The sequence below is a fragment of the Scyliorhinus torazame genome, chromosome 10 (assembly GCF_047496885.1).
Source record: "Scyliorhinus torazame isolate Kashiwa2021f chromosome 10, sScyTor2.1, whole genome shotgun sequence".
NCBI lineage: Eukaryota > Metazoa > Chordata > Chondrichthyes > Carcharhiniformes > Scyliorhinidae > Scyliorhinus > Scyliorhinus torazame.
The window spans coordinates 57,279,154-57,507,565 of NC_092716.1; the positions used below are offsets into that span (position 1 = coordinate 57,279,154).

The following is a 228,412-nucleotide window of genomic DNA, read 5'->3' on the forward strand; positions in this document are numbered from 1 at the left end:
GTTGAACTGTCAGTAGTCGTTTGAAATTATGAGCAAAGAATAATTCTGTGTGCATTTATAGGAAAAGTAAATATATGAATAGGCCTAATTTTACAAAGGCTTCTGACATGGGAAATAAAGGATTAAAATGATTACGATGAGTTATAGAGTGGGTTATAATATTGAAAACTCTCTCTTTCACTGTATTTTTCTACAAACCCTGGCTTACATGAAAGGTGGCTAGTGGTGTTCCACAGGGATCCGTGCTCGGACCACTGTTGTTTGTGCTATACATAAATGATCTGGACGAAGGTATAGGTGGTCTGATTAGCAAGTTTGCAGATGATACTAAGATTGGTGGAGTTGCAGATAGTGAGGAGGACTGTCAGAGAATACAGCAAAATATAGATAGATTGGAGAGTTGGGCAGAGAAATGGCAGATGGAGTTCAATCCAGGCAAATGCGAGGTGATGCATTTTGGAAGATCTAATTCAAGAGCGGACTATACGGTCAATGGAAGAGTCCTGGGGAAAATTGATGTACAGAGAGATCTGGGAGTTCAGGTCCATTGTACCCTGAAGGTGGCAGCGCAGATCGATAGAGTGGTCAAGAAGGCATACAGGCCTTCATCGGACGGGGTATTGAGTACAAGAGTCGGCAGGTCATGTTACAGTTGTATAGGACTTTGGTAAGGCCACATTTGGAATACTGTGTGCAGTTCTGGTCGCCACATTACCAGAAGGATGTGGATGCTTTAGAGAGGGTGCAGAGGAGGTTCACCAGGATGTTGCGTGGTATGGAGGGTGCTAGCTATGAAGAAAGGTTGAGTAGATTAGGATTGTTTTAATTGGAAAGACGGAGGGTGAGGGGGACCTGATTGAGGTCTACAAAATTATGAGAGGTATGGACAGGGTGGATAGCAACAAGCTTTTTACAAGAGTGGGGGTGTCAATTACAAGGGGTCATGATTTCAAGGTGAGAGGGGGAAAGTTTAAGGGAGATGTGCGTGGAAAGTTTTTTATGCAGAGGGTGGTGGATGCCTGGAACGCTTTGCCAGTGGAGGTTGTAGAGGTGGGCACGATAGCATCATTTAAGATGCCTCTAGACAGATGTATGAATGGGCGGGGAACAGAGGGAAGTAGATCTTTGGAAAATAGGCGACAGGTTTAGATAAAGGATCTGGATCGGCGCAGGCTGGGAGGGCCGAAGGGCCTGTTCCTGTGCTGTAATTTTCTTTGTTCTTTGAACATTCCTGGTTTGTTTTTCTGCAGGTGTTTCATTAAAGATATGTTACCGTAGCATTCTTACATTTCATACTTTATCAGTCGATTGCTTGAATGTGAGAATAAGATAGGGCATGTAGCCAGCTGATGATATTTTATGTGTAAATGTGTGCTATTGTAACTACACTTTGAGAGATTCTGGAGCCTGAATCATTCTCCTGCATATTTCTAATAAAACTTTTGCCTTTATCCATCTCCAGACTCCAAATAGCATTTGTTAATACTGTTTCAATTATATTGTGAATGGTGAGCAATGAATTAAATTGGGACTACATCACAAACAGGCTGCATGGATACGGGCTGGAATGTTAGAAGAAAGGGTATATCAGAGCCCAGGGTCATTCTGAAATTCAAAATATTGAACTCATGATTCATTTGACTAAAGATGATGCAAAGACAGGGAAATGTAGATTCTGACCTGAAACCTTAGTGACAAAATTGTAATTTGGGAACAATATAGTGGGTGAGGTGAATATGGTACTCCATGCTGTACCAATGAAATTTTAAACAAAAAGTTATGTGTGTTGTGTTGCTGAACTTGACACCCATCTCCTCAAATAAACTAAAAATTTCAAAGGCGAATGAAGCATGTCCAATGTGTTAGTAGAAGCACATTGTAAATGCAAATTGTAAAAATGGGGTTATAACAGGATATCCGGTTACAGCGTGAACCAGACAATTAAGTGTAAAGCTGCAGAATAACAATAGCCTCTAATATCTTTCTGGGTCAGACAAATCCCGCCTGGAGCCTCAAGAATCACACACTGTTGTACAAAATCCATAATGCAATTGTAGCCCCTCCATTTACCACAAGGTGCCAATCAGCCAACTGTCTCAATACCAGCGTCTTGGTGACCAGTAACTATTAACCTGTAACAAACATGGAAAGATACCGCCCGTCCAGGAATGCTAAGGATAATCCTGAACTGATATAATATCCTGCCCTTGAAGAGATAATCCTAAAGGATGAGGTTAATAGGGTGCTCGAAAGTTTCAGAGCATGTGCTTATGGACTATAAAGTACCTACAAATGAGGTCACCAAATACTTTCAAGAAAGCATATGGACTGCTTGCCTTCATTGGATGGGCATCGAGTATTAAAACTGGCAAGTCATGCCACAGCTGTATAGAACCTTGGTAAGGCTGCACTTGGAATATTGCGCACAATTCTGGTCGCCACACTACCAGAGGATATTTATCAGGATGTTGCCTGGTTTGGAGGGTGTTAGCTATATGGAGAAGTTGAATAGACTCGGACTGTTTGCATTAGAAAGACGGAGGTTGAGGGGTGACCTGATAGAGGTCTACAAGATTATTAGGGGCATAGAGTGGATGGGCAGGCACTCTTTCCCAGGTGTAGGGGTCAGTCACCAGGGGACATAGGTTTGAGGTCCATGGGGCAAAGTTTAGAGGAGATGTGCGAGGCAGGTTTTTACACAGAATGTGGTGAGTGCCTGGAACGCGTTGCCAGGGGAGGTTGTGGAAGCAGATACATTAACGGCATTCAAAAGGCATTTTGAAAAACATATGCATAGGATGGGTATAGAGGGATATGGCACAAGGAAGTGCTGATGGTTTTGGCAAAAGTTGGTATCATGACCGGTACAGGCTTGGAGGACCGAAGGGCCTATTCCTGTGCTGTATTGTTCTTTGTTATTTATTCAAATCAATAAATAAGTCAGGAAGAAAATGTACATATGATGGATAATAATAATAACAGCAACAGCAACGTACAGTTTGGTGTTGTCAGTGAACAGAAAGATGCCCCCAAATGTTTCACAGAATGCTGTGAAGTGTTATGGGCCAGGGTTCAGAGAACCCCAAAGAGTATCATGGAGTTCACCTGACCCACAACTTTTGCTAGATTGTGGTATGGGAAGCACACGCCCACTCTACAGGTGCGGTACAGCAGAAATGGAAAAGTATTTTTTTAAAGCAAAACAATGTTTATTCTATGAACTCAAGTTAACCTTTTTAAAACATACAGTGAACATCTTAACAACCATCAATTCAAATACAACACTAAGTAATCCTTAATAACTTCCCAAACAACCTCCAGAAGACAAAAGGAACACCTTTTAACAGAAGCACAACATGTTTACATTCACTACTGAGAACATTTAGAATTCTGAATTCACCAAATGATCAAGAGATAGTCTTTTCATGACAGAGAGAACAACAGTAAACCTGATTTGTCTGGCTTCAGCTCCAACACTGAAAACGAAACTAAAACACACCCTGCAGCAAACAGCCTAAAACAAAAGTAAAAAGCTGACAGACAGCCCAGCTCCACCCGCACTCTGACATCACTGATAAACACCCATTTCTTAAAGGCACATTTCTTAAACACCCATTTCTTAAAGGCACATTTCTTAAACACCCAGTTCTTAAAGGTACTCTCACATGACAGAAGCAATTGACACAACACGAAAAGGACAAAATGTAAAAGCTGTGGCTGGCGATCCCACTTGAGGAAGAGAATATCTGAAAACGGAGTAACAAAATGGGGCATGGATTGGATTGTGGAAGGAATATCCGACAACAGGCAGAACTTAATTCACATGACGATGGTCTCGGAGAGCCGGTGAGAGCCACTGATTGTCGGCTGGGAGGATTCAGAAGATGGGCCAGGGGGTTGGTTTTCAGTGGCTCCTCTCTCTCTCTCTCCCTCTCCCCCCCCCCCCCCCCCCCCCCACCCCGCACCATTCCCGATGCCTCGACCAGGACTGAATGCCTGACATTGTGAGAACTGCCGGGAATGCTGGATTTGTCCTTTGGGCTTCCCGTGTGGCGACCGCCCCCTCCACTGCTTGTTGATGCCCAGTGGAGATGGAATGAGGCCCTTAATATGGAAATTTTACTTTCTCAGTAATTGGCCTCAGTTAGCATCGGGTGGGAGAACTGCCCACAAACCAGAGGTGAGAACTCGGCAGGGCCGCCACTCCATACTATTTAGCCCAATTAAATGCTCCCTCCCCCTTTAATCTTGGGCAGGGGAGAGTATTAAAACCTGCCCAACAGGGTCAGTGGCCGAATGAGTGGCTTGTTTAACACGTGCTATTGCTTTGAATTGCCCCAGCAAGTGTCCTCCTGCAGCACAACATGGATTTCCTCCACTGCCGGAGCTGACTGTCTTTTTGGACTGGAAATCCCACCGAGAGTCTGTCCAGCATATGGAACTGATCCCAACCCAGAATAATGCCTCAGATCCAGGCCAGCTGGAAATTCTGATCCCAACCTCTGGCAGTAATTTCACCCAGGAGGAGACTGCAGGCCTGTGCCTGTGACAAGTAGATTTAGAACAAGGTAACAGCAATGTTACAGAGATACCTGCAGAGGAGGCAGAATTAGTTCAGGGTGTCAGAGGCAGTGGAGAAGTTGAGGAGGATCAGGGAGATAATGAGATGCTTTTGCACTCTCGCAGTGTCTTTATAATCCTGGTGAATGTGAAAATCAGGGCTGTGGATGGTCTAGAAGGGTCTCAAACAGGGAACGGTGAGAGAGATGGAAGCATAGTTCTGAGTCAGCAAACTATTCCCAGATTTCACAAGGAAGGGAAGATTGGAGGACTGGGGTTGGGAAAATGCGAGTATTTTTGGGGAGATTGATGATGATTTTGAAGGAAAGTGAAGGAGTGGGAGAGGAAGAGAAACAAATAGGCAATGATAATGAACATGGAGTTCAGGTAGGAAATGTAGATGTTCAGGATTTTGGACCAGGGAACAGTACATTAAAAAAGTATTTTGAACCTAAGAAGAGGGCATGCAGAAAGTTAAAAACATTACCTGCAATGATATGTAATTAATATTTATTGTTCAGACTAAACTATTTGCAACCATTTTGCAAGGGATGGTCCTGACAAGAACTTTGTACATTGAATTACATATAAAATAAATGTGGAAACATGTTGTTTAACCACCCAATTCGGGTTGGCATTTATTCTCAACATGAATAATATCTCTACCCCTGCATTCCCACTCTGTTCCCATATCCTTTTGTCTGCCAGTCCTTCAACCACTGAGCTAGTCTATACCCACTTGCTCTCGGTTCTGGGACATTGGAAATAATCTGTTTCTGTCTATTTGGTCACATACCATCAGAAATTTAAACACTTCTATCAAATCAGCTCTTAACCTCTATTCCAACATCTTTAACCTCAGTCAGTTGCAGTGATTAAGATAGAGACTGAATTTTCCATACATTCTGGAGTGAGCTCTATAGCTTACTGATCCAGTTGGTAACGCAGAAAATAAGTATTCAGCAGGTGCAATAAAATCACTGAAAGTAAGTTTCTGTCTACTTCTTTGTTAATGTATGTGCAAGATGTCAACACTTTTGAAAATTTGATCCACTTTATCGTTATCCCTTATTTAACAATCAATATAGTTTATGGAAAATATAATCATAGTGTGGTTTAACACTAATACAAATTTAAAACACTATGGATGCTGGAAGTCTGCAATAAATACAGAAAATGCTGTAAATACACAGCAATTCTGACAGTTTTCGTGGCGAGGTACTGTCGGTGACCTCTGTCAGACTTCTGTCTCTTTCCCCACTGATGCTACCTATCCTGCTAATTATTTCCATCATTGTATGTTTTTTTATGTCTGGTTTAACTTGACTATTAATGAAATGAGTTGAGGTGCACACATTGTGGTGCAATCCAAGGACTGTACATGCGTCTTAGACTGTAGGGAAAATTGCCTGGCAACAAATCGGCAGCCCACTTACCCATTGGTCGATTTTCTTCCAATGCCGAATGACTATTGACACTCTGTGTCCTCACTCCAGATGATGCCCATGTGTTTTCCAATGGTAAACAGTAATTTTCCTTTACAAAATCTTCTTCCTCTTCTTTAGCGATCAGTCACTAACGAGTATGATGACCCACCTAAGAATCCCCTTGTTACTGGTCATGGGAGCTGTGGGCTCTTACATGGCTGGTGAGCCTAATCCTAAAACCCCTGACTGCACAAATGGCAGGTACTGATAAAGATTAACTTCAAATGTGGTGGTCTTTGCTGACATAAACAATCATTTCGAGATTCTGGATTTCTCATACCAGTGCCACTTTAAGAATTTCTATTCAAATTCCAAATCTGAATATGGATATCGGTGAGTGTTCAATGAATGAAATGAATGAAAATCGCTTATTGTCACAAGCGAGTGACAGTCGCTTATTGTCACAAGCCAGTCACCACATTCCGGCGCCTGTTCGGGGAGGCTGGTGATATCCCCTCTTCTGAGTTATACCTAAAATCCAGGGGCGAGATTCTCCGACCCCGCCGGTTGCCGAATTTTCTGGCACCGGATATTCGGCGGGGGCGGGAATCGCTCCGCGCCGGTTGCCGGGCCCCCTCCCCGGCGATTCTCCGGCCCGAATGGGCCAAAGTCCCGCTGCTAGAATGCCTGTCCCGCCGGCGTGGATTAAACCACCTCTCTTACCGGCAGGACAAGGCGGCGTGGGTGGGCTCCGGGGTCCTGGGGGGGGGGGCGCAGGGCGATCTGGCCCCGGGGGGTTCTCCCACGGTGGCCTGGCCCGCGACCGGGGCCAACGATCCGCGGGCGGGCCTGTGCCGTGTGGGCACTCTTTTCCTTCCACCTTCGCCACGGTCTCCACCATGGCGGAGGTGGAAGAGACTCCCTCCACTGCGCATGTGCGGGGATGCCGTGAGCGGCCGCTGTCGCTCCCGCGCATGCGCCGCCCGGCAATGTCATTTCCGCGCCAGCTGGCGGGGCACCAAAGGACTTTCCCGCCAGCTGGCAGGCGGAAATCAGTCCGGCGCGGGCCTAGCCCCTCAAGGTTAGGGCTCGGCCGGTCAAGATGCGGAGGATTCCGCACCTTTGGGGAGGCGCGATGCCGGACTGATTTGCGCCACTTTTGGCGCCGGTCGGCGGACATCGCGCCAATTACGGAGAATTTTGCACAGGTAAGGCATTTATTTTTGGGGAGAATTACTCACCATCAAAATAGAACTGGAAGAGCCCATGTTAAAAATGGAGGACTTAGGCACATGTGGTGAAATGAAAATGAATTTTCATTTCACCACATGTGGCCTGACGGGATATATCCAAGGATTCTATGGGAAGCAAGAGATGAAATTGCAGAGCCGTTGGCAATGATCTTTTCGTCCTCACTGTCAACAGGGGTGGTACCAGGGGATTGGAGAGTGGCGGATGTCGTGCCCCTGTTCAAAAAAGGGACTAGGGATAACCCTGGGAAATACAGGCCAGTTAGTCTTACTTCGGTGATAGGCAAAGTAATGGAAAGGGTACTGAAGGATAGGATTTTTGAGCATCTGGAAAGACACTGCTTGATTAGGGATAGTCAGCACGGATTTTTGAGGGGTAGGTCTTGCCTTACAAGTCTTATTGAATTCTTTGAGGAGGTGATCAAGCATTTGGATTTAACGCTGAAAAGTGTGAGGTTGTCCATTTTGGAAGGACAAATATGAATGTGGAATACAGGGTTAACGGTAGAGTTCTTGGCAATGTGGAGGAGCAGAGAAATCTTGGGGTCTATGTTCATACATCTTTGAAAGTTGCCACTTGTGGTAGTATGTATTGGGGGTCATGTGGGACTGGAAGCCCTAATGTCATTGGCTGACAGATCCCGGGTCCTGGTTGGCCGTTGACCTCATACTCCGCCCTGAAGGCGAAGTATAAGAAGCCGGTGCCTTCCCCCGCAATAGAGCTGTGAAGAAGGCCTATGGTGTGCTCGCGTTCATTAACAGAGGGATTGAATTTAAGAGCCGTGAGGTGATGATGCAGCTGTACAAAACTTTGGTAAGGCCACATTTGGAGTACTGTGTACAGTTCTGGTCGCCTCATTTTAGGAAGGATGTGGAAGCTTTGGAATAGGTGCAAAGAAGATTTACCAGGATGTTGCCTGGAATGGAGAGTAGGTCTTACGAGGAAGGGTTGAGGGTGCTAGGCCTTTTCTCATTAGAACGGAGAAGGATGAGGGGTGACTTGATAGAGGTTTATAAGATGATCAGGGGAATAGATAGAGTAGACAGTCAGAGATTTTTTCCCCGGGTGGAACAAACCATTACAAGGGGACATAAATTTAAGGTGAAAGGTGGAAGATATAGGAGGGATATCAGAGGTAGGTTCTTTACCCAGAGAGTAGTGGGGGCATGGAATGCACTGCCTGTGGAAGTAGTTGAGTCGGAAACATTAGGGACCTTCAAGCAGCTATTGGATAGGTACATGGATTACGGTAAAATGATATAGTGTAGATTTATTTGTTCTTAAGGGCAGCACGGTAGCATTGTGGATAGCACAATTGCTTCACAGCTCCAGGGTCCCAGGCTCGATTCCGGCTTGGGTCACTGTCTGTGCGGAGTCTGCACGTCCTCCCCGTGTCTGCGTGGGTTTCCTCCGGGTGCTCCGGTTTCCTCCCACAGTCCAAAGATGTGCAGGTTAGGTGAATTGGCCAATGATAAATTGCCCTTAATGTCCAAAATTGCCCTTGGTGTTGGGTGGAGGTGTTGAGTTTGGGTAGGGCGCTCTTTCCAAGAGCCGGTGCAGACTCAAGGTGCTGAATGGCCTCCTTCTGCACTGTAAATTCAATGATAATCTATGATTAATCTAGGACAAAGGTTCGGCACAACATCGTGGGCCGAAAGGCCTGTTCTGTGCTGTATTTTCTATGTTCTATGTTCTATGTTAATTTAAAAGTTAATTAACAAATGGCGAATAGTAAGGTACTTTATGAGAATTACTAGAATCCAACGAAAAGTCTGGGAATCAACCATGATAGGAAGTACGTTTTCTGATGTCAACCTCTCGCCTTCATTCAAAAGTAATTTATTCATACATTGTGAATAAATACTTTCCATCATTTTAGTTAGCAGCAATTAGGCATGATTTGAGAAATTAAGGGAGCCCTAATGTTTATTGTCCTTTGCAATTAGTTGCGAAACATTGATAAACTCCCCAAAAAAACTTTAATTGCTAAACTGCATCAAAATCCATGTGCTTTAGCATTAGTCTTCATAATGTTTACACTGTTTCCATAATATACAGAAAATTACTTTCTATAACTCTCCTGGCACTGAGCTTTATTCCCCTGAAGCACATCAGAAAATTGATCATGCGCTGCTCATAATCCTGCATCCATTATGGACGGGAATTGTGGGCAACTTGTGCCCAATTTCAAATTGCATAGCTCAGAGTACTAAACATAAAATTGCATAATTTATTAAGTTATGAAATCTTGGTTTGAAGGCAGAGCAGATTGATAGAATGAAAATGACTTCCCTACAGTACCAAGTGCCTTATTTAAGGTACACTTGGGCAGTTTAATTCTCAGCGGGCACAAGTTATTGGCAGGGCAATATTGCCCACAATGGAAAATAAATTGTCTCTAAGTTGACAAGATCACCTAGAGTGTTGTAGTCGATTTGACTTTGAAAAATGGAGGCAAAATATTTTCTTTGATGAAAAATACTCTTTAAAATATAATCTGGTCTGCGATTGTGCTTTCAGTTTTGGGGGAATGGTCGATCTGATTGTTGGAAACTAGAAAGTATGGAATAAAAACAAAAATGCTGAGCAAGTCTGTGGGATCTGTGGAGAGCGAAACAGAACGTTTCAGGCTAAGGGTGTAGAAATGAAGGAGTTGGTCCTGCACAGTAATGGGCTGACATCATAACTATCATGATTTGGTAGACAGAGTGGTGAACATTTTGTTATTACAGCTTTCCCTGTGTTGCTAACTTTTGGTTGGTTCTTAATTTGGCTCTATTTAATCACGTTTGCTCAAGAGTCGCCAGGTATCTTTTGACACTGCCACAAGGTTCAGAACCGAATACTGATCAATGACTCGATACACCAGTTACTAAGTTCAAAAGCAATGCTCATTTATTTACACACAGTCAAATCTACTCATGCATAAACTAAACTACCACTAAAGCCTATACTTAGCTTCGGGCGCCCACTCAGTCAGAGGAACAATGGCCGTTGCTCGGTTCTGAGGCTGCTGGGTTGAGCTGTTTACACGGTAGCAACTAGGAGCGTCTATCTCGTAGCGTGCGTTGACTTGGAACTTACTTGGTCTGATGCAGCTGCGAGGCAGGTCTCTCTCTTCGGTGAGAGCCAAAGCCAAAGGAGGAAGAATGTCCCTTGGGTGATACCTCTTATCCTGAAAAGAGCTTTGCGCTCTTTTGGGCGGGCCTTGAACTTGGCCTCAACTAATTGGGTCTTTCTCAATCAGTTGTATCGATTTTCCTCCAATAGAGGGGTGGTTCCCTGATCGCTGGGCATGTCCTGGTGACTGTCAGTCTGCTTTGTCTTAGCTTCTTCTGGCGCCGGGGAGTCTGTCCTAACATTGTGTATATAAATGTTTCCCTTTTGTCCCCGGAGATGGCTCATTAGTATGTAAATCGTTTGGTAGTTTCTGTCCTGTCTGAGCGTTTAAGGTTCTAATCAACAGACAGAGCTTGCACCTGCTTGTTTCTTAGCATTGTCCAATTTTCCCTGCATTCTTTGCGAGTGTCCATTTTGTAATTGCGACGTGGCCATCCCAGATGGCTACACATGTATGATTTAAAATAATGTACAAATCATGAACGAATTTATGAAATAAATTGAGGGCGATTTTACACCCTCTCTCCGTCTCTGAGAAACTCAAAATCTGGAGAGAATCGAAAAACAAAGGCCTGGACATTCCACTTCACAATGGCGGAAACAAGTGTTGTGATCGGGCGGAGAATCTCAGGTAAGCAAAAAATCGAGGTTTGCGCCTGCGTTGATTCCGATGCCATTCTCCGGCCCCTCGCTGGCGGCGATATCGACGTGTGCACTGGCAGATCCATGGAAAACCGTCGTTGGAATGGATTGAAGTATCATGAGCGGCTTGGACACTTCAACCTCCACCCTTCCGTGATGCTCCGCCCCTCTTAGGCGGAGGTCTCACCGGCGTAAATTAGTGCAAGCTTTTACAAGCAGGGCCTGGGCACCATGGTTGTGGAGGGCGAACGGGAGGTTAACCCAAAACACTGAAAAACCCTTGGAAATTGTCGGCCCTGCTGGGGGATGGCTGCCCGCCTGCTGTTTGCTTTAACTGCTAAGAAGGCCTCTGGTCATCTGGGAACCCACCCAGGCCACCCCTCTGGACACCCTCATACCCCAACTGTATCATCAAAGGGATGGAGGTGTGACAAAGCTCAATCAGGGGCCCACAAAGTGTTGCCACTTCTAAGTAGTGTTGCCCCACTGCAGAGGAGCAGAGGGTCCACAGAGCTGATCCCAACCAGAGGACACCTGCACCGTGGCCTTTGGAACCTTCGCTGGTTCTCTGCCCCTCTCAGGGCAGAGATCCCACCAGTGACCGGCACCCCTCGGGATCACAAGTTGTCGTCTCCTGGTGAGGCTATCTCTGCCACCACCTCCCAGGCACTGTTTAGGAAGTCAGGCTTGAGTCTGTGGCCCACCCTGGGGAAGAGGGTCCCTTCCTTCTGTGTGTTCTTTGTGATTCTGTTATCAGGATGGATGTCGTAGTGTTCACAAAGACCACAGAAACTAAGTTCATTAACGAAGCTAACTTTTATTTACACTATTTATTAAAGTTCGACCACTTACTCCTATAGTAAACAATAATCTAGTAATCTACAATCTACAGTCTACTAACACTAGTCTTTACACTATCTATATAACTGTACTTTGCTCCCTCTCACTCACTCCTAGCCTTCTGCGAGTCTCACTCCCAGCTCTCTCCCAGAAGTCTCTGAGTCAGTGCTTAATATAGTTCTGCACCTAGCTCCATCTAGTGGTTGATTATGATATGACATTAAACCGTGTCCTCTGCACATTTCCCATAATGTCACACCCTCCTCACTGGCAGGGAGCTGTGGGTCCACCTCGGCCTCATGAACCCGGGGGGGGGGGGGGGGGGGGGTTGGGGGAGGGGCGGGGGTGGAAGGCAGGTCTTCTGTGAGTCATCTTCGTGGCTGCAGTGGGTGTGTGGTAAGGGGAGTGCTTAACAACAGCTCCAGCTGTCATGCTCTTTAGCGCTCACTTTGGTCCCAGCGGCTAGGATATGCACTGGGCAGGGAATTGCTCTGAATTTGTGTTGGGGGCGTGCTGGTCCATTTGCATGTCATGACTTGCTCACTGAATAGTGCCCTGAATGAAAGTGCGAATCGCACGCTATTCATTCCCGGTGGCAACACTTAGGAGCGGTTCAGCGTCCTTGTCGTGCCTGACTTGGTGTTGGGATGAGGCCATTGAATCACTGGGCGAGATCCAGATCTGCATATTTAAATGATTTGCTTGTTTAAATATGAATTCATAGGATTCCCTCGGTGCCCGGGACCTAACAGCTGTGCCTGGGGGACCCCGCCAGGGCACCATTTAGTATTGGTTTCCACAAATGTGGACCAACCATAATGACACCTGGGGGGGGGGGTTCTTCCAGAGACCCCTGGGTGGTCAGGGACAGGACAGGGTGGCACCCTGCCACTCCCTCTAGCACCCAGGCACCTTGGCACTTCCAGCCTGGCATCCTGGTAGTGTCACCCGGGCACCATAGCAGCGTTACCCTGGCACTGCCATGGTGCCAGACTGGCAGTGCCAAGGTGCCCAGGTGCAAGGTTGGCACTGTCAGGGATTGAGCCTGGGGGCGCCTTGCCAGGTGGAGGGGCTGAGCGCAGTTCCTGGGGGCCTCCCAGAGGTTGGGGGTTGGAAACAATGGTGGAGGGGTCTGAAAAGGGGGGAAAGATCAGGGCAGCCAGACAAAATGTGCCCCGATCTGCGAGGAACCTTTCTTGCCGGGCTCGCCACTAGGAAATTACTCAAGTACGACCTCGGCATAGAGAAACTCCCCGAGGCCAAAAAAACCGGCAAAGTGCCGTTGAATAGCAGGGTGTTTTTCGGAACTGCAGCTGTTGAGAAATACCCACTAAGCGTGCTCAAAACCGGCCATTAATTTTTTCCGGTTGAAATGTGCCTTAGTCTCACAAATGGAGCACTCCGGCCGTGATTCTCTCCAGCATGCTCATGTTTTGGAATTCTCCAAGCTGTGCCGGGGCAGTCCCTAGTGGAAGCCCAATGAGGGGAGATGTCCGTGTCATGTTATTCACCCTGGGGTAACACAGACTGCGCATGATGCAGTTAAATGATCAAGCATACACCAAACGTAGGAGTTGGTTCAATAAGATTTATTGAACTTCAATAACGAAGCACACAGCTGCCTGTGGGTTGACTCTCTGCTACTCTAAGTAAACTAACATTAACTATCTAGACCAGGCTAGCTCTGATTCACGTGTAGAAGGTGTTGAGTGATTTGTACACCCTGACTGTCACTACAGTTGTCACCAGTGGAAAGAGGCAGAGTGCTGATGCCTCATGTATTTTATAGTTGGAAGCCCCCCTCTGGTGTTCTGTCTGGTGATTGGTCGTGTTCTGTTCTGTATGTTGATTGGCTCAACTGGGTGTCTGTCACTGCCTGCTTTTACCTCATGGTGAGCATGGGTGCATATTATGACATCCCCCCTTTTAAAAAAAAAATTGTCGGCTGCTTAGAGCATATACGACATATTTACAAAAGTAACTATATACAGCAATTGGTGAGTGAATGGATATGTACATGTAAGGTGTCTAGCGTGCTGAAACATGACAGTATATATACAAAGGAACTATTTATAAGTCCAGTAGTTGGGGCTGTCGTCGGATTCTTGTGGACCGCCTGAGAGGTGGAGGCGGGGTTGATGGTGTCTTGACAGGTTGGCATGCAGCCAGATTGGTGGCCTTGTGGAGCAAAGTGTCCGTATAAGGCAGAACGACATCTGGGAAAGTGAGATCCGGTGGTGGGCAGGCAAGTTTGCGTAGTGCCCTTCTGTTGTGCCTGATCCATCAGCCATGCGAACCACAAACGACCTGGGAGCAGTCTGTCGAACAACAACAGCTGGAGCTGACCAGCCTCCACCAAGCAACTTGACGTGAACAGCGTCCGTCGGAGAGAGCACGGGCAGATCAGTAGCATGAGCATCATATGTCAGCTTTTGCCGGGTTCTGATCTGCTGCATCTTTTGCAGCACTGGAAGATGATCCAGGTCAGGTACATGAATGGCCGGGACAGTCGTCCGCAGGTTACGATTCATAATGAGCTGTGCCGGAGACATACCGTTGGACAGAGGGGTTGCCCTGTACGCCAGAAGAGCAAAATTAAAGTCCGAAGCTGAGTCTGCAGCCTTACAGAGCATTTGCTTCATGATATGGACCCCTTTTTCGATCTTTCCATTAGATTGCGGGTAATGCGGGCTCGAGGTGATGTGTTGGAAGTTGGTTCCAGGGACCATTGTCGCACATAACCATGAGTGGGATTCCATGCCCGGCAAATGCCTCCTTGCAGGTCTTTATGACAGTCCTGGATGTTAAGTCAGACAGTTTCACTACCTCGGGGTAACTGGAGAAGTAATCAATTATCAGGACCAAGTCACACCCGTTGGCGTGAAAAAGATCAACTCTGACCTTAGACCAATGAGAGGTCACGATCTCGTGCTGTTGGAGCGTTTCTTTGGGCTGAGAAGGCTGGAAGCGCTGGCAGGTCGCGCAATTGAGGACCATGTTTGATACATCCTCATTGATGCCAGGCCAATAGACAGCTTGCCGGGCCCTGCGCCTACACTTCTCAATGCCGAGGTGTCCCTCGTGTATCTGCGTGAGCACCAAGCTCTGGAGGCTGCGCGGAATGACGATGCGATCCAATTTCAGGAGGTTCCCCTCGACAACAGTTAGGTCATCCTTTACATTTTAGTATTGGGGGCATTGCCCTTTCTGACAGCCATTTGTGAGGTGATGTATGACCCGCTGCAGAAGAGGGTCCTTGGTGGTCTCTTCTCGAACGATGCCGAGTCGGTCGTCGGATGATGGGAAGGTGCTGGCACACAGTTGCACCTGCACCTCAATGTCGTGTATGAAGTCTACCTGCTCACATGGCGAGGTGATGGCACGCGACAGGGCATCCGCGGTGATTAGCTCCTTTTCAGGTGTACAAACCAGTTCAAAATCATACCTGCGGAGTCGAAGGAGAATGCGCTGGAGCCTGGGTGTCATGTCATTTAAGTCCTTGTGTATGATGTGCACTAGGGGGTCTGTGGTCCGTCTCTACTGTAAAGGTCGGGAGACCATAGACATAATCGTGGAATTCCACGATGCCAGTGAGAAGGTCCAGGCATTCTTTCTCTATTTGAGCATATCGTTGCTCAGTGGGGGTCATGGCTCTTGACGCGTAGGCCACTGGAGCCCAGGACGAGGTGTCGTCCTTCTGGAGGAGCACCACCCCAATGCCGTCCTGGCTGGTGTCTATGGAGATTATAGTCTCCCTCGCTGGGTCAAAAAAAGCGAAAACAGGAGCGGTGGTTAGCTTCGCTTTCAACTCAAGCCACTCTGCTTGATGTGCGGGTAGCCACTGGAAAGTGGTGGACTTCCTCACCAGGTGTCTGAGGGCCGTGGTGTGTGACGCGAGGTTGGGAATGAACTTCGCCCCAAAATTTACCATCCCCAGGAAGCGGAGGACCGCCTTCTTGTCCTCTGGGGTCTCCATTGTGTTGATGGCCTTGACTTTGTCCGAGTCTGGTTGCATGCCCTGCTGGGAGATCTGATCACCCAGAAGCTTAACTGACGACAAGCCAAAGGAGCATTTGATTTAATTTAATTTCAGGCCGTTGGCATGTATACACCTAAAGACTTGTTGCAGACGAGAAATATGTTCCTCCGGGGTCGTGGACCATATGATGACGTCGTCAACATAAACCCGCACACCGTCAATGCCCTCTAACATTTGCTCTATTATTCGCTGAAAGATTTCAGAGGCTGAGACAATACCAAACGGCATGCGGTTGTAGCAATAACTTCCAAAGAGTGTATTAAACGTGCAGAGCTTCCTGCTGGACTCGTCCAGTTGTATCTGCCAGAAGCCACGCGATGCATCCAGGTTTGTAAAGAATTTGGCATGTGGCATCTCACTCGTCAGCTCCTCCCGCTCCGGGATCAGGTAATGTTCCCTCATAATGTTGCGATTCAGATCCTTGGGATCAATATAAATGCGCAGTTTTCCAGAGGGCTTCTTAACACAGACCATCGAGCTGACCCAGTCAGTTGGTTCCGTCACCTGGAATATTATTCCCTGACCTTGGAGCTCCTGCAGCTGTGCCTTTAGATGGTCCTTTAGGGGCGCCGGCACCCGGCGTGGCGCATGGATGACAGGCATGGCATCAGGCCTGAGCAGAATTTTATAGCGGTAGGGCAGCGTACCCATCCCACTGAACACATCCGGGTATTGCAATAGTAGCTCCTCAATGTCGGCCTGAAGAGTGCTGTTGGCAGAGGACATGGCATGTACACGCTGAACGAGATGGAGTAGCTTTCATGCATGGGCACCAAGCAGAGAAGCCTTGCCAGGCTTTACAATCTCAAACCGCAAAGTGGCCTTGTTGGATACATGCAGGTGACAGGACCCTAATGCAGTGATGGCATTTTCATTGTAGTCGAGCAATTGGCAGACTGGCAGAAGAATGGTAGGCCGCCTTTGGATACGAGCAAGATCTGCTTAGGATATTAAATTGGCTGAAGCACCGGTGTCCAGCTTGAACCGGATGCTACAATCATTGACTTGTACTGTGGCACGCCACTCGTCCGCATAATCCACATTGAGGATGGGTGTGTGTGTTGCTGAATGCATGGTGATGATGCTCACTCGATATGGGGTCTCCAGGCAGTCATCCTCTGGATCCGTGACGGGATCAGGTTCCAAATCCAGCAGCCCTTGCTGCACACCGCAAACTCGTCTACATTGGAACTGGGATCGTTGGCCCCCTATCGGAGGTGCAGACCTGCACAAAGCCGCATAATGGCCAAGCTTCTTGCAGGGCATTGCCGCTTTAAATGGGCGGTGCCGCAATTGGGGCACGTCATCACGTCGACGTTGTGATGCTCAGTGCGTCGTCGCACATGCGCAGTGCGGTCAGCCACCGCTCGCACCTGAGCAGTGTAGTCCTCGGCCGCTTTGTTATCCCGACCGTAGTGCGCATGCGTGGGACCCCTGGAAAAGCGCATGAAATGGCTGCCTTCATCGATGCTCAGGCGCTGCATTCGGGCGATGGCCTGTATACTCTCAGCTTCGTGGGAGGCAAGTTGGTCCTGCTCTGCCGACTTAAGGCATGAATAGCGACGTTTCACCTATTCGTGGACTTTGCACGTCTTGATGGCCACTGGCAGGGTCATATTTTTTATTTTTAGGAGTTGCTCCCGCCAAACACAATCTGACCCCTGATGAGGGAGTCAGTAGTGTCACCGTAGTTGCAGGATTATGCTAGAATGCAAAGATGAGTGAGAAAAGACTGGAAAGGCTCATCCTTACCCTGAAGGCGCTGCTGGAAGACATAACGCTCAAAGCTTTCATTCGTCTCGACCTCACAGTGACTATTGAATTTGGCTAAGACAGTCTGGAACTTGGTCTTGTCCTCACTGTCGGCAAAAGTGAGCGAATTGAAGATTTGGATGGCCTGGTCCCCCGCAGTCGACAGCAGCAGCACGATTTTTCGGGCATCGGACGCACTTTTGAGGCCCGAGGCCTCAATGCATAGACTGAATTTCTGCTTGAAGACCCGCCAGTTGGCGCCAAGGTTCCCGGAGATCCGGAGCTGTGGAGGTGCCTGGATCTTTTCCATGCCGCTGGATGGCAGTTGCTGGTCGTCAGTGAATTTTCGAAGGTAAATTACTTAGAAGCAATAGCCACTTCTGGTATCATGTTGTGTTGTTCACCCTGGGGTAACACGGACTGCACACGATGCAGTTAAATGATCAAGCATACACCAAACGTAGGCGTTGGTTCAATAAGATTTATTGAACTTCAGTAACAAAGCACACAGCTGCCTGTGGGTTGACTCTCTACTACTCGAAGTAAACTAACATTAACTATCTAGACCAGGCTAGCTCTGATCCACGTGTAGAAGGTGTTGAATGATTTGTACACCCTGACTGTCACTACAGTTGTCACCAGTGGAAAGAGGCAGAGTGCTGATGCCTCGTGTGTTTTATAGTTGGACGCCCCCCTCTGATGTTCTGTCTGGTGATTGGTCGTGTTCTGTTCTGTATGTTGATTAGCTCAACTGGGTGTCTGTCACTGCCTGCTTTTACCTCATGATGTGCATGGGTGCATATTATGACAGTCCGTATATGTGTGGTGGGCATGGGGGAGAGTGAACATTGGCAGGGGGGGGGAGGAGGAATCTTCTGGCGATGACTGCCGTGGAGGTGGGGGGTGTATCTGTCGGTGATGATTGTTGAGGGGAACGGACCAGAGATGTGGCCTGGGGGCTGCTTGGCTGCAGCACTGGTCAGTACGTCAGATGATGCCCCGATCTCTTTGAAGTCGGTTCCCAGCTCTCAGAGTTCCCACCTTGCCAGAGTGATGCCATTAACGACACCTATTCACCTTTTTTGTGCCAAGAGGTTCCGTTTTTCTTGCTGGGACTGACACTTTCCCAATTTTTGATAAGATTCCACCAATTACGTCTCAGTATTATGTGCAAGGAAAATCGATTTTAAATAGATATGTTTCAAATAGACTTTGAGCAAAAGATTTGTTTTATTCTCAACACTTTAACATACAATAAGATGTTCCATATCAGTGGATCCAGTCAACAAGCAATCATGCAGAATATGGGGGGTGGCATTCTCCGCAGCTCTGTGCCGAAATCGCGTTTGGCGCGGGTGCGGAGAATCCATGTTCACGCGGGAATCGTAGCCGGTGCAGATCCCGCGATTCTCCGGTCGCAGGAGGATCGCTCGCGCACGGATTACGCGGCGCGGCTGGGGGGCCATTGACAGAGGCCCCCTCATCGATTCTCCGGTTAAAACTGGCCGAGTTCTCGACAGCGTGGTTCTAACCACGCCTGGCCGGTCGGGAACCTCGGGTGGCAGCTGTGGTATAGTCCGCGGCCGCCCTGGTGGGGGGCGGGCGATTAAGTACCTGGAGGGACGACGACTTTTGGGTGGCCAGGGCGGTGATTGGGCGTGGTGTATGTCGCGACGCGGGGCCGATTGTTGGGACCTTCTTTCCTCGTCCAGGTCCGCCGGCTGAGTCCGCCATTGCGTTTGGCGCGGCCGCTTGAGACCGCTGCCGTGCGTATGTGCGGACTCGGGACCAGAAGTGCGGGGGCCCGTATCTGCAGCTGAAGCTGCAAGTAACACTCCGGGGTCCTGCCAGACCCCTGCAGGTAGGTGAATAGCTGCTAATATTTTTAAGGAATCTCCAGAGTAAACCTCCAGTGGGTCTAGGTAGGGTGCTTTTCAGAGGGTCAGTGCAGACTCAATGGGCTGAATGGCCTCCTTCTGCCTCGCAATATTGCTATATCTCATATTAAATAGTTTGTATCATAAACCTGAAAGGATCAATTTTTGACCACTGCTCAAAGCTCTTAAAGATTGTGCCCATCGATTAATCCCATTTATAAAACTAGAGTAAAAGGCAGGATTTTCCTGCCTCCCAGCCACGTATTTCCCGGAGGCGGGAGGCAGCACATTGTTCGCTGGTGGCAGGTTTCCCTGTTCCCATCACTGTCAATGGGATACCAATTAAAGTCACCTCATACCGCCGGGGACCCCCCCCCCCAAGGGCATGATGGGGGCGCCGGTGACGGGTCCAGGGAACCCCGGCGTCAGCGAACAGCCGGAGAATCCCAGCCAAAATCTGCAGCTTTTAAGGATGCTATTCAAATCCAGTTTACTGCATCTGTGGGCCGAATTGTAACTCTGTGTAGGTGGCTGGGTTTTGAATCAGTTAAAATCTTGCTCAGCATTTCATGGATCTGGCATTTTGTGAGGCATTGCTTTCTTTCTTGATAAAAAGCAAATTAATTAAAATACAATTTGCAGTGGCAATGTAGAAGTGGTTGTGCGGTGTCAACACGACCTGCTGCTGGCTCACAGAAAGGGGAACTATAGCACTGCTGCCTCATGATATCGAGGACCTGTGTTCGATCCCGGCCACGGGTCATTGTCTCTGTGGAGTTTGCACATTCTCCCCGTGGTACATGGGTATCACCCACACAACCCAAAGATCTGCAGGGTAGGTGGATTGGCCATGCTAAATTGCCCCTTAATTGGCAAAAAAAGAATTGTGTACTTTAAATTTATTTTAACAAAGAAAGGGGAACTGTTATAACCCGCACAAGGCTTACGGAGTTGGCCTAATCAGTCTCCCGTGAGCCTCGCAGAATACGAGCTCCCCCGATAAGGAGGTGGTGAACCGATGGCCACTTGAGGGTTCAGGTCGATACAAAGTCGGCCAGAATCGGTACCAACCAAGACAGACCCTGCAGGGATCTGACTAACATGTAAATATTATTGTATGTAATAAAATATCTTTGAGTTTAATAGTGGATGATCTGTTCAGTGATATGCTGAAGCACTAATGCCACCTCTACATGATCTCAGTCATGCCCGTGTCAATGACAACACTAGTCAAGCTGCAGAGTGGCAGCATAGCGCTAGGATGTGTCATAAACCTCCTGTAGCAAATAATGAATGCACATTGTGTATTATAGCCTGTAGAGGTTTGGACTTTGTCTACTTTTGTTTGACTCACCAATTATATATTCCATAATCAAACTTACACCACTTAGTTAGCATATTTGTGGTATACTCATTTGATAGCACTGCTGAGATCCAACAACAGGCTGTTGTGTACACCTATTTCTTTTCAATCTGCCTTCCTTTTTAAAATAAATTTAGAGTACCCAATTATTTTTTTCCAATTAAGGGTAATTTAGTGTGGCCAATCCACCTACCCTGCACATCTTTGGGTTGTGGAGGCGAAACCCATGCACACAGGGGGAGAATGTGCAAACTCCACACAGGCTGTGACCCCGGGCCCGGATCGAACCCGAGTCCTCGGTGCCATGAGGCAGCAGTGACACCCACTGCACCACCGTGTCGCCCCTTCAACCTGACTTCTAATCAGATTTTCACTAAACCAATCCTGATGCCATCGGTGACAAAATCCCTTACGTTAGAAATGCAGAATCACATGTAGCCACTGATAAAATTTATGGCTGTTCTGTGTTGTAGCCCTCTAGGCCCTTGATTCCTTTGTTTATGTTTAATGACTTTGGCATGGCCAGTCTATTAACAATAACTCCCTTTATTGTAGTAACAAAAATGGCCGCAACCATGGCTTGCAACACTTGCTTCCCAGCTGGGGGGCCTATGGAAAGGTTTTGGTCCCTGTTCCATCACAGTGATGAGTGGAAGGTGGGCTGACCGCTGCTTGTAGGTCACCGGTGTCGTTGTAGTATCTTTAATCTTCAAAGATCCCCCTTGTGGGTGGCTATCTGGTTTTAGTATCTTCCAAACTCAAGGATTGGATACCAGTTTGGAGGTGATCAAATGTTTGCATTCCAATAATGGAGAGAGCGGCCCATGTATCCACCTCCACCTCCAATGGATGACTATTTATGAGCAGCTTTATCATTATGGGGGCGACCTTGGTCATGATGATACGGTTTAATTGCATTGTCTCTTCGTCTGGGAGTAGGCATTCCTGCGTGGTACAAGTCTGTGCTGGCCTTGGCATCTTCCCCGAGTAGTACATGTATTGGTGATTCCTATAACCTTTCCTTGGCTGTGCCATTTTACAGTGTCGACAATAGTCCCTCCTCTGACATCTGCACTCTTCTGGAGTGGGTTCCCTAGCATCCTTAGAACTGTCGTACAATTTCCTTGACTGCCAGGGGACACCAGTTGAGCTTTGACTTGGTGATGGGAAATTCACACAGGTGCCTTCAACTGAGGAATGGATGCTTTAACACAAGGTTCTTCCCCCTACCCAAAGAACATTACTCTGAGGTACCCCTTGTAGCCCCTGAGTCCCTTTTTCTGCATTCTCCAGGGATAGGGCTATTTCAATGGCTTTTTGAGATCCAGATTGAGCTCTGCCAATAACTTGCTTTGAGTTCTCACACTGTTTATTCCACACATCAATCTGTCTCACAGCATCTCGGTCAGGGATAGGCCGAATTCACAATGTTCCACCAGTTTCTTTGGAGAGTGAGAGAGGGCTTTGGGTCATAGTGATTTAGCACTAGGTCAAGCGCTTGTCAAAAGGTTTTGATTTAGGGGAATCTGGATTGGTCAGGCTTTTTATTATGCTGAATGTCAGGCTCCGCATGCTGTCGGCAGAATCACTTTCTGCTTCTTATCGCCCACCCATGTTATTAGCCTGGAAGAAATAACACATGCACACTGCTTATTAGGCCCAGTCTACTCTGTTAACATCATAAGGTTTGAGCTTATCGAAGGGAGCCATTTTGTTTCTTACCGGAGAGGCTGCTCGGATTCAACTCTGAAAGCTGCTCGGAAAAATTGTTTTTACTTCTCGTCGCCAGTTTAATGACTTTGCCAAGGTTAGTCTTCTAATCATAACTCCCTTTATTGTAGCAACAAAAAGGGCTGCGACTGTGGCATACAACACCTAACTCCCAGCCCGGGGACCTACGGCGACGTTGGTCCAGGTGGGAACTGCGGGTTTTAAACTCTTGTCATGCGTCTCCAATTGGACCAGTTTCTGCCTGTTCAATAGGGGAATTTTATTTCATGAAACCCATGGGGAGATCTATTAATGACTCCCTGTGTTCTTCATAGTCATCATAACAGTATGACAACCGACCCTGTCTACAATTATCTGCCAATGGAAATGAAAATTGGGGACATGTGTAGCAGGCGGCTGAATTAATATTGTCTATTTTACACTCTGTACAAAGTCAAAATGACACCCAGTGTGCCTACTTAGGTGGGGCTTGGCTAAGGGCCAGGTTCTGCCTAAATTCTCAAAATCTGGTTCCAAAGGTTAAACATAAGGTTGATATATTTAATTGTGGGTGTGTATGTTGTTTATTTGGCTGAATTTCCTACCTCCAGACCAAACTGACCTTCAAATTAACACAGGGGTCAAAGAGAACTTGGCAGTTTTAGACCTTGGAAGGAGAAAAAACACATTCTCTCTCACTTGTTGAAGTGAGAGAACTGCTTCATTATTCTAAAACCAGTTTATCCTTTTTTTTTTAACCTTTGAACCACACTTTCCCCTCTGTGTTGTTTGTCTGCTGTGTGTGTGTCTGTAGAGAGGGTAGGGTTAGTTAGGAAAGGTGGGTTGGGAAAGGGGTATTAGATAGTCAGTTACATTTTCTGTCAGTTTAATTATAATACTATACATAATAAAAGGTTACTGTGTTAAAGCTACAAACCTGGTGACTGCAGTTCATTGGTCTCAGCCAAGGATCTCAGGTAATTTAAAGCATCATCTAATGTTACCTGCGACTCTGGGTCAAGTGGGGCAGGAATTGATCGTGCACTAGCCCAGGGTATTGTGACACTACCATCTACCAGGCTATACCACTTCAGACAAAGGCCACATCATACCTTTCTTTCTCTGATGCTAATAGGCCAGGGGCGGGATTCTCCGTTGGCCGCCGGCGAAATCAGCAAAGGCGATTATGCAGAGAATCGGTTTTGACGCCAAAATCATGGCCGGCGCTTGTTTCCCGCCACATTGTAATTCTCCATCGCCTCAACAGCAGCGTCAATGCGTTCCACTACGGAGTGGTGAGCGCTGTCTGAACTGTGGTCTCTGAGCCCAGTCCACCCCCAATGTCCACCCATTCACAACACCCCCCCCAAACTCCCACCTCTCTGGCCAGCCCAGACCAACCAACCTCACAAATCCTTCCCACAGAGCACCGAGGCAGGCTGTAACATTGTGAACAGCTGTTTAATGTGATAAAATATATACAGATACATGCCCCAGCCCCATCACTAAACTGTGCCCTGCACCTGTGCCAACTTTGGAGAGTGAGAGAGGGCTTTGGGTCATAGTGATTTTGCACTAGGTCAAGAACTTGTCAAAAGTTTTTGATTTAGGGGAATCTGGATTGGTCAGGCTTTTTATTATGCTGAATGTCAGGCTCCGCATGCTGTCGGCAGAATCACTTTCTGCTTCTTATCTCCCACCCATGTTATTAGCCTGGAAGAAATAACACATGCACTCTGCTTATTAGGCCCAGTCTACTCTGTTAACATCATAAGGTTTGATGGTTTTGGTGTCTCACTTTCTGGCCTTGCGGGCCCTAACGGTACATCTAGGTTGGTCCTCTGATGGTACAGCAGGACTGGAGGTGGCCTGCTGTGATTCCCGCCCTGTGACCTGCGTCCCAGTTGGCAGCTGTCTTCTGGGGCGACCGGCCTGGATGGGCCCAGCTGCTGCTTGCGTGTCCCAGGTGGTGTGGTGCTGCCCTGTTCTGCCTGCTGCCCACCATATGTGTCAGGAACTGGAGGGTGGGGGGGAGTCCGAGGTGCTGCGGTGTTCCGGCACCTCCCTTGCGAGAGTCACAGGCACGGGCACCATTACCTCCTCCTCCCTCGGGGTGCCCAATGGCCCCCAGGCTACTCCATGGGATTGGGCTGCGAGTGGAGCTATCGCCTGAGGCTCCCCCGCCACCTGGCACTGCCAGTGCTGGAGTCCTGCTTTAGTCTCGACCAGGGTCTGCATGCTTGCGGCCATGGAGCACAGGGAGTAGATCACCTTCATCTGGGATTGCGCCACATCACGCTGTGACTGTGCCACCATCTTCTGGGTCTGTGCCACATCAGCCAGTGACTGCACCATCTACCTCTGGGACCGGGCCAACCACCTCTGCCGCTGTGCCAGGCCGGCCAACGCCTGGGCAATGCCGCCGACATTCCCAGCCATGGCCCGCTGTGACTGGGCCACACTCAGGAACAGCACAGCAATTTCCAGGCGGCTCTGGCACATGGCTGCCTGTGAGAGGACAACCTTGTCCTTGGCCTCGGCCACCACCTGCACAGAAAGCCCCAGGCCTTGGACATGCTGATCCACAGCCCAAACCCTCGCCCCCCCCCCCCCCCAAGGCCTCCACTGCAGACGCCACCGATGCAGTGTTGGCTATGATAGCATGCATGGTCGGCACCACCTCCTGCTCCTGCAGGTTGGACGCTCCACCTACGCCTGCAGGTGCTGGATGCTCACCGACAACCCCTCATGTTGTCCCAGTCTCTGCGACTGTATCTCCATAATAGATTGGGCTGTCTGTTCCAGAAGCCCCAAACTGTCTGGATGGCGGCTAGTCCCTTGGGTTGGCTCGCCCTCTGACCGTCCACCCCCTCGGGTATTCCTACCTCCACCTGCTGTACCGGATCAGCTGCGTGGTACACACCTGACAGTGTCCCAAGGAGCCTCTTCACTAAAGTGACCAACCAAGGCGAGTGTCTCTGGGATGGTGGAGGGTGTTGGAGACAGCTGTGATGGGAAATCTGTGTCAATATCGGATTCGCCTGGGTTTCCGGCTTATGGGTCCCTCCATGTCAGTATCATCATCGCTGCTTGACACATGGGGGGGGGGTTCTGGCTGTGACTGAGGGCGAGGGACGCCAGAAGGACCCACCCCATCACCAGAAGCTCCTGCAAGACACAAGACACATGATTAGACCACAGACCGGGGGGTGGTGGGGGTGGTGGGGTGGTGTGAGGGTGGTTTGGGAGTGAGGGTGGTGTGGGGCTGAGGGTGGTGTGGTGTGTGGGTAAGCGTGGTGGATAGTGTGAGGGTGATTTGGGAGTGAGGGTGGTGTGGTGTGGGGCTGAGGGTGGTGAGTGCGTGAGGGTGGTGGGTGGTTTGGGAGTGAGGGTGGTGAGTGCGTGAGGGTGGTGTGAGGGTGCTGTGAGGATGAGGGTGGTGTTGGGGGGGGATTGATACATGTGTCACAGGGAACCGCAGCTCAGCGGGGTCTCACTTCCTTGCCCGAGGCCGATCTCCACCCCGGGGACTTCCCTTTCCTTAGGCCCACTGACTATGTCCAGGGCCCACTGCTCTGCCATGGTGATTGTCCGCTGCAGATCTGGAGGTCCCACTCCAGCTTTTCTCTGCTCCCTGCAGTTATGAGCGGCCTTCTCCTGGGTGGGTGGGGGGATAGAAAGTGCACAATGTTAGACAGTCCGACACATGCAGCCTAGGGGGTGGGTAGCTGGATTCAGTGGCCAGGGCACCCAGCCATGGCGGCCAGTGGGTGGCGGCATGTGATGCAGGGTGGGGGTTTGGCCGCCCTCCGGGTTGGGGGGGTGGGGTAACGGGTGTGTGGGACAGGGCTTAGTGCCTGGGGCACAGTGCTGCCTACTCACCCTGGCCGCCCTGAGGAGGCCGTGCAGTTTTTTACAGCACTGCTGACCGGTCCGGACGGTGTTGCTGGTGGCACTGACCACCTCTGCCAACTGCACCCAGGCACAGCAAACGGCAGGGGCTGGCAGCCTCTTTCCCGGGCCAGGGTGGCCCGTCTCTCCTCCAGGAGGGTCTCGAGCTAGGCATCCGTAAATCTCAGGGCCGCTCTCCTTGATGCCATCTTGTTGACTGGGATGGTGTGTGGGGGGAGTGCTATGTGTTTATGTGACTGCAGCTTGTCAGCCTCCTGAGTGTCGGTCGCGAACCTGACAAATCTGGCACCATTTCTCATTGGAATCCATGGTGTTCCATGTGGAGCTGGTGCTGGCGCCTTAACAGTCGCTGAATCAGTTCAGATGTGGCGCTAGTTTTGCTGTCGTGGAAGTCCACGAATCCTGCCCTGGCATCAACACTTTGCCTCAGGAACAGAGAATCTGGCCCCTGATCTGTATTTCTAAATTGTCTTTTTTCATATTTCCGCACCAACAGTATTTTTTATCCTTGGGTCTTTTCGGCAAAGCGTTTCTACTTTCCTGATACCTTTTAAAGTTAGGTACATCAGAATGTTTGGAACTCTGGAAAACTCCCTACTACGCGCAGATTTGGCAGTTACTGGTGGCGGTCCTGACCTCCTCGAGGGAGTAGGGCAGGTTGCGGGTCTTGATAAAATGGAAGAATTGAGTGACCCCCGGGTTGCAGAGGTCCTCATGGAGGGCCCGGAGGTGGTCCACTTGTGCGTTGGCACATGTGCCGCGGGATAGGGCATTAGGAGGCTTGCTTAGCTTCCTGGGACGAAACAGGACCTCACAGATGTAGGTGGAAAGCTCGATCCACCACTGTAAGATCTTATCGTTCTTTATCTTGCCCCGCTGTGCATTATCGAACATGAAAGCTACCGACCATTGGTCAGTGAGGAGTGTGAATCTCCTGCCGGCCAGGTAATGCCTCCAAGTGCTGAACAGCTTCTACTATGGCCTGGGCCTCCTTTTCCACGGAGGAATGACGGATTTCTGAAGCATGGAAGGTGCGTGAGAAGAAGGCCACGGGCCTGCCCGCTTGGTTGAGGGTGGCCGCCACAGCTACGTCGGACGCGTCGCTCTCGACTTGGAAGGGAAGGGATTCATCGATTGCATGCATCGTGGCCTTTGCGATGTCCGCCTTTATGAGGACATCGCAAAGGCCTGAAGGCCTGGCGGGCCTTTGCTGACAGGGGGAAAACTGAGGATTGGATTAGTGGGCGGGCCTTGTCCGCATAATTGGGGACCCACTGGGCGTAATATGAAAAAAGTCCCAGGCAGCGTTTCAGGGCGTTGGAGCAATGGGGGAGGGGAAACTCCATGAGGGGGCGCATGCATTCGACATCTGGGCCTATGACTCCATCATGCACTATGTAGCCGAGGATGGCTCGACGGTTGGTGCTGAACACGCATTTGCCCTTGTTGTAGGTCAAGTTAAGGGTTTTGCGGTATGGAGGAATTTGCGGAAGTTGGTGTTGTGGCCCTGCTGTTCGTGGCCGCAGATGGTGACATTGTCGAGGTACAGAAACGTGGCCCGCAGACCGTACCGGTCAACCATTCGGTCCATCTGCCATTGGAAGACCGAGACTCCATTTGTGACACCGAAGGGAACACTTAGAAAGTGGTAGAACCGCCCATCTGCTTCGAATGCAGTGTGCTCGCGGTCATCCGGGCGGATGGGGATCTGGTGGTAGGCGGATTTGAGGTCCACCGTAGAAAAGACCTTGTATTGTGCAATCTGATTGACCAAATCAGATATGCGGGGGAGAGGGTACACGTCGAGCTGCGTATACCTGTTGATGGTCTGACTATAATCGATGACCATCCTGTGCTTCTCCCCGGTCTTTACAGCCACTACTTGAGCTCTCCAGGGGCTGTTGCTAGCCTCGATAACACCTTCCTTCAGTAGCCGCTGGACTTCCGACCTAATGAAGGTCCGGTCCTGGGCACTGTACCGTCTGCTCCTGGTGGCAACGGGTTTGCAATCCGGGGTGAGGTTCGCAAAAAGGGAAGGCGGGCATTGGAAGTCCAACCCCAGGAGCGTGGCAGCGCAGAGGTGAGGGAGGCTGTAATGTCGTAAATTTTTTAATTCTCTCCCCTGGACCGTGAGGTTTGCTACGCAGAACCCCTTGATCTTTACAGAGTGAGACCCGGAGGCCAGGGAGATTTTTTTGTTAACTGGGTGTATGGGAAGAGAACAGCGCCTTACCGTGTTGGGGTGTATGAAGCTCCCTGTGCTCCCGGAGTCGATCAGGCAGGATGTTTTGCACCCGTTGATGAGTACGGTCGTCGTCGCGGTCGAGAGTGTTCAGGGCCGAGACTGGTCCAGAGTCACCGAGGCGAGTCGTGGTACAAATTGGAGATTTTCCTCGGACGGTGTGTGGTCATCCGAATCGGGGTCCTGAGACTCTAGCCAAGATGGCGGCGCCCGGGGCCCGCACATGGCTGGGGAAAACTATGGCGGCGCCCGCAGCCCACACATGGCCCGTGGAAAGAGTTGTGATGGCAGCCCCGGTTCGCCCCCGGAGACCGCAGCGACCGCCCGGGCCTGGCATACTGCCACAAAATGACCCTTTTTTGCCACAACCTTTGCAGATGGAGGAGCGGGCCGGACAGCGCTGCCGGGGGTGCTTGGCTTGCCCGCAAAAATAACAGCGGGACCCCCCAGGGTTACCTGGTAGCCATGCGGCACAAGCTTGTGGCGGGATGTGGGATGCATCGGGTCGGCCGCGGGTGGGTTCCACGCGGCCCAAGTGGCTGCCGCGCGGTTGGGAACGTACGCGCGGGCGTTTCGGGAGGCCACGTCCAGGGAGCTAGCAAGGGCCCGTGCCTCCTTGAGGCCTAGTGTCTCTTTCTCCAGCAGCCGCTGACAGATTTGGGTGGACAGCATACCTGCAACGAATGTGTCCTGGATTAAAAGTTCTGTGTGGTCGCTGGCTGAAACTTGCAGGTAATCACAGTTCCTACCGAGTACCAGGAGCGCGCGGTAGAATTCATCCAGCGATTCCCACGGGATTTGTTGCCTTGTCGCTAGCAGATGCTGGGCGTAAACCTGGTTTACTGGGCGAATGTAGTGTCCTTTCAACAGGGCCATCGCGGCCTCAAAATCGTCCGCATCCTCGATGAGGGTGTAGATCTCTGGGCTCACCCTCGAGTGGAGAACTTGCAGTTTCTGGTCCTCTCTAGGTGCAGTCATGGCCGTCCTGAGGTACCCTTTGAAGCATGCCAGCCAGTGTTTGAAGGTTGCCGCTGAGTTTGCTGCATGGGGGCTGAGTTGCAGACACTCCGGCTTGATTTGGAGCTCCATTTTTAAAAATCTAGTCCAATAAATTGATGCTCGACCAATAACTCCAGAAGCGAGATTGGATGATAATCGAAGGCTTTATTGGACTAAATGTTTACCCCAGCAGCGCAGGTACAGAATGCGGCTGCTAGGGAGACACAGACTCTTATACTCCGCCTTACTGGGCGGGACCAGCAGGCAGGCTTCACCAATGATCTTCATGTCTCAGGTACCTCCCACACCAATGGTCTTACTGCCTCAACCTAGGTACCGTAATACCCCTAATACAGACTACCACATCTTATTTCATATTTCTGCACCAACAGTATTTTTTATCCTTGGGTCTTTTCGGCAAAGCATTTCTACTTTCTTGATACCTTTTAAAGTTAGGTGCACCATAATGTTTGGAACTCTGAAAAACTCCCTACTACAAGTCTTTCCTAGGGCTGTGAAATCTGATTAGTGCTATTTATAATCCAGTTGTCCGGTGTGAAATGTAATACAGAAAAATACAGGGTATAAATATATATATCATGTGCAGTATGTGTCTATATTTAGTGTTTTACAAGTAATATATCTTTAGAGTTTCATGCAGCAATAATAATAGATTTGACCTCGGAGACATTGGGACTTTCCACAGATATTGCACTGGTCTTCCATAAGTGCATCGGGATACTGGTGGATACCTTTGGAGAATGATGACAATAGCTGCAAATGGCCTTTGCTGCCATTTTCTGGGGGTCATCCATTCCTCCCCTCAGCCTTAATGTGAGAGGCCAGTGTTATGTAGTCACTGGGTTGCAGTATATCTTCTATGACTGTTCCATCTCAGAGCAATAGAGAGATGACACTGGTTCCAAAATCTGCAAAACAGGTTTATTTAAAGCATCTCAGAACTCACACGATTTTCTACACACAATGTCAGTCAGAACACAGGTATTTTTTCTAGAAACCTATCTGTTTAATTGGTTCTCTAGCCCCAGCCCAGCCTGCAGGTTTAAGCAATCAAACACAGGTACAGAGGTATAATTCCCATAAAGGTTGACTGGTTTGTTGGGTTTGACGACAGGAACGACAGATGCGGCCCACTCCACCTTATTATCTTAAGGTTTTCCAGACATCCAAGCTCAGGTTCTACTTTACCAAGCAACGAATATGGGACTGGTTGTGCTCTGGAGTACTTGATATTACTGGCCAGGGTTTAGAGAACCCCAAAGTGTATCATGCAGTTCATCTGACCCACAACTTTTAATAGATTTTGGTTATGGGGAGCACAAGGGCAAACTCTACAGGTGTGGTGCAACAGAGATCTAAAGTACTGTTCAAACAAAACAATGTTTATTGTATCCAGTTGACATTTTATAAACACAGTAAACATCTTAGCAACTATCAACTCAAATACTTCTCCCAAAGAATACAGTACTCTACAAGTAACCCTTAATCTTTCCTAGCAACATCCATAAGACAAATACCCTCTTTAACAAAGACATCAGGTTTAAATTCTCTACTTTTAAAGTGCTGGTGGACAAGGATAAGAGTGGTCCACGGGTGAATGTGCTAAATTGGGGGAAGGCTAATTATAACAATTCCCGGCGGGAACTGAAGAACATAGACTGGGGGCGGATGTTTGAGGGTAATTCAACATCTGACATGTGGGAGGTTTTCAAATGTCAGTTGAAAGGAATTCAGGACCGGCATGTTCCTGTGAGGAAGATGGATAAATACGGCAAATTTCACGATCCTTGGATATTGAGGGATATTGTAGGCCTCGTCAAAAAGAAAAAAGAGGCATTTGTCAGGGCTAGAAGGCTGGGAACAGACAAAGCCTGTGTGGAATATAAGGAAAGTAGGAAGGAACTTAAGCAAGGAGTCAGGAGAGGTAAAAGGGGCCACAAAAAGTCATTGGCAAATAGGGTTAAGGAAAATCCCAAGGCTTTTTACACGTACATAAAAAACAAGAGGGTAGCCAGGGAAAGGGTTGGATCACTGAAGGACAGGGGAGGGAATCTATATGTGGAGCCAGAGGAAATGGGCGAGGTACGAAATGAATACTTTGCATCAGTATTCACCAAAAAGAAGGAATTGGTGGATGTTGAGTCTGGCGAAGGGTGTGTAGATAGCCTGGGTCACATTGAGATCCAAAAAGACGAGGTGTTGGGCGTCTTGAAAAATATTAAGGTGGATAAGTCCCCAGGGCTTGATGGGATCTACCCCAGAATACTGAAGGAGGCAAGAGAGGAAATTGCTGAGGCTTGACAGAAATCTTTCGATTCTCACTGTCTTCAGGTGATGTCCCGGAGGACTAGAGAATAGCCAATGTTGTTCCTTTGTTTAAGAAATGTAGCAAGGATAATCCAGGGAACTACAGGCCGGTGAGCCTTACGTCAGTGGTAGGGAAATTACTGGAGAGAATTCTTCGAGACAGGGTCTACTCCCATTTGGAAGCAAGTGGTCGTATTAGCGAGAGGCAGCACGGTTTTGTGAAGGGAGGACATGTCTCACTGACTTGATAGTTTTTCGAGGAGGTCACAAAGATGATTGATGCAGGTAGGGCAGTGGATGTTGTCTATATGGACTTCAGTAAGGCCTTTGACAAGGTCCCTCATGCCAGACTGGCACAAAAGGTGAAGTCACACGGGATCAGAGGTGAGCTGGCAAGATGCACACAGAACTGGCTAGGTCATAGAAGGCAGAGAATAGCAATGAAAGGGTGCTTTTCTGATTGGGGGACTGTGACTAGTGGTGTTCCGCAGGGATCAGTGCTGGGGCCTTTGCTGTTCGTAGTATTGTCATGTGAGAGTACCTTTAAGACATGGATGTTTAAGCAATGTACCTTAAAGAAAACAGTGATGTCAGAGAGTGGGGGGAGCTGGGTTTTAGGTCAGCCATTTTGCAATTTAGTTTTGCAGTTTTGAAAAGCGCTTGGGAGTGCCTGTGTTTGCAGTGAGCTGGATCTCTGCCATGAAAGACTATCTCTGGATCATTTGGGTGATTTAAATTCATAATAGTAAAGCCTTTAACCTGATGTGATTCTGTTTAATGGTGTTAAGTCTCTTGGAAGTTTAAAGGAACATTTTGAGAAATTATTTACTGTTGCAATATTTTCTGAGTTATCTTTGAAGTAAGGGGTGTTAAGAGATCCAATGTTTATTTAAGATGTTAAGTTGAGTTCATGGAATAAACATTGTTTTGTGTTTAAAAACCCACGTGTCCATAATTGTAATCCCACCCCTAGGGAACAAGCCGTATGCTAGGAAAAGCAACAAATACATTAAAGGGGGGGGGGGGTTGGTTGAACTCCATGGTACATTTTGGGGTTCTGAAAACGCCTCGCCCATAACAGTATATATAAATGTTTTGGAGAAAAATGTAACTGGTCTGATTAGTCAGTTTGCGAATGACACAAAGGTTGGCGTAATTGCAGATAGCGATGAGGACTGTCAGAGGATACAGCAGGATTGAGATCATTTGGAGACTTGGGCGGTGAGATGCCAGATGGAGTTTAATTCAGACAAATGTGAGGTGATGCATTTTGGAAGGTCTAATACAGGTAGGGAATATACAGTGAATGGTAGAACCTCAAGAGTATTGACAGTCAGAGAGATCTTGGTGCACAGGTCCACAGGTCATTGAAAGGGGCAACACAGGTGGAGAAGGTAGTCAAGAAGGCATACGGTATGCTTGCCTTCGTTGGCTGCGGCATTGAGTATAAGAATTGGCAAGACATGTTGCAGCTGTATAGAACTTTAGTTAGGCCACACTTGGAGTACAGTGTTCAATTCTGGTTGCCACACTACCAGAAGGATGTGGAGGCTTTAGAGAGGGTGCAGAATAGATTTACCAGGATGTTGCCTGGTATGGAGGGCATTAGCTATGAGGAAAGGTTGAATAAACTTGGTTTGTTCTCACTGGAATGACGGAGGTTGAGGGGTGACCTGATAGAGGTCTACAAAATTATGAGGGGCATAGACAGAGTGGATAGTCAGATACTTTTTCCTAGGGTAGAGAGGTCAATTACTAGGGGGCATAGGTTTAAGGTGCGAAGGGCAAGGTTCAGAGGAGATGTGCGAGGCAAGTTTTTTACACAGAGGGTAGTGGGTGCCTGGAACTCGCTACCGGAGGAGGTGGTGGAAGCAGGGACGATAGTGACGTTTAAGGGGCTTCTTGACAAATACATGAATAGGATGGGAATAGAGGGATACGGACCCAGGAAGTGTAAAAGATTGTAGTTTAGTCGGGCAGCATGGTCGGCACGTGCTTGGAGGGCCAAAGGGCCTGTTCCTGTGCTGTACTTTTCTTTGTTCTTTGTTCTTTGTACTGAGAGCAGTTATCACTTTTAAATTAGCAAGTGCTCTTGAGACATTCTTTTCATACAGAGAGAGATCAAAATTACACCTTTTTTGTCTGGATGCAGCTCCAACTCAGAAAACAAAACTAAACAAACACTGTAGCTGCCAGCTCAAAAACGAAAGTAAAAGCAGACAGACAGCCCAGCTCCACCCACATCCATTTGATAAACACCCATTTCTTAAAGATACATCCACTACAGCTATTTGATAAACACCCATTTCTTAAAGGTACTCCCACATGACGTTTAGCATGGCACCGGGGTCGACATAGATTCTGGCTCTGGCTCCTTTTATTTTTCCGAGACTCTCTTGGAAGAAGGGTATTTTGTATAATTTTGCGTAGCCCTCCAATGCCCAAATTAAAAATTTCCAGCCAGTCGAATCCGACCAGCTGGAGCCGATCTGCCCATGAGACTGGTTCTAGTCCCCACACAACTATGAGTGGAAGTCGGGCCGACAGTTGTCTATAGGTTACTGGGGTGGTTGTGGTTCTCATAATTCGCAAAGGTTCCCTTATGTAGGTGGCTAATCTAGCTCTGGTATCTTTTAGACTTAAAAATAGAATGCCAGTCAGGCGGCAAGTGGTAGGGTCAGCAGCCCCCGTGCAGCCTTATTGCAACAATCTATCACGTACATTTCAGTCAGGGATGGATTGAATTCACAGCATTCTGCCGATTTCCGTAACCTACTGAGGAATTCAGTGACAGGTTCTCCGAGGCCCTCCCTGCTGTATTAAGATGGTATCATTGGAGGATGATTGATGGCTCCGGGCATTAGCGATTTTGCACAAGTCTACGAACTTGTCAAAGGTTTTGGAGTCGGGCCGCTGGGTAGGTTAGGCTTGTTATGATGCTAAACATCAGGGCCCTGCATGCAGTCAGCAGGATTACTTTTTGCTTTTTATCTCTTTCAATGTTATTGGCCTGAAAGAAATAGCACATGTGTTCTTCATATTGCACCCAGTCTTGTATGTTACCATATGGCTCGAGGTTACTAAAAAAGCATTTTTTTTTTCTGCTTAGCGGAGGGCTGTTTGTTTTACTTTGAAGACTGCTCGGAATCCTGTTTTTACTCCTCATCGCCAATATATAACTCCAGCAATGCCAGGCTAACACACAACTAGGGTTTATTCCTTGAACAAAAAGACGTCGCAACCATGGCATACAATACCAGTGTCCCAGCCTGGGACCATAAGGAACAGCGTCCAGGTCTTGGTTACACATTTTAAAGTCCTGGCAGTGACTCCCTATTGGGTGAGCCTCTGCCCGCTCAATACGGGAACTGGTACTCCATGAACCCCATTGGAGATAAATCGACAATAACCCGTGGTCCTTGTGGGTGTCATAACAAACAACCTATCTTGTTTTACATGAAATAGATGACCAAATACAACACTGGGCAGAATTTCTCAATTTTTATGCCACAGGGGGCTGGAAAAATGACGTTAAAGCCGCCAACCATAGCAACTGTTTTATCCGCCTTATTGCTCGCAACAGAAAAATAAAATGGCAAGGGGTGAGTCCCACAATGTCACGCTGGCGGAGCAGGCTCTGATTGAGCCCGTACCACCAGCAGTTCTTTAAGGAATGTGGTGGCATTTGTATACAAAAGTAAAAGTAGAACACCCACTCCCCCGAACGCAATTCCAGCCACACCCCACCCTCCAGGAGTCAACACCAGGAGGCAGTATCAGGGGATGGTGCCCAGAGAGTGATGGGGGCAGTGGCTGGATGCTGCAAGTGTACTACTTGGGCATGGCCCTCTCCCCATTGAGCGATGTACTCATCCACCCGACAGGTGCACATTGCGGTAGATCAGTCATACTTCATGTTGCCGTGTCCTCATGCCGAAGTGAATGGATAACATAATGGGGGGGGGTTATCAGACGTAGAGACCTGATAATTAGATTTGTGGCGGGGGTGCGGGGGGGGGGGGAAGCGAGGACAATTGCAATCAACTTACCACCAATGTATGACTCGATTTGGGTCTCTCGCAAAATATTGAGCTCCCTTCAATTCATGCACTATGTGAACAGGAGTGCAAAATCCCAACCACTGTGTTTTCAATGAAATTCAAACTTTATCAATGTTTCTTGTGACGTCAAAAAAATAATGAATTATACAAACTTTGTTCCCGATGTGAGAATAATTTCACATGATGAGGCAACATTTATTCACCTCATTGCTGCTAACTTTCGTAAATGTTTGTTTCTCCAACTGTTTCCAAATGAACCTGATTGATATGGCGTCTGGGGCGGCTGGTCTTAATGGAATGTTTCTACACTCTAAATGCCACAATTGTTTTTCAGAGAGACATGGACAATTATGGGCGGCACGGTAGCACAGTAGTTAGCACTGTTGCTTCACCGCGCCAGGGTCCCGGGTTTGATTTCAGCTTGGGTCACTGTCTGTGTAGTCTGTATGTTCTCCCCGTGCCTGCATGTGTTTCCTCCGGTTCCTCCGGTTTACTCCACAAGTCCCGAAAGACGTGCTTGTTCGGTGAATTGGACATTCTGAATTCTCCCTCAGTGTACCCGAATGGGCGCCAGAGTGTGGCGACTGGGGGATTTTCACAGTAACGTCATTGCAGTGTTCGTGTAAGCCTACTTGTGACAATAATAAAGATTATTATTATAAAGGAAAACTGATCTCTGCCCCTCCGCCCTGCCCCCCCTTCCCCTCCCCACATTGAGGATTGGCTCATTGTGCTGTCAATCAAAACTGACCCCTCCCCCAACCTCCCCCAAACTTCCCGATGGAGGAGTGGTTATGAAGGCATTTTGTGATTTCCTTTCCATTGATGTCAATGGTTCAAAAGGTTCATATTGCATTAAAAATCATACAAATATTTTGTCAATTTCATCTGAGCACATAGTTCATTTACTGCTTTGAAACAACTGCCTACGTATTTGTAAAACCTGTGGTGATATACATCACTGTAAGTATGCAAAGGGTTAATGTACATACACTTCACCTAGCTAGACACTAGAGGGAACACCAGAGACATGACACACAGACAGTCAACCAATAGGTCAGTAAGATAGGACACGACCAATGGGCAGTCACGATACACACAGAGGCGACACTACCACAGGAGGGCATTACACCAACCCATATAACGAGACACATCACACATGCTCAGTCTCTTTCCAGTGGAGACACTCAGTGAGTACAGACACAGGGTTGATTGAACAACACACCCACCACGTGGATTGTAGCAGACTGGTTTGTCAGTCTGAGTAGCTATAGCAGGATTAACAGTGGCGTCGAATCCAAGTAGGAGAATTGTTAATAGTTTTATAAACGTGTTAAAGCTATCTCCAAGTCTGAACGTTCCGTTGTCAGAGTGCACATCAAGGAGGCAGTTGATGCTACGACAAGAGCATAACAAAACAAAACCTTTATGTTTGTGTCCAGCATAAAATGGAACAGGTGGTGCAGTGAGTTAGATCATCGGACAGGATTTGAATCAGATCCAGCTAATGATGTGACAATGGGACACCTACTTTCCCTATTCAGTGTTAGGATGTAATTCACCCAGAAAAGTTCAAAGATTGGCTAGTGTGTGTAGCACACAAAGACTCCGAGAGACGAATAGAGTGAAGTCGATGAGGCTTTATTAAGCATGACTGTTTCCCCCGCAGTTCAGTAGTAGACTACCTGTGGGGGAGGGCTCCAGGTACTTATACTCCGCCTTCAGGGCGGAGCTAGAGGTCAACGTCCAACCAGGACCCGGGATCTGTCAGCCAATGACATCATGGCTTCACAGTCCCACATGACCCCTAATGCATACTACCACATTCACCCCTTGTTAAAAATGAACCCGGCGGGGTGATGCTTCGCATGGTGGTAAGGGTTTACAAGGCTGGTCCTGGGAGGAAAACTTTCACATGTTATAACAGTATGTACAAGGTTTTTTTTTGTTTCAAACTATTTACAGTAATCGTCAGGAAAAGACAAAATGTTCTCGTTAAAAGTCCACATTGTACTGTTAGATCGACGCCACGAGTCGGTCGGGCTGTCTGGTCGTCCGTGTCGATCGCCTCGGCCCCGGTGGTGGTGGTGCTTGTTCCGGTGTTGTCTTCTCCGGGAGCCTTACGGTTTCAGCTTGGGCTTTATTCCTGGTCGGGCCTGGGAGGAGGACTGATCCTCCTGGGAAGGGGGCGGTCGCGGGGTGCGGCGGTGGCAGGAAGGGGGGGGTTGGGTGATTGGTGTCGGGGTGGTGTGTGTGTTGCCGGCGGGCGCCAGATCTCGCAGAGAGACCGTGTCCTGTCGGCCGTCGGGGTACTCCACGTAGGCGTACTGCGGGTTCGCGTGAAGGAGGTGAACCCTTTCGACTAACGGGTCCGACTTGTGCGCCCGCACGTGCTTTCGGAGCAAGATGGGTCCTGGGGCTGCCAGCCAGGTCGGCAGCGACGTTCCAGAGGAGGACTTCCTGGGGAAGACAAGGAGGTGCTCATGAGGCGTTTGATTAGTGCTAGTACACAGTAGTGACCGGATGGAGTGGAGGGCGTCCGGAAGGACCTCCTGCCACCGGGAAACTGGGAGGTCCCTGGACCGTAGGGCCAGTAGGACGGCCTTCCAGACCGTGCCGTTCTCCCTCTCTACTTGCCCGTTCCCCCGGGGGTTGTAGCTGGTCGTCCTGCTCGAGGCTATCCCGTTGCTGAGCAGGAACTGGCGCAGCTCGTCACTCATGAAAGAGGACCCCCTGTCGCTGTGGACGTATGCGGGGCAACCGAACAGTGTGAATATGGTGTTCAGGGCTTTAATGACTGTGGCCGCGGTCATGTCAGAACAGGGGATGGCGAAAGGGAAGCGGGAGTACTCGTCCACCACATTAAGGAAGTATATGTTGCGGTCGGTGGAGGGGAGGGGTCCTTTGAAATCCAGACTAAGACGTTCAAAGGGGCGGGAAGCCTTAATGAGGTGCGCACCATCCGGCCTGAAAAAATGCGGTTTGCACTCTGCACAGATGTGGCAGTTCCTTGTGACTGTCCGGACCTCCTCTCAGGAGTATGGGAGGTTGCGGGACTTGTTAAAGTGGAAAAACCGAGTGACCCCCGGGTGGCAGAGGTCCTCGTGGAGGGTTTGGAGGCGGTTAATTTGTGCGTTGGCACATGTGCCGCGGGATAGGGCATCGGACGGCTCGTTCAGCTTTCCGGGACGATACAAGATCTCGTAGTTGAAGGTGGAGAGCTCGATCCTCCACCTTAAGATCTTGTCGTTTTTGATTTTGCCCCGCTGTGCATTATCGAACATGAAGGCTACCGATCGTTGGTCCGTGAGGAGAGTGAATCTCCTGCCGGCCAGATAATGCCTCCAATGTCGCACAGCTTCCACTATGGCTTGGGCTTCCTTTTCCACTGAGGAGTGGCGGATTTCTGAAGTGTGGAGGGTTCGGGAGAAAAAGGCCACGGGTCTGCCCGCTTGGTTAAGGGTGGCCGCTAGAGCTACGTCGGAGGCGTCGCTCTCGACCTGGAAGGGGAGGGACTCGTCGATGGCGCGCATCGTGGCCTTTGCGATATCCGCTTTGATGCGGCTGAAGGCCTGGCAAGCCTCTGTCGACAGCGGGAAGGTCGTGGTCTGTATTAGGGGGCGGGCCTTGTCTGCGTACTGGGGGACCCACTGGGCGTAGTATGAAAAAAACTCCAGGCAGCGTTTCAGGGCTTTTGAGCAGTGCGGGAGGGGAAATTCCATGAGGGCGCGCATACGTTCGGGGTCGGGGCCTATTATCCCATTGCACACTACGTAGCCCAGGATGGCTAGCTGGTTGGTGCTAAAAACGCACTTGTCCTCGTTGTACGTGAGGTTCAAGGCTTTAGCGGTCTGGAGGAATTTTTGGAGGTTGGCGTCGTGGTCCTGCTGATCATGGCTGCAGATGGTTACATTGTCGAGATACGGGAACGTGGCCCGCAACCCGTGTTGATCAACCATTCGGTCCATCTCTCGTTGGAAGACCGAGACCCCGTTTGTGACGCCAAATGGGACCCTTAGGAAATGGTATAATCGCCCGTCTGCCTCGATGGCTGTGTACTTGCGGTCACTTGGGCGGATGGGGAGCTGATGGTAGGCGGACTTGAGGTCCACGGTGGAGAAGACTTTATATTGGGCAATCCGATTGACCATGTCGGATATGCGGGGGAGAGGGTACGCGTCTAGTTGTGTGTACCTGTTGATGGTCTGGCTATAGTCTATGACCATCCTTTGCTTCTCCCCTGTCTTTACTACTACCACCTGTGCTCTCCAGGGACTATTGCTGGCCTGGATTATGCATTCCTTTAGTAGCCGCTGGACTTCGGACCGAATGAAGGTCCGGTCCTGGGCGCTGTACCGTCTGCTCCTAGTGGCGACGGGTTTGCAATCCGGGGTGAGGTTTGCAAACAAGGACGGGGGTTGAACCTTGAGGGTTGCGAGGCCGCAGATAGTGAGTGGGGGTATTGGGCCGCCAAATTTGTAGGTAAGGCTCTGTAGGTTGCACTGGAAGTCTAATCCCAGTAATGTGGGGGCGCAGAGTTGGGGAAGGACGTAGAGCCTGTAGTTTTTGAACTCCCTCCCCTGCACCGTTAGGGTAACTATGCAGAAGCCTTTGATCTGTACGGAGTGGGATCCTGCAGCGAGGGAAATCTTTTGTGCGCTGGGGTGGGTGGTCAAAGAACAGCGTCTTACCGTGTCGGGGTGGATAAAGCTCTCCGTGCTCCCGGAGTCGACTAGGCATGGTGTCTCGTGCCCGTTTATCAGCACCGTTTTGTCGTCGTCTGGAGTGTCCGGGGCCGAGCTTGGTCCAGTGTTATTGAAGCGAGACGTGGTTGTAGTAGTTGAGCGTCTTCTTCGAAACCCGTGGAGCCGTTGACACTGGGGTCCGTTGTTGCCGTCCAAGGTGGCGTCGGGGTTGAACAAAATGGCTGCCCCCATGCATCGCACATGGCTGGGGGTCACAAGATGGCGGCGGGGGTGGACAAAATGGCCGCCCCCATGCGTCGTACAGGTCTGGGGTGGTCCAAGATGGCAGCGCCCTTCCTCCCCTCGTGGTGGCCGGGACCCAAAATGGCTGCACCTGCGGGTCGCACATGGGGCGCTGGGGGGGTTGGGGAGCGTTAGGAACGCGCGGGGCTCCCTCATCTCTGGGGACAGCGATGGTCGGGACCCAAATTGGTAGCGCCGGCGGGTCATACGTGGGGTGCGGGGGGGGCGTTTGGGGGGCGTTAGAGCCGCGCAGAACTCCCTCTTCTCCGGGGAGAGCGGTGGTTGGGACCCAAAGTGGTAGCGCCGGCGGGTCATACATGGGGCGCGGGGGGGGGTTGGGAGCGTAAGCGGCGTGCAGGGCTCCCTGTTCTCCCGGGACCGCGGTGGTCGGGACCCAGAGTGGCTGCGCCTGCGGGTCGTACATGGGGCGCAGGGGGGGTTGGGGAACGTAAGCGGCGTGCAGGGCTCCCTGTTCTCCCGGGACAGCGGCGACCTCGTGGGACCGGCACACAACCGCGAAATGGCCCTTTTTCCCGCAGTTCTTGCAGATCGCTGCGCGGGCCGGGCAGCGCTGCCGGGGGTGTTTCGCCTGGCCGCAGAAATAGCAGCGGGTGCCCCCGGTGCGACTTGGCGTTTGGACCGCGCAAGCCTGTGGGGTGTCCGGGGGGGGCGGGGGTGGGTTTGTCGCGACGGGTACGTACGGAGCCCAATGGGCTGCTGCGCGGTCGGGGCCGTAGGCGCGGGTATTTCACGCGGCCACGTCTAGGGAGGCTGCTAGGGCCTGTACCTCTGAGAGTCCTAGCGACTCTTTTTCTAGACGTCTTTGGTGGATTTGGGAGGAGTTCATACCTGCCACAAAAGCATCGCGCATTAACATGTCCGTGTGTTCAATTGCGTTTACCGACGGGCAGCTGCAGGCTCGTCCCAAAATTAGTCGCGCGGCGTAGAATTCATCTATCGATTCTCCGGGACTTTGCCGTCTCGTTGCGAGTTGATAGTGAGTGTAGATCTGGTTTACTGGGCGGACATAGAGACTTTTCAGTGCTGCGAACGCCGTCTGGAAATCCTCTGCGTCTTCGATGAAAGAGAAAATCTCCGTGCTTAACCTCGAGTGCAGGACCTGTAGTTTTTGGTCTTCTGTGACCCGGCCGGTGGCCGTTCTGAGGTAGGCCTCGAAACAAGTCTGCCAGTGCTTGAAAGCTGCTGCCGCGTTCACTGCGTGGGGGCTGATCCTCAGGCATTCCGGGATGATCCTGAGCTCCATAGTCCTTTTTTCGTCACGCTTAATAAATTGTAGCGCACAAAGACTCCGAGAGATGAATAGAGTGAAGTCGATGAGGCTTTATTAAGCGTGACTGTTTCCCCTGCAGTTCAGGAGTAGACTACCTGTGGGGGAGGGCTCCAGGTACTTATACTCCGCCTTCAGGGCGGAGCTAGAGGTCAACGTCCAACCAGGACCCGGGATCTGTCAGCCAATGACATCATGGCTTCACAGTCCCACATGACCCCTAATGCATACTACCACAGTGTGAAAATGGACCTGTCTCATTGGTACTATGAGGACATTCTTGTAAAGCTGGGTCAGAACAATTAGAGATATTTCAGAGATGTTTATGTGCTTTCCCTGATCTGGAAGTCCTTGAAACTTGGCCAAAACTGAAAAAATTCCCCCTCGAGGAGGAAACGAATTGAGAATGTCAGCTAATTTAATCTTGGTCTCGTGACTGAAGCTGAACACTGTATTGCTTTAGCTAGCAACTTCCATTTCCAAATTACAATAGTATTCTCTAATATCTGTTGTTGAACGATTTAAACTAATTGGCAAGATTTGCACAGTAAATTGTGAAAGGCAAGAATCCCTGCTTATTCATACCTAACAAGCTGGGACAGGGGGAGGGGGGCTCACAAAAATTATTTTTCCATTACTTTGATGAAGAGTAAAAATAATCTCTCAACGTCCCCCAGGCGGAGCAAGTGTATTAATGCTGAAAAGAATAAGCAGGATTCGTCGGTCAGCTGCCAGAAGAATCTTTGCCTGCAAGTCTACATTCTTAGATTTGCATCTTTCTGACTCAGAGCAGGGGATAAATATTGACATTGGATATAGCTTTAGCAGTTCCATAGTTGAATCTGTGCCAAATAGTCTTTTTATTTTTAGCTCTCCTCTAATATATTCTATTGACGTACTAGTGTACTGGGGACTAATAGCACTTGGTACACCTCTGTGACATGATAATTGTGGTTGTCTTTGAAGATTTCTACGGTTAATACAAATTGAGGATTTTTGGCCACTTATGAATCTTCCCTTCGATTATTTCTCTTTTAATGATTGAATTCTTGCAATGATGTGCTGTGGCTATAACCTGATTTAAACACATCCACATAGTGAACATATACAACTGCTGACTACACTCATGGATTATGACTTAAATTAATTGTCATTGTGCAATACGTTGTCCAACATTGATTAGTTTTGAAACACCTTGGGTGCGATTCTCCGCTCCCGCGACTAAGTGCACGCCGTCGTGAACACCTTCAAGGTTCACGACGGTGCGAAACGGCCCCGATCTTGACCGATTCAGGGCCCTAAAATGGGCTAGGATCGGGGCCGCGAGAAACTCGGGGGCGTGTCGCGAAAGCAGCGTCGTCAGCGCGCGCCGGGCATTGGCGCCGCATAAAAGCAGCGCCGCGTCATCCGCTGCGTAACTGCCGTGACGGCGCCAACCCGTCATGCGTGGTTGCTGTCCTTCCCGAGGCCGCCCCACAAGATGTCGGATGGATCTTGCGGGGCGCAGAGGAAAGGAGGTCCTCCTTCAGAGAGGCCGGCCCGCCGATCGGTGGGCACCGATCGCGGGCCAGGCTCCTTTTAAGTCCTAGCCCGGTGAAAGAACCCCCCTCCCCCCCCCCACAGGCCGCCCCCCGCCCCCCCCCAGCGTTCCTGCGCTGTTCCCGCCGTCAGCGACCAGGTGGCGCTGGCGGGAAGCCGTCCTTTTGGGCAGGCCACTCGGCCCATCCAGGCCGGAGAATAGCGGGTGTAGCGGAGAATCGGCATTTTGGGTGTCCCGGGCGATTCTCCGGCCTGCACCGCGCAGAACTTGACGGGGCCATTATCGCCGCTTGGGTGAATCGCGGGAGGGCATCGGACCGGCGTCACGGGGGAAAATGCAGTGCCAGGCGATTCTCCCAACTGGCGCGGGAGCGGAGAATCGCGCCCCTTATTAGTGGTACCAAACATCTCTCTTAAACAGCAAGCCAAGTAGAACTAATCAACCAGAATTCTCGTCAGGCAGTATTAATCTGACAATGTAAAGGTTATTTCCAATTTTAGGTGTCAGCCATGGTTCAATTGTAGATCAGTAGATTGTTGTTCCTGCACCCCCTCCAAAGACAAGGGGCGTGATTCTCCGCCTCCACGCCGGTTGGGAGAATCGCCTGGTGCGCCATTTTTCCCCACGACGCCGGTCCGACGCCCTCCCACGATTCACCCAAGCGGCGACAATGGCCCCGTCGAGTTCTGCGAGGCGCAGGCCGGAGAATCGCCCGGGACACCCAAAATGGCGATTCTCCGCTACACCCGCTATTCTCCGGCCCGGATGGGCCGAGCGGCCTGCCCAAAACGACGGCCTCCTGCCGGCGCCATCCACACCTGGTCGCTGCCGGCGGGAACAGCGCGGGAACACTGGGGGGCAGCCTGTAGGGGGGTGAGGGGGGTTCTTTCACCGGGGTAGGTCTCAAAAGGAGCCTAGCCCGCGATCGGTGCCCACCGAACGGCGGGCCGGCCTCTCTGAAGGAGGACCTCCTTTCCTCCGCGCCCCGCAAGATCCATCCGACATCTTCTTGCGGGGCGGCCTCGGGGAGGACGACAACCACACATGCGCGGGTGACGCCAATTGTGCAGCGGATGACGCGGTGCCGCTTTTATGCGCTGCCAATGCCCGGCGCGTGCTGACGACGCTGCTTTCGCAACACGCCCCCCCGAGTTTCTCGCGGCCCCGATCCTAGCCCATTTTCGGGCCCTGAATCGGTTGAGATCGGGGCCGTTTTGCGCCGTCGTGAACCTCGACGGCGTTCACGACGGCGTGGGCACTTAGTCGCGGGAGCGGAGAATCGCGCCAATGGGCTGAAATATTCCAGCCATTCCCGCCGGCGGGACTTTCTGGTCCCACCAATGGCGACATTCCCCCCCACCCGCACCTCCTGCAGGTTCCGTGGCGACAGAAGGTGCAAACAATGGGAAAATCTGTTGACAGCGGCAGGACCAGAAGATCCAGTCGCCAGCCAAAGGCAAGCCGCCTCTGCCACAACAAAACATGCTGTGGGGTGGTGGGAGGCGTCACAAAAGTTGTTACAAAATCCAGGCATATACTTCAAAGTGGAACTGAGAGATGTGGCATTGTTCTCAGATGAATGTAAAAGTTCCAATGACAGTATTTTAATAGGATAGGGGCAGATTTCCCAGAAGACAATGTGAGTGAAATTGAATGCCACCCCCCCCCCCCCCACACACACACACACCTCAGGGGTGAGTTCTAAGACACAGAGAGCCATTTACTTGGTTGGAAAAGTGCTGGGTGGTGACCTTACGGTCTCCTGTCCATTCCCCAATTAGATCCAGTTTCCCACATATACACCAATTGAAGTCCTTTTGTGGTTAAATTAATGCCCATTTCAGAGTCTCAGCCTGCTGCCACTGAAGCCAGCATGGAATGGAGGACTCACCATGGGGGCTGGTGGGAGGGGGGGTGGGGTCCATCGTTCAACGGCACGCAATGTTGGTCGAGGGACTGGTCACGGTCGGCCAAATGGCCACCTTCTGTGTTGTAAATCTTTCTGCTTCTAAGGCCTTGCCAATATTTACCTTTCAACTGACATCAATAAAATAGATCATGGGCCCGATCCTCTGATCAGCAGCAATGCTGATGGGTTGGTGCGGGCTGGGTAGTTGGGGTGGGGGGGAAGGCGGTGGTTGCACTGTTAATCACTGAGTTACACCAGAGGTTAAACAGTGTAATTCTAGGGTAAGTATCTGAGTAAGTAGTATGTGTCTATAGCCCAAGTCCCGACACTGAGGTCAGTGTAAGAAATATTTGTGGAGAGTCTGGGGCAGCGCAAATCAGCCAACCGGATGTTTAAATTTCCCAGGTAATTGCAGCGCCTGTGCACATGTGAGAATTTCCATTGGGTTCTGGCATGGTTAAATTTAATGCATCAACACTGAAAGGTCAAGCATTATCTGGTCATTGTCGGGTATTTCTGAACAAAAATTACCATCTAATTTCATAGCAAAATAAAGGACAAGAAAAAAGTTACTTAATGGTTTCAATCAGAGTCCCTGGGCGAAATTCTCCGTTATCGGTGGAAAGTCCACCGATCGGCGCAAAAAACGGCGCAAATCCGACTTGCGTCACGTCGGAAAAATGGGTCGAAAGTCTCCGGCCCGGAATGGGCTAGCAGCGACGTAACGGGATCTGCGCTTGCGCAGTGGTTCATGCCGTGCAGCGTCATACGCGCTGCACGGCGTGACGGCTCATAAGGCCGCGCTGCTCCCCCCCACCCGACCGGAACACCCGACCGCAACACCCGACTGGACGGCTGGCCGCCGCTCAGCCCCGCGGTTCGAGTCACGGGATGTGGAGGCGCTCCTGGACGCGGTGGAGCAGAGGAGGGACGCCCTGTATCCCGGGCACGGCCGCAGAGTTGCCCCACGCCACAGCCGGCGTCTGTGGAGGGAAGTGGCAGAGGCCGTCACCGCTGCGGCCCTGACACCACGGACAGGCACCCAGTGCCACAAGAAGGTGAACGACCTCGTCAGAGCAGGCAGGGTGAGCCTCCCCCATATCCCCCATATCCCCCCTCCCCCATATCCCCCCTCCTCATATCCCCCCTCCCCCATATCCCCCCCTCCCCCATATACCCCCTCCCCCATATCCCCCCTCCCCCATATCCCCCCTCCCCCATATACCCCCTCCCCCATATCCCCCCTCCCCCATATCCCCCCCATGTCCCCCTCCCCATATCCCCCCTTCCCCCATATCCCCCCTTCCCCCATATCCCCCCTCCCCCATATCCCCCTCCCCCATATCCCCCCTCCCCATATCCCCCTCCCACATATCCCCCTCCCCCATATCCCCCTTCCCCATATCCCCCCTCCCCCACATCCCCCTCCCCCATATCCCCCCTACCCCATATCCCCATATCCCCCCCTCCCCCATATCCCCCCTTCCCCCATATCCCCTCTCCCCCATATCCCCCCTCCCCCATATCCCCCCTCCCCCATATCCCCCATATCCCCCTCCCCATATCCCCCCTTCCCCCATATCCCCCCCATATCCCCCCTCCCCCATATCCCCCCTCCCCATATCCCCCCTCCCCCATATCCCCCCTCCCCCATATCCCCCATATCCCCCCTCCCCCATATCCACCATATCCCCAAGTGAATCCAGCCCTAACCTTAACCTCTGCAATGCACGCGCAACCGATGGCGTGCATTCATATACCTGCCTAACAGTGTTGCCTTTTACCCTTGCCACCCCCCCCCCCACACCCACAGGATAAGCGCGCACACAACAATAGGGAGCATGTGAGGACTGGAGGAGGCCCCGCTGATGAGAGGCCACTGACCGAACACGAGGAAAGGGCCCTGGAACTGGCTGGCGGACCTGACGACCGGGAGGTTGCTGATGCAGAGGTCGGGGGCGTAGTAGCAAGTGAGCCACCGACAGCCCGTCCCCATATCCCCCCTCCCCTATATCCCCCTCCCCCATATCACCTGATCACTGCCTGATGTCTAACCATGCATGCTTCATTGTGTATCGCAGGACCAAACGTCCAGGCACCCATCCGCGCAGATGCAGACCGCCCGCAGGATGCCCCTTGGAGGCCACGGGAGACGGAGAGACACGAACCCTCCAGCATGTGACGCCCGCAGGATGCCCCTCGGAGGCCACGGGAGACGGAGAGACCCGAACCCTCCAGCATGCGACGCCCGCAGCATGCCCCTCGGAGGCCACGGGAGACAGAGAGACCCGAACCCTCCAGCATGCGACGCCCGCAGGATGCCCCTCGCACACCACAGGAGACGGAGAGACCCGCACCCTCCAGCATGCGACGCCCGCAGGATGCCCCTCGCACACCACGGGAGACGGAGAGACCCGCACCTTCCAGCATGCGACGCCCGCAGGATGCCCCTTGCACACCACGGGAGACGGAGAGACCCGCACCCTCCAGCATGTGACACCCGCAGGATGCCCCTCGCACGGGAGACAGAGAGACCTGGAGCAACAGGGAGACGACACCCCCGTCACATGCGGGAGCGACCACCCAGCGACGAGGGGGGCAGCCACAGGCCCCCGTCACATCCGAGCCAGGACACCACTACCCAGGACACCACTACCCAGGACACCACTACCCAGGACACCACTACCCGGGACACCACTACCCGGGACACCACTACCCGGGACAGCACTACCCAGGAAGACGAAATACCGGACAGTGACTCAGAGAGGATGGGTGGAGACGAACCCCCACCCCAAAGTGCCATGGACTCAGAGTGGGACGAAGAGCACGACACAACGCCACTGCTGTCACCAACACCCTCCACCATCGCAGAAACACTCACCTCGGTTGGGCACTTTAGTGATGAGGCGTCTGGTACACTCACTGGTGCGCACAACACATCCGTCCCGGTACAGCAGGTGGAGGTAGGAGCAGCAGAGGGGCCGGGCGGTCGGAGGGCAGCCCAGCCCAAGCGAATATCTGCCGCCCAGATGGATCCCGGGTTCCTGGAGTTACCACACCCACACATAGATCCGATGCAACCACCGACCCGGAGACGAGCGAAGAGGGTGACGGGCGGCTTGCGGCGGCTGCAGTCGCAGGTGGAGGAGTCCACCCGCGTCCAGGAGCTGGGAGTGGTGCCGGTCATGCATGCCACCCAAGCTGACACCGCACGGGTGGCGTCCGCGGTGGAGGCAATGGGTGCGACGGTGTCAGACATGGGGAACGGTTTGCGAGGCCTGGGGCTTTCCGTGCAGGCGGCGTCAGTGGCCCAGGAAATGGCTGCCCTCTCACAGGAGGCCATGAGCCAGTGCCAGCGCCAGATGGCAGAGGCACTCTATGCCATAGCCCAGTCTCTGCAGGCCATGGCCCAGTCTCAGCAGGCCATGGCCCAGTCTCAGCAGGCCATGGCCCAGCCTCTGCAGGCCATCGCTGAGGGCATCGGCGCCAGTGGCCATGTGCGAGCCGGCGTCGCACTGTCACAGACAGGGTTTGCCAACCCCCTGGGCTCCATGGCTGCAAACCTGCAGACCCCTGTCGATACCAGCACGGGCCTCCAGGACTGGCAGCGCCAGATGTCGGCGGGGCGTCGGATGGCCAGTCCGTTCGCATCCCCCACCCATGTAGAGGCCTGGGGGCCATCGGGCACCCCGAGGGAGGAGGAGGTGGTGTGGTCCGTCCCGGCTCCCCCTGTAGGGGAGGACCCGGTACACCGCGACACCTCGGACTCCCTCCCTTCCGTCCCAGATGCATCGGGTGGGCAACGGGCAGGACAGGCTGGCAGCTCGCCATCCCAGTCGCCCGGGCCGCAGCCTGGCCCATCTAGGCCAGGACGCCCCAGGAAATGGCCGCCAAAGGGATCCAGTGTCAGAGGGCAGGAATCACAGGAGTCCACCTCCAGTTCTGCTGTACCGTCTGGGGAACCACGTAGACGTAGTCAAAGGGCCCGTAAGGCCAAACAATTAGACACTGAATAAGTTGGCACGGGTGCAGGGCACAGATGAGTTTTAGGGACTAGGGCACGTTGCATGAACTCCTTTGGTTATTAAAGTCAAGTTACACCTACAGAAGCTGCCTTTGTGCTCTGTCCAAAGCGTGCGGGGGTGTCATGTACGTTGAGCGCAAGTGTGTGTGTGAGGGGTGGTCTTACCTCAGCCCCAGGTGAGTCTGCCCCCTTCCCCATCGCCGCCATCAACATCCCCCGGGCAGAGGACGGGACCGTGCGCTGCAGTGTCACAGCCGCATGCAGGGATGGTCCGGGTGGATGGTGGTACTGTGGCCATGGGTCAGACATAGTCCAATGATGTAGAGCCAGGAGCTCACCGCAGGGCGGGTTGTCATCATCCTCCATGGCCTGCAATAGACACGCGTCCACCCGCAACTGTGTGAGCCCGGCCCGTTGTGCCGCAGGTGGATCGGCAATGGGGGGGTGGTGTGCATGCGGGTGGGGTGGGTGGGGTTGGGGAGGGGGGTGAGTGTGCTGGGTGGGTGGATGGGTGGGGGGTGTGGGTGGTCGGCTGTTGCCATGGTGTGCGGTCTGTGGCCATACTACCCGATTCCCACGCCCATCTAGTCAGTGAAGCGGGCGGCTATCAGTCTGTCCCGTGCCCGCTGGGCCAGCCGGTAACGGTGGACAGCCACCCGCCTGTGTCTACCCCGTCTGCACTGACCATTACCCCCATCCCCCTCATCTGGGGAGGACTGCGCCTCTTCCTGCTGCTCCTCCAGTCCGCCCTCCTCTGCCTGCGGCACATCGCCCCTCTGCTGGGCTATGTTGTGCAGGACGCAGCACACCACAATGATGCGGCCGACCCTATCTGACCGATACTGGAGGGCGCCCCCAGAGAGGTCCAGGCACCTGAAACGCATCTTCAGCACGCCAAAGCACCTCTCTATCACTCCCTTGTCGCTACATGGGCATCATTGTAGCGGTTCTCCGCCTCATTGCGTGGCCTCCGTATAGGCGTCATCAGCTACGATCGCAATGGGTAGCCCCTGTCGCCCAGCAACCAGCCCCTCAGCCGGGGATGGCGTCTCTCGTACATGCCGGGGATGGATGACCGCGACAACATGAATGAGTCGTGTACACTGCCTTGGTGACGGGCGCAGTCGTGCAGGATCATCATGCGGTGGTCGCAGACCACCTGTACGTTCATCGAATAGGTCCCCTTCCTATTAGTGAACACGGCCCTGTTATCTGCAGGTGGCCGCACGGCGACGTGCATCCCATCAATTGCGCCCTGGACCATGGGGAACCCGGCCACGGCAGAGAAGCCCACGGCCCGGGCATCTTGGCTGGCCCGGTCCACGGGGAAGCGGATGTAGCGGTGCGCCATGGCATATAGGGCATCTGTCACTGCCCGGATGCACCGATGCACCGATGTCTGCGATATGCCGGACAGGTCCCCACTCGGTGCCTGGAATGACCCCGTTGCATAAAAGTTCAGGGCCACCGTAACCTTGACGGACACGGGGAGAGGGTGTCCCCCGCCAGTGCCACGCGGTGACAGGTGTGCCAGCAGGTGGCAGATGTGTGCCACGGTTTCCCGCCTCATCCGGAGTCTCCTCCGGCATTCCCAGTCCGTGAGGTCCTGGTATGACTGCCGGGGCCGGTACACACGGGGCGCCCTCGGGTGCCTCCGTTGCCGTGGGGCCGCGACGTCCTCCTCCCCCTCCTCGTCCTGTCGGTCAGGTGTCCCTCCAGCCTGGGCGGCTGCCGCCTGTCCCTCTGCGGCAGCCTGTGCCGCCTCTCTGGCACGCTCCTCCTCCTCCTCATCCAGGGCAACATAGACATGAGCGGCTGCCGCCACGGCGGCCAACATCGCTGGATGATCGGAAAACATGACGGCCTGGTGGGGGGGAGGGGAACGACGACATGTCATCATTGCCCATATCCCCTCCTCCCCCCAGCCAGGTGGCATGGACCGCATGGGTCCAACTGTTGGAGGCTGGCACCTGGCCAGGTGGACCAACTCACTTGCCCCCCATCCCCCTCCCCGGCACGGACACCCCCATCCCCCTCCCCGGCACGGACCCCCCCCCAACCTCCACCCCGGCACGGACCCCCCATCCCCCTCCCTGGCACGGACCCCCCCATCCCCCTCCCCGGCACGGACCCCCCATCCCCCTCCCCGGCACGGACCCCCCCCCCACCAACCTCCACCCCGGCACGGACCCCCCCCATCCCCCTCCCCAGCACGGACCACCCCCCAACCTCCACCCCGGCACGGACCCCCCATCCCAACCTCCACCCCGGCACGGACCCCCCCCCAACCTCCACCCCGGCACGGACCCCCCCACCCCCCGGCACGGAACCCCCCCCCATCCCCCTCCCCGACACGGACCCCCTCCCATCCCCCTCCCCGGCACGGACCCCCCCCATCCCCCTCCCCGGCACGGACCCCCTCCCGGCACTCCCACGGAGCCCAGCCTACTCTAACCACCCCCCCCCCCCCGCCGCACACACACACACACAACCCGAGACACACCTCTCCTCACGCATTCAGACTGCGGCCACGCCATCGCCTGCCCAGAACCAACCCCCCAGGCCGTCACTCACCTCCACGCTGGTCGGCGTGACCCTGGAGCACAGGGTCACGCCGATGAAAAGGAGGTTTAATTTATGTCGACGTGAACGGTCATCACGTCGACGGGACTTCGGCCCATCCGGAAGGGAGAATATCGGCAGGCCGAACATTGGCTGCCTTGCGCAGACCAGTGACATTCTCCGACGGCAGCGGCGACATTAACGCCCCGCCGACTTTTCTCCCTTCAGAGACTTCGGCAACCGGCGGGGGCAGGATTCACGGCGGCCAACGGGCATTCTCCGACCCTCTGGGGGGTCGGAGAATGACGCCCCCTAATTCGGATAACTCGGTTTTATATTCTGTGGTGTTTTTTTGTGTCCAGCATTTGCGATATTGTGGGTCGATGCCCAACCTCTGCCCTGGCCCGTTTGATGGGCTTCTGCTAGCCCTGCAGTTGCCTTAAATCCATCTTGGTTCCACGCTTGGCAGCTACAGCTTTCTCGTCTGATTAAAGTGAGGCCTGAGGCCCGATATTGATCCGGCCTTGGGCCCACCTGCTCCAGCACAGAGATGTCGTCGCTCGGCCCCGGTTAGCAGTTGAGAATTAAGATCCCTGCGGCTTTTGTCAAAATATCGGGGGTTCATTGGTTTTCTAGGAGGTAAATAGCTGAGATTTTTCCTGCCATCCCTATCAATTTTTGCTGGACAAATTGAAAGTAATAAACCAAATGTGCAAAATTCTACCCTGAAACTCTTGCGGAAACTCTGGGCTCAAACCCAAGAGCCAGAGATGAACACATTAGCCCAACACAGGTTCCCCTGGCATTTCCATCTTCGCATAATATCCTGAACTTAAAAATAAAGTAATTTGATTTAATTAAAAATGTTCCATAAAATTGTCTCTCTTGTAGCTGGTGTCCAATCTGATAGGCACATATTTCAATTAAATTTTACATTTCTGCCTCTTTTACTTAATTAGAAAATCAAACTGTTATTAAAAGATATTTTTCGCATTGTTTACTTAATTTCATATCAGTTCATATTTAAAAGACTTTGATTGACGAAGCAGTGCAGACGACAGTTTGAAGACTATTAGCCGTGAGATTCCATATAGAGTGCAATCTGATTCAATTGACTTGCATTACAGTAATGGCACACTCAAAGACCATGCTTACCTTTTTATGAGCTTGTTAACGTTTTACGTCCTTCATTTACTCTATTGAAAATAGGTGACAGTAAACAGTGCAGTCTGATAAACTATATATTTTCTTTTATAAATTTCGAGTACCCAATTATTTTTTTTCCAATTGAGGGGCAATTTAGCCTGGCCAATCCACCTAACCTGCACATCTTTGGCTTGTGGGGGTGAAACCCACGCAGACATTTGGAGAATGTGCAAACTCCACACGGTCAGTGACCCAGAGCCGGGATTCGAACCTGGGTCCTCAGCGCCCAGTCCCAGTGTTTTCCACTGCGCCACATGCTGCCCCTGATAAACTATATTAAGGAAAAACGTCAGTGGACTAACTTGGCTCCACCAGTTAGGTACAAACAATGAACGTTTATTTACACAACATGAGTTGTGCACCCTTGATGCTGCCGGCCTGTCTCCTGGATCAAACTGAGCAAAAGCATGTGTTCTGCTCAGGCGAACCCGCACCAGCGACTGACTGAACGAGTGGGTCACATGGCCCTTAAAAGATCGCCCTGAAAAGGCCAGCTACGACATCCCTCCCCCTCTAAGTTCTTTCCTATACAGAATGAGAGTTAATTTCGACAGTTCCCCATCATTAACAATGATGAATATTTTAAATCAGTCCATCAAAACCTCAGTCCCTCTGCCGGCCTCCATTTCCTTATAGGGCGGGGCAACTCCACCAACTGGGGTGCAGCTGCTGGGTTATTTTCTGTAAGACCTGTCACACTAGGGGGTGAATTCTCTGCTTTGCGACGCCGGAAGCAGGAATTGCAGTCGGGCGGAGAATCGTGCAAAATGGAAAAAGTCCGTTTTGTGCCTGGTGCCAATTCCTCCCTGGCGGCAATATCGGAGTTTGTGCCCGCGCCAGTGGACCATACAAAATCATCATTTGTAAGAATTTTTATTTCATTAGCCGCTTGGACAATTCATGCTCCACCCCACAGGCTCCTGGCTGTTCATATTGCTGAGTGCTGCCTGTGTCCATTGAATGCTCAGAGAGCGTCCAATCATCTGGGATCCACCCAGGCCACCCCTCTGGACATCCTTGTACCCCAGCTGCTTCATCAAGAGGATGGGGGTGGCCAAGCTCAATCAGAGGCACACCAGGTGTTAGCACTCCTCAGAAGGGCTGCTCCATTGCAGAAGAAGCAGGGAATCAGCAAAGTTCACCCCACCAAGAGGACCCCTGCATGGTGGCCTTTGGAACCCTCCCTGATTCTCTAGCCCTCACCTTGAGCGGCTAGCCCCACGCCGGAGTGGTTGGCACGCCGCCGGCTGGCGGGAAAGGCCTTTGGCACCACGCCAGCCGGGGACGAAGGGACCTCGCCGGTCGGCGGAAGGCCGCGCATGCGCGGGAGTGTCGGTGGCTGCTGACGTCATCCCCGCGCATGCACAGGGGGGGGGGGTCACTTCCGCAGCGGCCATCACGGAAGCAATGGGCGAGGTGGAAGGAAAAGTGCCCCCATGGCACAGGCCTGCCCGTGGTTCGGTGGGCCCCGATCGCGGGCCAGGCCACCTTGGGGGCACCCCCGGGGCCAGATCGCCCCATGCCCCCCCCCAGTCCCGCCGGGAAGGGAGGTGGTTTGATTCACGCCGGCGGGACTGGCATGACAGCAGTGGGACATTGGCCCATCGCGAGCCGGAGAATCGCCGGGGGGGGGGGGGGGGGGGGCGCCGACTGGCGCGATTCCCACCCCCAACCGAATGTCCAGTGCCGGAGAATCCGGCGGCCGGCGGGGGCAGGATTCACGCCACCCCCCGGTGATTCTCCGACCCGGCGGGGGGTTGGAGAATCCCGCCCCTGATAAGTATGAATTCCGTTAAAATTTTAACCTCATGGTTTCCAGCCTATTTCATCAATGTTGCTGATCAGTATGCCTGGAATGGTGGCTCCTTTGTTTCTTTTATGGGTCAAACACTTCTTACTGTGATAATCCCAGCTCTGCTGTAATGGCTTCACTGAAATTTTACATTGTGTATATTATGGGCTGGTTAGAGAAAACTAGCATTTCCATATTTGTATATTGTTGGAAATGCATATACAATTCCTCTAATAAAGGCTGTAATGATAGACACCTCATTACAAGTATGAAGCTTGTAAGATTGTTATGTTTTGGGACTGTTTTTAAAATATTAGCTAAAATGTTTACAATTGACTGGGGTAAAGGGAGGGGAATGACACTAAGCCATGATGTTTGTTTGGAGAGCTGGCACAGGTATGATGGACAAAATGGCCTCCTTCTGTGCCGTACAAATCTGCGATTTTGACTTACTGGAAAAAAGGTGCAAGATATTCGCATCTGTAAACTATGACCAGGCAGCTGTGCTGGTGGTAATAGACTGTTAGTCTCCAAGTCACAAGGAGGGGTTAGGAATATCAGGTTTCATGAAAGGTTATGCTTAAAACGGTCTATTTAATTTCAAGATAGAATGGAGTTGGGGTTATAAAGGACAACTAGTTAGCATTTCTTCCTGGATACAAGGCTTATATGATTCGCATTGCCATAGAGATATGCTTTGAGAAGAGAAGGGTCCATATCAAGCCATTATATTATGGGATTTTTCTTAAGATATTCCTGACACTCACAGAGGTTAGTCTCCAAGAATCTGAGAGAGAGAATTGCTGGCCGTCGGCCACCATGTAAAACATGGGTGGCAACTTGGGGCCCAGATTTAAGAGCTTGTAAAGGTTTAAATAAGTTTGAAAGATTTACTTAGCTTGGGTATAGGGAGGAATCTCAACTTCGGCCCTCACAGTGAGAATCAGTTTGGCAACTGGAAGTTATTTAGCTGGAGAAGGAAATTAGAAACTAGCCATTGGGAGCTGAGAATAACTTTGAACTGGTTCTTGGAGAATGAAGTGTCCATTTTCGTGACAGAGTAAAGTATAACTGTGGAGGGGGATTTTATGTAATTTCAAAAGTTATTTTTTTTTTCTTTTCATAGTTTAGACTGTATTTTGTTTTGGCAATATTGCTTTTAATTTCTTCATTATATTAAAAGTCTTAAAACTTGAAATCTTGTCATGTGATCCTTCCAGTCAGCCACTAGAAATTTGAATATCTTTCTAAAAGTTATCGGTTTCTTTGACAATTGTAATTACCTATTAGAACCATACAGATTTGTTGTTAGGGTGTAGGAAATACCTGCAGCTAGAGAGTACTGTCAGATTTGTTAACAATGGTGGATATAGTATGATGCTGGGCACATGTCAATTCAACTATATATTGCTCTGAGTGCACCTAACACTGCTGAAAGTATTTCAAAAAGTCTTAAATAGGGCCCAGAACTTCAATTCTCTGGGGAGTTGTACTGAGGAGATACCCCAGATGATGTGCTAATGGACCCCATGGAGGTCCCCACTCAAGGACTGCAAGGATCGCAGTTACTTTGCACTGAGAACCATCCGATTATCTGATTTAAATCAGAAACCGCAGATGTTTCTGAATCTTTGCAACATGGTTACCCAGGAAAGGTTAGAAGGATTAAAATCACTTATAACTCCTGGAGAATTTTACCAGTTACCCTCCACCCACCCTAGCAATACCCCAACTACCCCACTGACTATCCCAACAACCCTCCTAATCCCCCAAATGTCTCCATCCCAGACTTCCCCCACACTGCCCCGACTACAATCCACCCCCACTAACCCCCACCCCCACCCACCCTCCCAGTTTCCCATCTACCACCACCTGTTGCCCCTCACCGGATCCTGAAATCTCCACTCAGTGCCATGCACTGCCGCATGCATGCTCTCAACCTCCCTCTTCAGCACGACTCACCCTATCTCATAGCTATCCTCGTCCGCAGTTTCATATCATCCTTCCACTAACTCACTGAAACTTAAACAAAAACTTTTTTTCCCTTCGGGTGTCAAGAATCACAAGTTTGAACACCTCAGGGATACCCAACGTCTCTCTGAATTCTTCCTTCTCCTCACCTTCCTCTGACCTCATTATTCCTTCCAATCACAAGGCCGAATGTTGATCCTTCCTGTCCTGGACTTAATCAGGGCAGAGGCAGCAAGGCATTGTGCACCCTCTTGGCACCCTCTCACTAAGCTAAATACCCACACACTCACCTAGAAAATGCAACTTGCTTATATTTCCTCATGGTATGGTTAATCAGTAAATTTCCCTGCTCTGCATAGAATCCAAGAGTTAAAGAGAGACAAACACTGTAAAGCAAAAGACAAATTTTATTCAGGTTGACATCAAATTAAATAATCATTTTGAGTGATACATATTTTTCTGCAAAATTACTTGGAAGAGACCTATTTAATTATTGTTGCGATGTATTTTCCCTTGATAGTGTTTTGGTTGAATTAGTTGGTTGTGTATATGCTTAGGCGTGAAAAGAGGACCAAGGGAGGTCTGTTGAAAAAAACTGATCCGGTCCCGGCCACTGCTCTTGTCTCTCCTCATCGCTGGATTTGTCACTATCTTCCTCATTGCTAGCAATCATCATATTCAGACCAGTGATCTCATCTGCTTTTCTTTCTGATGTTGACCCTTCGTTCTTCTCTTCCACCAATCTATTGTAACATAGCGTGCATACCCTTAAAGGCTTTGAGGACATCTTAGGCATGAGAAATTTGTGCTTTGAACAAGAATGACACACCACAAAGCCGCACTTCCGACAGTGATGCCTGCGGATTAACGTGTTGAACTTCCTTTCAGTGCACCTCATGCAAATTTCTGTCATCTTGTCCGGTATCCATGGAGCTGCATGTTCAGTAGATGGTCTCCTTCCCGTCTTTTCCAACAGCTGTTTGACACAGCTGTCAATATGCTTCATCCAGTCCTCTTTCTCAAGGAGGGTTGCGGCACACACTCTGAATGATTTCCTCGAGGTTTTTATCAGCCATTGATTTTTCAGGCAGCCATCATCCATAAGATCTTCAACAGTGACATCCTCCAGTGGGATTATCTGTTGATTGGTGTACTTCTTCTTGAGGATAATGACAGTTCCATATACCAGGATGTCATTGAATAGGAAAAACATTCGGTGTTTTGGCTTCTTGCGACAGGCTTTTGTCAATAGTCCTTCGCCTACAAGTACGCGCCCTTGCAGGGCCAAAGGTTGACCAGTTGCTCTGAAGCAATGTTCGACTGCGGTAATTCGTTGCGTGTTGATATCTGTGTTTATCAGGCGGTCCACCATCTTATTCACAGGTCCTTCTGCCAAGCTGATTCCTGTTGTTTAAGAAAGGGAGAAATAAAGAGCTATGGGTGATTAATTTCTTAATTCGCTTTTCAGTTTTTATAAGGAGGACACTGCACTCGTCTGCTGACAAAAATGCCAAACATTTATCCAATAAACAGTCTGATTACAAAAAGGCCCTGAAGAACTTTTATTCTTTTTTCATAGAAGAAGTAAAAAAAATTGAATCTTTAAAGACGTCACCATCCCATATCGGTCTCTTGGTCACACACCCTTCTTTGGCTTGAGTCAGTGAGGAGATGTACAGATTGGCTTTCATCTGTTGTCCCTCTGTATCAGGCTGTGAGGAGCCAATTGGTTCTTTAATTTTCCTGTTCTCTGGGGAAGTATTTTAGTTTCATTTAGGTTCTTTTTTGTCAAGCGAACTGAGATCAGCACCTTGTTATGCGGGCTAATCATTTCCTGGCAACAAGGTGCCCTTTCCAAAAATGATTTCTATAAATGCCAAGTGATCATTGCTACAATTTGAGAAACACACTATTTTATTTGTAATGTACTCAGAACATGAAAGAACATTTTGGCATTTAATTTTTTGTTGATTCTAATATGACCATCGAAGGACATGATCGTGGACATGATCAATGAAGGCCCTGAACAACAAAACACAAAAATAGAAGAAGAAATAGCAAATCACTTGGATAATTGGATGATTCCGTTCATGATTAATCAAACCAACACAAACATCTAACTGGACACAGGTGCCAGAGCGAATTTAATCAATGAAGCAGACTTGCTGAAGATGTGGATTCAACCACGAAAAGAGGATAATGATTGCAATCTTACCGACTACCACGGCGCACCAATCAAGACGTTGGGAATGTGTAACCTGCAAGTGGAAGTGAACGCACAATGATTCAGTTAAATCTGCAATTGTGAAGCAGACAAGTGATCACTGCTAGGCACAGCAACATGTGAGTCACTGCAGCTAGTACAGTGATTACACAATACAGACATCGAATATACAGACATTGACGATACAGACACCGACTGTATACCGATGGCCCACACTGCAGCCATAGATGCAAAGTCAGTACAGACTTCGGAGGAACAATCCAAGACTCAGGCCACAGCTCCGCACACAATGAATTACAAAAAACGTTCTACTGAAAGGGTGGTGGACCTAAAAGATACGGGTGTTAGAAATACTGGGGATGCTATCAATGCTGACTGCTGGTATAAAATAAATCAGAGAACAATTTCTAGTGACCAGACAGGCACAGTTAAATGTGTCAATTAGAAAGTTGCTATCTTTTTCTTGCTCCTCTGAAGCTGTGCTATACTGGGCGTCATTCTCCGACCCCCCGCCCGGTCGGAGAATGGCCGTTGGCCGCCGTGAATCCCGCCCCCGCCCCCGCCGAAGTCTCCGGTACCGGAGATTGGGCGGGGGCGGGAATCGGGCCGCGTCGGTTGGCGGGACCCCCCCGCTCAATTCTCCGGCCCGGATGGTCCGAAGTCCCGCCCAGAAATAGCCTGTCCTGTCGGCGTAAATCAAAGCTGGTATTTACCGGTGGGACCAGGCGGCGTGGGCGGGCTCCGGGGTCCTGGGGGGGGCACGGGGAGATCTGACCCCGGGGGTGCCCCCACGGTGGCTTGGCCCGCGATCGGGGCCCACCGATCCGCGGGCGGGCCTGTGCCGTGGGGGCACTCTTTCCCTTCCGCCTCCGCCACGGCCTCCACCATGGCGGAGGCGGAAGAGACTCTCCCCACTGCGCATGTGCGGGAAACTGTCGGCGGCCGCTGACGCTCCCGCGCCTGCGCCGCATTTCCGCGCCAGCTGGCGGGGCACCAAACGCCATTTCCGCCAGCTGGCGGGGCAACAAACGCCATTTCCCCAGCTGGCGGGGCGGAAATCCCTCCGGCGCCGGCCTAGCCCCTCAATGTTGGGGCTCGGCCCCCAAAGATGCGGAGCATTCCGCACCTGTGGGCCGGCATGATGCCCGTCTGATTGGCGCCGTTTTTGGCGCCAGTCGGCGGACATCGCGCCATTGGGGGAGAATTTCGCCCAGTATCTGAGTGACTCACCACTGAGCACATAAAAGGCATGAAGTTACAGTGCTTTCCCACTAGATGCCCACTAAACACACCAGAAAATGTTAGGGATTGTCCATTTCACTGTAAGGTGAATATTTAACATCACGATAAGTTTGAATTAAAACCAAACAATATTTTCAGTACTGAAAATATACTTTCATCTATGGATATTGTAAAATGGGTGATAGCAAATCAGCAGCTTGTTTTCCACCTCTCTGGAATTAAATTTTTATTGACTTCAGTTGAACAACAATGGCCACAAATACGTTATTGTATTTATATTGTACTTTTAACTTAGAAGTCCCTCAGGGGCTTCACAGGAACTTTAAGTGATTCAAAAATGTTGTGACCCTTACCTCTGGTGCTGCCTCACCATCTCATCTATGATCTATTGCAATTGGCTGTCTTTATGTTCTAGTAAGTATCTTAAATGCTGACCAATTTCGGAGTATAGTATTAAAGGTGTGCCATTCTCTCATGTAGTTCAAATGTATTTCAGGAAATAATCAACAGATTTAATTGCTTATCTTATGTGCCTGATGAAATGTTGTTTGACATTTTCTTGCTAAACTGGTTATTCCAGTTATGTTATGCATACTTTCTGCAACAAGTCAGTTGAACTATGCCAACTTGATATATCTTGGTAGAGGATCTGACTTTCAGTTTGAACATTGATTCTGATTTCCTGATGCAATACTATAGTTGTCCTTATGTACGTTATATCTGTGCAATTAGAATACTCAACATTGTAATTTTTTTAACTTAAGAAAGCTCATGAGTTTTGATAGTACCACATATTTACTTTCACCTTTTAGATATGTCCTGGCAAGATGATATTTTGTCGTAAATGCTGATAACATTTATTGGATGTCTACTCACTCAACAGTAGCCTACAATATAATGAGTTCCCTCCTTATTCTGGGGACACCGAGTCAGGTTTAACTCTTGATCCTGTTGTGTGAAATTGGCCAACTCAGCATGTGTTAGAATCATAGAATCCCTACAGTGCAGATGGAGGCCATTCGGTCCATCAAATCTGCACTGATCCTCCGAAAGAGCACCCTACCTAGGCCCCCACTCCTGCCCTATCCCCTTAACCCTGTAACCCCATCGAACCTTTTGGACAGTAAGGTCCAATTTAGCATGGGCAATCCACCTAACCTGCCCATCTTTGGGCTGTGGGAGGAAACCGGAGCACCCAGAGGAATTCCACGCAGACAAGTAGGGAACGTGCAGACTCGACACAGTTACCCAAGGTCGGAATCAAACCTGGGTCCCTGGCGCTGCGATGTCTCAATGATGAAATCTTGCAGAGTCCTATCTTTAAACATCAACCCTTTATTGGTGGCCTTTAATTATTTACAGTTCCCAGGTTAGTATCATGCATGGTACTGTTCACCATGCATGATAGCTGCTTACTTATAGAGTTCTGTTTCAAGACTGTTCTTTCTGGAATCGCTTATCACGTGACTCTATACATCATACTGTGGATAACGCTATTCTCCAGCCCCACGTTAAGCCTAGCCCTGCCGAGCTCCTTTACATTACAATGCCTGTAGGCACACATTGTAACAGTGCAAATTAAACCTAGAGTTTTTTTGGTCCGTATGTCTCAGCACCGCACTACGTAGTGTATTTAGCTGCTGCGTCGTTCAAGATGCTTAAAAGGCAAAGTTAACCTTTACTAGTGGAGCTTGGGTTGGTGATATGGCACTCAAGATCCTCGAGTGTCTACCTGTAAGTGATCTAGCATAATTTTACCAACTACCAGAACTAACCACATGAGACATCCTATTAAGTTAGAGACATATGGATGTTGTAGTGATAGGCTGCTCTAACACGTTGTCAAGCAATCCAAGATAAAATAAGTTCAAGAACCTTGTAGTAACTTTTAAATGTGGCACCTAATTGCGCTGGAATGCACATTGAGGGCTGTGACTGGGTAGGAGGAACAAGAGGTGATAAATCCATTAGTCCTGTGCTCAGTGGGAGACAGGTTGAAGGATGATTTCGGAGGAGGAGAGAGAATTGGAGACGCACGGATATTTAGAAAGGGATTTGGGCAGCACGGTAGCACAAATGGATAGCACTGTGGCTTAACAGCACCAGGGTCCCAGGTTCGATTCCCCGCTGGGTCACTGTCTGTGCAGAGTCTGCACGTTCTCCTCGTGTCTGCGTGGGTTTCCTCCGGGTGCTCCGGTTTCCTCCCACAGTCCAAAGACCTGCAGGTTAGGTGGATTGGCCATGATAAATTGTCCTTAGTGTCCAAAAAGGCTAGGAGGGGTTATTGGGTTAGGGGATAGGGTGGAAGTGAGGGCTTCAGTGGGTCGGTGCAGACTCGATGGGCCGAATGGCCTCCTTCTGCACTGTATGTTCGATGATTTCCAGAAAGGCTCCAGATCAAGTTTCCCACTCAAGGAACTGATGACCAAATTTCAGAAAAATGCGTGAATTTTAAAATATAGTTGAGCATGAAGAAAAGAAACAACAATGTCAAAGCAATAAATTAATATATTTTTAAAAGTAATGAATAAAGAAGACCATTAGAGTGTGAGAGAATCCGAGTGTGTGTGTCAGGCACATTGCCAGTTTCAAGGTGCTCACTCACTCGTCCTTACCCACTGGCCTGAACTTCCTGGTCTTTCACGCTGGCGGGATCTTCTAGTCCCACTGATGGCAAACCCCACCTCGGGCGTTGGGCCTGGCAGCATCAGTGGGTCTTGTCCACGGGACGGAGGATGATAATGACTCACTGTGAGATGAACTCCGGGTCTCTTCATTGTGTGGCAAAATCTGGCTCTGGTCTTTTAACAGCCATCTTCCTGGCTGGAATGGGAGCTTGGGTGAGTGGAGTGCCTCAAAGCTGCTCCAGCTTGTCAGGCTCCCAATGGGAATCCCGACCCCAGTGATCACATGGCTGTGGAACCCAGACTCAGGTGGGATGCAGGTGGGCAGTGTGGATGGAATCGTGCTTTCCGGCGCTCCTAGCTGAAGCGTGAAAATGTTCTGATTCCCTGCTGGCCTGAGCACATAGGCCGGAATTCTCTGGCCGTTTACTGGCAGCTGGATTCTCCCTAACCTGGACCAGATGTATCTCCAAGGTGATCGGGGACCCCTTGGTGATCGAGTTCTGGGCAGGATGCTACCTTGGCACCTGCCAACTGGGCACCTGGGTGATACCTTGGCAGTGCCCAGGTGGTGCTGGCAGGGGCACAGCCAGAGTGCCAGGCTGGAAGTGCCCATGAGGCATCATGCCCGTTCCATGGATTGGGCCTGGAATTGCCCAGCCTGTGGTGATATGCATCACTGTATATACGCAAGGGGTTAATGTAAATACACTACAACTAAGTAAACACTAGAGGGAGCACCGGAGATGTCATGGCATGCAGACATACAGCTAAGGAACACTTTGAATAGGACACGACCAATGGGCAGTCAAGACACCAGAGGTGACACTACCACAAGGGGGCAACTCGTATATAAGGACAGGGCACACATCCCCAGCGAGCTTGTTGACAGACTCCATGATGGAAGCAACACAAGACTCCAGAGTGCAGTCCTTGCATGAACAAGACCCCGAAGGTCTAGCAACCTTATCTGAGCAACCAGAAGCAGACGATGCAAGTCTACCACGCTCACATGAACAACAGAAAGACTATGACAGTCTACCCAGATTATTTGAGCCATCAGAAGAAGACTCTGACAGTCTACCCAGCTCATCTAACTGACAAGAAGACACTGAAGGTCTACCCACTGCATGTGTGACAAGTCACAAAGGCTTCACCATTCCCATACCAGGGGTAACATTCTCCGACCCCCCGGCGGGTCGAAGAATCGCTGGGGGCTGGCGTGAATCCCGCCCCCGCTGGTTGCCGAAGTCTCCGGCACCGGATATTCGGCGGGGGCGGGAATCGCGCCGCGCCGGTTGGCGGGCCCCCCCCCCCGCTCGATTCTCCGTCCCGGATGGGGCCGAAGTCCCGCTGATAAATTGCCTGTCCCGCCGGTGTAAATTAAATCACCTACCTTACCGGCGGGACAAGGCGGCGCGGGCGGGCTCCGGGGTCCTGGGTGGGGCGCGGGCCGATCTGGCCCCGGGGGTGCCCCCACAGTGGCCTGGCCCGCGATCGGTCTCCACCATGGCGGAGGTGGAAGAGACTCCCTCCACTGCGCATGCGTGGGAAACTGTCAGCGGCCGCTGACGCTCCTGTGCATGCGCCGCCCGGAGATGTCATTTCCGCGCCAGCTGGCGGGGCAACAAAGGCCGTTTCCGCCAGCTGGCGGGGCGGAAATTCCTCCGGCGTCGGCCTAGCTCCTCAATGTTGGGGCTCGGCCCCCAAAGATGCGGAGCATTCCGCACCTTTGGGGCGGCACGATGCCCGTCTGATTGGCACCGTTTTGGGAGCCAGTCGGCAGACATCGCGCCGTTTCTGGAGAAGTTCGCCCAAGATGTGCGACATCTCAGCGAGGCTGACAGATCTCAGCTAGTATGTACAGAAGCACTCGACAATCAAAGTGAGGCTACTAGTGACTCCAGTGACACCACGTTAATTCAAATCTCATCTACTCGAGCCTCTCCACAAGAACCTGAAATGACTCCAGACGGGGAGCATCAAAAAACCAAAGGTGATTCAGGTGAACCAGAAAGGGCTCCAGACGGGGAGCATCGACAAGCCAAAGATGATTCAAGTGAACCGGACATGACTCCAGATGGGGAGCGCCGAGGAATCAGAGACGGCACGCTCAATGAAACAGCAGATGCCACAAAGGACACTGACACAAGTAACTTTGTGAAGGACTCGCATTATCCACTCGGTGTGGTCATTGAGCACAGCAAAGACAACAACAAGAAGCGTACCAAAGGCACCAACGTCAACAACAAGCATGACAAAAACAACAACAATGGAACAACGACTGGTACGACATGGTACAACTCTGCAAATGCAGGACACTGTGACAGCATAGCTCAAGACAATGGCAAGTGTGCAGACATACCATGGCATGATAACGCATCTTACAAATTCACGTTTGCTACACTGCAAACAAGCAGCCCAGCTTTCAAGGCGGTTGACATACGGCATCAATACCGCAAACACAGACACCATTCCAGGTCAGACAGGAAAGATGACATCAAGAGTCGCTACCACAAGCATCAAAAAAAAGAGTCCAAATCAGACAACGAAGTGATTTGACCATGTGAACACCTCCTGTTGACTTCTTGGTTCCTTAAGCACGGGAACACTGATGGCATTCACAAGACAATGACAACATCAACATCACCTCTTCAATAACAAAACAAGAAAGCCACTCGACCGTATAAATTCATGAACTTTGGACTCATAAATATTATTTGGTATTGTATAATCATCACTGTCATCATGTTTTGTACATGTCATCACTTATCTCCCTATTTTGTTCAATTTTCTTTAACGAAGTACAGAAAATATGTAACACGAAAAAATGGGAGATGTGGTGATATGCATCACTGTATATACACACGGGGTTAATGTAAATACACTACAACTAAATAAACACTAGATGTAGCATCGGAGATGTCATGACATGCAGGCATACAGATAATGAACACATAGAACAAATGGGCAGTCAAGACATCCAGAGGTGACACTACCACAAGGGGGCAACCCATATATTAGGACAGGGCACACATGCTCTTTCTCTTTCCACAGGCAACACTTAAAGAGGACAGGGGCAGATCAGAAGCATCTCACCCACCACGTGGCTTAGAGCAGACTGGTTAGTTAGACTGAGTTACTATAGCAAGGTTAGCAGGAGAGTCGAACTCATAGAGAACTGTGCTAATAGTTCAATAAATCACACTGAACTTACTTCAAAGTCTGGAGTATCTTTTGGTCAAAGCTGCATCGAGTTGCAGCCTGTGTTATCCCAGAGTACATAACACAACACAGCCCTCATGAGATGTGTGGGGTTTCATGACCACCTTATTGGGATGTTGGGGAGGGCCCCGAGGCCACGGAGGGGGGGGGGGGGGGTGGGGGTGGGGTCTAGAGATCAGGGCACCATTTAAAAATGGTTCCCCGATCTCTTCTGCACTAACGAGCGTAACTCATTAGTGTAGGAAATGGGACAAAGTGTAGCCTCGGCGGGACATTCCTCGCCAAGGCCCAAAAAATGAAGCAGAGTCCGGTTTAATAGTGGCATCGGTCTCGGGGCCGCCAGCACTTGGAAACACCTGACTAAATGGGCTCGACATGGAACTCGGTTTCATTTCCGTTAAATCACGCCAAGGTTCTAATATTTAATCGCATAAACATGATTTTAATGATTTATAATTGTTAATGCAATGCCAATCAACCTCTCCAGCCCAGTTGTATCTCATTCCTACATGTTGTAAATTCTCCAAGATTTATGTTTGTTTTAGTTTTTTTCTATCTCTTTCTGTCTGTTTTCTCCCTCTTAGCCCAGTCTTTCCCCCCTCATTTCTGTCCCTCATCTGACTCTAATTCACCCCCTTACTTTGTCATTCTGATGTTTCTTTCTTGATTGTTGAGTCTCACTGGATAAGGAGATAGACTGCTGGTGCCCCTTTGCCCTCAGCACACCATTATCCACTTCCATTTTCAGCAAGTTATGGTAAAAATCCGTTTTGAGTTGAAAAGTGCATAAATTGTCAATAGGCATATAACATGGCGGATAACATGAGATGCTCACTCCAACAAGATCACAGCATCGTAGAATATATAAAGACAGAAGGCCATTCAATTCCTCTCTGTGCCACTTTTTGGAAAGAGAATCTAAGCCACTACCCATCCTTACCATGAAACCCTGCACATGTGCTCTCACTGGGCGTTTATATGGCCCTTTAAAACTATCATTATTAGATTTGCCTCTGTGACATTCTCAGACCGTAAATTCCAGATCCTCGATCAAAACGTTTTTCCTCATGTCACCAATTGCTTCTCTGGCCAACCACCTTAAATTGGTGTCCTCAGGTTCTTGACTGCTGCAATAGTTTCTCTCTGTCTACTCTGCCCAGACCCACCATGATTTTGAACACCTCGATGAAATCCCGTCTCAACCTTCTCTTTTCTCAGGAATTCTAGTTTCACCAGTCTCTTGTGGAATTGAAGTCCTTCGTCCCTGGAACCACTCTTTCCTGCCCCCTCAAAGCCATCACATCCTTCCTCACGTGTGGTGTCCACATTTAAGCAATTCTCCGGTACTTTGTCCCCTTATATTCTAACCGAATAAAAAGGCAGCTTTTTTTAAAGTGCTAATTAATTCAATATTAGTTGAGTCAGCAGAGAATCTATTCCACATATTCACTACTATGTTGGAAGAAAATCGCTAATTGTAAGTTTGATACAAAAGAATCTCCAGTTCTACATTCAGAGTATTTTCCTGTATTGCACAAAAGCACATAACAAAGGCACTTCTTAGGAGATACTTACAAGACACAGTCAAACTTTCCTGTGTTCTATTTGACGTGCAACAGACTCCGGACACCCGATCTATAGTTCTACGTTGCACAAAGGCTTTGTTATTCTTAATGTACTCAGGCTATTTTCCGTTCAGATCATTTAAATGCGTCATAGCCAAACATTCCCCACGACTAAAGCTGCCTCAGCCAAGGATTTTAAACTGTGCGAGGCTCAGCCAGTGACCGAACTGAAATTTAGAACAAATGTCTGATTTTAGCAACACTTGGTTAACACAGTTCAAACAAAAATATACTTAACAGCCTGTACCTGCTGTTTGCTGAAAGAGTCCCGATTGTTCTAGATATTGCGCTTGATACCACTGCAGGCGATGTAAAGGTTGATTGAGTAATGTTTGCCTGACTGGTGCATTTCAGTTAAAATGAGTGTGTTCAGGAAGGAAATGCAAAACTGGATTTATTTTTACGTTAAACAGCCTGAACCTCTCTTCCTCTTGCTTGTGATTTGTAACAGTAAAATTGTAGAGGAAAGTAAAGGTCGACTGCTGACTACAGTTGGCACCCTGCCAGGATTCCAAAAACACGTCTGCAGCAAGGTTTGAGAAAGGATTTAAAGTAGACTGTTTCTTTAAAAAAACAGCTACTTTAAAAGTTGCATGTTGAACAGACTATCACAACTGTATCTTCAGATTCCCTCCTGTTCCCCAACATTTCCTTTGCATTGCCAAGGTTTCAAAACTGCAGTACATAGAATGGGCAGCATGATGGCACAATGGATGGCACTGCTGCCTCACAGCTCCAAGGACCCGGGTTCAATCCTGGCCTTGGGTGACTGTGTGGAATCTGCACATCCTCCCCGTGTGTGCGTGGGTTTCCTCCGGGTGCTCCGGTTTCCTTCCACAGTCCAAAGATGTGCAGGTTAGGTGGATTGGCCACGCTAAATTGCCCTTACTGTCCAAAAGGGATAGACAACATTACATGGATAGAATGGAGGTGTGGTCTTAAGTAGGGAGCTCTTTTCAAGGCCCGGGAAGACTTGATGGGCCGAATGGCCTCCTTCTGCACTGTAAATTCTATGATTCTATAGATAAGCACCTGAGGAATCCTCCCCCTAAACCACACTAATCCAGGAGCAGTTAGAAGGATTCATTTATCTTGCTTGAAATAAGGGACAAGAGTGAAATATTCAAAATGCTAAATATGATGTGTGAAAATGGAACTTTAATCAAATAACATGTGTTTTTTAGACATCTTCATGGAAGAGCAAAATTTGAAATGACCGCGTCACAGGCAGATGGGGTTAAGATTTCATTTCATTTGCTGATTTTCAATGTTTAAAATGCTAAAATTGAGATATTAAAGCTGTGAATAAGATTAAATGCTGACCTACCCTATGTTTATAGCTGTATTACTGTATTTAAGCATTCAAGTTTAGAAAAAAACATTTCCTGAGGAAATCTCAACAACAGATGGTTAAAAGCTCCAGTAGACTTATTGGCATCTCACTGTAGGCTGCAATATATTTTTAAAAGTTAAAATTTAAGCAAAGCCCATTTAAAAAAAATGAATGGGAGAAAAGCCATATTAACTTGAGACATTTTGAAGTTCAGGCCTAAAAAGACAGTTTCAGCTCAGTTTTTTCAGACTAAGAAACAGACCGAAGAACATTAAGGAAGACAAAACAAACATAAAGACAGCCAAGAAAACGAAAGACTGAGAAAAGACCCAGTAAGAAAAGGAGGCTATAATGTAATGCTGTAGTGACTGCGACACCAAGTAACTAAACAATGGTGACTTTGATAACCGTCTTATACAATATGTTAAGAAAATAGTGACTGAGCTGCAACTGGGCGGCACGGTAGCACAGTGGTTAGCACTGTTGCTGCACAGCTCCAGGGTCCCGGGTTCGATATCTGTCTGTGCGGAGTCTGCACATTCTCCCTGTGTCTGCGTGGGTTTCCTCCCACAGTCCAAAGATGCGCAGGTTAAATGGATTGTCCATGCTAAATTGCCCCTTCGTGTCCAAAAAGGTTAGGTGGGGTTACTGGGTTATGGGGATAGGGTGGAGATGTGGGCTTAAGTAGGGTGCTCTTTCCAAGTGCCTGTGCAGACTCGATAGGCCAAATGGCCTCCTTCTGCACTGTAGATTCTATGAGTAGATTCTATGAGAAACTGTACAATATCTTATTCCTTTATGTTATTTAAGTTGATTTATTGTAGGACAAGTCAAAGAAACCAAATCCAGCTTTGTTTCTTAAATCTTGGATAATCAAAAGGGTTAAATTACAAATATTTTAGGAACACTAATTATGGGGAAAGTAATGCCAAGGATTTGGTTTCAGTTCTACAAAATCTGGATTTTTAGTCACAGGGTAGCTTTAGTTTGAGACACACTTTACAGGTCATTTGTCAAGCGAAGGTAAAGGGGAACTTCTAAAATAACCGCGTTAACAGCTGCTTTAAAATAGCACACCAAATTACACAATAATGGCGGGGCCCTCCCATATCATTTCTCATGGTTAGTCTACAGCACAGCTATGATGGCTAGCTGAAAAGACAGAGTACGCGTACCTCCTGAAGGGAAGCGTTCTACAAGTTATTTATCCTTTCTGCGATCGAGGAGAGATCAATTTTATTGCTTATTAATTTCTGATTTCAAATCAGAAGAATTACTGTCTATCTTTTAATCTTTCAGCTTTAAGTTTTTCACATATAATGAACGTTTAACATTGCAACTTGGGCCTCACTTCATAAATTAAGCTACTCAAGTCTAATTAAGTGTCAGGGTGGATCTGCAGAGGTGGCAAAACCTCCCTCTGTCTCTGGCGGGTAGGATCCAAATGATAAAAATAAATGCACTCCCTAGGTTTTTCTTTTTCTTTCAATGTATCCCTATTTTTTTGCCCAAATCCTTGTTTATTCAGGTTAACAAATTGATTTCTGCTTTCACATAGCTGGGTAAGTGTCCCAGAATCTGTAGATTCTGCTGCAAAGGGACAGGCAGGCAGGGGGCGTGGCTCCCCCAAATGTTTTGTTTCACTATTGGGCTGCTCACATGTTTGCAGTGGATTACTGACCTTGATTCGATTTGGGGCAGACTGGAGGCTCGCTTGTGCACTACCTGTACTCTTCATGTCACAATTACCGCACCACTGCCCTTCTCATCTGCTAATTCGGCAGCACTTGAAACTTTTATCCCTGTCCTCTTTAGCCCCTATTTGTAACAATCACCACTTCTTACCTTCTGGTTTGGACCCTTTATTTAAATCTTGGAAGGCAGAGGGACTTGAACATTTTAGGGATCTATTTGGAGAGGGGGATTGGACAGTTTTAGGGAGCTAGTTGACAAATTTCAGTTGCCCAATTCTAGCCTCTTTTGTTATCTTCCGATTCGTGACTATTTCCGTCATGTTTTTCCTTCCTTTGGCTCTACCTTCCTCCTCGATGAAGAAGGTTTTATCCTTGGCTCAACCTGGCAAGGGGCCTATCTCAGACCACTCCAGGGTCCCAGGTTTGATTCCGGCTTGGGTCACTGACTGTGCGGAGTCTGCACGTCCTCCCCGTGTCTGCGTGGGTTTCCTCCGGTTTCCTCCCACAATCCAAAGATGTGCGGGTTAGGTGAATTGGCCAATGATAAATTGCCCTTAATGTCCAAATTGCCCTTGGTGTTGGGTGAAGGTGTTGAGTTTGGGTAGGGTGCTCTTTCCAAGAGCCGGTGCAGACTCAAAGGGCCGAATGGCCTCCTTCTGCACTGTAAATTCAATGATAATCTATGATTAATCTAGGACAAAGGTTCGGCACAACTTCGTGGGCCGAAGGGCCTGTTCTGTGCTGTATTTTCTATGTTCTATGTTCTATGTTCTATATGGCTATATTCTCTCGTCGGATCCTCCCTCATTGGATGGGGTGAGGGTGAGATGGGAGAGGAAGCTGGGGTCTGTGCTTACTGATGAGGCTTGGAGGGAGGCCATTTACAGGGTTAACTCCATGTCCTCTTGTTCCCCGTTGAGTTTAATCCAGTTCAAAGTGTTACACCAGACGCATTTGACCAAGGCAAGGATGAGTGGGTTTTTCCAAACATGGAGGACAAGTGTGATTGTTGTTCACTTGCCCCAGCTAACTACACATGTATGTTTCAGCCCTGCCCCAAACTTGCCAGCTTCTGGGTTTCCCTTTTCAACACTATATCGAAGATTCTTCAGGTGATTCTAGAGCCATGTTCATTGGGGTCTCTGGCTCACCGGCGTTTCACTCTGGGGTAGGGGCAGATGTTGTCACCTTTGCCTCACTGGTAACCCAGAGGTGAATATTGCTGAGCTGGAGGTCTCCCATCCTGCCCACTGCTTCTGCACTTAGAAAAAAATAAATATACCATCAGGAGGTCAGTGGGGAAGTTCTATCTTAGATGGCAACCTTTTATTTCCTTTAAAGGTTCTAGACACCATCAGCTGGTAGGGGGCTTAGTTATAGTGTTTAGGTTTTAGTTTGTGTTTTTTATTGGGGATTTGTTTGTAAATTTTTGACTTTGTACCCTTACATCTTTGTTGGTTGATTGCTATATTGTTAGTGTTAATATAAAACTTCAATAAATATACTTTAAAAAATGATTATGGTTTAAATTGTACCTTTAACTCAAAGTAAAATATCGGGCAGGATTTTATGGGCCCCACTGCAGTGGGGATGGGACCAGAAAATGCGGCGAGCTGTTCAAATGTCCATGGACTTCAGCAGGAACAGAAAATCCTGTCACCAGGAGGAGCCATAATATTATGCCTTTATAGGGGCTAGTGAATTCCAGATAAACACCTCAGTTTGCCTATGTGATTTCAGGTTGCCATGAGAATGGGCATTGAGAAGGGAGAGAGAGAGACTCGAAAAGAAACCCACTGAAGTGTCGAGTTGCAATTTTTTGCACCTCTTGGGGAGGGAGGCTTACAGATCTTGCTGCTACGAGGCAAGGAGAAAGGATATAAATTCTCCCAGGGACTTTGTAGGAAAGGATGGGGAGCTGAGGTAAAACTCTCTGTAGGAAAATCAGTTTTACCAGAGCCAACTAACCTGTTTAAAAGTGTCGGATATGAGAACCTTTGTAATTCTGTATCATCAGGACTGACAACCTCCTTACCTTGCAGGTCAGCTGGGAGCGGGAGAGTGAGAGAGCCGGGACTTTGGAAACAGCGGGGAGATTGAAAAAGCGCGGGAGCTACGAGGCAGAGCGGACAGTTTAAAAGGTCGCGGCCTGGGTGAGGTAAGTACTGCTTAACAACTTCCTTACCTTGCAGGTCAGCTGTTAGTTTCGGGAGATCAGTTTCGGGAGCAGGCCTATTGGCTGACTGTAAATCAGGAAGGATACAAAGGGTGTGGCTGAAGTGCCTTTAGAAACAGAGTGCTGGAGGCAAACAGAGTGTATCTGAGTTTGGGTAAGGCTGAGTTCGGGTAAGAGGTGAGTGAGGGCTGTGTTTTTTGGTGTTTGGGGGTGAGTTTCCAAAAAAAAAAAAAAAATCCAATTAATTAAGTAAATTAATTAACTAGTTAAGGGAATTTGGTGCTCATCTTAAGGAGGTGCAGAGAAGCAGACCTGTGAAGGAGTCTCGGGAGCAATTACATCGCAGCCAGCAGGTAAGTGATTGGCTTGTGACTGGTAAGTGATTTCTCTCTCTTTGACTTTCTCTTAGCTGTGTAGTGTAGTTCAAATTTAACTTCAGGTTTAAGTCATGGCAGGAGAGCTCAGACCCGTGTCATGCTCCTCTTGTGAGATGTGGCAAGTCAGGGACCCTTCTGGTGTCCCTGACTCCTTCATCTGCAAGAAGTGTGTCCAACTGCAGCTCCTGTTAGACCGCTTGATGGCTCTGGAGCTGCGGATGGATTCACTTTGGAGCATCCGCGATGCTGAGGAAGTTGTGGATAGCACATTCAGTGAGTTGGTCACACCGCAGATTAAAATTACTGAGGCAGATAGGGAATGGGTGACCAACAGACAGAGGAAGAGTAGGAAGGCAATGCAGGGATCCCCTGCGGTCATCTCCCTCCAAAACAGATTTACCGTTTTGGAAACTATTGGGGGAGATGGTTCACCAGGGGAAGGTGGCAGCAGCCAGGTTCATGGCACCGTGGCTGGCTCTGCTGCACAGAAGGGCGGGAAAAAGAGTGGCAGAGCTATAGTGATAGGGGATTAAATTGTAAGGGGAATAGACAAGCGTTTCTGCGGACGCAAACGAGAATCCAGGTTGGTATGTTGCCTCCCTGGTGCAAGGGTCAAGGATGTCTCGGAGCGGCTGCAGGGCATTCTGGAGGGGGAGGGTGAACAGCCAGCTGTCGTGGTGCATATAGGCACCAACGATATAGGTAAAAAACGGGATGAGGTCCTACAAGCTGAATTTAGGGAGTTAGGAGTTAAACTAAAAAGTAGGACCTCAAAGGTAGTAATCTCAGGATTGCTACCAGTGCCACGTGATAGTCAGAGTAGGAATGACAGGATAGCTAGGATGAATACGTGGCTTGAGAGATGGTGCAAGAGGGAGGGTTTCAAATTCCTGGGACATTGGGACCGGTTCTGGGGGAGGTGGGACCTGTACAAATCGGACGGTCTGCATCTGGGTGGGACCAGAACCAATGTTCCCGGGGGTGTGTTTGCTAGTGCAGTTGGGGAGGGTTTAAACTAATGTGGCAGGGGGATGGGAACCGATGTAGGAAGTCAGTGGGGACGGAAACAAAAGGCAGGAAGGGAGAGTGTGTAAAGCATGACCAGAGAAAGCAGGGCAGAGAGCACGGAAAGTCTACATTAAACTGCATTTATTTCAATGCAAGGGGCCTGACGGGCAAAGCGGATGAACTCAGGGCATGGATGGGCACATGGGACTGGGATATTATAGCTATGACTGAAACATGGCTAAGGGAGGGGCAGGACTGGCAGCTCAGTGTTCCGGGGTACAGATGCTATAGAAAGGATAGAACAGGAGGTAAGAGAGGAGGGGGAGTGGCGTTTTTGATTAGGGAGAACATTACGGCAGTACTTAGAGGGGATATATCTGAGGGTTCGCCCACTGAGACTATATGGGTGGAACTGAAAAATAAGAAGGGAGAGATCACCTTGATAGGACTGTACTACAGGCCCCCAAATAGTCAGCGGGAAATTGAGGAGCAAATATGTAAGGAGATTACAGATAGCTGCAAGAAAAATAGGGTGGTAATAGTAGGGGACTTTAACTTTCCCAACATTGACTGGGACAGCCATAGCATTAGGGGCTTTGATGGAGGGAAATTTGTTGAGTGTATTCAGGAGGAATTTCTCATTCAGTATGTGGATGGACCGACTAGAGAGGGGGCAAAACTTGACCTCGTCTTGGGAAATAAGGAAGGGCAAGTGACAGAAGTGTTAGTGAGGGATCACTTTGGGACAAGTGACCATAACTCCATTAGTTTTAAGATAGCTATGGAGAATGATAGGTCTGGCCCAAGAGTTAAAATTCTTAATTGGGGCAAGGCAAATTTTGATGGTATCAGACAGGAACTTTCAGAGGTAGATTGGGGGAGACTGGTGGCAGGCAAAGGGACGGCTGGTAAATGGGAGGCTTTTAAAAATGTGTTAACCAGGATGCAGGGTAAGCACATTCCCTTTAGAGTGAAGGGCAAGGCTGGTAGAAGTAGGGAACCCTGGATGACTCGAGATATTAAGACTCTGGTCAAAAAGAAGAAGGAGGCATATGACGTACATAAACAGCTGGGATCAAGTGGATCCCTTGAAGAGTATAGAGATTGTCGAAATAGAGTTAAGAGGGAAATCAGGAGGGCAAAAAGGGGACATGAAATTGCTTTGGCAAATAATGCAAAGGGGAATCCAAAGAGATTCTACAGTTACATAAAGTGGAAAAGAGTAACTAGGGACAGAGTAGGGCCTCTTAAGGATCAACAAGGACATCTATGTGCAGAGCCACAAGAGTTGGGTGAGATCCTGAATGAATATTTCTCATCGGTATTCACGGTGGAGAAAGGCATGGATGTTAGGAAACTAAGGGAAATAAATAGTGATGTCTTGAGAAGTGTGCATATTACAGAGGAGGAGGTGCTAGAAGTCTTAAAGCGCATCAAGGCAGATAAATCCCCGGGACCTGATGAAATGTATCCCAGGATGTTGTGGGAGGCTAGGGAGGAAATTGCGGGTGCCCTAACAGAGATATTTGAATCATCGGCAGCCACAGGTGAGGTGCCTGAAGATTGGAGAGTGGTGAATGTTGTGCCCTTGTTTAAGAAGGGCAGCAGGGAAAAGCCTGGGAACTACAGACCGGTGAGCCTAACGTCTGTAGTAGGTAAGTTGCTAGAAGGTATTCTGAGAGACAGGATCTACAAGCATTTAGAGAGACAAGGACTGATTCGGGGCAGTCAGCATGGCTTTGTGCGTGGAAAATCATGTCTCACAAATTTGATTGAGTTTTTTGAGGGGGTGACCAAGAAGGTAGATGAGGGCAGTGCAGTAGACGTTGTCTACATGGACTTTAGCAAAGCCTTTGACAAGGTACCGCATGGTAGGTTGTTGCAGAAGGTTAAAGCTCACGGGATCCAGGGTGAGGTTGCCAATTGGATTCAAAATTGGCTGGACGACAGAAGACAGAGGGTGGTTGTAGAGGGTTGTTTTTCAAACTGGAGGCCTGTGACCAGTGGTGTGCCTCAGGGATCGGTGCTGGGTCCACTGTTATTTGTGATTTATATTAATGATTTGGATGAGAATTTAGGAGGCATGGTTAGTAAGTTTGCAGATGACACCAAGATTGGTGGCACAGTGGATAGTGAAGAAGGTTATCTAGGATTGCAATGGGATCTTGATCAATTAGGCCAGTGGGCCGACGAATGGCAGATGGAGTTTAATTTAGATAAATGTGAGGTGATGCATTTTGGCAGATCGAATCAGGCCAGGACCTACTCAGTTAATGGTATGGCGTTGGGGAGAGTTATAGAACAAAAAGATCTAGGAGTACAGGTTCATAGCTCCTTGAAGGTGGAGTCGCAGGTGGACAGGGTGGTGAAGAAGGCATTCGGCATGCTTGGTTTCATTGGTCAGAACATTGAATACAGGAGTTGGGACGTCTTGTTTAAGTTGTACAAGACATTCGTACGGCCACACTTGGAATACTGTGTGCAGTTCTGGTCACCCTATTATAGAAAGGATATTATTAAACTAGAAAGAGTGCAGAAAAGATTTACTAGGATGTTGCCGGGACTTGATGGTTTGAGTTATAAGGAGAGGCTGGATAGACTGGGACTTTTTTCCCTGGAGCGTAGGAGGCTTAGGGGTGATCTTATAGAGGTCTATAAAATAATGAGGGGCATAGATAAGGTAGATAGTCAACATCTTTTCCCAAAGGTAGGGGAGTCTAAAACTAGAGGGCATAGGTTTAAGGTGAGAGGGGAGAGTTTCAGAAGGGCCCAGAGGGGCAATTTCTTCACTCAGAGGGTAGTGAGTGTCTGGAATGGGCTGCCAGAGGTAGTAGTAGAGGCGGGTACAATTGTGTCTTTAAAAAAGCATTTAGATAGTTACATGGGTAAGATGGGTATAGAGGGTTATGGGCCAAGTGCGGGCAACTGGGACTAGCTTAATGGTAAAAACTGGGCGGCATGGACTGGTTGGGCCGAAGGGTCTGTTTCCATGCTGTAAACTTCTATGATTCTATGATTCTATGGTACCTGAGTGAGATGGGGATTCGTCGAAGTATGCCTCACTCGTGATAATTGGACCTGGGAAACACAGGCAGAATGGGACGATTGTCAAAGGACATGGAAGTTTTGAATTGGTAATGGTGAACCTTTGCTGCAGAGCTAGGAATGACTTTGAAGCTGTCCCTTCAAGACTACGGGTGTGATCTTCCCAAAAGTGAACAAAGTACCTGAGTGAGCATGTTTAACCACATGTTTCCGGGCACTCACAGTGCCGAGAAACCACAAGACTATTCAATCTGACTCGCTTGAATAAGGGGCCTAATTGGGGAATGCATGGTTGAGGCCCCACAAAGCCCCATTATTTGTACAATGGGGAGCTCCACTCGCTGGAACTCCCCATTGTAGCGAGAGATTGGGACGCCATTTTAAAATTGCGTCCCGATCTCCGACGCCCCGAACAGAATCCCTGACTTCCCCCTCCCCCAACACCGGGCAACCCCAGCCCGATCGCGCTTACAGCCAAAATGGCAGCTTGGCACCTTGGAGGTGTCAACCTGGCACTCTGGTAGTTCCCTGCCAGCACCACCCGGGCACCATGGCAGTGCTAGGCTGGCACCCAGCAGTGCCAGGGTACAACACTGCCCATGCAGCTGGGGACCTTTGATCCCCTTGGAGACTCCCACGAGTGCCATTCCATCTGGTCCCCATTTGTGGGGACCAGTGCCAAACAGGGCTCAGCCGAGGTCCCCTAGGCGAAGGGATTGAATGCCAAAGCCTCAGGTACCTCGAGAATCTGCACATGAGAGCAAGGCTTACTGTTTCGCTCAAATATGTAGATTTGCTAATATGTGATCCCGCTCACTGCATTGAATCTTGAGAGGCATGTGAGCCAGGTAGATCCCGGGAGCAGAGTCGCCTTGTTTTCACCGGACACACTGGCCACGGCGAACTGTTTTTCCAACGCAGCGTGGCCGGAGGATCGTGCCCTGCATATCAGCTAGTGGCATGTTGTAGAGTAAAAGAGTTTTGTAAGACATATTCTGGGTTGCATCAGTTAATGTGAAATTTAACTTTTTCTTTATATAATAAGAACCTTTATTGTCACAAGTAGGCTTACATTAACACTGCAATGAAGTTATTGTGAAACGCCCCTAGTCGCCACATTCCGGCGCCTGTTGGGGTACACAGAGGGAGAATTCAGAATGTCCAATTCTCCTAACTGCACATATTTCGGGACTTGAAGGAGGAAACCGGAGCACCCGGAGGAAACCCATGCAGACACAGGGAGAACATGCAGACTCCGCACAGACAGTGAACGAAGCTGGGAATCGAACCTGGGACCCTGGCGCTGTGAAGCAACAGTACTAACCGCTGTGTACTGTGCTGCCCACTTTAGTTTAGTTTAACATATCAGTTGCCTGTTAATTAATTAATTGGTTAATTAATATTGAACCATGTTGATTTTAGTTTGTTTGTTACAGTAAAAGTCATAAAGTGTAAGTCCTTCAGTTATTTCTTTTAAATGTTATCGGCTTCTTTGGGGATTGTAACCATAACAATCTATTTGACTGTAGTTCCATTTTCTTCAGAAAGCAATGTATAATTAAGTATGAATAACCATTTATAGTTTGCTGAAGAAATCTTTAAATCTTATGTCACACAATCATGAGCAGTTCATATGCTGCAGCAGCGAATAGGGCGACATGGTAGCACAGTGGTTAGCACTGTTGCTTCACAGCGCCAGGGACCTGGGTTCAATTCCTGGCTTGGGTCACCGTTTGTGCGGAATCTGCATGTTCTCCCAGTGTCTGCATGGGTTTCCTCCGGGTATTCCGGTTTCCTCCCACAAGTCCTGAAAGACATGCTTGTTGGGTGATTTGGACATTCTGAATGCTCCCTCATTGAACCCCAACAGGCGCCGGAATGTGGCGACTAGGGGATTTTCACAGTAACCTCATTGCAGTGTTAATGTAAGCCAACTTGTGACACTAATAAAAATTATTATTATGATAAGGCCCATTTTGCAAATAGATGTTCCAGGTGAGAAGCCTCACACACAAGGGCTTCATATTGGGAAATGATGGTCATAACAGTATGATTTTGTTATGTGTGGGTTCTGACGAGTGAAGATTTGCATTGGGTGTACAATTTTATGAATTCAGCCTTTTTGAAGTGTTTTACAAGTTTGCACATGACGTGCTTGTAAAGGTGTAAAGATGCAACTAATGACTTTTTGACATCAGCAAGAGCAAATTGGAGGAGTGAAATTTTTCATTGAAAGTAGTGTGAAAAGTGAATCAACAGCCTAACACTCTTCAGGTACTATTTTCCATTACTTTCAATAGAACAGCAAATCAGACAGAGTCTGAAAGAAACTGAGACTCACTATCGCCTGTTTTTCGATATGCCCCTACCAAAGTCAGATTTCAGCAGGAAGCTACTTATGGAGTATTAAAACTGCAGCCCATCATTCATTAATTTAACCGGTAGAGTGTTATTATCACTTGTGCTATGAAAACAGTTATTCAAGGAAACGTCAGACTTTGTAAACATGGTGCAATCATATGCTGTTGAGTTCCCAACAATAATTAATTTTTAATCTTTCACCCATCTAAGAAAAACAGAAAGTAAATTATTTCCAGTTAGACAACAGACTGCTCTGCACAAGTGTTATTAACATTGTCATGTGAGAGTACCTTTAAGAAATGGGTGTTTTTATAGAATAACCGTAGTGGGTGTACCTTTAAGAAACGGGTGGTTATTACTGCAGTGATGTCAGAGAGTGGGTGGGGCTGGGCTGTCTGTCAGCTTTTTACTTTCGCTTTAGGCTTTTTGCTGCAGGGTGGGTTTGGTTTCATTTTAGTTTTGGAGAAGCTGCAATCACTGCAGGATGTGTGTGAATCTCTGCAAGTTTATGAGTGTCCATTTGCTGATTTCAACCTGGTAACTGTTCTCAGTAGTGAAGTTATGTCTTTCTGTAAAAAGGTGTTTTTAAGTCTTATGGATGTTAAAAGGAAAGCTTAAAGGATTACTTAGTGTTGTAGTCTTTGGGGGGTTGTATTTGAATTAATAGTTGCTAAGATGTTCACTGTATGTTTTAAAAAGGTTAACTTGAGTTCATAAAATAAACATTGTTTTGCTTTAAAAAAAATACTTTTCTATTTCTGCTGTACCACACCTGTAGAGTGGGCGTGTGCTTCCCATACCACAATCTATTAAAAGTTGTGGGTCAGGTGAACTCCATGATACACTTTGGGGTTCTCTAAACCCTGGCCCATAACAATATTGCTTTGATAATAATTATTATTGCACTGTTTCTTATGTAGCACTCCCGGCTTTGTTGTTCAAACATGGGCTAATTTTCAGACCCTCTCTGTTAAAACACCAAATATTTGCACCATTGCAATGTTACCTGTCTCTGTTTCTCCTCCATTCCTTCAGTATGGGGTCCATACCCATGCCCTCACTATATTCAGACTAGGCTATCCCAAAGCTTTCCATCCATTCTCCCCTCTCCATATATGTAAATTTGGTTAAAACTCTGCCTGTATCTTGCTCTGTGCTCATTCATCAGCACCATTCTGTAATGTCCCAAGACGATACATTTAAAAGCTTCATCCTTGACTTTCAAACCCTCCATCCTCTTCTTACCTGTGAAACATCAAACTTCCCTGTGCCTTCTCTGTTCATCGAACTCTGGTCTTGTGCAGTTCCCTTGCCATTCACACCACCACTGGATGTGGGCAATCACAACATTTACTCTTAAATAGCAACTTAGATGTTTTCAGTGGTTAATATACTTTAAAGCGTGATCCTGAGCTGTGTAGGACAGAAAGGTGTCCGAGACTTGAGTCTGTGGTTATTTAGCTGATTTCGAAACAATGATGATGACATGCAGCAATTGTTTCCGTCTCCATGGGCTAGGTGACCTAACGAATGTTGATAAATTGGTGAGAGGGCAGAATAGGGCATTCTGTGTCTTCAATAATGTGGGCTCAAGCATTAACTGTGTTCTCAAGCTAAAACGACAATTTGAGAAACAGGATTATGGGCAGGATTTCACATGTCCTGCTGCTGAAAAGGTTGCCCTTGAAATCTACTCCGGCAGGTTGCCCTCCAGCTATTTAGCATCGGGAGGAGCATTAAGTGGCTCTGGGGAAGTTTTCCTCCACCATCAGGGGAGGACGATCCCACCTCCAAAAGCCACTGGGCATCAGGCAGCTCTCTAGTCTCAGCAGTACCAATGGGAGCAGTGGCCACTGTTGGAACTGCATCTTCTGGGGTGTTGGGGTGGGGACACACAGGAGGAATTGACATTGGGAATGCCTCAATTAGAAAAGGGGGCCCATGTAGGAGGTACCCCCCGCCACACACACACAACTTTTCCTAAGGCCCAAGGAGGTTGATCTACCAGGGCTTCCAAATGTTGCTGACTGCAAACATTGCAGCCGGGTGGGAAGTGGTCCTTCAGTGGTCATTTAAGGGTCTTAACTGGTACAAAGGTGAGTAGGCCACCTCGGGCCTCATCTGTTGCTATTAAATCAGTTACATAGGGGGTGGGCAGGAAAGGCACCCACATAATATTATGGGACCTATACCTACAAACAGCCCCCAAATGGGATTGTAAAATTCTGTCCAATGTTTCATAAAATTGGTCTGTAACTTTTGCAGGAGAGCAAGTTACTCTGTGTTAACAAGAATCCTGAATTTCAAGTGCATGTGCATAGAAGTCCATAATGTCAAATACTTGGCAGTAGCATCATCTGGTGCTAATGATGTCTCCACAGCAATCAGTGGCTACTGTCAAGAAGTGAAAATAATCATTCGATGATTATCTTTTTGTGTTTGGCCTGAGCAAAATTCATGAGTTAGTAACTAGGAATCTTTGAAGGGTGAAATTATTTTGCATTTGCAGGCAATGAGTAGGGCTCAACTCTACTGGAAAATAATCCCAGGCACCACCACAGCTATTTCCTCCTATTAGTGATAATACATTATTTTGAACGTGCTAAAATGCTGCTGGTGGAGAAAGGAAGGCAGCAGGAGGGGATTAAATGAGGTGGATCATCTGTTAAAGATGTTGGCAGACTTGGCCATTTCTGTGCTATAGAATTCTAAGTACCGCCTCAAAGTTTCTTGGCATATATTAATAACTTCAGGAACACAATGTACCAAGACACTTATTCTCCAATTTCACTCTCTTAAACTCCATATGCACCCTTCAAAGGGCAGGGCTGAGATGAGGAATGAATGTTCTGTTCTATTAATGTGTGTTGAGGAGCAGTTCGTCTGACCAGATAGAAAAAATGCATTTTAAAAATACAGGTTTATCAAAATAATTGCTTTTGACTTTGACCACAGATTTGTTTGCGACAATTTTTTTATTACAATGTAATACCTATGGAAATGATACATCTTTCCGGTCCTTAATCATGTGACATCATCAATTCAGAACTCCCTAGGCAGAGATTGGCTCCTTATAACTCAGTATCAAATGGGCAGGACATGAACAGGAATGTCCCAGTTTAGGTTCTGGTTTGTGCTGAGCCTATTGATGGCAGCGGAGAGTTGCTGGACCTCCCTGCACCAAGGCTGTCCAGAAGGAAAAGGGCCATGTTTCTTGCTCACCTGATTACTATTATGGGAATATTTAACGGTACTGGTTAGAGCACACATGCCCTGCACCTCAGCTTAAGCAGCTTCGGCACATTCATTTCCTGTAATACTTTATTCAGAAAGTGCCATGGACATCACAGATACATCGTTTGGATTCATAAGTGGCACGGTGGCACAGTGGTTAGCACTGCTGCCTCAGAGCCAGGGACCTGGGTTCAATTCCAGCCTTGGGTGACCGTCTGTGTGAAGTTTGTACTTTTGCCAGCGTGGGTTTCTTCCAGGTCCTCTGGTTGCCTCCCACAGACCAAAGATATGTAGGTTAGGTGGATTGACATGCTAAATTGCCCTTTGTGTCCAGGAATGTGCAGGTTTGGTTATGGGAATAGGGTGGGGTGGGTCAGTGGACCTAGGTAGGGTGCTCTTTCGGAGAGTCGGTGCAAACACGATGGACCGAATGGCCTCCTTCTGCACTGTATGGATTCTATGATTCTATATTAAATAGAAATGTAAATGACAGAAATTATATCACTGCTGTTCTGATAACATTTGAAGTACTCCTATTAAATTATTTTCAGTTTCAATACTGGAAGTTTAACACCTGCATTAAAATACTGCAGAGAGAAATGCAATGTGAATATATGTCAATATTATCAGTCGAGGTTTCTAAACTTATATGAATGATTTACAAAACACTTGAGTCAAACACTTCAAATCAATATAAAACAGTACAAAATTAATTATATACATATATTTATGTATATTCTTTTCATAAGGAGATGTTATCAGCTGAACAACTGAATAAAATGGAACATTTGTTTTAAAACTAATAATCTTAATGTCCTTCAACTGAGGACACCTGTCTGGCCCCCAATTCCACAATGTGTGGTTGATTCTAAGGCCGGATGGAATTCTCCGGTTATTGTGAATCTCTGTTCCCGCTGGCAGTGCACCAGCCCCTGCGGTTTCCGGGTGTGGGATGGCTTCCATTGAGAAGTGGCGAGAAGAGAGAATAATGCCGCAAGCTGTTAAACATGTGGCTGGGGGACGGGAATCCCACCCTTAACCGTCCTCTGAAGTGGGCTCAAGGATGGGCTTGTCACATCCTGAGAACAAATGTTAAGACACAAAAATCATGCGTGTCAGTAATGAATAAAACACTGAACCTCCAGCTCTTGATACTTCATCTGAAGGATACTGCCTGTGCTCGGTGAAAACCACAATTACCTCCACAGGTTTACTTTAAGGTTGCACCAAAAAACGGAGGCAATGCAGCAACATAAATAGGTTGCTTTTATAAATCCCTGTTTCAGTCTGTATTTTTTCTTAGGCGGCTAGATTTTCTTATGCACCTTGTTCTGTGTCAAATAAGTTCTTCTGTTTGCCAATGTTGCCTCTTCTGGCTTCCAGCGGAGACAGTCAGACACATTCCCCGTGGCTGTGAACTTGCTGGTCTTGGAGCACTCTAGTAGTTGTCCACATTTAGGCCTGTTTAATTCAAAAAAACGCTGAATGCTGTGACAGATTATATTTGGCTCCAATGAAATACATTCTTCTTACCCTATAGCTCCTAAACATGAATTGCATCTACAGATTAAAAGTTTCAGGAATGGAGGGAACAAATATCACGAAAAAGCAGAATCCCGTGAATGCTGGAAATCTGAAAGAAAAACAAACGTTGGAAATACTGGGCACAACTGGCAACATCTGTGGAGAGAGAAAGAGTTAATTTCAAGTCCAATGTGATTCTTCTTCCAGCACTTTCTGTTTCTATTTTAGAAGAATTATCAATGCTCAACAACAATAAACACTGCCCGTCAATACTAGAGAGAATAACAACGTTCTTCTTGTTCACCCACCAGGAGTGACTCAAGTAGAACCAATACAGGAGAAGTCCTGCATACATTCCTGCAGCAGTTAGAATGATCATCCTTTTAAACTTTAAGTTGCATTTACAAAAATGCAGATTGTACATTTAATGCTTTGCCATACATAGAAACACAGTTGTATTTCTCAATTTGTGCCTCTAGTCCTGGGACATGCAGCTAGCATACAGCCATTTCAGAATAAGTTGAAACACCATTCACCCAAGTGTTTTTGCTCTCTGCTGGCTGTGGGGGTCCAAGGGAGGGAATTTAAATAGCATCGCATCCCAACTGAAATAGACAGAGAAATTTCACTCAGCCCAAGTGTCAACCAAAACTGACCCTTGGGGCTCAGCTGCATGAAACCAGTTAGCTGTCGATGGAGGTTCATGCAGCTTACAGGCTGGATGGTTAGGAGTTTTAGTCAACTCAGCATCCAACCTCCCCACTGGCCCTGGAGGTGGGGGAGCTGATATGTAAGGTGTGGGTGGTTTGGAGGAGGGGGGGAATGAGTCCTAACCTAAAGACGCCTAATGAGTTTCTCTGCAATCAAGATGACGTCTACTTCTCCTAGCGCCACAGAAAATGCAATCTTAAAAAAAAAAAGATGCTCCCTTTATTTGTGTACAGCCTCCAATCCATTAAGCCACCCTAATTCAGCCACTGAAGGCCTGGAACAACTGGATGTGCAGACGGTGTGCAGCTGAAGACCGATTTGCATCAGGGTCCTGAAACCAGGGCCGGGATTCTCCGACCCGGAGAATCCCCGGGGGGACGCAAGAAACCCGCCCTGCTGCCGGCTTCCCCATTCTCCGGCGATGATTCTCGGGCGCACGCGGGATTCACACCGCGCTGGCCCCGCCGATTCTCCGGGCCCCGAAGGGCCGACGAGTTTGGCCGAGTCCCGCCCGCGTGGGTTATTCAGGTCCCACATGGCGGGACCTGGATGGTGAGTCTGCGGGGGCCATCCAGGAGGGGGGTGGGGGAGGGGGGGGGGGGCGGGGGGATCTGACCCTGGGGGGGGCCCCCATGGTGGACTGGCCTGCGATGGGGGCCTACAGATCGGCGGGCGGGCTGTTTCCGTGGGGGCCTATTTTACTCTGCGCCAGGCCCCTGTAGGGCTCTGTCATATTGCCTGGGGGCCGGCGCGGAGAAAGGAATCCTGGCGCATGCGCGGAAATACACTGGCCATTCCGCGCATGCGCGGAGTCACGCCGGCCGTTCCGCGCATGCGCCAACTCGCGTGAGCCGTTCCGCGCCGACTGGCGCTGCGGGGACCACTCTGGCGCCGACCTAGCCCCCTAGGAAGGGGAGCATCCCCCATTATCAGGGACCATTGATGCCAGAGTGGTTGGCGCCGCTTTGGACACCGGCGTGGGCACATAGCCCCATTATTGGAGAATCCCACCCCAGCACTCAGACCCCTATTTTGTATATTTAAGATGCCAAATGCCTGTTGAATGCCCATGACTCTTGTAAGTTGTTGGTGCATTTACAGGAAAGTCTGGGCTTGAGGGACTGCAGCTGGATAGTTGTTCCCCAATACTCACTGTCACCCAGAAAACAGGCACAATGTTGTCCACTTTTCAGCATCCTCATCTCAATCCATTTTCTGGTAGCGGTGGTCACACAGCGGACCAACGCTCCTAATTCGGTGTTTTGGGGTTGTTTCTGTGATTCCCCCCACCCAAAAAGAGGCTGGTTAGTGTAGCTCTATCTCTGACCTGCATTCTCTTCAACCTCGGCTTCCTTGCTTGGAAACCACAGGATTATGGAATTTCCCTTCAAGCAACCAGGCTCATTCGGGTGGGAGTGGGGTGGGTCACAGGGGTGCGGGCAGTAGAAGGATGTTTGGTGTGAGAAATGGACAATTGCTGTCAAGATAGTCTTCGTAATTCAGACATTCAGACTAAATACATTATAGATGCAGAGTCTAAGTGAGTTTTACGCAAAACTCAATTGCGTTGAATCTGATCTGGTTTGGTCGTGGTTGTTATAAAAGGGAGGTGTTCCATTTTTAAGTAGCACCTGTTTTGCTTTAATACTACAAAACCTCACCAAAAGTTGTGGTGACCATTCCTTATCTCATGCAATTGTAACTGTAGTATAAATAGTCTTCTTGTCATGTGGCACAGTTTGAAATCAGAATAAATCCTAAATGAAACTGTACAATAAGGTGATTTGCTGGTTCAGAGGGACATGCTCCTGCTCTGAGCCAGAAGCTCTGGATTTAAGTCCCGCTTGAGGACGTGTTCGTTATGAAACAAACATTCACAATGCGGCCAAGCTAGTGGGCAATTTATCTTCTAATCCTCCCAATACCCCCATGGCAGGCGTTAAGAGCTGGAGAGATTCCTGGCCAGCCTTGCGAGCACATCACTATATGGCAGAAATCCCTCTTGAAAAGACATGAGAAGGGCTACATCCTACTCTGGCTGAACACAGACAAAGGAGTAGAAAACTATGCACATCATTCTTTAAAATGTTTGACTGTATGAACATTTATGCTGTAACGTGCTCTAGGCATTAAGCTTATGATAAAATTCTCCTTCATGTCACTTCCAGAGTCCTGACACGAACACCCCAGTTCATCGCGCGAAACTGCCTCCCATCCATTGAACAAATGTCTGAACCTTGTTTCCTCAGCCTTACATAAGTCTCCTTTTTCCTCTTAACAAGACATTCAACCTAGTGAAGTTAGTGATGTTTAAGGGGCATCTTGACAAATACATGAATAGGATGGGAATAGAGGGATACGGACCCAGGAAGTGTAGAAGATTGTAGTTTAGTCGGGCAGCATGGTCGGCACGGGCTTGGAGGGCCGAAGGGCCTGTTCCTGTGCTGTACATTTCTTTGTTCAAAAAAGGGACTAGGGATAACCCTGGGAATTACAAGCTAGTTAGTCTTACTTCGGTGGTAGGCAAAGTCATGGAAAGGGTACTGAAGGATAGGATTTCTGAGCATCTGGAAAGACACTGCTTGATTAGGGATAGTCAGCACGGATTTGTGAGGGGTAGGTCTTGCCTTACAAGTCTTGTTGAATTCTTTGAGGAGGTGACCAAGCATGTGGATGAAGGTAAAGCAGTGGATGTAGTGTACATGGATTTTAGTAAGGCATTTGATAAGGTTCCCCATGGTAGGCTTCTGCAGAAAGTAAGGAGGCATGGGATAGTGTGAAATTTGGCCAGTTGGATAACGAACTGGCTAACCGATAGAAGTCAGAGAGTGGCGGTGGATGGCAAATATTCAGCCTGGATCCCAGTTACCAGTGGCGTACCGCAGGGATCAGTTCTGGGTCCTCTGCTATTTGTGATTTTCATTAATGACTTGGATGAGGGAGTTGAAGGGTGGGTCAGTAAATTTGCAGACGATACGAAGATTGGTGGAGTTGTGGATAGTGAGGAGGGCTGTTGTCGGCTCAAAGAGACATAGATAGGATGCAGAGCTGGGCTGAGAAGTGGCAGATGGAGTTTAACCCTGAAAAGTGTGAGGTTGTCCATTTTGGAAGGACAAATATGAATGCGGAATACAGGGTTAACGGTAGAGTTCTTGGCAATGTGGAGGAGCAGAGAGATCTTGGGGTCTATGTTCATACATCTTTGAAAGTTGCCACTCAAGTGGATAGAGCTGGAAAGAAGGCCTATGGTGTGCTAGCGTTCATTAACAGAGGGATTGAATTTAAGAGCCGTGAGGTGATGATGCAGCTGTACAAAACTTTGGTAAGGCCACATTTGGAGTACTGTGTACATTTCTGGTCGCCTCATTTTAGGAAGAATGTGGAAGCTTAGGAAAAGGTGCAAAGGAGATTTACCAGGATGTTGCCTGAAATGGAGAGTAGGTCTTACGAGGAAAGGTTGAGGGTGCTAAGCCTTTTCTCATTAGAACGGAGAAGGATGAGGGGCGACTTGATAGAGGTTTATAAGATGATCAGGGGAATAGATAGAGTAGACAGTCAGAGACTTTTTCCCCGGGTGGAACCAACCATTACAAGGGGACATAAATTTAAGGTGAAAGGTGGAAGATATAGGAGGGATATCAGAGGTAGGTTCTTTACCCAGAGAGTAGCGGGGGCATGGAATGCACTGCCTGTGGAAGTAGTTGAGTCGGAAACATTAGGGACCTTCGAGCAGCTATTGGATCGGTACATGGATTACGGTAAAATGATATAGTGTAGATTTATTTGTTCTTAAGGGCAGCACGGTAGCATTGTGGATAGCACAATTGCTTCACAGCTCCAGGGTCCCAGGTTCGATTCCGGCTTGGGTCACTGTCTGTGCGGAGTCTGCACATCCTCCCCGTGTCTGTGTGGGATTCCTCCGGGTGCTCCGGTTTCCTCCCACAGTCCAAAGATGTGTAGGTTAGGTGGGTTGGCCATGATAAATTGCCCTTAGTGTCCAAAATTGCCCTTAGTGTTGAGTGGAGGTGTTGACTTTGGGTAGGGTGCTCTTTCCAAGAGCCAGTGCAGACTCAATGGGCCTCCTTCTGCACTGTAAATTCAAAGATAATCTATGATTAATCTAGGACAAAGGTTCGGCACAACATCGTGGGCCGAAGGGCCTGTTCTGTGCTGTATTTTTCTATGTTCCCTGCTTCCACCACTTCCTCCGGCAGCGAGTTCCAGGCACCCACTACCCTCCTGACTCTGTCTCCACCTCCCACAGCCTTGGGAAAGTGGGCAGCATAATCAAAGACCCCTCCCACCTATTTTCTCTTCCAACCTCTTCCATCGGGCAGGAGTTGCAAAAGTTTGAGAACACGCACTAACGGGTTCAAAAACAGATTCTCTCCCGCTGTTACCAGTCTCCTGAATGACCCTCTTATGGACTGATCTGATCTCTCCACACATCTTCTCTACTGAGTAGCACTACACTCCGTATGCTCGCCCGATGCCTATGTCTATGTATTTACATTGTGTATTTATCGTATGCCGTATGTTTTTTCATGTTTGGAACGATCTGTCTGAGCTGTACGCAGAACAATATTTTTCACTGTACCTCCATCCACGTGACAATAAAACAAATGCAAATAAAAAAAAGACAATTATGTCTATTAGCTGGGCTTCACTCAGCTACCAGACTGTTATTGAATTTGCAACATAAACTCTCAGCAGAAATTTCTATCCTGATCAGTACATTCGTGCAAGATACATACCTCGGCATTTCAATGTTTGAAATTAATTCAGTCGAAGATTTGGGTTTTTGTGATTGCCATTTTTCAATCTTTCCTTTCCATCATTTGATATGTTGTTCACCAGAATCCTAAAAGAAAAAAACATTAATGATTTCTAGAACAAAAGATATACGTTAAATTCCTTGAGTTAATAAGACAGTCAGATGGCAGAATGTTGAAGTGCAGGACCATTTTGTAAAAGCTGTCTTTGCTTGCAGTTCTTTCCTCATCCACTGGGAGGTGTGATGCAACCTATTTTTAAAAGACCAATTTTGTACTAATTGGGTATAAAGGCCGTTTGGATGCAAAATAGAAAGGAACGTCAAGGGAGAAATCTCACATATGTCATGGAGCACACTCAATTTTCCCTCCACCTGAAGTACAGTAGACTCCACTCTAATATAACAAAAGCATGCATTTTTAAAAACAATTTCCTTTAGAGGTGGGGATTGTAACATCTTTCGGACCATTACAGCAGTCACAACTGAAAGATAAACAATTTCCTCTGACTTGTTGCAAGCAATGTCCAGGGATACTTATAAAATATGTCAGTTTAATTACTATGCTGTTTTAACTACTGTATACCAAAGAATAAATGCATCTTCTGGTTAGTCATCGAAAGTTATTGGCACAGAATGAGGCCACTCGGTCCCAAAAAACAGCTACCCACTTAATCCCAGTTTCCAGCATTTTGTCCATCGCCCTGAAGGACAGAGCATTTGAGGCGCATATCCTGACACCTTTTAAATGAGTTGGGTTTTTCTCTCTCCACTATCCTTTCTGACAATGGGTTCCAGACCCCCAAAACCCTTTGGGTGAAAAAACCTTTCCTCATCTCCCCTCTAATCTTTCTACTGATCACTTTAACCCTATGCCTCATGGTCGCTGATCTCTCTGCTCAGGGCAGCACGGTAGCACAAGTTGCTTCACAGTGCCAGGGTCCCAGGTTCGATATCCCCGCTGGGTCACTGTCTGTGCGGTCTGCACGTTCTCCCTGTGTATGCGCGGGTTTCCTCCTGGTGCTCTGGTTTCCTCCCACAGCCCAAAGACGTGCAGATTAGGTGGTTTGGCCAGATAAATTGCCCTTAGTGACCAAAAAGGTTAGGGGGGTTATTGGGTTATAGGGATGGGGTGAAAGTGAGGGCTTAAGTGGGTCGGTGCAGACTCGATGGGCCGAATGGCCTCCTTCTGTACTGTATGTTCAATGTTCTAAAGAAAGAGTTCCTTCCCATCCACCCTTTCAAGGCGCATCACAATTTTGTACATCTCACGTCATGGAACGGACAGTTGTTATCGGTGAACCATGGTGCATCTTCAAATTACATTCAACTCTGTCCTTGAGGTGCTAATAGAATTGGAGGGTAACCAGGAGGAAACATTTACTTGAATCCCACTGGCAATTAACAAGTCTAATCACACTGAGTGCTTTAGGGTTATGCACTTGTGTCAAGGCAACAGCTGCAGTGGAAAGGAATACTAAAGGTTGGAGGGGCGTCTCATCACCTGCACTCTGCTTCCACATCCTCTGGGCTGGCCAAGAGGCAGTAGGATTCATTCCACTTTCTGGGTGTGGAATGTGCCTGGGTGTGGAATGTGCAGTGGGTGTGCCTGGGAGCTACAGGTGTAGCTTCACTCTTTTTTAAAACCATTTCCTCCAATGGGTGCTACGTCAGATTTCAAAGACATGTCATATTTTCCCATCTCCTGCATTAGGACTTGTAGGAATTGGGGGGCTGTTCAGCGCTCATCAGGTTCATCAGGTCAGTGAGCTGGAAACTCCATTTGGGCCCTGGGTGATGAACCGTCGCTTTGTCTTTCTCTTTATGCTTATCCCCATCTTTACTGTTCAGAGAAGCCCTTGAAGGAGTCCTGCCAAACGATTGAGACTTATTTGGGCTCTTCACTCGAGTTGTCGATGAATGCAAGGTCCGCACTGTCATTGCTAGTGCCAGTTACATCCTTTTAATTCTTACTGGATACATTTGACCCTTTTTGGTTACACTTTTGTTTCTTCGCTGGTGTCCTGTTGCTGTTGTTGCTTATTATTTTCTGACCCTTTTCCTTGTTCTCAGCCTCTTGCACCATGATGCTGCAGCTCGACTTTGGCCTGGCGGTCAATCCATTGGTAGGCTCACTCTCGTTCAATCCTTCCCGATATTCTCCAGCAACACCATCCACTTCAGAGACTCCCATCAGAGACCACCATCAGTCGCCCCTGCCTGAAAGATGAAGGGCAATCCAGTGACAGATCACCGCGTTTTCACTTAGCCTTCTTTGTGTTTTCATTTAGCCTTCTTTAACATCTGCTGAGGTGTTATTGGGTTACGGGGATAGGGTGGAAGTGAGGGCTTAAGTGGGTCGGTGCAGACTCGATGGGCCGAATGGCCTCCTTCTGCACTGTATGTTCTATGTTCCTCAGAAAGGATATACTTGCCATAGAGGGAGTGCAGCGGAGTTCACTAGGCTGATACTGGGGTTGGCGAGACTGTCCAATGAGGAGGGATTATTTTGACTGGGCCGGTGTTCACTCGAGTCTGAAGGATGAATGGAGGTTTGATTGGAGAGTATAAAATTCTAACAGCACTGTGCAGACTAGATGCAGGGAGGATGTTTTCCCTGGTTGGGGAATCTAGAACCAGGGTCACTGCTACAGGATATGGGGTAGACCATTTAGGACTGAGATGAATGTCTTCACTCAAAGGGTAGTGAACATGTGGAATTCTCCAACGCAGAAGGCTGTGGAGGCCAAGTCACTGACTGTATTCAAAAAAGAGATAGATAATTATTTTAGATTTTAATGGCATCAAGGAGTGTGGGGAGAAAGCGGGAATATGGCATTGAGATAGAGGATCAGCCATGATCATGTTGAATGACAGAACAGGCTCAAAGGGCTGAATGGCCAGCTCAAGTTCCTCGTTTCTAAGTCAGGTTGGAAGATGTATTCAGGTTGGAGGCTAGTCAAGTTGGGTCAAGGGGAGTGTTGGGAGTTGGGGGTGGAGGGGGTTGGTGGGGTGTCCAAGGTGACATTGCTAAGGTGTCAGGCTGGCACTTCCAAGGTGCCTCGGTGGCACCAGCAGTGCCAGGGTGTTAGCATGGTCAGAGGCCAACCACTATCACCTGGGAGACCCTTTCAGGTGCTGTTCCGCCTGGCCCCCATTTGTGGGAACCAGTGCTAAACGGCACCTGGCTGGGGTCTCCTCGCTGAGGCCGATAGATGCTGGGTGGCTGGTCGATCCCGCGGCAACATAGCTCTTTTAGCTACGTGAGTCTGGGTCCTGCCCGTTGTGGGCATCTCATGAAATCTCATTAGATCTCGCGAGGCATAACGACCGTCAGGAATCCTGGGAGAGGCCTCTCCTGGGATCTACCAGATGCGTCCCATTCCGATTCCAGTGGGACACGGTCGATAGATCGCGCCCAAGATTTTGAGTATGACTCTTCTTTGGAACGATGCATTAACTTGGGTTTTAGTTCAGATCTCCAGCATCTTCCTCTTAATATCTTTAAAAAAAATTGTTAGAGTAGCCAATTATTTTTCTTTTTCAATTAAGGGGCAATTTAGCATGGCCAATCCACCTAACCAGCACATCTTTGGGTTGTGGGGATGAAACCCACGCAGACATGGGGAGAATGTGCAAACTCCACATGGACAGTGACCCAGGGCCGGGATTCGAACCCGTGTCCTCAGCGCCGCAGTCCCAGTGCTAACCACTGCGTCACATGCCACCCTCTGTTCCCCTTAATATCTTGAAAACTTCAATCAAATCACCTTTCAACTTTCTAAATTTGAGAGAATGCAACACTAGTTTATGCAATCTTTCCTCACAATTTAATCCTTGCAGTCCAAGTATCATTCTGGTGAACCTACACTGCACTCCCTCCAACACCAACACTGTAACCCCTTCTGAGTGTGGGTACTCAGAACTGCTCACAATGCTCCAGGTGTGGTCTAACCAGGATTTTATACAGCAGAAACATGACCTCTACCCTGTTGCATTCTACTCCTCTGGGTATAAAGACCAACATTCCATTTGTCTCTTAAATTATTTCTGAATCTGTTCATGACATTTTAACATTCTGTGTACCTGCAACCCCGCTCTTTGGACAGCTGTTTCTAGCTTTTCACTATTTAGAAAGTACTCTGTTCTATCTGGTTTAGGTCCAAAGTACCTTCACATAATCAATCAATATTTATTTCTAATTTTACTTATTATTTTTAAAAGTTTATTTATGAGATGTGGGCATCACTGGCGAGACCAGCATTTATTGTCCATTCCTAGTTGCCCTTGAGAAAGTAGCTGCCATCTTGATCCGCTGCAGTCCCTGAGGTGTAGGTACAGCCACAGTGCTTCCATTTATGTTGCTTGTAACACTGCCTATCTCTCTTTCATCACCAACTTTGGATATGTGGCTTAATGATGCAAATTTCCAACAAAAAGCCAGCCTTCTATGTCTGATGGTAATCTGCCAACAAATTCTAAATGAACAACATTTTTAATACAGGAACAAATAAAACAAAATTCTTACCACAGCTCTTCCAGTGTGTCATTCATTTCTAAAGCACTTCTGAAGTAACCACTCCCCTTTTCAGTGATATCATTGTCTCCAAGCCTACAAACAAGTATTGTTCATTTTATTACACAGTGATAGACACAACAGAAGTCACGTTGACAAAGAATTCCCTTAAATATGAAGATTCTGAATCACAGAATATATATTGAGCACAAAACAATGCAACACTTTTGTTTTAATGGAGCCATTTTCTTAATAGTGCACAACGAACAATTACTTCCATTGTTTAATTGAAAATGATACAAAAATGCAAATGAAAATGTTAGGCAAGATTAATTAATAAAACTTGAAACATGCCACCTTTTCCTAAGTTAGTAAATAACTCTCTTATTTAATTAAACCTCTTCACACAGGACACCACAAGGTAAACAATGTTAAAACACGTTGAAAATAAATATTTAAGTTGAATTTTAAACAGAATAATCAATACAGACATGATTATATTCGTCACTGAGCAGGTTGCCAAACAACATAGTTGTGGGACTGAGCAAGTGCAGGGGCCATATGACATAAAATTTGCCTTTCAAATTAGATTACATTAAAAATAAATAACTAAATTGAGAAATCAATTTGAAAGTTTAAGTCCATTGTGCGCACCACTTCCAGGTTAAAATGAGTAAAAGGACTGTTGAGGTAAATCAGAAAGTAATATTAGTTAATGCTAAAGATGAATTTTAAAAAGCAGAAGGTAGAAAGAGGAAGGAAAGACTGATGGTTGGTAAAGATTTGCACAGTTTAAGGTCCTATAAAAGTGAGTTAGCTTGGCAGTGCACCTTGATCCTAACAGTGTTTTTATTATTGTTTCTCAGGGTGTGGCTGTCGCTGGCTGGGCCAGCATTTATTGCCCATCCCTAATTGCCCTTGAGAAGGTGGCACTGAAGTTCTTTCTTAAACTGCTGCAGTCCATGTGGTGTAACTACACCCGTTGTGTTGTTAGGGAGGGAGTGCCAGGATTTTGACCCATCAGCAGTGAAGGAATGGCGATATATTCCCAAGTCAGGATGGTGTGAGGCTTGGAGGGGGACTTCTAGGTGGTGGTTGTTCCCATGAATGTGCTGCCATTGTCCTTCTGGTGGCAGAGGTTGCGGGTTCGGGGAGATGCTGTCGAAGGAGCCTTGGTGAGTTGCTGCAATGCATCTTGTAGATAACACACACTGCTGCCACCATGTGTTGGTGGTGGAGAGAGTGAATGTTTAAGGTGGTTGATGTGGTGTCAATCAAGTGGTCTGCTTTATCCTGGGCAGTGTTGAACTTCTCAAGTGTTGTTGGAGATGCACTCATCCAGGAAAATGTAAAGTATTTAATCACATTCCTGACTTTTCCTTGTAGATGGTAGACACGCTTTGGGGAGTCAATATTTATATGGATCGTCCAGTTCAATTCCTGCTCAATGGTAACCCCCAGGATGTTGATAGTGGGGGATTCAGTGATAGTAATGCCATTGAATGTGGTTAGATGGTTAAATTATCTCTTTTGGAGATGGTCATGAAGATGTCCTACGTAGGGGAGAGTGTAAAGAATAACAAATCTGCTGGTAAGGAGGAACAAGGAAGCAATGGCCAGAGAAACACTGTACATAACAGTATTGATCAAACATAAAGAAACAAAATAAGTTACAATAGGAAGAGATAGAATAGAGCTTTGAGATAGTTGTATCACCTATCAGATGATATGAAATGAGAGTAAAAGCATCTCCAAATATGGCAATAGTGTTCAAGTGGTTTAAAGAGAGTGAAAGATTTTTGAGAGGAAAACAAATATTTAGCGTGAATGTGGAACTAAAAACATGTGGGGGCACCTTTAGAGGTGTGCGGGTTCCATTTAAAATCAGAGGAGATAGTAATGCTAAGAAGGTTGATAAAAAGAGACCAGAGGACATGTAATCTGAAGGCAAATGATGAATAGAAGAGTGGAATCATCAGCTGAATGCTGGATATTGACTGTAAAGATCATGGGCGAGATTCTCCATAGCTGAGACTAAGTGTTGACGCTGAGGCAGGCTTTGTGGACTTCCATGACAGCAAAACTGGCGCCGCACCTGGACCGATTCAACGACTGTTAAGGGGCTAGCAACGGCGCTACACGGAACACAATCAATTCCAATGGAAAATAGTGCTGGATTCGCAATTGACACGCATGACAAGCTGCAGCCGCATATATACATTACACTCCCCACACTCCCCATTCGGGAGTGGGCGCAGGTGGCAGAGGCAGTAAGCACCACCAGTAATACCATCTGGACCGGCATTTTTTAAAAATTCGTTAATGGGACGTGGGTGTCGCATTCTGTGCCAGCATTTATTGTCCATTCATAATTGCTCTTGAGGAGAGCGAGGGGGCACAGTAAAAGAGTGCGAGGAGAGCGGCGGAGGCACAGTGAAAGAGCGCGAGGAGAGCGGCGGTGACACAGGATAAAAGAGCACGAGGAGAGCGGTGGGGACACAGTGAAAGAGCGCGAGGAGAGCGGCGGAGACACAGGATAAAAGAGTGCGAGGAGAGCGGCGGAGGCACAGTGAAAGAGCACGAGGGGAGCGGTGGAGACACAGAATAAAAGAGCACGAGGAGAGCGGTGGGGACACAGTGAAAGAGCGCGGGGGAGAGCGGTGGGGACACAGTGAAAGAGCGCGAGGAAAGCAGCGGGGACACTTTGAAAGAGCGCGAGGAGAGCGCGGGGACACAGTGAAAGAGCGCGAGGAGAGCGGCGGGGACACAGTGAAAGAGCGTGAGGAGAGCGGCGGGGACACAGCTGCAGGAGAAGCGGCCTTCATATTTTCGGTGGGAGCAGGGATCTGTCGGGAAGGTAAGTGTACCTCTTCAAAAACTTATCTTGCAGGAGAAGCGGCATTCAGATTTTCGGTGAGGGCAGTGGCCAGGGGTCTGTCGGGAAGGTAAGTTTACCTTTTTAAAAACTTTAAAAACTTACCTTGAAGAGTGACATCACAGCAAAGCAGTGACCTGATTGGCTGGTAAGGAAAGAGCTCCAATTAGCAGTGGCTGGGAGAAATTTAACTCTTCGTGTGTTGGTAAGTATTGTGATTGGTAAGTAAAATCTTTATTCCTTTCACTTATTCATTATTTGATATTATATTTGTAATCAGTTAAGGTAAAGTGTAAAAATGGCAGGAGATCCCAGACCCGTGTTATGCTCCTCGTGCTCAATGTGGGAGTTCAGGGACGCGGCCGATGCCCCTGACTTCTTCATATGCGGGAAGTGTGTCCAGCTGCAGCTCCTGTTAGACCGCATGGCGGCTCTGGAGCTGCGGGTGGACTCACTTTGGAGCATCCGCGATGCTGAGGAAGTCGTGGACAGCACGTTCAGTGAGTTGGTCACACCGCAGATTAGGATTGGTGAGGGAGACAGGGAATGGGTGACCAAAATGCAGAGAAAGAGCAGGAAGGCAGTGCAGGTGTCCCCTGCAGTCATTTCCCTCCAAAACAGGTATACCGTTTTGGATACTGTTCGGGGGAGATGACTCACCAGGGAAAGGCAGTAGTAGCCAGGCTCATGGCACCATGGCTGGCTCTGTGGCACAGAAGGGTGGGAAAAAGACTGGCAAGACTATAGTCATAGAGGATTCAATCGTAAGGGGAGTAGACAGGTGTTTCTGTGGTCAAAAACGAGACTCCCGAATGGTATGTTGCCTCCCGGGTCCATGGGTCAGGGATGTCTCAGATCGGCTGCAGGACATACTGAAGGGGGAGGGTGAACAGCCAGTTGTCGTGGTGCATATAGGCACCAACGATATCGGTAAAAAAAACGGGATGAGGTCCTACAATCAGAATTTAGTGAGTTAGGAGATAAGTTAAAAAGTAGGACCTCAAAGGTAGTAATCTCAGGATTGCTACCAGTGCCACGAGACAGTCAGAGTAGAAATTCAAAAATAGTCAGAATGAATACATGGCTTGAGAGATGGTGCAGGAGGGAGGGGTTCAGATATTCGGGACATTGGAACCGGTTCTGGGGGCGGTGGGACCATTACAAATCGGATGGTCTACACCTGGGCAGGACTGGAACCAATGTCCTAGGAGGTGCTTTTGCTAACACTGTTGGGGAGGTTTTAAACTAATGTGGCAGGTGGATGGGAACCAAATTAGGAAGTTAGAGGTCAGTAAAGAGGCAGCAACTAAAGCCAGTAAGGTACTAGATAATAAACTCAATGTGACTAGAGTAGACAGGGAAGAGATGATGAACGCAAAGGGACAGGTGGTCTGAGGTGCATTTGTTTTAATGCGAGAAGTGCAGCAGGTAAGGCAGATGAATTTAGGGCTTGGATTAGTACCTGGGAATATGATGTTATTGGTATTACTGAGACTTGGTTGAGGGAAGGGCAAGACTGGCAACTAAATATCCCAGGGTATAGATGCTTCAGGAGGGATAGAGAGGGAGGTAAAAGGGGTGGAGGAGTTGCATTACTGGTCAGAGATGATATCACAGCTGTGAGTAAGGAGGGCACGATGGAGGATTCGAGCACTGAGGCAATATGGGTAGAGCTAAGAAATAGGAAGGGTGCAGTTACATTGTTGGGACTTTACTACAGGCCTCCCAAAAGCGAGCGTGAAGTAGAGGTACAAATATGTTGACATATTATAGAAAAATGTAGGAGCAATAGGGTGGTCGTGATGGGAGATTTTAACTTCCCCAACATTGAATGGAACTCACGTAGTGTTGGAGGCGTGGATGGAGCAGAATTTGTAAGGAGCATCCAGGAGAGTTTTTTAGAGCAGTATGTAAATAGTCCAACTCGGGAAGGGGCCATACTGGACCTGGTATTGGGGAATGACCCCGGCCAGGTGGTTGAAGTTTCAGTCGGTGATTACTTTGGGAATAGCGATCACAATTCCGTAAGTTTTAGAATACTCATGGACAAAGCCGAGAGTGGTTCAAAAGGAAGAGTGCTAAATTGGGGAAAGGCCAAGTATAACAAAATTCGGCAGGAGCTAGTGAATGTGGATTGGGAGCAGCTGTTTAAGGGTAAATCCACATTTGAAATGTGGGAGTCTTTTAAGGAAAGGTTGATTAGAGTGCAGGACAGACATGTCCCTATGAAAATGAGGGATAGAAATGGCAAGATTAGGGAACCATAGTGACGGGTGGAATTGTGAGACTAGCTAAGATGAAAAAGGAAGCATACATAAGATCTTGGCGACTTAAAACTGATGAAGCTTTGGAGGAATATCGGGGAAAGTAGGACACATCTCAAACGCACAATAAAGAGGGCTAAAAGGGGTCATGAAATATCATTGGCTAACAGGGTTAAGGAAAATCCCAAAGCCTTTTATTCGTATATAAGGAGCAAGAAGGTAACTAGAGAAAGGATTGGGCCACTCAAAGACAAAAGAGGGAATTTATGCATGGAGTCAGAGGAAATGGGTGAGATTCTTAATGAGTACTTTGCATCGGTATTCACCAAGGAGAGGGACATGACGGACGTTGAGGCTAAGGATGGATGTTTAAATACTTTAGGTCAAGACGGCATAAGGAAGGAGGAAGTTTTGGGTATTCTAAAAGGCATTAAGGTGAACAAGTCCCCAGGTCTGAATGGGATCTATCCCAGGTTACTGAGGGAAGCGAGGGACGAAATAGCTGGGGCCTTAACAAATATCTTTGCAGCATCCTTGAGCACGGGTGAGGTCCCGGAGGACTGGAGAATTGCTAATGTTGTCCCTTTGTTTAAGAACGGTAGCAGGGATAATCCAGGGAATTATAGACCTGTGAGCTTGACGTCAGTGGTAGGCAAACTGTTGGAGAAGATACTGAGGGATAGGATCTATTCACATTTGGAAGAAAATAGACTTATCAGTGATAGGCAGCATGGTTTTGTGCAGGGAAGGTCATGTCTTACAAACCTAATAGAATTCTTTGAGGAAGTGACAAAGTTAATTGATGAGGGAAGGGCTGTAGATGTCATATACATGGACTTCAGTAAGGCGTTTGATAAAATTTCCCATGGCAGGTTGATGGAAAAGTCGTATGGGGTTCAGGATGTACTAGCTAGATGGATAAAGAACTGGCTGGGCAACAGGAGACAGAGAGTAGTGGTGGAAGGGAGTGTCTCAAAATGGAGAAAGATGACTAGTGGTGTTCCACAGGGATCCGTGCTCGGACCACTGTTGTTTGTGATATACATAAATGATCTGGACGAAGGTGTAGGTGGTCTGATTAACAAGTTTGCAGATGATACTAAGATTGGTGGAGTTGCAGATAGCGAGGAGGACTGTCAGAGAATACAGCAAAATATAGATAGATTAGAGAGTTGGGCAGAGAAATGTTCAATCCAGGCAAATGCGAGGTGATGCATTTTGGAAGATCTAATTCAAGAGCGGACTATACGGTCAATGGAAGAGTCCTGGGGAAAATTGATGTCCAGAGAGATTTGGGAGTTCAGGTCCATTGTAGCCTGAAGGTGGCAACGCAGGTCGATAGAGTGGTCAAGAAGGCATACAGCATGCTTGCCTTCATCGGACGGGGTATTGAGTACAAGAGTCGGCAGGTCATGTTACAGTTGTATAGGACTTTGGTTAGGCCACATTTGGAATACTGTGTGCAGTTCTGGTCGCCACATTACCAGAAGGATGTGGTTCCTTTAGAGAGGGTGCAGAGGAGGTTCACCAGGATGTTGCCTGGTATGGAGGGTGCTAGCTATGAAGAAAGGTTGAGTAGATTAGGATTGTTTTCGTTGGAAAGACAGAGGTTGAGGGTGGACCTAATTGAGGTCTACAAAATTATGAGAGGTATGGACATGGTGGATAGGAACAAGCTTTTTCCAAGAGTGGGGGTGTCAATTACAAGGGGGTCACAATTTCAAGGTGAGAGGGGGAAAGTTTAAGGGAGATAGAACATAGAAAATACAGCACAGAACAGGCCCTTCGGCCCACGATGTTGTGCCGAACCTTTGTCCTAGATTAATCATAGATTATCATTGAATTTACAGTGCAGAAGGAGGCCATTCGGCCCTTTGAGTCTGCACCGGCTCTTGGAAAGAGCACCCTACCCAAACCCAACACCTCCACCCAACACCAAGGGCAATTTTGGACACTAAGGGCAATTTATCATGGCCAATCCACCTAACCTGCACATCTTTGGACTGTGGGAGGAAACCGGAGCACCCGGAGGAAACCCACGCAGACACAGGGAGGATGTGCTGACTCCGCAGACAGTGATACAAACCGGAATCGAACCTGGGACCCTGGAGCTGTGAAGCAATTGTGCTATCCACAATGCTACCGTGCTGCCCTTAAGAACAAATAAATCTACACTATATAATTTTACCGTAATCCATGTACCTATCCAATAGCTGCTTGAAGGTCCCTAATGTTTCCGACTCAACTACATTCACAGGCAGTGCATTCCATGCCCCCACTACTCTCTGGGTAAAGAACCTACCTCTGATATCCCTCCTATATCTTCCACCTTTCACCTTAATTTTATGTCCCCTTGTAATGGTTTGTTCCACCCAGGGAAAAAGTCTCTGACTGTCTACTCTATCTATTCCCCTGATCATCTTATAAACCTCTAAGATGTGCGTGGAAAGTTGTTTTACGCAGAGGGTGGTGGGTGCCTGGAACGCTTTGCCAGTGGAGGTGGTAGAGGCGGGCAAGATAGCATCATTCAAGATGCATCTAGACAGATATATGAACGGGCAGGGAACAGAGGGAAGTAGATCCTTGGAAAATAGGCGACAGGTTTAGATAAAGGATCTGGATAGGCGCAGGCTGGGAGGGCCGAAGGGCCTGTTCCTGTGCTGTAATTTTCTTTGTTCTTTGTTCACCTTGCTGTGGGTCTGAAGTCACATATAGGCAAGACCAGGTAAGGATGGCAGATTTCCTTCCCTAAAGGTCATTAGTGAACCAGATGGGTTTTTACAACAATCGACAATGGTTTCATGGTCATCATTAGAATTTTTTATAATTCCAGATTTTTATTGAATTAAAATGTCATCATTTGCAGTGGCGAGATTTGAACCTGGGACCCCAGAAGACTCTGGGTCTCTGGATTACTAGTCCAGTGACAATACCATTATGCCACCGCCTCCCCGTTAAAAGCTGCATGACCTCCTCAGGGCGGCCAGGGGCCACTGCGTTCCTGGTACCAACACCTATGCCACACACCCGTAACCCCATCACCGCCCCCCACTGGAGAGTGGCCGAACCCCCACCCTGCACCACATGTCAGCACCATACCTGCCTCCATGGCCGGGTACCCTGGCCACTGAGGCTACCAGCTACTCACCCCCTGGGTTACATGCATCAGGCTATCTAACACTTCGCACTTTCTGTTTCTCCCCCCCAGGAAAAGACTGTCCATAACTGCTGGGAGTGGGAGAAGACTGGAGGGGGAGCACCAGATGTGGACCCCTCACCGTGGCAAAGCATTGGGCCGTGGACGTGGTCGGCGGGCCCTAGGAAATGGTAGTCACTGGGTTGGAGTTTGGCCTTGGGCGAGGAAGTGAGACTACACTGAATTGCGGTTCCCCCTGACACGTGGGTCAACCCCGCCCCCCCCATCACCATCCACCCCCCCATCACCCTCAGACCCATCTCCACACCACCCTCACTCCCACACCACTCACAAACCACCCTCACACCATCTCCACTACCCCCCTGCCCGCGGTCTAATCATGTGTCTTGTCTTGTGTCTTGCAGGAGCTGTTGGTGATGGGGCGGGCCCTTCTGAAGTTCCCCGCTCCCGACAGCAGCCACAGCCAGAACCCCCCCATTTGCCCAATGACAAGGAAACCGAAACCCAGGACACCCCAGAGCTACAATCTGATGTTGACACTGATTTGCTGTCACAGCTGTCTCCAACAACCTCCACCATCCAAGAGACACTCACCTTGGTTGGGCATTTTAGTGAGGTGGCTCCCGGGACACTATCTGGTACGCACTTCACACATGCTCCGGTACATCAGGTGGAGGTAAGAACTCCTGAGGGGGTGGACGGGCGGAGGGCAGGTCGACCCAGGAATTATCTGCCTTCCAGAAAGGTGTGGAGATGCCGGCGTTGGACTGGGGTGAGCACAGTACGAAGTCTTACAACACCAGGTTAAAGTCCAACAGGTTTGTTTCAATGTCACTAGCTTTCAGAGCGCTGCTCCTTCCTCAGGTGAATGAAGAGGTATGTTCCAGAAACACAAATATAGACAAATTCAAAGATGCCAAACAATGCTAGGAATGCGACCATTAGCAGGTGATTAAATCTTTACAGATCCAGAGATGGGGTGACCCCAGGTTAAAGACGTGTGAATTGCATCAAGCCAGGACAGTTGGTAGAATTTCGCAGGCCAGATGGTCGGGGATGAATGTAATGCGACATGAATCCCAGGTCCCGGTTGAGGCCGCACTCATGTGTGCGGAACTTGGCTATAAGTTTCTGCTCGGCGATTCTGCGTTGTCGCGCGTCCTGAAGGCCGCCTTGGAGAACGCTTCCAGAACCTTCCAGAAAGGTGTCTGACTTCTGGAATGTGCAATCCCATTGATAGTAGAGATGCAGTCGCAGAGCCAGAGATTACATGACGGGTTGTCGGCGAGCATCCAGTACCTGCAGGTGCAGGTGGAGGGTCCAACCGCGTGCAGGAGCTGGAGGTGCCACTCATGCATGCCACTCGGTGGGGGCCGGGGGAGTGACAGTTTCAGCCATGGATCAGCATATCCAAGGCCTGGGGCACGCAATGAAGATGGTGGCCAAGGCCCAGGATGGAGCTGGCCTCTCACAGGCAGCCATATGCCAGCGCCACCTGGGCATTGCAGCGGTGCTCTGAGCGTGGCCCAATCACGGCTGGTCGTGCCTGCATGCAGGGATCACTCTGGTGGACGGTAGAAAGTGCTACCGTGGGCAGAGGTTAGACGTCGTTATATGATGCGGAGCACCAGAGCTCACAGGCGGGTTGTCAGCATCCTCTATCCCATGGACCAGACCTGCTGTTACTGCCATCCCTGGTTCCTCCCGTAGTGTGGCAGGTATGTACCATGGAGTGGGATGCAGGCAGGGCGGGGTGGGATGCGGTGTGCGTGTCCCTGGCCAGTCCCCCCAGTCGGTGAACCTGAAGGCGATCAGAGCATCCCGCGCGTGTCGGCTCTGGCACACAGGTTGTGCAGCCTCCCGTGCCAGCTCGAGCCCCACGTCCTGCCCATCTTCGTCCTCCCCTGCATTCTCCTCGCCGGACAAGGACTGACATTCATCCTCCCCCTCCAGCATGTCGCACCTAAGCTGCGCGATGTTGTGAAGGACCCAGCAGCTGCCATGATGCGGCCGACCTTCCCAGCCTCATACTGGAAAGCCCCTCCACAACCGCAGCGGATAACCCTTGTCACTCAGGAGCCAACCCCCCCCAGCAGTCGCCAGCCTCGAAGAGGCCGGGAATTATCGGGATGAAGGTGTCGTGAACACTGCCCGGGTATCGGGCACAGATGTGCACGATGCACAGCTCATTGTGCCGACTGGGCATATCGGACCTCCTTGACGGCACGATGTACCTGTGCACCGAGGTCTGTGAGATCCTGGACAGGTTCCCACTTGACGCCTGGTCGCACCAATTGGTGTAGAAGTTCAGGGCGACCATCACCTTTACAGCCAGCGGAAACAGGTGACCTCCCCCATTCCCTCACGGTGCCAGATGCTCCATGATCTCTGCTGCATCAGGGGCCAAGGTGGGTGGTCAGTGGGGTGCACAGCAAGATGGCTGCATTGCAGGCTGCAGCAATGGTTGTCCATACCTGGACGCCCCGGTCTCGTGGCGGTCACTATGGCCCCAAGGCCCTTCCACCCCTCCATCACCCCCCCCCCCCCCCACCCCACTCCTTCCCCCCTCCCCCTCCCCCACCCAGCCGGTGTCAGGACCGGCCTCTTTGTGTTCTACCTTCTCTCTCTCCCTCATCAGCTACGGCGCCTGTTTCACAATTTTTAAAAGCACAAGTGAATTTGCCTCAGTGGAGGCGGAGAATCGCGGAGTCCCACTGGGTCAGGCCCGCTAATAATATGCCAACGCCGTCGTTTACTGTCCGTGCATTCTGGAATGCATTGACGTCGCCACAAGTTCAGCAACAAAACCGATTCTCCGCCCAATCGCGTTTCCTGATTCCGGCAACAGCCGATGGAGAATCCTGCCCCATTACTACAAAAGAGAAGCTAGTGACAGCTCTGGTGGATTAATTTCCCACTTACAATCTAAATCTTTCCACATGAAGCCACTTAACTTCAATTGTTACCAGATAAGCTTTCCTTAACTATTGCGTCTATGCAATTTCCTGCCCGTCTTTGGATAATTTCAAGGCCAGCTCCAGGAGCTTGGTTGGAATTTAATCTCCACCCCCATGGTGAGTTTGGTTTTCGGAATGGGGGCATTTAACTGGGTAGGTGGCAGTTGGTGTTCCTGCCACCTTCCCATCTCTGCCCCGTTTAAGTCCATGGGAAGAAGGCTCATGGACAGCTTATCTGCCCCCCTGCCAACTGAGGCCATTAAGTGGGCAAATTAATGCCTACCTAAGGGTCTTAAGCAGCTGGTATTCATCCAGCGGTGGATGGAGATGTCATGTGGGAAGTCCGAAAAACGAACCCTTTCGGGATTGCTTGTGGACTTCTGGGAGGATTCCGCTTTCAAACGCACATGGTTCTTGATCGAGGGACCTGGCTTCGGGAAGAAGGCTTGCTGAGGGCCATCACCTTGCCCTTGCTGCCGACCGTCTTTGCACCATCCTTTACGATCCTCCACCCCACCGTCACTCACCTGCGGCTGGATCCCTTGGTGATCATTGGCTTTGTGAGAGTGTAGTACCAGCAGCAGCCACCACTTCCCTGGCGGTGCTGCTGAGCAATGAGATGCTGCTGGCCTCTGATTGGCCAGCAGTTCATGGCAGGCAGGATGCCTGCCCCGGAGTCCTTGACCTCGGGCACGGCAAAGTGCCTGATTAGCTCTCCAGGTGGCAGGTGCAACTCTTGCCACCTCCATTAAATACCATCCATTGTAGCTGAAGCTCACTGCAAAAATCAGCCAAACTTTGCACACGAGCACCAGCCAACTAACATCCATTTGTGAAATAAATGCAAAAGTTCTAACATGAAGTAATTGTACATGGGAGGGGTGGGATTGAGAAAATGTTCTATTTTTAGTTTAGGGTTAGACGCTTACCTTAATTCAACTAAGCTGCGATTTGTTTTCATTGCTTGTGCCATGTACTTTGCACCTTCATCACCAATCTTGTTGAATTGTAAACTGAAGTAGGACAAAGATATACATTTTAATGTTCTTCCTGATTGAAACCTGGACAGTTAGCTCCAAAATTACTCTAATTCTTGACATGGTGAGCAGTGTGGGCCAAATCAGTGCAGATCATTAAGCTTCCAGGTTCAATCCTCAACCTGTATTAGATTAGCTGATTGAACGTTTGGGAGTGATGGAGTATGATAGTTAGCTCTGTGCCCATGGGTGAAAAAGGGAAAATAAAAATGAGCCAGGCTTTCTCGATTTTGATCTGTGACTCCTGCTGTGCAGTATATCGATGAGGACAGAATGAGGTTCGGGTGCGCTTGCAATAACTTTCTGTTTAAAAAGCCTGCTAATGCTTATTATCTAGACTTGTGCATGAAGAAGTGCACCCATGGGACCACTCTGCAACAGGAAACTGTGCCTTCAAGATAGGAGGGGAGAAAACAGGCAGAGAAACAGAAAAACTGGGCTTTTCAGGAATGATGGCACAGCTTTAGAGCACCAATATGATATGCCATTGATTTGTAGATTGCAGGCACACACGTGCATCTTCTCATGTGGTGAGTCATGTCGGCCATGTCAACCGAAGGCCACAAGGGGGGAGGAAAAGGCAAGAGCAAACACTATCTGCTGTTGCATCATTTTCTGGAAATCGGGAGCAGATTGTTCAGATGTTAATCTGGGATCGCGTGAGATAAAGTGAGGGCAAGGAATAACAAATTCCTTATAAAAAACACAACTTCAAAAGACTATAAGACAATCAGACTGTAACCTAACTTTCTATTACATTGAAATCAGACCAAATTGTCAATTCTAGCACTTTAGGATTAGCATGTTTTTTGACATAAATTGTAACAAAAACTCAGCAAACTTTGAAACAAAACAAAATGAGAATGTCAACTCTTGGAATACATACCCCATACAGAGTTATGAATCATTGGACCCATGTGACTGTCCAGGCATGCAAATCAGCCAAAATATGATAATGCAGGTTGTAAACTCGGATTTTGTCAGAATGTTGATGGAGGAATATCAGGGCCACCCAAATTTCCTTGGGTGGCACTGATCTCACTAGTTTGCAGGGTGAGCCAAAATGGATCTTATTTGCATTTCATTGGGTTGGTACAAGACTATTTTGGCAACAGTCTCTCCATGTCTGGCAGGTAATCTGGTGCCTGCTTGCTCTTTGGGAAGGGGTTGCCCAGTGCCACTCCCCAGCACCACTGTCAATAGTCCTATAGACAAGGAGGCCAATTTGGTCCACATTCACCTTTATGGAGGGCAGGATGCCTCCACTCTACATACCAGTTGTCACCAATATACCAGGTCACACTGGAGTAGTAAAGTGGGGACTCCTAGCCTATGGGAAGTCTATGAATTTCTCCATCAATGGTTGTTATTTGCTATGCAGCATGTTATAACCATTACAAAGTGTTGAAGAGATGTTGATGACACAGCACACTTCGCAAGGTGTTACAGATAAATTGATTGTGAACAAATGTGAGGGACGATTGTGTCTCTACTTATAGCTGGGTGATATAAGTTTATTGTTTTCATCTTAGTTTTATTAAAACTCAAATAATAAAATGCACAAGTTAAAATGTTTTTTAAAAAAACTTCCAATTAAAGAGCAATTTAGCGTGGCCAATCCACCTACCCTGCACATCTCTGGGTTGTGGGGGTGAGACCCACGCAGACATGGGGTCTCACCCCCATACAGACAGTGAGCCGGAACCGGGATCGACCCTGGCTCCGCGGCACCGTGAGGCAGCAGTGCTAACCACTGTGCCATCGTGCCGCCCAAAAGTTAAAATGTTAACACTTTAGCAAGCATCCAGTTCCTGCTGATGAATGTGAGGAGCCACTATGGAGATTTCAAAGCAAATTGTACAACCCTGACATTCCGTAATATAGCAAAATACTGCACAGAAAGAAAACAATTTACACGGTAAAAAAAAAACATACCCCAAAACTCGCAATGTTGTGTTGATCGCCAGAGCTTCAGCTATTGAGCGGGCACCTTTAGTGCCGACAGTGTTTGCTCTTAATCTTGTGAAAACAAAGTGATTTAGTTAAAGTAAGAGAACTAAAAGCATTCCAGTCATCCCAACAGCAGTGCAGCTAAATTATCTTTATTCCTGAAAACTTGACAAGTATTGTAATTTGCCAGGTTTCATACATACCCCAGTGTTTTCAGACTGCTGTTTGTTTTCAATGATTCAGCTATTTGGGCTGCTCCTTTCTCCCTTATGGAGTTGTGTTTCAACCTGTGAAAATTCTGGATATTCAGACATTGTATCCAATGTGTGGACTCAAAGTTAGTGACATCTATATACAAGCACTCAGTCATCTCAATTATAAATTTTGGTTTAATGATAATTTGATTTGAAAATATTCCTGATTAGTTAGCAGCATGCATGGCACAGGGGGAGTTACCCACTGCAGTAAATAAAATGCAGGTTCTTACAATATAGACTGAGCAGAGAGCTGTTATTTTCATGTGTTAAAGATAATTAATTTCATACTATGTTATATGTATTACACCGCTTGTCACTAGAACTAGGACTGGAATGCTGTCGGAAAGGTGGCTTGGAAAAGTTAGCACAATAAAATACACACACGATCGATATAGCAATCATTGTAAATTCTAGCATTTAATTATTACATCTTTATTAATTTCCATGTTTTGCACCATTAACTTTAATGAGCCTCCCCCCCCCACTTATGCTATTAGCATTCAGTATATAAACCAAATGTTCCAAAAAAGCTGGAACAGTTAGCAACAGAAAGTGATATTAATCATAATTTTTTAACAGGTTGATCGTTCAGTCACAGTAAGATACAATTTCCACATTTCTAAAATGTATAAAAGTCACGAATCTCTAATCGCATTGTTATGAAATAACAGTTGGAGGAAAGAGCTCATGGTGGACTTCATTACTCTTGGCCTGTGAATTTTAGCTCTTAAAAAAAAAATTCAACTAATTTTCCATCTTTTCTCAAACTTTTCTGTCTTTAACCAAACCTTGTAGTTCAACTCTAATTTTACAAAAATGCCATTTTAATGATGTGGTGTACAAAAGTGGAGCAGTTGGAATTTTACCTCACGATTTCTATTCTACACGTTTCACTTTTGAGTGAATTGGCAATGATCTCTGCTCCTTCGTCCTCCAGCATGTTTCCCTCTAAACTGTAAATTAAAAAAAAAACATTAGCTATAATTATTCAATTTAAGTTGTGCTAGCATATTCTCACATACTGAGCAGAGTTTCCTATTGTCTCTCATTCACCACTTAACAACATGCATTTATATAGCAGACTTAACATAGAAGAATATTCAAAAGTACTTATCAAAGGAATAATGGAAAACTTGATGGTGAGAAAAAGAAGGAGATAGAAGAGGGATTGCCAAAGACTGAGTCCTGGAAGTAAGATTTTTTAGGAGGAGAGGTGTTGGATAGGCAAAGATGTATAAGAACATTAATCAAAAACATGGGAGCTAAAGGCATTAGTGCCAATTATGGGTGAAGGGATGGAGAAATGCTCAAGAATTTAGAAGTAGAAGAATAGAGTTTTCAGGCAGAATTGTAGGAAGTTAGAGAAATATTGCTAAAAAAAGAGACATGTCAAAGCTTGTTGTTTTGCACTCATCAGGACACTTCACAAGAATACCACTGTTAGGGGAAAACACCAATTTACACTGTATGAGAAGCAAATGCACTCTGGTTGAGATCGAATGACAATCTTAAGATTGTCAGTCAGGCTTGCAGTGTGGTGCATTTGTGTGTACTGGAAGCTACATATATTAATACACAGGGCCCTTTTCTTTGCAAACAGAAAGAACATGTACACACATTGCGCCTGTTTCAGCTAGACACAAGTGACCACCAGTCACTGATTAATTCTTCAGAGCAATGCCTTGACCATTCAGGGTCAAGCTCTCTGGTTTAAATTTCAAACAATGTTTGGCAGTTGTCTCTCAGTCACCAGCAACTGGTGCATTCTCCATGGCACTGCCTCTACCAAACAGAATCCACTTGCCAACCAATCAGCAACATTGTCTCAGACATTATAAAATTGTTATTTTCCCCTTATAAGGGGCTGGTTTAGCACAATTGGCTAAACAGCTGGCTTGTAATGCAGAACAATGCCAGCAGCGCAGGTTCAATCCCTGTACCAGCCTCCCCGAACAGGCGCCGGAATGTGGCGACTAGGGGCTTTTCATTGAAGCCTACTTGTGACAATAAGCGATTATTATTATACTGGTATTCCTGCAAAATGTCCCGTTGAGTGCAAGACATGTCTCTTTTTTCAGCAATACTCAATTTTTGTGCTACCAAACGACTATTACAGAAGTTTGGAAGGGTAAAACAATGGGGAGATTTAAACAGAGGATGAAAATTAATTGGAGGCACTGGGATATTCAGAAGACAATATTGGTCAAGTGAGGAGAGATATAATGGGGAGTGAGGTTAGGATGCAGGCAGCAGAGTTTTGAGAAGCTGAATTTTAATGAATGGTGAGGGGTGGAAAGCTAGCTAGGAGAGCATTGGAATGGTCAAATCTAAGATGACATAGGCATGGATGGGCTGAAATTGACATGGAAGTAGCCAGCTAATGTCATTTCCCTGGGCATTTCACTGGTCTTCTAGACATAAAGATGGAGACTGGTTTCAGGCTTTCAATGTCTTTCTGTGGTGAGAGCTTACCTTGGATTTATATTTAAATTATACTTAAAGATTTGTATTTATAAACTGGCTGTCATGACCTCAGGATGTCCCAAAAGCTTTACAGCCAATGAAATCCTTTTTGAGTGTAATCAGTGTTGTAATGTAGAAAACTGACAGCCAATTTATAAGTTCGTAAAGTTCATAAGATATTGGAGCAGAATTAGGCCATTCGGCCCATCGAGTCTGCTCCGCCATTCTATCATGGCTGATATGTTCCTCCTCTGCTACCTACAATGTTACAGACCAAGAGCTGGATTGTGAAATCAGCCAGAGCATCTCCTCCCTAGAACACATGATCTAGGAGCAGGAGTCGGCAATTTAGCCTCCCGAGCCTAAACACTCTCAATGTGGTCATGGCTGATCCCATCCTGGCCTCAATGCCACCGTCCTGCCCGTTCTCCATAACCCTTCAACCCATTACCAATTACAAATCTGTCTAACTCCTCCTTAAATTTACTCACTGTCCCAGCATCCACCGCACTCTGGGGTAGTGAATTCCACACATTCACAATCTTTTGAGAGAAGTAGTTTTCCCTCAAATCTGTTTGAAATTTGCTACCTCTTATTCTAAGATTATGACCTCGCGTTTTAGAATACTGAAAGCTCCTACAACAACTGATCATAGTAACTACAATAACTGTCTAAACATTTTAAGCCAAAGGTGCTCATGTGGTCTGCTCGCAAGTATATTGGATCATTTTCCTCTAATGCTGGGATTAGTCAAAAATTAATCTAATATATGTGATCAAATATTAATGTTTTCATGTTCAGTGTTTTTGCTGTTTTAATAACGTTCAATATAAAATATATGAATTTTAAGTAAAGATTTGAAATATTAGCACAATATAAATGAATCAATTGCCAAACAATTCAATTTGAAAGTCAAAAAGTAATCTTAATATTTACTATAGTCATGTGTGTGGATAGTATAATTGAAATACAAGGAGTGAGACTAATTTATCTGACTGACTGAATATAGAAGATTAAGGGCGCGATCTAACCAAAACAAAAAGTCAGAACCGTTCTGGGCGGAATTAGCGGGGTCTTTCCCGGCACTACACCTACTATCTAACGGCACTCAGTTGCTATTCCGGGCCCCGGCAGTGCCACCAAGGCACGCTGGGAGTGACGGGCTGGCTCCTGGGTAGCACTGTCAGGGTGCCCAAAATTACGATGCCAGGGCGCCAGGCTAACAGTACCAAGGTGCCCAGTGGCTCCAGCAGTGCCAGAGTGCCAGGCTGGCCAGAGGACGACCACCCAGGGACCTCTGATCACCTGGGTGACCTCCCCAAGAGCTGGTACGCCTGGCTCCCATTTGTGGGGACCAGTGGTGAACAGACCTCAGCTGGAGTCTCCTCGGTGAGACCAATAGATGGCGGGTGACTGTTCGATCTGCCGTCAGTATGGCTAAGTGGGATTTTAAACTCACTTAACCATGCGAGACTGGGCCCTGTCCATTGTGAGTGGGACCCAGATTGCGAGATCTGGTTAGATCTTGCGAGGCATTACGGCCATCCGGAATCGCAGGGTAGGCCTCTGCTGGGATCTACCTGGCGCGTCCCATCCCGCATGCCCTAAATATATTTACAATAATAAGAGTTTAATAGATTTATCTTGAAAAGACATGGTAGCTGATCTACCAATATCCCAGAGCATTTCTGATACTTCTAATTCATGTCTAAAAATCATTTCAATACCTCAATATCTTGACTCTTGAGAAAACAGACTCCAATCTTTGGAAACCAGAAGCTCCAGCTTTACATCCATCTAGTTCCAAAGTTTCAATAGTTTGATGGTAAGAAAGAAGGTTTGCAATTGCTGTGCAGTCAGTCACATTCAGAGAAATGTAAGAAAAATTTACATCATCACTGGTTTGGGAGGCAACAAGTTGTGTTAAGTTTTCATTTGCCGCTTCATAGAGACAATGCGAGGCTGTTAGTTTTTGCCTTTTGTGAACTGTATATTTTGTAATATTTTCTGGAGTTAGCGTGTCTTCTTTTGGAACTTCAACTGCAGCAACATTCTTGATAGCATCAAAGACTTCTGTTTCTTTAACTTGATGTTTAGGCACCAACTGCTTCACAAGTTTTCTGTTGCTATGAGAGACCAGGCCAGCTGTGAACCTCAGCACAATCTCAAATACATTGCTCTTCGAACTGAAAGCTTTATGCACGGTATCCACACTGGGTTCGTTAGCAGAGATGCAATAAAGAGCTGCAAAAAATTCCTGGTGTGTCAGGTGGAAAAATTGCCAAATGTGGGATTGCATCATTTTCTGGCTCTCTTTAGTGAGAATTTTCTTCCAGAAGGACTTTTTGTCCTGGGGGGTTTGGGCAATGTTCCTTTCAATTTCTTTTGCTGAGAATATTATCGTTTTATTGATGATCCCATCCCATGCAAGTTGTGCCAATTGAATTATTTCATTTTTGTCATTATCATCTTCTATGCAGAAGGACTCAAGGTCTTCTTCCTCATCACTGTTACAGACCAGTAAACACTTGGTGAATCGAAGGAATAAATCTGTGATTGTCCTGGGAAAGGAAGAGATCTGAGACCACTTGCCTTTACAATGAAAGGATTTGTGGAGGTAGAAACACAGGATGTCACAAAATGCAGGAACATAGCAGAGTCCAAACAAGGAATCGATGTTCTTCACTGTTCGAAAGACATGATCAGCAACCTTTATATCCTTGAGGCACTTCAAAAAGTATGCAGCAATTTCCTTCTTGGAAAATCCTAAAATTTCAGCACATCGATTAAAATACGCTTTGTTATCTAAATCAATTGTGGTTGGGCGGGATGTAATCAGGACAGTTGCCTCAGGAACAAGGTCGCCCTTTATGATACTTACAATCAAATGGTTAATTTGCTGAGCAATGGATGGGTCGATAATTGAAGGATTGTTAAATTCAAGAGACAATTTGAATTCATCCAACCCATCAAACAAAAATAGGATCCTGTTGGGATATTCCAATATCTTATTGCACAATGCTCTCAGATGAGGATAGCTACATACTATAAGCTCAATCAGACTGATATTGTCCTTAATTGTGTTTAGCTCCCGGAAACTGAAATAAAGCAGTGTATAAAATCCAGTATAAATCATTCCACAGGCCCAACTATGAGTGAGCTTCTGCATCATTACGCTTTTGCCTATGCCTGCCACGCCTTGCACTAGAGTAACTCGGGGTGGCTTCTCCCCAGGTGCAGATGGCGAGAGAAGTTGTTTTAAATCTATACGCTCACACGCTGTGTAGTCTCTGTGTTGCAGGAGCTCATGCTCAGTTTTGTTCTTTTCGCGAACATTGAGAATGACTAGGCTGGTGAAATGTTCCTGCAGCAAGGGCCTGGAGTTATCAAATACAAAGTATGGTTTTATTCTCTCCATTTGCGCTTGTAATGTGGATTTATGTGTGGCCACTGCTTCAGAGATTTCTGTAATTACAAGAGAAAAGTAATGAGCTACAGTGGAGCTGCCATTTTCTACCATAATGAGCAGGGCTCCTCAGTGAATTACAGAATATGACACATACTCCTGCGCCACCAGATTTTGGATTTTAGACAGGTGATAAATTAATACAATAGGCACAAAATTAAACCAAGTACAATCCAAATCATAGAAAACAATTTTAATGTTTCTTGGTCTTTGAGGTTCATTTCTGTTGAACCCAGGAGGTTGGTGTTTGTGGTCAGTGAAATGGGACATCTGCAATAAGGCTTTGTCCTGCAGCAATAGAGGCTTGTCTGGAGGGCAAATAATTGGAACCCAGGCAATAGAGGTTTCACTGTTTATACCAAGGTATGTGAGACATCTGCTAAAATGCAGTTCATTCTAAGAATTAAAATGTCACTTGTGGAATGTTATGAAGGTGCCAGTAGGTTGGTTCAAATTTTCATCTATTCCATTCTACTAAGTAGCCAGTATATTATTAAATCAGTTAGCAGGAGTATTTGATAGCTTGATTGTCCCATAATATTTTCAAGACACAACCTGCATTTGCATGATTATCGCGCCTGGCTTGGTGATGCGATGAGGCCACTGAATCTCGCAAGAGGCCTCTTGCATGATTCGTGATACTTGAGACATTTTGTGAGATTCAACTGAACACCTCGAGACGGCGCGATCTGTTTCTCGTCCTCGCTGGGGGAGGTCCAGATATTCATATTTAAATTGGCCTAAATATGTCTGTGCCGGATTATCCCGGTGCCCGGGAACTAACAGCCTCTCCAACGAGGCCTCGCCAGGCATAATGGCAGCTGGGGGGGATTTCCCAGGCCATTGGAAATAGGGCAGGGTGGCCCCTGGCTCTCCCTCTGGCACCTGGGCACCTTGGTACTGCCACTCTGGCACTGCAGGGTGCCCGAGTGACACTGCACGGGCACTGCCATGGTGCTAGGGTGGCAGTGCCTGAGTGCCCAGGTGCCAGGGCCAAGGGTCATGTCCTGAGGAGGCCCAGGCCCATGAAAGATAAATGAGGGAGGTTATGAAGGGTGGGGTAATTAGTTTTTAGAGCAGGCAGGGAGCTGGATTAGGGGTTCGCCCCTGTCCACACTCTGCGCCCTGACTTTGTAACTCAGAAAAAGTAATAAAAAAAAGAAGTATGAAGGGTGGAGGTCCTGAAAGGGGGATTGGATTGGATTGGGTTTGTTTATTGTCACGTGTACCGAGGTACAGTGAAAAGTATTTTTCTGTGAGCAGCTCAACAGATCATTAAGTACATGAGAAGAAAAGGGAATAAAAGAAAATACATAATAGGGCAACACAACATATACAATGTAACTACATAAGCACTGGCATCGGATGAAGCATACAGGGTGTAGTGTTAATGAGGTCAGTCCATAAGAGGGTCATTTAGGAGTCTGGTGACAGTGGGGAAGAAGCTGTTTTTGAGTCTGTTCGTGCGTGTTCTCAGACTTCTGTACCTCCTGCCCGATGGAAGAAGTTGGAAGAGTGAGTAAGCCGGGTGGGAGGGATCTTTGATTATGCTGCCCGCTTTCCCCAGGCAGCGGGAGGTGTAGATGGAGTCAATGGATGGGAGGCAGGTTCGTGTGATGGACTGGGCGGTGTTCACGACTCTCTGAAGTTTCTTGCGGTCCTGGGCCGAGCAGTTGCCATACCAGGCTGTGATGCAGCCAGATAGGAAGGACCCGAAAGGGCAGTGGGGATGCCTAAAAATGGGGATCCCTTAGCAACCCCATGGCGGGATGTCTTCACTTGAGGGGAGGGGGGTAATGGCCATGTGTGCGGGGGGGGGGGGGGGGCATTGCCCGTGGGTGGTGGGTATGGGGGACCCTCATGTTCACTTACAGATCGGGGCGCCCTTTCACAATGGTGGTCCGATATCTGAGGAGACGGTCTGGCTGGCGAGTTCAGCTCCCCAGTTAAATAATTTCCTAGTGTGGGCTTGACTGGGTCAAACTCCCCAAGGCCCAGAAAAATTACTCAGGACACGATTGTCCGGCCGCGTTCCACCAGAATCGGGATGGGATAGCCTACAATGGGCAGGATCCAGATTTGCATAGTTAAGCATGCAGTTAGGCAGTTAATGTGCAGTACATATCTACGCCAGAACTAACCAGCCCCCAGGATCATCGACCCGACCCCAGCCAGGCTCCGTTTAGCACTGGCCTCCACAAACAGGGATCAGGCAGAATGGTACTTGAGGGGGATCCCCAGGAGATTGGAGGCCCCCGGGTGGTTAGCCTCTGGGCAGGGTGGCACCCTGGCACTTCTAATGCCACCCAGGTGGCACTGCCACAGTGCAAGGCTGGCAGTGCCAAGGTGCCCAGATGGCATTTCCCCCGTGCTGGGGATTGGGGCCGGGGGTGCCCTGCTTGTATGAGGTGGGTTGTGGGTGGGCTCGTGAGTTGTGAGTTGGTGAACAGGTGAGTTGGGGCATTGGAGGAGGGGCAGGGAGTGGCAGGGGGTTCATATCAGAGGATCGGGTGGGATTCTTTTAGATTCTGCTAAATCGCGCCCTAAGTGTGGTTGAATACCGGGGGTGTGGATCTGACCCAAAACATTGTCGAGAAATGCCCCGCCAAACTAGCCCAAAATGACACAGAAATTTTTTGGTTGAATTCCGCCCATTATCTTTGACAAATCACACTTGCCTTCAGGGAAATTGGTTATTTGGATGTTTTCATTGATGCCCTCAAATGAAATGGGTGGTAGGTTTTCATTGAGAAGATCAATAAGTGGTCTGTCTTCTTTGTCAATGTATGATTCCAGCAATGATGTTACAAACTTCTTTAGGCCAGGATAAAGGTTGTCAGTGTCTTGCAGCACCTTGAGAAACTGAGCAGATGACTGCTGACCTCTGTGGCTCAGCATGTCGAGAAGAGTTCGCCCTTTATCAACGTCTTGTTTATCTTTTATTTCATTATGGTCACTTTCGGAGATTATTTTCTTGCTCATTAAAAGGTGTAAGAGCGGAAGTATGTTGGGACTGATGTAATTAACCAGTGTCCGGCGGCCTTCTTCAATTGCATGGATTGCCCAGTCTGGGCGCTTCATTTGTGGTGGAAAATAGACACTATTGTCACAAGCACCTGTTACGAATGATATGAAAGCCTTTAAAATCAAAAATGATCTTCGATCAAACTAAGCTGTCTAAAAGAGTTTAAATTTTGTAGCTAATAATATAAGCACAGAAATAAATGACTAAATTTAACTGCTGTAGAATTTTGCAATAGTTGTGTCTGGCAAGTTTATATCACGGTTTGAAGTAGTATTTTCTCCTTTTTACAAGTTAACTAATGCATCTTCCAGAACAGCTTTTTCCCAGTAATCTTACAAGGGTAGTATTATTGCTTATTTTACCAACTTCTGCTTGTCTTTGTTCGAGTGAACACTTCTCGTTCTGACTGAAGCTAATGCTAAAAGCTAAAATGCTAAATCTTTGTGCAGGACGAAGTAGGAATTTCCGTCCTTTTTGAGTGAAGTTCTCTGATACCTTCAATGCTGAGTAATGTAGTGAATATGCCAAAAGTTGGTCATGCCCACATGTTACTTTAGGGGCTGGATTCTTCTGCCCGCCCGCCACAAGCGAGACGCAGACATTGACCTCGAGCGGGATTCTCTGGTTTGGGGCCCTCGATTTGGGGCTCTCGTGGGATTCACCCGTTGTTCCCTGCTCCTTGCCAGTTGCAACGCAGTGGCTGAATCGTGCCCCACAAATTTGGTGGGACTTTAGACCCCAACCCCAAATTTTTGCTCCCTATCTCCAAGTTCCCTGAAATTTACCACTGGACAGGAGAATTCAATAAAATTTGCTAAATCTTAAATGCTAATACAATATAATGTATAGTCTATAATTTACACAACTATGCACTGTCAAAGGATCACTCTTTCATTTTCATCATGCCCATCATTTTGGCACAGATTGCAACAAATCTAATTTTCTTTCAAGTTTTTCCTGTATTTCCTTATTATAGAATAACAGCAGCTCACCTTTGATTTCTAAAACAACGGCTTTTGAAATGCTCTGCTTTAGAGCATCATGCTGAACTTCAAAAGAATACAACAGCTTCCTTTTTGTAGCTCCTGCAGTTCGGAAGGTGAGCTGAGATATTAAACTATATGCTCCACTTCCTTGGTGATTTTTCAAAGTCATGGCAATGTCATGATCTCCTTCCGTGAAGTGCAGTATTTTGTCTTGTTCCTGCTCGCTCTGATAATCTTCTACTCTACCGACTTCACCTTGTTTGTTAGACAATGAGGTGCTCTTCCATTTACTGATGAGAACTCTCTGGAATTTACCCTCTTCCTCTCTGTACCAGGAGACATTGATACCTTTTGGTTTGAACCAAAGAACAGCACAAGCCAGAGAGAGGGGATCCTCCATACGGAAATGGTTTGATTGAATGATGTCTGTCACTTTGGGGGCAACTGAAAAACAAACAGGAACAGAATCATCTAGTTACAGGCACGGTTCAGCCCGCAGGACTCAACATTGAGTTCAACGGCTTTAGACTGTGACCTTTTTCCTCCACCTTAACTTCCTCTTGTATCTCAAACGTTTTTTGATCCCTTGTAAAAACCCTCTCTACCCCTCCTCCAGCGGGCCATCTGTCACTTGTTAAGTTTTGCTACATCTTTGTGGCAGTCTCTCCCAGTTCCCACTAATAACTGTTCCAACCCCCTCTTATACAGAAAAAAGAACAAGAACAATACAGCACAGGAACAGGCCCTTCGGGCCTCCAAGCCTGTACCGGTCATGATACCACCCTTGGCTAATACCCTCAGCACTTCCTAGTGCCGTATCCCTCTATACCCATCCTATCCATGTATTTATCGAGATGCCTTTTGAACGCAGTTAATGTATCTGCTTCCACAACATTGCCCTGGCAACGCGTTCCAGGCACTCACCACCCTCTGTGTTAGAAGCCTGCCTCGTACATCTCCTCTAAACTTTGCCCCACGGACCTTAAACCTATGCCCCTGGTGAAAGAGTGCCTGCCCACTCTATCCATGCCCCTCATTATCTTGTAGACCTCTATTAGGTCACCCCTAAACTTCCGTTGTTCTAATGAAAACACTCCGAATCTATTCAGCCTCTCCGCATAGCTACCCTCCAGACCAGGCAACACCCTGGTAAACCTCCTCTGCACCCTCTCTAAAGCCTCCACATCCTTCTGGTAGTGTGGCGAACAGAATTGTGCGCAATATTCCAAGTGCGGCCTTACCAAGGTTCTATACAACTGTAGCATGACTTGCCAGTTTTTATACTCGATGCCCTGGCCAATGAAGGCAAGCATTCCGTATACTGTCTTGACTACCTTGTCGACCTATGTTGCCACTTTCAAAGATCTGTGGACCTGCACGCCCAAATCTCTCTGACTTTCTATATTCCTAAGACTTTCGCCATTTAGGGTATATTTGCCCTCTATGTAGACTTACCAAAATACAACCCAACACATTTTCTCCTCTTAGTTCTCAAGAAGGGACATGCAGACGCAAAACGCCAACTCTGTTTTCTCTCCCTATGGATGCTGCCAGACCTGCTATTTTTTTCCAGCTTTCTCTGTTTTTTAAATTATATATTATATAAGTAATTTAGGATGTTCAGTTTCAGTAAATGAAAATGCCGTAGCAACGTACATTGTTCTGATTTTTTTGGACTTGTTTTTACTGTCGTGGATTCTATTGTGCTTTGCAATATTTAGTGATTAGCACAACATACAATGCTATGCTGCTCAAGTCCCCATCATTTTAAATATATTTTCATGTTCCAACTTTTGGAGAAAAGTTAGGTGATGCCCCTCCACTGACCTGATTGACTGGCAACTGTCAATCCCAATGGAGAAATCCTGATTTCTCTCCCGAAATGCCGACACAAGGACTGAAGCACTGAGGACCAGATTTCAAAGCAGGTTCAGGAACCGGACATTTGGATAATTTTCTGGTCCGACCTGACGTCTCCGCAATCTCACTACCACGTGCCATTTTAAAATGTAATTGGGAGCTGCCTGCCTGGCACTAACAGAAAAGGCAGGCAAAGCCATATTGAGGCCTGCCACTGTCTCACCGCTAAAATGCAGGCAGGACATGAGAGGGCTAGCAGCGCTTAATTGAAGGAAGGTAGTCCTGCAGCCAACAGGAAGGCAACACCCACGATTCTGTGGAAGATCACTGCCCAAGCACGTTTCAACTAATGTCTCCCAATTTCAACCCGACAGCAGTGTCCTTAAATGCACTAGACCCCTCAGGTTGGTGGGATTCCCTTTTGGAAAATTACAGCTTGTACAGCACTCGGTCAATACCCTGAAATGTTCCACCTTAAGAGAGCACCACCACCACATGAAATACTGTGGTTCAAGGACACAGGCCACCACTATCTTTTCCGGGCAACTTCAATAAATGAAGCCTGACCAAAGTCACCAACATTTTGAAAACAAGCTGACAAAAGATTAATTATTTACCTTTTATTTTCCTGCTGTAAAAAATAAATGTTGCAATGCACACAGCTGCTGTCATGACACAAGTGAGAAGAAAAGTGAGCAATATTCCTGATCTTGGCTTGGATCCTGTAAAAATGCAAAACCCAAAGATACGTTATTGATTATTCACTGATGTTTCACTGTGCTTGTGACAGAAAACAGAGTTTTAAATTTAGTTGCATAAAGCATTATCACACATGCATAACTGAAAGCAGACTTTACTGATAAATAATGCAACAACTCCTACTTCATTTACAATTTCTAGTGAAATGGCGAACACATTTGTTGGAAAGTCAAGTGGCCTTACTGTACTCCATTTTAAAAAGTAATTGTTGACATTTTAAACATGTCAGTATTTAGTTACTTCAAAAATGGACTCCTTTCAACACAAATGGAAATGTGAAACTTGTGACTGTTCAGTGTCTGCACAGCCATTTGGATTGTGAAGTCAATATGAAAATAATTATTTATTCTACACCGTCTCACACTGCACCCAGGTTATGCTGCACCTGATGCTCCAGGCCTACATTTAGAAAATAATACTTTTCCTTTTCTACCCCAAGGATCGAGAGCTGCCTTGCTGATATTAAGCGCGGGATTCTCCATCCATTCATGCCAGTGGGATTCTCCGGTTCCACTGTAGTGAATGGAAGATTTGGCTGAGTGCCAAATTCCCGTCCTTGCGAGCATCGGTAGCAGGGTGGATTTTCAACGGAGGAATCCTGCCTAAAAATGGGATTGTGCGTTAAAAAAATAAAAGTCACTTGTTGACAAGTAGCACTATGACATGACAATGTATTGTAAAGGAATAGCTTTGGGAACAGTTTTAAAAACTTATAAAACTTAAAAAACTTATCTAGGCTTGCAACAGACTGGCTTCCTATGGCTTGCGTATAAAATTCAGGGGCAAACCCTGAGATGGATTACCAGTAAAGGAGGCGCCAAAGAAAAATGCTCCAGCTTACACTGATTTGTCACAAAATACCATGGAGGGTAAGTCATTCTAATGCTGACATTCTTCTTTGATAAAGTCCCTCAAATGCACACAAAGCAATTGGGATCTGGGGTATTGCAGGACTAAGATGGTTGGCATGACGTAAGCTGCCCTAAGTAGGCTCTCCCACCAAGCTGAAGGCAGATGTCCATCTAATAGCATATGAGGAATCTGAGGCTTGCAATCACTAATGCTGGAAGGTGTCAAATGGAAGCAACACTCTCACCACTGTGCCCAGTATCCAAAACGATTGGCTTGCAGAGGCAAACAATTGCTCCCTAACTATGCAATCATGTATGATGTGTGCCGATATTGTGGTTAGAAAGAAAATCGCAATGTTCTCACATATTTTATTGTCGGTTCTGATGCTCACTTCACCATTTTGAGCAGCATTTGGCGTAAGTTAAGTACATAGCATCACCTGCATTTGTCAATCATCTATTGGCAAAATAGTTACAGGCATCTTATAGATCATAGAATTTACAGTGCAGAAGGAGGCCATTCGGCCCATCGAGTCTGCACCGTCTCTTGGAAAGAGCACCCTACCCAAGGTCAACACCTCCACCCTATCCCCATAACCCAATAACCCCACCCGACACTAAGGGCAATTTTGGACACTAAGGGTAATTTATCATGGCCAATCCACCTAACCTGCACATCTTTTGGACTGCGGGAGGAAACCGGAGCACCCGGAGGAAACCCACGCACACACGGGGAGGATGTGCAGACTCCGCACAGACAGTGACCCAAGCCGGAATCGAACCTGGGACCCTGGAGCTGTGAAGCAATTGTGCTATCCACAAGGCTACCATGCTGCCATCTTGAGGGTGAGGATGAAATTGGATCTCTTTGGGATAAAGGTGATTCCAAGATGATACAAGTGATAGTAGCAATTCAGAACGAATTTAATTCTCCGTGACAGACGTGAAATCTAGTATCCGAGGGAAATGGCATCTAAGCACCGAGGGGAGTATGAATGTCTTCCCATCCAGCCTGGCTCACTAATTGACCCCAGATGGGGCAGACAAGGGGCTGGATATTTCCCCATTGGTTGTGGAATTATCTGGAGTCAATGAGTATATTTTAACTGCAAAGCCACTTCTATGTTCACTGGGAGGCCAACAATAACTTGGCTCTGTCATCCTAAGCCTGCTGGACTTGGGAGAGTGAGGTGTGCTCTAAAGGGGCGATTGCATGCATTCCAAATTGAACTTCTAGATGCAGTTTAATTCCAAGAGTCTGAAACATGTTGACAGATTTTTGTATCTGCCAATAGGTAAATGATCAAAAAAAAACTATTTGGTTGAATGCTTACGAAGGATAATTATAAAAAGCCTTTTCTTCACAATGGTAAAAACTGTTCCCTTATACATTTTGACACAGGAAAGCAGGACCCACATCACTCAGATATAATATTGATACTGCTTTGTTGTCTTATACATTTCTAATAAATTCATGTGAAAGTTTATCAGTATTTCTAGCCCTGTGAGCTGTGAAAAACATTCACAAATACAGTTGTGCAAAGAACAAACTGAATGAAGAAGAAAAACTGGGGTAGAATTAAAATACCACAAGGCTCATTGCAAAGAATAGGGGCGGGATTCTCCGTTTCCAAAATTAAGTGTTGACGCCGGGACTGAATCAGTGGTGTTCTATGACAGCAAAACTGGCACCGTTCCCAGAGCAATTCATCAACTGTTAATGGGCTAGCACCGGTACCATGTGATTCCAATGAAAAATGGTGTTGGAGTCGCCGGGGTCGGGGTTGACACTCAAGAGGCTGACAAGCTGTAGCCGCATATTAGCAATCCACTCCACACACACATTCATCCCAGTCAATAAGATGGCACAGGTTGCGCAGGAGCACACCCATCCCATTGATAGGTCGGCTGGTATGGCCTGGGGAGGCACCCATACAACCTGTGGCACTAGGTTCACAGTGCGCAGTCAGCGGCATGTGCAACCACATGGCTGCCTTGCAGGCTGCAGCGATGATGTTCCTTGCCTAACCCCATGGCCCACCTCCTTGCCATTCCCGCTACTGCCCCAGCCCTGGCAGATGCCCCTCAGCCAGTGGCACAACTATGAACACACTATGGCGATGTGGTAAACTTTCCGTACCCCCTCTCTCTCCCTGAGCAGCCACGCCGCCTGTTCCCCGATTTTTGAAACCACAAGTGAAACGCGCCGTCGGTAATTCCTCCTGCTGGAGGCGGAGCATCGCGGAGGCCTCGGAGAATACCGGGTCAGGCCCGCTAATAATTTGCCCAACGGCGTTTACTATATGTGCGGAGTAGAAAGCATTGACACCGCTATCGAGGACCGGAACATGGCATTCAGGTGGGCGCCTGGTGGCGGCCACGGTTTTGGTCTCATGGCTGATTTGCCACCCAATCGTCTGATGTTTACATGTGTGGGAACCAGATAATGTCATTTTATTTGTACTGATCCCTTTGTGTGGCTCATTTACACAAATTCAATCCAACATTTCCTAAATAAAAATAAAATATTATGCGTACTACATTAGAATCAAAAATGAAATGTTTTTCACATTTATTTCGCATTCTCCTTTATTATTACTCACCTTTGATGGTCAAAGTAACAACTTTTTGTAAAGTTGTCACTAAAGCTTCATGACTAACTTGGCAGACATAGGAAACTCCATCATCTGCTGGGGTGCCTTTAATGATCAGGAATGAAAGCAGATTAAAGGTTCCATCTTGATTTTGCTGAGGTGATCCCGCAACCGCTCTTGATGTGACGTCAACTTGGTTTCCACTATCTTTGGAGCCACGTTTTAACCAAGAGAGAGAATGGTCTTCTGGGTAAAAATGTTTCATTTCACAAATGATTGTTTTGTCTTCCCCGAGTTCGACGTCAATGTTTCCGTTGTTTACTGAAACTGTAGGAGGTGCTACAAAGACATAAGGAATAAGGATAAATATTATGTTCCTTTTATTACATGTCACCTTAAAATACAACACGGTCATGTTAGCCATGCATAGGAATGGGTACGGACAATTTAACTCCTCAAGCCATTTTTGCCATTGAATTAGATCAGGATTGATCTGAGACCTAACTCCCTATGCCCACCGTTGCCCCATATGCCTTAGTACTTCTGGCAATAAAAATTGGGCTGTATTAATAAAAGAAAATGCTGGCTAAACTAAGCAGATCTGGCAGAGTCATATGGACTTGAAATGTTAATTTTGTGGGCGCGATTCAGCCACCGCATTGTGCCTGGCGCAATGGGTAAATCCTGTGGGAGCCCCAAATCGGGCTCCATCTCAGGCCGATTGCGAGTCACCCAACTCACTCAGTCCGGCGCGATCTGGATCATGCCCTTGTTGGGCGTGATCGGGCTCAGAACATTTAAATGGGACGCCGCTTTCACCCACGCCTGGGAGTCAATGACCACACCTCTGATTCCTCGACCAGCAGCCATTTAGCACTGGTCTCCACAAACATGGACCAGACGTGACAGTACCTCGGGGGATCTTGCAGGCCATTAGAGACTCCTGGGTGGTCGGGCACAGGGCAAGGTGGTACCCTGGTACTCCCCCTGGCAACCTTGGCACTGCCACATTGGCAGTGACATCTTGGCAATGCTTGGGTGCCCGAGTGGCTGGGTACCAGGCAGACAGTGCCAAGGTGTCAGGGCATCAGGTTGGCACTGCCAGGGGTTGGGCCCAGGCGGGGGTCCATTGTCCATTGGAGGGGAGGTTATGGGGGTCCCAAGGGCCACGAGAAGGTTGGGGGTGGGGGTGAGATGGGAAGTCCAGAAAGCGGGGATGGGAGGGGACTTTAAGGGGATGGGAGAGGACTTTAAGGGGGGGATGTAGTGATTGGGGCAACCGTTCAATATAGCATCCTGATCTGCGAGGGGCTGGCACTGCTGGCAAGCCAGTGCAGGATATCCACTAAAGTGTGGCCTTGGCAGTGAGTAACTCTCTGAGGCCTAAAACAAAGGCCAAAGTGCTGGTGAATAACGGGGTAAATCCCGGCACTGCAACTGCCGTGAAACACCCCGCCAAACGTGGACTTTTTTTCATATCCGCTGGATTTCGCCCTGTTTCTCTCTCCACAAATGCTGCTCAGTTTATCCAGCATTTTCTCTTTGCATTTCAGAATTCCAACATCCATAGTATGTTGGGGTGGCAGTGACGTAGTGGTATTGTCCCTGGACGAGTAATCCAGAAACCCAGGGTAATGTACTGGGGACCTGGGTTCGAATCCCGCCAGGACAAATGGTGGAATTTGAAATCAAGAAATAAAAATCTGGAATTAAAAGCCTAATGATGACCATGAAACCACTGTCGATTGTCATAAAAGAAAAACCCATCTGGTTCACTAATGTTCTTTCAGGGAAGGAGATCTGTCATCCTTACCTGGTCTGGCCTTCATGTGACTCCAGACCCACAGCAATGTGGGTGACTCTTAAATGTCTCAGGAATGGCCAATAAATGCTGGCCCAGCTAGCGCCGCCCACATCCCATAAACGAATAAAGAAAAATATTTTGCTTTTAATATAAAAATTAGGCTATCTCAGGTTTAAATTTACAATAGATCTTGCACTAATTACTGTCTTCAAAAGAGAGCTCCAAACTTCTACCACTTGCATGAAATAGTGTTTCCTTATCTCACTTCTGGAAGGTCTGGTTCCAAATTTAGATTAGGCCCCTCCACCGGCCCTTCATTCCCCTTTACCTCACCACCACATTGTAAACTCTTCTCTACCTACCATTTAATACAGTTTCTCACATATGTGTAAAAGGCCTTGGGGTTTTCCTTGATCCTATCTTTGGCGGGTAGGATCAAGGAAAACCCCCAAGGTCTTTTACACATATGTGAGAAATATGAGAATGACTAGAGCGAGGGTAGGTCCGATCAAGGCAGAAGTGGGAGATTGTGTATTGAGCCTGAAGAGATAGGAGAGGTCTTGAACGAGTACTTTCCTTCTGTATTTACAAATGAGAGGGGCCATATTGTTGGAGATTACAGTGTGAAACAGACTGGCAAGCTCGAGGAAATACTTGTTAGGAAGGAAGATGTGTTGGGCATTTTGAAAAACTTGAGGATAGACAAGTCCCCTGGTCCTGACGGGATATATCCAAGGATTCTATGGGAAGCAAGAGATGAAATTGCAGAGCCGTTGGCAATGATCTTTTCGTCCTCACTGTCAACAGGGGTGGTATCAGGGGATTGGAGAGTGGCGAATGTCATGCCCCTGTTCAAAAAAGGGACTAGGGATAACCCTGGGAATTACAGGCCAGTTAGTCTTACTTCGGTGGTAGGCAAAGTAATGGAAAGGGTACTGAAGGATAGGATTTCTGAGCATCTGTAAAGACACTGCTTGATTAGGGATAGTCAGTACGGATTTGTGAGGGGTAGGTCTTGCCTTACAAGTCTTATTGAATTCTTTGAGGAGATGACCAAGCATGTGCATGAAGGTAAAGCAGTGGATGTAGTGTACATGGATTTTAGTAAGGCATTTGATAAGGTTCCCCACGGTAGGCTTCTGCAGAAAGTAAGGAGGCATGGGATAGTGGGAAATTTGGCCAGTTGGATAACGAACTGGCTAACCGATAGAAGTCAGAGAGTGGTGGTGGATGGCAAATATTCAGCCTGGATCCCAGTTACCAGTGGCGTACCGCAGGGATCAGTTCTGGGTCCTCTGCTGTTTGTGATTTTCATTAATGACTTGGATGAGGGAGTTGAAGGGTGGGTCAGTAAATTTGCAGATGATACGAAGATTGGTGGAGTTGTGGATAGTAAGGAGGGCTGTTGTCGGCTGCAAAGAGACATAGATAGGATGCAGAGCTGGGCTGAGAAGTGGCAGATGGAGTTTAACTCTGAAAAGTGTGAGGTTGTCCATTTTGGAAGGACAAATATGAATGCGGAATACACGGTTAACGGTAGAGTTCTTGGCAATGTGGAGGAGCAGAGAGATCTTGGGGTCTATGTTCATTCATCTTTGAAAGTTGCCACTCAAGTGGATAGAGCTGTGAAGAAGGCCTATGGTGTGCTAGCGTTCATTAACAGAGGGATTGAATTTAAGAGCCGTGAGGTGATGATGCAGCTGTACAAAACTTTGGTAAGGCCACATTTGGAGTACTGTGTACAGTTCTGGTCGCCTCATTTTAGGAAGGATGTGGAAGCTTTGGAAAAGGTGCAAAGGAGATTTACCAGGATGTTGCCTGGAATGGAGAGTAGGTCTTACGAGGAAAGGTTGAGGGTGCTAGGCCTTTTCGCATTAGAACGGAGAAGGATGAGGGGCGACTTGATAGAGGTTTATAAGATGATCAGGGGAATAGATAGAGTAGACAGTCAGAGACTTTTTCCCCGGGTGGAACAAACCATTACGAGGGGACATAAATTTAAGGTGAAAGGTGGAAGATATAGGAGGGATATCAGAGGTAGGTTCTTTACCCAGAGAGTAGTGGGGGCATGGAATGCACTGCCTGTGGAAGTAGTTGAGTCAGAAACATTAGGGACCTTCAAGCAGCTATTGGATAGGTACATGGATTACGGTAAAATGATATAGTGTAGATTTATTTGTTCTTAAGGGCAGCACGATAGCATTGTGGATAGCACAATTGCTTCGCAGCTCCGGGGTCCCAGCTTCGATTCCGGCTTGGATCGCAGTCTGTGCGGAGTCTGCACATCCTTCCCGTGTCTGCGTGGGTTTCCTCCGGGTGCTCCTGTTTCCTCCCACAGTCCAAAGATGTGCAGGTTAGGTGGATTGGCCATGATAAATTGCCCTTAGTGTCCAAAATTGCCCTTGGTGTTGGGTGGAGGTGTTGAATTTGGGTAGGGGGCTCTTTCCAAGAGCCGGTGCAGACTCAAAAAAGGCCGAATGGACTCCTTCTGCACTGTAAATTCAATGATAATCTATGATTAATCTAGGACAAACGTTCGGCACAACATCGTGGGCCGAAGGGCCTGTTCTGTGCTGTATTTTTCTATGTTCTATGTTCTACAGTATCTTGGAATTAGTAAATTATAACATTTCTGTACAAGAGCATATTTTGATCTGTTGACGTACGTCCACTTGGAACGAAACTGCAACTGCTCAATTATTTGATGGTAGGATCTACAATTGACTACCAGATGGATTAGATGTTATGCCCAGATGAACAAAATTACACCAGCACACATTGCTGCTCCTGTTTTGTTTTTACTTCCGAACAGATGTGAGTAATTTTCCAAGGATACTGTACTGTACTGTTGTAACAGTATCACACAACCAATTAAAATACCTACTCTGTAAGTTATGAAATGTGCCATTCCTACAGTTCGATCTGTATCCATAACTGTCCCTCGTATTCCTACAGTTCTATCTGTATCCATAACTGTCCCTCGTATTCCTACAGTTCGATCTGTATCCATAACTGTCCCTCGTATTCCCACAGTTCTATCTGTATCCATGACTGACCCTCGTATTCCTACAGTTCGATCTGTATCCCTAACTGTCTCTCGAATTCCTACAGTTTATCTGTATCCATGACTGACCCTCGTATTCCTACAGTTCGATCTGTATCCACAACTGTCCCTCTTATTCCTCCAGTTCTATCTGTATCCATAAATGTCCCGCGTATTTCTAAAGTTCTATCTGTATCCATAACTGCCCTCGTATTCCTACAGTTTTATCTGTATCCATAACTGTCCCTCATATTCCTACAGCTCGATCTGTATCCATTACTGTCCCTCGTACTCCTACAGATCAATCTGTATCACTAATTGTCCCTTGTATTCCTACAATTTGATCTGTATCCATAACTGTCCATAGTATTCCTACAGTTCGATCTGTATCCATAACTGTCCCTCGTATTCCCACAGTTTGCTCTGTATCCATAACTGTCCCTCGTATTCCTACAGTTCAATCTGTATCCATAACTGTCCCTCGTATTCCTACAGTTCTATCTGTATCCATAACTGGCCCTTGTATTCCTAATGTTCGATCTGTATCCCTAACTGTCCCTCTTATTCCTCCAGTTCTATCTGTATCCATAAATGTCCCGCGTATTTCTAAAGTTCTATCTGTATCCATAACTGCCCTCGTATTCCTACAGTTTTATCTGTATCCATAACAGTCCCTCATATTCCTACAGCTCGATCTGTATCCATTACTGTCCCTCGTACTCCTACAGATCAATCTGTATCACTAATTGTCCCTTGTATTCCTACAATTTGATCTGTATCCATAACTGTCCATCGTATTCCTACAGTTCGATCTGTATCCATAACTGTCCCTTGTATTCCCACAGTTCGCTCTGTATCCATAACTGTCCCTCGTATTCCCACAGGTCGCTCTGTATCCATAACTGTCCCTCGTATTCCTACAGTTCAATCTGTATCCATAACTGTCCCTCGTATTCCTACAGGTCTATCTGTATCCATAACTGTCCCTTGTATTCCTAATGTTCGATCTGTATCCCTAACTGTCCCTCGTATTCCTACAGTTCGATCTGTATCCCTAACTGTCCCTCGTATTCCTACAGTTGTATCCATAACTGTCCCTCGTATTCCTACAGTTCGATCTGTATCCATAACAGTCCCTCGTATTCCTACAGTTCGATCTGTATCCCTAATTGTCCCTCATATTCGTACAGTTGAATCTGTATCCCTAACTGTCCCTCGTATTCCTACGGTTTGATCTGTATCCATAACTGTCCCTCGCATTCCTACAGTTCGATCTGTATCCCTAATTGTCCCGCATATTTGTACAGTTCGATCTGTATCCCTAACTGCCCCTCGTATTCGTACAGTTCAATCTGTATCCATAACTGTCCCTCATATTCCGACAGATCGATCTGTCTGCATAACAGTCCCGCGTATTCCTAGTTCGATCAGTATCCATAACTGTCCATCGTATTCCTAAAGTTCTATCCGTATCCATAACTGTCCCTCGTATTCACACAGTTCTATCTGTATCCCTAACTGTCCCTCGTATTCCTACAGTTCTATCTCTGTCCCTAATTGTCCCTCACATTCCTACAGTTCGATCTGTATACATAACAGTCCCTTGTATTCCTACAGTTCGATCTGTATCCATAACTGTCCCTCGTATTCCTACAGTTCTATCTCTGTCCCTAATTGTCCCTCATATTCCTACAGTTCGATCTGCATACATAACTGTCCCTCGTATTCCTACAGTTCGATCTGTATCCCTAATTGTCCCTCGTAATTCCGACAGTTCCATCTGTATGCATAACAGTCCCTCGTATCCCGACAGTTCGATCTGAATCCATAACTGTCCCTCGTTTTCCTAAATTTTGATTTGTATCCATAACTGTCCCTCGTATTCCTACAGTTCGATCTGTATGCATAACTGTCCCTCGTTTTACTACAGTTCGATCAGTGTCCATAACTGTCCCTCGTATTCCTAAATTTCGATCTGTATCCATAACTGTCCCTCGTATTCCTACAGTGCGATCTGTATCCATAACTGTCCCTCATTTTCCTACAGTTCGATCAGTTTCCATAACTGTCCCTCGTATTCCTACAGTTCGATCAGTTTCCATAAATGTCCCTCGTATTCCTACAGTTCGATCAGTGTCCATATCAGTCCCCCGTATTCCTACAGTTCTATCTGCATCCATAACTGTCCCTCGTTTTCCCAAATTTCGATCTGTATCCATAACTGTCCCTCGATTTCCTACAGTTCGATCAGTTTCCATAACTGTCCCTCGTATTCCTACAGTTCTATCTGTATCCCTAACTGTCCCTCGTATTCCTAAATTTCGATCTGTATCCCTAACTGTCCCTCGTTTTCCTCTAGTTCGATCTGTATCCATAACTGTCCCTCGTATTCCTACAGTTCGATCTGTATCCATAAATGTCCCTAATTTTCCTACAGTTCGATCTGTATCCATAATTGTCCCTCGTATTCCAACAGTTTGATCTGTATCCATAACAGTCCCTCGTATTCCTACAGTTCAATCTGTATCCCTAATTGTCCCTCATATTTCGACAGTTCTATCTGTATCCCTAATTGTCCCTCATAATCCGACAGTTCTATCTGTATCCCTAACTGTCCCTCGTATACCTACAGTTTGATCTGTATCCATAACTGTCCCTCGTATTCCGACAGTTCGACCTGTATCCCTAACTGTCCCTCGTATTTCTACAGTTTGATCTGTATCCATAACTGTCCCTCGCATTCCGACAGTTCGATCTGCAGCCATAAATGTCCCTCGTATTCCTACAGTTCGATCTGTATCCATAACTTTCGCACGTATTCCTAAAGTTCTATCTTTATCCATAACTGTCACTCATTTTCCTACAGTTCGATCTGCAGCCATAAATGTCCCTCGTATTCCTACAGTTCTACCTGTATCCCTAATTGTCCCTCATATTCCTACAGTTCGATATGTATCCCATCCTGTCCCTCGTATTCCTACAGTTCTATCTGTATTCATAACTGTCCCTCGTATTCCGACAGTTCGAACTGTCTCCCAAACTGTCCCTCGTATTCCGACAGTTCGATCTGTATCCAGAACTGTCCTTCGTATTCCAACAGATCTATCTGTATCCCTAATTGTCCCTCATATTCCTACAGTTCGACCGGTATCCATAACTGTCCCTCGTTTTCCTACAGTTCGATCAGTATCCATAACTGTCCCTCGTATTCCTACAGTTCGATCTGTATCCATAACTGTCCCTCGTTTTCCTACAGTTCGATCAGTATCCATAACTGTCCCTTGTATTCCTACAGTTCGATCTGTATCCATAACTGTCCCTTGTATTCCTACAGTTCGTTCTGTATCCCTAACTGTCCCTCGTATTCCTATGGTTTGATCTGTATCCATAACTGTCCCTCGCATTCCTATAGTTCTATTTGTATCCCTAATTGTCCCTCATATTTCGACAGTTCTATCTGTATCCCTAATTGTCCCTCATATTCCGACAGTTCTATCTGTATCCCTAACTGTCCCTCGTATTCCTACAGTTTGATCTGTATCCAGAACGGTCCCTCGCATTCCTACAGTACTATCTCTGTCCCTAATTGTCCCTCATATTCCTACAGTTCGATCTGTATCCCTAACTGTCCCTCGTATTCCTACGTTCGATCTGTATCCCTAACTGTCCCTCGTATTCCTACAATTCGATCAGTATCCATAACAGTCCCTCGTATTCCTACAGTTCTATCTGTATCCATAACTGTCCCTCGCATTCCTACAGTTCGATCTGTATCCCTAACTGTCCCTCGTATTCCTACAGTTCGATCAGTATCCATAACAGTCCCTCGTATTCCTACAGTTCTATCTGTATCCATAACTGTCCCTCGTATTCCTACAGTTCTATCTGTATCCCTAACTGTCCCTCGTATTCCCACAGTTCGCTCTGTATCCATAACTGTCCCTCGTATTCCTACAGTTCAATCTGTATCCATAACTGTCCCTCGTATTCCTACAGTTCTATCTGTATCCATAACTGGCCCTTGTATTCCTAATGTTCGATCTGTATCCCTAACTGTCCCTCTTATTCCTCCAGTTCTATCTCTATCCATAAATGTCCCGCGTATTTCTAAAGTTCTATCTGTATCCATAACTGCCCTCGTATTCCTACAGTTTTATCTGTATCCATAACAGTCCCTCATATTCCTACAGCTCGATCTGTATCCATTACTGTCCCTCGTACTCCTACAGATCAATCTGTATCACTAATTGTCCCTTGTATTCCTACAATTTGATCTGTATCCATAACTGTCCATCGTATTCCTACAGTTCGATCTGTATCCATAACTGTCCCTTGTATTCCCACAGTTCGCTCTGTATCCATAACTGTCCCTCGTATTCCCACAGGTCGCTCTGTATCCATAACTGTCCCTCGTATTCCTACAGTTCAATCTGTATCCATAACTGTCCCTCGTATTCCTACAGGTCTATCTGTATCCATAACTGTCCCTTGTATTCCTAATGTTCGATCTGTATCCCTAACTGTCCCTCGTATTCCTACAGTTGTATCCATAACTGTCCCTCGTATTCCTACAGTTCGATCTGTATCCATAACAGTCCCTCGTATTCCTACAGTTCGATCCGTATCCCTAATTGTCCCTCATATTCGTACAGTTCAATCTGTATCCCTAACTGTCCCTCGTATTCCTACGGTTTGATCTGTATCCATAACTGTCCCTCGCATTCCTACAGTTCGATCTGTATCCCTAATTGTCCCGCATATTTGTACAGTTCGATCTGTATCCCTAACTGCCCCTCGTATTCGTACAGTTCAATCTGTATCCATAACTGTCCCTCATATTCCGACAGATCGATCTGTCTGCATAACTGTCCCGCGTATTCCTAGTTTGATCTGTATCCATAACTGTCCATCGTATTCCTAAAGTTCTATCCGTATCCATAACTGTCCCTCGTATTCACACAGTTCTATCTGTATCCCTAACTGTCCCTCGTATTCCTACAGTTCTATCTCTGTCCCTAATTGTCCCTCACATTCCTACAGTTCGATCTGTATACATAACAGTCCCTTGTATTCCTACAGTTCGATCTGTATCCATAACTGTCCCTCGTATTCCTACAGTTCTATCTCTGTCCCTAATTGTCCCTCATATTCCTACAGTTCGATCTGCATACATAACTGTCCCTCGTATTCCTACAGTTCGATCTGTATCCCTAATTGTCCCTCGTAATTCCGACAGTTCCATCTGTATGCATAACAGTCCCTCGTATCCCGACAGTTCGATCTGAATCCATAACTGTCCCTCGTTTTCCTAAATTTTGATTTGTATCCATAACTGTCCCTCGTATTCCTACAGTTCGATCTGTATGCATAACTGTCCCTCGTTTTACTACAGTTCGATCAGTGTCCATAACTGTCCCTCGTATTCCTAAATTTCGATCTGTATCCATAACTGTCCCTCGTATTCCTACAGTGCGATCTGTATCCATAACTGTCCCTCATTTTCCTACAGTTCGATCAGTTTCCATAACTGTCCCTCGTATTCCTACAGTTCGATCAGTTTCCATAAATGTCCCTCGTATTCCTACAGTTCGATCAGTGTCCATATCAGTCCCCCGTATTCCTACAGTTCTATCTGCATCCATAACTGTCCCTCGTTTTCCCAAATTTCGATCTGTATCCATAACTGTCCCTCGATTTCCTACAGTTCGATCAGTTTCCATAACTGTCCCTCGTATTCCTACAGTTCTATCTGTATCCCTAACTGTCCCTCGTATTCCTAAATTTCGATCTGTATCCCTAACTGTCCCTCGTTTTCCTCTAGTTCGATCTGTATCCATAACTGTCCCTCGTATTCCTACAGTTCGATCTGTATCCATAAATGTCCCTAATTTTCCTACAGTTCGATCTGTATCCATAATTGTCCCTCGTATTCCAACAGTTTGATCTGTATCCATAACAGTCCCTCGTATTCCTACAGTTCAATCTGTATCCCTAATTGTCCCTCATATTTCGACAGTTCTATCTGTATCCCTAATTGTCCCTCATAATCCGACAGTTCTATCTGTATCCCTAACTGTCCCTCGTATACCGACAGTTTGATCTGTATCCATAACTGTCCCTCGTATTCCGACAGTTCGACCTGTATCCCTAACTGTCCCTCGTATTTCTACAGTTTGATCTGTATCCATAACTGTCCCTCGCATTCCGACAGTTCGATCTGCAGCCATAAATGTCCCTCGTATTCCTACAGTTCGATCTGTATCCATAACTTTCGCACGTATTCCTAAAGTTCTATCTTTATCCATAACTGTCACTCATTTTCCTACAGTTCGATCTGCAGCCATAAATGTCCCTCGTATTCCTACAGTTCTACCTGTATCCCTAATTGTCCCTCATATTCCTACAGTTCGATATGTATCCCATCCTGTCCCTCGTATTCCTACAGTTCTATCTGTATTCATAACTGTCCCTCGTATTCCGACAGTTCGAACTGTCTCCCAAACTGTCCCTCGTATTCCGACAGTTCGATCTGTATCCAGAACTGTCCTTCGTATTCCAACAGATCTATCTGTATCCCTAATTGTCCCTCATATCCCTACAGTTCGACCGGTATCCATAACTGTCCCTCGTTTTCCTACAGTTCGATCAGTATCCATAACTGTCCCTCGTATTCCTACAGTTCGATCTGTATCCATAACTGTCCCTCGTTTTCCTACAGTTCGATCAGTATCCATAACTGTCCCTTGTATTCCTACAGTTCGATCTGTATCCATAACTGTCCCTTGTATTCCTACAGTTCGATCTGTATCCCTAACTGTCCCTCGTATTCCTATGGTTTGATCTGTATCCATAACTGTCCCTCGCATTCCTATAGTTCTATTTGTATCCCTAATTGTCCCTCATATTTCGACAGTTCTATCTGTATCCCTAATTGTCCCTCATATTCCGACAGTTCTATCTGTATCCCTAACTGTCCCTCGTATTCCTACAGTTTGATCTGTATCCAGAACGGTCCCTCGCATTCCTACAGTACTATCTCTGTCCCTAATTGTCCCTCGTATTCCTACGTTCGATCTGTATCCCTAACTGTCCCTCGTATTCCTACAATTCGATCAGTATCCATAACAGTCCCTCGTATTCCTACAGTTCTATCTGTATCCATAACTGTCCCTCGCATTCCTACAGTTCGATCTGTATCCCTAACTGTCCCTCGTATTCCTACAGTTCGATCAGTATCCATAACAGTCCCTCGTATTCCTACAGTTCTATCTGTATCCATAACTGTCCCTCGTATTCCTACAGTTCTATCTGTATCCCTAACTGTCCCTCGTATTCCTACAGTTCTATCTGTATCCATAACTGTCCATCGTATTCGTACAGTTCTATCTGTATCCATAACTGTCCCTCGTATTCCTAAAGTTCTATCGGTATCCATAACTGTCCCTCGTTTTCCTACAGTTCGATCTGCAGCCAGAAATGTCCCTCGTATTCCTACAGTTCTACCTGTATCCCTAATTGTCCCTCCTATTCCTACAGTTCTATCTGTATCCCTAATTGTCCCTCGTATTCCTACAGTTCGATATGTATCCCATCCTGTATCTCGTATTCCTACAGTTCTATCTGTATTCATAACTGTCACTCGTATTCCGACAGTTCGATCTGTATCCATAACTATTCCTCGTATTCGTACAGTGCGACCTGTCTCCCAAACTGTCCCTCATATTCCGACAGTTCGATCTGTATCCCGAACTGTCCTTCGTATTCCGACAGTTCAATCTGTATCCATAAATGTCCCTTGTATTCCAACAGATCTATCTGTATCCCTAATTGTCCCTCATATTCCTACAGTTCGATCTGTATCCATAACTGTCCCTCGTATTCCTACAGTTCAATCTGTATCCCTAACTGTCCCTCGTATTCCTACAGTTTGATCTGTATCCATAACTGTCCCTCGCATTCCTACAGTTCGATCTGCAGCCATAAATGTCCCTCGTATTCCTACAGTTTGATCTGTATCCATAACTGTCCCTCGCATTCCTACGGTTTCATCTGTATCCACAACTGTCCCTCGCATTCCTACAGTTCGATCTGCAGCCATAAATGTCCCTCGTATTCCTACAGTTTGATATGTATCCATAACTGTCCCTCGTGTTCCTACAGTTCGATCTGCAGCCATAACTGTCCCTTGTTTTCCTACAGTTCGATCAGTATCCATAACTGTCCCTCGTATTCCTACAGTTCTATCTGTATCCATAAATGTCCCTTGTATTCCTACAGTTCTATCTGTATCCATAACTGTCCCTCGTATTCCTACAGTTCGATCTGTATCCATAACTGTCCCTCGTTTTCCTACAGTTCGATCAGTATCCATAACTGACCCTCGTATTCCTACAGTTCGATCTGTATCCATAAATGTCCCTTGTATTCCTACAGTTCGATCTGTATCCATAATTGTCCCTCGTATTCCTAAAGTTCGACCTGAATCCATAACTGTCCCTCGTATTCCGACAGTTCGATCTGTATCCATAACTGTCCCTCGCATTCCTATAGTTCTATTTGTATCCCTAATTGTCCCTCATATTTCGACAGTTCTACCTGTATCCCTAATTGTCCCTCATATTCCGACAGTTCTATCTGTATCCCTAACTGTCCCTCGTATTCCTACAGTTTGATCTGTATCCAGAACTGTCCCTCGCATTCCTACAGTACTATCTCTGTCCCTAATTGTCCCTCATATTCCTACAGTTTGATCTGTATCCATAACAGTCCCTCATATTCCTACAGTTCGATCTGTATCCCTAACTGTCCCTTGTATTCCTACAGTTTGATCTGTATCCATAACAGTCCCTCATATTCCTACAGTTCGATCTGTATCCCTAACTGTCCCTCGTATTCCTACGTTCGATCTGTATCCCTAACTGTCCCTCGTATTCCTACAATTCGATCAGTATCCATAACAGTCCCTCGTATTCCTACAGTTCTATCTGTATCCATAACTGTCCCTCGTATTCCTACAGTTCGATCTGTATCCCTAACTGTCCCTCGTATTCCTACAGTTCGATCAGTATCCATAACAGTCCCTCGTATTCCTACAGTTCTATCTGTATCCCTAACTGTCCCTCGTATTCCTACAGTTCGATCTGTATCCCTAACTGTCCCTCGTATTCCTATAGTTCGATCTTTATCCATAACTGTCCCTCATAATGCTACAGTTCTACCTGTATCCATAACTGTCCCTCGTATTCCTAAAGTTCTATCTGTATCCATAACTGTCCCTCATTTTCCTACAGTTCGATCTGCAGCCAGAAATGTCCCTCGTATTCCTACAGTTCTACCTGTATCCCTAATTGTCCCTCCTATTCCTACAGTTCGATATGTATCCCATCCTGTCCCTCGTATTCCTACAGTTCTATCTGTATTCATAACTGTCACTCGTATTCCGACAGTTCGATCTGTATCCATAACTATTCCTCGTATTCGTACAGTGCGACCTGTCTCCCAAACTGTCCCTCATATTCCGACAGTTCGATCTGTATCCCGAACTGTCCTTCGTATTCCGACAGTTCAATCTGTATCCATAAATGTCCCTTGTATTCCAACAGATCTATCTGTATCCCTAATTGTCCCTCATATTCCTACAGTTCGACCTGTATCCATAACTGTCCCTCGTATTCCAACAGTTTGATCTGTATCCATAACTGTCCCTCGTATTCCTACAGTTCGATCTGTATCCATAAATGTCCCTAATATTCCTACAGTTCGATCTGTATCCATAACTGTCCCTCGTACTCCTACAGTTTGATCTGTATCCATAACAGTCCCTCGTATTCCAACAGTTCGATCTGTATCCCTAACTGTCCTTCGTACTCCTACGGTTTGATCTGTATCCATAACTGTCCCTCGCATTCCTACAGTTCGATTTGTATCTCTAACTGTCCCTCGTATTCCTACGGTTTGATCTGTATCCATAACTGTCCCTCGCATTCCTACAGTTCTATCTGAATCCCTAATTGTCCCTCATATTCCGACAGTTCTATCTGTATCCCTAACTGTCCCTCGTATACCTACAGTTCGATCTGTATCCATAAATATTCCTCGTATTCGTACAGTTCTATCTGTCACCCAAACTGTCCCTCGTATTCCGACAGTTCGATCTGTATCCTTAATTGTCCTTCATATTCCTACAGTTCGACCTGTATCCATAACTGTCCCTCGTATTCCTACAGTTTGATCTGTATCCATAACTGTCCCTCGTATTCCTAAAGTTCTATTGGTATCCATAACTGTCCCTCGATTTCCTACAGTTCGATCTGTATCCATAAATGTCCCTCGTACCCCGACAGTTTGATCTGCATCCCTAATTGTCACTCATATTCCTACAGTTCGATCTGTATCCATAACTGTCCCTCGTATTGCTACAGTTTGATCTGTATCCCTAACAGTCCCTCATATTCCTACAGTTCGGTCTGTATCCATAACTGTCCTTCATATTCCTACAGTTCTATCTCTGTCCCTAATTGTCCCTCATATTCCTACAGTTCGATCTGTATCCCTAACTGTCCCTCGTATTCCTACAGTTCGATCTGGATCCCTAACTGTCCTTCGTATTCCTACAGTTCGATCTGTATCCATAACTGTCCTTCATATTCCTACAGTTCTATCTCTGTTCCTAATTGTCCCTCATATTCCTACAGTTCGATCTGTATCCCTAACTGTCCCTCGTATTCCTACAGTTCGATCTGTATCCCTAACTGTCCTTCGTATTCCTACAGTTCGATCTGTATCCATAACTGTCCCTCGTATTCCTACAGTTTGATCTGTATCCATTACTGTCCCTCGTATTCCTACAGTTCGATCTGTATCCATAACTGTCCCTCGTATTCCTACAGTTCGATCTGTATCCCAAATTGTCCCTCGTATTCCTACAGTTCGATCTTATCCATAACTGTCCCTCGTATTCCTACAGTTCTATTTGTATCCCTAATTGTCCCTCGTATTCCTATAGTTCTATCTGTATCCATAACTGTCCCTCGTATTCCTACAGTTCTATCTGTATCCCTAATTGTCCCTCATATTCCTACAGTTCGATCTGTATCCATAACTGTCCCTCGTATTCCTACAGTTCGATCTGTATCCATAACTGTCCCTCGTATTCCTACAGTTCTATCTGTATCCATAACTGTCCCTCGTATTCCTACAGTTCTATCTGTATCCCTAATTGTCCCTCGTATTCCTACAGTTCTATCTGTATCCATAACTGTCCCTCGTATTCCTACAGTTCTATCTGTATCCATAACTGTCCCTCGTATTCCTACAGTTCAATCTTTATCCATAACTGTCCCTCGTATTCCTACAGTTCTACCGGTATCCATAACTGTCCCTCGTGTTCCTACAGTTCGATCTGCAGCCATAAATGTCCCTCGTATTCCTACAGTTCTATCTGTATCCATAACTGTCACTCATTTTCCTACAGTTCGATCTGCAGCCATTAATGTCCCTCGTACTCCTACAGTTCTACCTGTATCCCTAATTGTCCCTCATATTCTTACAGTTCGATATGTATCCCATCCTGTCCCTCGTATTCCTACAGTTCTATCTGTATTCATAACTGTCCCTCGTATTCCGACAGTGCGACCTGTCTCCCAAACTGTCCCTCGTATTCCGACAGTTCGATCTGTATCCAGAACTGTCCTTCGTATTACGACAGTTCAATCTGTATCCATAAATGTCCTTTGTATTCCAACAGATCTATCTGTATCCCTAATTGTCCCTCATATTCCTACAGTTCGACCTGTATCCATAACTGTCCCTCGTTTTCCTACAGTTCGATCAGTATCCATAACTGTCCCTCGTATTCCGACAGTTCGATCTGTATCCAGAACTGTCCTTCGTATTCCAACAGTTCGATCTGTATCCATAAATGTCCTTTGTATTCCAACAGATCTATCTGTATCCCTAATTGTCCCTCATATTCCGACAGTTCTATCTGTATCCCTAACTGTCCCTCGTATTCCTACAGTTTGATCTGTATCCATAACAGTCCCTCATATTCCTACAGTTCGATTTGTATCCCTAACTGTCCCTCGTTTTCCTACGTTCGATCTGTATCCCTAACTGTCCCTCGTATTCCTACAATTCGATCAGTATCCATAACAGTCCCTCGTATTCCTACAGTTCGACCTGTATCCATAACTGTCCCTCGTTTTCCTACAGTTCGATCAGTATCCATAACTGTCCCTCGTATTCCGACAGTTCGATCTGTATCCAGAACTGTGCATCGTATTCCGACAGTTCGATCTGTATCCATAAATGTCCTTTGTATTCCAACAGATCTATCTGTATCCCTAATTGTCCCTCATATTCCTACAGTTCGAAATGTATCCATAACTGTCCCTCGTTTTCCTACAGTTCGATCAGTATCCATAACAGTCCCTCGTATTCCTACAGTTCTATCTGTATCCATAACTGTCCCTCGTATTCCTACAGTTCGATCTGTATCCCTAACTGTCCCTCGTATTCCTACAGTTCGATCTGTATCCCGAACTGTCCTTCGTATTCCGACAGTTCAATCTGTATCCATAAATGTCCCTTGTATTCCAACAGATCTATCTGTATCCCTAATTGTCCCTCATATTCCTACAGTTCGACCTGTATCCATAACTGTCCCTCGTATTCCTACAGTTTGATCTGTATCCATAACTGTCCCTCGTATTCCTACAGTTCGATCTGTATCCATAACTGTCCCTCGTATTCCTACAGTTCGATCTGTATCCCAAATTGTCCCTATATTCCTACAGTTCGATCTTATCCATAACTGTCCCTCGTATTCCTACAGTTCTATTTGTATCCCTAATTGTCCCTCGTATTCCTATAGTTCTATCTGTATCCATAACTGTCCCTCGTATTCCTACAGTTCTATCTGTATCCCTAATTGTCCCTCATATTCCTACAGTTCGATCTGTATCCATAACTGTCCCTCGTATTCCTACAGTTCGATCTGTATCCATAACTGTCCCTCGTATTCCTACAGTTCTATCTGTATCCATAACTGTCCCTCGTATTCCTACAGTTCTATCTGTATCCCTAATTGTCCCTCGTATTCCTACAGTTCTATCTGTATCCATAACTGTCCCTCGTTTTCCTACAGTTCGATCAGTATCCATAACTGTCCCTCGTATTCCGACAGTTCGATCTGTATCCAGAACTGTCCTTCGTATTCCAACAGTTCGATCTGTATCCATAAATGTCCTTTGTATTCCAACAGATCTATCTGTATCCCTAATTGTCCCTCATATTCCTACAGTTCGACCTGTATCCATAACTGTCCCTCGTTTTCCTACAGTTCGATCAGTATCCATAACTGTCCCTCGTATTCCGACAGTTCGATCTGTATCCAGAACTGTCCTTCGTATTCCAACAGTTCGATCTGTATCCATAAATGTCCTTTGTATTCCAACAGATCTATCTGTATCCCTAATTGTCCCTCATATTCCGACAGTTCTATCTGTATCCCTAACTGTCCCTCGTATTCCTACAGTTTGATCTGTATCCATAACAGTCCCTCATATTCCTACAGTTCGATTTGTATCCCTAACTGTCCCTCGTTTTCCTACGTTCGATCTGTATCCCTAACTGTCCCTCGTATTCCTACAATTCGATCAGTATCCATAACAGTCCCTCGTATTCCTACAGTTCGACCTGTATCCATAACTGTCCCTCGTTTTCCTACAGTTCGATCAGTATCCATAACTGTCCCTCGTATTCCGACAGTTCGATCTGTATCCAGAACTGTGCATCGTATTCCGACAGTTCGATCTGTATCCATAAATGTCCTTTGTATTCCAACAGATCTATCTGTATCCCTAATTGTCCCTCATATTCCTACAGTTCGAAATGTATCCATAACTGTCCCTCGTTTTCCTACAGTTCGATCAGTATCCATAACAGTCCCTCGTATTCCTACAGTTCTATCTGTATCCATAACTGTCCCTCGTATTCCTACAGTTCGATTTGTATCCCTAACTGTCCCTCGTTTTCCTACGTTCGATCTGTATCCCTAACTGTCCCTCATATTCCTACAGTTCGACCTGTATCCATAACTGTCCCTCGTATTCCTACAGTTTGATCTGTATCCATAACTGTCCCTCGCATTCCTACAGTTCGATCTGCAGCCATAAATGTCCCTCGTATTCCTACAGTTTGATCTGTATCCATAACTGTCCCTCGCATTCCTACGGTTTGATCTGTATCCATAACTGTCCCTCGCATTCCTACAGTTCGATCTGCAGCCATAAATGTCCCTCGTATTCCTACAGTTTGATCTGTATCCATAACTGTCCCTCGTGTTCCTACAGTTCGATCTGCAGCCATAACTGTCCCTTGTTTTCCTACAGTTCGATCAGTATCCATAACTGTCCCTCGTATTCCTACAGTTCTATCTGTATCCATCAATGTCCCTTGTATTCCTACAGTTCTATCTGTGTCCATAACTGTCCCTCGTATTCCTACAGTTCGATCTGTATCCATAACTGTCCCTCGTTTTCCTACAGTTCGATCAGTATCCATAACTGTCCCTCGTATTCCTACAGTTCGATCTGTATCCATAAATGTCCCTTGTATTCCTACAGTTCGATCTGTATCCATAATTGTCCCTCGTATTCCTAAAGTTCGACCTGTATCCATAACTGTCCCTCGTATTCCGACAGTTCGATCTGTATCCATAACTGTCCCTCGCATTCCTATAGTTCTATTTGTATCCCTAATTGTCCCTCATATTTCGACAGTTCTATCTGTATCCCTAATTGTCCCTCATATTCCGACAGTTCTATCTGTATCCCTAACTGTCCCTCGTATTCCTACAGTTTGATCTGTATCCAGAACTGTCCCTCGCATTCCTACAGTACTATCTCTGTCCCTAATTGTCCCTCATATTCCTACAGTTTGATCTGTATCCATAACAGTCCCTCATATTCCTACAGTTCGATCTGTATCCCTAACTGTCCCTCGTATTCCTACAGTTTGATCTGTATCCATAACAGTCCCTCATATTCCTACAGTTCGATCTGTATCCCTAACTGTCCCTCGTATTCCTACGTTCGATCTGTATCCCTAACTGACCCTTGTATTCCTACAATTCGATCAGTATCCATAACAGTCCCTCGTATTCCTACAGTTCTATCTGTATCCATAACTGTCCCTCGTATTCCTACAGTTCGATCTGTATCCCTAACTGTCCCTCGTATTCCTACAGTTCGATCAGTATCCATAACAGTCCCTCGTATTCCTACAGTTCTATCTGTATCCCTAACTGTCCCTCGTATTCCTACAGTTCGATCTGTATCCCTAACTGTCCCTCGTATTCCTATAGTTCAATCTTTATCCATAACTGTCCCTCCTATTCCTACAGTTCGATATGTATCCCATCCTGTCCCTCGTATTCCTACAGTTCTATCTGTATTCATAACTGTCACTCGTATTCCGACAGTTCGATCTGTATCCATAACTATTCCTCGTATTCGTACAGTGCGACCTGTCTCCCAAACTGTCCCTCATATTCCGACAGTTCGATCTGTATCCCGAACTGTCCTTCGTATTCCGACAGTTCAATCTGTATCCATAAATGTCCCTTGTATTCCAACAGATCTATCTGTATCCCTAATTGTCCCTCATATTCCTACAGTTCGACCTGTATCCATAACTGTCCCTCGTATTCCAACAGTTTGATCTGTATCCATAACTGTCCCTCGTATTCCTACAGTTCGATCTGTATCCATAAATGTCCCTAATATTCCTACAGTTCGATCTGTATCCATAACTGTCCCTCGTACTCCTACAGTTTGATCTGTATCCATAACAGTCCCTCGTATTCCTACAGTTCGATCTGTATCCCTAACTGTCCTTCGTACTCCTACGGTTTGATCTGTATCCATAACTGTCCCTCGCATTCCTACAGTTCGATTTGTATCTCTAACTGTCCCTCGTATTCCTACGGTTTGATCTGTATCCATAACTGTCCCTCGCATTCCTACAGTTCTATCTGTATCCCTAATTGTCCCTCATATTCCGACAGTTCTATCTGTATCCCTAACTGTCCCTCGTATACCTACAGTTCGGTCTGTATCCATAAATATTCCTCGTATTCGTACAGTTCTATCTGTCACCCAAACTGTCCCTCGTATTCCGACAGTTCGATCTGTATCCCTAATTGTCCCTCATATTCCTACAGTTCGACCTGTATCCATAACTGTCCCTCGTATTCCTACAGTTTGATCTGTATCCATAACTGTCCCTCGTATTCCTAAAGTTCTATTGGTATCCATAACTGTCCCTCGATTTCCTACAGTTCGATCTGTATCCATAAATGTCCCTCGTATCCCGACAGTTTGATCTGCATCCCTAATTGTCACTCATATTCCTACAGTTCGATCTGTATCCATAACTGTCCCTCGTATTGCTACAGTTTGATCTGTATCCCTAACAGTCCCTCATATTCCTACAGTTCGATCTGTATCCATAACTGTCCTTCATATTCCTACAGTTCTATCTCTGTCCCTAATTGTCCCTCATATTCCTACAGTTCGATCTGTATCCCTAACTGTCCCTCGTATTCCTACAGTTCGATCTGGATCCCTAACTGTCCTTCGTATTCCTACAGTTCGATCTGTATCCATAACTGTCCTTCATATTCCTACAGTTCTATCTCTGTTCCTAATTGTCCCTCATATTCCTGCAGTTCGATCTGTATCCCTAACTGTCCCTCGTATTCCTACAGTTCGATCTGTATCCCTAACTGTCCTTCGTATTCCTACAGTTCGATCTGTATCCATAACTGTCCCTCGTATTCCTACAGTTTGATCTGTATCCATAACTGTCCCTCGTATTCCTACAGTTCGATCTGTATCCATAACTGTCCCTCGTATTCCTACAGTTCGATCTGTATCCCAAATTGTCCCTCGTATTCCTACAGTTCGATCTTATCCATAACTGTCCCTCGTATTCCTACAGTTCTATTTGTATCCCTAATTGTCCCTCGTATTCCTATAGTTCTATCTGTATCCATAACTGTCCCTCGTATTCCTACAGTTCTATCTGTATCCCTAATTGTCCCTCATATTCCTACAGTTCGATCTGTATCCATAACTGTCCCTCGTATTCCTACAGTTCGATCTGTATCCATAACTGTCCCTCGTATTCCTACAGTTCTATCTGTATCCATAACTGTCCCTCGTATTCCTACAGTTCTATCTGTATCCCTAATTGTCCCTCGTATTCCTACAGTTCTATCTGTATCCATAACTGTCCCTCGTATTGCTACAGTTCTATCTGTATCCATAACTGTCCCTCGTATTCCTACAGTTCAATCTTTATCCATAACTGTCCCTCGTATTCCTACAGTTCTACCGGTATCCATAACTGTCCCTCGTGTTCCTACAGTTCGATCTGCAGCCATAAATGTCCCTCGTATTCCTACAGTTCTATCTGTATCCATAACTGTCACTCATTTTCCTACAGTTCGATCTGCAGCCATTAATGTCCCTCGTACTCCTACAGTTCTACCTGTATCCCTAATTGTCCCTCATATTCTTACAGTTCGATATGTATCCCATCCTGTCCCTCGTATTCCTACAGTTCTATCTGTATTCATAACTGTCCCTCGTATTCCGACAGTTCGAACTGTCTCCCAAACTGTCCCTCGTATTCCGACAGTTCGATCTGTATCCAGAACTGTCCTTCGTATTCCAACAGTTCGATCTGTATCCATAAATGTCCTTTGTATTCCAACAGATCTATCTGTATCCCTAATTGTCCCTCATATTCCGACAGTTCTATCTGTATCCCTAACTGTCCCTCGTATTCCTACAGTTTGATCTGTATCCAGAACTGTCCCTCGCATTCCTACAGTACTATCTCTGTCCCTAATTGTCCCTCATATTCCTACAGTTCGATCTGTATCCCTAACTGTCCCTCGTATTCCTACAGTTTGATCTGTATCCATAACAGTCCCTCATATTCCTACAGTTCGATCGGTATCCCTAACTGTCCCTCGTATTCCTACGTTCGATCTGTATCCCTAACTGTCCCTCGTATTCCTACAATTCGATCAGTATCCATAACAGTCCCTCGTATTCCTACAGTTCGACCTGTATCCATAACTGTCCCTCGTTTTCCTACAGTTCGATCAGTATCCATAACTGTCCCTCGTATTCCGACAGTTCGATCTGTATCCAGAACTGTCCTTCGTATTCCGACAGTTCGATCTGTATCCATAAATGTCCTTTGTATTCCAACAGATCTATCTGTATCCCTAATTGTCCCTCATATTCCTACAGTTCGACCTGTATCCATAACTGTCCCTCGTTTTCCTACAGTTCGATCAGTATCCATAACTGTCCCTCGTATTCCTACAGTTCGATCTGTGTCCCTAACTGTCCCTCGTATTCCTACAGTTCGATCAGTATCCATAACAGTCCCTCGTATTCCTACAGTTCGATCTGTATCCCGAACTGTCCTTCGTATTCCGACAGTTCAATCTGTATCCATAAATGTCCCTTGTATTCCAACAGATCTATCTGTATCCCTAATTGTCCCTCATATTCCTACAGTTCGACCTGTATCCATAACTGTCCCTCGTATTCCAACAGTTTGATCTGTATCCATTACTGTCCCTCGTATTCCTACAGTTCGATCTGTATCCATAAATGTCCCTAATATTCCTACAGTTCGATCTGTATCCATAACTGTCCCTCGTACTCCTACAGTTTGATCTGTATCCATAACAGTCCCTCGTATTGCTACAGTTCGATCTGTATCCCTAACTGTCCTTCGTACTCCTACGGTTTGATCTGTATCCATAACTGTCCCTCGCATTCCTACAGTTCGATTTGTATCTCTAACTGTCCCTCGTATTCCTACGGTTTGATCTGTAACCATAACTGTCCCTCGCATTCCTTCAGTTCTATCTGTATCCCTAATTGTCCCTCATATTTCGACAGTTCTATCTGTATCCCTAATTGTCCCTCATATTCCGACAGTTCTATCTGTATCCCTAACTGCCCCTCGTATACCTACAGTTCGATCTGTATCCATAAATATTCCTCGTATTCGTACAGTTCGATCTGTCACCCAAACTGTCCCTCGTATTCCGACAGTTCGATCTGTATCCCTAATTGTTCCTCATATTCCTACAGTTCGACCTGTATCCATAACTGTCCCTCGTATTCCTACAGTTTGATCTGTATCCATAACTGTCCCTCGTATTCCTAAAGTTCTATTGGTATCCATAACTGTCCCTCGATTTCCTACAGTTCGATCTGTATCCATAAATGTCCCTCGTATCCCGACATTTTTGATCTGCATCCCTAATTGTCACTCATATTCCTACAGTTCGATCTGTATCCATAACTGTCCCTCGTATTGCTACAGTTTGATCTGTATCCCTAACAGTCCCTCATATTCCTACAGTTCGATCTGTATCCATAACTGTCCTTCATATTCCTACAGTTCTATCTCTGTCCCTAATTGTCCCTCATATTCCTACAGTTCGATCTGTATCCCTAACTGTCCCTCGTATTCCTACAGTTCGATCTGTATCCCTAACTGTCCTTCGTATTCCTACAGTTCGATCTGTATCCATAACTGTCCCTCGTATTCCTATGGTTTGATCTGTATCCATAACTGTCCCTCGCATTCCTATAGTTCTATTTGTATCCCTAATTGTCCCTCATATTTCGACAGTTCTATCTGTATCCCTAATTGTCCCTCATATTCCGACAGTTCTATCTGTATCCCTAACTGTCCCTCGTATTCCTACAGTTTGATCTGTATCCAGAACTGTCCCTCGCATTCCTACAATTCGATCAGTATCCATAACAGTCCCTCGTATTCGTACAGTTCTATCTGTATCCATAACAGTCCCTCGTATTCCTACAGTTCGATCTGTATCCCTAACTGTCCCTCGTATTCCTACAGTTCGATCAGTATCCATAACAGTCCCTCGTATTCCTACAGTTCTATCTGTATCCATAACAGTCCCTCGTATTCCTACAGTTCGATCTGTATCCCTAACTGTCCCTCGTATTCCTACAGTTCGATCAGTATCCATAACAGTCCCTCGTATTCCTACAGTTCTATCTGTATCCCTAACTGTCCCTCGTATTCCTACAGTTCGATCTGTATCCCTAACTGTCCCTCGTATTCCTATAGTTCAATCTTTATCCATAACTGTCCCTCATAATGCTACAGTTCTACCTGTATCCATAACTGTCCCTCGTATTCCTAAAGTTCTATCTGTATCCATAACTGTCCCTCGTTTTCCTACAGTTCGATCTGCAGCCAGAAATGTCCCTCGTATTCCTACAGTTCTACCTGTATCCCTAATTGTCCCTCCTATTCCTACAGTTCGATATGTATCCCATCCTGTCCCTCGTATTCCTACAGTTCTATCTGTATTCCTAACTGTCACTCGTATTCCGACAGTTCGATCTGTATCCATAACTATTCCTCGTATTCGTACAGTGCGACCTGTCTCCCAAACTGTCCCTCGTATTCCGACAGTTCGATCTGTATCCCGAACTGTCCTTCGTATTCCGACAGTTCAATCTGTATCCATAAATGTCCCTTGTATTCCAACAGATCTATCTGTATCCCTAATTGTCCCTCATATTCCTACAGTTCGACCTGTATCCATAACTGTCCCTCATATTCCAACAGTTTGATCTGTATCCATAACTGTCCCTCGTATTCCTACAGTTCGATCTGTATCCATAAATGTCCCTAATATTCCTACAGTTCGATCTGTATCCATAACTGTCCCTCGTACTCCTACAGTTTGATCTGTATCCATAACAGTCCCTCGTATTCCTACAGTTCGATCTGTATCCCTAACTGTCCTTCGTACTCCTACAGTTCTATCTCTGTCCCTAATTGTCCCTCATATTCCTACAGTTCGATCTGTATCCCTAACTGTCCCTCGTATTCCTACAGTTCGATCTGTATCCCGAACTGTCCTTCGTATTCCTAGAGTTCGATCTGTATCCATAACTGTCCTTCATATTCCTACAGTTCTATCTCTGTCCCTAATTGTCCCTCATATTCCTGCAGTTCGATCTGTATCCCTAACTGTCCCTCGTATTCCTACAGTTCGATCTGTATCCCTAACTGTCCTTCGTATTCCTACAGTTCGATCTGTATCCATAACTGTCCCTCGTATTCCTACAGTTTGATCTGTATCCATAACTGTCCCTCGTATTCCTACAGTTCGATCTGTATCCATAACTGTCCCTCGTATTCCTACAGTTCGATCTGTACCCCAAATTGTCCCTCGTATTCCTACAGTTCGATCTTATCCATAACTGTCCCTCGTATTCCTACAGTTCTATCTGTATCCCTAATTGTCCCTCGTATTCCTCCAGTTCTATCTGTATCCATAACTGTCCCTCGTATTCCTACAGTTCTATCTGTATCCATAACTGTCCCTCGTATTCCTACAGTTCTATCTGTATCCCTAATTGTCCCTCATATTCCTACAGTTCGATCTGTATCCATAACTGTCCCTCGTATTCCTACAGTTCGATCTGTATCCATAACTGTCCCTCGTATTCCTACAGTTCTATCTGTATCCATAACTGTCCCTCGTATTCCTACAGTTCTATCTGTATCCCTAATTGTCCCTCGTATTCCTACAGTTCTATCTGTATCCATAACTGTCCCTCGTATTCCTACAGTTCTATCAGTATCCATAAATGTCCCTCGTATTCCCACAGTTCTATCTGTATCCCTAATTGTCCCTCATATTCCTACAGTTCAATCTTTATCCATAACTGTCCCTCGTATTCCTACAGTTCTACCGGTATCCATAACTGTCCCTCGTGTTCCTACAGTTCGATCTGCAGCCATAAATGTCCCTCGTATTCCTACAGTTCTATCTGTATCCATAACTGTCACTCATTTTCCTACAGTTCGATCTGCAGCCATTAATGTCCCTCGTACTCCTACAGTTCTACCTGTATCCCTAATTGTCCCTCATATTCCTACAGTTCTATATGTATCCCATCCTGTCCCTCGTATTCCTACAGTTCTATCTGTATTCATAACTGTCCCTCGTATTCCGACAGTTCGAACTGTCTCCCAAACTGTCCCTCGTATTCCGACAGTTCGATCTGTATCCAGAACTGTCCTTCGTATTCCGACAGTTCGATCTGTATCCATTAATGTCCTTTGTATTCCAACAGATCTATCTGTATCCCTAATTGTCCCTCATATTCCTACAGTTCGACCTGTATCCATAACTGTCCCTCGTTTTCCTACAGTTCGATCAGTATCCATAACTGTCCCTCGTATTCCTACAGTTCGATCTGTATCCATAAATGTCCCTTGTATTCCTACAGTTCGATCTGTATCCCTAACTGTCCCTCGTATTCCTACAGTTCGATCAGTATCCATAACAGTCCCTCGTATTCCTACAGTTCTATCTGTATCCCTAACTGTCCCTCGTATTCCTACAGTTCGATCTGTATCCCTAACTGTCCCTCGTATTCCTATAGTTCAATCTTTATCCATAACTGTCCCTCCTATTCCTACAGTTCGATATGTATCCCATCCTGTCCCTCGTATTCCTACAGTTCTATCTGTATTCATAACTGTCACTCGTATTCCGACAGTTCGATCTGTATCCATAACTATTCCTCGTATTCGTACAGTGCGACCTGTCTCCCAAACTGTCCCTCATATTCCGACAGTTCGATCTGTATCCCGAACTGTCCTTCGTATTCCGACAGTTCAATCTGTATCCATAAATGTCCCTTGTATTCCAACAGATCTATCTGTATCCCTAATTGTCCCTCATATTCCTACAGTTCGACCTGTATCCATAACTGTCCCTCGTATTCCAACAGTTTGATCTGTATCCATAACTGTCCCTCGTATTCCTACAGTTCGATCTGTATCCATAAATGTCCCTAATATTCCTACAGTTCGATCTGTATCCATAACTGTCCCTCGTACTCCTACAGTTTGATCTGTATCCATAACAGTCCCTCGTATTCCTACAGTTCGATCTGTATCCCTAACTGTCCTTCGTACTCCTACGGTTTGATCTGTATCCATAACTGTCCCTCGCATTCCTACAGTTCGATTTGTATCTCTAACTGTCCCTCGTATTCCTACGGTTTGATCTGTATCCATAACTGTCCCTCGCATTCCTACAGTTCTATCTGTATCCCTAATTGTCCCTCATATTCCGACAGTTCTATCTGTATCCCTAACTGTCCCTCGTATACCTACAGTTCCGTCTGTATCCATAAATATTCCTCGTATTCGTACAGTTCTATCTGTCACCCAAACTGTCCCTCGTATTCCGACAGTTCGATCTGTATCCCTAATTGTCCCTCATATTCCTACAGTTCGACCTGTATCCATAACTGTCCCTCGTATTCCTACAGTTTGATCTGTATCCATAACTGTCCCTCGTATTCCTAAAGTTCTATTGGTATCCATAACTGTCCCTCGATTTCCTACAGTTCGATCTGTATCCATAAATGTCCCTCGTATCCCGACAGTTTGATCTGCATCCCTAATTGTCACTCATATTCCTACAGTTCGATCTGTATCCATAACTGTCCCTCGTATTGCTACAGTTTGATCTGTATCCCTAACAGTCCCTCATATTCCTACAGTTCGATCTGTATCCATAACTGTCCTTCATATTCCTACAGTTCTATCTCTGTCCCTAATTGTCCCTCATATTCCTACAGTTCGATCTGTATCCCTAACTGTCCCTCGTATTCCTACAGTTCGATCTGGATCCCTAACTGTCCTTCGTATTCCTACAGTTCGATCTGTATCCATAACTGTCCTTCATATTCCTACAGTTCTATCTCTGTTCCTAATTGTCCCTCATATTCCTGCAGTTCGATCTGTATCCCTAACTGTCCCTCGTATTCCTACAGTTCGATCTGTATCCCTAACTGTCCTTCGTATTCCTACAGTTCGATCTGTATCCATAACTGTCCCTCGTATTCCTACAGTTTGATCTGTATCCATAACTGTCCCTCGTATTCCTACAGTTCGATCTGTATCCATAACTGTCCCTCGTAGTCCTACAGTTCGATCTGTATCCCAAATTGTCCCTCGTATTCCTACAGTTCGATCTTATCCATAACTGTCCCTCGTATTCCTACAGTTCTATTTGTATCCCTAATTGTCCCTCGTATTCCTATAGTTCTATCTGTATCCATAACTGTCCCTCGTATTCCTACAGTTCTATCTGTATCCCTAATTGTCCCTCATATTCCTACAGTTCGATCTGTATCCATAACTGTCCCTCGTATTCCTACAGTTCGATCTGTATCCATAACTGTCCCTCGTATTCCTACAGTTCTATCTGTATCCATAACTGTCCCTCGTATTCCTACAGTTCTATCTGTATCCCTAATTGTCCCTCGTATTCCTACAGTTCTATCTGTATCCATAACTGTCCCTCGTATTGCTACAGTTCTATCTGTATCCATAACTGTCCCTCGTATTCCTACAGTTCAATCTTTATCCATAACTGTCCCTCGTATTCCTACAGTTCTACCGGTATCCATAACTGTCCCTCGTGTTCCTACAGTTCGATCTGCAGCCATAAATGTCCCTCGTATTCCTACAGTTCTATCTGTATCCATAACTGTCACTCATTTTCCTACAGTTCGATCTGCAGCCATTAATGTCCCTCGTACTCCTACAGTTCTACCTGTATCCCTAATTGTCCCTCATATTCTTACAGTTCGATATGTATCCCATCCTGTCCCTCGTATTCCTACAGTTCTATCTGTATTCATAACTGTCCCTCGTATTCCGACAGTTCGAACTGTCTCCCAAACTGTCCCTCGTATTCCGACAGTTCGATCTGTATCCAGAACTGTCCTTCGTATTCCAACAGTTCGATCTGTATCCATAAATGTCCTTTGTATTCCAACAGATCTATCTGTATCCCTAATTGTCCCTCATATTCCGACAGTTCTATCTGTATCCCTAACTGTCCCTCGTATTCCTACAGTTTGATCTGTATCCAGAACTGTCCCTCGCATTCCTACAGTACTATCTCTGTCCCTAATTGTCCCTCATATTCCTACAGTTCGATCTGTATCCCTAACTGTCCCTCGTATTCCTACAGTTTGATCTGTATCCATAACAGTCCCTCATATTCCTACAGTTCGATCGGTATCCCTAACTGTCCCTCGTATTCCTACGTTCGATCTGTATCCCTAACTGTCCCTCGTATTCCTACAATTCGATCAGTATCCATAACAGTCCCTCGTATTCCTACAGTTCGACCTGTATCCATAACTGTCCCTCGTTTTCCTACAGTTCGATCAGTATCCATAACTGTCCCTCGTATTCCGACAGTTCGATCTGTATCCAGAACTGTCCTTCGTATTCCGACAGTTCGATCTGTATCCATAAATGTCCTTTGTATTCCAACAGATCTATCTGTATCCCTAATTGTCCCTCATATTCCTACAGTTCGACCTGTATCCATAACTGTCCCTCGTTTTCCTACAGTTCGATCAGTATCCATAACAGTCCCTCGTATTCCTACAGTTCTATGTGTATCCATAACTGTCCCTCGTATTCCTACAGTTCGATCTGTGTCCCTAACTGTCCCTCGTATTCCTACAGTTCGATCAGTATCCATAACAGTCCCTCGTATTCCTACAGTTCGATCTGTATCCCGAACTGTCCTTCGTATTCCGACAGTTCAATCTGTATCCATAAATGTCCCTTGTATTCCAACAGATCTATCTGTATCCCTAATTGTCCCTCATATTCCTACAGTTCGACCTGTATCCATAACTGTCCCTCGTATTCCAACAGTTTGATCTGTATCCATTACTGTCCCTCGTATTCCTACAGTTCGATCTGTATCCATAAATGTCCCTAATATTCCTACAGTTCGATCTGTATCCATAACTGTCCCTCGTACTCCTACAGTTTGATCTGTATCCATAACAGTCCCTCGTATTGCTACAGTTCGATCTGTATCCCTAACTGTCCTTCGTACTCCTACGGTTTGATCTGTATCCATAACTGTCCCTCGCATTCCTACAGTTCGATTTGTATCTCTAACTGTCCCTCGTATTCCTACGGTTTGATCTGTAACCATAACTGTCCCTCGCATTCCTTCAGTTCTATCTGTATCCCTAATTGTCCCTCATATTTCGACAGTTCTATCTGTATCCCTAATTGTCCCTCATATTCCGACAGTTCTATCTGTATCCCTAACTGCACCTCGTATACCTACAGTTCGATCTGTATCCATAAATATTCCTCGTATTCGTACAGTTCGATCTGTCACCCAAACTGTCCCTCGTATTCCGACAGTTCGATCTGTATCCCTAATTGTTCCTCATATTCCTACAGTTCGACCTGTATCCATAACTGTCCCTCGTATTCCTACAGTTTGATCTGTATCCATAACTGTCCCTCGTATTCCTAAAGTTCTATTGGTATCCATAACTGTCCCTCGATTTCCTACAGTTCGATCTGTATCCATAAATGTCCCTCGTATCCCGACATTTTTGATCTGCATCCCTAATTGTCACTCATATTCCTACAGTTCGATCTGTATCCATAACTGTCCCTCGTATTGCTACAGTTTGATCTGTATCCCTAACAGTCCCTCATATTCCTACAGTTCGATCTGTATCCATAACTGTCCTTCATATTCCTACAGTTCTATCTCTGTCCCTAATTGTCCCTCATATTCCTACAGTTCGATCTGTATCCCTAACTGTCCCTCGTATTCCTACAGTTCGATCTGTATCCCTAACTGTCCTTCGTATTCCTACAGTTCGATCTGTATCCATAACTGTCCCTCGTATTCCTATGGTTTGATCTGTATCCATAACTGTCCCTCGCATTCCTATAGTTCTATTTGTATCCCTAATTGTCCCTCATATTTCGACAGTTCTATCTGTATCCCTAATTGTCCCTCATATTCCGACAGTTCTATCTGTATCCCTAACTGTCCCTCGTATTCCTACAGTTTGATCTGTATCCAGAACTGTCCCTCGCATTCCTACAATTCGATCAGTATCCATAACAGTCCCTCGTATTCGTACAGTTCTATCTGTATCCATAACAGTCCCTCGTATTCCTACAGTTCGATCTGTATCCCTAACTGTCCCTCGTATTCCTACAGTTCGATCAGTATCCATAACAGTCCCTCGTATTCCTACAGTTCTATCTGTATCCATAACAGTCCCTCGTATTCCTACAGTTCGATCTGTATCCCTAACTGTCCCTCGTATTCCTACAGTTCGATCAGTATCCATAACAGTCCCTCGTATTCCTACAGTTCTATCTGTATCCCTAACTGTCCCTCGTATTCCTACAGTTCGATCTGTATCCCTAACTGTCCCTCGTATTCCTATAGTTCAATCTTTATCCATAACTGTCCCTCATAATGCTACAGTTCTACCTGTATCCATAACTGTCCCTCGTATTCCTAAAGTTCTATCTGTATCCATAACTGTCCCTCGTTTTCCTACAGTTCGATCTGCAGCCAGAAATGTCCCTCGTATTCCTACAGTTCTACCTGTATCCCTAATTGTCCCTCCTATTCCTACAGTTCGATATGTATCCCATCCTGTCCCTCGTATTCCTACAGTTCTATCTGTATTCCTAACTGTCACTCGTATTCCGACAGTTCGATCTGTATCCATAACTATTCCTCGTATTCGTACAGTGCGACCTGTCTCCCAAACTGTCCCTCGTATTCCGACAGTTCGATCTGTATCCCGAACTGTCCTTCGTATTCCGACAGTTCAATCTGTATCCATAAATGTCCCTTGTATTCCAACAGATCTATCTGTATCCCTAATTGTCCCTCATATTCCTACAGTTCGACCTGTATCCATAACTGTCCCTCATATTCCAACAGTTTGATCTGTATCCATAACTGTCCCTCGTATTCCTACAGTTCGATCTGTATCCATAAATGTCCCTAATATTCCTACAGTTCGATCTGTATCCATAACTGTCCCTCGTACTCCTACAGTTTGATCTGTATCCATAACAGTCCCTCGTATTCCTACAGTTCGATCTGTATCCCTAACTGTCCTTCGTACTCCTACAGTTCTATCTCTGTCCCTAATTGTCCCTCATATTCCTACAGTTCGATCTGTATCCCTAACTGTCCCTCGTATTCCTACAGTTCGATCTGTATCCCGAACTGTCCTTCGTATTCCTAGAGTTCGATCTGTATCCATAACTGTCCTTCATATTCCTACAGTTCTATCTCTGTCCCTAATTGTCCCTCATATTCCTGCAGTTCGATCTGTATCCCTAACTGTCCCTCGTATTCCTACAGTTCGATCTGTATCCCTAACTGTCCTTCGTATTCCTACAGTTCGATCTGTATCCATAACTGTCCCTCGTATTCCTACAGTTTGATCTGTATCCATAACTGTCCCTCGTATTCCTACAGTTCGATCTGTATCCATAACTGTCCCTCGTATTCCTACAGTTCGATCTGTACCCCAAATTGTCCCTCGTATTCCTACAGTTCGATCTTATCCATAACTGTCCCTCGTATTCCTACAGTTCTATCTGTATCCCTAATTGTCCCTCGTATTCCTCCAGTTCTATCTGTATCCATAACTGTCCCTCGTATTCCTACAGTTCTATCTGTATCCATAACTGTCCCTCGTATTCCTACAGTTCTATCTGTATCCCTAATTGTCCCTCATATTCCTACAGTTCGATCTGTATCCATAACTGTCCCTCGTATTCCTACAGTTCGATCTGTATCCATAACTGTCCCTCGTATTCCTACAGTTCTATCTGTATCCATAACTGTCCCTCGTATTCCTACAGTTCTATCTGTATCCCTAATTGTCCCTCGTATTCCTACAGTTCTATCTGTATCCATAACTGTCCCTCGTATTCCTACAGTTCTATCAGTATCCATAAATGTCCCTCGTATTCCCACAGTTCTATCTGTATCCCTAATTGTCCCTCATATTCCTACAGTTCAATCTTTATCCATAACTGTCCCTCGTATTCCTACAGTTCTACCGGTATCCATAACTGTCCCTCGTGTTCCTACAGTTCGATCTGCAGCCATAAATGTCCCTCGTATTCCTACAGTTCTATCTGTATCCATAACTGTCACTCATTTTCCTACAGTTCGATCTGCAGCCATTAATGTCCCTCGTACTCCTACAGTTCTACCTGTATCCCTAATTGTCCCTCATATTCCTACAGTTCTATATGTATCCCATCCTGTCCCTCGTATTCCTACAGTTCTATCTGTATTCATAACTGTCCCTCGTATTCCGACAGTTCGAACTGTCTCCCAAACTGTCCCTCGTATTCCGACAGTTCGATCTGTATCCAGAACTGTCCTTCGTATTCCGACAGTTCGATCTGTATCCATTAATGTCCTTTGTATTCCAACAGATCTATCTGTATCCCTAATTGTCCCTCATATTCCTACAGTTCGACCTGTATCCATAACTGTCCCTCGTTTTCCTACAGTTCGATCAGTATCCATAACTGTCCCTCGTATTCCGACAGTTCGATCTGTATCCAGAACTGTCCTTCGTATTCCGACAGTTCGATCTGTATCCATAAATGTCCTTTGTATTCCAACAGATCTATCTGTATCCCTAATTGTCCCTCATATTCCTACAGTTCGACCTGTATCCATAACTGTCCCTCGTTTTCCTACAGTTCGATCAGTATCCATAACTGTCCCTCGTATTCCTACAGTTCGATCTGTATCCATAAATGTCCCTTGTATTCCTACAGTTCGATCTGTATCCCTAACTGTCCCTCGTATTCCTAAAGTTCGACCTGTATCCATAACTGTCTCTCGTATTCCTATGGTTTGATCTGTATCCATAACTGTCCCTCGCATTCCTATAGTCCTATTTGTATCCCTAATTGTCCCTCATATTTCGACAGTTCTATCTGTATCCCTAATTGTCCCTCATATTCCGACAGTTCTATCTGTATCCCTAACTGTCCCTCGTATTCCTACAGTTTGATCTGTATCCAGAACTGTCCCTCGCATTCCTACAATTCGATCAGTATCCATAACAGTCCCTCGTATTCCTACATTTCTATCTGTATCCATAACAGTCCCTCGTATTCCTACAGTTCGATCTGTATCCCTAACTGTCCCTCGTATTCCTACAGTTCGATCAGTATCCATAACAGTCCCTCGTATTCCTACAGTTCTATCTGTATCCATAACAGTCCCTCGTATTCCTACAGTTCGATCTATATCCCTAACTGTCCCTCGTATTCCTACAGTTCGATCAGTATCCATAACAGTCCCTCGTAGTCCTACAGTTCTATCTGTATCCCTAACGGTCCCTCGTATTCCTACAGTTCGATCTGTATCCCTAACTGTCCCTCGTATTCCTATAGTTCAATCTTTATCCATAACTGTCCCTCATAATGCTACAGTTCTACCTGTATCCATAACTGTCCCTCGTATTCCTAAAGTTCTATCTGTATCCATAACTGTCCCTCGTTTTCCTACAGTTCGATCTGCAGCCAGAAATGTCCCTCGTATTCCTACAGTTCTACCTGTATCCCTAATTGTCCCTCCTATTCCTACAGTTCGATATGTATCCCATCCTGTCCCTCGTATTCCTACAGTTCTATCTGTATTCATAACTGTCACTCGTATTCCGACAGTTCGATCTGTATCCATAACTATTCCTCGTATTCGTACAGTGCGACCTGTCTCCCAAACTGTCCCTCGTATTCCGACAGTTCGATCTGTATCCCGAACTGTCCTTCGTATTCCGACAGTTCAATCTGTATCCATAAATGTCCCTTGTATTCCAACAGATCTATCTGTATCCCTAATTGTCCCTCATATTCCAACAGTTCGACCTGTATCCATAACTGTCCCTCATATTCCAACAGTTTGATCTGTATCCATAACTGTCCCTCGTATTCCTACAGTTCGATCTGTATCCATAAATGTCCCTAATATTCCTACAGTTCGATCTGTATCCATAACTGTCCCTCGTACTCCTACAGTTTGATCTGTATCCATAACAGTCCCTCGTATTCCTACAGTTCGATCTGTATCCCTAACTGTCCTTCGTACTCCTACGGTTTGATCTGTATCCATAACTGTCCCTCGCATTCCTGCAGTTCGATTTGTATCTCTAACTGTCCCTCGTATTCCTACGGTTTGATCTGTATCCATAACTGTCCCTCGCATTCCTACAGTTCTATCTGTATCCCTAATTGTCCCTCATATTTCGACAGTTCTATCTGTATCCCTAATTGTCCCTCATATTCCGACAGTTCTATCTGTATCCCTAACTGTCCCTCGTATACCTACAGTTCGATCTGTATCCATAAATATTCCTCGTATTCGTACAGTTCGATCTGTCACCCAAACTGTCCCTCGTATTCCGACAGTTCGATCTGTATCACTAATTGTCCCTCATATTCCTACAGTTCGACCTGTATCCATAACTGTCCCTCGTATTCCTACAGTTTGATCTGTATCCATAACTGTCCCTCGTATTCCTAAAGTTCTATTGGTATCCATAACTGTCCCTCGATTTCCTACAGTTCGATCTGTATCCATAAATGTCCCTCGTATCCCTACAGTTTGATCTGCATCCCTAATTGTCACTCATATTCCTACAGTTCGATCTGTATCCATAACTGTCCCTCGTATTGCTACAGTTTGATCTGTATCCCTAACAGTCCCTCATATTCCTACAGTTCGATCTGTATCCATAACTGTCCTTCATATTCCTACAGTTCTATCTCTGTTCCTAATTGTCCCTCATATTCCTACAGTTCGATCTGTATCCCTAACTGTCCCTCGTATTCCTACAGTTCGATCTGTATCCCTAACTGTCCTTCGTATTCCTACAGTTCGATCTGTATCCATAACTGTCCCTCGTATTCCTATGGTTTGATCTGTATCCATAACTGTCCCTCGCATTCCTATAGTTCTATTTGTATCCCTAATTGTCCCTCATATTTCGACAGTTCTATCTGTATCCCTAATTGTCCCTCATATTCCGACAGTTCTATCTGTATCCATAACTGTCCCTCGTATTCCTACAGTTTGATCTGTATCCAGAACTGTCCCTCGCATTCCTACAATTCGATCAGTATCCATAACAGTCCCTCGTATTCCTACAGTTCTATCTGTATCCATAACAGTCCCTTGTATTCCTACAGTTCGATCTGTATCCCTAACTGTCCCTCGCATTCCTACAGTTCGATCTGTATCCCTAACTGTCCCTCGTATTCCTACAGTTCTATCTGTATCCATAACTGTCCCTCGTATTCCTACAGTCCTATCTGTATCCCTAATTGTCCCTCGTATTCCTACAGTTCTATCTGTATCCATAACTGTCCCTCGTATTCCTACAGTTCTATCAGTATCCATAAATGTCCCTCGTATTCCCACAGTTCTATCTGTATCCCTAATTGTCCCTCATATTCCTACAGTTCAATCTTTATCCATAACTGTCCCTCGTATTCCTACAGTTCTACCGGTATCCATAACTGTCCCTCGTATTCCTACAGTTCGATCTGCAGCCATAAATGTCCCTCGTATTCCTACAGTTCTATCTGTATCCATAACTGTCACTCATTTTCCTACAGTTCGATCTGCAGCCATTAATGTCCCTCGTACTCCTACAGTTCTACCTGTATCCCTAATTGTCCCTCATATTCCTACAGTTCGATATGTATCCCATCCTGTCCCTCGTATTCCTACAGTTCTGTCTGTATTCATAACTGTCCCTCGTATTCCGACAGTTCGAACTGTCTCCCAAACTGTCCCTCGTATTCCGACAGTTCGATCTGTATCCAGAACTGTCCTTCGTATTCCGACAGTTCGATCTGTATCCATAAATGTCCTTTGTATTCCAACAGATCTATCTGTATCCCTAATTGTCCCTCATATTCCTACAGTTCGACCTGTATCCATAACGGTCCCTCGTTTTCCTACAGTTCGATCAGTATCCATAACTGTCCCTCGTATTCCGACAGTTCGATCTGTATCCAGAACTGTCCTTCGTATTCCGACAGTTCGATCTGTATCCATAAATGTCCTTTGTATTCCAACAGATCTATCTGTATCCCTAATTGTCCCTCATATTCCTACAGTTCGACCTGTATCCATAACTGTCCCTCGTTTTCCTACAGTTCGATCAGTATCCATAACTGTCCCTCGTATTCCTACAGTTCGATCTGTATCCATAAATGTCCCTTGTATTCCTACAGTTCGATCTGTATCCCTAACTGTCCCTCGTATTCCTAAAGTTCGACCTGTATCCATAACTGTCCCTCGTATTCCTATGGTTTGATCTGTATCCATAACTGTCCCTCGCATTCCTATAGTCCTATTTGTATCCCTAATTGTCCCTCATATTTCGACAGTTCTATCTGTATCCCTAATTGTCCCTCATATTCCGACAGTTCTATCTGTATCCCTAACTGTCCCTCGTATTCCTACAGTTTGATCTGTATCCAGAACTGTCCCTCGCATTCCTACAATTCGATCAGTATCCATAACAGTCCCTCGTATTCCTACATTTCTATCTGTATCCATAACAGTCCCTCGTATTCCTACAGTTCGATCTGTATCCCTAACTGTCCCTCGTATTCCTACAGTTCGATCAGTATCCATAACAGTCCCTCGTATTCCTACAGTTCTATCTGTATCCATAACAGTCCCTCGTATTCCTACAGTTCTATCTGTATCCCTAACTGTCCCTCGTATTCCTACAGTTCGATCTGTATCCCTAACTGTCCCTCGTATTCCTGCAGTTCGATCAGTATCCATAACAGTCCCTCGTATTCCTACAGTTCTATCTGTATCCCTAACTGTCCCTCGTATTCCTACAGTTCGATCTGAATCCCTAACTGTCCCTCGTATTCCTGCAGTTCGATCAGTATCCATAACAGTCCCTCGTATTCCTACAGTTCTATCTGTATCCCTAACTGTCCCTCGTATTCCTACAGTTCGATCTGTATCCCTAACTGTCCCTCGTATTCCTATAGTTCAATCTTTATCCATAACTGTCCCTCATAATGCTACAGTTCTACCTGTATCCATAACTGTCCCTCGTATTCCTAAAGTTCTATCTGTATCCATAACTGTCCCTCGTTTTCCTACAGTTCGATCTGCAGCCAGAAATGTCCCTCGTATTCCTACAGTTCTACCTGTATCCCTAATTGTCCCTCCTATTCCTACAGTTCGATATGTATCCCATCCTGTCCCTCGTATTCCTACAGTTCTATCTGTATTCATAACTGTCACTCGTATTCCGACAGTTCGATCTGTATCCATAACTATTCCTCGTATTCGTACAGTGCGACCTGTCTCCCAAATTGTCCCTCGTATTCCGACAGTTCGATCTGTATCCCGAACTGTCCTTCGTATTCCGACAGTTCAATCTGTATCCATAAATGTCCCTTGTATTCCAACAGATCTATCTGTATCCCTAATTGTCCCTCATATTCCAACAGTTCGACCTGTATCCATAACTGTCCCTCATATTCCAACAGTTTGATCTGTATCCATAACTGTCCCTCGTATTCCTACAGTTCGATCTGTATCCATAAATGTCCCTAATATTCCTACAGTTCGATCTGTATCCATAACTGTCCCTCGTACTCCTACAGTTTGATCTGTATCCATAACAGTCCCTCGTATTCCTACAGTTCGATCTGTATCCCTAACTGTCCTTCGTACTCCTACGGTTTGATCTGTATCCATAACTGTCCCTCGCATTCCTGCAGTTCGATTTGTATCTCTAACTGTCCCTCGTATTCCTACGGTTTGATCTGTATCCATAACTGTCCCTCGCATTCCTACAGTTCTATCTGTATCCCTAATTGTCCCTCATATTTCGACAGTTCTATCTGTATCCCTAATTGTCCCTCATATTCCGACAGTTCTATCTGTATACCTAACTGTCCCTCGTATACCTACAGTTCGATCTGTATCCATAAATATTCCTCGTATTCGTACAGTTCGATCTGTCACCCAAACTGTCCCTCGTATTCCGACAGTTCGATCTGTATCCCTAATTGTCCCTCATATTCCTACAGTTCGACCTGTATCCATAACTGTCCCTCGTATTCCTACAGTTTGATCTGTATCCATAACTGTCCCTCGTATTCCTAAAGTTCTATTGGTATCCATAACTGTCCCTCGATTTCCTACAGTTCGATCTGTATCCATAAATGTCCCTCGTATCCCTACAGTTTGATCTGCATCCCTAATTGTCACTCATATTCCTACAGTTCGATCTGTATCCATAACTGTCCCTCGTATTGCTACAGTTTGATCTGTATCCCTAACAGTCCCTCATATTCCTACAGTTCGATCTGTATCCATAACTGTCCTTCATATTCCTACAGTTCTATCTCTGTCCCTAATTGTCCCTCATATTCCTACAGTTCGATCTGTATCCCTAACTGTCCCTCGTATTCCTACAGTTCGATCTGTATCCCTAACTGTCCTTCGTATTCCTACAGTTCGATCTGTATCCATAACTGTCCCTCGTATTCCTATGGTTTGATCTGTATCCATAACTGTCCCTCGCATTCCTATAGTTCTATTTGTATCCCTAATTGTCCCTCATATTTCGACAGTTCTATCTGTATCCCTAATTGTCCCTCATATTCCGACAGTTCTATCTGTATCCCTAACTGTCCCTCGTATTCCTACAGTTTGATCTGTATCCAGAACTGTCCCTCGCATTCCTACAATTCGATCAGTATCCATAACAGTCCCTCGTATTCCTACATTTCTATCTGTATCCATAACAGTCCCTCGTATTCCTACAGTTCGATCTGTATCCCTAACTGTCCCTCGTATTCCTACAGTTCGATCAGTATCCATAACAGTCCCTCGTATTCCTACAGTTCTATCTGTATCCATAACAGTCCCTCGTATTCCTACAGTTCGATCTGAATCCCTAACTGTCCCTCGTATTCCTACAGTTCGATCAGTATCCATAACAGTCCCTCGTATTCCTACAGTTCTATCTGTATCCCTAACTGTCCCTCGTATTCCTACAGTTCGATCTGTATCCCTAACTGTCCCTCGTATTCCTATAGTTCAATCTTTATCCATAACTGTCCCTCATAATGCTACAGTTCTACCTGTATCCATAACTGTCCCTCGTATTCCTAAAGTTCTATCTGTATCCATAACTGTCCCTCGTTTTCCTACAGTTCGATCTGCAGCCAGAAATGTCCCTCGTATTCCTACAGTTCTACCTGTATCCCTAATTGTCCCTCCTATTCCTACAGTTCGATATGTATCCCATCCTGTCCCTCGTATTCCTACAGTTCTATCTGTATTCATAACTGTCACTCGTATTCCGACAGTTCGATCTGTATCCATAACTATTCCTCGTATTCGTACAGTGCGACCTGTCTCCCAAACTGTCCCTCGTATTCCGACAGTTCGATCTGTATCCCGAACTGTCCTTCGTATTCCGACAGTTCAATCTGTATCCATAAATGTCCCTTGTATTCCAACAGATCTATCTGTATCCCTAATTGTCCCTCATATTCCAACAGTTCGACCTGTATCCATAACTGTCCCTCATATTCCAACAGTTTGATCTGTATCCATAACTGTCCCTCGTATTCCTACAGTTCGATCTGTATCCATAAATGTCCCTAATATTCCTACAGTTCGATCTGTATCCATAACTGTCCCTCGTACTCCTACAGTTTGATCTGTATCCATAACAGTCCCTCGTATTCCTACAGTTCGATCTGTATCCCTAACTGTCCTTCGTACTCCTACGGTTTGATCTGTATCCATAACTGTCCCTCGCATTCCTGCAGTTCGATTTGTATCTCTAACTGTCCCTCGTATTCCTACGGTTTGATCTGTATCCATAACTGTCCCTCGCATTCCTACAGTTCTATCTGTATCCCTAATTGTCCCTCATATTTCGACAGTTCTATCTGTATCCCTAATTGTCCCTCATATTCCGACAGTTCTATCTGTATACCTAACTGTCCCTCGTATACCTACAGTTCGATCTGTATCCATAAATATTCCTCGTATTCGTACAGTTCGATCTGTCACCCAAACTGTCCCTCGTATTCCGACAGTTCGATCTGTATCCCTAATTGTCCCTCATATTCCTACAGTTCGACCTGTATCCATAACTGTCCCTCGTATTCCTACAGTTTGATCTGTATCCATAACTGTCCCTCGTATTCCTAAAGTTCTATTGGTATCCATAACTGTCCCTCGTATTGCTACAGTTTGATCTGTATCCCTAACAGTCCCTCATATTCCTACAGTTCGATCTGTATCCATAACTGTCCTTCATATTCCTACAGTTCTATCTCTGTCCCTAATTGTCCCTCCTATTCCTACAGTTCGATCTGTATCCCTAACTGTCCCTCGTATTCCTACAGTTCGATCTGTATCCCTAACTGTCCTTCGTATTCCTACAGTTCGATCTGTATCCATAACTGTCCCTCGTATTCCTAGTTTGATCTGTATCCATAACTGTCCCTCGTATTCCTACAGTTCGATCTGTATCCATAACTGTCCCTCGTATTCCTACAGTTCGATCTGTATCCCAAATTGTCCCTCGTATTCCTACAGTTCGATCTTATCCATAACTGTCCCTCGTATTCCTACAGTTCTATCTGTATCCCTAATTGTCCCTCGTATTCCTACAGTTCTATCTGTATCCATAACTGTCCCTCGTATTCCTACAGTTCTATCTGTATCCATAACTGTCCCTCGTATTCCTACAGTTCTATCTGTATCCCTAATTGTCCCTCATATTCCTACAGTTCGATCTGCATCCATAACTGTCCCTCGTATTCCTACAGTTCGATCTGTATCCCTAATTATCCCTCATATTCCTACAGTTCTATCTGTATCGATAACTGTCCCTCATATTCCTACAGTTTGATCTGTATCCATAACTGGCCCTCGTATTCCTACAGTTCGATCTGTATCCATAACTGTCCCCCGTATTCCTACAGTTCGATCTGTATCCATAACTGTCCCTCGTATTCCTACAGTTCTATCTGTATCCCAAATTGTCCCTCGTATTCCTACAGTTCGATCTGTATCCCACATTGCCCTCATATTCCTACAGTTCTATCTGTATCCATAACTGTCCCTCGTATTCCTACAGTTCTATCTGTATCCCACATTGCCCTCATATTCCTACAATTCTATCTGTATCCCTAACAGTCCCTCATATTCCTACAGTTCGATCTGTATCCATAACTGTCCTTCATATTCCTACAGTTCTATCTCTGTTCCTAATTGTCCCTCATATTCCTACAGTTCGATCTGTATCCCTAACTGTCCCTCGTATTCCTACAGTTCGATCTGTATCCCTAACTGTCCTTCGTATTCCTACAGTTCGATCTGTATCCATAACTGTCCCTCGTATTCCTATGGTTTGATCTGTATCCATAACTGTCCCTCGCATTCCTATAGTTCTATTTGTATCCCTAATTGTCCCTCATATTTCGACAGTTCTATCTGTATCCCTAATTGTCCCTCATATTCCGACAGTTCTATCTGTATCCATAACTGTCCCTCGTATTCCTACAGTTTGATCTGTATCCAGAACTGTCCCTCGCATTCCTACAATTCGATCAGTATCCACAACAGTCCCTCGTATTCCTACAGTTCTATCTGTATCCATAACAGTCCCTCGTATTCCTACAGTTCGATCTGTATCCCTAACTGTCCCTCGTATTCCTACAGTTCGATCTGTATCCCTAACTGTCCCTCGTATTCCTACAGTTCTATCTGTATCCATAACTGTCCCTCGTATTCCTACAGTCCTATCTGTATCCCTAATTGTCCCTCGTATTCCTACAGTTCTATCTGTATCCATAACTGTCCCTCGTATTCCTACAGTTCTATCAGTATCCATAAATGTCCCTCGTATTCCCACAGTTCTATCTGTATCCCTAATTGTCCCTCATATTCCTACAGTTCAATCTTTATCCATAACTGTCCCTCGTATTCCTACAGTTCTACCGGTATCCATAACTGTCCCTCGTGTTCCTACAGTTCGATCTGCAGCCATAAATGTCCCTCGTATTCCTACAGTTCTATCTGTATCCATAACTGTCACTCATTTTCCTACAGTTCGATCTGCAGCCATTAATGTCCCTCGTACTCCTACAGTTCTACCTGTATCCCTAATTGTCCCTCATATTCCTACAGTTCGATATGTATCCCATCCTGTCCCTCGTATTCCTACAGTTCTGTCTGTATTCATAACTGTCCCTCGTATTCCGACAGTTCGAACTGTCTCCCAAACTGTCCCTCGTATTCCGACAGTTCGATCTGTATCCAGAACTGTCCTTCGTATTCCGACAGTTCGATCTGTATCCATAAATGTCCTTTGTATTCCAACAGATCTATCTGTATCCCTAATTGTCCCTCATATTCCTACAGTTCGACCTGTATCCATAACGGTCCCTCGTTTTCCTACAGTTCGATCAGTATCCATAACTGTCCCTCGTATTCCGACAGTTCGATCTGTATCCAGAACTGTCCTTCGTATTCCGACAGTTCGATCTGTATCCATAAATGTCCTTTGTATTCCAACAGATCTATCTGTATCCCTAATTGTCCCTCATATTCCTACAGTTCGACCTGTATCCATAACTGTCCCTCGTTTTCCTACAGTTCGATCAGTATCCATAACTGTCCCTCGTATTCCTACAGTTCGATCTGTATCCATAAATGTCCCTTGTATTCCTACAGTTCGATCTGTATCCCTAACTGTCCCTCGTATTCCTAAAGTTCGACCTGTATCCATAACTGTCCCTCGTATTCCTATGGTTTGATCTGTATCCATAACTGTCCCTCGCATTCCTATAGTCCTATTTGTATCCCTAATTGTCCCTCATATTTCGACAGTTCGATCTGTATCCCTAATTGTCCCTCATATTCCGACAGTTCTATCTGTATCCCTAACTGTCCCTCGTATTCCTACAGTTTGATCTGTATCCAGAACTGTCCCTCGCATTCCTACAATTCGATCAGTATCCATAACAGTCCCTCGTATTCCTACATTTCTATCTGTATCCATAACAGTCCCTCGTATTCCTACAGTTCGATCTGTATCCCTAACTGTCCCTCGTATTCCTACAGTTCGATCAGTATCCATAACAGTCCCTCGTATTCCTACAGTTCTATCTGTATCCATAACAGTCCCTCGTATTCCTACAGTTCGATCTGAATCCCTAACTGTCCCTCGTATTCCTGCAGTTCGATCAGTATCCATAACAGTCCCTCGTATTCCTACAGTTCGATCTGTATCCCTAACTGTCCCTCGTATTCCTACAGTTCGATCTGTATCCCTAACTGTCCCTCGTATTCCTATAGTTCAATCTTTATCCATAACTGTCCCTCATAATGCTACAGTTCTACCTGTATCCATAACTGTCCCTCGTATTCCTAAAGTTCTATCTGTATCCATAACTGTCCCTCGTTTTCCTACAGTTCGATCTGCAGCCAGAAATGTCCCTCGTATTCCTACAGTTCTACCTGTATCCCTAATTGTCCCTCCTATTCCTACAGTTCGATATGTATCCCATCCTGTCCCTCGTATTCCTACAGTTCTATCTGTATTCATAACTGTCACTCGTATTCCGACAGTTCGATCTGTATCCATAAGTATTCCTCGTATTCGTACAGTGCGACCTGTCTCCCAAACTGTCCCTCGTATTCCGACAGTTCGATCTGTATCCCGAACTGTCCTTCGTATTCCGACAGTTCAATCTGTATCCATAAATGTCCCTTGTATTCCAACAGATCTATCTGTATCCCTAATTGTCCCTCATATTCCAACAGTTCGACCTGTATCCATAACTGTCCCTCATATTCCAACAGTTTGATCTGTATCCATAACTGTCCCTCGTATTCCTACAGTTCGATCTGTATCCATAAATGTCCCTAATATTCCTACAGTTCGATCTGTATCCATAACTGTCCCTCGTACTCCTACAGTTTGATCTGTATCCATAACAGTCCCTCGTATTCCTACAGTTCGATCTGTATCCCTAACTGTCCTTCGTACTCCTACGGTTTGATCTGTATCCATAACTGTCCCTCGCATTCCTGCAGTTCGATTTGTATCTCTAACTGTCCCTCGTATTCCTACGGTTTGATCTGTATCCATAACTGTCCCTCGCATTCCTACAGTTCTATCTGTATCCCTAATTGTCCCTCATATTTCGACAGTTCTATCTGTATCCCTAATTGTCCCTCATATTCCGACAGTTCTATCTGTATACCTAACTGTCCCTCGTATACCTACAGTTCGATCTGTATCCATAAATATTCCTCGTATTCGTACAGTTCGATCTGTCACCCAAACTGTCCCTCGTATTCCGACAGTTCGATCTGTATCCCTAATTGTCCCTCATATTCCTACAGTTCGACCTGTATCCATAACTGTCCCTCGTATTCCTACAGTTTGATCTGTATCCATAACTGTCCCTCGTATTCCTAAAGTTCTATTGGTATCCATAACTGTCCCTCGATTTCCTACAGTTCGATCTGTATCCATAAATGTCCCTCGTATCCCTACAGTTTGATCTGCATCCCTAATTGTCACTCATATTCCTACAGTTCGATCTGTATCCATAACTGTCCCTCGTATTGCTACAGTTTGATCTGTATCCCTAACAGTCCCTCATATTCCTACAGTTCGATCTGTATCCATAACTGTCCTTCATATTCCTACAGTTCTATCTCTGTCCCTAATTGTCCCTCATATTCCTACAGTTCGATCTGTATCCCTAACTGTCCCTCGTATTCCTACAGTTCGATCTGTATCCCTAACTGTCCTTCGTATTCCTACAGTTCGATCTGTATCCATAACTGTCCCTCGTATTCCTATGGTTTGATCTGTATCCATAACTGTCCCTCGCATTCCTATAGTTCTATTTGTATCCCTAATTGTCCCTCATATTTCGACAGTTCTATCTGTATCCCTAATTGTCCCTCATATTCCGACAGTTCTATCTGTATCCCTAACTGTCCCTCGTATTCCTACAGTTTGATCTGTATCCAGAACTGTCCCTCGCATTCCTACAATTCGATCAGTATCCATAACAGTCCCTCGTATTCCTACATTTCTATCTGTATCCATAACAGTCCCTCGTATTCCTACAGTTCGATCTGTATCCCTAACTGTCCCTCGTATTCCTACAGTTCGATCAGTATCCATAACAGTCCCTCGTATTCCTACAGTTCTATCTGTATCCATAACAGTCCCTCGTATTCCTACAGTTCGATCTGAATCCCTAACTGTCCCTCGTATTCCTACAGTTCGATCAGTATCCATAACAGTCCCTCGTATTCCTACAGTTCTATCTGTATCCCTAACTGTCCCTCGTATTCCTACAGTTCGATCTGTATCCCTAACTGTCCCTCGTATTCCTATAGTTCAATCTTTATCCATAACTGTCCCTCATAATGCTACAGTTCTACCTGTATCCATAACTGTCCCTCGTATTCCTAAAGTTCTATCTGTATCCATAACTGTCCCTCGTTTTCCTACAGTTCGATCTGCAGCCAGAAATGTCCCTCGTATTCCTACAGTTCTACCTGTATCCCTAATTGTCCCTCCTATTCCTACAGTTCGATATGTATCCCATCCTGTCCCTCGTATTCCTACAGTTCTATCTGTATTCATAACTGTCACTCGTATTCCGACAGTTCGATCTGTATCCATAACTATTCCTCGTATTCGTACAGTGCGACCTGTCTCCCAAACTGTCCCTCGTATTCCGACAGTTCGATCTGTATCCCGAACTGTCCTTCGTATTCCGACAGTTCAATCTGTATCCATAAATGTCCCTTGTATTCCAACAGATCTATCTGTATCCCTAATTGTCCCTCATATTCCAACAGTTCGACCTGTATCCATAACTGTCCCTCATATTCCAACAGTTTGATCTGTATCCATAACTGTCCCTCGTATTCCTACAGTTCGATCTGTATCCATAAATGTCCCTAATATTCCTACAGTTCGATCTGTATCCATAACTGTCCCTCGTACTCCTACAGTTTGATCTGTATCCATAACAGTCCCTCGTATTCCTACAGTTCGATCTGTATCCCTAACTGTCCTTCGTACTCCTACGGTTTGATCTGTATCCATAACTGTCCCTCGCATTCCTGCAGTTCGATTTGTATCTCTAACTGTCCCTCGTATTCCTACGGTTTGATCTGTATCCATAACTGTCCCTCGCATTCCTACAGTTCTATCTGTATCCCTAATTGTCCCTCATATTTCGACAGTTCTATCTGTATCCCTAATTGTCCCTCATATTCCGACAGTTCTATCTGTATACCTAACTGTCCCTCGTATACCTACAGTTCGATCTGTATCCATAAATATTCCTCGTATTCGTACAGTTCGATCTGTCACCCAAACTGTCCCTCGTATTCCGACAGTTCGATCTGTATCCCTAATTGTCCCTCATATTCCAACAGTTCGACCTGTATCCATAACTGTCCCTCATATTCCAACAGTTTGATCTGTATCCATAACTGTCCCTCGTATTCCTACAGTTCGATCTGTATCCATAAATGTCCCTAATATTCCTACAGTTCGATCTGTATCCATAACTGTCCCTCGTACTCCTACAGTTTGATCTGTATCCATAACAGTCCCTCGTATTCCTACAGTTCGATCTGTATCCCTAACTGTCCTTCGTACTCCTACGGTTTGATCTGCATCCATAACTGTCCCTCGCATTCCTGCAGTTCGATTTGTATCTCTAACTGTCCCTCGTATTCCTACGGTTTGATCTGTATCCATAACTGTCCCTCGCATTCCTACAGTTCTATCTGTATCCCTAATTGTCCCTCATATTTCGACAGTTCTATCTGTATCCCTAATTGTCCCTCATATTCCGACAGTTCTATCTGTATACCTAACTGTCCCTCGTATACCTACAGTTCGATCTGTATCCATAAATATTCCTCGTATTCGTACAGTTCGATCTGTCACCCAAACTGTCCCTCGTATTCCGACAGTTCGATCTGTATCCCTAATTGTCCCTCATATTCCTACAGTTCGACCTGTATCCATAACTGTCCCTCGTATTCCTAGTTTGATCTGTATCCATAACTGTCCCTCGTATTCCTAAAGTTCTATTGGTATCCATAACTGTCCCTCGATTTCCTACAGTTCGATCTGTATCCATAAATGTCCCTCGTATCCCTACAGTTTGATCTGCATCCCTAATTGTCACTCATATTCCTACAGTTCGATCTGTATCCATAACTGTCCCTCGTATTGCTACAGTTTGATCTGTATCCCTAACAGTCCCTCATATTCCTACAGTTCGATCTGTATCCATAACTGTCCTTCATATTCCTACAGTTCTATCTCTGTCCCTAATTGTCCCTCATATTCCTACAGTTCGATCTGTATCCCTAACTGTCCCTCGTATTCCTACAGTTCGATCTGTATCCCTAACTGTCCTTCGTATTCCTACAGTTCGATCTGTATCCATAACTGTCCCTCGTATTCCTATGGTTTGATCTGTATCCATAACTGTCCCTCGCATTCCTATAGTTCTATTTGTATCCCTAATTGTCCCTCATATTTCGACAGTTCTATCTGTATCCCTAATTGTCCCTCATATTCCGACAGTTCTATCTGTATCCCTAACTGTCCCTCGTATTCCTACAGTTTGATCTGTATCCAGAACTGTCCCTCGCATTCCTACAATTCGATCAGTATCCATAACAGTCCCTCGTATTCCTACATTTCTATCTGTATCCATAACAGTCCCTCGTATTCCTACAGTTCGATCTGTATCCCTAACTGTCCCTCGTATTCCTACAGTTCGATCAGTATCCATAACAGTCCCTCGTATTCCTACAGTTCTATCTGTATCCATAACAGTCCCTCGTATTCCTACAGTTCGATCTGAATCCCTAACTGTCCCTCGTATTCCTACAGTTCGATCAGTATCCATAACAGTCCCTCGTATTCCTACAGTTCTATCTGTATCCCTAACTGTCCCTCGTATTCCTACAGTTCGATCTGTATCCCTAACTGTCCCTCGTATTCCTATAGTTCAATCTTTATCCATAACTGTCCCTCATAATGCTACAGTTCTACCTGTATCCATAACTGTCCCTCGTATTCCTAAAGTTCTATCTGTATCCATAACTGTCCCTCGTTTTCCTACAGTTCGATCTGCAGCCAGAAATGTCCCTCGTATTCCTACAGTTCTACCTGTATCCCTAATTGTCCCTCCTATTCCTACAGTTCGATATGTATCCCATCCTGTCCCTCGTATTCCTACAGTTCTATCTGTATTCATAACTGTCACTCGTATTCCGACAGTTCGATCTGTATCCATAACTATTCCTCGTATTCGTACAGTGCGACCTGTCTCCCAAACTGTCCCTCGTATTCCGACAGTTCGATCTGTATCCCGAACTGTCCTTCGTATTCCGACAGTTCAATCTGTATCCATAAATGTCCCTTGTATTCCAACAGATCTATCTGTATCCCTAATTGTCCCTCATATTCCAACAGTTCGACCTGTATCCATAACTGTCCCTCATATTCCAACAGTTTGATCTGTATCCATAACTGTCCCTCGTATTCCTACAGTTCGATCTGTATCCATAAATGTCCCTAATATTCCTACAGTTCGATCTGTATCCATAACTGTCCCTCGTACTCCTACAGTTTGATCTGTATCCATAACAGTCCCTCGTATTCCTACAGTTCGATCTGTATCCCTAACTGTCCTTCGTACTCCTACGGTTTGATCTGTATCCATAACTGTCCCTCGCATTCCTGCAGTTCGATTTGTATCTCTAACTGTCCCTCGTATTCCTACGGTTTGATCTGTATCCATAACTGTCCCTCGCATTCCTACAGTTCTATCTGTATCCCTAATTGTCCCTCATATTTCGACAGTTCTATCTGTATCCCTAATTGTCCCTCATATTCCGACAGTTCTATCTGTATACCTAACTGTCCCTCGTATACCTACAGTTCGATCTGTATCCATAAATATTCCTCGTATTCGTACAGTTCGATCTGTCACCCAAACTGTCCCTCGTATTCCGACAGTTCGATCTGTATCCCTAATTGTCCCTCATATTCCTACAGTTCGACCTGTATCCATAACTGTCCCTCGTATTCCTACAGTTTGATCTGTATCCATAACTGTCCCTCGTATTCCTAAAGTTCTATTGGTATCCATAACTGTCCCTCGTATTGCTACAGTTTGATCTGTATCCCTAACAGTCCCTCATATTCCTACAGTTCGATCTGTATCCATAACTGTCCTTCATATTCCTACAGTTCTATCTCTGTCCCTAATTGTCCCTCATATTCCTACAGTTCGATCTGTATCCCTAACTGTCCCTCGTATTCCTACAGTTCGATCTGTATCCCTAACTGTCCTTCGTATTCCTACAGTTCGATCTGTATCCATAACTGTCCCTCGTATTCCTAGTTTGATCTGTATCCATAACTGTCCCTCGTATTCCTACAGTTCGATCTGTATCCATAACTGTCCCTCGTATTCCTACAGTTCGATCTGTATCCCAAATTGTCCCTCGTATTCCTACAGTTCGATCTTATCCATAACTGTCCCTCGTATTCCTACAGTTCTATCTGTATCCCTAATTGTCCCTCGTATTCCTACAGTTCTATCTGTATCCATAACTGTCCCTCGTATTCCTACAGTTCTAGCTGTATCCATAACTGTCCCTCGTATTCCTACAGTTCTATCTGTATCCCTAATTGTCCCTCATATTCCTACAGTTCGATCTGCATCCATAACTGTCCCTCGTATTCCTACAGTTCGATCTGTATCCCTAATTATCCCTCGTATTCCTACAGTTCTATCTGTATCGATAACTGTCCCTCATATTCCTACAGTTTGATCTGTATCCATAACTGGCCCTCGTATTCCTACAGTTCGATCTGTATCCATAACTGTCCCCCGTATTCCTACAGTTCGATCTGTATCCATAACTGTCCCTCGTATTCCTACAGTTCTATCTGTATCCCAAATTGTCCCTCGTATTCCTACAGTTCGATCTGTATCCCACATTGCCCTCATATTCCTACAGTTCTATCTGTACCCATAACTGTCCCTCGTATTCCTACAGTTCTATCTGTATCCCACATTGCCCTCATATTCCTACAATTCTATCTGTATCCATAACTGTCCCTCGTATTCCTACAGTTCGAGCTGTATCCCTAACTGTCCCCCGTATTCCTACAGTTCTATCTGTATCCCTAATTGTCCCTCGTATTCCTACAGTTCGATCTGTATCCATAACTGTCCCTCATATTCCTACAGTTCTATCTGTATCCATAACTGTCCCTCGTATTCCTACAGTTCGAGCTGTATCCATAACGGTCCATCGTATTCCTACAGTTCTATCTGTATCCCTAATTGTCCCTCGTATTCTTACAGTTCAATCTGTATCCATAACTGTCCCTCGTATTCCTACAGTTCTATCTGTATCCATAACTGTCCCTCGTATTCCTACAGTTCTATCTGTATCCCTAATTGTCCCTCATATTCCTACAGTTCGATCTGTATCCATAACTGTCCCTCGTATTCCTACAGTTCGATCTGTATCCCTAATTATCCCTCGTATTCCTACAGTTCTATCTGTATCGATAACTGTCCCTCATATTCCTACAGTTTGATCTGTATCCATAACTGGCCCTCGTATTCCTACAGTTCGATCTGTATCCATAACTGTCCCCCGTATTCCTACAGTTCGATCTGTATCCATAACTGTCCCTCGTATTCCTACAGTTCTATCTGTATCCCAAATTGTCCCTCGTATTCCTACAGTTCTATCTGTATCCCACATTGCCCTCATATTCCTACAGTTCTATCTGTATCCATAACTGTCCCTCGTTTTCCTACAGTTCTATCTGTATCCCACATTGCCCTCATATTCCTACAATTCTATCTGTATCCATAACTGTCCCTCGTATTCCTACAGTTCGAGCTGTATCCCTAACTGTCCCCCGTATTCCTACAGTTCTATCTGTATCCCTAATTGTCCCTCGTATTCCTACAGTTCGATCTGTATCCATAACTGTCCCTCATCTTCCTACAGTTCTATCTGTATCCATAACTGTCCCTCGTATTCCTACAGTTCGAGCTGTATCCATAACGGTCCATCGTATTCCTACAGTTCTATCTGTATCCCTAATTGTCCCTCGTATTCTTACAGTTCAATCTGTATCCATAACTGTCCCTTGTATTCCTACAGTTCGATCTGTATCCATATCTGTCCCTCGTATTCCTGCAGTTCTATCTGTATCGATAACTGTCCCTCGTATTCCTACTGTTCGATCTGTATTCATAACTGTCCCTCGTATTCCTACATTTCTATCTGTATCCATTACTGTCCCTCATATTCCTACAGTTAGATCTGCGTCCATAACTATCACGTGCATTCCTATAGCTCTATCTGTATCCATAACTGTCCCTCATATTCCAACATCTCTATCGGCATGGTAGCACGGTGGTTGGCTCTGCTGCTCACAATGCCAGAGACCTGGTTCAATTCCGGCCTTGGGTTACGCTGTGAAATTTGCACTTTCTCCCCGTGTGTGTGTGGGTTTCCTCCGGCTGCTCAGGTTTCCTCCCACAGTCCAAAGATGTGCAGGTTTGGTGGATTGACCATGCTAAATTGTCACTTAGTGTCCAAAGTTGTGCAGGTTAGGTGGATTGGCCACGTTAAAAATTGCCCCTTAGTGTCTAAAGATGCACAGGTTGGGTGGAGTTACAGGGATAGGGTGGGGGAATGCCTCTAGGTAGGATGCTCTTTCGAACTGTCAGTGCAAACTCGCTGGGCTGAATGGCCTCCTTCTGCACTGTAGGAATTATATGATTCTATCTGTATCCATAACTGTCAGAACCCCCATGAAGACCACAAAGAAACCATTGTTGATCTCCCTGTGGGACACGTGGAGCACAAGCTTCCTAGGTAGATAGTGGAGGCCCCCGAGACCTACATATTAAGCTGGCCGGGAGCTGTTTGTTGTCCTAACAGGGACTGAATTAGGAGAGAGTTGCTGCCGTGGGCAGAATATTGTACATAGTTCAATAAACCCTTGTTCCACTGCTGCTGGCTTCCTCAGTTACTAAAATAACTATCCCTCATATTCCTATAGTTCTATCTGTATCCATAACTATCTTTCATATTCTTACAGTTTTATCTGCATACATAACGATCCCCCGTATTTCTACGGTTCTATCTGTATCCATAACAATCCCTGGTACAGATTAAATCAATGATAGAAATTAAATTGACTAAAAGAACAAATGAAATTGGCTGAATTTTGTGGCAGCAGCAAAGAAACAGTGTTCACCTCATATTTCGATGAAAGTTGTCCACAAGGAGCTAACAATCTCTGTGGCACTGTTTTTCCCTTTCCCAAAGTCAGTTTGCTGCTGTCGCTAAGTCAAGGGGTCTCAAAGCATCCAGGAGCGCTGGTATAATCAAGTAGGGTGAGCAGCCAATCACACTGATGTATTCTCATAGACAGCAAATCAGAAAGCAAAAATAACTGAATCCTTTTGACTGCTAATTTTAATTTACACCTCATTCAAAAAGGTTTTCACAATGAAACTAAAAGCTTAAGAGTGGAAGTTTTTGTTAATCGACTTGATTGCACTCTGGGGTATTTCAACTGCGTATTCTATGGAGAAGCACTGAATTGGTTACAGCAACATCTGAATTTCTGCATTGAACTGCACAGGTATGGACTCCAGACGTTGCTATCACTTTCAGATATGTAATTATGGTGAAAGAATTTCCGAAAAAACTTCACAGGAGCATTATAAAACAAAATCTTAAAACCAACCCAAGTAAGGTCATATCAGGTCAGATAACCAAATATTTGATCAAAGAGGTAGGTTTTAAGAAGTGTCTTGAAGAAGGAAATTGAGGTTGCGAGGGAAGAGGTGTAGGGAGGGAATTCCAGAGCTTAAGCTCGAGGCAACTGAAGGCATGGCCAACATTGGTGGAGCAATTAAAATCTGGGTTGCTCAAGACATCAGAATTACATGAGGGCAGATATCTTAAAGGGCTGTGGTACAGGCAGAGATTACAGAGCTACGAAGGGTTGAGGCCATGGAGCAATTTGAAAACAAGGATGAGAATTTTAAAATCGAGATGTTGTTTGACTGGGAACCAATGCAAGTCAGCGAGCACAGGGGTGATAGATTAACTGGAATTTCTGGGTTAAAAAATGGGCAGCAGAGTTTTAGATATGTTTACATGGGTAGAACACAGAAGGCCAACCAGCAACACATAGGAATAGTCAAGTCTAGAGGTAACAAAGGCATGAATGAGATATTCTTAACAGAAATCGACAGGGGCAAAATTGAGTGATGTTATGGAGGTGGAAATAGGCAGTCTTAGTGATAGTGCAAATCTGTGGTCGGAAGTTCACCTCAGGGCCAAATTCCAGGAAGGTGAATGGGACACCTTTTGCAGGTCAAGTAGAATACTGATCAGAGCTTCCTCCAAATGACACAAGAGTATGGTTACACCAAAGTTCTGAGGTCACTCCCATACTAATAAACTTCATGGGAAATACAGATGTGGTTCACTTAAAAACATTGAATGAATTAAAGAAAAAAAAAGAAAGACTTACATTTTTATAGCACTTTTCAAGACCACTGGAAATCTCAAAGAATTTTACAGCCATTTAATTTATTTTTGAAACATTGCTCTTGCTGTAATGCAGTAAACATGGCACCAATTTGCATACAGCAAACTCCCACAAACAGCAATCTTTCACCCATTGTTCATTATATAAATCTGTAAGTGAACTTTTCCCATCAACAAATTGTACTTAAATCTATTTTATGATTCTATTTTGGGTTACATGTATGAACATATGAATTAGCAGGAGTAGGTGCAGGCCATTTGACCCTCTAGCCTGCTCCGTCATTCAATAAGACCATGGCTAATCTGACTGTGACTTCAACTTCACCTACCCCTGATATCCTTTGACGCCCTTGTTAGTCAAACATCTACCTTGGCTGAAAAGATATTCAATATTGAGAATATTTGCATCTCTGAACTTTTCTCATCAATACATTTGATACATCCCAAAGTCAACTCGAATTCTTATTTACATTAACATTTCCGGTTGTTGTTAGTAGTGTATCTTAACACCCACATACATTTCTTTTACCCATTGGGAAATAGTGGTGGAAGTAGTGGATGGATTTCCGAGCTGATTATCAGCTCACTGAATCAAGTTGCACATTGCTTCTGTGGTCAGCAAATCCCGGTGCTGGACTCAAACCCAGAACTTCTGGTCTAGAGGTAGGGGCAGTACCAAAGCACCACAAGGTCTTATTACATTTCTGGTATATATACTTTTAAGAAAACGGCAAATACAGTTCCTGAAGGATTACACTTCAGGCATTATTCCTCACTCACCTGTTACTGCCAGAGTAACTCTCCCCGTTGCTTTATCAGAAAGTATTGTAACTGTGCAGGAATATGACCCAATGTCATGAATTGTAACATTTTTTAGAAGTAAAGACGCATTTGCCTTGCTTATTTCATTTATAGAGAGACTTGATCCTGATCTACAGCTTTCATAATCTCCAAAGTCGAACAAGCAAACTGCTTTTTCATCATCGCCCACTCTGTGGTTCCATTCAATCACAATGTATCTCAAATCAAGTTGAACTGTGTGCGTAAATAAGCAGCCAAGCAGGACATCTTCATTGATTGTGGCATTGATAGCTGGATCGACCACCACCTCCAGGGAAGCTGCATGAAAAAAAATGTGTTAAAAAGAAAGCTCAAAACATGGTTAATAAATCATGAACAGGAATCATTGGGCTGGATTCTTCCTCCCCACCCGCTGCAGGATCGCAACGGGCGGGACGCGGACCATGTAAAGGTCCACTGACCTCGGGCAGGAATTTCCAGTCGCTGGACGGGTACCGCCGGAGAATCCCTCCCATTGTTTTTTCATTAGAGTTCTGTGGAGGGAGAAACAGCTAACAATTTAACGACCGCCAACAATGTCAAAATGTTGGGGAGGGGGCATTTGGGATACCTGAACCACTTTTAGAAATATATTTCCTACAACACAACAGTGGCTATCCTTTAAAAGAGTACTTCATTGGCTGTAAAGCATTTTATTACATCCAGAGGGCATGAAAACGCAATTTAAATGCAATCTTTCTTTAGATTTTGTTTTCCGGCCTGCGGCATGCCAACTGGAGAGGTGTGTGGTGGGAGGAAGGTTTTGGGGAGGGGGAGGAATGACCCGTGATTAGGAGTTGGGGGAGGTTGGTGATTGGGAGGAGGGGGAGAGGCCTGTGATTGGGTGGGGAGGGGGAAGGACTTTTTGGGGGAGGGATGAAAGAGGTTTGTGATTGGGTTTGGAAGGGGAAGATGCCATTGATTGGGTGGGCTGGGATCAGAATATAGGGACCACTATTCTTGCAAACCTCATAACTAGGAAAATAGGGCTTTCAATTAAATAGAGGGGTGAATGGCTCTGGAAATAGGATATGTGGGCTTGCAAAGCAAAAGGATACGACAGCATTTCAAGGCAGCTATTTAGGTAATGATACCCAGAGTGTGACAGGAAGGGATAATGTACAATCATTTAGAAAAGCACTAAATATGATCAAAAAAGGGAAAATATGGTAACTAGGCAAAATTAATGGCTCTTTACTTTCATGCATTTAGTATTCGGCACAAAATAAATGAATGAATAACACAAGTTGAGGTTAATGGGAATGATTTTACAGCCATTACAGCGACATGGTTACAAGGAGATCAAAACTGGGAACTAAATATTCAGAGTTATGTGACTTTTTGTAAGGACAGGCAAGAAGGAAAGGTTGGTGGGGTAGCTTTGTTCATATGGCATGGAATAAGCACAATCGCAAGAAATGATCTTGGATTGGAAGATGTAGAATCCATATGGGTGGAGGTTAGAAATAACAAGAGGAAGAAGACACTGGTGGGAGTAGTCTTTAGGCAGCCAAATAGTTGCTACACTGTAGGACATAGAATAAATCAGGAGACAATGAGGACAGTAAAAAAGAGCAGTACTTTAATCTTGGGTGACTTTAATCTTCGTGTTGATTGGGAAACTCAAATTGGCAAAAGTAGCCATGAGGAAGAATTCATAGATTATTCAGGACAGTTTTCAAAACAATATGTTGTGGATTCAACCAGGGAACAGGCTATTTTGGATCTGGTAATGTGTAATGAGGCAGGTATAATAAACAATCGCAAAGTAAAAAATCCCTGAGGAAACAATGACTATAACATGGTAGAATTTCGCATTCAGTTTGAAGAGTGAGAAACTGGGTCAGAACTATGCTAAACTTAAACAAGTGCAATTATAAAGGATTGAAGGCATAGGTGACTGGAGTGAACTGGGAAAGGAATTTAGCAGAAAAGAAGGTTGATCACCAATAGCAGACATTTTTGAAAATAGTTCATGACTCACAACAAAGATATATCCCAGTGAGGAAGAAGGATTCTCGGAAGGGGATAAATCAACCACGGTTAACCAAGGAAGTGAAGGATAGTATTAAACTGAAAGAAAAAACATATAATGTGGCAAAAAGTAATGGTAAGCCAGAGGATTGGGAAAGTTTTAAAAACCAACATAAGATAACCAAAAGATAAAGAGGATGAAGATAAACTATGAGGGTAAACTAGCAAGTAATATAAAACTGGCAGCAAGAATTTCTTTAAATAAAAGGGAGAGACCAAAGTGAACAGAGGCACCTTAGAGAATGAGACTGGGGAAATAATAACGGAGGACATAAATCAGTTAATCGGTGGTCAACTTGTGTATTTTTGTGGGTTGTGCCTTTGCGTTCTGTGGGGTGAGGGTGGGTGGGCTGAGGAGAGGTGTGATGTCATTGGGTGAGAGGTGTGATGTCATGGGGAGCAGAAATGAAGGTGGGCACTGAAGACAGAGTGAAAGTCTGCCTAAACCATTTAAAAAAATGAACAAAGCTCCTTCACACTTTTGGGTCCGCTGCTTCCTGTACCTTTCTGGGTGAGGTTGAGAGTCTTGGGGCTGCTGGTCTTGGTGAATATTTCCCAGTTTGCTTCATTTTGGAGTCTGTTTGAAGCTTATGCAAAAAAAAACTGACCAGACCAGAAAGTTTTTGTGGATGGTGAGGACAGGACAGAACTGGCAAACTAGAAGAGTATGTGCAATATATGTTAGAGGCCCAGGCACAGCCATTTGCGACTTCCTGTTTCCTTAAGAAGATAGTTCAGCTGAAAAAAAACTACTGTAAAAACTTCAGGAAGACAGTTGTTTTGGTAATTCTGTAATATACCAAGTATTAGGTTTATTTTATCATCAAAAATAACATTAACCGGAATAATTATGTATCTTTCCACCTATGGAATGAATCCCTGGCACGAATGTTTACTTTTACCTCGCCCAGAAGTGACTTCCTTATTCGTAGCAACAAAGGCGAAGGGATTCTTCACTCACCTGCTAAAGAAACTGTGCAAAATATCGTGAGTTCTACTAGAAAGTAGTTCATCGTTCCGCTGTCTTATTTAAAACCGATTTGTGAAAGGACTACATGATTCGCAGGCGAACAAAGCATTTTTACCAACGGTCGTAGGCGATAAGTGAAAGTGAAAGCGAGTTGCACAAGAGGAATGGGGCGGCGCATTCATAAAGCGCAAGATGCATTGGGACAAAGATTTGTCACCATTTCATTGTGCATTCGGAAACACATGAAAATAGGGATAAAAACAAATTGGTGCAAATCCTGCCGAGTACCCCCTCCACCGCACTCAGGCTTTCAGCATCTGAGTTTTTTCTTTGCCAGACTCTACATGAAGATTGCACTCGTTTAAAATGGACCATTAGTCTGCAGAGATGGAGGAGGAAGAACAAAAAAACTCCTTTAGTTCGGATAATAAATGATGAAGATCGTAAATAGAAACTGAAAATGCCAGAAATATACTGAAGGCACGGGCACGTGTGTAAAATCAGACAGGCTAATACTTTCAGGATTCACAAAGGCACATACTTGACTCTTAATAATTAGAACAAATATGGTCCGGGAACGGAAATGTCAGGAGTACAGAAATGCTACCAAAAAGTGTACTGAAATTTTATAGTCTGCAAGTTGATTCATTTAAGCTAGAAAGAGGTAAACTATTGGGCTAATGAGACGGTTCAACGTGAGCGAGAAAATAGTAGGCAAGTATTGTTGGTACATGAGTGATGTGAGCGATGTGAAGCAGTCACAGGAATGTCAGTATGATATCTGCAAACAGGAAGATGGTGTTCAGCAAAGGTGTCATGTTCATTCCTGACCACTCTTGCAGCTCCTGCAAGACATTCCAAAAGGGCAACATTTTAAGTCTCTTGTACTGAATGCACTTTGGATAGGTAAATCACTCTGCCAATGGGGTCATGGTCAACATTACAAATAATTTCAGCAGGTGCCCATACCAGAATTAGATTGAGTGCCCACTCTGGGGCGGGTGCATCTTGTGTGGCATTCTGTTGCCTCTGGTGGGGACACATGGGAGCTTACCAATGTTCCCACTCGGCTGCGTGTGGGTGCACAGCCTGAGAGATACTTGCACTGAAAGAACAACATTTTACAAGGAAAGTTGCACTCCGAGATCTGGATTGACCGCTGCTTAGTTTTTTCAGTGAAAGTGATTGCCAAAGCCAAATCTCATCTTGTTCTTACCCAACCAGTGTGCATGTACCCATCATCTCACTTTATTTCTTCAGAATCAGCAATGACAAACCATATTAGAGTGGCAGTGTATAATATCAGGGTTTTGTTTCTAAAGCACAATCTAACACCATCCCCTTCTCTGGTCACTGTCTCAGGGTTAAACAGCCAGTTCTGCACCTTAGCACTGTTAAAACCAGGGTTGACTTCAGATTCCACGAACCCGATTTCAGTTGTGTGTCGGTGGATTTTGAGGGTGTTAAAATCTAGCCCCATTTCCTCTCCTTCACAAACACTACTTACTTCTCCCCGTGTCTGTCTGTTTCCTCCGGGTGCTCCAAGTCCAGAAAGACGTGCTTGTTAGGTGAATTGGACATTCCCAATTCTCCCTCAGTGTACTCGAACAGGCGCTGTAGTGTGGTGACTAGGGGATTTTCACAGTAACTTCATTGCACTGTTAATGTAAGCCTACTTGTGGCACTCATAAAATTATTCCTTCTATATCTGTAACATCGCCGTTATCTATCCGGCGCGGACACAATCGATCCATGTCATTACAAGACAAATGTGCTCTAATGTTCCTTCTGGCCAGCCTCCTATCCTGCAGCCTGTGTATACAAGACAGTTTGTGAACTCTGCTGCCCATAAACTGGCACCAAAGTTCACTCACCCAACGTTCCTGGTTTCACTGGCCTGCATTGGTTCCCACTCCTGCTGTGTCTCAATCTTAATCTTCTCATATTTAAATTCTTCCTTGCCCTTGTCCCTCAACTCTATCGCCTCCAACATCACTATATTACTTGAACTCTTTTGTGGTTTCCAGCCTCTCTGCAAATTCTCCTTTCACCCCACTATCAGCGGTTTATGCAATCTTTTCCTTTTTATACATTTTTTAAAAAATATATATTTTTATTAAGGTTTTGCAGAATTTTTCATAATAAAACAGTAGTAATAACAAAACAAACTCGAGTGAATATTAACATATTGTATATTCTCTTTTTGCACTAACAATTAAATAGACATTACCCCACGCGACTCAAGTCTCCCCACACCATCCCAATGAAGCACTCACACCCCCCCACCCCAAGGATTGCTGCTGCTGCTGACATTTTAATTTTCCCCGAGAAAGTCGACGAACGGCTGCCACCTCCGAGAGAACCCTAGCGTAGACCCTCTTAAGGCAAACTTTATTTTCTCGAGGCTGAGAAACCCAGCCATGTCGTTAACCCAAGTCTCTGCACTCGGTCGGTGGGGCGGGGGGGGGGGGGGGGGGGGGGGGGGGGGGGAGAGAGCTTTGAGTCCCTCCACATTAATAAAATCTGTATCCGGGCTACTAGGGAGGCAAAGGCCAAGACGTCGGCCTCTTTCACCCCCTGAACTCCGGGTCTTCTGACACTCCAAAGATCGCTATCTCTGGACTCGGCACCACCCGTGTGTTAAGCACCTTGGACATTGTCATCGCGAACCCTTGCCAGAACTCTCGAAGCTCCGGGCATGCCCAAAACATGTGGAGATGGTTTGCAGGGCTGCCCTCGCACCTCATACAACTGTCTTCTACCCCAAAAAACTTGCTCATTCTCGCTGCCGTCATGTGTGCCTGGTGGACCACCATAAATTGAATTAGACTGAGCCTGGCACATGATGAGGAGGAATTAACCCTGCCCAGGACATCTGCCCACAGACCCGCTTCCAACTCCTCATCCCACTTGCCCTTGAGCTCCTCCACCGGGGTTTCCTTCGCCTCCTATAGTTCCTGGTAGATATCCGACACCTCCCCCTCCCTCACCCAGGTGCCGGAGACCACCCTGTCCTGTATTCTCAGTGGCGGCAGCGTCGGAAAGGCCACTATCAGGAAGGCTCGTACTTGCAGATATTTAAAGGCGTTTCCTGGTGGCAGATTAAATTTGTCCTCTAGCGCCTTCAAACTGGGAAAGCTTCCGTCTATGAACAGATCTCCCATCCTTCTGATGCCTGCCCTCAGCCAGCTCTGGAACCCAACATCCATCCTACCCGGGACAAACCTGTGGTTGTTACACATTGGGGTCCAGACCGATGCTCCCTCCACCTTCTTGTACCTCCTCCACTGTCCCCAGTGTCGCCACCACCACCGGACTTGTGGTTTTACGGGTTGGCGAGAACGGCAAAGGAGCCGTTATCAAAGCTCCCAGACTAGTACCTTTACATGACGCCGCCACCAGCTGCTCCCACGCCTCCCCCCCCCCCCCCCAACCCATTGCCCACTTCCTAGCTATATTGGCTGCCCAGTAGCAGTTGCAAATGTTTGGCGGCAGCACCCCCCCCCCCCCCCCCCAGTCTGCGCTCCAACAGCGATCTCCATACTTGCGGGGTCTCATTCGCCCACACAAAGCCCGAAATGATCCTACTCATCCGCTTAAAAAAGGCCTTAGGGATGAAGATGGGGAGACACTGAAAGACAAACAGAAATCTGGAGAGAACAGTCATTTTCATGGTCTGCACCCTCCCTGCCAGTGACAGCGGGAGCATGTCCCACCTTTTAAAGTCCCCCTTCAATTTGCTCCACCAACCAGGTCAGGTTGAGCCTGTGCAGGGCATCCCATTTCCTGGCCACCTGTATACCAAGGTACCGAAAACATTTCTCTACCATCCTGAGCGACAGCTCTTTCAGTTTCTCCTCCTGCCCCTTGGTCTGGATCACAAACAACTCGCTATTTCCCAACGTCAGGATCCACAGAACCACAAAACCTCCCCCATCTCCTCCACAGGGTCAGAAATGTACAGGAGCAAATCATCCGCGTATAGCGAGACCCGATGTTTCCCCCCCCCCCCCCCCCCCGAACCAGTCCCCGCCAGTTCCTCGAGGCTCTCAGCGCCATAGCTAGCGGTTCCATAGCTCGGGCAAATAGTAACGGGGAGAGGGTACACCCCTGCCCATTTCCCCGGTGAAGCTCGAAGTACCCCAACCTCAGCCGGTTTGTACATACACTTGCTACAGGCGCCTGGTACAGCAATTTCACCCAGCCAATAAAGCCCTCACCAAACCCGATCTTCCCCAGCATTTCCCACAGGTACACCCACTCCACCCATTCAAAGGCTTTCTCTGCATCCATCGCTGTTACCACCTCCGCCTCCCCTCCCTCTGAGGGCACTATAATAATATTCAAAAGTCTCCGGACATTGGTCTGGAGTTGTCTGCCTTTAACAAACACAGTCTGGTCTTCCTCTATCACCCCTGGGACGCAATCCTCAAGTCTTACAGCCAGAATCTTAGCTAGCAATTTGGCATCCACGTTTAAAAGCAAAATCGGCCTTTATGACCCGCAATGTTCCGGGTCCTTCCCTCGTTTAAGAATGAGTGAGATCAAGGCCTGTGAGGTTGGGGGGATGGTTCCTTTCTCTCTAGCCTCATTGAAGGTCCTCATCAGGAGTGGGCTCAATATTTCTGAAAATTTCTTATAGAATTCTACCTGGTAACCATCCGGCCCCGGGGCTTTACCCGATTGCATGCCCTCTATACCCTTGACAATCTCCTCCAATTCAATCGGGGGCCCCAGCCCCTCCACCAGGTCCTCTTCCACCTTTGGAAACCTCAACTGGTCCACAAATTTCCTCATCCCTTCCGCTCCCGTTGGGGGCTCCGACTCGTATAGTTTACTATAGAACTCCTTAAAGACTCCGTTCAGCCCCCATGGATCCAAGACCATGTTACCCTCCTTATTCTTTACTCCCCCAATTTCCCTGGCTGCCTCCCTCTTTCGCAGTTGGTGTGCCAGCATTCTACTCGCTTTCTCCCCGCACTCATCGGCTGCCTTCCTCAGCTGTGCTACCGCTTTCCCTGTGGTCAGAAGTTCAAACTCCGCCTCTCCCTCAGTAGCCCCGCCTCAGGGGCCTCCGCATATCTCCTGTCCACGCGGGTGGAGGAGATACTCCGTCTCTCCCTCTCTTTTCCCTATGGGATCGAATTGAGATGAGCTCCCCTCTAACAACTGCCTTCAGAGCCTCCCAGACCGTTGCCGCTGCTACCTCACCCGCATCATTTGTTTCCAGGCAATCCCGGATGTCCCTGCTAATCCGCCCGCAAACCTCTTCGTCCGCCAGCAGCCCCACATCCAGTCTCCAGAGTGGGCGCTGCCCTCTCGCCTCACGAAGCTGCAGGTCCACCCAGTGTGGGACATGGTCCGAGACTGTGATTGCTGCGTATTCTGTCCCCGCCACCTTTGGGATTATCGCCCTGCTCAAGACAAAGAAGTCTATGCGGGAATAAACCTTCTGAACGTGCGAGAAAAAAGAGAACTCCTTCGCTCTCGGCTTCGCGAACCTCCTGGAATCCACCCACCTCCCCCCCCCCCCGCCCCTCCAACTCTGCTCCATAAAACCCTTCGGTTCGACCGCTCCAGCTCGGGGTCAATGACTGTGTTAAAGTCTCCCCCCATGATCAGGTTGTGTAACTCTAAGTCCAGGATTTTGCCTAGCATGCGTCTCATAAATTCCACATCATCCCAATTCGGAGCGTAGACGTTCACAAACACCACCCAGACCCCCTCCCACTTTCCATTATATACCTGCCCTCCTTATCTACCACAATTCTCCCAGCCTCGAATGCCACACCCTTACTGATCAGAATTGCTACCCCACTGGTCTTCAAATCCAGCCCTGAATGGAACACCTGGCCTACCCATCTGCGAGCTTTAAATGTCTCCTCTGATGCATTGCTACGTCTGCCTTTAACCCCTTTAGATGCACGAACACGCACACTCTTTTGACCGGCCCATTCAAACCCCTCACATGCCACGTGATCAAAAAAGGGCGATGGGCAGGGGCTAACCCCCCCTGCCCATCGCCCTTTTTTGGCCAACCTCGAGCCCGCGCCTTCGCTTCCTCGAGCGCCCCCACAGGGAGCCACCGCCCCCGACCCTCAATTGGTACCTCCTCTTGTCAGCAAAGCAGCATCCCCCCCCTCGCCCAACAGCCCCACGACACAAAACCCCCCGCCAAGCACCAGCTGAACACTTGCTCACCCCCCACTATGCTCCCGAGAGTCAGCTGACCTATGCTGACCCCGGCAGCTCCCGCCCCGGATCAGACTGTCGCCTCATTGTCCGGACCCCTCTCCCCACATGACTAAACCAATTAAACTACCTCTCCAACCCCAGTGAGTAAATAGTAATACGAAACGAAAAATAAACAGAAGACACTAACATTGTCCCGTGAGGAGACACTTACTGAACCAAGGCTCCAACTTCCCGAAAAATCGCACTAAGTACAGGGCCCCCTCCCCCCTCCGTATCTCAACTTTGCCAAAAACACTGCACCCTCCAGCCACCACCACAGCCCTTACATGCAGCCAACATTGTTTTCAATCTTATATTAGAAACGGTACCGTGTTACCCAGCCCCACCGCCGCATTCCACCAAAGCTTAACTGTCCTTTAATTCGAGTCCAGCTTTTCTTGTTTGACGAATGACCACGCCTCACAGGCATCTCAAAATAGTGAATCTGTTCCGTGTACGTGACCCATAACGTCGCTGGGTGTAGCATCCCAAATTTCACGCCCTTGCTGAAGAGGGTTGCCTTCACCCGGTTGCATCCAGCACGCCTCTTGGCCAGCTCCGCACCCAGGTCCTGGTAGATGCATATCACGCTGTTCTCCCACCTGCTGCTCCGTTCTTTTTTTGCCCACCGCAAGACAAGTTCCTTGTCCGATAAGCGACAAAATCTCACCACCATGGCCCTCGGCAGTTCATTCGCCTTGGGTTTCCTTGCAAGGGCTCTGTGTCAAGCTCCGGGGGTCGAGGGAATACCCCTGTCCCTATCAGCGTCTCCAGCATCTTGGACACAAATGCTCCCGCATCCGACCCTCCACACCTTCAGGGAGGCCCACAATTCTCAAGTTCTGTCTCCTGGACCTGTTTTCTAGGTCCTCCAGCCACTTCTTGTGGAGGTCATCCTGCGCTTCCACCTTAAGGGCCAATATGACTAACTCGTCCTCATGGTCGGATAACCTTTTCTCCAGCTCCTTAATCGCTTTCCCTTGTGTCGCCTGAGTTGCGATCATTTGGTCTATTGATGCCTTCATCGGGGCCAGCATGTCCTTTTTAAGATCAGCAAAGCAGCCCCTAAGGAACTCCTGTGGCTCCTGTGACCACTGCGCCCATGCACCCTGGTCTATACCGGCCACCATGCTGTGCCTCAGTGCCTGCTCCGCACGCTTCTGTCTGTTGGGACTTAAACACTTCACCTGGCCACTCCTCGTCCAGCTATCCATACAACAGCGAGGGAATCCTTTTGGCAGTGTTCGCTTCACCAATCTGCCCCAAAAGGTCCGTGAAAACTCATGAAAAAAGGTCCGAGAGTCCGTCCCGGACTGGAGCTGCCGAATGCGCGACCTACTCCTCCATGGCCGCCACTGGAAGTCTCGTCGCTGCTTCTTCAATGGCCTTTGGGATATCTTTTCGCAGTTGTTCCCTCTGCTGCTGGAATTCAGCTTTAATAAAGGCCATCAAGTCAGTTTGAAGCCTTTGAGCTTGCCCTTCCCCCACCTGCATGCTTGAAGAGGCTTTTGTCTTTGCTGCAGCACCAGCCAAATCCTCAGTTTCTGCCGGGTCTGGTAACCAAGAGACATACCATTCCTGGGGGAAAGTACTCCTCCAACATTCACCTACATCTTTTCATCAAAATTCTACCCCGTATTGATTAAAAAGAGCTCTTTTCTGTAACCTTGGGCAGGAGCTGCCTTGTATGTGACCACTTACTCCATGGTCCACACCGGAAGTCCTTTTAATAAATTTAGAGCGCCCAATTATTTATTTCCAAATAAGGGCCAATTTAGTGACACCAATCGACCTACCCTGCACATCTTTTGGTTTGTGGGGTGTACCCACGCAGACAGGGGGAGTATGTGCAAACTCCACAGACAGTGACCCAGGGCCGGGATTGAATCTGGGACCTCAGCGCCATGAGACAGCAGTGCTAACCACTGCACCACCGTGCCACCAAAGTTTATGCATTCAACCAGGTGGAAGCCCCCCCCCCGCCACTGCTCCATCCCCTGTTTCCTGCCTTTTCAACAGCCTCCTTAAAATTCACCTATTTTACCAAGCTTTTGGTCACTCCCCACACCTGAATGTCTCCTTTGTTACTTTATTTCTTCTTACGCCTCTGCGAAAGATACTGCGATTATTTCCATGTTAAGGGTATGTAAATATAAGTTGTTGGTGCTTTCAGCATAAAAAATAATTAAATTTTGGCTTTTATGTTTTAATGAACTTTAACGAAACCAAACATATGGCAAACAAACAAATTATTTTCAATATGTGATAACTCACTGTCTGAAAAGATCATGTATATTCGGACACATACAGAATGCTGTGACAAATTCTTTCATTGCTCAGAAATTGCGCTGCAAGTTTAATAAAGAAACCCGAGCAGACAAGACAATCGATACATGTTCCCACTGATAGAACTGAACACGCACTGAACACGCAGGGCTAATCTCTTTTCAGTGAAACTGTGTCAAGGAATCAATGACTTCAGTTGTTTTGGACATCACCTGCACCATCCTGGATTTAAAGGTCTATGCTTCCTTTCCCTTTAAATTTTTTAGCGGAACGCTCACTTGCTCTCAGTTGAAACTTGCTGCCGTAGATATAGGAAACAAAGCCATCGATTTCCACACTGAAGACACTGTTTTGCTTGGGAATAACTGAGTCGGAGAAGGAGAATAAGATGAAGTATGTGGAACGACATGCAAAATCCAATTTAAAGTTAGTTCAATTCTTTTGTATTTTAATACTTTACATCGCAAGTTATACTTTAATAAAAATATGCTGGTGAAAGTGATGTCACAGCCACTGCAGAATCGATGTTTTAAGAAATAACAACAAAATGTACAACTTATAGATATAAAACAAGGAATAATTAATATCTGGGAATGATTACAAACCATTTGAAGAATCTGTACAAACCCAGACCATTAATTTATGATTTGCAATCCAACAATTATCCACATATGGCTTCCAGTTTGACTGAAATTATGGGCAACAGAATTTTACAAGGGGGTTAGCTCCACACACAAAGCTTGCACTGCACTAACTGCAAATTACTGCACACAACAGGCTAAGCAGAACTTCACTTTAGCTGAGCTATTCTTCAGTTATCTCAACCAGAATTAAACTGACCACAGGGGATCCTGTTTTGAGGAACTTTGTCACAGAAGGACTGTGGTATGATTTTCAATAATATGCTACGTTAAAGTTAACTTTTACTCAGTAGGTTCTGAAGTCCCTTGCAGCTGAGGGCAGAGTGGATATGTGCATTAAACAAGACACACCAGCTTGTGGACTGCTCTACTTACGTCACGCTTTAAGCTGCAACAATAAGTGTTAAAGCACCCCCTCAGTTAGGTTTAAAATCAAAACAAAATATTGTGGATGAAACAGAAAGTTCTGGAAAAACTCAGCAGGTCTGGAAGCTCTGCAGAGTGAGAAACAAGAGTTAAATTTGTGAGTACAAAATGACTATTCTTTGGAACTGAAGAGAGGTAGAATTCAGTGCCGAAGAGTCACATTGGACTTGAAATGTTAACTCTCTTCCTCCCTCCACAGATGCTGTCAGACCTGCTGAGTTTTCAGCACTTTTGTTTTTCCCTCAGATGGGCTTATTAATTTGATACACATCAGGAGTTAGTGACTAGGATACTTTATTTGTAGCTGGTTTAATTGCCCAATCCCAAGACAGTAAATGGTGTCAGCAATCAAACTGCTGTTTATTTGTTCAGTTAGGAAATTAGAACAAAGAAACACAAGGCCAGTCAGTTTTTTTAAAAAAGAATCAGTTCTCTCATTGTTAAACTCATAGCTGGTCAGAAACTGTATCTACCAAATATGACTCAGTTGGCTGCACTCTTATATCTAAGCCACATTGGATTTAAGTCCCAATTCAGACTCGAGCATAAATTCAAGGCTGATGCCCCAATCCAGTACTGAGGGAGTGCACATGCTGAAGATGCTGTCTTTCAGATGAGATTTTAAACAGTCAGTCTGCTACAAAAGATTTCATGGCACTATTTTGAAAAGGTGCAGAGGAATTATCCCTATAATCCTAGCCAATATTTATCCCTAAACAAACCAAGTCTAAATCAAAGAGTCAGTAGACAATATGCTGAATAAGTCTTTAAAAGATTGAAGAAATAAACATTGAAACATCAGGTTATTCTATTCATTTATTCCAGGGTTTTATTGCTATGACCCAATACCATGCATATTATAACGCGACTCGATATCGGACAGTAAAAGTAAAGTTTTATTGTAAAGGATGTACTTATGGGGCAGGTCCGAAATTTACAGTACCTTTGAGCTTATTTTCTTCCGTGATAATCTTGAATATGTGTTTCATTTCCTGAAGAATAATTCCTGTGACCCCTACATAGGAGGGACATTTGGATTTTGTCACTGTAATGGAAACAGAATTTTAAGAAAAATCTGATCACCAAAGTTTTTAGGTGAAGTTTGTTTTATGCTGATACAATGATAAATAGAACCAGTGCTTGCAGAATCATGTGCACTTTGCAAAAATAAATTTCATTTACATTTCAGAAACCTGTTGGATCTAATGATTTATCGAGGAAAAATCAGACACTTGTGGGCAGAGTTGTGAGCTGGTGACAGACATGTTGACCGCACCATCTCATAAATCAATAGACAAATCTTTAAAAATCAAAATATTTGGTATAAGAATCAGGAGTTGCAATTTCTTTGCAAACATAAACCAATCGGTTGACAGTTGGTTTATGAATCTCATTACTAGCTTATTTATTCTCAAAGAGATTAAAAATCTTCACAAAAAGTGCATCTGAAAATGATTTATATGTTTTTAAAGTTCTGAGCGTTATCCTCAAACCTGTTAAAGAAAGATTCCCTCTCCCACCAGAGTGGAATGCTACAGCCCAGTGCCTGATGATAACATCCCTAAGGCAATTCTGTCTTCATATCTTAAACTTGCACACTGCCTGCCAGGTTGGCCAAGGTTAAGGTTTAAGGGTTCCTTGAAGGCGAAACTCGAGTAATGTGTCTTATCCACCAGACGGGGAGAAAATTCTCAAAAGACAACTACCTGGGGAGCAATCTCGAGTATTGTCGTTGTTTCCTCTGAAAAGCAGAGAATACAGGCAGCGACGATCAAAAGTTAGAAAGACTGGACATACAGTCCCAACAAAATCAGACAATTCATCCTTTCATGTGGAAAGCCATGATAGTTTGCAATCGGGCTCCACAACCACATGAGAATGCACAGAGGACTTACCTGTGCACGCAACAAATGGTTGTCTTCCATAAGTGACGCCTATGCCTACTTATTAGAAGAGCGATACAATTAGTCTACTCCTGTGCTCTTTTTCCAGACTTTCAATTATTTTCCCCTTCATGTATATGTTCAATTCCTTTTGAAGGTTGCTACTGAATCTGCTTCCATCATTTCAGGCAAAATATTCCAGATCATAATCATAATTCATGATGGGGAAATGAATAGAAGAAAATGCTAATAAGGCTGGATGAAATATAATAGAAGGCGCTTCGTGTGGTACAAGTTGAATTACAATTTAGGGCTGTGCCATCCAAATTATGCCTCTTAATATTAGCTTCCTAGGATCACTGGAGGGATAATTTTCCATAATATATAAATCTATGTACAACTGATCTTTTAAACAGCACATTGGAGGGACAACATTTTTTTTTAAAAACCTGTGTCAATTGGGGTAGGCTGTAATATCCTTTATACCTTTTCTTAAAAATAAAAGGGAACGTTCTTTGATCTTTCACAACATATTCTGTTTTCTTCTCAGCAGCCTTTGGAACTTGCTAGGATACTGTGGTTCAACAGTAGCAAGGATCAATACACAGGGTAGAGAAATAACTTAGTGTTTCTTCGGCAAAGTCCTAAATATAATTTGCAGATCATGACTAGTGTAGCACAGGAACAGACGATACAACCCAGAGTTTGCGTCTAATCCCAGAGTTTGCGTCTAATCTATCGAAGAGCAATCCAGTTGTCCCACTTCCCTGCTTTTCTCCACATTGCTACATATTCTTCTACTTCAATTATTTATCCAATTCCCTTTTGAAGGCTACTACTGAAATTATATTTATCCGTTTGGCAATGCATTCCAAACCTGAGCCACCCGCGTACAAGTTTTTCCTCAAGTCGCCTCTGGTTCTTTTGAGATAATTGCTTCAAATTTGTACCCTCTGGCTAATGACGAACAACTAGGAGCAGTTTCTCTTTATTTCTTCAATCTATAAACCTTTTATGATTTTAAACATCTGTAGCAAATCTCCTCTCAGCCTTTCCTGCTTTAGAGAAAATAACCTCAGCTTCTCCAGTCTGATTTGTACAAGTTAGATGGGTTGTACACTATAGCTATGATGCTACCTACATATAAAATTAACCCACGCTCTGCATATTAAGGTTTACCTTCCTTGCTGTCGAATTGGCATAATTTACTTACTAACAAACCAATCTATGTGTACCTGTCACAATGGCACCATGAAAATCTGCCTTTAGCAGTTTGCTCTGGATCATCTGTGTCTGCCTGCAAACATAAGAAAGCACAGCAATCAAGGGGTATGTTGGCAATGGATTACACAATAAATCAGTTGTTATTCGATGGGTATTACCAGGAACCTGAAATAGCACGAGCTGGATTCTCCGCCAGTGGGATGCTCCGTTTTGCCGACAGCCCGGGGGTATCCCAACACTGTCCCACAATGGGAAACCCCATTGACTGGCAGGTGTAATGGAGCATCCCACCGGCGGGGTGAAGCAGAAATGTGGTGCGACGGGGCGGACAATCCAGCCCCATTTCTTTTATTGCTAATTTACCTCAAGTCAAAAGTAAATTAAACCTTTGGGAATTAAACAAACAATATTTTTAGAAGGATTTCAGCGTTTAAGAAATGCAAGGTGTGATTATCAAATTCTACATAGCCTCCTTAACATAGCTGTCAGTGCATTCTGACCACTTGCGTATTTGTTACAATCCCTTTTAGAAAGATATTCAAATTTCAAGTGGCTGACTTGAAGAATTACACAAGATTTCATGTTTTAAGAATTTTACTGCAATAACCAAACTAAAAGCAACATTGTCTAAACACTGTTCAGTAGACAACTTACTCTAAAGTAAGAAATGATTCTCCATTTAACATTTGGAAGATAGAAAATCCCCTTCCTTGGTTGTACTTTATTCTATAAGAACGTAAGATGTAAGAACAGAAGTAGGCCACTGGGCCCATTGAATCTGCTCCACCATTCAATGAGATACATAGAACATATAGTGCAGAAAGAGGCCATTCGGCCCATCGAGTCTGCACCGACCCACTTAAGCCTATCCCTGTAACCCAATAACCCCTCCTAAACGTTTTGGTCACTTGAGTATCTTAAGCTGGAGCCAAAGGGAGAAATAGCTGGGGCCTTAACAGATATCTTTGCATCCTCTTTTTTTAAAAAAAATCTTTTTATTGGCTTTTCTCATTTATAAACAGTTGGGTATATACTTTAAATTTTTCATGCCTGTGCTAATTTACGTTATTTTACAGAGAGGTTTATTTTGTCCTTCAGTTAACTAACTATGTACATTTCGTTGCCCTCTGGATCGGTCTATGTCCCCCCCCACCGGCTTCAGCACCGTTCCTCTTCTCATGTGGTTTCCCCACCTTCTGCACCGCACCGCTCCCCCCCCCCCCCTCCTTAGCTTACACCTGGTTACTGGTCTCGAACAGGTTTTGGAACAGGCCGACAAACTGCCAAGTATCCAGGAAGCCTTCCGCTGACTGGGGTAGCACGGTAGTATTGTGGATAGCACAACTGCTTCACAGCTCCAGGGTCCCAGGTTCGATTCCGGCTTGGGTCACTGTCTGTGCGGAGTCTGCACATCCTCCCAGTGTGTGCGTGGGTTTCCTCCGGGTGCTCCGGTTTCCTCCCACAGTCCAAAGATGTGCAGGTTAGGTGGATTGGCCGTGATAAATTGCTCTTAGTGTTGGGTGGGGTTGCTGGGTTATGGGGATAGGGTGGAGGTGTTGACCTTGGGTAGGGTGCTCTTTCCAAGAGCCGGTGCAGACTCGATGGGCCGAATGGCCTCCTTCTGCACTGTAAATTCTATGATAAATTCTATGACACTCGGGTGGCGTACTTAATCTTCTCCAGGTGGAGAAATTCCGAAAGGTCAGCGAGCCAGTCTGCAGCTTTGGGTGGTGCTGCTGATCGCCAGCCGAGCAGGATTCTCCGGCGTGCAATTAGGGAAGCAAAAGCTTCCCTAATTGTGTAACTCTGGCTGCTACGATACCCCGAAGATTGCCACTATTGGGCACGGCTTCACCCTCACCCCCACAACCCTGGACATTGCCTCGGAGAAGGCTGCCCAGACCCCAGCAAGCTTGGGGCAAGCCCAAAACATGTGGGTATGGTTGGCCGGGCCCCTCTGGCACCGCTCAGATTTGTCCTCCACCTCCGGGAAGAACCTGCTCATTCAGGTTCTGGTCAGGTGCGCTCTGTGCCCACTTTGAGCTGCATTCGGCTTAGCCTTGCGCAGGAGGAGGTGACGTTCACCCTGCTCAGTGGTTCGCTCCAGAGTCCCCATCCTACCTCTGTCCCAGTTCGGCCTCCCATTTTTGTCTGGTCCCGTCCAGTGGTGTTCGAGCTCTGTCCAGTACATGTCCGTACATTGTCCCTTCTCGTTGCTTGTGCCTATCAGGTCCTAGTGTATTTTCTGGGGCTCCGGGGTACCCTACTGTCTCTTTGCGGAGGGAGTGTTTTATTTGGAGGTGTTTCAATTCCTGTCCTTTTGCTAGTTTCCACTTCCTCGTCAGTTCGTCCAGTGTCGCAGTCTGCGCCCTACGTAAGAGTCCCCGATCGTCAGTGTGCCCCCGTCCCGCCTCCATCTTTTGAAGGTGGTATCTAGCTGGGCGGAATCTGTGATTGCCGCAGACGGGGGCCATAGGGGACATTTTGGTTATCCCGAAGTGCTGTCTCAACTGGGTCCACGTTCTCAGCGTGGCCGGTACCGCTGGGCTCGTTGTGTATCTTACTGAGGATGATGGGAGTGCTGCTGTAGCCAGGGCCTGGAGGGTTGTTCCTTTACAGGATGCCTCCTCCATTTGTACCTAATCTGTGTCGGGTTCTTGTACCCATCCTCTCACTCTTTCTGCCGTTGCTGCTCAGTGGTAGTATTGTAGATTCAGTAAAGCCAAGCCCCCTTTGACTTTTCCTCTTTGCAGTGTCGGTTTGGGAATTTTCGGGTTCTTACATCCCCAAACAAACGCTATGGTTAGACTGTCTATGTTTTGGAAAAAGGACTTGGGGATGAAGATCGGGATGGATCTAAACAGGAAGAGGAACCATGGCAGTACGTTCATCTTGATCGTCTGCACGCTTTCCGCCAGGGAGAGTGGGACTGGGCCCCACCGTTGAAGGTCTCTTCTTACTTTCTCCACCAGGCTGGTCAGGTTCCACTTGCAGATAGGTGTCCAGTCTCTGGCTATTTGGATCCCCAGGTAACGGAATCTGTTCCAGGCTGTTTTAAACGGGAGCCCCTCCAGCTCTGCCCCTCCCCCTTTTGGGTTCACTGGGAATGTCTCGCTTTTGTCCAAGTTAAGTTTGTAGCCCGAGAAGGTTCCAAACTCTTTCAGTATTTGCAGTATTGCTTTCAGTCCCACCTGTGGCTTCGAGACATAGAGGAGCAGGTCATCTGCAGAGAGTGAGACTCTGTGCTCTCGGTCTCCTCTCCGGATTCCCTTCCAGCTTTTTGGGTCCCGCAGGGCTATCGCTAGGAGTTTGATCGCTAGCGTGAACAAGAGTGGGGACAAGGGGCAGCCCTGTCTTGTTCCACTCTGTAGCTGGACGTATTCAGAGCTGGTGGTGTTAGTTCGGACACTTACTTTGGGAGCGTTGTACAGGAGCCTCACCCAGGCAGTGAATCCCGCTCCTAGCCCAAACTGTTCCAGTACGTCGAGGAGGTAGTTCCATTCGACTCTATCTTCACATCCTCTTTGACCACAGGTGAGGTTCCAGAGGACTGGAGAATGGTCAATGCTATTACCTTGTTTAAGAAAGGAAGCAGGGAGAATCCAGCAAATTATAGGCCGGTGAGCCTGACATTAATGGTGGGGAAGCTTTTGGAAAAGATACTGAGGGACAGGATGTATGCACATTTGGTGGAAAATGGACTTGTTAGTGACAGGCAGCATGGTTTTGTACGGGGAAGGTCATGTCTCACCAAAAGGGAAAATGCTGGAAAATCTCAGCAGGTCTGGCAGTACCTGTAAGGAGAGAAAAGAGCTTACGTTTTGAGTCCAGATGGCCCTTTGTCAAAGCTCACCAACTTAATTGAGGATTTTTGAAGAGATGACAAAGAAAATTGGCGCTTGACAAGTTCCCACATGACAGACTGGTGCAAAAACTAAAGTCACATGGGATTCGGGGTAGGCTGACTAGCTTGATACAGAAAACAGAGAATGGGGTGGAAGGGTGTTTTTCTGAATGGAGATCTATAGCTAGTGGTGTTCCGCAGGGCTCAGTGCTTGGACCTCTGTTGTTTGTAATATATATATATATATATATATATAAAAAAATGATCTGGAGGAAAACGTGGATGGTCTGATTTGTAAGTTTGGGATGACATGAAGATTGGCAGAGTTGCTGATAGTGCCGAGGTTTGTCAGAGGATACAACAGGATAAAGGTAGATTGGAGACTTAGGCACAGAAATGGCAAATGGAGTTTAATCCGGACAAATGCGAGGTTATGCATTTTGGAGGATCAAATCTAGGTATGAATTATACTGTAAACGGCTGAACCTTTAAGAATATTAACATACAGTAATCTGGGCGTGCAGGTCCACAGTTCCCTAAAAGTGGCAACACAGGTGGCCAAGGTGATTAAGAAGGCATATGGCATGCTTACATCAATCAGGCAGGGCATGGAGTACAAGAGTTGGGGAAATCATGTTGCAGCTATATAAAACCTTTGATAGGACGCATTTGGAGTACTGCATGCAGTTCTGGTCACCACATTATCAGAAGGATGTGGAAGATTTGGAGGGAGTGCAAAAAAGTTCACCAGGATGTTGCCTGGTTTCGAGGGTGTTGGTTATGAGGAGAGGTTGAATAAACTTGGATTGTTTCACTGGAAAGACGGAGACTGAGGGGAGACCTGATAGAGGTCTACAAAATTATGAGAGGCATAGACGGGGTGGATAGCAAAGGATGTGGTGGAAGCAGGCACATTAGCAACATTTAAGAGGCATCTGGACGGATACATAAATAGGGAGCAAATAGAGGGCAACGGACCGAGAACGTGCAGAAGGATTTTTTTTATTTTTAAAGTTAGTGCATCATAATCGGCACAGGCTTGGGAAGGCCGAAGGGCCTGTTCCTGCGCTGTACTTTTCTTTGTTCTTTGTCCCTTCAATTCCACCACTGGCAGCCGTGTAGGCCCAAAGCAGTGGCCTACCCAATTCTCTCTAGTTTCTCACCTTCTTTAAGAACGTCCATAAATCTGACCTTTGTCCAAACTACCCTTACTGATATCTCCTTCTTTGGCTCGGTGTCAATTTCTGATTGATTACACTTCTATGGAGGTGTCATATAAATACAAGTTGTTGTTTTATATATAATAATGTGCGTGCAAGGAGTGCCTCCTGTCTGTAAAATGTTGTATCAGTTTATATAAATACTTACACAAATCTATTTACTAAATGCTTGAAAACTCCAGTCCGAGTAGTAGCTACAAGCTGGAAAATAAGACTGAAATTATGACCGCTTATGTTTGACAATCCTACTTTATCAAAACATGGCACTACTCTAAGTCTCAAGGGTAGTAATTAAGCTTGAAACGGCTTATAAAATGTTACTATATAGATTTTTCTTTACAATTGATGGACCATCATTCTTCAACCTTGAGCCCAAAGCGCAAAACAGGTGCTTCTAGTTTCAGAATTCATCTATGATTATTAGATTATTATATTAAGAGGGATCAATTCAGAAAAATTTGCAGTGAACACAAGTCCAGTGTCCGATGAGGTAAAGGCAATTATGAAGCTTGCGAAATCTACTGAATCATTTTTGCAAACTGGAGGAGGAAAGTTAAATATTCACCAGCAGCAATACCAAGACAAATTGACATCTCATTAAAAGAGCATCCATCTGGAATATATTTAAAATCTTAAGTCTGCAAGCAGAATGTAATTTTTCCGTGTTACAAATTCCAATCTCCACATCTATAAGGTAAATTTTCTATATAATTTCTCACTATTGCCAGTTAACAGTTTCTGGCACACCTCAGTTTTTGCACCTCCAAGTCCTCCACCCTTCAAAGCAGAGAAACTAGGCTGCAATCAATACTACTTTGCTGCTTTCCAAAGCACTGTATATTCTGCTATCCTATTATAAATATTAAATTAAATTAATATGGAACACAAGGTCAGAAGATATTAGTTTTTAAAAATGAGGGCTGAATTACCTCATTCCTCTGTCCTCTAACCCTGTTCATCTCAAGACCACACTTGATCTGTGTACCATGTGCTACAAGAGATTAATTTGTAAATTATTAAGAATCTTATTTACAATTCCTTCCAATGTTTTTCATTATAAACTTGGTTGTCTTCAATTATAATGAAAATTGCCCATGTAAATCTCACATGCTATCATTATATACTTCACCCAGTGGAGATACTAGTGTCATCAGTGGTACGATGGTGCAATAATAATGTGTCACGCTTACAAGATAATTGCCATTATAAATGTAGATATAGAATGCAAATGTAAAAATAAGGACAGAAAGTGGGTGGGGACTGGATTAAGTCAGTATATTCTGGTCCAATCATTCCTCCAATAAACCTCACTGTACCTGAACGCCACAATAAAAAGTGTGTAATTACCAAGCATGGCCAAGTATCAATTTAAAAAAAAGTTTGACAAAATAATTGTTGTTTATATTCGTGATGCAACAAAACAAATTATAAACTACTGAGATAATACCTTAAATAAAGAAATGTCCCATGAATCTTCGAGGGGAAATAGATTCTGAGCAGAATGAGTCAAATTAATTTGGCAGAGTCATCCAGACTCAAAACGTTAGCTCCCATCTCTCCACAGACGCTGTCAGACCTGCAGAGATGTCCAGTATTTGTTTCAGATTCCAGCATCTGCAGTAATTTGCTTTTATGTTTAGGAGTCAAATTAATTATTGCATTAGTGTATGATTTCACTGTAACAAATAATAAACCAGCCTTAAACAAGTTAACTTCCCAGCAGACGTTAACTTTGGTAAACAGATCTGCAATTAAGTCTTAATGGACAACTTGCTCCTAAACACTGCTAGCAACGACGAACAAAACACAAGCAACATTTTTGATTACTTTCCAATTAAGGGGCAATTTAGCGTGGTCAATCTACTTACCGTGCACATCTTTGGGCTGTGAGGATGAGACCACGCAGAAACGGGGAGAATGCGCAAACTCCACACGGACAGCGACCCGGGGCTGGCATCGAACCTGGGTCCTCAGCGCCGTGAGGCAGAAGTGCCACTGTACCGCCCAACATTTTACCTCCTTCCCATCAGTAAAGCGAGCAATAACCTGGGTTCACTGTCATATTGGCGGCAAGGTAGCAGTGGTTAGCATTGCTGCTTCACAGCACCAAGTTCCCAGGTTCGATTCCCGGCTTGGGTCACTGTCTTTACGGAGGAGTCTGCATGTTCTTCCCGTGTCTGCGTGGGTTTTCTTCGGATGCTCCGGCTTCCTCCCACAAGTCCCGAAAGACATGCTAATTAGGTAATTTGGACACTGAATTCCCCCTCCGTGTACCCAAACAGGCACCGGAATATGGCGACTCGGGGCTTTTCACAGTAACTTCATTGCAGTGTTAATGTAAGCCTACATGTGACAATAAAGATTATTATATTATATTGCTGCTTAATATTTTTGTAAGATTTCTGCACCGGGACGAAAGACTGGAGCAAAATTAATCTGCTGTGTTCTGTGGAACATCTTTTTTTGTAATTTGACCTCAAAATAGTTCAATCAACTTAAGAATCAGTGCTGTAAACACTAATTAAACATTGTGCGATCACTGAGATTTCCAAAACAGCAATATCTTAATATCTTCTGCATTGTACGCAAGAAAGGAGTCTTTCCAGTTTCACAAATGTCAATCTATAGTGCAACTGCTGTACTTACATGTCAGGTTTTAAACCATTGCACAGGTCTCGAATATATTGCTTCCACAAGTCATGCAAAGGGAGAAACAATTCATATCTGGAAAAAATGAAATAGTTCAGATTAGCATTTTAACATCTATGGATTAAAAATGTCTGAATCATGCCACTCCATAGGCAAGAATCAGCACTTTGTTCAAACCTACTTGATGCAGGAAAAAATGTACCTGTTGCAGAAATTTGATCAGTTCACAATGCAGAATCGCGGCCATGTTGCATAAATTGCATTAAATTATTCTGCTTAAAAGTTAAGAATTGCGAACTCAAGCAGTTTTGCATCTTGTATTTCTCATCCAGACAAGGACAGAATTAATGCAGTGATTGGGCAATATCTGCCGAGCATTTGCTTAACATAACCTCGGAACAAATCCTGATGAAATGAAATAGAACGTCTTTTGCTCAATTACACAGTATAGTAAGTGGGTCAATGGGAATTTTCAAAGCCTCAAGTTACAAAGGAATGCCATTACCACAAGTTTGAATACGATTTACTTGCGTATAATTACCACCAACCTCCAATTGAACAGTTTATTTTTGAAAATAAATTTAGAGTACCCAATTCTTTTTTTTTCAATTAAGGGGTAATTTAGCGTGGCCAATTCACCTACCCTGCACATCCTTTTCGGTTGTGGGGGCGAGACTCACGCAGACACAGGGAGAATGTTTGCACAGTGACCTGGGGCCAGGATTGAACATAGGTCCTCAGCACTGAGGCAGCAGTGCTAACCATTGCGCCACCGTGCCGCCCTAATTTTTTTAATTTATAATTCGTCCATGTGTTTTTTAAAATTGATTTTCTGCTTTCTCAGTTTAAATGATCTTCAGGATGGAAAGCAGGCCTGATTGAAGGATTTAATCCGAAGCATCAATTCAGATTATCAAAGGATAGAAGGCCATGTTCAGAATAAGAGAGGTACCCTAGGAATCTTGGGGATGATGTCCACCACTAATCAGGTGTTGTACCTCAGATTGGGCGGCACGGTAGCACAGTGGTTAGCACTGTTGTTTCACAGCACCAGGGTCTCGGGTTCGATCCCCAGCTGGGTCACTGTCTGTGCGGAGTCGCACGTTGTCCCCGTGTTTGCCTGGATTTCCTCTGGGCACTCCGGTTTCCTCCCACAAATCCCAAAAGATGTGCTTGTAATTTGGACATTCTGAATTCTCTCTCACTGTACCTGAACAGGCGCCGGAGTGTGGCGACCAGGGGATTTTCACAGTAACTCCATTGCAGTGTTAATGTAAGCCTGCTTGTGACACGAATAAGATTATTATTATTTAAGTTCATTGAAATGCAAAACTGAATGCATGTAGAACCGGGACGCAATGCGTGTCTGATGCAGCATAAATTTGGTAGTTTAATTTGCCTTTGTAACTGTACCAACACAGAAAACCACATCAGCAGAAAAAATGTCTCGCAACAAACGTGGCTTGGCTACCTTTGTTGCTCTGGTTTGAGCTCAAATATTCTCAATTCTCGCCTTTCTTTGGCAGACAGACACTTTGTTTTTCTCCTCTTCTCTTTCTTGCGCTTCTTTAAGAAATGCTCGAGAATAACAGCTTTTCTGTTCAAACGTTCCTGAATCTGCTCAGCGCCCAACTGTGGTAAACTGTGCTTGAGAAAGGCATTGACAAATGCTTCAGCCTGTTTGGATCCCTGAGGCTGTCAAAAGGAAGTTAGGAATTACTTGGAAGCTGCAGACAACTTTGCACAATGTTGGTAACTGCAATGAACAAACAAATGTTGTACGGCTTCAATGATTATAGCTCCAAACACAAAATCATTCCAGTCATAAATCCATGATTGCAAATAGACTGGCTTAAAATTGCACAATTCCCAAGATAGTGTGTATACTTATGCAAAATTACAAGATACAAGGTATAAGCAACAAAAAAAACTTAAGCTTTACACCTAGCCAGTCAATATGCCATAGAAGAGGAACATGATTTCCAAATATAGTAACATTTAAAGTCTGATGTATATTATATTCACTATGAACATGCTTTCGGCAAAAAACTGCTCAATTTACATCAAGTTCAAGCAATAACCATGTTGTTCTCAGGATTGCCAAGAAACACCAGAGGGCAGCAGAAACCAGAAAGTAGCATACCTGAATGTCCAAGTGATCTGTCTCTTTCACGGAAATTGTACTGTAAACGATATCTTTAACAGAGAAACAAAGAATCTCAATTAAACTGGGTGAAAAGATGACAACAAGAATAAGACTAGATAGACGGGTCTGTTATTTAATCATGTTAAGGCACAGTTATTTCAAGCAGAAAGACAAATTATACAGAAGGCAAACCACATATTTATTCCGCTAATCCAAGATATCCTGCTGGGATAGATGGCAAAGGTGGCAAACAGTGTAGAAACCTATAAATAAAACATTACCAAAGTTGCAAAACAAAACCTCGAGTCCTATATAGATCAGAGGTAGAGTGACTGACTGAAATTCATGGACAACAAATCTGCTGGGTTGGGAATAAATATTTTCCATTACCTCCACCCCCGAAGTCCTGTCAAGCCCAAGCTAAGATGCTTAACTCAGCACAGATCAGAGGCTGAACCTGGACCTGCTTTGTCTGTTTGACTTAGAACCACAGTGGGCAGTAAACACACCAGCAGAGTCATCAGGAAGATGTTACTGCATGTCTAAGAATTCATGACATTTCCTGGGGCTTGACGCGAGATATAGTAAATTAATGCATCTGTCTACTCTAGACCAGACGGAAAAAACTTTTTTTTTTGTAAACAGGGGTGAGGAAAGAGGGAGAAGGAAAATAACCACAGACTCGGATTTAAACCCATGGCAACATTTCTGGCAAGTTGCATACCACAACATTTTTATGTTACTTTTTCCAAAATGGATTTAAAGCATTAAAAATAATTCCACCAAATTGAGATGATATTTGATTTAGTCGGTGGGTCCTGCATTTAACTGTTCTTTATATAAGTCCCTTTGAAGCTTTAACTTCAGTCATCTGCCTACGACAGTAATCTGCCTACGAGGACCTCTAATTGTTTAAATTAAATTGTCCAATTTGCCAAACACATCAAGTTCAGCGATTCACAAAGCATGGCAAACAACTCCTTGAATGCTCTATTGCACTCTCTGAGCAAATCAAAAATCAATTCAAAGCTAAGGAGAGTAATTTAAAGCCTAATTTTATTGCCTAACAAGTTTGTCATCAAATAAAACGTATAAAGCACTAATTACAGAAAATAATTCCAGAATTAATTGGTGTTTTGTCCAGAGTCAATCGAAGGCTACATCAATCACTGACTGGACAGAGCCAGTTGGGTTTCTCCTACATCAGCACGTTTTCTGGCCTTATTCTCCAAGTGCAAAAGAAAGCATTTGAAAAACTTATTTTTAAATCTTTATTCGCCCAGTCAGATCTGAGCACTTCAATAAATAGAACATTAAATAATAAGTGGTACACTTATTTGGACTAAGCCACAGTTAATGTTGGTTGCGAAACCACTTATACCAGCCACGTTTAGGGAATCCCAGGAAAATTGGACAAAATCTGCTTGGGGAGAAGGGATAAGGAAAATGGGGGGAAAAATTAAATGAGTAGTTTACCCAACGTTAAATATCTATCATAAAGACAAGCGATGTATTTACATTATATTATATCAATATGTTTCATGTCCAATATTTCTTCACAGATGAGCTCCTCGACAAAATCATCACAATGCATTGGAAGACACTAAGCCAAATGAACCACACTATTGCTCTCATATTCAATCTGACGTTTCTGACAGAATGAATAGGGGGAGGGGCGGGGATGGAAAAGGAACGGTTTGTTTGATATCTTGAGCATTGGAAAGGAGGAGCATGTCTACTTGATTAATTTGCCAGACATTTTCCTTGCATTTTAATTAAAGAGAACCAGGTTTTGGTTGATCAGTCACTTTAATTTTCTTCTAAGACTAAAATTCTCACTAAACTGCAGATTCATGACATTAGGGATGTTCGGTTCTTTATGAATGTTTTATTAATGAACTATGAGCCGACCAAAGTCTCCAAAAGCACAGAGAGTGCTAAAATATTAACATTTGCACTTATTTAAAACTCAAAAACAATGTTTTGGTTTGCCCCAAGTGCACGATATAGTTGTGTACCAGAAATTGCTAGTGAGCTATTGTTCACCCACACATTCCAAGGGAAATAAGATAAATCCCTCACTACTTCTTCTGTCTGTTTCCCGTTAATTAGCCACTGTTACTGGATTATTGAACCTCAGGTTCCCATTTGCTGAGAAAGCACACATTACTGTGACAGGAGAACCGTCACTTCAAAAACAGACTAAATTGCAATAGATAAAATTAATTCCCATAGCTTGGTCAACACCCACCCATTTAATAAAACAAATATTACAGCAAACATGTTTACTGACGGAGAGTTAAGAGTAGTTTGGTGATTTATTCCAATACCAGTACAGAAAGAAAAACTGGCACATTTCTTATAAGATTTGTCACAAAGTCACAACTCCAAAATCATGAAGGCTTATTTATAGAGTGAGAATATTTCAAAGAGATGTACATAAATGCATGAGAGAAAATAAGTGATTGAGTGAATTATGGCTACAGCAGTTATGTGAAATTAATTGTAGGCAGTCTTTCCTGGTTTACTTACACAGTAACTACTTACAGGCATATAGATATTTATTAACTGACTATAAATTACACAAGTTTTGGTTTAAAAAGAAAAATACTGTTTAAATGTAGATTCTAGATTTGTGAAGAAAAACCAACCGATTGTGTAATTGTTTTACTATCAAAACTGCTTGCTCTTCCTCCAAGCATAGATGACTAACACTGTGAAATTATAGTTTAAATGAAGAGGGTTAGTCAGTTATTATGGCACCAAGGGAGGCCAATCAGCCCATTGAGTTCATGCTGTATCCACAGGAAGCCAATAGATTTTTAAAAATTCATAGTCACAACACCTTGGGCTAGTGCACGGTTAATTCCGACCCCACTTGACTCTTGGTCGCAACAAAGTGAAATTAGATGTTATTTTAAAATACCCGAATAACTTGACTGAGCCCAACAAAATGCAGTCACCAGGTTTGTAAATTTAAAACAAATAACCTTTTTATTATTTAACAGTAATGTAACTAAACTGACAAAAACTTAACTACCTAATATTCCTTGCCCTGGAATATCCTTTCCTGCAGCATACGAGGTAGACAACATAGGAGGTAGACCACGACACCATACAACCCTGCCATGCCAACCTCTGCAAGAGGCACCAGATCATCGACATGGATACCCACCATTACACATGTGAACACCACCCACCAAGTACACGGTACATACTCGTGCAATCTGGCCAACGCTGTCTGTCTCATACGCTGCAGGAAAGGATGTCCCAAAGTGTGGTACATTGGCGAGAACATGCAGCCCTGCAGCAACGGATGAACGGACATCGCGCAATAATCGCCAGGCAGGCATGTTCCCTTCCAGTCGGGGAACACCTCAGCAGTCAAGGGCATTCAGCCTCTGATCTTCAGGTAAGTGTTCTCCAAGGCAGCCTTCAGGACACACAACAATGCAAAGTCGGCGAGCAGAAACTGATAGCCAAGTTCCGCACACATGAGTAAGGCCTGAACCGGGACCTTGGATTCATGTCGCATTACATTCACCCCCCACCATCTGGCCTGGGCTTGCGAAATCCTACCAACTGACCTGGCTTGAGACAATTTACACCTCTTTTACCTGTGATTATCCCTCTCTCCAGTCGCTCCGCCTGGATCTAAAAAGACTTAATTACCTGCAAAGACTCGCATTCAAAATATCGTCTTGCATCACTGACTTTGTCTATATGTTTCTGGAACCCACCTCTTCTGTCACCCGAGAAAGGAACTGTGCTCGGGAAGCTAGTGATTCAAAACAAACCTGTTGGACTTCAACCTGGTGTTGTAAGACTACTTACAGGATGTAAGAAAAGGTGCACCAAGGAGAGCAAATTAAATTGCAATGAGACAAGTTAAGGGATCTGGGTGCCCTCGTGCTTGAGTCACAGAAAACGAGCATGCAGATGCAGCAGATAATGAGTAAAGGAAATGGAATGTTGACATGCAGGTGCAGCAGATGAGTAAAGAAATGGAATGTTGACATGCAGATGCAGCAGATAATGAGTAAAGGAAATGGAATGTTGACATGCAGGTGCAGCAGATGAGTAAAGAAATGGAATGTTGACATGCAGATGCAGCAGATAATGAGTAAAGGAAATGGAATGTTGACATGCAGGTGCAGCAGATAATGAGGAAAGCAAATAGAATGTTGACATGCAGGTGCAGCAGATAATGATGAAAGCAAATAGAATGTTGACATGCAGGTGCAGCAGATAATGCGGAACGCAAATGGAATCTTAGCATTTCTTGCAAAAATAATTGAGTATAAAGGAAAGGAAGTGTCATTGCAACAAAAAGCATTGTAAGACCGCACCTGGATAGAGTATTGTGCACAGTTTTGGTCCCCTTGTTTGAGGCAAGATGTGGTGGCATTGGAGGCAGTTCAGAGGAGGTTCACAAGATTGATTCAAGATGAGGGGTTTGTTGTATGAGATTGAACAATTTAAGCCTATATTCTCTTGAGTTCAGAAGAATGAGAGATCTAATTGAGGCATGCTAAAAGGTATGGATAAAGTAGACATGGAGTTGATGCTCTGCTTGTGGGGCATTCTAAAACAAGAGATCATAATTTTAGAATACGAGGTCACAAATTTAAAACCGATGAGGAAAATCTATTTCTCTCAAAGGGCTGTGAATCTGTGGAATTCGCTAACCCAGAATGCAGTGGATGCAAAGACAGTGAATACATTTGAGGAGTTAGAATTTTTTTTAAATTGGTAATGAGTTGAAGGGTTATGGAGAATGGGCAGGACGGTGGAGTGGAGGCCAGAATGGGCTCAGCCATGATCACTTTGAAGGTGTTAGGCTCTGGAGGTGAATTTGCCTATTCCCACTCCTATGTAGTGTTCTAAGGAGATGTTCTGGCTGATTTCACAATCCAGCTCTTGGTCTGTAACATTGTAGGTAGCAGATGAGGAACATATCAGCCATGATAGAATGGCGGAGCAGGCTCAGACTGACCTAATTCTGCTCTTATATACTTATGAAGTCAAAAAGATGGTTTTAAAAGGTATTTTGAAACAAGAGAGGGCAGCATTAAGGAAGTTACTGGGGGTAGGGAAATATCTACACTAACAGAGAATGAAGAGTACTCCACATAGCTGACAGATTACTGAGGCTAGTGACATCGAAACAAACCTGTTGGGATTTTAACCTGGTGTTGTAAGACTTCTTACTGTGCTCACCCCAGTCCAACGCCAGCATCTCCACATCAAGATTACTGAGGTACAGTGGAGTCAAATCACAAAGTTTTAAGGATATGGGGGGGGGGGGGGGGGTCTTTAAATCAGAACTCGTTTTTGTCATAGTTGTGGACAGTGCAAACTTCAACTTTGAGCCTCAAAATAACTAATTTCAGAGTTTCAGTAGGAGAGAAAGGAAAGATTGAGGCAAGCAAACGTTTGGGCGGTGATACAAAACAATGGATCAGGCGGGGGAAAGGAAGCTCGGATCATTGTTACAAGATTCCACGCTGAGTTTCTGTCTCGGGTTGTAACCAGAAAAGTTGCAGCTAATGCCACACCCAGAAAGATATTAGCTACATGTGAACAGCATAGCTTCGAATTGACAGCTTATTTTGGAGGAAATATTCATCGCATCCATCTCGAAATGTTAGATGAGCAGGTGGCGATGAAGAAATGTGGAAGTAGGTCAAGCTGAGCATCAGGGTAGAGATGAAGAACGAAGCTGTGGCCGTCAATAAAGATGGAGAGACTGAGGTAATTGAGGTGAGGTTTCCATTCACTTCGGGCCTGTTGGACGCCTTGAGATAATAAACAGCGTGGGAAACGGGAGGGATAATTTGGGGACGAGGAGGCCTCTCTAAACTGCACCGATATTTTGATCTATTAAAAACCAGCGACCCCAAGTGTGATGGGGAGGGGGAACTTAGTCCACCGGTGAGGCCCGCGGCGCACGCGAACGCTACCTACTGTCCATGGCGCGAAGCGATGACCTCACTTGTGGTGCATTAAAATGACGTCAGAAAGCCAGCCGGCCGACTGTGCTCTCCGTGCGCAGGTGCGTGATGACGTTGCGGGCATGTTCCAGGGACACAGGAAACCATGGTTACAGTGATGGGGGCCGTCACCATGGAGACCTTTGCTCCATGGTAACAGTCAGACTCCAACTGTCACCATCCCTGCAAACAAACCTGAGCCTGTGTCTGAGCATCTGACAAAATGGGCCCGGCAGAGCTAATCGGTGCTTTTTGAGGTGTTGGAAAAATAATGTGGCAGCTGATGCACACACAGCAAATACTTACCGTCAACAATGTGAAAATGACCAGTTAATTGCAGATGTCAGAGCAACTTTTGTTACATTACTTCTTTGTAGTACACTTCCAGAATGGTCTAAAGAGTTCAGAATAAGTATTAACTATATTTAACTACGCGTGCTAACTATGCTCTCTCTCTCTCTAACATTCTGCTGTTTAGTCACTCCTGGTTCGAAGAGCCCCAAGATCCTTTGAGTCCACATACAGATATACATGAATCTAGTGTTGCCATCTAATGGTTGTCTTACACTATGATGTAACCTTTTTAAATATCTCCATATATACATATCACTACATCCCCCTTTTAAACATATTTTCTAAGGTGTAGCAAAGAAAAATGTATAACTATAATACAATAAACATGATATGTATATCTGTACAAAGCAAAATGAGTAATGATCATACAAATGACAGTGAATATTTTACAAGTTCAGTCTATTTGGTTTCTTCCTTCCTCCGATCTTCTGAGTTGGCAAAGAGGCGATGATCAAGTTTTGACAGTTTTGAGCATGTCATCATTACTTCTGGTGTTTGTCAAAGCGTCATGAAATAATGTTTCATTCAAACTTAAATTGGGAAAAATGTCTTTGTTTAGTTGAATTTTTTGTAGTGCACATCGATTTCTTCGTAGAATTGTACCTCCTGTCACTTGTCTTATGATTTTGGCAGGAGCAGACCAACCTCCATCCGGTATTTTAATTCTTACGAGGTCGTCTGGAGTTAATGTTTCCAGCTGAGTTGCATGCATGTCATAATACGTCTGTTGACGAATACGTTGCTGTTCCATTTTCTTCAACACTGGCAAGTGATCTGGATTCTGTCGTTAAATGGACGTTAATGTAGTTCTGAGATCCCGATTCAGTGAAAGTCCAGTTGCTCCTGGAGTAGCTCTGTAGGATAAAAGTGCAAGATGGATGTCTGCAGCAGAATCCACAGCTTTATTAATTAGTTGCTTTATGATGTGTACACCCTTCTCTACCTTACCATTGGACTGCGGGTAGTGTCATGAGAAAAAGTAAAGGTGATCTGATGGGAGATAATAAGGAGAGTGCACCTCAGATTAAAAAAGAAATCCAGGAGGGTGGAAACGACATGAAAAGTTTCAAATGTTTTCACTGTAATAAACTAGGCCATGTAAAGTCCGTGTTGGTGGTTGAAGAAAAGCACTGGGAAGGGAAGGCTGATGTGGTAAGACAGGATAAGACAGTGGGGTTTGTTAAAGTGGTAAAGGAAAGCCCAAGTGAAGCGAAGGAGGTGCAAAAGATTGTACAGACTGATCGAGAGGTGATTGATAAGGTGCCAGATATCTTTAAAGAATTTACTTGTGTGGGTAAAGTTTACTCGTGTATCAGGAGGGGTAGGTAAAGAAGTCACAATTTTTAAAGATACGGGAGCTAGTCAATCTTTAATGGTAAGAGATGAGGAGTTATGTAGGTTGGGAAGAATGTTGCCAGAAAAGGTGGTAATATGTGGAATTCGGGGTGAGAGGAGTAGTGTTCCATGATATAAGGTAAGATTGGAAAGTCTAGTGAAGAGTGGTGTAGTGGTAGTAGGAGTAATAGAGAAACTATCTTGTCCAGGAATACAGTTTATCTTGGGTAATGATATAGCTGGATCGCAGGTGGGAGTGGTGCCTACTGTGGTTGATAAGCCAGTGGAAAAAGACAACTGAAGTGTTGAAGGACGAATATCCTGGGATTTTTCCGGATTGTGTAGTAGCAAGGTCGCAAATTCACAAATTAAGACAAGAGGAGAAATCAAAGAGTGAAGATGAAGTTGGTGCCGGAATGTGACGACTAGGGGCTTTTCACAGTAACTTCATTTGAAGCCTACTAGTGACAATAAGCGATTTTCATTTTCAAGTTGAAGTGCAATTATCAGAAACGATTTTTGATCAGATGGTTGGAAAAGAACAAGAACAGGTGGAGGATGAGGCGGATATTTTTAGTTCAGGAAAATTGGTGGAGTTACAACAAAAAGATATAGAAATAAAACGGATATATCAGAAAGCGCACACAGAAGAAGAATCTGCGTGTATACCAGCGTGTTATTACCGTAAAAATGATGTCTTGATGAGAAAATGGAGACCTTTACATATGCAGGCGGATGAAAAGTGGGCAGAAGTTTATCAAGTAGTATTGCCGGTAGGGTATAGAAAGGAGGTGTTGCGAGTTGCACATGAGGTACCAGTGAGAGGTCATTTGAGAATAAGGAAACCTCAAGCTAAAATCCAGAAACATTTTTATTGGCCTGGACTACAAAAAGATGTAGTTAAATTTTGTCAATCATGTCACACATGTCAAATGATAGGGAAACATCAAGCAGTGATAAAACCAGCGCTCTTAATACCCATTCCAGCATTTGAGGAGCCTTTTACAAGGGTCCTAATTGATTATGTAGGACCGCTTCCTAAAATGAAAAGTGGGAATCGATATCTTTTGACTATAATGGATGTGTCTACTAGGTTTCAGGAGGCTATTCCAGTACGTAATATTGCAGCTAAAAAGATTGTGGAGGGGTTACTTCAATTCTTTACTAGATATGGACTACCCACACAAATGCATTCGGATCAAGGATCAAATTTTACTTCAAAGTTATTCAAAGAAGTTGTGGATAGTTTAGGAATAAAACAAATTAAATCAACTGCGTACCATCCAGAGTCGCAGGGAGTGTTAGAAAGGTGGCATCAGACATTAAAGACAATGTATAGGGCTTATTGTCAAGATTATCCAGAGGATTGGGATAAAGGAATTCCATTCGTACTGCTTGCAATTAGGGATGCACCTAATGAGTCAACCAAATTTAGTCCTTTTGAACTAATTTTTGGTCATGAGGTAAGAGGACCACTTAAATTGATTAAGGAAATATTGGTGGGTGAGAAATCGGAAATTACATTATTGGATTACGTGTCAAATTTTAGGGAACGATTAAATAGAGCAGGTGAATTGGCTAGACAACATTTGAAAGTTGCACAAAATGTGATGAAATGGGTCGCGGACAAGAAATCCAAAGTTTGCAGTTTTGCCAGTGGAGATTTAGTGTTGTTACCAGTGGTAGGTGAGCCCTTAAAAGCTAGGTTTTGTGGACCTTATCAGATTGAAAGGAAATTAAGTGAGGTGAATTATGTGGTAAAACACCAGATAGAAGGAAGACTCACCGAGTGTGTCATGTGAATATGCTTAAAAGGTACTTTGAAAGGGAAGGAGAGAAAAAGGAGGAGGTTTTAATGATTTTAACTCGGTGATGAACCAAATCCAGATGACTGTGAATTTGACATACCTCAAATTAAATTGGAAAATGAAGATGTTCTTATAAATTGGGATAAATTGTTGAGTTACCTTCCAGAGGAAAAACAGACCTGAAAGAGTTATTGATATCACGTGGGCAAGTTTGTGGAGATAAATTGGGAAGTACTAAAATGGCTATACATGATGTAGATGTGGGAAAGGCTGTTCCAATCAAACAACATCCATATGGACTTAACCTGTGCCAATTTTAAAGGGTTAACAAAGAGATTGAGAATATGCTTAAAGATGGCATAATTGAAGTGGGTTGCAGCCAATGAAGCTCACCCATAGTGATGGTACCTAAACCAGATGGTACCCAACGGTTGTGTGTGGACTATAGAAAGGTTAATGCAGTTACAAGAACGGACTCTTATCCTATCCCACGTTGGAGGATTGCATTGAGAAAGTGTGACAGTCTGCTTTTATTTCCAAATTGGATTTACTTAAAGGTTACTGGCAGGTACCTTTATCCGAAAGGGCGAAGGAGATTTCAGCTTTTGTGACTCCAGATGGTATATACCAATTCAAAGTTATGCCATTTGGCATGAAAAACGCCCCAGCCACATTTCAACGGTTAACTAACACCGTTGTTTCAGGATTACCCAATTGTGCGATATACATCGACGATCTGGTAATTTTCAGCCAGACATGGACAGAACGTTTAAAACATCTGATGGAGTTGTTCGACCGACTTCAGGGGGTGGGTTTGTGATAAACCTAGCCAAAAGTGAATTTGGAAAAGCCCAAGTCACTTTCCTTGAGAAATTTTCAATACCCTCAAGACAAAGGGAAATATTGCGATTTCTTGGCATGAATGGATTTGATCGAACATTTGTGCAAACGTTTTGTAGCATGATTGCTCCACTGATGGACTTGCTGAAGAAATGTTGAAAATTTCAATTGACAGCGGACTTTCAACAGGCATTTGACTGCCTGAAAGCTGTGATAACCAATGCTTCTGTGTTGGAGAATTACAAGGGACTCTGCGATCAGATTGAACTAAAGTATCTGACTTTAAAGAGAAATGCCGAGGCGTAGAGAAATGGATGGATCATGCAGAGACCTTTTGTGTTCAAAGAGACTATCAATCATGAAGAATTTCAGTTGGGGGAAGAACGAAAAAAAAAATGGACTATATTGTTATACCTGTTTGCGTGTGTTGTTTTTTGAAACGATAAAGTATATTTATTGTGTGCATTTCTTAAAGGATGGTGAAAAATGAAACCATCTTTGGTTTATCTATTTTTTTCTTGGGGGGAGGTGTCATGAGAATGTTGCTTTAAGAAATGTTTGGCTGCTCATGTTACTGCAGTGATGTCAGTGTGGGTGGAGCTGAGCTCTGGTTCTGCTTTTTAGTTTCACTCTGAGAAAAGCTTGGGTGCGTCTGTCTTTTTGGTTTCGTTTTTCAGTGTGTTGCAACTGAAGTTAGCCAAAGCGGCTGTACTGTTGATCTCTCTGCAATGATGGACTATCCCTTGATCATTTGGTGAATTCAGAAATTTAAATGTTTTCAGTATTGAATGTAAACCCTGATGTGCCTCTGTTTAAAGGTTGTTAAGTTTTTTGGATGTTAAAAGGACAGTTTAAAGGAGTACTTAGTGTTGTATTCTTTGGGGGTTATCTTTGAATTAATGGTTGCTAAGATATTCACTGTTTGTTTTAAAAAGGTTAACTTGAGTTCATAGAATAAACATTGCGCTGCCCTACTACTCGGCCTGGACGTCCAGAGCAACCTCCAAAGCATAACCCTGAAATTCGGCGGGCCCCTACCACCCCTCACTGTGTGCGGCCTCGTGACCCTAAAGGTCGATCCGCCTTCCCTCTTCGCAAATCTAACCTCTGATTGCAAACCCGTCGCCACCAAGATCAGACGGTACAGCACCCAGGACAGGACCTTCATCAGGTCCGAGGTCCAGCGGCTGCTTCGGGAAGGCATCATCGAGGCCAGCAACAACCCCTGGAGAGCCCAAGTGGTAGCAGTTAAAACTGGGGAGAAAAACAGAATGGTTGTGGACTACAGCCAGAGCATCAACAGCCAGAGTATAAATCGGTACACGCAGCTCGACGCGTACCCCCTCTAACCGCATATCCAATATGGTCAATCAGATTGCACAGTACCGGGTCTTCTCAACGGTAGACCTCAAATCCGCCTACCACCAGCTCCCCATTCGTAAATCGGACCGTCCATACACTGCCTTCGAGGCAGACTGCCGCCTCTATCACTCTTCAGGGTTCCCTTCAGCGTCACCAACGGGGTCTCGGTCTTCCAGAGGGAGATGGACCGAATGGTCGACCGGTACGGTTCCCGTACCTAGACAACGTCACCATCTGCGGCCATGATCAGCAGGACCACGACGCCAACCTTGCCAAATTTCTCTGCACCGCCACTTTCCTAAACCTCACCTGCAACAAGGAGACGTGCGTGTTTAGCACGACCCACTTAGCCATCCTCGGCTATGTGGTCTAGAACGGAGTTCTGGGGCCCGATCCCGACCGCATGCGCCCCCTCATGCGCACGGTAGCATTGTGGATAGCACAATTGCTTCACAGCTCCAGGGTCCCAGGTTCGATTCCGGCTTGGGTCACTGTCTGTGCGGAGTCTGCACATCCTCCCCGTGTGTGCGTGGGTTTCCTCCGGGTGCTCCGGTTTCCTCCCACAGTCCAAAGATGCGCAGGTTAGGTGGATTGGCCATGATAAATTGCCCTTAGTGTCCAAAACTGCCCTTAGTGTTGGGTGGGGTTACTGGGTTATGGGGATAGGGTGGAGGTGTTGACCTTGGGTAGGGTGCTCTTTCCACGAGCCGGTGCAGACTCGATGGGCCGAATGGCCTCCTTCTGCACTGTAAATTCTATGATATTCATGGAGTTCCCCCTCCCCCACTGCCCCAAGACCCTCAATCACTGCCTGGGGTTCTTTTCGTAATACACTCAGTGGGTCCCAAACTATGCAGACAAGGCCCGCTCACTCATACAGTCAACCCATTTTCCCCAGACGGCCGAGGCACAACAGGCCTTCGCCTGTATCAGAGCCGATAGCGCCAAGGTCGGGATGCACGCAGTAGGTGAGACACTGCCCTTTCAAGTACAGAGCAACGCATCAGACGTCACCCTAGCTGTCACCCTCAATCAGGCAGGCAGGCCCATGGCATTCTTTTCCCGCACCCTTCATGCCTCAGAAAGTCGGCACTCATCCGTCGAAAAAGAGGCCCAAGCTAATGTTGAAGCTGTGTGGCATTGGCAGCATTACCTGGCCGGCAGGAGATTCACTCTCCTCACTGACCAACGGTCAAATTCCTTCATGTTCAATAACACACAGCGGGGCAAGATCAAGAATGATAAGATCTTGAGGTGGAGGATCGAGCTCTCCACCTACAATTACGAGATTTTGTATCGCCCCGGTAAGCTCAACGAGCCCTCAGACACCCTATCCCGAGGTACATGTGCCAGCGCACAGGTAGACCGACTACGGACCCTGCACGCCAGTCTTTGTCACCTGGGAGTCACACGGTTGTACCATTTCATAAAGGCCCGCAATCTGCCCTACTCCGTCGAGGAAGTACGGACAATCACCAGGGACTGCCAAGTCTGTGCGGAGTGAAAGCCGCACTTCTACCGGCAGGACCGTGCGCCTCCCGCCCCTTTGAGCGCCTCAGTGTGGATTTCAAAGGGCCCCTCCACAACCGTAACACATGTGGTCGATGAGTACTCCAGATTCCCCTTCGCCATCCCATGCCCCGATATGACGTCTGCCACAGTCATCAAAGCCCTCAGCACAATCTTCACTCTGTTCGGTTTCCCCGCCTATATCCACAGTGACAGGGGATCCTCCTTCATTAGTGATGAACTGCGTCATTCCTGCCCAGCAGGGGTATCGCCTCCAGCAGAATGACAAGCTACATCACCCGGGGAAACTGACAGTTAGAGAGGGAGAATGGGACGGTATGGAGGGCCGTCCAACTGGCCCTACGGTCCAGGAACCACCCGGCCTCCCGCTGGCAGGAGGTCCTCCCCGATGCACTACACTCTATTCGGTCACTACTATGCACCGCCACTAACAACACACCCCATGAATGTCTTTTTGCCTTCCCCAGGAAGTCCACATCTGGGGTGTCGCTCCCGACTTGGCTCGCAGCTCCAGGACCCATCCTGCTCCGTAGGCATGTCCGACTCCACAAGGCGGACCCGTTGGTGGAAAGGGTGCAATTGCTCCATGCAAACCCCCCGTATGCCTACGTGGTGTACCCCGAGGGCCGCCAGGATACGGTCTACCTCAGGGACCTGGCACCAGCAGGTCACACACACCCCCGGCCCGGCACCACCCTTCCCTCCCCCGGCGTTCCCAGCAGCAACCCACCTGGGACCACCCGTCCTCCCCCTGCCCACACTCGAGGATGAAGAGGATTTTGGCATGCTCCGAGGCTCCGGAAATCAGCCCAGCATCGGCATCGCTGCCACCACTACGTCGCTCCCAGCGTCACATCAAGGTCCCGGACCGGTTAAACCTCTAACTGGTCCACTGGACTTCAAAAGACATTTTTTTCCCTCTCTATCAAAAATTGTATGTAAAAAGAAAACCATTTGTTCTATATAGTTTTCCACCACCCCCGCCGGACTCAATTTTAACGGGGTGAATGTGGTAAACCACTGCTGCATCTCTATTAGGTGATGTATGGTAGGACCTGTACTACAGGTACGTTGGTAGTCCCTGCCTGCTGGCTCCGCCCAGTAGACGGAGTATAAATATGTGTGTCCTCCTTGCTGCAGCCATTTCACCAGGGAGGCCACACATCTTAGAGCAATAAAGCCTCAGTTGTACCCAACTGAAGTCTTTGTGCAATTGATCGTGCCTCATAGACATTCCAAAAATGCATTTGGATTGGTTTATTTGAGGTCATATTTGATTATGCGCTGAAACACTTGTTTTAGTCTCTCAATATGCTCATCTTTTGTCGCAGACCAGATTATGATGTAATCTACGGATACCCTTACCCCTTCTATTCCTTCCAGATGGAATATTTCAGATGCAGATATGATTCTGAAAGGCATACGATTGAAACAAAATCTACCAAAGGGTGCGTTAAATCTGCAGAGTTGTCTGGACCTCCCTCCCTTACACCATAGTGAAGGACTGCAGCAGTTCAAGAAGGCAACTCATCAACACCTTCTGAACGGCAACTAGGGATAGGCAATAAATGCTGGCTTAACCAGCACCGCCCACATCCCGTAAATGAATTTTTAAAAAACATCAGCCGGTGGCCGCACACTTATGAAATTAGACATGAGCAACGCTTTCTGCAGCTGGAGCTCTTAAGTCCTCACGGAGGTACGTCACGATCAATACGCACAAGTATACCCGACTATGATTCAGAGTGTCAGCGGCATGTGCAGTCTTCCAGCAAGTCATGGGGAACATCCTGCGTGGAATGCCGCGTGGTGCGGTTTACTTAGCCGACTTGCTAGTCACGGGGACCATTGAACAGGAGCATTATAGAGCCTCAAAGGGGTGTTTTTTCCGAATATGGGGTCCTCTTGCGCCTCACGAAGTGCATATTTCACACAAAATATCTAGTCTATTTAAGGTATTGGGTGGACTGAGACGGCCTGCACCCGGTCACTGAGAAAGTAAGAGCAATCCAACTGGCCCCCGCCCCGCGGGACACCATTGAGACTCTCTCTTCTCAGATTAGTCAATTATTGTGGCAGGTTCATTATGAATTTGGCAACTGTCCTGGTCCCCCTTCATTTGCTCCTCAAGAAGCACCAGCTTTCGGTATGTAGCAAGACCCAGGATGAGGTGTTTAAAAAAACTTTAAACGCCGGTCGTCCTCTTCGGGGGTGTTGACGCATTCCGATCCTTCAAAGCCATCATTTATCATATGTGATACATCACCGTGTCGGATTGGGGCAGTCTTGTCTCATTGGTTGAGCAATGGGCGTGAACGTCTGAAAACCTTTGCCTCACGGACGGTTGCTATTGCTGAGCGCAAGTACACTCAAATATAAAACAAAGGCCTGCTGGTTGTATTTGGAGTGAAGAGATTTCATCAGTACGTCTATGGCCGCCATTTCTTTATTGTCACTGATCACAAGCCATTGCTGGGTCTCTTCTGTGAGGACAAGGCGATCCCATCGATTGCTTCCGCAGCACTGGACCTTGCTATTAGCTGCTTACGAACACCCTTTCGAGCACTGCCCAGGGACCAAGATTGTGCACGCTGATGTATTGAGCTGCCTTCCTCTGCAGACCAAATCCACAATCTCCCTACGTCAGACAAAGTGGTCGCTGTCCTTAATTTTATGGACATCAAGGCATTGTGTATTTTTGATTAGATGAAAACCGACCCTGTCCTTGCTGAGAGCAGCATCTGGTGCTGTACGGCATCGTCGCTACCAGGGAAGTTGAAGTCTTTCTACCAAGTTTTCTGCACTGAGAAGTGCCACTCGCTGGAACGCTCCAGTGTAGCAAGAGATTGGGACACTGATACACCACAATATAGCACAGTGAATATGAGACCACAATATAGCACAGTGAATATGAGACAATGTGGTTTACCACATACACCATTTTTAAATGACATTCCGATCTCTCGAGCCCCCGACGTGACCTCTGATTTCCTCCCCCCCCCCCCCTCAAAGCCCCAACTCACTGAGGGGGTGAGCAAATATTTGGCAGACTGAGTATAACGTGGGTAAATGTGCAAGAGCTTAAAATGAATTTGTCCATTTTGGCAGGTAGAATAGAAAAGGCGTCTTCTATTTAAATGGAAAGAGATTGCAGAACTCGGCAGTACGGAGGGATCAGGGTGTCCTGGTACATGAATCACAAAAAGTACCATGCAGATACAGCAAGTAATTAGGAAGGCAAATGGAATGTTGGCATTTATTACAAGAGAATTAGAATATAAAGCGGGGAAGTTTAACAACAGTTTTACAGGACGATGGTGAGACCACATTTAGAGTACCATGTACAGTTGTGGTCTCCTTATTTGGAAAAAAAGTTAGGCCTATACCCATTTGGAATTTAAAGAAAATGAGAGGTGATCATATTGGAACATTTAAGATCTTGAGGGAACTGGATAGGGTGTATTCTTGGAGGATGTTTCCTCTTGTCAGGGACATATTGTTTAGAAATAAGAGGTCTCCATTTTAAGATGGAGATGAAAGCCGATAAAGTGTAGAATTCTCTTTTGCAGAGTGCAGTGGAAGCTGGGTCTTCAGATAGAATGTAAAATTGTCACTAACAGTGACAATCGGGTGATAGACTGTTTCTGAGAAACGTTTTGAGCATATTTCAAAACCGGTCATTTCAACCCAGGATAGCTTACACAATTATCGAAATATGATTCCATCTGCAGAAGGGCTTTGAAGAACATTTACAGAAGAGTGATTCTGAAACTTAGGGGTGAAACCTGTCTACAGTAACAATGGGAAGCAATTGGAAAACAAATCAGCAGCTGATTCCCGCTATGTTCGATCTTCTTTCCACTGAAATTCACAACCCGATAGTTCAAACTCTTTTTGGAGACTCGTTTCCTAGACCCACTGTTACATTCACTTGGCTTGAAACTGAAAATCGTCATGACATTGTCTAGGTCCCTGGAAAATAAAAACTGACAGTGAAAGGTTAGCTGCAGATTCACACCCGCTGCTGGTGTGGACCAATTTAACCCCCTTAGTATTTTAATGTCTCTATTGAGGGGTAAATTAATCTTCATAAGAGGCAAAATAATATGGGACAGAATTTTACATTCCCCTGCCAGCAGGTTTCTAGGTGGGATGAGGCCATAAGATTCTCTGGATTGTCTTCCCACTGTGGACGCGTGTGCCCGGACCTCCCCGCAATGTTTCAGAGGGATGGGTGAGAACGAGGCTGCTTCTCTCCTCCCCTGCCTGGCCCTTTTCCTAATTGAGGCCTTTATTATTGATGTCTTAAGAGCCGTTTTCATGCAGAGCCTCAATTTTAGGATGGCGGGTAGGACGGTGGGAGGGGTGGGAGCCTCCCTCACAGCCTCCTTTGAACATCGGGTACTCTTCTGCCCCATAAAGGTATGGCCGCTTCCTTATTCCAATTCTATCCGCAAACTCCTCCACCCTCATCTACATCTACCGCCCCATTTCCGCGCCACCTCCCGCCATGCCCTGCCCCCCCCCCCTCCCAAAATGCATTTAAACTCAAGTATAAAAGCAAAATATAGCTGACCCTGGAAATCTTAAATAAACACAGAAAATGCTTGAAAAACTCAGTAGGCTGGCAGCATCTGTGGAGAGAGATTCTTCCAATATTTGCTCTCCACCTAAGCAATCCTCATCCAGATCTCTAAGGATTGGATTTGTCGTTCCACTTCCCCATTTGCCTGTTGCCATTTAGGGGTTACTTTGTGATGGTTAATTGGGAAGCAGATTACCTCTGGGACTGATGGTCATTCTGTTCCTTGTTCAGTTTTCTTCAGTTTCTCCAATTTTCAGATTGTATGTTTGTGTAGGTGGTTGCGATGATTTAACTTGATGTTAATTTTCACCCTGTACGATTGGGGTGACAACTGTTTTGCACAGATTCCAAGTTGCCAAGTGAGCTTATTGAGTGTGTTGAATGTTTGCAGTCTGACATGTTGGATCAGACTCGAACGTGAATTCTGTTTCTCTCTCCACAGATGATGCCATCCTACTGAGTTCTATCTATGTCAAACTACTGTTTAACTTGACAGTCTTTTTCAGAAGCTGCTGTTATGTTCACAGCCAAATCTAAACTGATTGACTCAAAACCTGACTGCCTCAGCCCTGGCTCCTCCCCAAAATTACATCATCCCCATTTCACTCAAATCCCATGATCTAATCACTTAAGTTTAAACACACTGTCTCCAATTAAATTTGCCCAGAAATCATAACAAACATCCATTGGGCCTGTCCTTTTAAACGAAAGCATGGTTTGAAATAAAAATTATCTCACTTTTATGATGTCTTAATTACACATTCTGTAGCCAAGTGTCTGCCTGTCTTTTAAACCAGGATTTTTCAAAACATTACTGCAGCAGATATATACACACACTCATCCAGGCTTTTAACCGTTACTGCACCAGCTACAGATGATACAATATATACCTGAAATTCCTACATTCATCACATTAGTATTCAATTGCCGGACAGTCAGTGACACTGTAATTGCCATCATAGTTTGGGATTCTGTGGCCACCTTTTTAATGAATATGATCCAGCCATGCAAAAGTATTTTAAATTCGCTCAGTTTCTAACAAGGTGTTTTAGATGCATGGCATTAGTTTAAAGATGCATGGCATTAAGGGGAAAGTAGGAGCATGGATAGAGGATTGGTTAATTAATAGAAAGCAAAGAGTGGGGATTAATGGGTGTTTCTCTGGTTGGCAATCAGTAGCTAGTGGTGTCCCTCAGGGATCAGTGTTGGGCCCACAACTGTTCACAATTTACATAGATGATTTGGAGTTGGGGACCAAGGGCAATGTGTCCAAGTTTGCAGACGACACTAAGATAAGTGGTAAAGCAAAAAGTGCAGAGAATACTGGAAGTCTGCAGAGGGATTTGGATAGGCTAAGTGAATGGGCTAGGGTCTGGCAGATGGAATACAATGTTGACAAATGTGAGGTTATCCATTTTGGTAAGAATAACGGCAAAAGGGATTATTATTTAAATGATAAAATATTAAAACATGCTGCTGTGCAGAGAGACCTGGGTGTGCTAGTGCATGAGTCGCAGAAAGTTGGTTTTCAGGTGCAACAGGTGATTAAGAAGGCAAATGGAATTTTGTCCTTCATTGCTAGAGGGATGGAGTTTAAGACTAGGGAGGTTCTGCTGCAATTGTATAAGGTGTTAGTGAGGCCACACCTGGAGTATTGTGTTCAGTTTTGGTCTCCTTACTTGAGAAAGGACGTACTGGCACTGGAGGGTGTGCAGAGGAGATTCACTAGGTTAATCCCAGAGCTGAAGGGGTTGGATTACGAGGAGAGGTTGAGTAGACTGGGACTGTACTCGTTGGAATTTAGAAGGATGAGGGGGGATCTTATAGAAACATATAAGATTATGAAGGGAATAGATAGGATAGATGCGGGCAGGTTGTTTCCACTGGCGGGTGAAAGCAGAACTAGGGGGCATAGCCTCAAAATAAGGGGAAGTAGATTTAGGACTGAGTTTAGGAGGAACTTCTTCACCCAAAGGGTTGTGAATCTATGGAATTCCTTGCCCAGTGAAGCAGTAGAGGCTCCTTCATTAAATGTTTTTAAGATAAAGATAGATAGTTTTTTGAAGAATAAAGGGATGAAGGGTTATGGTGTTCGGGCCGGAAAGTGGAGCTGAGTCCACAAAAGATCAACCATGATCTCATTGAATGGCAGAGCAGGCTCGAGGGGCCAGATGGCCTACTCCTGCTCCTAGTTCTTATGTTCTTAGTTAGCAATGCTTGAAGATTCAGGAAACAATTACCATATTGACATTGGCAACTTTCCTTAATCTCTGCTTTTTTTCAAAAACGACCTTTTTAAATGTCAACACCGGGTCTAACACGACAAGAAAACAAAATAGAACAACTGAAAATCGAATGAAGAAGCGTAAAGACTGAAAAGGAGAAATAATATTTTTTTTCAAAATATATACTGTACATGTAAAATTCATAGATTATCATAGAATTTACAGGGCAGAAGGAGGCCATTCGGCCCATCGAGTCTGCACCGCTCTTGGAAAGAGCACCCTACCCAAGGTCAACACCTCCACCCTATCCCCATTACCCAGTAACTCCACCCAACACTAAGGGCAATTTTGGACACTAAGGGCAATTTATCATGGCCAATCCACCTAACCTGCACATCTTTGGACTGTGGGAGGAAACCGGAGCCCGGAGGAAACCCACGCACACACTGGGAGGATGTGCAGACTCCGCACAGACAGTGACCCAAGCCGGAATCGAACCTGGGACCCTGGAATTGTGAAGCAATTGTGCTATCCACAATGTTACCGTGCTGCCCCAAAATTCATTCTATCACAGTTCAAAGTTGACTTACACAAAGTGCAAACCAGATCAGTTCCATATGTAGCATGAAAGTGCCTCACTGCACTTATAATTACAGCTTTTATTTACAATATTCTTTCCACAAATAGAGCTTGAGGGGTTTTACATCATTACCAACCCTTCAGTGTACTATGGTAGAAGGACTTTGGACAGTGGCCTCCTCTCTTCCTCATCCTTCTCCTCTAACACTTTCTGTTCCTAATTCTTCTCCTCTTCCTCCTCAGCTGC

General features: G+C 46.0%; 3 protein-coding genes across 7 annotated transcripts; all 3 read right to left on the reverse strand.

Annotated features, from left to right (window-relative positions):
* Nucleotides 1–57,792: 57,792 nt before the first annotated feature.
* plekhf1 (pleckstrin homology domain containing, family F (with FYVE domain) member 1) lies at nucleotides 57,793–68,792 on the reverse strand. Of its 2 annotated transcripts, none has more exons than XM_072518160.1 (3): nucleotides 68,591–68,792; nucleotides 59,619–59,661; nucleotides 57,793–58,807 (listed from the first exon to the last, which is right to left on the reverse strand). In XM_072518160.1, the coding sequence occupies exon 3, from the start codon at nucleotides 58,773–58,775 to the stop codon at nucleotides 57,957–57,959; it is 819 nt and encodes a 272-aa protein (XP_072374261.1). In that variant the 5' UTR covers nucleotides 58,776–58,807; nucleotides 59,619–59,661; nucleotides 68,591–68,792; the 3' UTR covers nucleotides 57,793–57,956. The 2 variants fall into 2 exon arrangements, with proteins under 2 accessions (XP_072374261.1, XP_072374262.1); XM_072518161.1 differs by lacking the exon at nucleotides 68,591–68,792 and adding an exon at nucleotides 68,294–68,508.
* Nucleotides 68,793–83,293: 14,501 nt separating this feature from the next.
* Nucleotides 83,294–187,085, reverse strand: LOC140430583 (uncharacterized). Of its 2 annotated transcripts, none has more exons than XM_072518163.1 (14): nucleotides 184,993–187,085; nucleotides 181,938–182,276; nucleotides 125,604–125,933; nucleotides 122,008–122,112; nucleotides 119,537–119,974; nucleotides 118,198–118,635; nucleotides 113,781–115,518; nucleotides 110,457–110,543; nucleotides 109,537–109,620; nucleotides 109,319–109,402; nucleotides 107,276–107,359; nucleotides 95,106–95,189; nucleotides 90,561–90,667; nucleotides 83,294–85,204 (listed from the first exon to the last, which is right to left on the reverse strand). In XM_072518163.1, the coding sequence occupies exons 1-13, from the start codon at nucleotides 185,042–185,044 to the stop codon at nucleotides 90,583–90,585; spliced, it is 3,948 nt and encodes a 1,315-aa protein (XP_072374264.1). In that variant the 5' UTR covers nucleotides 185,045–187,085; the 3' UTR covers nucleotides 83,294–85,204; nucleotides 90,561–90,582. The 2 variants fall into 2 exon arrangements, with proteins under 2 accessions (XP_072374264.1, XP_072374263.1); XM_072518162.1 differs by having other exon boundaries at nucleotides 83,294–85,032; nucleotides 184,993–187,084.
* A 6,340-nt stretch (nucleotides 187,086–193,425) lies between these two features.
* Nucleotides 193,426–213,606, reverse strand: pop4 (POP4 homolog, ribonuclease P/MRP subunit). Of its 3 annotated transcripts, none has more exons than XM_072518165.1 (7): nucleotides 213,522–213,606; nucleotides 207,552–207,604; nucleotides 206,880–207,103; nucleotides 205,406–205,483; nucleotides 197,707–197,768; nucleotides 195,532–195,633; nucleotides 193,426–193,886 (listed from the first exon to the last, which is right to left on the reverse strand). In XM_072518165.1, the coding sequence occupies exons 1-7, from the start codon at nucleotides 213,526–213,528 to the stop codon at nucleotides 193,750–193,752; spliced, it is 663 nt and encodes a 220-aa protein (XP_072374266.1). In that variant the 5' UTR covers nucleotides 213,529–213,606; the 3' UTR covers nucleotides 193,426–193,749. The 3 variants fall into 3 exon arrangements, 2 of the variants coding, with proteins under 2 accessions (XP_072374266.1, XP_072374265.1); XM_072518164.1 differs by lacking the exon at nucleotides 213,522–213,606 and adding an exon at nucleotides 212,775–212,808; XR_011949461.1 differs by lacking the exons at nucleotides 193,426–193,886; nucleotides 213,522–213,606 and adding exons at nucleotides 204,207–204,386; nucleotides 212,775–213,501 and having other exon boundaries at nucleotides 195,540–195,633.
* Nucleotides 213,607–228,412: the final 14,806 nt, after the last annotated feature.

Excerpts from the sequence above, each read along its gene's own strand:
- LOC140430583 (XM_072518163.1), bottom strand. The coding sequence starts at position 185,044 with ATGAACTACTTTCTAGTAGAACTCACGATATTTTGCACAGTTTCTTTA. Across the intron at positions 109,403-109,536 it reads AGCAGTCTGAAAACACTGGG|ATTAAGAGCAAACACTGTCG; the intron begins GTATGTATGAAA and ends TGTTTTCACAAG. Across the intron at positions 90,668-95,105 it reads GACACACTGGAAGAGCTGTG|GATTCTGGTGAACAACATAT; the intron begins GTAAGAATTTTG and ends TTTTTCTTTTAG.
- plekhf1 (XM_072518160.1), bottom strand. The coding sequence starts at position 58,775 with ATGGTGGACCGCCTGATAAACACAGATATCAACACGCAACGAATTACC.
- pop4 (XM_072518164.1), bottom strand. Across the intron at positions 207,104-207,551 it reads CAGATCACTTGGACATTCAG|CCTCAGGGATCCAAACAGGC; the intron begins GTATGCTACTTT and ends TCCTTTTGACAG. Across the intron at positions 197,769-205,405 it reads AATGGTTTAAAACCTGACAT|GCAGACACAGATGATCCAGA; the intron begins GTAAGTACAGCA and ends TTATGTTTGCAG.